Source organism: Parasteatoda tepidariorum, chromosome 5 (assembly GCF_982258835.1).
Source record: "Parasteatoda tepidariorum strain Cologne lab strain chromosome 5, Ptep-v5.0, whole genome shotgun sequence".
Taxonomy (NCBI): Eukaryota; Metazoa; Arthropoda; class Arachnida; order Araneae; family Theridiidae; genus Parasteatoda; species Parasteatoda tepidariorum.
This window is the reverse complement of record NC_141759.1, coordinates 121366087-121654444: the sequence shown is the minus strand read 5'-3', so window position 1 is coordinate 121654444 and position 288358 is coordinate 121366087. Positions and strand designations below refer to the sequence as shown.

At 30.9% G+C, this 288358-nt stretch overlaps 6 protein-coding genes across 10 annotated transcripts; 5 read left to right on the top strand and 1 right to left on the bottom strand.

The window, feature by feature from the left end:
• The first annotated feature begins 50846 nt into the window (after nucleotides 1-50846).
• Nucleotides 50847-207970, top strand: LOC107449489 (non-POU domain-containing octamer-binding protein). 4 transcript variants are annotated; one of them, XR_015434232.1, is made up of 11 exons: nucleotides 50847-51324; nucleotides 55070-55371; nucleotides 58392-58687; nucleotides 60709-60763; nucleotides 63372-63495; nucleotides 69346-69375; nucleotides 69464-69580; nucleotides 130873-130963; nucleotides 131043-131170; nucleotides 134431-134669; nucleotides 207254-207970. XR_015434232.1 is itself a non-coding variant. In XM_016065016.3 (8 exons), exons 1-8 carry the CDS (start codon nucleotides 50923-50925, stop codon nucleotides 89135-89137), a joined length of 1506 nt encoding a protein of 501 aa, XP_015920502.1. In that variant the 5' UTR covers nucleotides 50847-50922; the 3' UTR covers nucleotides 89138-89307. The 4 variants fall into 4 exon arrangements, 1 of the variants encoding a protein (XP_015920502.1); XR_006226204.3 differs by lacking the exon at nucleotides 207254-207970 and having other exon boundaries at nucleotides 134431-134748; XR_006226205.3 differs by lacking the exons at nucleotides 131043-131170; nucleotides 207254-207970 and having other exon boundaries at nucleotides 134431-134748.
• Nucleotides 146331-162361, bottom strand: LOC107449559 (WW domain binding protein 2). Of its 2 annotated transcripts, XM_016065116.4 has the most exons (8): nucleotides 162126-162361; nucleotides 157414-157516; nucleotides 157196-157334; nucleotides 156380-156472; nucleotides 153852-153998; nucleotides 150121-150348; nucleotides 148209-148315; nucleotides 146331-146513 (listed from the first exon to the last, which is right to left on the bottom strand). In XM_016065116.4, exons 1-8 carry the CDS (start codon nucleotides 162179-162181, stop codon nucleotides 146463-146465), a joined length of 924 nt encoding a protein of 307 aa, XP_015920602.1. In that variant the 5' UTR covers nucleotides 162182-162361; the 3' UTR covers nucleotides 146331-146462. The 2 variants fall into 2 exon arrangements, with proteins under 2 accessions (XP_015920602.1, XP_042907364.1); XM_043051430.3 differs by lacking the exon at nucleotides 148209-148315 and having other exon boundaries at nucleotides 162126-162354.
• On the top strand, nucleotides 162468-215144 carry LOC107449558 (glycerophosphodiester phosphodiesterase 1). Its single transcript, XM_016065115.4, has 6 exons — nucleotides 162468-162981; nucleotides 165164-165339; nucleotides 171056-171161; nucleotides 201703-201795; nucleotides 206872-207089; nucleotides 214161-215144. Exons 1-6 carry the CDS (start codon nucleotides 162691-162693, stop codon nucleotides 214285-214287), a joined length of 1011 nt encoding a protein of 336 aa, XP_015920601.1. The 5' UTR covers nucleotides 162468-162690; the 3' UTR covers nucleotides 214288-215144.
• A 7143-nt stretch (nucleotides 215145-222287) lies between these two features.
• On the top strand, nucleotides 222288-230245 carry LOC107449566 (noggin-1). The gene is made up of 3 exons (XM_016065120.4): nucleotides 222288-222652; nucleotides 224838-225309; nucleotides 229776-230245. Exons 2-3 carry the CDS (start codon nucleotides 224861-224863, stop codon nucleotides 230059-230061), a joined length of 735 nt encoding a protein of 244 aa, XP_015920606.2. The 5' UTR covers nucleotides 222288-222652; nucleotides 224838-224860; the 3' UTR covers nucleotides 230062-230245.
• A 6514-nt stretch (nucleotides 230246-236759) lies between these two features.
• LOC147810123 (uncharacterized) lies at nucleotides 236760-242057 on the top strand. Its single transcript, XM_087162976.1, has 2 exons — nucleotides 236760-237461; nucleotides 238371-242057. The coding sequence occupies exons 1-2, from the start codon at nucleotides 236760-236762 to the stop codon at nucleotides 242055-242057; spliced, it is 4389 nt and encodes a 1462-aa protein (XP_087019102.1).
• Nucleotides 242058-271359: 29302 nt separating this feature from the next.
• trk (trunk) lies at nucleotides 271360-287880 on the top strand. Its single transcript, XM_016065114.5, has 2 exons — nucleotides 271360-272590; nucleotides 286757-287880. Exon 1 carries the CDS (start codon nucleotides 271841-271843, stop codon nucleotides 272522-272524), a length of 684 nt encoding a protein of 227 aa, XP_015920600.1. The 5' UTR covers nucleotides 271360-271840; the 3' UTR covers nucleotides 272525-272590; nucleotides 286757-287880.
• The last annotated feature ends 478 nt before the right edge of the window (nucleotides 287881-288358 follow it).

Below are 288358 nucleotides of genomic sequence, written 5' to 3'. Positions count from 1 at the left end.
AACGTGTGAGTCGTGGTGTGGTTGTTAGCGGCATGGGTAAAGAAGTCAGTAGACTCAGTGATCAGGGGTTCTGTCCTGGTCGCGGATTAATTTTTAATTTTTTTTTACTATTTACTTTATTTTATTTTTTAAAATTTATTTTTCGATATTTCAACGTGAATAAAGTGTTATATATATAAAAATAATTATTTTTCTTTGGTAAAGAGGGAGTAGTAGCTGAAAAACGGATACATTTCGACTCCGGAGCTATGCACAGGACTCACTCCGTAGATCCCTTTAATATTAACTTATAATTTTCAAACTCTGCCAAAAATTAGAGTTTTATATACGAAACAATCGTTCCAAAGGAAATTTTTATACGCTAATTAGGGGGCACATAATGGGCCAAAATAGATTTTGTTAATTAACCGGAAGGAAGCTCTTTAATCTATATATTCGTAGAAGCAACGTGTGAGTCGTGGTGTGGTTGTTAGCGGCATGGGTAAAGAAGTCAGTAGACTCGGTGGTCAGGGGTTCTGTCCTGGTCACGGATTAATTTTTAATTTTTTTTTACTATTTAATTTATTTTATTTTTTAAAATTTTTTTTTCGATATTTCAACGTGAATAAAGTGTTATATATATATAAAAATAATTATTTTTCTTTGGTAAAGAGGGAGTAGTAGCTGAAAAACGGATAAATTTCGACTCCGGAGCTATGCACAGGACTCACTCCGTAGCTCCCTTTAATATTAACTTATAATTTTCAAACTCTGCCGAAAATTAGAGTTTTATATACGAAACAATCGTTCCAAAGGAAATTTTTATACGCTAATTAGGGGGCAAATAATGGGCCGAAATAGATTTTGTTAATTAACCGGAAGGAAGTTCTTTAAGCTATATATTCGTGGAAGCAACGTGTGAGTCGTGGTGTGGTTGTTAGCGCCGTGGGTAAAGAAGTTTGTACACTCGGTGGTCTGGGATTCGGTCCTGGTTGCGGATTAATTTTTAATTTTTGTTTCTATTTACTTTATTATTATTTTTTTTAATTTGTTTTTCGATATTTCAACGTGAATAAAGTGTTATATATATAAAAATAATTATTTTTCTTTAGAAAAGAAGGAATAATAGCTGAAAAACGGATAAATTTCGACTCCGGAGCTACGCACACGACTCACTCCGTAACTCCCTTTAATATTAACTTATAATTTTCAAACTCTGCCAGAAATTTGAGTTTTACATACCAAACAATCTTCCCAAAGGAAATTTTTATACACTTATTAGCGGGCACATAATGGGCCAAAATAGATTTTGTTAATTAACCGGAAGGAAGTTTTTTAAGCTATATATTCGTGGAAGCAACATGCGAGTCGTGGTGTGGTTGTTAGCGCCATGGGTAAAGAAGTTTGTAAACTCGGTGGTCAGGGGTTCGGTCCTGGTCACGGATTAAATTTTAATTTTCGTTTCTATTTACCTTATTTTATTTTTTGAAATTTATTTTTTGATATTTCAACGTGAATAAAGTGTTTAATATATATAAATAATTATTTTTTCTTTGGCTAAGAGGGAATAATAGCTGAAAAACGGATAAATTTCAACTCCCGAGCTACGCACACGACTCACTCCGTTACTCCCTTAAATATTAACTTATAATTTTCAGACTCTGCCAGAAATTAGAGTTTTATATACCAAACAATCGTCCCAAAGGAAATTTTTATACACTTATTAGGGGGCACATAATGGACCAAAATAGATTTTGTTAATTAACCGGAAGGAAGTTCTTTAAGCTATATATTCGTGGAAGCAACGTTTGAGTCGTGGTGTGGTTGGTAGAGCCATGGGTAAAGAAGTTTGTAGACTCGGTGGTCAGGTGTTCGGTCCTGGTCACGGATTAACTTTTATTTTTTTTTTCTATTTACTTTATTTTATTTTTTAAAATTTATTTTTCGATATTTCAACGTGAATAAAGTGTTATATATATATAAATAATTATTTTTCTTTGGCAAAGAGGGAATAAAAGCTGTAAAATGGATAAATTTCGACTCCGGAGCTACGCACACGACTCACCCCGTAACTCCCTTTAATAATAGCTTATAATTTTCAAACTCTGCCAGAAATTAGAGTTTAATATACCAAACAATCGTCCCAAAGTAAATTTTTATACACTAATTAGGGGGCACATAATGGGCCACAATAGATTTTGTTAAATAACCGGAAGGAAGTTCGTTAAGCTATATATTCGTAGAAGCAACGTGTGAGTCGTGGTGTGGTTGTTAGCGGCATGGGTAAAGAAGTCAGTAGACTCGGTGGACAGGGGTTCTGTCCTGGTCGCTGACTAATTTTTAATTATTTTTTTACTATTTACTTTATTTTATTTTTTAAAATTTATTTTTCGATATTTCAACGTGAATAAAGTGTTATATATATAAAAATAATTATTTTTCTTTGGTAAAGAGTGAGTAGTAGCTGAAAAACGGATAAATTTCGACTCCGGAGCTATGCACAGGACTCACTCCGTAGATCCCTTTAATATTAACTTATAATTTTCAAACTCTGCCAGAAATTAGAGTTTAATATACCAAACAATCGTCCCAAAGTAAATTTTTATACACTTATTAGGGGGCTCATAATGGGCCACAATAGATTTTGTTAAATAACCGGAAGGAAGTTCGTTAAGCTATATATTCGTAGAAGCAACGTGTGAGTCGTGGTGTGGTTGTTAGCGCCATGGGTAAAGAAGTTTGTAGACTCGGTGGTCAGGGGTTCGGTCCTGGTCACGGATTAACTTTTAATTTTTTTTTCTATTTACTTTATTTTATTTTTTAAAATTTATTTTTCGATATTTCAACGTGAATAAAGTGTTATATATGTAAAAATAATTATTTTTCGTTGAGAAAGAGGGAATAATAGCTGAAAAACGGATAAATTTCGACTCTGGAGCTACGCACACGACTCACTCCGTAACTCCCTTAAATATTAACTTATAAACTTTAAACTCTGCAAGAAATTAGAGTTTTATATACCAAACAATCGTCCCAAAGGAAATTTTTATACACTAATTAGGGGGCACATAATGGGCCAAAATAGATTATGTTAATTAACCGGCAGGAAGTTCTTTAAGCTATATATTCGTGGAAGCAACGTGTGAGTCGTGGTGTGGTTGTTAGCGCCATGGGTAAAGAAGTTTGTTGACTCGGTGGTCAGGGGTTCGGTCCTGGTCACGGATTAACTTTTAATTTTTTTTTCTATTTACTTTATTTTATTTTTTAAAATTTATTTTTCGATATTTCAACGTGAATAAAGTGTTATATATGTAAAAATAATTATTTTTCGTTGAGAAAGAGGGAATAATAGCTGAAAAACGGATAAATTTCGACTCCGGAGCTACGCACACGACTCACTCCGTAACTCCCTTAAATATTAACTTATAAACTTTAAACTCAGCAAGAAATTAGAGTTTTATATACCAAACAATCGTCCCAAAGGAAATTTTTATACACTAATTAGGGGGAACATAATGGACCAAAATAGATTATGTTAATTATCCGGAAGGAAGATCTTTAAGCTATATATTCGTGAAAGCAGCAAGTGAGTCGTGGTGTGGTTGTTAGCGCCTTGGGTAAAGAAGTTTGTAGACTCGGTGGGCAGGGGCTCGGTCCTGGTCCCGGATTAATTTTAAATTTTCGTTTCTATTTACCTTATTTTATTTTTTAAAATTTATTTTTCGATATTTTAACGTGAATAAAGTGTTATATATATAAAAATAATTATTTTTCATTGGGAAAGAGGGAATAATAGCTGAAAAACGGATAAATTTCGACTCCGGAGCTACGCACACGACTCACTCCGTAACTCCCTTAAATATTAACTTATAAACTTTAAACTCTGCAAGAAATTAGAGTTTTATATACCAAACAATCGTCCCAAAGGAAATTTTTATACACTAATTAGGGGGAACATAATGGACCAAAATAGATTATGTTAATTATCCGGAAGGAAGATCTTTAAGCTATATATTCGTGGAAGCAGCAAGTGAGTCGTGGTGTGGTTGTTAGCGCCTTGGGTAAAGAAGTTTGTAGACTCGGTGGGCAGGGGCTCGGTCCTGGTCCCGGATTAATTTTAAATTTTCGTTTCTATTTACCTTATTTTATTTTTTAAAATTTATTTTTCGATATTTTAACGTGAATAAAGTGTTATATATATAAAAATAATTATTTTTCATTGGGAAAGAGGGAATAATAGCTGAAAAACGGATAAATTTCGACTCCGGAGCTACGCACACGACTCACTCCGTAACTCCCTTAAATATTAACTTATAAACTTTAAACTCTGCAAGAAATTAGAGTTTTATATACCAAACAATCGTCCCAAAGGAAATTTTTATACACTAATTAGGGGGCACATAATGGGCCAAAATAGATTATGTTAATTAACCGGCAGGAAGTTCTTTAAGCTATATATTCGTGGAAGCAACGTGTGAGTCGTGGTGTGGTTGTTAGCGCCATGGGTAAAGAAGTTTGTAGACTCGGTGGTCAGGGGTTCGGTCCTGGTCACGGATTAACTTTTAATTTTTTTTTCTATTTACTTTATTTTATTTTTTAAAATTTATTTTTCGATATTTCAACGTGAATAAAGTGTTATATATGTAAAAATAATTATTTTTCGTTGAGAAAGAGGGAATAATAGCTGAAAAACGGATAAATTTCGACTCCGGAGCTACGCACACGACTCACTCCGTAACTCCCTTAAATATTAACTTATAAACTTTAAACTCTGCAAGAAATTAGAGTTTTATATACCAAACAATCGTCCCAAAGGAAATTTTTATACACTAATTAGGGGGAACATAATGGACCAAAATAGATTATGTTAATTATCCGGAAGGAAGATCTTTAAGCTATATATTCGTGGAAGCAGCAAGTGAGTCGTGGTGTGGTTGTTAGCGCCTTGGGTAAAGAAGTTTGTAGACTCGGTGGGCAGGGGCTCGGTCCTGGTCACGGATTAATTTTTAATTTTCGTTTCTATTTACCTTATTTTATTTTTTAAAATTTATTTTTCGATATTTTAACGTGAATATAGTGTTATATATATAAAAATAATTATTTTTCATTGGGAAAGAGGGAATAATAGCTGAAAAACGGATAAATTTCGACTCCGGAGCTACGCACACGACTCACTCCGTAACTCCCTTAAATATTAACTTATAAACTTTAAACTCTGCAAGAAATTAGAGTTTTATATACCAAACAATCGTCCCAAAGGAAATTTTTATACACTAATTAGGGGGCACATAATGGGCCAAAATAGATTATGTTAATTAACCGGCAGGAAGTTCTTTAAGCTATATTTTCGTATAAACAACATGTGAGTCGTGGTGTGGTTGTTAGCGCCATGGGTAAAGAAGTTTGTAGACTCGGTGGTCAGGGGTTCGGTCCTGGTCACGGATTAATTTTTAATTTTCGTTTCTATTTACCTTATTTTATTTTTTTAAATTTATTTTTCGATATTTCAACGTGAATAAAGTGTTATATATATAAAAATAATTATTTTTCTTTGGTAAAGAGGGAGTAGTAGCTGAAAAACGGATACATTTCGACTCCGGAGCTATGCACAGGACTCACTCCGTAGATCCCTTTAATATTAACTTATAAACTTTAAACTCTGCAAGAAATTAGAGTTTTATATACCAAACAATCGTCCCAAAGGAAATTTTTATACACTAATTAGGGGGCACATAATGGGCCAAAATAGATTTTGTTAATTAACCGGCAGGAAGTTCTTTAAGCTATATATTCGTGGAAGCAACGTGTGAGTCGTGGTGTGGTTGTTAGCGCCATGGGTAAAGAAGTTTGTTGACTCGGTGGTCAGGGGTTCGGTCCTGGTCACGGATTAACTTTTAATTTTTTTTTCTATTTACTTTATTTTATTTTTTAAAATTTATTTTTCGATATTTCAACGTGAATAAAGTGTTATATATGTAAAAATAATTATTTTTCGTTGAGAAAGAGGGAATAATAGCTGAAAAACGGATAAATTTCGACTCCGGAGCTACGCACACGACTCACTCCGTAACTCCCTTAAATATTAACTTATAAACTTTAAACTCAGCAAGAAATTAGAGTTTTATATACCAAACAATCGTCCCAAAGGAAATTTTTATACACTAATTAGGGGGAACATAATGGACCAAAATAGATTATGTTAATTATCCGGAAGGAAGATCTTTAAGCTATATATTCGTGAAAGCAGCAAGTGAGTCGTGGTGTGGTTGTTAGCGCCTTGGGTAAAGAAGTTTGTAGACTCGGTGGGCAGGGGCTCGGTCCTGGTCCCGGATTAATTTTAAATTTTCGTTTCTATTTACCTTATTTTATTTTTTAAAATTTATTTTTCGATATTTTAACGTGAATAAAGTGTTATATATATAAAAATAATTATTTTTCATTGGGAAAGAGGGAATAATAGCTGAAAAACGGATAAATTTCGACTCCGGAGCTACGCACACGACTCACTCCGTAACTCCCTTAAATATTAACTTATAAACTTTAAACTCTGCAAGAAATTAGAGTTTTATATACCAAACAATCGTCCCAAAGGAAATTTTTATACACTAATTAGGGGGAACATAATGGACCAAAATAGATTATGTTAATTATCCGGAAGGAAGATCTTTAAGCTATATATTCGTGGAAGCAGCAAGTGAGTCGTGGTGTGGTTGTTAGCGCCTTGGGTAAAGAAGTTTGTAGACTCGGTGGGCAGGGGCTCGGTCCTGGTCCCGGATTAATTTTAAATTTTCGTTTCTATTTACCTTATTTTATTTTTTAAAATTTATTTTTCGATATTTTAACGTGAATAAAGTGTTATATATATAAAAATAATTATTTTTCATTGGGAAAGAGGGAATAATAGCTGAAAAACGGATAAATTTCGACTCCGGAGCTACGCACACGACTCACTCCGTAACTCCCTTAAATATTAACTTATAAACTTTAAACTCTGCAAGAAATTAGAGTTTTATATACCAAACAATCGTCCCAAAGGAAATTTTTATACACTAATTAGGGGGCACATAATGGGCCAAAATAGATTATGTTAATTAACCGGCAGGAAGTTCTTTAAGCTATATATTCGTGGAAGCAACGTGTGAGTCGTGGTGTGGTTGTTAGCGCCATGGGTAAAGAAGTTTGTAGACTCGGTGGTCAGGGGTTCGGTCCTGGTCACGGATTAACTTTTAATTTTTTTTTCTATTTACTTTATTTTATTTTTTAAAATTTATTTTTCGATATTTCAACGTGAATAAAGTGTTATATATGTAAAAATAATTATTTTTCGTTGAGAAAGAGGGAATAATAGCTGAAAAACGGATAAATTTCGACTCCGGAGCTACGCACACGACTCACTCCGTAACTCCCTTAAATATTAACTTATAAACTTTAAACTCAGCAAGAAATTAGAGTTTTATATACCAAACAATCGTCCCAAAGGAAATTTTTATACACTAATTAGGGGGAACATAATGGGCCACAATAGATTTTGTTAAATAACCGGAAGGAAGTTCGTTAAGCTATATATTCGTAGAAGCAACGTGTGAGTCGTGGTGTGGTTGTTAGCGGCATGGGTAAAGAAGTCAGTAGACTCGGTGGACAGGGGTTCTGTCCTGGTCGCTGACTAATTTTTAATTATTTTTTTACTATTTACTTTATTTTATTTTTTAAAATTTATTTTTCGATATTTCAACGTGAATAAAGTGTTATATATATAAAAATAATTATTTTTCTTTGGTAAAGAGTGAGTAGTAGCTGAAAAACGGATAAATTTCGACTCCGGAGCTATGCACAGGACTCACTCCGTAGATCCCTTTAATATTAACTTATAATTTTCAAACTCTGCCAAAAATTAGAGTTTTATATACGAAACAATCGTTCCAAAGGAAATTTTTATACGCTAATTAGGGGGCACATAATGGGCCAAAATAGATTTTGTTAATTAACCGGAAGGAAGTTCTTTATTCTATATATTCGTAGAAGCAACGTGTGAGTCGTGGTGTGGTTGTTAGCGGCATGGGTAAAGAAGTCAGTAGACTCGGTGGTCAGGGGTTCTGTCCTGGTCACGGATTAATTTTTAATTTTTTTTTACTATTTAATTTATTTTATTTTTTAAAATTTTTTTTTCGATATTTCAACGTGAATAAAGTGTTATATATATATAAAAATAATTATTTTTCTTTGGTAAAGAGGGAGTAGTAGCTGAAAAACGGATAAATTTCGACTCCGGAGCTATGCACAGGACTCACTCCGTAGCTCCCTTTAATATTAACTTATAATTTTCAAACTCTGCCGAAAATTAGAGTTTTATATACGAAACAATCGTTCCAAAGGAAATTTTTATACGCTAATTAGCGGGCACATAATGGGCCAAAATAGATTTTGTTAATTAACCGGAAGGAAGTTCTTTAAGCTATATATTCGTGGAAGCAACATGCGAGTCGTGGTGTGGTTGTTAGCGCCATGGGTAAAGAAGTTTGTAAACTCGGTGGTCAGGGGTTCGGTCCTGGTCACGGATTAACTTTTATTTTTTTTTTCTATTTACTTTATTTTATTTTTTAAAATTTATTTTTCGATATTTCAACGTGAATAAAGTGTTATATATATATAAATAATTATTTTTCTTTGGCAAAGAGGGAATAAAAGCTGTAAAATGGATAAATTTCGACTCCGGAGCTACGCACACGACTCACTCCGTAACTCCCTTTAATAATAGCTTATAATTTTCAAACTCTGCCAGAAATTAGAGTTTAATATACCAAACAATCGTCCCAAAGTAAATTTTTATACACTAATTAGGGGGCACATAATGGGCCACAATAGATTTTGTTAAATAACCGGAAGGAAGTTCGTTAAGCTATATATTCGTAGAAGCAACGTGTGAGTCGTGGTGTGGTTGTTAGCGGCATGGGTAAAGAAGTCAGTAGACTCGGTGGACAGGGGTTCTGTCCTGGTCGCTGACTAATTTTTAATTATTTTTTTACTATTTACTTTATTTTATTTTTAAAAATTTATTTTTCGATATTTCAACGTGAATAAAGTGTTATATATATAAAAATAATTATTTTTCTTTGGTAAAGAGGGAGTAGTAGCTGAAAAACGGATAAATTTCGACTCCGGAGCTATGCACAGGACTCACTCCGTAGATCCCTTTAATATTAACTTATAATTTTCAAACTCTGCCAGAAATTAGAGTTTAATATACCAAACAATCGTCCCAAAGTAAATTTTTATACACTTATTAGGGGGCTCATAATGGGCCACAATAGATTTTGTTAAATAACCGGAAGGAAGTTCGTTAAGCTATATATTCGCAGAAGCAACGTGTGAGTCGTGGTGTGGTTGTTAGCGGCATGGGTAAAGAAGTCAGTAGACTCGGTGGTCAGGGGTTCTGTCCAGGTCGCGGATTAATTTTTAATTTTTTTTTACTATTTACTTTATTTTATTTTTTAAAATTTTTTTTTCGATATTTCAACGTGAATAAAGTGTTATATATATAAAAATAATTATTTTTCATTGGGAAAGAGGGAATAATAGCTGAAAAACGGATAAACTTCGACTCCGGAGCTACACACACGACTCACTCCGTAACTCCCTTTAATATTAACTTATAATTTTCAAACTCTACCAGAAATTAGAGTTTTACATACCAAACAATCGTCCCAAAGGCAATTTTTATACACTAATTAGGGGGCACATAATGGGCCAAAATAGATTTTGTTAATTAACCGGAAGGAAGTTCTTTAAGCTATATTTTCGTATAAACAACATGTGAGTCGTGGTGTGGTTGTTAGCGCCATGGGTAAAGAAGTTTGTAGACTCGGTGGTCAGGGGTTCGGTCCTGGTCACGGATTAATTTTTAATTTTCGTTTCTATTTACCTTATTTTATTTTTTTAAATTTATTTTTCGATATTTCAACGTGAATAAAGTGTTATATATATAAAAATAATTATTTTTCTTTGGTAAAGAGGGAGTAGTAGCTGAAAAACGGATACATTTCGACTCCGGAGCTATGCACAGGACTCACTCCGTAGATCCCTTTAATATTAACTTATAAACTTTAAACTCTGCAAGAAATTAGAGTTTTATATACCAAACAATCGTCCCAAAGGAAATTTTTATACACTAATTAGGGGGCACATAATGGGCCAAAATAGATTTTGTTAATTAACCGGCAGGAAGTTCTTTAAGCTATATATTCGTGGAAGCAACGTGTGAGTCGTGGTGTGGTTGTTAGCGCCATGGGTAAAGAAGTTTGTTGACTCGGTGGTCAGGGGTTCGGTCCTGGTCACGGATTAACTTTTAATTTTTTTTTCTATTTACTTTATTTTATTTTTTAAAATTTATTTTTCGATATTTCAACGTGAATAAAGTGTTATATATGTAAAAATAATTATTTTTCGTTGAGAAAGAGGGAATGATAGCTGAAAAACGGATAAATTTCGACTCCGGAGCTACGCACACGACTCACTCCGTAACTCCCTTAAATATTAACTTATAAACTTTAAACTCAGCAAGAAATTAGAGTTTTATATACCAAACAATCGTCCCAAAGGAAATTTTTATACACTAATTAGGGGGAACATAATGGACCAAAATAGATTATGTTAATTATCCGGAAGGAAGATCTTTAAGCTATATATTCGTGAAAGCAGCAAGTGAGTCGTGGTGTGGTTGTTAGCGCCTTGGGTAAAGAAGTTTGTAGACTCGGTGGGCAGGGGCTCGGTCCTGGTCCCGGATTAATTTTAAATTTTCGTTTCTATTTACCTTATTTTATTTTTTAAAATTTATTTTTCGATATTTTAACGTGAATAAAGTGTTATATATATAAAAATAATTATTTTTCATTGGGAAAGAGGGAATAATAGCTGAAAAACGGATAAATTTCGACTCCGGAGCTACGCACACGACTCACTCCGTAACTCCCTTAAATATTAACTTATAAACTTTAAACTCTGCAAGAAATTAGAGTTTTATATACCAAACAATCGTCCCAAAGGAAATTTTTATACACTAATTAGGGGGAACATAATGGACCAAAATAGATTATGTTAATTATCCGGAAGGAAGATCTTTAAGCTATATATTCGTGGAAGCAGCAAGTGAGTCGTGGTGTGGTTGTTAGCGCCTTGGGTAAAGAAGTTTGTAGACTCGGTGGGCAGGGGCTCGGTCCTGGTCCCGGATTAATTTTAAATTTTCGTTTCTATTTACCTTATTTTATTTTTTAAAATTTATTTTTCGATATTTTAACGTGAATAAAGTGTTATATATATAAAAATAATTATTTTTCATTGGGAAAGAGGGAATAATAGCTGAAAAACGGATAAATTTCGACTCCGGAGCTACGCACACGACTCACTCCGTAACTCCCTTAAATATTAACTTATAAACTTTAAACTCTGCAAGAAATTAGAGTTTTATATACCAAACAATCGTCCCAAAGGAAATTTTTATACACTAATTAGGGGGCACATAATGGGCCAAAATAGATTATGTTAATTAACCGGCAGGAAGTTCTTTAAGCTATATATTCGTGGAAGCAACGTGTGAGTCGTGGTGTGGTTGTTAGCGCCATGGGTAAAGAAGTTTGTAGACTCGGTGGTCAGGGGTTCGGTCCTGGTCACGGATTAACTTTTAATTTTTTTTTCTATTTACTTTATTTTATTTTTTAAAATTTATTTTTCGATATTTCAACGTGAATAAAGTGTTATATATGTAAAAATAATTATTTTTCGTTGAGAAAGAGGGAATAATAGCTGAAAAACGGATAAATTTCGACTCCGGAGCTACGCACACGACTCACTCCGTAACTCCCTTAAATATTAACTTATAAACTTTAAACTCAGCAAGAAATTAGAGTTTTATATACCAAACAATCGTCCCAAAGGAAATTTTTATACACTAATTAGGGGGAACATAATGGGCCACAATAGATTTTGTTAAATAACCGGAAGGAAGTTCGTTAAGCTATATATTCGTAGAAGCAACGTGTGAGTCGTGGTGTGGTTGTTAGCGGCATGGGTAAAGAAGTCAGTAGACTCGGTGGACAGGGGTTCTGTCCTGGTCGCTGACTAATTTTTAATTATTTTTTTACTATTTACTTTATTTTATTTTTTAAAATTTATTTTTCGATATTTCAACGTGAATAAAGTGTTATATATATAAAAATAATTATTTTTCATTGGGAAAGAGGGAATAATAGCTGAAAAACGGATAAATTTCGACTCCGGAGCTACACACACGACTCACTCCGTTACTCCCTTTAATATTAACTTATAATTTTCAAACTCTGCCAAAAATTAGAGTTTTATATACGAAACAATCGTTCCAAAGGAAATTTTTATACGCTAATTAGGGGGCACATAATGGGCCAAAATAGATTTTGTTAATTAACCGGAAGGAAGTTCTTTATTCTATATATTCGTAGAAGCAACGTGTGAGTCGTGGTGTGGTTGTTAGCGGCATGGGTAAAGAAGTCAGTAGACTCGGTGGTCAGGGGTTCTGTCCTGGTCACGGATTAATTTTTAATTTTTTTTTACTATTTAATTTATTTTATTTTTTAAAATTTTTTTTTCGATATTTCAACGTGAATAAAGTGTTATATATATATAAAAATAATTATTTTTCTTTGGTAAAGAGTGAGTAGTAGCTGAAAAACGGATAAATTTCGACTCCGGAGCTATGCACAGGACTCACTCCGTAGATCCCTTTAATATTAACTTATAATTTTCAAACTCTGCCAGAAATTAGAGTTTAATATACCAAACAATCGTCCCAAAGTAAATTTTTATACACTTATTAGTGGGCTCATAATGGGCCACAATAGATTTTGTTAAATAACCGGAAGGAAGTTCGTTAAGCTATATATTCGTAGAAGCAACGTGTGAGTCGTGGTGTGGTTGTTAGCGCCATGGGTAAAGAAGTTTGTAGACTCGGTGGTCAGGGGTTCGGTCCTGGTCACGGATTAACTTTTAATTTTTTTTTCTATTTACTTTATTTTATTTTTTAAAATTTATTTTTCGATATTTCAACGTGAATAAAGTGTTATATATGTAAAAATAATTATTTTTCGTTGAGAAAGAGGGAATAATAGCTGAAAAACGGATAAATTTCGACTCTGGAGCTACGCACACGACTCACTCCGTAACTCCCTTAAATATTAACTTATAAACTTTAAACTCTGCAAGAAATTAGAGTTTTATATACCAAACAATCGTCCCAAAGGAAATTTTTATACACTAATTAGGGGGCACATAATGGGCCAAAATAGATTATGTTAATTAACCGGCAGGAAGTTCTTTAAGCTATATATTCGTGGAAGCAACGTGTGAGTCGTGGTGTGGTTGTTAGCGCCATGGGTAAAGAAGTTTGTAGACTCGGTGGTCAGGGGTTCGGTCCTGGTCACGGATTAACTTTTAATTTTTTTTTCTATTTACTTTATTTTATTTTTTAAAATTTATTTTTCGATATTTCAACGTGAATAAAGTGTTATATATGTAAAAATAATTATTTTTCGTTGAGAAAGAGGGAATAATAGCTGAAAAACGGATAAATTTCGACTCCGGAGCTACGCACACGACTCACTCCGTAACTCCCTTAAATATTAACTTATAAACTTTAAACTCAGCAAGAAATTAGAGTTTTATATACCAAACAATCGTCCCAAAGGAAATTTTTATACACTAATTAGGGGGAACATAATGGACCAAAATAGATTATGTTAATTATCCGGAAGGAAGATCTTTAAGCTATATATTCGTGGAAGCAGCAAGTGAGTCGTGGTGTGGTTGTTAGCGCCTTGGGTAAAGAAGTTTGTAGACTCGGTGGGCAGGGGCTCGGTCCTGGTCCCGGATTAATTTTAAATTTTCGTTTCTATTTACCTTATTTTATTTTTTAAAATTTATTTTTCGATATTTTAACGTGAATAAAGTGTTATATATATAAAAATAATTATTTTTCATTGGGAAAGAGGGAATAATATCTGAAAAACGGATAAATTTCGACTCCGGAGCTACGCACACGACTCACTCCGTAACTCCCTTAAATATTAACTTATAAACTTTAAACTCTGCAAGAAATTAGAGTTTTATATACCAAACAATCGTCCCAAAGGAAATTTTTATACACTAATTAGGGGGCACATAATGGGCCAAAATAGATTATGTTAATTAACCGGCAGGAAGTTCTTTAAGCTATATATTCGTGGAAGCAACGTGTGAGTCGTGGTGTGGTTGTTAGCGCCATGGGTAAAGAAGTTTGTAGACTCGGTGGTCAGGGGTTCGGTCCTGGTCACGGATTAACTTTTAATTTTTTTTTCTATTTACTTTATTTTATTTTTTAAAATTTATTTTTCGATATTTCAACGTGAATAAAGTGTTATATATGTAAAAATAATTATTTTTCGTTGAGAAAGAGGGAATAATAGCTGAAAAACGGATAAATTTCCACTCCGGAGCTACGCACACGACTCACTCCGTAACTCCCTTAAATATTAACTTATAAACTTTAAACTCTGCAAGAAATTAGAGTTTTATATACCAAACAATCGTCCCAAAGGAAATTTTTATACACTAATTAGGGGGCACATAATGGACCAAAATAGATTATGTTAATTATCCGGAAGGAAGATCTTTAAGCTATATATTCGTGGAAGCAGCAAGTGAGTCGTGGTGTGGTTGTTAGCGCCTTGGGTAAAGAAGTTTGTAGACTCGGTGGGCAGGGGCTCGGTCCTGGTCCCGGATTAATTTTAAATTTTCGTTTCTATTTACCTTATTTTATTTTTTAAAATTTATTTTTCGATATTTTAACGTGAATAAAGTGTTATATATATAAAAATAATTATTTTTCATTGGGAAAGAGGGAATAATAGCTGAAAAACGGATAAATTTCGACTCCGGAGCTACACACACGACTCACTCCGTTACTCCCTTTAATATTAACTTATAATTTTCAAACTCTGCCAAAAATTAGAGTTTTATATACGAAACAATCGTTCCAAAGGAAATTTTTATACGCTAATTAGGGGGCACATAATGGGCCAAAATAGATTTTGTTAATTAACCGGAAGGAAGTTCATTATTCTATATATTCGTAGAAGCAACGTGTGAGTCGTGGTGTGGTTGTTAGCGGCATGGGTAAAGAAGTCAGTAGACTCGGTGGTCAGGGGTTCTGTCCTGGTCACGGATTAATTTTTAATTTTTTTTTACTATTTAATTTATTTTATTTTTTAAAATTTTTTTTTCGATATTTCAACGTGAATAAAGTGTTATATATATATAAAAATAATTATTTTTCTTTGGTAAAGAGGGAGTAGTAGCTGAAAAACGGATAAATTTCGACTCCGGAGCTATGCACAGGACTCACTCCGTAGCTCCCTTTAATATTAACTTATAATTTTCAAACTCTGCCGAAAATTAGAGTTTTATATACGAAACAATCGTTCCAAAGGAAATTTTTATACGCTAATTAGCGGGCACATAATGGGCCAAAATAGATTTTGTTAATTAACCGGAAGGAAGTTCTTTAAGCTATATATTCGTGGAAGCAACATGCGAGTCGTGGTGTGGTTGTTAGCGCCATGGGTAAAGAAGTTTGTAAACTCGGTGGTCAGGGGTTCGGTCCTGGTCACGGATTAACTTTTATTTTTTTTTTCTATTTACTTTATTTTATTTTTTAAAATTTATTTTTCGATATTTCAACGTGAATAAAGTGTTATATATATATAAATAATTATTTTTCTTTGGCAAAGAGGGAATAAAAGCTGTAAAATGGATAAATTTCGACTCCGGAGCTACGCACACGACTCACTCCGTAACTCCCTTTAATAATAGCTTATAATTTTCAAACTCTGCCAGAAATTAGAGTTTAATATACCAAACAATCGTCCCAAAGTAAATTTTTATACACTAATTAGGGGGCACATAATGGGCCACAATAGATTTTGTTAAATAACCGGAAGGAAGTTCGTTAAGCTATATATTCGTAGAAGCAACGTGTGAGTCGTGGTGTGGTTGTTAGCGGCATGGGTAAAGAAGTCAGTAGACTCGGTGGACAGGGGTTCTGTCCTGGTCGCTGACTAATTTTTAATTATTTTTTTACTATTTACTTTATTTTATTTTTAAAAATTTATTTTTCGATATTTCAACGTGAATAAAGTGTTATATATATAAAAATAATTATTTTTCTTTGGTAAAGAGGGAGTAGTAGCTGAAAAACGGATAAATTTCGACTCCGGAGCTATGCACAGGACTCACTCCGTAGATCCCTTTAATATTAACTTATAATTTTCAAACTCTGCCAGAAATTAGAGTTTAATATACCAAACAATCGTCCCAAAGTAAATTTTTATACACTTATTAGGGGGCTCATAATGGGCCACAATAGATTTTGTTAAATAACCGGAAGGAAGTTCGTTAAGCTATATATTCGCAGAAGCAACGTGTGAGTCGTGGTGTGGTTGTTAGCGGCATGGGTAAAGAAGTCAGTAGACTCGGTGGTCAGGGGTTCTGTCCTGGTCGCGGATTAATTTTTAATTTTTTTTTACTATTTACTTTATTTTATTTTTTAAAATTTTTTTTTCGATATTTCAACGTGAATAAAGTGTTATATATATAAAAATAATTATTTTTCATTGGGAAAGAGGGAATAATAGCTGAAAAACGGATAAACTTCGACTCCGGAGCTACACACACGACTCACTCCGTAACTCCCTTTAATATTAACTTATAATTTTCAAACTCTACCAGAAATTAGAGTTTTACATACCAAACAATCGTCCCAAAGGCAATTTTTATACACTAATTAGGGGGCACATAATGGGCCAAAATAGATTTTGTTAATTAACCGGAAGGAAGTTCTTTAAGCTATATTTTCGTATAAACAACATGTGAGTCGTGGTGTGGTTGTTAGCGCCATGGGTAAAGAAGTTTGTAGACTCGGTGGTCAGGGGTTCGGTCCTGGTCACGGATTAATTTTTAATTTTCGTTTCTATTTACCTTATTTTATTTTTTTAAATTTATTTTTCGATATTTCAACGTGAATAAAGTGTTATATATATAAAAATAATTATTTTTCTTTGGTAAAGAGGGAGTAGTAGCTGAAAAACGGATACATTTCGACTCCGGAGCTATGCACAGGACTCACTCCGTAGATCCCTTTAATATTAACTTATAAACTTTAAACTCTGCAAGAAATTAGAGTTTTATATACCAAACAATCGTCCCAAAGGAAATTTTTATACACTAATTAGGGGGCACATAATGGGCCAAAATAGATTTTGTTAATTAACCGGCAGGAAGTTCTTTAAGCTATATATTCGTGGAAGCAACGTGTGAGTCGTGGTGTGGTTGTTAGCGCCATGGGTAAAGAAGTTTGTTGACTCGGTGGTCAGGGGTTCGGTCCTGGTCACGGATTAACTTTTAATTTTTTTTTCTATTTACTTTATTTTATTTTTTAAAATTTATTTTTCGATATTTCAACGTGAATAAAGTGTTATATATGTAAAAATAATTATTTTTCGTTGAGAAAGAGGGAATAATAGCTGAAAAACGGATAAATTTCGACTCCGGAGCTACGCACACGACTCACTCCGTAACTCCCTTAAATATTAACTTATAAACTTTAAACTCAGCAAGAAATTAGAGTTTTATATACCAAACAATCGTCCCAAAGGAAATTTTTATACACTAATTAGGGGGAACATAATGGACCAAAATAGATTATGTTAATTATCCGGAAGGAAGATCTTTAAGCTATATATTCGTGAAAGCAGCAAGTGAGTCGTGGTGTGGTTGTTAGCGCCTTGGGTAAAGAAGTTTGTAGACTCGGTGGGCAGGGGCTCGGTCCTGGTCCCGGATTAATTTTAAATTTTCGTTTCTATTTACCTTATTTTATTTTTTAAAATTTATTTTTCGATATTTTAACGTGAATAAAGTGTTATATATATAAAAATAATTATTTTTCATTGGGAAAGAGGGAATAATAGCTGAAAAACGGATAAATTTCGACTCCGGAGCTACGCACACGACTCACTCCGTAACTCCCTTAAATATTAACTTATAAACTTTAAACTCTGCAAGAAATTAGAGTTTTATATACCAAACAATCGTCCCAAAGGAAATTTTTATACACTAATTAGGGGGAACATAATGGACCAAAATAGATTATGTTAATTATCCGGAAGGAAGATCTTTAAGCTATATATTCGTGGAAGCAGCAAGTGAGTCGTGGTGTGGTTGTTAGCGCCTTGGGTAAAGAAGTTTGTAGACTCGGTGGGCAGGGGCTCGGTCCTGGTCCCGGATTAATTTTAAATTTTCGTTTCTATTTACCTTATTTTATTTTTTAAAATTTATTTTTCGATATTTTAACGTGAATAAAGTGTTATATATATAAAAATAATTATTTTTCATTAGGAAAGAGGGAATAATAGCTGAAAAACGGATAAATTTCGACTCCGGAGCTACGCACACGACTCACTCCGTAACTCCCTTAAATATTAACTTATAAACTTTAAACTCTGCAAGAAATTAGAGTTTTATATACCAAACAATCGTCCCAAAGGAAATTTTTATACACTAATTAGGGGGCACATAATGGGCCAAAATAGATTATGTTAATTAACCGGCAGGAAGTTCTTTAAGCTATATATTCGTGGAAGCAACGTGTGAGTCGTGGTGTGGTTGTTAGCGCCATGGGTAAAGAAGTTTGTAGACTCGGTGGTCAGGGGTTCGGTCCTGGTCACGGATTAACTTTTAATTTTTTTTTCTATTTACTTTATTTTATTTTTTAAAATTTATTTTTCGATATTTCAACGTGAATAAAGTGTTATATATGTAAAAATAATTATTTTTCGTTGAGAAAGAGGGAATAATAGCTGAAAAACGGATAAATTTCGACTCCGGAGCTACGCACACGACTCACTCCGTAACTCCCTTAAATATTAACTTATAAACTTTAAACTCAGCAAGAAATTAGAGTTTTATATACCAAACAATCGTCCCAAAGGAAATTTTTATACACTAATTAGGGGGAACATAATGGGCCACAATAGATTTTGTTAAATAACCGGAAGGAAGTTCGTTAAGCTATATATTCGTAGAAGCAACGTGTGAGTCGTGGTGTGGTTGTTAGCGGCATGGGTAAAGAAGTCAGTAGACTCGGTGGACAGGGGTTCTGTCCTGGTCGCTGACTAATTTTTAATTATTTTTTTACTATTTACTTTATTTTATTTTTTAAAATTTATTTTTCGATATTTCAACGTGAATAAAGTGTTATATATATAAAAATAATTATTTTTCTTTGGTAAAGAGTGAGTAGTAGCTGAAAAACGGATAAATTTCGACTCCGGAGCTATGCACAGGACTCACTCCGTAGATCCCTTTAATATTAACTTATAATTTTCAAACTCTGCCAGAAATTAGAGTTTAATATACCAAACAATCGTCCCAAAGTAAATTTTTATACACTTATTAGGGGGCTCATAATGGGCCACAATAGATTTTGTTAAATAACCGGAAGGAAGTTCGTTAAGCTATATATTCGTAGAAGCAACGTGTGAGTCGTGGTGTGGTTGTTAGCGCCTTGGGTAAAGAAGTTTGTAGACTCGGTGGGCAGGGGCTCGGTCCTGGTCCCGGATTAATTTTAAATTTTCGTTTCTATTTACCTTATTTTATTTTTTAAAATTTATTTTTCGATATTTTAACGTGAATAAAGTGTTATATATATAAAAATAATTATTTTTCATTGGGAAAGAGGGAATAATAGCTGAAAAACGGATAAATTTCGACTCCGGAGCTACACACACGACTCACTCCGTTACTCCCTTTAATATTAACTTATAATTTTCAAACTCTGCCAAAAATTAGAGTTTTATATACGAAACAATCGTTCCAAAGGAAATTTTTATACGCTAATTAGGGGGCACATAATGGGCCAAAATAGATTTTGTTAATTAACCGGAAGGAAGTTCTTTATTCTATATATTCGTAGAAGCAACGTGTGAGTCGTGGTGTGGTTGTTAGCGGCATGGGTAAAGAAGTCAGTAGACTCGGTGGTCAGGGGTTCTGTCCTGGTCACGGATTAATTTTTAATTTTTTTTTACTATTTAATTTATTTTATTTTTTAAAATTTTTTTTTCGATATTTCAACGTGAATAAAGTGTTATATACACTGGTTATCATAAATTAAGGAAAATTCACAAAAATCGCGATAACTCAAGAAATTACACATGGAATTTTATGAAACTTACCCACAATATACAACACATAGTAAGGTATTAAACAACATAAAAAGAAATTATCAGACATTAATAGTAGTATAGAAATTAGCACATGTATAAAATAAACAAATTGGAAGTATCGGTTTGCAATAGAAAAAGTACCTTTAATATGGAATATGATTGCCTCTAGAAGCAATACAGCACAAACAGCGATGTGTGATGCTTTCAATTATGCGGTCTATCAGTTCAATAGGAAGTGAGAGCCATTGCTCTTGTAAAGCAGTTGCAAGCGTGGCAAGGGTCTGAGGGGGCGGATTGATGGCAGATACACGCCTCCCTAGAGCATCCCAAACGTGCTCGATAGGATTCAAGTCCGGGGATCGAGCTGGCCACTCCATGCGAGTAATTGTTTCCTGTTGAAGATAATCATCAACAATGCGAGCTCTGTGTGGTCTTGCATTATCGTCCTGTAACAGGAAGCAATCACCAATTGCCCCGGCATATGGGCGCACATAAGCATCAAGGATGTTGTCTCGATAAACCTGAGCATTCACGGTTCCCCTTGGAAAGACATGGAGGTATGTGCGCCCTCCTAAGGATATGCCTCCCCAAACACAGACACTGCCTCTTCCGTATGCATCTCTTTCACGGATGTTTGATGGATGATAACGGGTCCCAGGTTCTCTCCATATCAAATAACGTCTACTGTCACTTTCTAGACTAAACCTGGACTCATCCGTAAAGAGAACAGGCCTCCATTGATCTGACGTCCAGTGGACATGTTGTCGGGCCCACTGCAAACGGTCTCTCCTATGGCGTGATGTGAGCGGCACGCAAATGGCTGGTCGTCTCGCATACAGACCACCTTCGTGGAGCCTTCTGCGCACAGTTGACGTTGACACCAACCTTCCGGTGGCTGCAGCAAGAGAGGATCTAAGATGTGTCGGAGTAGCGGTTCTATTCCTGCGTGCACTTAATGTCAAATATCGGTCATCGGCACTGGTCGTAACAGTTGGCCGTCCTTGACTGAACCTCCTAGATGCCGAATCTGTGGTTTGAAATTGCCTCCAAAGTCTATGAACCACAGATGGACTCACATTTAGCCATCTGGCCACTTCTGATTGACTCTGCCCTGCCTCTAGTCTCCCGATGGCTCTCCATCGTAGTTCTTCAGGCAAATGATGCCTAGAGGTCATTATTACGAATTGGCTATCTCAGATTTTCAATGTCGCAATCACAGTAAAATTTGTGTGCTTTCTCTCAAACTTGGACTTTTATGCTCCAGGCAGATGACGTAAGCCGAGTGCAGCGCCACTAATTTGCATATTGCAATTTTACTCAGCTACTCTTAGTGGACAACATATGCAAATTTTGCACGGTTTGGCTTACTTTTGAAAGAGTTATCGCTATTTTTGTGATTTTTCCTTAATTTATGATAACCAGTGTATATATAAAAATAATTATTTTTCTTTGGTAAAGAGGGAGTAGTAGCTGAAAAACGGATAAATTTCGACTCCGGAGCTATGCACAGGACTCACTCCGTAGCTCCCTTTAATATTAACTTATAATTTTCAAACTCTGCCGAAAATTAGAGTTTTATATACGAAACAATCGTTCCAAAGGAAATTTTTATACGCTAATTAGCGGGCACATAATGGGCCAAAATAGATTTTGTTAATTAACCGGAAGGAAGTTCTTTAAGCTATATATTCGTGGAAGCAACATGCGAGTCGTGGTGTGGTTGTTAGCGCCATGGGTAAAGAAGTTTGTAAACTCGGTGGTCAGGGGTTCGGTCCTGGTCACGGATTAACTTTTATTTTTTTTTTCTATTTACTTTATTTTATTTTTTAAAATTTATTTTTCGATATTTCAACGTGAATAAAGTGTTATATATATATAAATAATTATTTTTCTTTGGCAAAGAGGGAATAAAAGCTGTAAAATGGATAAATTTCGACTCCGGAGCTACGCACACGACTCACTCCGTAACTCCCTTTAATAATAGCTTATAATTTTCAAACTCTGCCAGAAATTAGAGTTTAATATACCAAACAATCGTCCCAAAGTAAATTTTTATACACTAATTAGGGGGCACATAATGGGCCACAATAGATTTTGTTAAATAACCGGAAGGAAGTTCGTTAAGCTATATATTCGTAGAAGCAACGTGTGAGTCGTGGTGTGGTTGTTAGCGGCATGGGTAAAGAAGTCAGTAGACTCGGTGGACAGGGGTTCTGTCCTGGTCGCTGACTAATTTTTAATTATTTTTTTACTATTTACTTTATTTTATTTTTAAAAATTTATTTTTCGATATTTCAACGTGAATAAAGTGTTATATATATAAAAATAATTATTTTTCTTTGGTAAAGAGGGAGTAGTAGCTGAAAAACGGATAAATTTCGACTCCGGAGCTATGCACAGGACTCACTCCGTAGATCCCTTTAATATTAACTTATAATTTTCAAACTCTGCCAGAAATTAGAGTTTAATATACCAAACAATCGTCCCAAAGTAAATTTTTATACACTTATTAGGGGGCTCATAATGGGCCACAATAGATTTTGTTAAATAACCGGAAGGAAGTTCGTTAAGCTATATATTCGCAGAAGCAACGTGTGAGTCGTGGTGTGGTTGTTAGCGGCATGGGTAAAGAAGTCAGTAGACTCGGTGGTCAGGGGTTCTGTCCTGGTCGCGGATTAATTTTTAATTTTTTTTTACTATTTACTTTATTTTATTTTTTAAAATTTTTTTTTCGATATTTCAACGTGAATAAAGTGTTATATATATAAAAATAATTATTTTTCATTGGGAAAGAGGGAATAATAGCTGAAAAACGGATAAACTTCGACTCCGGAGCTACACACACGACTCACTCCGTAACTCCCTTTAATATTAACTTATAATTTTCAAACTCTACCAGAAATTAGAGTTTTACATACCAAACAATCGTCCCAAAGGCAATTTTTATACACTAATTAGGGGGCACATAATGGGCCAAAATAGATTTTGTTAATTAACCGGAAGGAAGTTCTTTAAGCTATATTTTCGTATAAACAACATGTGAGTCGTGGTGTGGTTGTTAGCGCCATGGGTAAAGAAGTTTGTAGACTCGGTGGTCAGGGGTTCGGTCCTGGTCACGGATTAATTTTTAATTTTCGTTTCTATTTACCTTATTTTATTTTTTTAAATTTATTTTTCGATATTTCAACGTGAATAAAGTGTTATATATATAAAAATAATTATTTTTCTTTGGTAAAGAGGGAGTAGTAGCTGAAAAACGGATACATTTCGACTCCGGAGCTATGCACAGGACTCACTCCGTAGATCCCTTTAATATTAACTTATAAACTTTAAACTCTGCAAGAAATTAGAGTTTTATATACCAAACAATCGTCCCAAAGGAAATTTTTATACACTAATTAGGGGGCACATAATGGGCCAAAATAGATTTTGTTAATTAACCGGCAGGAAGTTCTTTAAGCTATATATTCGTGGAAGCAACGTGTGAGTCGTGGTGTGGTTGTTAGCGCCATGGGTAAAGAAGTTTGTTGACTCGGTGGTCAGGGGTTCGGTCCTGGTCACGGATTAACTTTTAATTTTTTTTTCTATTTACTTTATTTTATTTTTTAAAATTTATTTTTCGATATTTCAACGTGAATAAAGTGTTATATATGTAAAAATAATTATTTTTCGTTGAGAAAGAGGGAATAATAGCTGAAAAACGGATAAATTTCGACTCCGGAGCTACGCACACGACTCACTCCGTAACTCCCTTAAATATTAACTTATAAACTTTAAACTCAGCAAGAAATTAGAGTTTTATATACCAAACAATCGTCCCAAAGGAAATTTTTATACACTAATTAGGGGGAACATAATGGACCAAAATAGATTATGTTAATTATCCGGAAGGAAGATCTTTAAGCTATATATTCGTGAAAGCAGCAAGTGAGTCGTGGTGTGGTTGTTAGCGCCTTGGGTAAAGAAGTTTGTAGACTCGGTGGGCAGGGGCTCGGTCCTGGTCCCGGATTAATTTTAAATTTTCGTTTCTATTTACCTTATTTTATTTTTTAAAATTTATTTTTCGATATTTTAACGTGAATAAAGTGTTATATATATAAAAATAATTATTTTTCATTGGGAAAGAGGGAATAATAGCTGAAAAACGGATAAATTTCGACTCCGGAGCTACGCACACGACTCACTCCGTAACTCCCTTAAATATTAACTTATAAACTTTAAACTCTGCAAGAAATTAGAGTTTTATATACCAAACAATCGTCCCAAAGGAAATTTTTATACACTAATTAGGGGGAACATAATGGACCAAAATAGATTATGTTAATTATCCGGAAGGAAGATCTTTAAGCTATATATTCGTGGAAGCAGCAAGTGAGTCGTGGTGTGGTTGTTAGCGCCTTGGGTAAAGAAGTTTGTAGACTCGGTGGGCAGGGGCTCGGTCCTGGTCCCGGATTAATTTTAAATTTTCGTTTCTATTTACCTTATTTTATTTTTTAAAATTTATTTTTCGATATTTTAACGTGAATAAAGTGTTATATATATAAAAATAATTATTTTTCATTGGGAAAGAGGGAATAATAGCTGAAAAACGGATAAATTTCGACTCCGGAGCTACGCACACGACTCACTCCGTAACTCCCTTAAATATTAACTTATAAACTTTAAACTCTGCAAGAAATTAGAGTTTTATATACCAAACAATCGTCCCAAAGGAAATTTTTATACACTAATTAGGGGGCACATAATGGGCCAAAATAGATTATGTTAATTAACCGGCAGGAAGTTCTTTAAGCTATATATTCGTGGAAGCAACGTGTGAGTCGTGGTGTGGTTGTTAGCGCCATGGGTAAAGAAGTTTGTAGACTCGGTGGTCAGGGGTTCGGTCCTGGTCACGGATTAACTTTTAATTTTTTTTTCTATTTACTTTATTTTATTTTTTAAAATTTATTTTTCGATATTTCAACGTGAATAAAGTGTTATATATGTAAAAATAATTATTTTTCGTTGAGAAAGAGGGAATAATAGCTGAAAAACGGATAAATTTCGACTCCGGAGCTACGCACACGACTCACTCCGTAACTCCCTTAAATATTAACTTATAAACTTTAAACTCAGCAAGAAATTAGAGTTTTATATACCAAACAATCGTCCCAAAGGAAATTTTTATACACTAATTAGGGGGAACATAATGGGCCACAATAGATTTTGTTAAATAACCGGAAGGAAGTTCGTTAAGCTATATATTCGTAGAAGCAACGTGTGAGTCGTGGTGTGGTTGTTAGCGGCATGGGTAAAGAAGTCAGTAGACTCGGTGGACAGGGGTTCTGTCCTGGTCGCTGACTAATTTTTAATTATTTTTTTACTATTTACTTTATTTTATTTTTTAAAATTTATTTTTCGATATTTCAACGTGAATAAAGTGTTATATATATAAAAATAATTATTTTTCTTTGGTAAAGAGTGAGTAGTAGCTGAAAAACGGATAAATTTCGACTCCGGAGCTATGCACAGGACTCACTCCGTAGATCCCTTTAATATTAACTTATAATTTTCAAACTCTGCCAGAAATTAGAGTTTAATATACCAAACAATCGTCTCAAAGTAAATTTTTATACACTTATTAGGGGGCTCATAATGGGCCACAATAGATTTTGTTAAATAACCGGAAGGAAGTTCGTTAAGCTATATATTCGTAGAAGCAACGTGTGAGTCGTGGTGTGGTTGTTAGCGCCATGGGTAAAGAAGTTTGTAGACTCGGTGGTCAGGGGTTCGGTCCTGGTCACGGATTAACTTTTAATTTTTTTTTCTATTTACTTTATTTTATTTTTTAAAATTTATTTTTCGATATTTCAACGTGAATAAAGTGTTATATATGTAAAAATAATTATTTTTCGCTGAGAAAGAGGGAATAATAGCTGAAAAACGGATAAATTTCGACTCTGGAGCTAAGCACACGACTCACTCCGTAACTCCCTTAAATATTAACTTATAAACTTTAAACTCTGCAAGAAATTAGAGTTTTATATACCAAACAATCGTCCCAAAGGAAATTTTTATACACTAATTAGGGGGCACATAATGGGCCAAAATAGATTATGTTAATTAACCGGCAGGAAGTTCTTTAAGCTATATATTCGTGGAAGCAACGTGTGAGTCGTGGTGTGGTTGTTAGCGCCATGGGTAAAGAAGTTTGTAGACTCGGTGGTCAGGGGTTCGGTCCTGGTCACGGATTAACTTTTAATTTTTTTTTCTATTTACTTTATTTTATTTTTTAAAATTTATTTTTCGATATTTCAACGTGAATAAAGTGTTATATATGTAAAAATAATTATTTTTCGTTGAGAAAGAGGGAATAATAGCTGAAAAACGGATAAATTTCGACTCCGGAGCTACGCACACGACTCACTCCGTAACTCCCTTAAATATTAACTTATAAACTTTAAACTCAGCAAGAAATTAGAGTTTTATATACCAAACAATCGTCCCAAAGGAAATTTTTATACACTAATTAGGGGGAACATAATGGACCAAAATAGATTATGTTAATTATCCGGAAGGAAGATCTTTAAGCTATATATTCGTGGAAGCAGCAAGTGAGTCGTGGTGTGGTTGTTAGCGCCTTGGGTAAAGAAGTTTGTAGACTCGGTGGGCAGGGGCTCGGTCCTGGTCCCGGATTAATTTTAAATTTTCGTTTCTATTTACCTTATTTTATTTTTTAAAATTTATTTTTCGATATTTTAACGTGAATAAAGTGTTATATATATAAAAATAATTATTTTTCATTGGGAAAGAGGGAATAATAGCTGAAAAACGGATAAATTTCGACTCCGGAGCTACGCACACGACTCACTCCGTAACTCCCTTAAATATTAACTTATAAACTTTAAACTCTGCAAGAAATTAGAGTTTTATATACCAAACAATCGTCCCAAAGGAAATTTTTATACACTAATTAGGGGGCACATAATGGGCCAAAATAGATTATGTTAATTAACCGGCAGGAAGTTCTTTAAGCTATATATTCGTGGAAGCAACGTGTGAGTCGTGGTGTGGTTGTTAGCGCCATGGGTAAAGAAGTTTGTAGACTCGGTGGTCAGGGGTTCGGTCCTGGTCACGGATTAACTTTTAATTTTTTTTTCTATTTACTTTATTTTATTTTTTAAAATTTATTTTTCGATATTTCAACGTGAATAAAGTGTTATATATGTAAAAATAATTATTTTTCGTTGAGAAAGAGGGAATAATAGCTGAAAAACGGATAAATTTCGACTCCGGAGCTACGCACACGACTCACTCCGTAACTCCCTTAAATATTAACTTATAAACTTTAAACTCAGCAAGAAATTAGAGTTTTATATACCAAACAATCGTCCCAAAGGAAATTTTTATACACTAATTAGGGGGAACATAATGGACCAAAATAGATTATGTTAATTATCCGGAAGGAAGATCTTTAAGCTATATATTCGTGGAAGCAGCAAGTGAGTCGTGGTGTGGTTGTTAGCGCCTTGGGTAAAGAAGTTTGTAGACTCGGTGGGCAGGGGCTCGGTCCTGGTCCCGGATTAATTTTAAATTTTCGTTTCTATTTACCTTATTTTATTTTTTAAAATTTATTTTTCGATATTTTAACGTGAATAAAGTGTTATATATATAAAAATAATTATTTTTCATTGGGAAAGAGGGAATAATAGCTGAAAAACGGATAAATTTCGACTCCGGAGCTACACACACGACTCACTCCGTTACTCCCTTAAATATTAACTTATAATTTTCAGACTCTGCCAGAAATTAGAGTTTTATATACCAAACAATCGTCCCAAAGGAAATTTTTATACACTAATTAGGGGGCACATAATGGGCCAAAATAGATTATGTTAATTAACCGGCAGGAAGTTCTTTAAGCTATATATTCGTGGAAGCAACGTGTGAGTCGTGGTGTGGTTGTTAGTGCCATGGGTAAAGAAGTTTGTAGACTCGGTGGTCAGGGGTTTGGTCCTGGTCACGGATTAACTTTTAATTTTTTTTTCTATTTATTTTATTTTATTTTTTAAAATTTATTTTTCGATATTTCAACGTGAATAAAGTGTTATATATGTAAAAATAATTATTTTTCGTTGAGAAAGAGGGAATAATAGCTGAAAAACGGATAAATTTCGACTCCGGAGCTACGCACACGACTCACTCCGTAATTCCCTTAAATATTAACTTATAAACTTTAAACTCTGCAAGAAATTAGAGTTTTATATACCAAACAATCGTCCCAAAGGAAATTTTTATACACTAATTAGGGGGCACATAATGGACCAAAATAGATTATGTTAATTATCCGGAAGGAAGTTCTTTAAGCTATATATTCGTGGAAGCAGCAAGTGAGTCGTGGTGTGGTTGTTAGCGCCTTGGGTAAAGAAGTTTGTAGACTCGGTGGGCAGGGGTTCGGTCCTGGTCCCGGATTAATTTTAAATTTTCGTTTCTATTTACCTTATTTTATTTTTTAAAATTTATTTTTCGATATTTTAACGTGAATAAAGTGTTATATATATAAAAATAATTATTTTTCATTGGGAAAGAGGGAATAATAGCTGGAAAACGGATAAACTTCGACTCCGGAGCTACACACACGACTCACTCCGTAACTCCCTTTAATATTAACTTATAATTTTCAAACTCTACCAGAAATTAGAGTTTTACATACCAAACAATCGTCCCAAAGGAAATTTTTATACACTAATTAGGGGGCACATAATGGGCCAAAATAGATTTTGTTAATTAACCGGAAGGAAGTTCTTTAAGCTATATTTTCGTATAAACAACATGTGAGTCGTGGTGTGGTTGTTAGCGCCATGGGTAAAGAAGTTTGTAGACTCGGTGGTCAGGGGTTCGGTCCTGGTCACGGATTAATTTTTAATTTTCGTTTCTATTTACCTTATTTTATTTTTTAAAATTTATTTTTCGATATTTCAACGTGAATAAAGTGTTATATATATAAAAATAATTATTTTTCTTTGGTAAAGAGGGAGTAGTAGCTGAAAAACGGATACATTTCGACTCCGGAGCTATGCACAGGACTCAGTCCGTAGATCCCTTTAATATTAACTTATAATTTTCAAACTCTGCCAAAAATTAGAGTTTTATATGCGAAACAATCGTTCCAAAGGAAATTTTTATACGCTAATTAGGGGGCACATAATGGGCCAAAATAGATTTTGTTAATTAACCGGAAGGAAGTTCTTTAATCTATATATTCGTAGAAGCAACGTGTGAGTCGTGGTGTGGTTGTTAGCGGCATGGGTAAAGAAGTCAGTAGACTCGGTGGTCAGGGGTTCTGTCCTGGTCACGGATTAATTTTTAATTTTTTTTTACTATTTAATTTATTTTATTTTTTAAAATTTTTTTTTCGATATTTCAACGTGAATAAAGTGTTATATATATATAAAAATAATTATTTTTCTTTGGTAAAGAGGTAGTAGTAGCTGAAAAACGGATAAATTTCGACTCCGGAGCTATGCACAGGACTCACTCCGTAGCTCCCTTTAATATTAACTTATAATTTTCAAACTCTGCCGAAAATTAGATTTTTATATACGAAACAATCGTTCCAAAGGAAATTTTTATACGCTAATTAGGGGGCAAATAATGGGCCGCAATAGATTTTGTTAATTAACCGGAAGGAAGTTCTTTAAGCTATATATTCGTGGAAGCAACGTGTGAGTCGTGGTGTGGTTGTTAGCGGCATGGGTAAAGAAGTCAGTAGACTCGGTGGACAGGGGTTCTGTCTTGGTCGCTGACTAATTTTTAATTTTTTTTTTACTATTTACTTTATTTTATTTTTTAAAATTTATTTTTCGATATTTCAACGTGAATAAAGTGTTATATATATAAAAATAATTATTTTTCTTTGGTAAAGGGGGAGTAGTAGCTGAAAAACGGATAAATTTCGACTCCGGAGCTATGCACAGGACTCACTCCGTAGATCCCTTTAATATTAACTTATAATTTTCAAACTCTGCCAGAAATTAGAGTTTAATATACCAAACAATCGTCCCAAAGTAAATTTTTATACACTTATTAGGGGGCTCATAATGGGCCACAATAGATTTTGTTAAATAACCGGAAGGAAGTTCGTTAAGCTATATATTCGTAGAAGCAACGTGTGAGTCGTGGTGTGGTTGTTAGCGGCATGGGTAAAGAAGTCAGTAGACTCGGTGGTCAGGGGTTCTGTCCTGGTCGCGGATTAATTTTTAATTTTTTTTTACTATTTACTTTATTTTATTTTTTAAAATTTTTTTTTCGATATTTCAACGTGAATAAAGTGTTATATATATATAAAAATAATTATTTTTCTTTGGTAAAGAGGGAGTAGTAGCTGAAAAACAGATAAATTTCGACTCTGGAGCTACGCACACGACTCACCACGTAACTCCCTTTAATATCAACTTATAATTTTCAAACTCTGCCAGAAATTAGAGTTTTACATACCAAACAATCGTCCCAAAGGAAATTTTTATACACTAATTAGGGGGCACATAATGGGCCAAAATAGATTATGTTAATTAACCGGCAGGAAGTTCTTTAAGCTATATATTCGTGGAAGCAACGTGTGAGTCGTGGTGTGGTTGTTAGCGCCATGGGTAAAGAAGTTTGTAGACTCGGTGGTCAGGGGTTCGGTCCTGGTCACGGATTAACTTTTAATTTTTTTTTCTATTTACTTTATTTTATTTTTTAAAATTTATTTTTCGATATTTCAACGTGAATAAAGTGTTATATATGTAAAAATAATTATTTTTCGTTGAGAAAGAGGGAATAATAGCTGAAAAACGGATAAATTTCGACTCCGGAGCTACGCACACGACTCACTCCGTAACTCCCTTAAATATTAACTTATAAACTTTAAACTCTGCAAGAAATTAGAGTTTTATATACCAAACAATCGTCTCAAAGGAAATTTTTATGCACTAATTAGGGGGCACATAATGGGCCAAAATAGATTATGTTAATTAACCGGCAGGAAGTTCTTTGAGCTATATATTCGTGGAAGCAACGTGTGAGTCGTGGTGTGGTTGTTAGCGCCATGGGTAAAGAAGTTTGTAGACTCGGTGGTCAGGGGTTCGGTCCTGGTCACGGATTAACTTTTAATTTTTTTTTCTATTTACTTTATTTTATTTTTTAAAATTTATTTTTCGATATTTCAACGTGAATAAAGTGTTATATATGTAAAAATAATTATTTTTCGTTGAGAAAGAGGGAATAATAGCTGAAAAACGGATAAATTTCCACTCCGGAGCTACGCACACGACTCACTCCGTAACTCCCTTAAATATTAACTTATAAACTTTAAACTCTGCAAGAAATTAGAGTTTTATATACCAAACAATCGTCCCAAAGGAAATTTTTATACACTAATTAGGGGGCACATAATGGACCAAAATAGATTATGTTAATTATCCGGAAGGAAGATCTTTAAGCTATATATTCGTGGAAGCAGCAAGTGAGTCGTGGTGTGGTTGTTAGCGCCTTGGGTAAAGAAGTTTGTAGACTCGGTGGGCAGGGGCTCGGTCCTGGTCCCGGATTAATTTTAAATTTTCGTTTCTATTTACCTTATTTTATTTTTTAAAATTTATTTTTCGATATTTTAACGTGAATAAAGTGTTATATATATAAAAATAATTATTTTTCATTGGGAAAGAGGGAATAATAGCTGAAAAACGGATAAATTTCGACTCCGGAGCTACACACACGACTCACTCCGTTACTCCCTTTAATATTAACTTATAATTTTCAAACTCTGCCAAAAATTAGAGTTTTATATACGAAACAATCGTTCCAAAGGAAATTTTTATACGCTAATTAGGGGGCACATAATGGGCCAAAATAGATTTTGTTAATTAACCGGAAGGAAGTTCTTTATTCTATATATTCGTAGAAGCAACGTGTGAGTCGTGGTGTGGTTGTTAGCGGCATGGGTAAAGAAGTCAGTAGACTCGGTGGTCAGGGGTTCTGTCCTGGTCACGGATTAATTTTTAATTTTTTTTTACTATTTAATTTATTTTATTTTTTAAAATTTTTTTTTCGATATTTCAACGTGAATAAAGTGTTATATATATATAAAAATAATTATTTTTCTTTGGTAAAGAGGGAGTAGTAGCTGAAAAACGGATAAATTTCGACTCCGGAGCTATGCACAGGACTCACTCCGTAGCTCCCTTTAATATTAACTTATAATTTTCAAACTCTGCCGAAAATTAGAGTTTTATATACGAAACAATCGTTCCAAAGGAAATTTTTATACGCTAATTAGCGGGCACATAATGGGCCAAAATAGATTTTGTTAATTAACCGGAAGGAAGTTCTTTAAGCTATATATTCGTGGAAGCAACATGCGAGTCGTGGTGTGGTTGTTAGCGCCATGGGTAAAGAAGTTTGTAAACTCGGTGGTCAGGGGTTCGGTCCTGGTCACGGATTAACTTTTATTTTTTTTTTCTATTTACTTTATTTTATTTTTTAAAATTTATTTTTCGATATTTCAACGTGAATAAAGTGTTATATATATATAAATAATTATTTTTCTTTGGCAAAGAGGGAATAAAAGCTGTAAAATGGATAAATTTCGACTCCGGAGCTACGCACACGACTCACTCCGTAACTCCCTTTAATAATAGCTTATAATTTTCAAACTCTGCCAGAAATTAGAGTTTAATATACCAAACAATCGTCCCAAAGTAAATTTTTATACACTAATTAGGGGGCACATAATGGGCCACAATAGATTTTGTTAAATAACCGGAAGGAAGTTCGTTAAGCTATATATTCGTAGAAGCAACGTGTGAGTCGTGGTGTGGTTGTTAGCGGCATGGGTAAAGAAGTCAGTAGACTCGGTGGACAGGGGTTCTGTCCTGGTCGCTGACTAATTTTTAATTATTTTTTTACTATTTACTTTATTTTATTTTTAAAAATTTATTTTTCGATATTTCAACGTGAATAAAGTGTTATATATATAAAAATAATTATTTTTCTTTGGTAAAGAGGGAGTAGTAGCTGAAAAACGGATAAATTTCGACTCCGGAGCTATGCACAGGACTCACTCCGTAGATCCCTTTAATATTAACTTATAATTTTCAAACTCTGCCAGAAATTAGAGTTTAATATACCAAACAATCGTCCCAAAGTAAATTTTTATACACTTATTAGGGGGCTCATAATGGGCCACAATAGATTTTGTTAATTAACCGGAAGGAAGTTCTTTATTCTATATATTCGTAGAAGCAACGTGTGAGTCGTGGTGTGGTTGTTAGCGGCATGGGTAAAGAAGTCAGTAGACTCGGTGGTCAGGGGTTCTGTCCTGGTCACGGATTAATTTTTAATTTTTTTTTACTATTTAATTTATTTTATTTTTTAAAATTTTTTTTTCGATATTTCAACGTGAATAAAGTGTTATATATATATAAAAATAATTATTTTTCTTTGGTAAAGAGGGAGTAGTAGCTGAAAAACGGATAAATTTCGACTCCGGAGCTATGCACAGGACTCACTCCGTAGCTCCCTTTAATATTAACTTATAATTTTCAAACTCTGCCGAAAATTAGAGTTTTATATACGAAACAATCGTTCCAAAGGAAATTTTTATACGCTAATTAGCGGGCACATAATGGGCCAAAATAGATTTTGTTAATTAACCGGAAGGAAGTTCTTTAAGCTATATATTCGTGGAAGCAACATGCGAGTCGTGGTGTGGTTGTTAGCGCCATGGGTAAAGAAGTTTGTAAACTCGGTGGTCAGGGGTTCGGTCCTGGTCACGGATTAACTTTTATTTTTTTTTTCTATTTACTTTATTTTATTTTTTAAAATTTATTTTTCGATATTTCAACGTGAATAAAGTGTTATATATATATAAATAATTATTTTTCTTTGGCAAAGAGGGAATAAAAGCTGTAAAATGGATAAATTTCGACTCCGGAGCTACGCACACGACTCACTCCGTAACTCCCTTTAATAATAGCTTATAATTTTCAAACTCTGCCAGAAATTAGAGTTTAATATACCAAACAATCGTCCCAAAGTAAATTTTTATACACTAATTAGGGGGCACATAATGGGCCACAATAGATTTTGTTAAATAACCGGAAGGAAGTTCGTTAAGCTATATATTCGTAGAAGCAACGTGTGAGTCGTGGTGTGGTTGTTAGCGGCATGGGTAAAGAAGTCAGTAGACTCGGTGGACAGGGGTTCTGTCCTGGTCGCTGACTAATTTTTAATTATTTTTTTACTATTTACTTTATTTTATTTTTAAAAATTTATTTTTCGATATTTCAACGTGAATAAAGTGTTATATATATAAAAATAATTATTTTTCTTTGGTAAAGAGGGAGTAGTAGCTGAAAAACGGATAAATTTCGACTCCGGAGCTATGCACAGGACTCACTCCGTAGATCCCTTTAATATTAACTTATAATTTTCAAACTCTGCCAGAAATTAGAGTTTAATATACCAAACAATCGTCCCAAAGTAAATTTTTATACACTTATTAGGGGGCTCATAATGGGCCACAATAGATTTTGTTAAATAACCGGAAGGAAGTTCGTTAAGCTATATATTCGCAGAAGCAACGTGTGAGTCGTGGTGTGGTTGTTAGCGGCATGGGTAAAGAAGTCAGTAGACTCGGTGGTCAGGGGTTCTGTCCTGGTCGCGGATTAATTTTTAATTTTTTTTTACTATTTACTTTATTTTATTTTTTAAAATTTTTTTTTCGATATTTCAACGTGAATAAAGTGTTATATATATAAAAATAATTATTTTTCATTGGGAAAGAGGGAATAATAGCTGAAAAACGGATAAACTTCGACTCCGGAGCTACACACACGACTCACTCCGTAACTCCCTTTAATATTAACTTATAATTTTCAAACTCTACCAGAAATTAGAGTTTTACATACCAAACAATCGTCCCAAAGGCAATTTTTATACACTAATTAGGGGGCACATAATGGGCCAAAATAGATTTTGTTAATTAACCGGAAGGAAGTTCTTTAAGCTATATTTTCGTATAAACAACATGTGAGTCGTGGTGTGGTTGTTAGCGGCATGGGTAAAGAAGTTTGTAGACTCGGTGGTCAGGGGTTCGGTCCTGGTCACGGATTAATTTTTAATTTTCGTTTCTATTTACCTTATTTTATTTTTTTAAATTTATTTTTCGATATTTCAACGTGAATAAAGTGTTATATATATAAAAATAATTATTTTTCTTTGGTAAAGAGGGAGTAGTAGCTGAAAAACGGATACATTTCGACTCCGGAGCTATGCACAGGACTCACTCCGTAGATCCCTTTAATATTAACTTATAATTTTCAAACTCTGCCAAAAATTAGAGTTTTATATACGAAACAATCGTTCCAAAGGAAATTTTTATACGCTAATTAGGGGGCACATAATGGGCCAAAATAGATTTTGTTAATTAACCGGAAGGAAGTTCTTTAATCTATATATTCGTAGAAGCAACGTGTGAGTCGTGGTGTGGTTGTTAGCGGCATGGGTAAAGAAGTCAGTAGACTCGGTGGTCAGGGGTTCTGTCCTGGTCACGGATTAATTTTTAATTTTTTTTTACTATTTAATTTATTTTATTTTTTAAAATTTTTTTTTCGATATTTCAACGTGAATAAAGTGTTATATATATATAAAAATAATTATTTTTCTTTGGTAAAGAGGGAGTAGTAGCTGAAAAACGGATAAATTTCGACTCCGGAGCTATGCACAGGACTCACTCCGTAGCTCCCTTTAATATTAACTTATAATTTTCAAACTCTGCCGAAAATTAGAGTTTTATATACGAAACAATCTTTCCAAAGGAAATTTTTATACGCTAATTAGGGGGCAAATAATGGGCCGAAATAGATTTTGTTAATTAACCGGAAGGAAGTTCTTTAAGCTATATATTCGTGGAAGCAACGTGTGAGTCGTGGTGTGGTTGTTAGCGCCATGGGTAAAGAAGTTTGTACACTCGGTGGACAGGGGTTCTGTCCTGGTCGCGGATTAATTTTTAATTTTTGTTTCTATTTACTTTATTATTATTTTTTTTAATTTGTTTTTCGATATTTCAACGTGATTAAAGTGTTATATATATAAAAATAATTATTTTTCTTTAGGAAAGAAGGAATAATAGCTGAAAAACGGATAAATTTCGACTCCGGAGCTACGCACACGACTCACTCCGTAACTCCCTTTAATATTAACTTATAATTTTCAAACTCTGCCAGAAATTAGAGTTTAATATACCAAACAATCGTCCCAAAGTAAATTTTTATACACTTATTAGGGGGCTCATAATGGGCCACAATAGATTTTGTTAAATAACCGGAAGGAAGTTCGTTAAGCTATATATTCGTAGAAGCAACGTGTGAGTCGTGGTGTGGTTGTTAGCGGCATGGGTAAAGAAGTCAGTAGACTCGGTGGTCAGGGGTTCTGTCCTGGTCGCGGATTAATTTTTAATTTTTTTTTACTATTTACTTTATTTTATTTTCTAAAATTTTTTTTTCGATATTTCAACGTGAATAAAGTGTTATATATATATAAAAATAATTATTTTTCTTTGGTAAAGAGGGAGTAGTAGCTGAAAAACGGATAAATTTCGACTCCGGAGCTACGCACACGACTCACTACGTAACTCCCTTTAATATTAACTTATAATTTTCAAACTCTGCCAGAAATTAGAGTTTTACATACCAAACAATCGTCCCAAAGGAAATTTTTATACACTAATTAGGGGGCACATAATGGGCCAAAATAGATTATGTTAATTAACCGGCAGGAAGTTCTTTAAGCTATATATTCGTGGAAGCAACGTGTGAGTCGTGGTGTGGTTGTTAGCGCCATGGGAAAAGAAGTTTGTAGACTCGGTGGTCAGGGGTTCGGTCCTGGTCACGGATTAACTTTTAATTTTTTTTTCTATTTACTTTATTTTATTTTTTAAAATTTATTTTTCGATATTTCAACGTGAATAAAGTGTTATATATGTAAAAATAATTATTTTTCGTTGAGAAAGAGGGAATAATAGCTGAAAAACGGATAAATTTCGACTCCGGAGCTACGCACACGACTCACTCCGTAACTCCCTTAAATATTAACTTATAAACTTTAAACTCTGCAAGAAATTAGAGTTTTATATACCAAACAATCGTCCCAAAGGAAATTTTTATACACTAATTAGGGGGCACATAATGGACCAAAATAGATTATGTTAATTATCCGGAAGGAAGTTCTTTAAGCTATATATTCGTGGAAGCAGCAAGTGAGTCGTGGTGTGGTTGTTAGCGCCTTGGGTAAAGAAGTTTGTAGACTCGGTGGGCAGGGGCTCGGTCCTGGTCCCGGATTAATTTTAAATTTTCGTTTCTATTTACCTTATTTTATTTTTTAAAATTTATTTTTCGATATTTTAACGTGAATAAAGTGTTATATATATAAAAATAATTATTTTTCATTGGGAAAGAGGGAATAATAGCTGAAAAACGGATAAATTTCGACTCCGGAGCTACACACACGACTCACTCCGTTACTCCCTTAAATATTAACTTATAACTTTCAGACTCTGCCAGAAATTAGAGTTTTATATACCAAACAATCGTCCCAAAGGAAATTTTTATACACTTATTAGGGGGCATATAATGGACCAAAATAGATTTTGTTAATTAACCGGAAGGAAGTTCTTTAAGCTATATATTCGTGGAAGCAACGTTTGAGTCGTGGTGTGGTTGGTAGAGCCATGGGTAAAGAAGTTTGTAGACTCGGTGGTCAGGTGTTCGGTCCTGGTCACGGATTAGCTTTTTTTTTTTTTTTTATTTACTTTATTTTATTTTTTAAAATTTATTTTTCGATATTTCAACGTGAATAAAGTGTTATATATATATAAATAATTATTTGTCTTTGGTAAAGAGGGAGTAGTAGCTGAAAAACGGATAAATTTCGACTCCGGAGCTATGCACAGGACTCACTCCGTAGATCCCTTTAATATTAACTTATAATTTTCAAACTCTGCCAGAAATTAGAGTTTAATATACCAAACAATCGTCCCAAAGTAAATTTTTATACACTTATTAGGGGGCTCATAATGGGCCACAATAGATTTTGTTAAATAACCGGAAGGAAGTTCGTTAAGCTATATATTCGTAGAAGCAACGTGTGAGTCGTGGTGTGGTTGTTAGCGGCATGGGTAAAGAAGTCAGTAGACTCGGTGGTCAGGGGTTCTGTCCTGGTCGCGGATTAATTTTTAATTTTTTTTTACTATTTACTTTATTTTATTTTTTAAAAATTTTTTTTCGATATTTCAACGTGAATAAAGTGTTATATATATATAAAAATAATTATTTTTCTTTGGTAAAGAGGGAGTAGTAGCTGAAAAACGGATAAATTTCGACTCCGGAGCTACGCACATGACTCACTACGTAACTCCCTTTAATATTAACTTATAATTTTCAAACTCTGCCAGAAATTAGAGTTTAATATACCAAACAATCGTCCCAAAGTAAATTTTTATACACTTATTAGGGGGCTCATAATGGGCCACAATAGATTTTGTTAAATAACCGGAAGGAAGTTCGTTAAGCTATATATTCGTAGAAGCAACGTGTGAGTCGTGGTGTGGTTGTTAGCGGCATGGGTAAAGAAGTCAGTAGACTCGGTGGTCAGGGGTTCTGTCCTGGTCGCGGATTAATTTTTAATTTTTTTTTACTATTTACTTTATTTTATTTTTTAAAAATTTTTTTTCGATATTTCAACGTGAATAAAGTGTTATATATATATAAAAATAATTATTTTTCTTTGGTAAAGAGGGAGTAGTAGCTGAAAAACGGATAAATTTCGACTCCGGAGCTACGCACATGACTCACTACGTAACTCCCTTTAATATTAACTTATAATTTTCAAACTCTGCCAGAAATTAGAGTTTTACATACCAAACAATCGTCCCAAAGGAAATTTTTATACACTAATTAGGGGGCACATAATGGGCCAAAATAGATTATGTTAATTAACCGGCAGGAAGTTCTTTAAGCTATATATTCGTGGAAGCAACGTGTGAGTCGTGGTGTGGTTGTTAGCGCCATGGGTAAAGAAGTTTGTAGACTCGGTGGTCAGGGGTTCGGTCCTGGTCACGGATTAACTTTTAATTTTTTTTTCTATTTACTTTATTTTATTTTTTAAAATTTATTTTTCGATATTTCAACGTGAATAAAGTGTTATATATGTAAAAATAATTATTTTTCGTTGAGAAAGAGGGAATAACGGATAAATTTCGACTCCGGAGCTACGCACACGACTCACTCCGTAACTCCCTTAAATATTAACTTATAAACTTTAAACTCTGCAAGAAATTAGAGTTTTATATACCAAACAATCGTCCCAAAGGAAATTTTTATACACTAATTAGGGGGCACATAATGGACCAAAATAGATTATGTTAATTATCCGGAAGGAAGTTCTTTAAGCTATATATTCGTGGAAGCAGCAAGTGAGTCGTGGTGTGGTTGTTAGCGCCTTGGGTAAAGAAGTTTGTAGACTCGGTGGGCAGGGGTTCGGTCCTGGTCCCGGATTAATTTTAAATTTTCGTTTCTATTTACCTTATTTTATTTTTTAAAATTTATTTTTCGATATTTTAACGTGAATAAAGTGTTATATATATAAAAATAATTATTTTTCATTGGGAAAGAGGGAATAATAGCTGAAAAACAGATAAATTTCGACTCCGGAGCTACGCACACGACTCACCACGTAACTCCCTTTAATATCAACTTATAATTTTCAAACTCTGCCAGAAATTAGAGTTTTACATACCAAACAATCGTCCCAAAGTAAATTTTTATACACTTATTAGGGGGCTCATAATGGGCCACAATAGATTTTGTTAAATAACCGGAAGGAAGTTCGTTAAGCTATATATTCGTAGAAGCAACGTGTGAGTCGTGGTGTGGTTGTTAGCGGCATGGGTAAAGAAGTCAGTAGACTCGGTGGTCAGGGGTTCTGTCCTGGTCGCGGATTAATTTTTAATTTTTTTTTACTATTTACTTTATTTTATTTTTTAAAAATTTTTTTTCGATATTTCAACGTGAATAAAGTGTTATATATATATAAAAATAATTATTTTTCTTTGGTAAAGAGGGAGTAGTAGCTGAAAAACGGATAAATTTCGACTCCGGAGCTACGCACATGACTCACTACGTAACTCCCTTTAATATTAACTTATAATTTTCAAACTCTGCCAGAAATTAGAGTTTTACATACCAAACAATCGTCCCAAAGGAAATTTTTATACACTAATTAGGGGGCACATAATGGGCCAAAATAGATTATGTTAATTAACCGGCAGGAAGTTCTTTAAGCTATATATTCGTGGAAGCAACGTGTGAGTCGTGGTGTGGTTGTTAGCGCCATGGGTAAAGAAGTTTGTAGACTCGGTGGTCAGGGGTTCGGTCCTGGTCACGGATTAACTTTTAATTTTTTTTTCTATTTACTTTATTTTATTTTTTAAAATTTATTTTTCGATATTTCAACGTGAATAAAGTGTTATATATGTAAAAATAATTATTTTTCGTTGAGAAAGAGGGAATAACGGATAAATTTCGACTCCGGAGCTACGCACACGACTCACTCCGTAACTCCCTTAAATATTAACTTATAAACTTTAAACTCTGCAAGAAATTAGAGTTTTATATACCAAACAATCGTCCCAAAGGAAATTTTTATACACTAATTAGGGGGCACATAATGGACCAAAATAGATTATGTTAATTATCCGGAAGGAAGTTCTTTAAGCTATATATTCGTGGAAGCAGCAAGTGAGTCGTGGTGTGGTTGTTAGCGCCTTGGGTAAAGAAGTTTGTAGACTCGGTGGGCAGGGGTTCGGTCCTGGTCCCGGATTAATTTTAAATTTTCGTTTCTATTTACCTTATTTTATTTTTTAAAATTTATTTTTCGATATTTTAACGTGAATAAAGTGTTATATATATAAAAATAATTATTTTTCATTGGGAAAGAGGGAATAATAGCTGAAAAACGGATAAATTTCGACTCCGGAGCTACACACACGACTCACTCCGTAACTCCCTTTAATATTAACTTATAATTTTCAAACTCTACCAGAAATTAGAGTTTTACATACCAAACAATCGTCCCAAAGGAAATTTTTAGACACTAATTAGGGGGCACATAATGGGCCAAAATAGATTTTGTTAATTAACCGGAAGGAAGTTCTTTAAGCTATATTTTCGTATAAACAACATGTGAGTCGTGGTGTGGTTGTTAGCGCCATGGGTAAAGAAGTTTGTAGACTCGGTGGTCAGGGGTTCGGTCCTGGTCACGGATTAATTTTTAATTTTCGTTTCTATTTACCTTCTTTTATTTTTTAAAATTTATTTTTTGATATTTCAGCGTGAATAAAGTGCTATATATATAAAAATAATTATTTTTCTTTGACTAAGAGGGAATAATAGCTGAAAAACGGATAAATTTCAACTCCGGAGCTACGCACACGATTCACTCCATAACTCCCTTAAATATTAACTTATAATTTTCAGACTCTGCCAGAAATTAGAGTTTTATATACCAAACAATCGTCCCAAAGGAAATTTTTATACGCTAATTAGGGGGCACATAATGGACCAAAATAGATTCTGTTAATTGACCGGAAGGAAGTTCTTTAAGCTATATATTCGTGGAAGCAGCATGTCAGTCGTGGTGTGGTTGTTAGCGCCAAGGGTAAAGAAGTTTGTAGACTCGGTGGTCAGGGGTTCGGTCCTGGTCCCGGATTAATTTTAAATTTTTGTTTCTATTTACCTTACTTTATTTTTTAAAATTTATTTTTCGATATTTCAACGTGAATAAAGTGTTATATATATAAAAATAATTATTTATCTTTGACAAAAGGGAATAATAGCTGAAAAACGGAAAAATTTTAACTCCGGATCTACGCACACGACTCACTCCGTAATTCCCTTTAATATGAACTTATAATTTTCAAACTCTGCCAGAAATTAGAGTTTTACATACCAAACAATCGTCCCAAAGTAAATTTTTATACACTAATTAGGGGGCTCATAATGGGCCACAATAGATTTTGTTAAATAACCGGAAGGAAGTTCGTTAAGCTATATATTCGTAGAAGCAACGTGTGAGTCGTGGTGTGGTTGTTAGCGGCATTGGTAAAGAAGTCAGTAGACTCGGTGGTCAGGGGTTCTGTCCTGGTCGCGGATTAATTTTTAATTTTTTTTTTACTATTTACTTTATTTTATTTTTTAAAATTTATTTTTCGATATTTCAACGTGAATAAAGTGTTATATATATAAAAATAATTATTTTTCTTTGGGAAAGAGGGAGTAATAGCTGAAAAACGGATAAATTTCGACTCCGGAGCTACGCACACGACTCACTCTGTAATTGCCTTTAATATTAACTTATAATTTTCAAACTCTGCCAGAAATTAGAGTTTTATGTACCAAACAATCTTCCTAAAGTAAATTTTTATACGCTAATTAGGGGGCACATAATGGGCCAAAATAGATATTTTTAATTAACCGGAAGAAAGTTCTTTAAGCTATATATTCGTTGAAGCAACGTGTGAGTCGTGGTGTGGCTGTTAGCGCCATGTTGTTAGCGCATCTCCCTCTAATATTAACTTATAATTTTTAAACTCTGCCTGAAATTAGAGTTTTATATACCAAACAATCGTACCAAAGACAATTTTTATACACTAATTAGGGGGCACATAATAGGCCAAAATGGATTTTGTTAATTAACCGGAAGGAAGTTCCTTAAGCTATAAATTCGTGTAAGCAACGTGTGAGTCGTGGTGTGGTTGTTAGCGAGATGGGTAAAGAAGTTTGTAGACTCGGTGGTCAGGAGTTCGGTCCTGGTCACGGATTAATTTTTAATTTAGTGACTGAAATATGTGATCTCAAATGTGTTAATTAATTAGTGTAGGCGATTTTTTTAATTTACGAAATTAATCACAAAAATGTGTTTTCTCTGAATAAACATACCTTTTTTCCGACGGATTCAGATTTTGAACCCCCAAAATTTAGGGGGTAGCCACAATCTGGGGAATATTTTCCCTATAGTTTGATCATGAGGGGGGGGGGTCCAAAGTTTGGATGCCTCTATCTTAATTTTACATTTTGCATATTTCACCATACATAGAGACCTTTTTAAGCGAATTAAAAAAATTTTGATTTTAAACATATTGATTTTGACAAAAACAAACATTTTGATTTTGACATAATTTTAAAATTCGTTTATCCAAAGATAATTGCATGCAGAAAACAAACTTTAGGAAATATTTATTATTTTTTATTACGCTATGAAATAATAGCTGGAAAATTTTTGAATTATAAGGCAGACAACTTTTTATACAATTCTTATGTACGTAATTTTGCATGGCAAAATACAAAATCGAGCTAAATCTATCGAATTGTTCCTGTGTATATTTAAAATTTGATTTCTCTGAAACTATTCAACCGATTATGCTCGAATTTTACATTTTGTCATGTGAAATTACATATTTTAAAAGGATGTAAAAATTTAAATTTTCAATTCTTCAATTAAAATTTTGTCACTGCTGTAAAAGATTTTCTCGAAAAAGTTCATAAGTAAGCAGGTATGTAAATGTTCAACCATTCCTGAAATTTTGCCGCAGTTTTTTCGTGTCACGAATTTTTCTATGCATTATCGGCAAAACATTGCTGAAAATAAAAATTTAAAATAAAAAAAAATGTAAAAGGAACTAATAAAAGGAAAAACAAGTTTTTCTAAAGATCTGTTTAATATACGTGTTTAACATACGTCTGTTTAATATAAGTCTGTTTAATATACAAATATACGTCTAAAATACATAAAATTAAAATGGAAAAGCGATAAATATAATTTTAAGCGAAGTTCTTTTAAAAACTAGAAAAACTTCTATTAGACTTATTGTACCGAAACTTTGAGGCAATGCTTAATGTTCAAACATTCTTATTAAATTAAAAATAATAATAAAAATAAAAGAAAATAAAAAAAATAAAAGAAAATAAAAAAAAAAAAAAAAATAATAATCTCACTAAATTTAACTTTTGAAAATTATTGTAAACTCCAGATTCTCCTCTCTCTCAAAATACTGTCTTAAAAACTGCTGCTTACGTCATGCGCAACTTTGCACTAATATTACGGCTTCTGATCATTTACACTTTTGGAGTTTACTTGCTTGATAATAGTTTAAAATTGAAGTTTCTTAATGATATTCTGTTTTATTGTTCCAAGTTTAAGATATTTCCCTGTTTTGATATAGAAAGTAGGTGCACGGATTAATTGCATTTCATTTGCCTTATTAAGTATTTAATTTACGCATTGTTATTTGTTTTTTTAAGATTATCAATTAATATTAACTTAATTTAAAACTTAAATTTATGCTTGGAACGGCCTTACCCAAAGGACATTAAACGGTTATTATGCTCCCTTCTTAATTTCAGTAAGTTCCAAGTAAACACTGAAACTATAGTTTGTTTTAGGCGATAGTTCGGGTTCAACATGGAAGATCACGTGATCGATTGTAGCGGCTCATGGGTACTAATTGATGGATTGCTTCTACCACAAAATTTTCGGAACTTGAATGTAGTTTATCTATTGATTCGACTTCATATTTATGTATAGTGCGAAACAAAATTACTCGGCTTAAATAACTTTCAATCTAATATGTAAATTTTTTACGTCATGAGTCTCAATTTTTTTTTGTTCGAGGACATAATCTTGTACATGCTAATTAATTCATACAAACGATATTTTAAATTACAAAACCAGGAAAAAAAAAACAAAACAAAAAAAAAAAAAACGATTTTTTCTTCTCCGATGGATTTGAATTTTCGATCCTCAACATATGGAAGGTAGTCAATATTTTAAAAGTTTTCCAGCCTGAAAATATTGCCAAAGTTGTTTAGGCAGGAGAGCGATTGAATGCTTGGATCTCTTAATGTTAACAAAACTTTTTGAGCATTTCGCTAGATTTGAAAAACTTTTTTAAGCGAATCATGAAGTTTTTGCACACTATTATAAGATTCGTTCATCCAAAGATAATTCTATGCAAAAAATAACCTTAAATAAATATTATTTTTTATTTTATTTGCTAATTGTCGAAAACACTTTGCATTGCAAAATATAGAAAAAAAATTTCCTAATTTTTAAGAAAGTAATTTTAAAGGCAAAATGAGAAATTTGAATGAAATCGGACTACTAGTCTCCAATTAGTCCAATTTTAAAAAAAAGTTATTTATGTAAAATTCGATTTCTGAAGAACTCTTCGATTGATTTCATTCAAATTTTAAATTTGCCTTCAAAGTTATACATGGCGAACTTTGCAAAAAGGAATTTTAACATTAAGTGATTCAAACTTTCTTCCGCTCTCCTTCATAAACTGTTGATACCATATTTTGCAGATGGCAGGTGATTCTCCTGTTTTAAGGGTCCAGGAGCTGAATTCCTCATAAAGTTAGACATTCAAACCAATAAGATCGAGTAGTAGTATGTACATTAAAGTCCGATCAGTAGATAAAATATTTTCAGGGGTTTCCCTTTTTTGCGCCCTGTTTATACATAAATGCATACATCGTTATTACATAGCACATGAATACATGCGTACATATATTGAACATAAATTGTGTATATACGTACAAACATACGGGAGTACAAATATACCCACATTTACATCGATACATACATACATTATATGTATATTCATATAAAGTATGTGTGTCCCGCAGTGGACTGATCGTTAAGACACGGTTCCCAGCAGATCACCGAAGTCAAGCATCACTGGCTACGGTCAGTGTGCGGATGGGTGACCACTTGGATCAGTCTGCGTAGGGCCCGAGAGTGTGCGGTATTGGTCCTCGTTAAACTGTTCTACCGTAAAGTGCTCAACTTCGCGTGCAGGTCGTCGGGCTACAGAAGCGGGGGTGCCATCCCCTCTGCAGAGGATCAAAATTGTGATGGCATGTCTTCGGATCATCCTCAGGGGTGTTTCCCAGACCGTCGCCAATAGCCCATCTTGCAGCTCTAGTGCGACGTTAATTAACTACAACAACAACAACAATAAAGTATGTGTGTATATACATATATGTGAATTAACATACATAAGATTATGCATACTTATATGTACTACTTAAAGTATATATACGTATGTACGATACGCATAAAATAAATGGTCCATTCTAAATAACTTTTCATCTAATGATCGTATCTTCACATTCAAGGACTCATTCTTAAAGGTTCGAGAGGATGACATATATGCTAATTAATTTGTGCCCACGATATTTTAAGTTATGAAATCAGACACAAAAACATACTTTCTCTGAACAAACATATCTGTTTTATGGTGTTACTTGGGTTTTTGTCTCTCAAATTATAGGGATGGCCGCAATCTGGAAAAAAATAATCCCAATAGTTGTAGTCAGAAGAGCGGTTCAAAGTTTGTATCCCTTAATGTTAATATTTTTTACGTATGAGATCACATCTTGAGAGCATCTTAAGTGAATTGAAAAAATTTTTGCACTCAATAAAAAAATTCATTTGTCAGAAGCTAATTCCGTGCAAAATATAAATTTTAGTCAAAATAATCATTTTTTGTTATTTTATTCAATGATAGTCTAAAGAATTTTGAATTTAAGTTAAACAATTTTAAATGGCAAAGCGCAAAATTTGAACGAAATTAATCGAATAGCTCTTAAAAATGCGACTTTTTCAAAATTCAATTTTTCAGGAACTATTCGATCCATTTTACTCAAATGTTGTATTTTGCCATTTAAAATTTCTTACTTTAAAATGTTATAAAAAATTGTATACTTAATAATCAAAAAATTTCGGCTATTACAAAATAAAATTTAAAAAAAGTAAATATTTACTGAAAGTTATATTTTGCAAAGAATTATCCTTGGATAAACGAAATTTATATTTGTATGCAAAATAACTTTAATTCGTTTTAAAAGTTCTCAAGACATGGTGAAATACGCAAAAAGTAAAATTAACATTAAGGAGTCTAAGCTTTGGACTCAGACCTCCCTATTGGGACGATTTATTTCGGATTGCGAATACCCATTGGACGGCTCTTTTGACCACCAACCTATTATTAGGACCATATTTCCCAGAGTGCGGCTACCCCCTATATTTTGTGGGTCAGAAATGTGCATCCGTCGAGAAAAAGTAGGTTTTTCAGAGAAAGTACGTTTTATTTTTGTCTAATTTCATAACTTAAAATATGGTTTGCATTAATTAATTAACATATTTGAGATCCTTCCCTTAAGATTGAGTTCAAAAACGTAAAGGATCACTGGCTACGGTCAGTGTGTGGATGGGTGATCACTTTTATCAACCTACAAAGGAACCAAAGGTGTGCGGTATCTATCCTAATTAAGTTTGTCCACCATTAAGAGCTCGACTTCACGCGCAGGTCGTCAAGGAGGAGATCCATCCCCTCTGCAGAGGATCAAAATTGTGTTGACATGTCTTCAGATCATCCTCAAGAATGTTTCCCAACTCTACACCAATAGCCCATTGTTCATCGTTAGTACGACATAGACCAACAAAAACAACCGATCATTAGATCAAAAAATTTTCAGAGTAGTCTGCTTTTTGTTTTCAACAAGTAATTTATTCATTCTACGTCCATATGACATACAATGCACTCACGTGTGCATGTACTATATGCATGTACTGTCTAATAACAATGTTATTCATACAACGATATTTAAAGTAACCACAGATATATAATTATATACTGCGTGTGTATGCATGTATTTTTATTTATACGTGTGCATGCACCTGTATACATATAATGTAGGCATGTATTCCTGTACGTACAATATGTATGTACATACAATTCATATGTATATGCATAAAATTTCATTCAATATACGCAAGTACGCACACAAAAATGTCCTCTTATTTTTCAGAGAAAGGAGCCTATCTGACGAGGAAGTCATTTATTTGAATGAAGATTGTTTCGCTAATTCCTTCATGTTAAATATGTTGTGTATTCACTGGTGATTATTATACCTATAATATCATTTGTTTATGTATTGGCGAAATAGTTGATTTAATTATGGTATATCTGTTTTGTATTATTCACTAATGGTTATTATACAGATAATATTTTTATATATTAACAAAATACCTAATATAATTATGACATATCTGATTTGTACTAATGCACTTGTCATATACTAATTGTTATGATAATCATAATATTTATTTGTTGTTGTGTGTTAAAAAAATATGTTTGAAATTTCTACATTCATTAAACGATTTTTTAAAAAAAATTATTTTGTTATCATTAAGTTTCCTACATTTATCATATTATACATATTAAGTAAGAGATAAATAATCAGTTGCATTTCATTTATTTTGACAAAAGAAGATATTTCATGTTAATTTTCTTTGATATACAGAAAAGTGAACATTTTTGCACTCATCAAAACTTTTCACACCGCATAAATTTCCGAATAAGAAAGAAGAAAATACGCATTACATTACATTACATATGTTTATTACATACATTACATATGTTCTATTTATTTTGTGTTTTCATTAATCAAATCGTTGAATAAAATAAAAATTCACATTAAACGATATTTTAACTTATAAATCTCTAAGTTCTTACAGCAAAGTAAGTCAGACTGATAAAAAATGACTATTTCCCCCAAAATAATCAAGCAAAATTGATGGAAGGAGAATTTTCCTCTTACTGAGAAGCTATATAAGAAGTAAAATATAAAACGAATAATGAAACTCGCCGTCATACGATCGTGGGAGAGATGTTCGTTCAGAATGAAGTTTTAGCTGACGTACACTAGCAATAGTATTAAATTGCATTGTCAATGAAAATCTCATGACAAGGTAGATTTTAGCTGAGCATACGAAACGCTGCAAACGGAAACCTTATAATTATGCAGATTCAGGATGATTTTCATCTTAGATCTTGCGTTGTTCAAGGTTTTTTTCTCTTTTGAAAACCCTAAGACAACCTCGTTTTAAGGTTATTAGGTAGAAGGTTGTTTTCCAAGGTTTTGGATTAGGGTAATGTGCGTAGAATAGAGCAGATTGTCGCAGACCTCGTTTTAAGATTAGAAGGTTTACACGTGAACCGTGTAAAAACTCTTTTTAGGTTTACATGAAAAGGTTTTAGTTGGGTGAAAAAATCCTTATATTGCTATCTGGGATTAGCTGCATTAATTTTTCTTAAATTCAAGCAATAAAATATTAAACAACTTATATTGACAGTTTGTCACTGACATTTACACTTCTATCTAGATATATCCAGAAATAAATTATCTATATATTTGATTTTCATATTCGTTTGGTTTACCATGAGAGGCATTTCAAATGTGCCATTTTATGTACTATAAATGCTATCAAGCTTACATTTTAAAGGATCTTATTATATTAAGATAAAGTTGCTCTCTTAAGAAAATTAATTATGATAGTAAGTTGATTATATATTTAATATAAAATAATTATTCTATTTACATGAGAAAAAGAAGCTGAAAACAAGCTTAATATACATACTTTTTTAATTTAAAAAATCAAAACTCACTCTGGACAAGGGAAAAAATGCATAAAATTCGAATCGCTGTTTGGTTCGGGATAATAAATTTTTAAAATGGCTATTGTTTTTAATGCTTCTTATATATGCAATAAAATGGTAAGTTAAAATTGAAGAATTTTTAAAATATTTTAATGTAATTGAAATGTTTGGAATGTTAATCATTTTTCAACAAATTAATCGAAATATTTAGGTCATATTTTTTGCCTGTTGATTACCTTCCGAAAATTCTAGCATATAAAGCTAATAATAATACTCTATTTTTCTGTGTAATGTTGCGTGGGTGGGGGGGGGAGCTGAACTTCCTTTTTGTAGAAGCAAATATTTTAAACTGCCTCTTCATGAGTGGTTACTTCCTTTTAATAGTTTATTTAAGTGTGTCTATTTTTTTATGAATTTAAAGTAATTTTGTGATTTTTCTACATTACATATAAGCTGCCTTGATGGTTTAATATTATTTCATATTTGAAGAAAAACAATAAAAATTGCACTGAGTAGATTTTTATTTCTCTCTTTAATTCTGTTAAATATTTAAATATAAGACTTACTCAGATTATAGATACATTTAAAACTAAATATTCAATTTGGAAATATATACAAAAGAAACAGAAATACTTTTCATAAAATGAAAAGGAACACTTTTCTTCAACTGAATTTAAAAACTGATTAAGATGTACTGAAACTAATCATACAGAAGTGCATTATTTTTTGCTTCATTCTATAAAACTGTTTCAAAAGTCTAGAAATATATATTCTTTAACAAGTAATGCAAAAATAGATTAGGCAAAAAATATATCTGTATATATAATCACTGATACATTTTTCGCAAAGATTCTAAAAGTGGAGAGCGCTTGCTTCTAATCTAAATTACGGTGTGACGAGGTCACGTGACTAGTTCACTTTAGGAAACCGGTGCGAATATTGGAATGCGACAGGGAGAAAATTTACTTTTTTTTACTAAATTTGTCTATGCTTTTGGCATTGTGGCAGACAGAGCCGTTGTATTGTCATCGCCATTTTGATTACTTTAAATATTGCTGTAACATAACTTAGTATAAAAATAAATTAATAATGGCTGAAAATATAAAAGTAGAAGATTATGGACATGCGGATAATAAACAAGATATGAGGAATAATCGAGGAGGCCGTAACAACAACAATCGAGGAGACAGAATGGACAAGAGGGATAATAGAGGACCTCCGGGTCGTAACCAAAATGACAACCAGCATAACCAGCAGTGGGCTCGAAAAGATTTTGTCAAAGAAAAATTGGAATCCATGAGTGGCCCTACAACTAACTTAACTAGTAAGGAAAATGTTTCAGCCAAGAAATTTACTGGGCGATGTCGTTTATTCGTGGGAAATTTGCCGACGTCTACTACCGAAGAAGAATTTCGTAAGATGTTTAAAGAGTTTGGTGAACTTGGCGAAGTATTTTTAAATAAACAGAAAGGATTCGGTTTTGTTAATTTGGTAAGCCTTTCTTTTCTTTTATTATTTGGTTCTTCATATTACCGATGCCGATGTACTCACTTTAGTGTGTACATCGGCACCGCATGTACAACAATAATTTCACAATATGTGTGAAATTATTGTTGCTGTTGTTTGCAAGTGACAAATATATTATTTAAAATCTTCCAAGGGATATTTCTGTATCGTCATCTGCCACTTCAACTACAATCGCCAAATTGATTTTAAACAGGAAAATTAAAAGAATAAAGCATCTAGATGATTGCCCTGGGTTGGCTATGAGTTAGGGGAGAGGGGGGGGGCACCTTTCACCAGTTTTTGCTTAAGAATTATTTTCGAAGTTTTATTGCTTTCAAAATCTAAGTGCCGATTTCTACAGCACCCTCTGCGTCTGGTTTTGGGTGCAAACGTCCGCGTTTATTGCACAACCATCTCCCTATCGTATTGCATGACAACGCTCATTGCCATGTCGCAAACAAAGTCACTCTCCTATTGCGACGGTGGGAAATCCTACTCACCCGACATGAGTCCTTGTTATTTCGATCTGTTTCCGAAGTTGAAGGAACCCCACCGAGGTCACCGATTTCAGTACATTTCATAAGTACTCCACGTGTAGGGCGCTAGGTCGCCTACATCAACAATCAACACCTTGCCACTGGTCTACAACGGCTTCCCCACATTTGCCGAAAGGTTATAAGCTTGTAATTGTACTTGTAAGTTCATTAAAAATTGATTTATACTTATGTTGCCATTATTTAATTTACAACCCTCGTTTAAACCGAATAGTTATAATATAGGTCTTGAAGTATTAAGATAACCATTAGAAAAACCTATTAATAGTTTCAATAATTTTGGCAACTTTTTTATGTGTGATACATAATATAAATCGTAATTAAAATGTATAATGCAAGTATTGTGCATGATTTAGTATCTAATAAAATGTCTAAATGCCAAAAAAGAAGCTTGCCCTGAGTGTTTGACTTATTTTGATATTTTTCGATAGTTTTTTGCTGCACCATGCCGAAAACCAGTTTTTGACATCAAAAATCCAACCGTCGTTAAGTCTGTAATTTTAAAATTTGGATAAGCTTTAAATGGTGAAAAACCTTCAACAATATTTTACATAAATCTCACTGGCTGATGAATTACTATGAGAGAAAGAGTTGAGTAACACCTGGCATTTAACTACTGCTGTTATTTTTACGAAATCACTTGACACTAGTTGCAGACTAACATCCTTCTATTTAGTGTTAAATGACGAACAGATATTAGGGAAGATTAGTTAATCAGAATAGCCAAAGAAACCATTTTCAATAATTTTTGCGACATTTTCTAAGTATAATATATAATATAAATCATAATTATAATAGTATATAATGGAAGTGTAGTGCGGCATTTAGTATCTAATAAAATGTCTCCAATGTTAAAGAAGAAACTTGCCCCAGTTTTTTGACGAATTTTAAAAGTTTTTGACACTTTCCGACAGGTTTTTGATGTGTCATGTCAAAAACCCAGCCCTGATTTCTTTGGGTGCTAAGGGAGTGCTTTTTTAAAACTCAAAGTGCTCTTTTCTGAGAAAAAGCGCTCTGCTAGTTTTTTATTTCTAGGGAGGACTCTGAATATTGTGATGGTGTAACTTTATATATAAGTAATCAGGGGTCTGTCCAGGCCGAATTTGCTACCGTTTAGCGGTACCTTCACAAATTCAATTTTATTTAAAACGGTAGTTTCACAAATTCAACTTTAGGAAAAACGGTAGCTTCACAAAATACTTTTCCTTAAAATTTTGTTTTTGTATCCGTTAAGAAACATTAAATCTATATTTTTACCATGATTTTGTGTTGATATTTTAATATAATTTTTAATTTTTCACAAATTATGTCTAAATTTTCACAAAATAGGTACCTTTCAGAAAAACCTAGACAAACCCCTGGTAATAGACTTGTAACTTTTTGTCAATTTCATCCTAAAACCTCTTTAATGGGTACCCTCACACTGTGGTATTTATGGAAATGAGATAGCAGATATGCTAGCCAAAAGAGGAGCTGCGGTTCTCCAAAAGCCCAAAACTAAAGCAAGCCTCCATTCCATTCAACTGCTGACATCACTCGTATATCAAAAGACATTTCAAAATTTTGCCACTCGGGCTTGCGATGGCAAGCACTGGAGTGTTCTTTTAACAAACTCAGCTTTTATTCCTGACCACCCGCAATCAGTTGCGGTTGCATCTTTTAGACTATTAACGGGGCATGACTGTCTGCAGAATCATTTATTTCGCATTAGACTACCCCAGTGGTCGGCAAACTTATCAGCCAAAGAGCCAAATGTGAACATTACAACAATTAAAAAAATAATAAATTGGGAGCCAAATCTGCTTGTTTAGTAAACTTTTAAGACACTAAATAAGTAGTACACTAAATAAAACTAAATTTCATACTTTATTAAGGTGAACAATGTGCTTGCATCTCCTTGGAAAGTTAGAGTAAGTCAGGTTGGCTTGTATGTTGTTGTTTTTAATTTTAGGCATGATTCCAAGCTCTCATCAATAAGGTGACTCCTCAGTTTACTCTTGATAATGTTCATGCTAGAAAAAGATTGTTCGCATATATATGTAGAACCGAAAAGGGAAAGAACAGCAAGCGCGAGCTTTTTCAGCTGATCGTAAGAGTCAGGAATACTATTCCAAGCATTGAAAATGATCATGTCTCCCTTCTCCAGGTCATTCAAAGCAGACCACTTCTGTTGTGAACTTCTCCAATATTTCCAATTCAACACAAAGACGTTCAAATTTAGAGCGCCATATCTCCTTGTTTTTTAAATCCAGCAATTGTATTTAAAAGCTACCAATGTCAATTTTAAAAGGAGAAAATTTCAACTCTATCGTAGCATTAAGAGGATTTTTGTCAAATGCCAAAGTTGCTCTTCTGTTTTTAAATTCCTGACACCTGCTGAGAAATGCTTCCCTCATATTTAAAATTATTGTTTTAAAATGGTATTTATCAATAGAGGAATTATTTTCTTGGTGATGCTTCAGCAGGTTCGGAAAGTGAAACAATGTTTCCCTTTCAAAATCCTGAGCAAAAATGGTTTAATTTATCAAAATAAGATGTAATTTTTTTCTTAACAAGTTTTTTTTTAAATGAAAATATTATTACGCCTTCCGTGGATATTTGTGTCAGAGTTGCACTTAAGGAGCCAAAGAGCCACATGCTCTGGAGCCGCACTTTGCCGACCACTGGACTAGCCGATTCACCTTTGTGTGTTATATGTGATAGTGGACGGCAGAACATTTGGACGAGTGTGAAGCACTGACAGATTTTTCTTGTATATTACAACGCTATTGGCAAGCGAGAAGTTTAATGGCCTAACAGCTAATGTAACTGGCATTTGACAAATAAATTATCCTGAAACCACATGTTTTTTTTTTAAATTCAATTTTTCAGTAGTTATTGCTTGTGTCCCTCTTGATTTTATTAAAAAAAGTTCTTATTAATAGTTTAATGTGATGTATGCATTGTCATATTTTGTCTCTAATTTAAAAATTATTTATCAAGGCTATACTGTATTATAAGCTATACTTTATCTAATCTATCACACGAAATTTAATTCATGATTCTCAGGTGATAACTACAAAGAAAATGTTATCTTTCAGAAATTTGATTTCTAGACCCTGATAGTGTCAAATGCCATTTGTTTTAATTTAGCAATAAATAACTATTTCAGATTTAACTGCTAATCATTGTTTTAGGATACACGCCAGAATGCTGAAAATGCGAAAGCTGCATTAGATTTTACAATGAAAGATGGGAGACAACTAAGAGTACGTTTTGCAACCCATGGAGCAGCTTTAAAAATTAAAAATCTCTCTCCTTGGATCTCAAATGAATTATTAGAAGCTTCCTTCAGTGTTTTTGGAGATGTCGAAAGAGCTGTTGTTATTGTTGATGACCGTGGTCGACCCGTGGGGGAAGGAATCGTTGAGTATGCACGCAAACAGTCTGCACAAATGGCCCTTAAACGTTGTACAGAGGGTTGCTATCTTCTTACTAGGTAAGATTTTATTTTTAATAACTCATGTTTCCATTAGTCTGCAAAAGTACAAAGAATTTTTTTTTTTTTTTTTTTTTTTTTTTTTTTAAAATTCTAATAGGATTTTTTAGAATTTTATATTCCACAGAGTTGATGTGTGTGTATTGTTATGTTTATGTATGCCATGTTGCATAGCATTTTTAAAAAATGCTTAAAGGTGTTCCCCGTGGCAGAAACACAGCGACATTGTCGCAGAAAAGGACTGAGTTCTTGCAGAAAGATTTTCTAATTTGGGAAATAAAATTTTTTGGTTTGGCAAAAACAAAATTTCTCAAAAAAGATTCTGCAGAAACAGAAACTGTTTTACAAAAAAATAATTTCGACAGGAACAGAAAATTTCTGCTGAAGCAATAATGGTTCTGCAAAATTATTTTCTTACAGAATTGTTTTTCAGGGATGAGATTTTTCCGCTTTTTAGCGGATTTCCGCTTTTTTCACTTTTATCTCTTGAATTTCAGCTCTTTTATCCAAAATTCAGATTTTTCTAAAAATTTCACTTTTTTTTATAAGTTTTCTGCTTTTTCAGAAAATTCACTGATTTTCAAAGAGAAACAGAAAATTCAAACTACATAGCTACCAATCCTTTCTCATTTTTACTTATTTTAGCTATTTTCTCCCCTTTTACTTTTCTTGCAAAAATACTGTGAAACAAAAGAAAAATGCTGTGTTTGAAATACTGTAAATCAGTATTGAAACAAAATGTTTTTAAAATTTATCCCACCTTTTTTTGCTTTTTCTATTTTTGCTATATACCTTGTAATATAAATTCATGTACTACAGTTAATGTCTCACACATAGGCTACCATAGAAGAGCATTTATTTTTAAAAAGTGAAATCTGAAACTTGTTTCAAATACAATGAAAAGGAGTGAAAAACATAACTCCTCCTTTTTCTTCTCCTTTTCTTTCAAAAATACTGTGAAACAAAAGAAAAATGCCGTGTTTGAAATACTGTAAATCAGTATTGAAACAAAATGTTTTTAAAATTTATCCCACCTTTTTTTGCTTTTTCTATTTTTGCTATATACCTTGTAATATAAATTCATGTACTACAGTTAATGTCTCACAGATAGGCTACCATAGAAGAGTGATTTTTTTTAAAAGTGACAAAACCTTTTCCACATTAAACTCTTTTTTTTTTTAAATAAAAAAAATCTAACTATGCACTTGCTAAATTCCAAAACATGCCTGATATAAAGGTTGTGCATATCGAGCTGCAGTTACTATTTTAGAAAATATTGTAAGTAAGTTTATTGTCAATTGTAAATAAGCTTTTTTGTACATGGAATGATTGGTGAATATCGAAGCTGTTCAAAGGTTTTAACTTTGCATATTATTGTGGTTTCTTTTACATGATTTTTATATATTATGGTAACAAAAATATAGGATTTAACATGACGTTCAAATTTTAATTTGAGTTATCACTTAAGATATTTGATTAGCCACTATTCCATTATAATTGTCGTTTCTGGCAATTTTCGTTTGTTTTTTCTTATTCTGGTAGTTTTTAGTGAGTATTTCGATTTTAGGAGTTACTTTTTGACATTCGCAATTCAGATTGATTCTACAGTAAATCCACATAGTTTATGGATCGTTTGATCGATTTCCTCGTTTTTTTTTTATTCGGATGTAATTGATACCATGTCAGGGCTAACAAATTTCATATTTTAGTAATCAATATTTCACACGCTTGATGATTCGTGACAATTACGTCTTATGTCCACAATAGTCTTCGATTGCTTTTACGGCAGTTATTATAATTACAATTGTTTTTAAACTTGCTGTGTGCTTAAAATAAGTTTTTATTAAGACACTCAACATTTTCAAAATTTATGAATTCGCTCATTTTTAAACTAATTTATAGAATGTGGGAATTTAACTGAGGAATTATTTTTATTTTAGATTTTATCTTTTAAAAAGAGGTATGATTTTGTATTAATGATAAAATTAAAAACTTAGTATATTTTGGGTGTCTTAAAAGTTATACAAATGTTTGCTAACAATGCCCAGTTTTGTGATGGGTGCTTTTTTTTTAAAGGGGAAACAGTGTTCTTCAGCTTTTGGCGCCCTGTCCTTTTAAGGTCTGGAATTACACCAAAAATGACTTTCCATTTTTGTAAAATGCTTTCCTGATTTTTATTTTAAACCACTACGGAACATGCATATGCAGGTTATCTGCGCACCTGAGAAAAGTCAAGGATTTTGGTATTGTCATGAAATGTCATGATTTTAACTATTTTTTTAAAAAAAAATCATGGAAAGTCATGGATTTAGGTTGCCGAAAAATCTAATTTTTAAAATGGAATCCTCTCAATTTCAGTGTTCTGAATATCTGAATTAGTAACAAAATCCACACTCACAGTCATATTTTATTAAAATGTAAAATTTTTTTATTATGCTCCTTAAAAATTATAGTGTTCTTTCATAAAATGAAACAAAGAACATCATTTCTGGAGCAAATCATCTTTTAAACTTCTGTGATTTCAGAATTTTTATTGTTATTTATTTTTTTTTACTTTCTCAATCTAAAATTCTAGCTAAAATCATCTAGTCATTGGCAAATTCTTTTTATAGTGAAATGAGAACAGAAAAATTAGAACAAGAAAAGTATCTTTTAATAATTCTGCAGAAAGAAAAAATTTTTTTTGCTGTTGTATTTTTTTCAGCTATTTTATTTCCTTAACTCTTTCTTTACTCTGTTTTACAAGTTTAAAATCTATAAATATGAAGATGCAGACTAAAACAGTTTTGGTTATATCTATCATTTCGGTTAAGGTTATTATAATGTTTTTTAGACTTATTGTTGTGTTTTTGTTGGGGAAAATAGTAATTTCAGTAAGTCATGAAAAATTCTAGGAATTATTCTTGGAAAGTCATGAAAAGACATGGAATTGAAAATGTAAAATGTAGCAGATACCCTGCATATAACAATAACCTTCCATCATATAAAAATAGAAATAAGATTTTCTATCTTTATTAAAGCTCTCCTAGACCCGTTGTTGTGGAGCCTTTGGAACATAGGGATGAAGAGGATGGCCTTCCAGAGAAAAACTTTCAGAAAAGTAATAAGCAGTACTTGAAAGAAAGGGAGATCGGTCCGCGCCTCGCAGAGCCAGGCACATTTGAATATGAGTTTGCAAATCGCTGGAAAAGACTGTATGAATTAGAACAACAGAAGAGAGATCACCTCGAAAAAGAAATTGAAGAAGGAAGGCGGGCTTTGGACGATCAAATGGAGTTTGCCATATATGATCATGAAGCTAATCTCTTAAGAGAAAGTATGTCTTTATTTTTTTTAATTAAGTTTTATTTTGTGTCTTCGCGTTCCATTTATTTTTATCAAATTGCTTTTTTATGGCATTTAGTTTTTTATTGAAAGATCACTTAATCACTTGTTTTAAATTAGGGTTGTCTCTCCACAGGGAAAATACAGGGAATTTCATTTCTTATTTTTGCCTTGTATTCCGGGTGTACCCCGATATTGAAAATTTTTCCGAATTCCTCCAGGTCTAGAAACTAAGAGCAAGTTCTGTGATTTTCCTCAAATATTGTGAAGTGGCAAATATTCACAAGATTTTAATATAAAACCTTGATTTCGTATTTACTGGATTTAAAAGTTACTCATTGTGAATTGTACATCTCTATTTGTATTCAAGAGATCTAAAAGGCATGCATCGTGATTCTTGTAGGAACGAAGCTTTTTCTTAAATTAGTTACCATAAAAGTGTGATATTCCTTATTACAGTGGGTAATTTAATTATAGATCTTAGGTCAAAAAATTAAATATGAATAGTATATAAATTAATATCTTGTGTCACAATCACCGCTGTTTTGAACTATACAGTCTATTCAAAGAAGCTGATATCAATAAATACATAAAAGTAAAATATACCGCTTAAAGCTTACGGGTCACTTCCCCTTTGGCAGAATGGCAGTGACAAAGCAAAATTGTCGCAGAATGTTACAGAGTTCCTGCAGAAAGAGTTTTCTTTTCAAAAGATTAAAAAAATTACTTTTTTTTCCTAGAGAAATTTACACATAATATTTGAATCATCCATAGATAATCACTTTAGGATACGCTCAAGTCACATCGATAGTATCGTAAATCGTCGTAACGTTTCGATTATATTTTCGACATTGATTTTCACGTGGATTTTAAATATCCCAATAAATTCTAAGCATGAAAAATTCAAATCGTGCATTTGAGTATTTACTTTTAAAGGCAATAATTGTATTGAATTTTTGGCAGTTATTGTTATTGATTTTTTCCATAGTTTTTAAATCTGATATTTTTATACAGTATTATTTATGACAACAACCTAATCCCGAAACGAAACATGCATCTGAGAAGTCCTATTCGTGTTATTTCGTCGTCTATCTTATTTTTGGCAATGACTACTATGGATTGCATGATTTTTTAATTATTTTTTTGCTGTGATGATTATTTACAAAATGTGAAGGAGGAGATAATTTGTGCAACAAAATTCGAGAATATCACCCATAATATTACATGCTGAATTTAAAAAAAAAAAATTTAACACAGTGCTTTTGTCATTTTAAATGAGTAGCATATATGTTTGTTATTATTAAAAGTACCTTGCAGAAAGATATTAGTGATGGACACATTCAAAGAAGCCACAAGTTTGAAAACATTCTGCCACAGATGTCACTTCTTCTAAGGTTAGAGGTAGGCCTAAGATTAGATGGCTTGACTGTGTGAAAGAGGATTTCAAAATCCCTAAGAATTACTAACTGGGGAACAATCTCAAAGAAAAGAGCAGAATTGAAAAAGATTTTGGGGAAAGCTCCGCCACAGGGATAACAAGCCAATAGAAAAGGATTTAAATATCTTTTACTTAAAAAAAGCCATTTTGTTAAATAGTATTTACCTCCCAGCTAATTTTAATGTTATGGATTTAAGTATTAAAAAAGAAAGAGCGTTATTGACTGTTGTTAAAGGGAATAATATTAAGTATAATGTAAATAAACGAATTACAGGGAATTCTAATGTTTTTAAAAATATTTATTTAAACACTAATTTTTAATCAAATAAAATTTAAAAGAATGTGTAGTAATATTTATTTATCCCCCCCCCCCAGAAAAAAAATCATATTTTTTTTTTGAAATTTTGATTCAAAATAATGAACATTCAATTCACATAATTAAATCTATTTAAAATCATTAAGCTGATTGTGTGTGAAAGCTATTACACAAAAAATTATGTCATCTTAATTTCTTTTCTCATTACATTTGAAACTCAAAATATACAGCTAAAGATATTTTTCTTTCTTTTTCTCAGGATTGCGTCATATGGAAGAGCAAAGTACTCTGATTCAGCGTGAAAGAGAACTGAGGTAGGTTGATTTGTCTTTTCAACAAGTTACTTTTCTGGATGTTAATTTTTTTAAAAATTCTTAACTAAAATTTCAGAATAAAGTGGTGTAATAAATGTTTTCAAATACAATATTTTTCTACCAAAAATTTTTTAAAATATTTTTTTTAAGCCTTGATTATAAAATTTAAATTTTAATTTCAATTATTGTTGCACTGTGTTAAAGATGTTTTTCGGTGGAAAAGAAGGCTTCAAGCTTAGAACTGGGGTACCATTTTAATTTTCTTGTCTCCATACATAAGACATGGTGCATAGCGTTTTTAAAAAGTGCTTAAAGGTGCTTATTTTCGATTTTTAAAAAACCCTTGAAGCTGCTTCTTTCATGGGGAGTTTTTAAAAAATGCTTCATTTTCCCTTTTCGAAAATGAGTTTTTTTTTCTTTACCATGTCAATTTTCACCACTCAAAAGCTTGCTTTTCACATTTTATTCAACGTTTTCACAACTCATTCAACCACAATAGATGTACCGTCGGTCGATAGTGTATGGAAGCGCCAATCATTTTACATGTTTGCTGATCCACTCTGCTGCATTTTGAAAGATATTCTCAATTTCAAGCTTCATTTTCCACCCTCTGAAATCGAACCGAAAAATCTCTCGATGATTTTTTAATGGCTAATATAATCAAGAAAAGAGTTCTTTGTCAGAAATTAGTTATTTTATCATGATCCTGTAAAGTCTTTGAAAATTATTTTGCATTTTGTTAATGTATGAGTGCTTACTTTTTGTTAGAAGATTTGGCTACGAACCCTGATAAGAAAACTAATTTGAAAATTTCAAAGTAATAAATGGTTGCAGCTATAATGGTGTTCTCTCTGCTACAATTTTTAATTCATTCTATTTTTAAAATTTTTAGTGTGATAAAGAAATTTTTTTTGTACAAAATTTAACTTTAAAGAGGTACATTAAATTTGAACATTAGAATTATTGTCGAGGGGACAATTGATCGCTATCATTTTATTTGCTTAAAGAAGAAGTAAAGAAGTGTCACAATAAGAATAAATGTTCAAATCTATCCTCTGAACATTACATTTTGTAAAGCCTCGTGGCAACACGGCGACCTTCTAGGAAATCTAGATTAATAAGTCACTAATAAAACAGTTAATTTAAACTAAAAGTTCTTTATTATGAGGATCCATATTGAACGGCAAAAACAGTATCCAATACGCAGTCACTGGTAGAGAAGTGGGTGAAGGGCAGGAAATTCAGGAACAAGGAAATTTTAGATGAAACTGACTTAGACGAAATCAAATTAAGACTGCATGTTGACGATCATTCTCCTCCATCTTAGAGATCAATTTTATTCATTAATCAATAAGTGAGAACCGGACACCTACTGGAAGCCAAGGTGTTGGCAGCAATACCGACAGTTGAAGCACACTCCCGGATTTGGGATTCTTGATAAGTAAACATCCATCGCAAACAGTTTTCTCAAAAATCGAGGATAACGTTTATGTTTTTATGAAAAAGATTTTTAAGATATGCTATCAAAATTCAGAATTTTTATTGGAAGGCGTATTGAAGTTTCTATATTAGCAAAAAAGCAGTCAGTGCAATTTTTACATGGCCGAAAAAGGGTTATCAGAAATAAAACACATAACAGCGCGACGTGGAGTATAATACTCTCAACTTTCGAAAGCACCGAGCGTCTCTTGCACCGCTAACTGCTGTTATCGGAGAAAGAGTAGGGCTGAAATGGAATGTGCAAAGAATTTCCGGGGGAGAGTGTCCTAATTGTATTAAAGATTAAGGGGCGAGAAGAATCGGATCAGCAAATTTAAGATTTGAATCAGGAATTAACAAAATTGGATAAAGATTTTAGTTTAGAACTGACCATGAGATCATCCTAATATTTTATTTCTTCAATACTAATCCAATTTTTAATTAGTACTGTACTATACTTCACCTATATTAAGCAAGCTCAAAATTTTAAGTGACTCTAGATTTAAAAGTCTATAGTCAGGGCATATTGTAAGAATATAGGTGTCAGATTTTTCAGTTCTATTATTCCTCATTCTAAATTTGAATTTTATTTTCAGAATTTTAACCAAAAATTTCAACTATTGAGTATAAAATACGGGATTTTATTTTGATTTTCCAAAAGAAAAAAAGTGTAGGCATTTTGTTTATCCATAATCAGTTCTGAATCATGCCTTGCTGTAAAAATGTTGACAGGCCACACCTGCCCTCAGGTAATCCGATTGTCAATGACTGTTAATGAAGGCATGATTATTTTTGCAGAAAACTGCAAACCATCTACTATTTTCAAAACACTGCTGAATAATTTCATTGAACTATTTTTGAAGATTACTGAACAAACAAGCGAGTCAATAAAATTCTAGTTTTCGAATTCATCTAAAAATATTTAAATGCGAAAAATTATGCAGAAGGAATTGTTGTGATTTCAGGTGTCAAAAAGTGATTATTCTGAATAAAAATAAAGTCTCATAATATTATATTTAAAATATCAAAACTGTAAGAACAAATGTGAAAATAGCAGAAAAACGATTACAAGTAATTATGTTTTCTTGTTAAGTTTCGATATTTAGTCGCATCTTTTGTTAATTGGCAGGCGTGAAGACGAAATGCGAAGGGAAGAACAACGTCGTCAGCAAGAAATGATTCTTCGTCAACAGCAAGAAGAAATCTTGCGAAATGATTTAAGGCGACGTCAAGAAGAAAATATGATGATGAGTGTAAGTAATTTTTTTTTAAAATATTTTATTGTATCATTCATGTTTGGCTGGTTTAAAACCATGTGATTTTTGAATTTTTCTAAGTCTGGTTTCTTTTATTTTTTAAAAATATTTAATATATTTAAATTTTTGATCTTTATAGCCTTTCCATTTTTTAATGTTTGTAACAAAATGAAAAAACAGGATTTACAATTTTGAGTTCAATTCCTACTGGGAATTTGTATTTCAAACAGGGTTGGCAAGTTTTTGACGCATGACGGTTTTTACCGGTTTATACCATGGTTTTTACCGTCATGTCAAAAACCCCTCTGTCAAAAACGTCAAAAACTGTCAAAAACCCTAGTTTGAGTAAAACTGTATTTTTATTTGAGTTTAACTTCTTATCATTTAAAATTAATTTATTTTTGGGCAATAAAATTAGAAAAAAAGTTGTTAAAAGATATTTAAGAACAGGTTCTTGCATTTTCCCAACATGATTATATCAAAACATACTATTTGAAGTAAAATATTAGGATACTAAACAAAATTTTCAACATTTCCAAGCATCATTTTGTTTGTCATATTACATTACTGAAGAATGTCAAGTCATTCTTGACATAGAGTTTGTTAGTAGTTACAAGTTTTGAAAGTTTTGTTTAGCTTATTTCTAATATTTAAGAAATGCCAAATTTTAAATTCTTCTTTTTAGTTCTTTAATTTATTAATAGTTCCAAGCTTTTTTGTTTGTTTGTTTATTTCTAACAATTAAGAAATGCAAATTTTTGAATCCTTTGCAAATCAAGCTATAATGATAAAAGCAAGTATCACTATTTTCAATAAGTATATTACAATATTTCTGCATGAGTGTATATCCTTCTCTAAGAATGCATGTATATAGTTGCAAAATCAATAGCAATCATTTACAACATTCATTTATAAAGGCAATTATGTGAAAATAATATATTGTCCGCTATATGCCATAAGTTAAAGAAAACAGTAGGTTTTTGACAGTTTTTACCGGTAAAAACACGGTTTTTACCACTGTCATGTCAAAAACCAGTTTCTGATGGCAAAAACCCAACCCTGATTTCAAATAAATGTAAATCTGCAATATTTGAACGTTTTTAAAATATTCTAGTTTCTATGTTACCTTCAACTGCTTTGTTATTTTTTTACTGTTTGATTAATAATTCAGTTCTTTTTTATTGGCTTATTTAAAAAAACATTGCTCAGATAAAACAATATAATTTTTAAGGAAGGCACTCGTTAAGATCTTCTATTGATTATATTGAGTAATGAAGCAGGGTTGGGACTTAAGACAGGGCACTTGGGTTTAACTTTCTTAAAGTGTTCAAAAAACCTTGAATATTGGTAAAGAGTAAAAATTTTATATGTGTAACCATTGTACACATAATAATTATATTAATAAATACTTTTTATACAATTTACTTAAACTTAGAAAAGAATATAATTGGAAAAGATTTAAAACTTTTGAAGTTCCACAATTCGTTGAACAACAAAAGTGAATATCTTATCCCTTAAATATGAATAAATATCCTCTTAATACTGATAAATTATGTTTTTGCATAAGGATAAATAATGCAATTTTAAAAATAATAATAAAACTTTTTTCAATAATACCATGTTCACTCATCGTTTGTTGTTTCTTGTTCAAAAATTAAAATTTTATTTTTCCCAATATTTTTTTTAAAATTGTGACATAATTTAAGTAAAAAGGTTTTACAGTTTAAACTGTGGATTAATCCATTCTGTCCTAACCCTCAACTCTTTAATAAAGTATTAACCTGTGTAAGTCATGGAAAGCGTTTGCTAGATTTTAGCAGATACCCTGCTTCATGTGAAACAGTTTCCAGTCCTCATTTGCAATAATGAATACAAAACTGTTATCAGGAATTAACTTTACTCAACAAAAATCATTCAGATTATTTTATAGTAACCGCAAGACTAACGGGAGTTTAAAGAAAACAAAATTGTTGGTTGCAGCAGACTCTTGAAATATGTTAATGCAATCTTTTAATGAAATAGTTTTATGTAACAATCTGTTTGTCGGTAAGTAATAAAAAAAATTACCTAGCTGTCTAAATTTTCCTCTAGAAATGGTTACATTGCAAAACATTTGACTTACATGTCAGAAATAGGTTTTTGATTTAAAAAAACCCATATCTGCCAACTATCAGACTTATGTATCAAGTCTCAAAACCTCAGGCTGACAAAGTATTTTCTTGTACTTCTTTTTTTAATTTTATTTTTTTAAACGAGTTTAAATCAATTTTGGGACCCGGCATCAGTTTCAAATAATTACCATTTGATAATTATCATTTACCAATAATTACTGGACTATCATTACATTCAAATAATTAAAACTTCTGTTATCTTATTCAGGGTGGCCACCCACCTTAAAAACCTGGAATTATCAGGAAATTTTTTTATACTGGAAAAGTCAGGGAAATTTAGATAAAAAGCTGGAATTTTTTTTTGTAGATTTTCTTAATTTGAATTATTTTATGATCCGTAATACCCACTTTTTTTAGATGGAAATTTATTACCAAACAGTTGAAATATCAAGTTAGCAATATTATGCATACATCAAAATTTACTCCATTATAACCCTGTTAAACTAACAATGCCACATAAATCCCATGATTGCTAAATGAATGAAGAAACTTTCGGAGACTATGCAGTTTAAGAAAGGCAAAAATTGTGGTGGAGGTTGAAGAAAAAGTTAAGATATTTGCTTCTGTTTATATAAGTAGCATTTATTTCACTTCTAATCTGTGGGTTGAATCCATTTATCGTTCAAGTTTGTTTCGATGCTTCAAGTTTTCTTTCTTTTGACTAAATGATTAGAAATGCTTTAGTATTTTTAATTTCATTAAATTCTTCACAAATTAGTTGGTCATAATTTAATAGATTCTCATATTTTAATAGATTTGTTGGTCATAATTTAATAGATTCTAGTACTTTAATAGACAGGTCATAATTTAATAGTAATTAATGTTACGTTCTTTCTAAAAACTTTTGTACTCCTACCCAATTAAATCAGTGAATTATTTTTCTCAGCTAAGCCAATCAATCACATATTTTATTGCAATCGCTAGCAGCAATGTTTGTTAACAAATCATTACAATTTTTGTATTGATACTAATTTTCTCAATTTCATTTTAACCTTTCATAACACGTTTTAATTAAAAAAGCTTCTTTTAAGGACCAACTATATGTTAACATTATTATGTTTGTAAGGATGGAAGATGATGGAAGGAAAATACCAATACAAAGAGCTCAGTATTTTTAATTATACATTCACATTAAACATTTAACAATAAAGAGTAACAACATAACATTGCTAACATAAAAAAGAAGTTTTGCCCAAACTGAGTGGGGAAAAGGGATCCAGGATGGTTTGGAGCTCGTCTTGCGTCATCTCACATTAAGTCAGAATGAAGTCTATTGTTTTTGCGGATAGAGGGATAGCGTTATCTGGTGTTACGAATTAACTATCTGTTACATCTTAACATTTTGTTGGTAAATATTTGATTTTTCGTTTAAAATTCGATTCACAATGTCGAATTTAAAATTGGACATTGTGTAATAATAACATTGTTGAAAGTGCGCTAATGTTACTCTTTTTCCAGAGATGATATTTTCAAAACTGTTTCTCCTTTTACCTTAAGAAGCTGCTGAAAATTCGGCAATGTATGGGAAATATGTTAAATGTTGTATAATCATATAATATAATTTTTTTTATTCATAAGTGTTTATTAGGAAGAAGCAAAATGAATTTTTTTTTTTTTTCTCTTCACAGTGCAGTTTTCTAGTTGTAAAAGCATTGAGAGAATATTTTTACTATTTCTCTGTTTCTTTTTTATTCAACTTAACAACTTCAGTTTTTTTTCTAGCTATTAGTTAGTTTTAATTAATTTTCAAAAATTACTAAACTTATTTATATATAAAAAAAATATCTATTAATGATTTTTATGAAAGGAAAATTTGTTTGGCCGACTATTCGGTATTCGGCAATTCTACCCTACATCATTAGATCCCTAATAAAAATATATTAAACAATACTTGTCAAAGGTTTTTTTGAGTGTCTCAGTATTTGCCATTTGGTGCACTTAGTGCAAAAACTATCGAAAGTAACGCATTAAACTTTTTTATTCAATAAAAACAATATATTTTACATGCTAAACATATTATTTTCTCCACGTCCATCTTAATTTTTTTTTTTACCAAAACGTAAAAAAAAATTACTAAGTTGTTAAAATAAATGTATTATAATTATTTTTTCCATGATACATTAAAAAAAATATCATTTAAAATAAAATATTTTACAATATTGGTACTTTTGTTGTATTCATCATATAACTTTATAAGGGGGAAAAATCACGTTAACCTGGAAATTTTAAGATTTTTACCTGGAAAAATCAGGGAAATTTGAAACCTGATTTGAGTGACCACCCTGTTATTGCTTTATTAATGTTGGTTATGCGTGAAGTGAATCTATGCTTGTAGTGTTGCATTAATTGCCTTGCCATCAGATTTTTTTTAAAAGTTAGCAGGCATGAAAGCATCCTTTGTTCAATGTTGTCTTTTTTATAAATATGTTTAATTTAGTACCGTTAGATAAGAGTGATATTTTTACCACTTTCATCTATGAATCTAAAATGAAATTAATTTATCAAACCAGTATGTTAAATAATAATTTGTATTCTTATTGAAAGTTTCAGCTATTTTTAGCTTGCCCAAGATAAATTAATTTTTAATAAAAGTTGTCATTTTTGTTTATTATACACTATCTTGGCCAAACGTGTCCGAACACCCGGTTGTTAGGGCGGTGGAAGCATAATGGTGTGGGGGGTGTTTCTCGTGGTTTAGTCTGTGTCCGTTTCATTCTTGTGGTTGGAAACATAAGCTCTGAGATGTATGTGGACAATGCTGCACTCTATGGCAATATTTCGGCCCATTTCTATCCGTTCACAAGTCGAGGCTCGCACACATGAAATAAGTGTTCAAAAATTGGACTGGCTTTCTAAAAGCCCCGATCTAAATCCTTTTGGGTTGCGTCAAAGCGCATATTATGTAGCCATTCTCTGCAAGCACTCACTTCAGCTATGTCAATTCCTATCAAAAACTGGTGGAAAGTTTTCGTCTGCAGGCTGTCTATGTTAAAGGGTGACCAACATCCTATTAATATGCGGTTAAGTCCACACCACAGGGTGTCTGGATGCCAGATAGTATATCATTACGGTAAAATACACAACTAATAATATGTCTTTTTCTTCTTCTTGGGCATTGCAGGCCGAGGCCGCCCCAATAAGTTTTTGCCATCTCAATCTATTCTGGGCCATGACCTTCCAGTTAGTTATTCCTATCATCTTTAGGTGTCTCTCGACTGCGTCCGGCCACCCGGTCGGTGGACAGCCCCTTTTTCTCGTACCTTCTGCTTTTAAGAAAGTTATTTTTTTGCTGTGTTTTGGTCTTCAGATCTATAAGGGTTTGTTGACAAAAATAATTTAGTTTGTTGTATTGTTGAGGTGAAGTGTTTACATAGTTATCGATCAAACTGATCATAATGGTATTATCGATATCAACTGCAATATCGGCAGTATGTCGGTATTGCATGTAAAGTTCGATAAACAAATTTGTAAATTAAAATCCATATTAATAAAATATGCAAGAAAATTTTAGATATATTTTGAAAAGAGGGGAGGATAGCCTAAAAACGGCTATACCTAGGGCCTACGAAAGGTATAATCCGGCTCTGTGTCCCAGCCATCGAATGCGATTTGCCTCAATAATGTGAACTATGTCTGAATAATGCATATTCTAAATATATTTTTTTTTCTTTGTTAGGGAGGTGGTTATGGTGACTTAATGGACAGGGTATGCATCTTCATTATCCTTCATTTATTTATCTCTATTTTCTCAATATCAAAAAAGTAGAAAGTAATATATGTGATTGCCTTTTTAGGATCAAATGAGAAAAATGCCTCCTGGTCCCATGTCTCCTGCAATGCCCGGTGATCCTAATGCTGCTGCTAATTATGGCAATGGAATGATGCAAGGAGCTGGTATGGGACTTCCACCGGTAAGCTCTCTCTCTCTCTCTCTATGAAAACTGTTTCTCACTTTCTTGGAGATTTTGTAAAATTATCGTGTGCTCTATTAAATAATCTCTTCATTAAAGTTAACTTATCTTATAATTACAGAAAATTAACATAGGTACTTTTCTGTTTTTTTTTTTATTTGTTTTTTTATGACTAGGCCTGCAATGTAATTTCCCACTATCACATTTATATTATACCATACTGTTTTATTTATTTATTATTATTTTTTATTTGACTAAATTTTAATCCTTTTCTGTATTCTATAAGTATCTAGTCTATTTTAAAATGCGACTTGAAAGCAGTTATCAAACTTAGAGATAATAAATTTAAGATGTGGGTGAGGCATACAAAAAATTTATATGAATTTTGTAGTCATTTTGACATTTGAGTGTTTTATTTCAGAGTGAAGCTGAAGTATAAATCTTGACAATAAATCTTGCCGCGGTAGAAAATCCTTCGCTTTTCCGATTTATGTTGGATTTTTATCCAATTTCCTTTATTTTATGATAAAAAAATTGTATCATTATTCAAATGCACGATTAGGAATGTGTGGACTCTGATACCATTATATCCAATGTCAAAATTCTTGTCATTTTATTCTTTTCCAGCATAAAAAGTGAACTCTTGTCTAAAATTTACGCACTCTGTTTCCGAAGCTCTCCGTTTTGAAAAAGTCAAAGATTTGAAATGGAATCAGTAGGACTACAGCACAACATAAAATAATTATTCAAATGCGCAATTCAAATTTCGTGGACCCGAATAGTAAATAAATCCTTTTTAAAAGTCTATACGTAATTTGAAATATGTGATTCTAAATTCGAGTTACTTTATAAATGCATTTCAAAACATTTAGATTTTAAAAACTGTGTGGAAATCTGTAGCAGTAACAAGTAAATATGCTTCTGTCATAAAAAAAAGAAGAAAAAAATGGGTAAAATGTAGAATTTATCAAAAAAAAAAAAAGTCAGGAAAATTGATGTGCTCAATACCCTGTATTAAGTTTAGCATTACCAGTATGTCTCAGTAAAATTTTGCAAATTGAAGATAATGTGTTATATTTTATTTTGGAGTAGTCAAATAGTCATAATAAATTTTTTATACCTGCATTGTTGATTCTCAAAAGGGTGTAGCGTGGAAATCAAAAATTTCAAATTCCATAATTTTTCAGATTTTTTTAATTGTCTTCTGTTTTGGTGTGTTCTCCTACTTGGAATTGGACCCATTGTACAGGGCTTTGTGTTCTGGTTTTGTTTCAATAATGTTTTCGTAAAATTTTTGAAGATTAATAAAAGTTTTCAAAATTTCCATTAATTTTAGAAAAAATAAAAGTGGGATTTTTAAATTTAAGGGTTGGGGTATAAAGTAGATTAAAGAAAGTTAAATATAATTAAAATTGTATTCTCATCTCTGTTACTCAGTTTTCTAAGAGTGTTGAGTAAAAATGTTTTATATTGGTGGAAATAAAAACTTATATTTTTATAGTGTTTTATGCTGCTCTTGTTTAGAATCAGACTCATTCATTGTTAATTATTGTGTGTCCAACTTTTTTTCTTTGTAACAATTCAATTCAATAAGCAATTTTCTTTCTCCTTGCTACAGATATCACTTTGCAGAAGTGTACTATTCTTTTTTTTTTTTCAAAATTGGCAAGCTCATTTTCTGTTTCTATTTTGCATAGCCATTTATTTTCTCAAATTGAGTTCAATGTCTCTTTTCTTAACATGTGGCTTACCAATACAGTGACAGAATTTTTTCTGGCTTTTGACAACAAACTTCCTGAGCTCTAATATTTTGCTTTAAGATACTTTTAATTATAACAATTACTAATTTAAAGTAGCCGATACATTGCGTTTATAGAAGAAAGATTAGAATAAAAATGTAAAAAAATTTTAATTGTAAAAGTAATATTTTTTTAATTCTGTTATAGGCGGTATTCTTGCATTTTGTAGGCAGAAAAATGCAATGCAATTTCAAATTTTGTAAATCATTACACAAATTAAAAAGCGTAAAATTCGTGCAGAATTCCTAAAATAAAGATCACTAATCACTCGAATAGGACTCTAAAGAAAAGAGACACTTAAATAGGTGTACGTAAAACGTGGTGTACTTTAAAGAAAAATAATAAAAGAAAACATTTCTGGACCGAACTATGTTTTAAATGTTTGTGATTTCTAAATTTTTTATATTTATGTTATTAATTTGAAATTCTAGCTTAAGCCGGTTATTACAGGTTTTTTTTTTAAAAAATCTCAAATGAGAATAGAAAAATCATGGTCATGACTCTGGACAAGAAAGGCATCTTTGCAAAAAATTCTGCGGAAAGGAAAACCGAAATGAAAAATCTTTCAACAAAAACTCTGCAACATTGTGCGACAATGTTGCCATAATTCTGCCACAGGGCCTTTAACTGGAAATGCTCCTTTATAACAATAGAACTTCTTTATCTTCATTTTATGATTATTATTCATTTTCAGAAATAAAAAGAAAGGACTATTTTCGATTAACTTGCATTTGAAGTATGCTATTTTCACAGCTTTTTAGGTGTTTTTGTCTTATTAAAGTAATAATTTTAGCTGTATTTTAACTGCTGGTTTTAAGTACAGGAGCAGTTTTTTCTTCCTTTGACTGATTCTATGCCCACTGTAAAAAAAAAAGCATTTGCTTTTGTTACTTAAGATTATAACATTTATTTTGACTGTTTGGTTTGCTCGACAGGGTGCATAGCATTTTTAAATAGTGTCTAAAGGTGCTTATATTCAATTTTTGTTTCTTAAAAGCCTTTAAAGGTGCTTTTTTCATTGGGTATGTTTAAAAAGTGCTTGATTTTCACTACAAATTATGCTAAAAGACACAGTTCACATTATTCTTAACGTTTTCACAATTTATTCAACCCCAATCTATTTTGGCGTATTGTCAGTCAGTAGCATATGAAACGCCATTCGTTTTGCATGATTCAAAATTTCATGATTTTTGACAAATGTCAAAAACAATGCCAAAAGTTTTTTTTTTACATGATTGTTAAAACAATATAAAACCGTCAATTATCAAAAACTTTCCAACCCTAATGATATTACTTTTAAAGTGCTTGAAAATATTTTTTGAGTCCTTAAAAGGTGCTTATTTTTTGTTGAATAATTTGGCTACGCACTTTCTGAAACTTAATTAGAGTTAAATTTTAAATTTATTCCATGTGGAATTTAGAAAATTTGAGATTTTCCTTATTAAAAAAAATAATTTTTTCATGTTTCTGTACTTGAAAGTTTGATATCCAGTCCCTCCAATTCAATTTTCAAAATCTGAAGAATGGACAGTGTAACAGTTGAGTAATAAATGTTAAGTGACTGCATTATTAAGCATTGGGATGCAAATCTTGTTTTATCGTTTGCTCTTTTGATAGTAGCGTATTTATGTTTTATTACGAATTTTGATTGGACAAAGTTAGATGAATGCTCACTTCCAACTTTTCCAAGTCCAACTTTTATTGACACATTTTTGGGAAAATGAGTTGTGAACTATGTTAATTTTTTAATTTATTAATTTAAAAGGAACTAATGTGCAATTGGAGTTTAATTGGTTAGGAACTTACTAAAAAGTCAAATCAAGTTAATAAAAATGTTTAATTAGTTTAATTATCACAAATTGACCTGTTATGCATGGTAAATCAATAATCTTTTTTTTATCAAAGAAAAGTATTAAAAGGGATATTTTGGGCGACGTAATCTACTTATATTATAATTGCATTTTCATAATTATGATCGTTGTTTTTCCACACAAAATTCGTTTTCCCTTAATTAATTCTTCACGAATTAGCTTAAGTGTGTTGTTGCCATTTTAAGGACTCTGTTCTTTGTTTTCAACTGAAGTATGCATTTATTCCTTCTTTATTGAACATTATTAATTTTTGTTTAGCAGATATCCATATCTCGAGAATTAATGAGCTTTAAAGCTTTAACTGTATGTTTATTATTGTTTTCTTTATAAATATACTTTATAAATATACTTTATAAATATACTTTATAAATATATTTTGTTTCTTTACAAAAGTTTTAAGAGTTGTAAAGTGTGATAAGTCCAGGATACTAAATAAGTATGTTTACTTAATTTCTTTCTTTTTTTTCTTCTGTGATCTGTGAAATAGTTTGAATCTATGAACAGCTAAACATCATTATTAGGAATTTTATGGCAAAGACCTCAATTGACTAGTGGATTTTAGTGATTGAGTTTTTAATGTTAAGAAGTTCATAAACAAAAAAAAAAATTTTTTTTAAGCTGTCAGTTTTTGAAACTGTTCTTATTTCAGTACCTGATTACGATTTATCTTCTGTTGCTTGGGAAAGAGATCAAAAAGTTACTAAGAAACTTAAAAAGTTCCTTTTTTATCTCTGTTTCTAATTATTTTTTTTTAAATTTGCTTTATATGAAAGAGCTGGATTGTTACTTTATTTAACTACTCAAAAGAATGCTTGTTTCAGGGGTGATTGTATTCCAGGACTATCCCGGAATTCTGTATGTGATTTTCGCTCTAATATCGTAGAATTCCACGTATCTTGAGAATAAGAAGCTAATAATTCAATAAAATTTTAAAGCTTTTACTAAATCTCATTAGTCAAACTTTTGGATACATTCTTCTGCCAATTACAGGGAGAATTACGAATATTTTTGTCCGCCAATTTAATTCTTTTAATTTGGCAGATTTTCGCCATTTTGTATGATTGGAACTGTATCGGATTATACTAATACCATGATTCTTATTCATGTGAGTGTAATATCAAACATAAGTTTTTTGTATTTACCTCATTTAAAAGCTATACTTTGCGATTCGTATTTATCCCAGTTCACGTGATTTAATAAAGTCCAATATCGCAACTTGTCTGTACGCATTTTTAAAATCCAGTATTACGATTCGTATTTACACATTAAAAAAATTCAGTGCCACAAGTCGTATTTGTGCTTTTGTAATATCAAATATCGATTTTACCATTTATTCATGATTTAAAAACTGTGCGTTGTGATTTGTATTCACACGATCTAAAAGTTTTACCTGTGATTCGTATTTATGTGATTTAAAAATTTGATTTTGCAATTTGTATTTTTGAGTTTCTTAAAATCCAATATCCAGATTCAATTCACTCTTTTATAATCCAATGTCTCGATTCTCGAGAGAAGTAAATTTTTTCTTGAATGAGTTACTCTAAACAAAAATATATATTCTGTATTAATAGGTAATTTAATTATAAATGTAAGTTCAAAAAATTATGTTAAGTATGAAGGATGTATGATATATAAATTGATATCTATTTTTTTCTCATGAAATTTTCAGAGTTTTTTACTTTGTGCCACAATCACCCCTGGTTGTTTTGTTTGCTTTCATTTTTTAGATACAAACAATGTTTAGTATTTTTAATATTTAACATGCTAATGGTGCCCAATAAATTGTTATTTTTATAATTAAGCAGGACTCTCCTGATGCAGGGTTGCCACTCCACAGATAGAACAGGAAAAATACAGAGAATGTAAAAATAATCTTAAGGGAAAAGACAGGGAATTATGAATTTTTTCTTACAAAAAGGGAATTTTTGTCTTTAAAGAAATGCAGACTTCTCAATAATCTATGGGATATACAAAGATGATAGTTCAGCTATATTAAATTGTTTAATTTATTATAAAGGAATGTGATTCTTTTGCGGACTTCTGCTTTTATTCAGATTTTCCCATTTTTCCTGCTAATTTCCGTGGAAATTTTTTCCGCACAAATTAAAATATTGTATGAGGAATTTAATTTTCTGCAGAGCGAATGTATTGAAGTCTTCCCTCTGAAGTTTCTCTAAAAATCATTTCCTTGGGATAAAACTGGTTGACCTTTATACAGGGATGAGATTTTTTTCGCTTTTTGTCTCTCGAATTTCAACCTTTTTATCAAAAACTTTGATTTTCGAAAAGATTCGTTTTTTTTTTTTTTTTTAAAGTTTAGATGTTGAAATGAAATAATTATATTTATTTACAATTTTCAAAGATCAACAGAAAATTCAAATTACGTCCTAGCTGCTAACCCTTCCGCAATTTTGCTTATTTTAGCTATTCTCTCCGCTTTTACTCAAAGAAAATAAAATTTTCCGTATTTTTATCCGCCTGCCGGATAGCACGTATTTTCGTAATTCAGACATCGCTGCTTCATGTTTTCTGGCGTGAAGGCAAACGGGAAAAAAATTACAAGAAAATGGAGGTTGATTTGCGGTGAAAATATTTATTTGCTCATTCAATTAATCTTGCAAATTTTCATTTATTAAGCAAAAACAATACAAGCAAGCCTTTTAGAAATCCCAAGTCCAGACTTTGCAAATCTCTCGATTCTTATTCACGCGATTTTAATATCAATCATCGATTTAAGTGATTTAAAACTTGCACATTCGTATTAGCACGAGCTTAAAATCTAATGTCGTGATTCGTTTTTGCGGTTGTAATATCTAACATCGATTTTCATATTTATACGTCCTTTAAAAATTAAACATTGGGATTCGTATTCGAGCGATTTAAAAATTATCCATCGTAATTCGTATTTACGTGATCTAAAAATTATGCATCATGATTTGTATTTCGCATTTAAATTCGATATAGAGTTTCATATTCACGTGATTTAAAAGCCACATATTATGATTCATATTCTCTAAATTTAAAATCATGCCTGTGATTCATATTCATACAATTTGAAAATTAATCATCGGGATTTATAATCACATGGTTTGCAAGTTTAAAAATCGCACTTTTTTGTCAAATTTTTGGATTGATATATTTATTCTTGGATTTCCTCTTTTTTACTTACTGACTACTCTCAACCCTGATTATAGCATTATTTCTTTTATGTTGAGCTGTTCCTTATTTCCAGTAAGCAAAACTAGCATCGTTATTCTAGTAATGCGCAAATTTGTTTCCTCATAATAGATTGCATATAATATAAGCACGGATTTTTTTTACAGATATCAGTGGCAGCCCTGTGATGTGATTTTTTTTATATTTGCGAATTCTATCTAATATGGTTTTAGGATTGTGTAACAAGTATAAATTTAAAAAGTTTCAAAATTTAATGACTTTTATGAAAAATATTTTTTTCCCTTTTAACTAGGTTTTAAGTACTGATGAAAATGAATGCATGGCAGCAAAACGTATGATAAAAAGTTATTTGATAGCATCATCATAGCCATTTTTTTTTTTTAAAGTTCTTAAATTATCTAGATTTTTCATTGTTCGGATCTGTGTTTTTGTCCATGTCTGCACTCTTCTGTAGTTTTATGCATCCTGAAGATGAATTCCCCAAATTCATTTCATGCATTTCTACAAAATTCTTAATTTTGAAGAGCAGTGGTGACTAAAGATGTTAATATGATAAAAAAGCTTTTAAATTTAAAATAATAGTAGAGTGTAAATAATATGAATGAATTGATGAAGATAACCTCTTTGATCCAAAATAGAGGCTCGTGAGGTTTTTTTCTTTCTTCGAAGTAAAGTCTTAAGTGAAGGGTGGTTATCTAAGTACTTGAGCATAATGAGTTAATTTCTTTTATTACAGGTTCATAAAATAAATTAAGAAGGCTTATGAACTCCTAATTTTATGTTTGTAATTAACTTAAGATTATATAAGCACATTTTACTTTTCCAGGTATTCTGACAATAAGAACTTTATTGTTATGTTGTATTTTAATTTGTATAATTAAATTTGCTCAGATCTTGATTTCTTTGATCTTTACTAAATATTTGAATTATTATATGATAATTATACAGTGGAACGTCTAGTATATTGAATTGCTATTTGCACTTAGTTGCAATTCCAGATAATAAATGTTTATTTATTAATATATTTTTTCATCCGTGTGCTATCCATTCATATTTTCTTGCGCTTTGAATGTGATATTAAAAATACTGAATACAATTTCTGTAAATACTCTGAAGTGTGTTTCCAAATAATGCCCATTCTCTTTTATGAAAATTAGTATCATTGTTCAATCTTATCCATTAGTTTTTTGTGAGTAAGCTTAAAATTTTGCTTTTCTAAATGAAAGATTCATTTCTTTTCTTTGGGTGTTTATTCTTAATACCGGACATGCGTGAATCCATTATGTTGTTTGTTCTTGTTCTCTGAAAATCAAATCTTATACAAAATTATTGCTGATTACTTTAAATCTAGGGTGTCTACTTTAACAGGTTGACAGCCGCATACCCATATTTGGGTGACGGCAAAGTTTCTGGTCTAGCCCCAATGGGGTGACGCTTGTTTGACTACTCGCGAAGGATATTCATTTGTATTGAAGAATATTTCACAGGAAGTAAAGAAACTATTGAATTGTTATAAAAATGATTTATTAAGAAAATTATTGAGTTTTGTAAAAACTTTCCTGTTCACTGCTATTTGACTAAGTTTTCTATTTTTCTTTCCAAAATCACTCTTAAAATTCTTAATACTTAAAATCACACTTGATTAATTACTTTAGGTCGCACTTAAATTACTTCTTTACTCGGCAAAGATTCATACCTATGTTGTAAATTGGCGAGATGAGAAACAGCAACGGACACAAATAAGCAGGTATGATGCCATGGAAACAAATGCGGCGAGATATTATTCTTGTGACCATCATAGGCTTGCATTATTGAAATAACGGTGGGAGTGCTTAGATCAATGCGCTTCATACAGCAGTACTCGTGGCCTGAAGGGGATTTCACTGCAAGCGTGCGCGGCAGTCAACATGTTAAATGATATACTAGCTATAGAAATTTGAAATATTTCTTGATTGGTTAATTTAACAGCAATTACTTTCCTAGTTAAACTTTCTTCAAACTACAATAAGGTGGACGAGGTGAATAATTCTAGGTATATAAGGAGAAAAAACTCTGTAATGGTAATGTAAGAGTTGTATAGCTAACATTTAGTGCTATGAGGGTTTTTAATAAGGTGATGTTTTTCAAGAGTTTATAATCTTGTGGTAAATTTTACGTTATAGAATTCTAAGTTTTAAACTACTTGTTAAAACTAAAAATCTTTAATTATAAAAGAACATTAATTGAATACAGAGACATACCAATTGTTCTAAACTTGAATTATGGACCACATAATGAAACTTTTTATATTTTCTTAAACTGAATTGATACTGCTAAAAGTCCAAACTGTGTGCTTGTCAGCAATTAGCCTTTTTAATCATATGAAGTAAATGACTAGTAAAATTTACACATTCTTACATATTTGGGAAGGTTTAATGACCTGTAAGTAAAGCAATAAGCCAGAACCATTGATAATTGCACTGCTGATTAATAGTGTCATAAAATATAGTTTCACTTTTGTTTATTTAGTTTGCAAAATAATGTTCAATCAATGTGCAAATCAATGTCCAAAATAAAGCTTAAACAAAAAGGTGATTTTTCATCGTAGATCAAGTTTATTGCTAAGAGTAATAGGGTAAAATTAGGAAATTCCTCTATTGGCTAATTTCAGTATTTCAACAATGGCCACTTTTTAAGGATTGGAAATTCTAATCAATTAAGAAAAACTTATGATGCTAAAAATGTAAGTAATATTCAAGGTCCCTATATATACAGTTGAACCCCGATTTTCCGTTTTCCTTTGCACCAACTGTGGGTTTAACTCACAAAGCAGAGTACGCTAAAAAAATGCTAACAGAAGTAAACTGGAGATCACATTTATTAATACTTTAAATGTTTAACTTAAATCTAAAAATCGTAATGTTGAACAAATATATAAAGAATCATCATCCACAATCTTAATCCTATGGTGGATATCAGGCCATTCGCCAAAGACTTCAAATGAAGAGCGGACTGTTGTTCATCCATCATGAAAAGAATTGTTCGTTCTTTTACAGATGTCTTACATTGATTGTTCCATCCTGGAGACGAATCTGCAAAAGACTGAAACACTAAAGTTTATAAATTACTTATTTCCACACTAACATTTACAAACGTGCAACGAAGGATAAATAAGCAAATTAATCGCTTCCCTGATTATCCTGAGTTAACTCGGGTATATTGCAAATATTTATTACCCCGAGTAAACTCGGGCATAGCAGAATTCGTCAATATGTTTTGTTTTGTCATGTTTCTATTCGGCCAGAAGCAAAAAATAATAATAATCCGCTGTGATTGGAAGTTTACCACTTTTTGTTTGGGAGCTTTGCTATTTGTGGCCCTGCAGATGAGTTTTGTACAATTGTATACATACGCATAGCTGCCAACTCTACTGGATTTTCCAGTAGACTACTGGATTTTGCCAGTTTCTCCTGGTCTACTGGTTTAATAAAAATTCTCCTGGTTTTTGCATATTTTAGAAAATTCCCTAAAACTGAGTAAGTTTTCTTACAAAAAATCCCTTTTGAAATAGAATTTTTGCACCATTTATTGCTTTGCTTGAATATTTAAACAAATATTACTAATACTTAATGAAACAAGCCTCATTTATATCAGTTTAAAGCTTATTTATTTATTTTTGTTTTCAGTTTATTTTTATTATTATTTATTAGTATTATTATTTTATTTTTTTCAATTAATTTTTTTCAGAATTCCCTTTTTAAACTAATTTTAAAAAAATCTTTCAACTATCAATCATAAATTACTTGTTTATTAGTATTCAAAATTATGAGTTTACATAATAAAAAAAAATTAAGTACATTTATTGTCTTATTTATAAATGGAAAATGTTGAAGATCATTTATAGTGTTTAGTGTAGTAAAATTTTTGTATTTTGATTAAAATAAAATCCCTAAAAGTAAAATATTTAGTATAGTTTGCAGTAGTTATCAGGAAATTTATATTTCGTAAATTCTACTGGATTTTTTCCTATCCATGTTGGCAGCTATGCATACGATGGTTGATGAATTTACATAGAAAAAAAAAATTGCGTTCACAAGCGAAAGTGAAAGTAATGCACATGATTTTTCAGGTGAAGATGTGAACATTTACAAAGACTAATATTTAACTTTTTTCATTTGCCCGATTTTTTCATTTGCAATAGTAAACTGATGGTAAATATTTTTTACACACAAAAAAAAAAAAAAAAAAAAAATTCAGCTTAGAAATTGTGTATATTAGGTTTTGTTTTAGTTCCTTGTATTTATTAGTGAAAAAAATATATATTGATTTTTTGCATATTTTTCAAAACTTTGATGAACTAATAGAAACAATGTTTAATCTTTAAATTTTTTTTATTTTTTTGTTGCAATTTCAACAGTATTGCTCTCAATACTTGCTATTGTTTAAAAATTTTCCTTATACTATATGCTTCAAAGTTTTTATGCTTTCAAACTCTAGATCAGTTGTTGGTATATCCTCTATTATTTTTTGCTCATTGGCATCTTCAGACGTGCAATATTTTTCCGACCTGTGCACGTTTTCGTTGGATATCCAGAAACTTTATTAAACCCATTTGCAATGCGTTTTAGTTGACACTGTCCAACAATGTATAAATCGGCATATTCAGAGATTTCAGAACATTTATGTTTGTTTTGGAAGTATCTTGGAGATAGTTGGAATCAAGAAAAAGAAATGATTACCTAAAAAATTCTTTTGTGAGACATTCTCTAAATTCAATAATTTTACAATTTAAGCTCCCATGTTTCCTTTGACCACCCTTCCTGTGCTTTTGCCACCCCACCACCCTCAATGATTTTTACTCAAGGTAGAAATATCCTCGAAAGCATAGATAGCAAGGACAATAAGATAGAACCAGTCTCTCTCTCTTTTTGTTTTCTTTTTTTAGAAAAGAGAGGGGAAAAAAGTCAGAAAAAGTTTGTAGTCGCTTTGTAGAGAAAAAATGATTTCGATGTCTTAGAAAAATGCATAAAGTAGGACTTTCATAAAAAGGGGTAACTTAAAATCCAGGGTAATTTAACATTATCGGTATAATTTTCACAGTCCAATAAAAAAACAGGGTTGCCACTCCACAGGGAAGACCTGTAAAGTACAGGGAACTTAAAAATCACGTAAAATATCGGAGAAAATGCAGGGAATTTTGATTCATTCTTTACAAACTGTGAAAATACAGGGAATTTTGTTTCTTATTTTTGTCTTTTAAAAAATGTTGACCACTCGAAGTGTCATCTATGGGATATTTAACCATGATATTTCGGCTATAATAAACTATTTCAATTACTCTAACATTATTTAAGTATGTTCAACTGTTTTTCCAGCTATTAAAACTAATCAATATAGTAAGCCCAATATTGCTCACTCAAGAGCACAGTAATTGTTGTTTCCTCTTAATATATTGTACATAATATGTACAGGGAAAACACAGGGAATTTTTTTTTCCAGATTTGAGTGGCAATCCTAAAAAGGGACATAAGAGCGGCAGTGGCGTAGCGAGCTTAACTCGCGCCCGGGGCACAATATCCTTTTAGCGCCCCCCCCCCATTCGAAAACCACATAATCTTATATGTTAAATATACTCTCAAATTAATAAATAAATAAAGTAAAATAAAGTCATAAGCTCTAGCTAGGTTTTAAATTTGAGACAAAAAATGTAGTTGAGAGAACAAGACTAGATTTTGAAATGTATATGATCATCTAGAATTAGTTCAAAAGATACCTATTATTTATTTTACATATTTATAAAGAAATATTTTAAAAACACGCAGTTTTAAAACAATAAAAGAATAAACATTTATTATCTCTAAGGAGATACATATATTTAATGATCATATGATTATAATACATTAATAAAACTAATTACTATGTCTAAATTTTCCATGCTTTTGATGAAGCAAATGTATCAATAATATCATCAAAATTGATCATTTAAACTTTTACTCTTTCCATACTTAAAAATGCTAGGTCACTTAGGCGATCTGTCAAAATTAATTTTAATTTGCTGAATGAACGTTCGCAGCTAGCAATTGATACTGAGATAGTCAGGAGTATTTGAAATGCCGCTCTCAGATTTGGAGAAACATATTCTCCATTCGAGATTGATTATAAAAGTAAGAAATTCTAATGGAGTTTTAGGTTTAATTTCTTTTCTACTGCGGAGTAACATTTTGCTGTCACATATTTTGATAATAAGTTCGATTACATTGAAATCTGTATTATAAAATTCACCCAGATTTTTACAAATTTTTTTCAAGGTCGTTATCAACATTATCCTTGTTTAATAAATTTTCAACGTCCAGTAGAAATCCAATTTGAAATTAAGGTCACTTAATGGTGTACACATTTCTTGTTGGAGACAATCAAGAGTGCTTTTCATAACGCGAGAAATTTCACTTTCTGCGGAAAGACCACCATAGCCAATTCCCCAGGCACGTATTGTTGTATCCATATCTTATTTTTCACAAAGAGACTCTGCTTTTTCTATTGCCTCTTTACAGAGCTTGTCTCAAATTTCGGCTAGTTCAGTCGCTAATGATTCAAGATCATGGAACACTTCTTTAAAATTCATTCTAGGATCTTGTAATCTGAGCTGCACACGATCAATCCTTCTTAAGATTTCATACCAGAAATGAACTAAAGTTATAAAACTAAAGGTTAGTATATTTTGCAACAGAATTGTAGCTTCACTTCTGTTGTCACTTGTAGTGGTAGTGTGCTCTGCTAATTTTTCTATTAGTTCTTTTATATTCTCTAGCTCATAGATGATAACGATAACCGCTTGTATTCTGGCGCTCCATCGCGTTTCAGATGTGTGACCTGCCATCACGGCAGCATTATCGTAACATTGTGATCTGCAGTTTGTTAATGAAATTTCATCGTAATTTAATTTCTCTAAAATTGTATTTTCGATCGAGGCTGCATCTTTAGCATGTATTTCAATAAAACTCAAAAAAGATTCTTTGATGGAAACTTTTTTATTGATAAAATCAGCATCTACATACCTAGTGACTTGGGACATTTGTTCTCGATGAGAGATATCAGGAGTTGAATCAAACAAAAGTCCATAATATTTATTTCTTTTGATATCGTTTATTAGTTGATTTTGAACTGTAGATGCCAGAAGATGAATGAATTCATTTTGAATCTGTAGTGACAAATATGAGAACAGAACAACAAATTTTTCTGTTAACAAATTTTTTCATACTCTATTCACTTAATAATAGAATCGTCGAGTAGATGTAGTAAGCAATCTTATTTGATTTATTACTTACCAAGAATGCCTTGAACTTGAAAGGTAGTAACATAGTGAAATATGCAATATAATTTATGCTAACATTAAACTTATATATAACATTTAATATTTATTAACATTTCATTTTTATTCTAAGCAGAGCTCGATGACAAGGACGTGAATTAAATATTGAAATATATTTAATATGAATATGAATTTAATATAATATTTAATATGAATTAAATATTAATCATTATGAATAATATTTATGAATTGACATTTATTTACACTGGCACTAAGTTAAAATATATTTTCCAGAAATCAATTATAATAAAAAAAAATTATTCAGCAATTTTTTGTTTTGCGGACCATTTGGCGCCCCTTTGTGAGTAGCGCCCGGGGCATGATGCCCCCCCTTGCCCACCCCTCGCTACGCCACTGAAGAGCGGGATAATGTACGAAATGGACAACGCAAAACGGGGGCTCCTCTGTATATATATAGATAAATAGAAGTGTGAATAGTTATTTTCAGGGTATAAGACATTTTTAATTCCATATTTATTTTAAAAAAGAACTTTAAAAAAATGAGAAATAGTAAAAATGCTTTTTATATAAATCTTTGGTCTAGACATTTGTGATCTAAATGTATTTATTAGTTTGCCCAAAGAATATGATGCTTGCCTCATTCTTAGTTAACTGGGTTTTTCTGATGAAAAATATTTCGTCCTTGCTTTTCCTGTCCTGAAATTTTTGTGTGTGGCAGATTTGAAAATGGTTTAAAGTATCAAAAAATTCGGTTTTTCGTTCCTACATCTTTTTATTTAAAATTATATTGCTAAAAATATTGCAAAATTCAATGGTTTAAACTTAGAAAATAGTCTAATAATTATGCATATAGCTTTATCTGTAAGATGAAAAGGAACTATTTTATGATATTAAATTCAGAGGTCATATACTCATAAAATATTTTTAGCAAATGCAGTAACCTGGCTGGCACGTTTTTTCCACTCCCTGGAAAAAATAAGTTTCTTTTAACTTAAGCGGAAGAAATGGAAAAAACGTTTTTTCGACAGGAACTTAAACAGTTTATAATTACACTCTAGTTTAATTAATAATGTTAATTTTTGAGCTTTTTAATGTTTAAATATGTGATAACTAGAAAGCAGCAATTAGGAAAAAAAATGAATGAATTTTGAAAATACTTGCATTCCTTCAATGTTTTGCATAAATAAGTATAGAAAAGCCTTATTTTAATAACTATGAGAAACTGATAAAATAACACAGCAAAACTTTATTAATACAACTAAATTAACAAATTACTTATAAACCACATACATATAATTATAAATTACGTATTGAATTTATAATTAGATATTGCATATTAGTTTTTATAATATGTTAACTATAAATACTCCTTAATATTATACTGTAGAACCTCAATCGATCGTTTCTTATAGCAAACATTAGATACAGGAAAACTATGATTGCAGTCAACATGTTCACTGCATTGCATTTTAACCACTAGTGCCACTGTGACTCTATCCTGGGGGACCAGAATTTGCCCCCCCCCAATGGATATGAGTTTCATGTCATACAAATGGGTGAATCATTGTATTTTATGTTTATCAATCAAACTATTACCTTGTTGCAGGAAGTGGTGAGCTGTGACTGCATGTAGGTGACATACGAGTCGTGTACTGATACACCTCTCATCAAAAGACATGCTAAAAATATTTTAAAAAAAGGCTATTTCTGAGTTATTCCAGATTTTACAGTCTCACATGCTACTTGAAAGTCCTAGCGTTTTGTTGGAAAAAATAACTGCCCTGAAAAGTCCTTGAATTCTGTGATAGGGTACTTAAGGATTTGATTTTCTCTTAAATTAAAATAATACTCACAAAAAAATGGTAGCAGAATTGATGGAAATCATTACTTTTCCTTATCCATTTGCCATTCTCTTTACTGAAGGATTTAAGTTCAGCAAAGTGAGAATTCAAGACGCATATCTTTCATGAAAAGTTTTACTGTTTTCAGTTTTTAAAAGTTGACAAGCATCCAATGTCAATTAGAAATTTTTTTATAATCTTGAATAATCGATCATCATTTGAAGCAGCGATATTCTAATCTATATAAAACTATCAGCCATTAATAATATATATAATCTAATAATTATCTGACATTTGCATTGGTAGCTGTGGGCTAAGCATATTAAAAAATTTGCAACTGTTAAACAATGTTAACTTGACAAATTTAATATATACTTTTTTTTTTTTGTCAATTAAGCATTGTCCTTTAAAAATTTCTAATTCTGCTTCAATGTAATTAATATAAAATCTGATTGATTTGTATTTTAGTATACTAACTATATTATTGAATAGGACCTTGAAAAATTTGATTTTAGGTCCCTGAAAAGTCCTTAAATTTTTTAAACAAAATTGAACCCTGCTTTATTTCACTATTACAAGTTATATTAGAAAAAATTACTTGGGGTTTAAACCACCCTGTCTTAAATTGTGAAAAATGCTTTTATTCAGATTATGTCACAATTTAAAAAAAATATTGTGTAAAATAAAAGGTGAACTTTTGAACAAGAAACAAAATGAAGGCAAGTTTTTGTTTTATTAAAAAAGTTTATTATTTTTAGTATTGCATTATTTATACTTATTCAGAAACATAATTTATCAGTATTAAAAGCATATTTATTCATATTTAAAGGATAATGTATTTATTTCTTTCGTTGTTCAATGAATTGTGGAGCTTTGAAAGTTATAAATCTTTTCCCATTACATTATTTTTCTTTAATTAGTTAAAACTAATTGTATACAAAATATCAAATGTTTTTTAATATATGTAATTATGTGTACAATAGTTACACATATAAAATTTCTATCAATGTTCAACATTTTGGACATTTTAAGACAGTAAAACCCCTGTCCAGAACCCTTGTTCATTATTAGCTTCTCGAGACTGAAAATCTTGGATATTTTTTAAATGTCTGCAGAGTGACATGGAAATTTGTTAGTTTAAGAAATAATCTGTATTCTTAAACAAGAAAGAGGAATGGATGGATCGAGGTTCGACAGTATATAAATTTTCTGGATAAAACTGAAATGAATGTTGAGAAGATAGTTTATTGGTGGGGGTGTGAAAAACTTTTTATTTACTATTTTAAGTTTCCTTAGCTTTAAACTATTCTTATAGTATTTATTGTTAAACATTTGTATTGGCCATTTTTAGCTACAGTAACTTAGTTCAATTTCATTTTTTCTGCAAAATAGGTTACTTCCAGACAAATTAGGCAGAAACAAATCTTAAGCTTTGTACTTTCACTTTTTTCTAACCAGATTTAAGAAATGATTTATTCCAAAAGAACTATCAAAATTTCTCTATGCATTGATTACTGGAGTACTTGAACTCAAACTGCTATGAGTGCAAGACCTATGCAAAAAAAAAAAAAATTATTGTGAAATTTTTTCATAAGTTTTAAACATAGAAATTTTACTATACAAAAGTTACTATACCTATTAAAAAATATGGGTTTGTTATAAGACTATGAAAAATATAGTGATTAAAATTATATATCTCAGGGCTGATTGTGGTCTGGATTTTTCGCTAATGGTGATCCGGAATTTTCCGGAGATCGAAGGTTCAGGCGTTTCAAAAAATCATTGATCACAAAAGTTTCCGGAAATCAAATTTACAAAGGTGGAACTTAAAAACACGGTTTATTTTATTTGTAGAGGAGAGCCAGATACTTTATAATCTTATATTCAAGATTAATATTCATTTTTTATCAGTAAATAGTTATTTTAATCATAAACTCAAGAAAGAGATATATTTGTAAATTTCAATTACTGCTCCAGGTCGACATAGGTGTGTGTAAAATTTTAAGTAAATTAAGAAATATCCAGAAAAAAAGAAAAATCCTTGAAAAATTTTTTTCAAATTTTTCGATTAAAATTTTTTTTTTTTTTTTTTACTCAAGAAATTTTCCGGAATTTTGACTTGGGCTCACAATCACCCCTGATATCTATAGCTTGTGGAATTTTAATTCAAACTTGTTTTGTTTGCAAACTAGTAAATTTTATCATTATGCTTATATTAATTTAGCACCGAATTTTTTAATTTAATTTTTAAATAATTTATTTTCACTATGGTGCGCTTTTAATGCCTATCAAAGTTGCCTATCTTTATGTTATTTTTTGTTCAAAATGCTGTTATGAAAAAAAAAATTTTTTTTTTAATTCTCAAGATTTTAGTGTGTTGCAATAATTTTAGAGTTGTGAGTAATTTTAAGCCTGAGCCAATTTTAAGTCATTTCAACTTTTTCACTGCATTCTCTGTTTTTACCAATCTTGTCTGATGAGTTGTTGAACGTGTTGATAATAATTTTCACGTTTTGCTGTTTCTGTGGCATCTACTCTTATTTTGATTCTTTTTTTTCTGCCTAGTCCTATGATGATGGACAAAGTTAGAAAAGTTATCTAGTGACCACGTCTTAAAAACTATATATATTGTTCTTTTTGCCATTTATATAAGATTAGTCTATTAACAATAATTTGAATAAGTAACTTCATTTCTTATAAGAAATTAGAAGGATTTAGGAAACATGTTTTAGTCTTTGAAGAAATCTTTTGATCAACCTTATTGATCCTAATTTCTTTTTAAAAATTAATGACTAATTGTTTTTGTAGATATTTTATTTAATTGGTTTTTAATATTTTATTAAATTTTAATCCTAAATATTTTTTAAGTAATTTAAACATGTAGTTGCTTAAAATGCAAATTCGTCTTTTTTGAATCCTTTCCTTCCTGTAATAATAGAGTTAATTTTTGGTTTATTATTTTAATATCACTGTGAAGTATTACAAAAAATATGATCTGGCGTAAAAGTTATATTTTGCTATTTAACTTTTCAAAAAAAATTTTTACATTTGGTTTTGCGAGAAAATATTTCTATTTTATATGTAAACATTTTTGATCTGGATGTTTGACGTTCTACTGTAATTTATTTTAATTTTGTTGATGTTTTTTATTTTATAACTTTATGTGAAAGACCCAATCGGTTATGCGATATACTAACAGTTGCTCCTTGCTTTTCTTTTTTCTTCCTCGGTGTTCCTGTGTTTGCTGATGATCCGCGATTCTATGATGCCATTGAACTCTTTTGTAACTCTTTTAACGAATTTTCCATTTACTGGGAAAATGAATTATTTGTATTCATTGGTGCCAATATTTGAAAACTTGTTTTTTTTTAAATTAAAAGAGGCAATCTCGTTTTGATCAACCACCCATGGGTGATTCATTCATAAATCCTGGAGATCCGATGGCCGACAGAGCTGCTGCTGGTGATCATGGAGGAATGCGCGGTGCTCCAGTACCTCCCCACGAGATGATGGAAAACATGGATGATTATGTTATGGGGGCTAAGCGCAGGCGTTACTAAATTGATGAACTCTCGAAATCTTTGTATGTCTTATTAACACTCATTTGTCCCCTATGGAAACACTGCTATTAGTGTTAGCATTTTTTTGAAACTTCAATTGTCTTATCATAACTGAATGTAATCATTGTAATTCTTGGTGTATGACAATAAAAAAATTTTTTATCTTATAATTTATGATTAAGAATTATTCTTTTCATTTTTTATTGAACTGAGCTTTATCAGAAGTATTTTAGCGTTTCCCCTACTATAAACCTTTATTCATAAGACATTTGTTTGTAGTTAAGCTGTTTGTCATAAAACTGCTTTGCCTCCAGACACCATGGCTGGCACGTTTTTGATTGTCGGTTTTATCCAGTTTGAACCTGAAACTGCTTGGACTACATATGTGTAGACATATCAATTGTTGTATTAAGTACTGTTTGTCTTAAGAAATTAATTCTGAACATAGATAATAACTTAACACTTGAATTAATTGATCAAAAAAAATTTTTTTTTAGCTTATTTATACATTCATAATATTTCTAATATATAATCTGCTATCCGGTACTATTATAATCATTATTTATGGACAATATTTATGTACAGTAAGCAAAAAAATAATAATCACCCTGAATAACTTTCGTTCTATTGATCAGATTTTCACATACTAAGTGTTAATCTTAATGGTTTCTGGGGATGACTTCAAATAGGATTCATATTATTCAGTAAAATATTTTATTCAATCTCTTTATTAAATTACGAATAAATTTTTAAATGACGAAAAAAGAAACATCATATTTTATAATTTAAAAAAAAAAAACATTAGCAAAGGGAAAAAATATGAATGAAGTTTTGCGCTACACTGGCATAAGTCAAGTTTTTCGTAAATTATCTACATTTGAATATTTGTCCCATTTAAACATTTCTTTCATTGTCGCCAAATTATTTAAAAAAAAAAAAAAAATTCTCGACTTCTACTATATAAAAACTGTTAAACATTTAGATTTTGCAATAGAAAAATATGGTTTAAAAAATGTATACATCATAATTCAAAATTTCTTTTTGAATTGCTTAATTATTTTTTAAAATATGACTTAAAATTAACAATAAGAGGTCAGAACTTTGGATCACTCTCCTGACCAGTGTGATCTCCCAGATCGAGACCAGGCTACCTCATATATTTTGAAGGTCCATGTATGCTTATTCAGAGAAAGTTGTCCGATTTCATAGTTATCGCAACATAATTAGACTATTTAAGGTCACCTCCAAGAACCATTTAGAAAATTAATAACATTCTTAACAGTTTCTAACTTGCAAAATATGATATTATTAATTTGAAATTTTTTGCTTTGTGTCGGAGGTAAACCCTTCAGGTTGGATACAATTTAATGTAACAATTATGAATACTGAAAATTACTTTAATTTTTATCTTAATGCTATAAAAAAAATTTTTCCCAGTAAATAGCTTCTTAAAATTTAACTTGTCCTCCATTTTTCTGTTGGAATACTAACATGCAGTTGAAAAATCAAAGTAAGCGACATAAAATTCAATATTGAGATTTTTATATATTTGGCATTTTTGTATGATAAGCTACTTTTTGTAAAAGATTTTATTTTATTTTATCAGTTTTTTGAAATTCCATTTTAGCTTTCATAGCAATAGAAAGAAAATATAGTTGTCAAGCCATTTTTCTCGAAATCTACTGTGAGGACTTGCATTGTTTTTTCATTTGCACTGCAGAGTAGGTGGATCATTATCTTTTAATAACTTAGTCTATATACATTTAAACTAATAATCTTTTTAAAACTTAGTTGAAAAACTACTAATATTAATTTTAATTATGCAGTGTATATGAACAACAATGTAAATACAACTTATATTTTAGCACTATTTCCTATTATAATTTTAAACATGATGAAATAAAATAATTATAAGTCGCTTAAAATTTTTCGATATTTTTATTTTTTTATATATAAATAATATGAGAGAAAAATGTATAAAAGTTTCGAAATTTTTTAATACAATAAAAAAATATCTTGCAAAATACGTTACTGCTGTACATTAAAAAAGGAAAATAAAATAATATTTTTTACAATAATTATAAGCAAGTAACTATCTTTTCTTCGAAAAAGAAGGATCTTTTCGTTCAGGTAAAATGTTAATTTTATTGCTGTATTTATCGCCTGCATAAAATTAATGATAATTTTGTACAGTACTTACAATCTACTGTATTTGATGCATCAAAGCAGATGATATACCTTTTACTTGTATTAAGCTACATAGCTATCGGGGGACAAGGAAGAAATCTAGATGTAACCTTAGAGATGTGCCAAATTTATGAAAAATAATTGAAAAGGGAATTCAAATTTTTTTTTTCTCATTTGCTAATGACAGGCTCATAAGCAACTTCAAATTTTTATCCATTTTAATTTAATGAAAATTGAATTGGTCTTGTATTAAAATAGTAGTTTACGTTGCATGTAGTAGTTTTAAATTATTTTATGAAAAGAAATAATAAATCTATAACATAATAACAAGATGAAAAAGAAATAATACTTATCACTCAATTTAAAACAATCATCTAAGTGTAATCGAAACTATACGGTTCAATTTTAGACCAAATGGAATGAGCGTTTTTACATTGTCATGTTGTGCTGATTTAAAGTTGTGAAATCGTATTTAATGTAAAATGAATTAATTTAGTTTTACCGAATCTAAACATGTAACAGTACAGAAATGTGCCCTTAAGGTTAACATATTTATATACATGGTATCTGCGCAGCTGGAAAGTCATGGATTTCGATATTAAGCAAAATTTGTCATGATTTTAACTATTTATTAAAAAAATCATGGAAAGTCATGGATTTAGGTTGCCAAAAAATTAAATTTTTTAAATGAAATTTACCCCCCCCCCCTCCCATTTTCGCAGTGTTCCGATGTTCTGAATTTGTAACAAAATCCCCACCCGTAGTCGTATTTTATTAAATTATAATGTTTTTATTCTGTTCTTTAAAAATTATGGTGTTTTTTCAAGAAATTAACGAAAGAACATGATTTTAGAATTGAATTTAACGAAGGCAAAGTAACTACAGAATATTACGAAAAAAAGTTTTGCTAATACACTTTTCAAGCTTTTCTAAGGAAAAAGATGGGTATTAAATGTTTTACATTAAGTTCAGTTGTTTCTCAAAAACTTAAAATTGAGTTGTTTACTTCAAATAAAAAAAAAAATTTTCATTGATTAATTTTAAGTTCATAATATATCTAACTCAATAACTAGTTAAGCAGATTTTATTTGGTTGCTGAGGTTGCTGAAGATTTTAACACATTATTCTAAATTAACCTAAAGGAATGACTTGATTTCTATTTATGTTTCACTTCATTTTATAATGAAAAGAAAAGCGTCTGCGTCGGACTTAAAATTAATTAATAATTTACAATGAAAATAATTTTTTAAAAAAAGTATCAAAATGGACTATACAAATGAGACTTATCTTGCTTTAAACAAAAATAATTTTATTATGTTAAATGTTAGTAGCACAGTACAATTAATTATGTATTTTGGTGTCAAAGACGTAAAATACAAAAGTACATTGGAAAGTGTATTTAGAAGTTTTTTGTAAATCAAAATGTGAAATGTTTCTACACATTTGTGCCTGTTTTGATACAGTTTATTTTAATTATTTTTTATTCCATTTTCGAGTGAATTCTTCAACAAAAAAACAAAAAACTTGTTAGAGATTCACTTAACTGCGCTTAAAAAGTTACAAAAATGATGTAGCCCTTTGTTTGACAGCCTGTAGCTTTTTTAAAACTGAAATTAATATTTCTAAGAATTCAGGTTTTTCTTTCTTTTTTTTAATCTTGAAAACGGTATTGCTGAAAAGTTTTAAATTTAAAATTTTTGTCATCTGTTTGACCTTACCATGGAATTTGCCCAGATCATGATATTTAATGTTCCAAACCATTTCTTGTTTATCATAATTTAAGTTAAGTGGTTTTTCTTTTGAAATCTGTGCACTCTTTCAATTATTCTGTAAAAAGGAAAATGCTGAGTTCAAACAAACTTTTAATATATCTTTCTAATTAGCCGACTTACATTTAACACAAATCAAGTAAGTTTAAGCTTTCATTATGCTACAAAATTCTAACTATTGAACACATTTTAATAAATTCATTGTTGTATAGTTACTACAGCTATATGAAAAATAACTCATATTTTGTATTTATTTATAAAAACATCTGCAGTATTTATCTGTATTGGGCATTTAAGCGGTTAAAAAATGCAAATCAATTGCAGATTATTAAAAATCTTTAAAGCAGTAAAATTATTTCCTAGTTTATAAACTGATAAAGTTTAATTAAAGTGCAATGTGTAGATGTCTGAATATTTATCTGCACAACTCATATTGTGCGTAAAACTATATTCTAAATATAGCAAGGAAAGTTTTAAAAAGAATTGGTTTTGTGTCGGTGAATCATTTTGGGAAACCTAGTTTATTGCCTACGTTGATAAACCGTTGGATAAAAGCATAAAATTTAAAAAATATCTAAAACTTTCAATACGTTTATTTCTTTTTTAAAAAAATATTTTTAGTTGAAAATAAGAAAAAAAATTAAATAAAAAGTACAAGTTTTTTTATAGTTTGGAAAAATTGTTATTATTTCTATTAATAATTTTATTAGTGTTATGAGTTAAATTATTATTAATTATATTGCTGTGATTTGAATCAAGCTTTACAATCAGCATCGGGCGAATTATTATTGTTCCAATCACGAAAAAGTCCCGATGTTCTATTTTAATGTTTTAAGAAATGATAACTCAAATTCCAACTTTGTGTGTCGTATGATGATGTGTAAATAATAAATTAAAACGATCTGGATTTTATGACTGAATCGTTATGAACTTTGTGGTTAAAAGTGAGATATTCTAAATATGCGTGTTGATTAGAGAGAATTATCTCAAATCGAGCTTTCCAAAAAAAGGATCTTGAGCTTTTTTTTTTTTTTAAAAGATTGATAACATCTCCTGCATTTTCCCTGCCTCTTATCTAGCAGTCACATAGCTGCCAACTCTACTGGATTTTACCAGTTTCTTCTGGTTTACTGGTTTAATTAAAATTCTCCTGGTTTTTGTACATTTTAGAAAATTCCCCTAAAATTTGATACCTTTCATAAAAAATCCCTATTGAAATAGCATTTTTGTACAGATTATAGCTTACTTGTTTGAATATATTTAAATAAATATTACTAATACTTAATGAAGCGAACCTCATTTATAGAACTTTTTTGTTCTAAAATGTTCAGTTTATTTTTTATTCAGAACTCTCTTTTTAAACGAATTAAAAAAATCTTTTAATTATCTTTAATGAATTAAATGCCTATTCATTTTTTAAATTATGAGTAAACATAATGCATAACATAATCAAGTATGTTTAATGTCAATCATAACTGGAAAAAATTGCAGTTTTTCTGTTTTGATGACTATAAAATTCTTTAAAATTACCTATGTGTAAAATATTTAGTACATTATGCAACAATTATTTATAAAAATTATATCGTTTCTTAAAATCTAGTGGATTTTTTCCTATCCATGTTGGCAACTATACATTCATAAATCAGAAAAATATCGAGCTGTTTCTTAAGTGAGTTACCGCGTTCTTTATAATGATTTAATTGCAAAAAATTCACCTCAATAAAGGCTTTACACTTTTTTCTTTCCCCAAGTTTTGGACTTTTTTTCATGCCGTAATTACTCCTATACTATTTAAAATGCGTTAATTTTAATCAACACTATTTTGTCCTCTTATACAGTGTGGAATATTTTATGATAGCAACGAAATTCTAATTTTTTGCTGCTGCCGAATTTTCATTTTTCTGAGTTTTCGACAAAGAGATTTTTATGCGCTTCGTAGCAGAGATTTCGTGCTCCAAATTAAGAATTATTTGAGTCCCAAAATTGATCTATTCCAATCGGGGTATAACGCCAATTCTGAAAATCATGAAGGTGCCCCCCCCCCCAAAAAAAAAAAAAAACACGACGATTACCATCAAAGCCTTTAACGCAGTTTTCTTTTTAAGCTCTTCAAGAAACTCAAAATTCCCAAATAACCTCGCATCAATAATTTGCCAGAAAGTGATAACTTCTATTCACGTATTATAGTAATATTTTATTTAAAATTTAAAAAAATTGGAAAAGGCTCAGAAAAGAATAATCACACAAAAAAAGAAGGGGGGGGGGAATAAGAAAATGAAAGTTACGAAGAAAAAAATTGTGGCATTGTTACGAAACAAGTGCATTGAAAAGTCGAATTTCGCGTGTCATAACAGTAATCATTTGCAAATTGATCATGTTACTCAGAAATGTATGCGTGTCATCATAACTAGTGTGGTATCAGAATTTGAAAAACGATTGTGTACAGGACATTGAATTAAATGATCCATCTTTCGGCAATATGAAAAATGATGGTTTACTCTTTCTAAATTCTTTGAAAAATATATATATATATTTTTTTTTTAGCACGTTAGAAATAATGATTGCGATATGACATTTTTTTAAAAAAAATATGACTAATATTTAATAGGTGAAAAAGGAAAATCTATTCTATGACAGTCAGCCCTCAAAGCTTTTGATTATTTTTAATTAAATATGAAGAGAGCAACTGTGAAGAGGAAAGTTGGATAATACAAAATTAGACAACATCTATGAAAAAGTTCCATTGAGAGTTTGCAGGTTATTCAAATTATATTACCTTCCATGAGTAAGAAAAATATTTGGAACCTAAAAATCATTTCTAAAGGGAAAGATATCATTTAAATGAAGAAATGTCTCGAATCAATGGAATGTTTTTAAATTTATTCACATTTCTCTATTGCTCTTTCATTGTGACGCATCTCATTTTTATTGTTGAGGCGGGCAATAACAGACGTTCATAATTATTTTATGGTTGTCTAGGACCAACAACTGCTAGTTTAAAAAGTGATATTCGGAAGAGAAACAATAAAGCTGAATGGATCTATGTTTCGCCTGAAACAACTGGAACAGAAGGAAAAATTGAATTTTTCTTTCTCACAAACAACAGCTTAATTGTGATTTTTTTTTTTTTTTTTTTTGGTAGGAAGAATGTATACTAGTCTGTGACCTAATGCCTTTTTAATTTTTTTTTTTCATGACATCTTTTTAATATCAAAAATCTAAGAGAGAGATGGTAATTTAAATCCATTTCCATTTTGGGAATATATATGAACAAAGGTAAGGATTGGTAACTAAATTGTTGGAATTATGTCCACCATAAATAATACAATATTTTTGATTGATCAACGATATGGGAAAACAACAAATGCAGATTAACATCAAAAAAAAATAAGGAGCTTGAAAATTGCTGAATTTGCACAAGTATAAAAAACAGTTTTTTGAAGAAAATTATGTACTGCAAAAGTTTTTACGATGCAAGCGACAAGCGAAACACATTTCTTTATTTAAAATAATTGGAAATTTTAGTTTGAATACACTCTTTTCTTAACGCAAAAAATAATTGTATTCTCCGATGTATTTCGGGTGTACTCCATAATTCCGGATTTTCGTATCATTCTTCCGGGCCTAATAACTTGTGTTGTAGGGCCTGTGATCGCGGAATTCCGCGTATCTCAAGATTATTATTTCGCGGATTTGTGCGAATCATAAAACTTAGCCTTCAAAATTTTCCCTGACTTCCGCCATCTAAAATTTTCATTTTGAAACTTTTGGTTTGTCGGATGATCGCCATCTTGAATATTCGGAACTGTGCCGAAATCCGCTAAAATCTAGATTCTTATTCTCGCTATTTTAATATCACACATCACATCGATTTCCGTACTTATCTGATTTTAAAGTTGCATGTTGCGATTCGTATTGACGAGATTTAGAAATCTAGATTCGTATTCACGTGATTTAAAGGTCCATTGCGTGATTTATAGTGACGCGTTTTTAAAATCAATATTGCGATTCATTTTATTCACTCGTTTTTAAAATTCAATAGTGAGACTCGTATTTTCTTTTTTAAAAATTCAATATTGCGATTCGTATTCACGCGTTTGTAATATCAAACATTGTTTTTCGTATTTATTTGTAATTTATAAGCTACGCCTTCGTCTACACAAATTCAATATCACGATTCTTTGTAAGAACTAAATTCAATGAGTGTGCTTCATTAATAGGTAATTTTAATATAAATCTTAATACAAAAAATGATGCTAAATGTGAAGCGGTTGCATGAATCGATTTTGGGTTTTCAGGGTTTTTCACTTTGTTACCTCTGTTTAACACGTTCGCGTTGCGCCTGAAAGCGGGACGGAAAATACTGGTAGAAAAACTATTTCAATATTAGATAATATTCGGGAGGAGTTAATCTATTTTCAACAATAACTATTCACTGTAAGGAAATTTATCACGGCGAAGAAGCAATTCAATATAAAAATTGCATCCGTTAAAAACAATTGGTAGTTATGGATTTTTATTATTCCCGGAAAAAAACTAAAAAATGAAATTTATTTGATACTACTCCGGTGCACCGCCCGATGAGACAATCTAGCGTGACCCACCGGTGGGTCACCCCGGCGTGAACGTGTTAAAATACTAACAGAAGACTTTGATTCTAGTCTTCTGTTTTTGCCAACATTTTGTTAACCAACATAAAACCACATTTTCAATCGATGTTTGAATGCATGAGTCACTCTTTAGTCCTGGGGACTGAAATCCCATCCATTAATATTTGTTTGTGTAAACAAACTTTGTACTATTCTTCAATGTAAACACTTTTCCCTGACGTTTTGAAATGCTAGCCAAAGTTAAATTACAATTATTTTTTATATTTTACTGTTGACTTAATTCTTTTTTCTTGGCTTTTTCTTGTAATTGGAAAACTGAGATGTTCAGCTTTAAAAAATTTTTTCAAAAATTAAGATTGATTTTTATGTTCTCTGTTTCGCTTTTCGACATTTTCAAAAACGTTTATTGGCCTTATTTTTTAGAGTTAATTTATGAATACGTTTTTCCAGGAAATATTATTCTGAGCATTGAAATTTTAGTTTCAGTGTTGCTATGCTGCTAAAAGATTTTGCATTAGGCTCCAAGTGTACGGTGTTCAGTCAAATTTTTTTTTTTTTTTTTTTTTTGATCGAATATTTGGTTTTTGACCAAATCACAAAATTCATTACCACATTCGACCAAATCATATTCGTTGTGGGGAAAAAAAACGAAGGAAAAATAACTAGGATTTACAATAAAACTGTACCGAAATACCTTATCAAAAAGTGATTAATTAGTTGCGCGATTAACAATCACGTGTCGTAATAACATCATAGTTAAATAACGGGATCGTCAAAATCATGTTGAAAAGTAAAGAAATAATTGGGAGAAAAGAAATAACTTATATTTATGCTGAACTCAGCACAAATAAAGCGTGTCAAATGCACGATTTAAAATTTGCATGTCGTAATAGAGTAATTGAAATGTTTTATAATACATGGGAACGCATAGCAATAACTTTCGAAAAAATTTTTTGAAAAAAAGAATTGCAAAAAAAAGATAAAAAATCACTTAGATGTAAGATGAGATCATCGCAAATAAAGTGCACCAAAAAGTGATTATTTAAATGGGCGATCTGAAACTCTGTTGTAATAAAAATTCGGGATTTTCGAAATTACGTAGAAAAGCGGAAATAACTGTTAAAAAAATCATTTATATTTACGATAAAATCGGCTTAAGGAAAGCGCGTTAAACGTACATTTACTAAAGAATCTGTTAAAATTGATTGTGTCAAAACGTGATGACTTAAAAGTGCGATTAAAAATTGCCATTTTTAAAAAAAAAAAATTTGTTTAGAAGCTCTCGCGGGCCGCACTTCAGTAGTCGCAGGGCCGCAGGTTATGCACCCCTCCTATCTTACGGGTTAAGAAACTATTTTTGAGTATTCCAATTAAGATTGTGGAACTCTTAAAAATTGGCGTCTTGAAAGAAGAAGAAAAAATCTGTCTTCAGCAGGAAAATATATGGCTAAAAGGAGTTGTCTGTATTGGTTTTGTTGCCAAAAATGATTGTAAAATAGTAATATCATGTGTACATATTTACTGATATTACTTACAATAAATAATTTTATGATATAAAAATTAAAATAATAACTATTCTCTGCTAACTGCTAGCTTGACTTTTTTGTATACCATTCTCAAATGAAGTACTTGAGGTATTGCTTCTTCCATCAACGAAATGGCATCAGCTCTTGGTGTGTCATAAATTAAAGCTCTTGTGAAATAACATTTTTAAAAACTTATGGTTTTTAATTTTTTTTTAGAATGCTCTTAAAAAACAAGAATTTTATTTTAAGAAAATTTAAAAAGTTTTTGAATTTTCAAAGCACCATTTTATTCTTAATATTGTATATAGATTTCCGAATCTTTAAGTTTGTACAATATTGAAAAGAAATTATCCTATATATAACGTTAAAAGGCTTAATTTTTTTTTTCCATAGTTAATATTAACTTATAATAATTGTTATACCTAACTAGGAAATATAGCATAGTTAATATTATATTTCATTAAATAAAAATGAGTCATTTTTATGCATTGCATAATAACTACTTTTCATGTAGTAATGTTATTTATAAATGTTACTAATCAGAGGGAAACAATTAACCTAAAGAAATAAATTTCTCTTCGCAAGATTACATCGCTTCTTTTATTGTGACTCTCTAAATTTGATCACTTAGCGAAATAAATCTATAGGGTCATAAATTTCGGTATTGAACAAAATTTGCCATGATTTCAACTTTTTTTTTTTTTTTTTTTTTTTTCAAAAAAAAATTAATTGAAAGTCATGGATTTAAATGCACTACCTCCCAAAAGTTGTATATAGACTATATCACACAGGAATATTTTATGCATCATCTTCATTCCCCTCAAAAGTTAGCAAATATTTGAAATTGTCATATACGAATTATTACCCAAAAGTTGTGTATTAAATAAAATACGACTTGGAAATTTTTTCAGCAATATTTTCACTCCTAGCAACGGCTGTAAAAATTATATAATTTTTGCAGCTTTTGAAAAAAAAATTTTTTTTGCAAAGATTACAAAATTTAAAATATATATATATATATATACTTTTACTTTTGTTTGTTTGGTTGACTGTTTACTTTAGGTTGTAATTTTATAGCCTCACAATAGTATTATTGACATAATAAAAAAGCTATTTTTAGAGGGTGGGGAGAAAAAATACTGGTGTGCGTTACTGAGCAAAGAGGAAAATGAACCAGAAAAAATTTAAAACAATTCTTGAGTAATATTTCAGTAAATACACAATGTTTGCAAGGTGTTATGTTTTCTTTTCTTTTGACAATTTTTCAACTTTTTTAAAAATAATTTTTGCTGTTGTTGCAAAAAGTGAAAATATTGTTTAAAAATTCACAAGTAATATTTCATTGAATACGTAACTTTTGAGTTGTAATTTGTTTTTATATAATAGTTTTTGAAAATCTAAAAAATTTACAAATATGTGCTGTTTTTGGAAACATTTTAGGCGTTGGAGAGGAATGACATAATAATTCGCGAATGAATATACTAATCTATATACAACTTTAGCGAGGTAGTGCTTTTTGATTAAGGAAAACTGTTTTTTTTTTTTTTTTTTTTTTACGCTCCACCTTACCAGACATCCAATCCCAGGATAACTTTTTCCCCTCTGTTTGAAGCACAGAAAAGAAGAAAAATTTATATTTTTGCTGAAAAAAAATTTTAATCTTAAAGTTCTAAATTTAAAATTACAATTGAAAATAACTTTATTCTTTAGTTTGTGTTTCCGTAAAACAAAAAGATTTGTATGATGATCAAGAAAAAAGAGTTAATTTATGAACATATATTAATTTCAACTCCGAGTTGTGAGATACAACTTCTTACTTTCGAACTTCTCAACTGCATAGACGACTATCGTCTGCGATGGTTGAATAATGGTGATAACTTAGTGGCATCAGTTTGCTTCGACTTTTAATTATAACTTCAAAGCAAGGTCTTTTGGAAAAGGTAAGTTTATTTTTACTTTTTAAACAACAATGAAATTTAAATTTTAAAGAGATACTAGCAAGCTCTGCTTTCTGACCCTCGGAGCTGTCTTTGCTTTGCTACCTTACCTACGGAGGAAGGAAAATAGTTGAAGTGGATTATAAGTAATGCTAACTATACAATTTAGTTATTCCAAATCTCTGTAGATATTTAAGCTCACACTTTAGATGCAAGCTGCAAAATATCGTAATTTTACTTTTATTTTATAGCTGTAGTTTTCGCTTAACTTAGTGGCGTGATGGAGCTGTTTTTAAATAAATAAAATCAACTCAGAAATTAAGTAACATATTTATCTTTCTATAAGATAAATTTATATACACCTTTTAAAATAAATTTGTTGAAATTAGTTTTTTTTAATATATAAATAGAAAAATTTAAAAAACTGTGAGTGAAAAACTATTTAATTACTCCAAAAGTAATCCGAACTTAAAACAAAGAGATGTTCGTCAAAGAGTATGTGACGGCTGAAACTAATTCTGCTGAATGATTTGATTATTACATTTACTTAAAATGATTTAGATAGATATTTTTTTTTTAAATAATTTATGCTCATGGTAATTTTTTTGTTTCTCGCACAATAAAAGTTATTATTTTTCAAAGAAGTTATGATAAACAAAAAGCATTTTTGCATTGAAAATGTTTTTTTTTTTTCTTGTATAAAAAACTAGTTTCCTAAGAAACTCCCTTTTAGAGTAGTTTTTCTACAGATTATTGCTTGCTTGAATAAGTATTACTAATACCTTATTTTATATAAATCAGTTTTATGTTCTAAAATGTTTATTCAGAACTCTTCTTTTTAAATGAATTTCTTTTAACTTTGTCTATTCATATTTGAAATTATGAGTACATTTAATTTCAAATATGTTTAATGTCAATCATAACTGGAAAATAGTGCTGGTTTTCTATTTTGATAGCTATAAAAATCCCTAAATTTTCCTATGTGTGAAATATTTAGTTCATAATGCAACAATTATCGTGAACTTTATATTATCTCATAAAATCTAATGAATTTTTTTCTATCCATGTTGGCAGCTATGCGTTTTTTTTTAAATTTACTAATCTTAATATTGACTATCAAACATGCTTTAATTTTGAATTAAACAGAATATGTCATTTAATAAATTAAAAATGGTTATTTTCAGCATTTTTTTTATTTATTTTTCTATTCGATGTTTTTTTTTATTATTTTTTTTTTATATATATAATTTTATGATGTTTGTTTTGTGGTGTCTTAAGTGAATTGAATAAAAAAAAAAATTTTATTCGGTCACTCGAATGCAGGCTACTTATTATTGCACTTTTTATTTCTACTTAAATCGATGTCATGAAAGAAGTAAGTATAAAAAATCCTAAATTATCATCATCCAAAAATAATTTATCATCAAAGATACATATTTTAGTTCGTGAATTGCATTTAAAATTCTTCTTAGCTGTAAATAGCAATTAATTTTTGACTTCTTATGGTATCTTGTGTAAAAATTTTGAAAATCAAAATATTTCATATTACGTGTTTTATGGCATTTTATACCAAGCTTAAGTATTTCTTCTTTTAATATCTGAACTTATGAAGATGTAATGCATCTTTCTAATAAAATTTTGCTCTCCTCACAACAACACTTTCTACTGCTATAATATTTCATCGCATGAATTAATAGTGTCTTCCCCTGCGATAAAACCCTTTTCTTTTTCTAATTTAACGTTTTTCTCTCATTATATTATGATATTTTGGTTCTCAAACACTGATTTAAAAAAAAAAAAAAAAAAAAAAAAAAAAAAAAAAAAAACTTTTTTCTATCTTTTATTAACTGGAACTGTTGATTTCAATGCAACCAGTGGCAGAATTTTTTCGAGCTATCTGCGCTCTCTAGCACTAATATATCTTTCTGAAAGATACTTTTAATAATGACAAAACATATATGTTACTCATTTAAAATAACAAAACTGCTGTCTTTCTACAAAAAAAAATTCTATAGTTTATTTTTTTTAATTGAGCATGCAATATTTTTTTATTCTAATATTATTTGTGATATTCTTACATTTTGTTGGGGGGGGGGGGGTGCATACATTATTTCCTTCGCAGTTTCTAAATCATCATCACAATAATAAAATAATTAAAAATCCTAAAATTCGTAGTAGTCACTGCCTAAAAAACAAAAAGTCAAAATCACGACTCTAAACCGTGTTTTGTTTCGAGCATAAATAAAATTGCATTTAAAAAAAATCTTGGAAATAAGAACTGTGGGAGAAATCAATAGCCATAACTGCCAAAAATTAGATAGAATCATTGCCTTATAAGTAAATACTTTCAAGTGCACGATGCACGATTTCAATTTTCCATAGTGTTTGAAATAAATAATTGTATATCGGGAAAATCCACGTGAAAGTTTAATATCCATAACTGCCGAAATTACATTTGAAACTTTACATCTACGAGGGTTGCTATTTATATTTCTGGCCTAATAATGAAAAAACAAATATGTAGGATCGAAATTGGTTTTTATTGTTTTTCAAAATATTCTCCATGATGATCAATACACTTTTGCATGCATTTGAACCAATTTTCAAAGCACTCTTTCCTGTCCGATTGAGGTAACTCCAAAACATGCTTTTTGAATGCATCAACCGCTTCTTCGGGGGTCGAATATCGTTGTCTACGTAATTTATTTTTGATGTGTGAGAAGAAGAAGTCATTGGGTGCCAAATCAGGACTGTACGGCGGATGACCCATCAGTTCGATCTTTCGCTCTGTCAGAAATGCCTTTGTTTGAGTCGATGTGTGAGAGCTCGCATTGTCATAATGAAGAATGATTCGCCTGTTCTGCTTTTTTCGAATTTCTCCGATGACTTCTGGCAAACAAATGGTCGTGTACCATTCAGAATTGACCGTCCTGCGTTGCTCTAACGCCACTGTTGCCACATGACCGTTAATGCCGAAGAAACAGGCAATCATTTGTTTCGATGTGCTTCTTCCTCGAACAACTTTTGTTGGTTTTGCCTCGTCTTGGAAGACCCATACAGTTGATTGCTGTTTGTTTGTTGATTGCTCCGTTGAGGAAAGTTTTACATTCCTTAAACTTTCGATGGAAGCGGTGCACTCCCCAAAGAAAACTGCTTATCGAAAGGCCAAACATTGTTTTTTGGCGCAACAAATTTCTGAGAGAAATTCGTGAGCATCGGAGGATGAAGCGTCAACTCGTTTATTTGGATGAAACATGGGTTGACAGTAATTTAATTAATTAATTAGGAAATAAATAAATTTGCTAATAAAAACTGTTTTTAATAAATAGTGAAAAAAACTATACAGGTTACAATAAAATATGAATAAGAAAACGTAATTTAAGCAACAAAAAAAATATATAAAAAATAAATAAATATTTAAAAATTAATAATAAAAACAAAGATATTTAATAATATTTCTCCGGCACAGATATCGTGAACTATTTTTATTTTCAACAAAAGTTTTATCTCCTTTTAAAATCAGAGTTATTAAGCTTAAGCTCTTCACTTTTTCCAGAAAATTCAAGTTATAAAAGCAATTAACTGCTTTAAAAAATTTGCCAGTTTAGAAATTAACCATCTAACAATCAATGAACATTCATAATAAATATCGTAAAATTAAAAAGTAACATTAAAAAAACCTTAATGTCAAAATTTGTTCACTTTTTTTCCTTTGTATTTAAAAAATAACAACCGATTGAATAGAGAGAATTATTTTAAGTAAGAAAGAAATATTCATGCGAATCTTAAAAAAGTTCTTGAATCAGATTAAATAAGTCGCCTACTGGTGGCTGAGACAGCCAATCTGTTATACTCCCCATACAAGCTATCATCGAAGCTACCCTCCCTAAAATGCCCTCTTCTTGTTTCCATAGCACCAGACTGCCGTAGACTTTGTGGCAGTCAGAGTACCTATCGTAGACAAACAGTATGAACAAAACCAAAAAAAATAACGCTCATTGTGCATTTGAAAATCAAGATAAACATTCTAGTAAAAATTTCGCACTTACCGCAGAACAAATACAAGAACAACACCAAATAAACTCTAGTGCTACCGGTAAAAACAAAACTGTTTTCATTTTGGATTCTGGTGCTACTTCACGCATGGTAAAAGATTAAAACTTTTTTTAACTTAAATTATGATAATGGAATAATACAATTATCAGGTAAGAATTCAAATTTAATTTCTAAAGGAACTGGTATTGTAAAAGCTACAACAACAGTTGATAATTGCAGTAAAAATCTAACAATATATGATGTAATATATGTACCAGATTTACGAAACAATTTAATTTCAGTATCTAAATTAATTGATAAAAGTTATAAAATTGAATCTAATATTAATGATATTTTGATTTTAACTAATGATAATCGCATTGTCTTAAAAGCTGTAAAATTAAACAATCGTTTTGAAATTTTAATGGAACCTTGTAGTAACTTTTCACCTAATTTTTTTGATTATAACGATGTAAATAATTCTGAGGTAGAATGTAATGAAGTAAGTAATCTGGATACTTATAATATTTGGCATAAAAGACTATGTCATTTAAATCCACAATACATGGTTAAAATGCAGAATGTTATTGGCATAAATTTTAAAGATTTTGAAAATTATCATTGTGAATCTTGTGATATAAGTAAAGTAACTCATAAGAGTCATCCATCAATTAATATTGCACAAAGTAATTCTATATTAGAGTTAATCCATGCGGACCTGGCAGGCCCGATTCATTAGGGAATTCAAGGTATTTTTTAGTACTAGTGGATGATTTTTCTGGGATGTACTTTTCTTATTTTTTAAAGCATAAAAATGATGTATTTGAAATGTTTTGTATATTTAAAGAAAGGTATGAAAATTTAATGAATAAGAAAATCAAAAGATTCAGAGCAGATAACGGTTTAGAATTTGTCAATAACGAGATTGATAGTTTTTTAGAAAAATACGGGATCATACATGAAAAAAAGTACCGTATAATCCTTCGTCAAATGGACGTGCTGAGCGAGCCATAAGAGTATTAGAAGAAAGGGTTTACCATTAAAATTCTGGGCTGAAGCGATAAATTTTAGCACTCACATTTCTAATCTAACACCGCGTAAAAATAAACAGAATCTTCCGATTGAAATATGGTCAGGAAATGAACCGAAACTTAACTACTTAAAAGTATTCGGATGCGTCGTTTATTTTCATATACCTAAACAATTCCGAAATAAATTTGATGTTCCGGGAAAACGTGGGATTTTCGTCGGTTATTCTAGAGTAAGGCGCGCTTATAGAATATATGATATTGATAAAAATATTATAATCTGTTAAATTTAACGAATCATTAAGAGGAAGTAAATTTCTAATAAACAAAAATGAATGTAGCATATGGAACATTGAGGATTTGACCCAATTTAATATATCTCAACCGCAAATCGAAACTGAAACCCAAAACACCCCTCCAACTGAATCAAAGAGTGAACATTCTTTTTCTCATAAATCGTCTCAAGAAAGTGCTGATTCGCAAAACGAAAATAGTCAAAATACTCCGGCATTAAGACGTTCTGAAAGAATAAAAAATAAAATATCCGCAAACGCGAACTTAGCCTTGAAAGATTATGACCAAGCGATAAATAGTAATAAATATTCCGAGTGGAAAACCGCAATGGAAAATGAAGTTCTTTTGATAGAGAAACATAAGGTTTTTGAATTAATTGAGAGGCCTAAGAGGGAAAAAATAATAAAAAGTAAATGGGAGTACACAATTAAAAGTAACGATAAAAAAAAATTTTACAAGGCGCGACTGGTTGCAGCTGGATTTAATCAAATTAAAAATGTTGATTATTCTGAATCATATTCACCTGTAGTAAATATTGAATCATTTAGGTTATTAATTACTTTAGTAGCAAAATTGGATTTATTTGTTAAATTTTTTGATATTAAAACTGCATATTTATATGGTGATATTGATGAAACTCTGTATATGGAAATACCTCCAGGTGTTGAAGATAAATATGGTAAAAATAAAGTGTGCAAATTAAATAAAAGTATTTATGGTCTACCACAATTTGGTAGAAATTGGCATATAAAGTTAAAAAATGAACTTAAAAAGATTGGTCTCACTCAACTTTCATCCGTATTTACTAAAATTAATGATAGTGATTTTTTCGCAATTTGTGTATACGTAGATGATTTGGCAATATTTTCTAATAATTCGAAATTATATAATGATATCATTTCAAAACTTAATCAAGCATTTGAATTAAAAGAAACAACTAACGATTCAAAATTTCTAGGCATTGAGATTTTACAAAAAGAAAACGGAATTGGTTTATCTCAAACTCATTACATTGAAACTTTAATGAAAAAATATGGTTTAGACCAGGGATGGCGAACCAGTGGCACGCGTGCCACTTATGGCACGCGACACAATATTTTGGGCACGCCACCGATCACAAAGTTTACTATGAAGCATATTAACAATTCAATTAAAATTCACAAAAAAAGAACAATTAAAGCCAAAAAAGCAATTAATAACCGCAAAAAAACAAACGAACAATAAATAACTAGCAAAAAATATAACAGTTCTGCTTAAACTAATATCTTATATCCCTAATATAAGTTATTTATCATGTAATCTGCAACAACAGAAGTCACACTGATGTTACTTTAAGTTGAATTACGCGTATAACTGAGACATTGCAAAAGTTGAGAATAACATTTTTTCGTAGCAAATAAAGAGTTTTGAGTTAATAAAATTTAGTATTATTATTTACCCAATAATCACGAAGTCAAAACTATTTGTCGGCACGTCTATGACCTCATTAAAATATATTTGAGAAAAAATGGCACGTTGGTGCATGAAGGTTCGCCACCCCTGGTTTAGACAATTGTAAGAAAACAAATACTCCCATAACTAAAGGTGAAGATAAATGTTTTAATCCTACTGATGATTTGGTAGATCAGACTGATTATCAGAAAATCGTTGGTGAGCTTTTATATTTAGCAAATAGAACCCGACCAGATATTGCTTTTGTAACTAGTTATTTATCGCAATTTAATAAAAGTCCTGAAAAAAGGCATTATGTTTTAGCTAAAAGAATTTAGAAATATTTGAACGGTTCAAAAGATAGTCTTGTTTTATAGTAAAGAATTCGGTTTTTTAAACTGTAGTGCGGATGCAAGTTGGGGCAATGCCGAAGGAGGAAAATCTTTTTCAGGTTATGTAATTATGATTGGTAATTCTCTTATAACATGGAAAAGTAGAAAACACAGATGTGTGGGACTATCAACATGCGAGGCTGAATTATTTGCTGCAGCTGACACAGCTCGAGAACTTACTTGGATAATAAATATGTTAAATGAACTAAACTGTAAAAAATTTATTGATGCTCCTGTTACTATATTTTCTGATAGCCAAGCAGCTATTGACTGGTTGAACAATGGTAAATCTTCTAACAAAACCAGGCATGTAAATCTTAAATTTCATTTTGTGCGAGGTATGATTGAAGATAAAATATTAAAAACTGTTTTTAAGAATACTAATGATAATATTTCTGATTTTTTAACTAAAGCTGTAACTTTTGAGAAGTTAATTTTCTCTTTGGAAAAAAGAAGTTTAATTTGAAATTTATGTTAAGAGAATTAATATTTTTGATGTATATTGTTTTATGTGTTAAAAGGTAAAATCCTTCTCGCAGGGGGAGATTGTTGTCATTCTCTGGGAAGGATAGCTACGAAGTCTTTTTCTTTTTACACCGCCAGATGGCGCTCTTTTTAAATTTGTATGTGTTTGTTTGCTTTTTGTTAATAAACCCTTACTTTCTGTCTGAATCTCGATCCACGGCCTACATAAAATAACTACAATATTAATGTGTTGTTCACCACAGGCATTCTCAATTATTTGCCACCTCATATTAAATGCATAACTCTACTGGATTTTGTCAAATTCTCCTGATTTTTGTACCCAATTCCCAAAAATTGAGTAAGTTTCCTTTAAAAAATCCCTATTAAAGTAGAATTTTTGCGCAGACTATTCCCTGCTTGAATTTTTAAATAAATGTTGCATAAAGAAGCGAGCCTCATCTATAAAAATCAGTTAACTATCTTTGACGAATTAAATACCTATTTCTATATTAAATTATGAGTAAACGTAATACATAACAATTCAAGCTCACTGCTAATCAAAATTGGAAAGTGATGCATTTTTTTTTTATATGACTATGAAAATCCCTAAAATTCCCTATCCCTAAAATAGTTAGTACATTTTGTAACAATTATCAAGAAATGTATATTATTTCTTAAAATCTACTGGATTTTTCCCAATCCTTTTTGGCAGCTATGTTAAATGAAAGTATGAGAAGAGAATGTTATTTAATGTATGTATTTTGTTTTAAAAAATCAACTTATTACTTTTTTTTTTTTTTTTAAATTTTGTCATTCATTAGTTTTTCTGGTAAAAGGAAGCCATCAGAAATAATATAACATGATAATAAACCTGGTTATTAATGTTAAAACTAAATTTGAAGCCGGATTTCAGAAAATTCATTAAAAATCAGAGCAGCCCTTTTACCGAGGGCTAATTATTGGTAATTATGTATATAGAATAATCTGTTATTAATTATCTAAACTAATTAGTTATTAATAATATAAACTGATAATAATTTGACTCGCTAAAAAAAAAAATGTCTATAGAAAGGCTTACGGTAATGCCAATTTTTAGAAACAGATATTTTACAAACTATCAAATTTCTCAACAATTTTTAGGACTCTTTTATGAAAAGCCTGTAAAAAAAAATTTTTTTTTAATACTTATATTATTTTTTTTCAATGGCGGACACTTGAGTCCCATTGGCCTCAAAAATATCAGAATTGCTACTCTTATCGTTACCCAGTGGGGGGGGGGGGGGGACCTGCGGCTGACCCCTGAGAAGATGTCCCTTTTTAGGAGGTTACGGGGCCCGTCATACAATCACAAACCCGTTTATAGGACACATTCACATTCTTCTTAGGTATAAAATTATTTTATTATTCGTTGAAAGAATTTATTGAATTTGTATTACAGTTAAATTAGTAATTTTATTGTTGCTTCCTTATCCAGTTCATTTTTGGGCATTATCAATTAAAGATCTTGATATTGAGTTTTTTCTCCTTCCTTTAAAAAAAAAAAAAATTTATCTTACTCTGTCCATTGTAACAGTTCTGACTTATTAATGTTGGTGTTGGTGCGGCAGTTTGAAAGGAAGGGATAGTGTAATGAACTAATCTGCATAAAAAAAATTCATTTAATATCTTTCTCTCAGAAATGATATAGTGTCTTATTATGGTATCATGAGATGAAATGATTTTAAACACAACCGTCTATACATGATATCTGCCCACCTCAAAAGTTATGAGAAATCATGGAAAGTCATGAATTTAGGTCGCTGAACAAAACCTGTCGTGAAATGTCACGATTTTAACTTCTTTTTAAATCATGGAAAGTCATGAATTTAGGTCGCTGAAAAATCTAATTTTTTAAAATGGAATTTACCCCCCAATTTCATGGTGTTCCGAATATCTGAATGTGTAACAAAATCCCCACTCATATTTTATTGAAATATAAAATGTTTTTATCCTGTTCTTTAAAAATTAAGAGTGTTTTTTCAAAAAATGAAAGAAAGAACATCATTTCTAGAGCGAATTGTCTTTTAAACTTCTGTGATTTAAGAATTTTTTTTTTATTTTATCAATTTAAAATTCTATCTGAAGCAAGCCAGTCATTGGCAATTTTTTTATTTTGAAATGAGAACAGAAAAATCCGGAGTATTTCTTTTCTTCCCGATGAGCAAGAAAAGTATCTTTTAGAATATAATTCTGCAGAAAAAAATGATTCGCTTTTATGCAGTTTTGGTTGTACCCATCATTTCAATGAATGTTATTATAGTGTTCTGTTGGGAGAAAATAGTAACTTCGTTAGGCCATGAAAAGTTCTTAGAATTTGAAAATCTAAATTGTAGCAGATACCCTGTCTATTATAAGTAAAATCTCTTTCATAGCAGAGCACTTTAAATACCTAGGACTCCTGTTCTTCTCTTAACAAAATTATGTATTAATTTTATAATGGTGTTTTCCTCAACAACATCTTATTCCCTATATGGGTGATTCTCACGAAATATCACAATCCACTGTCCCTTGCTCCTAATACTGAAATAACTTTATTTTTAAATTAATAATTAGCATTGCTGCTAGTATTTTAAAATGACTTTGCACTAACATTGACTGTTTTGTACAGTTAAAAAATTTAATTGAATATCAAAATGTCATTTTCCTGACATGTCCCAAACAATGTTTCCAATAATAACTAGCTTCAAAACTTCCCATAAATTTTTCAATATCTCATTTTTTTCTATCTCAACCGGACTAAGCATTTCTAGAAAGAGGGTATTATTTGCAAGAACTTCGTTTAAATTAATTTTTTCTGTCAATAATTTTTTTATCCCAAGAAAATCTGTCATTTTCCTGGCTACTTTTATTTAATGGTTTATAACCAATATAGATAGAGCCAGCAATCAATATCTTATGTTAACAGATTGATTAGATGCCCTCCTATATGAACATGTCGTGTTGCATGAATAAAGAACCAATTTTCTGGTTCAAAATCCATTTCAAAAAATTTTTCAAGGTGAGTAGGTTTTTGTGTTGTCATTTTCCTGGCTTCTTGAAATCATTAATAAAATAAACTACATAGATTTATCTGAGTAAGTAAAGTTATATGCTATAAAATGGCGAATTTGTCATTATCCTGGTTGTCATTTTCCTGGCTTATGAATGCCAGGACATTGAAGTGTTACCAGATATTTTTTTAAACTGCTAATACTGTTAGGAGGGAAAGCAAATATTAACCTAATACCAAGTTTATGTATGATTGTAATATGCTTGGATGTAATCAAAGTTATTTATTTATTTAATGATTGATTATTATACAAAATTTTATTCTGTACATATCAGCAGTTAAAAAAAAAATTGATTCTTTCTACAGTGGACAAAAGGAATTAATTTAAGCAATTTATGGTTCATCTAACAGAAAGGCTTAAGTTGAGTTACTCACTATTAACTTAAAATGACTGTTTTTTAAACTTCTAAGCTAATATGTCATTTTCCTGGCATTCAAGATTTGGTGAATTTCTATTTTATTTTTTTCTCGAACAAATATCAATAAACTACGCTGCTGTCTGTAAGATATTGATAAGTGTAACTAAAGAAGTATACAAAAAAAATTTTAGATTATTTTGAAGACTTGTCCTGTTTAAAAAGAATCATATGTATGTCATGTTCTGACACACTAAAAATCGCTCTTTATTTTGACACATTGGAAAAGAGCATCAAATCGCTCATGTTACACGAGTTTTTCCCTATCATATTTTACGTCACATGCAAAAAGGGAAGCCTATGTAATTATAATACTACTTAGGTTCTCACGCTTTTTTAAAGGAAAAAACTTCAAATTTTTAGCTCTGCATTCTTTGATCTATTTTTAAAACAGGATGTGTTTCGTTTTGACTAATGAATAAAGGGAGAGAATTTAGTCAAAGAAGATTACAAGAATATTTGTTAAAGCTTCTTATATACCACTATTTGAATTATCATCTAATACATTTAAAAATTTTGTTATTTTCTTGCTTGCCCCTATAAGCACAAGTAACATGAACATACAAGCAATATATGAAAGTAATATGGAATGTAAAAATTATAAATATTTAACACAATTCAATTGCCGCTGACAAAATTCGTAAATCTACTTTTCATTAAGTTTCTGACTTTTTAATAGTTGCTATGAATTTTTTTTTTTCAGTTCAAAGTCATTTGTTTAAAGTGCTTGATGAAAGTTTTCGACCATAAAATATTATTCTTCATTATAACATCGTTCAATAAAATGCTTCCTTTAAAAGAAAATTTTTCTAAGCGTTTTAAAAATCATGAGATATGAAAAACAGTTAATGCATTCTGAAGTTTAAGACTTCATTATTGCTTATTTTGTTCAACTAAAAAATAAATTAGTAAAATTATAAAGCAATACATTTAATATAAACTGTGTATTGAAGTTAAAATAAGTTTAAACTTAATTGAACTACTAAATTGATGAAACTATTAGAATATTAAAATTATTACATTTATTGTTATTCGTCAGATCATTTTAATTTTCCGGATGATGGTACCTTTGCAAATTTGATGTATAAATTATTTTCTTTACTCTGAATGTTCTTTTGAGCATCAGAATTTTTTTAAAGGATTATGTATAAGACACAAAAATTAGGAATAAGTTTTCTAGTATTGATGTATTTAAGAATTGATGTATTTTTTTAGAAGAATCATTAAATTACATTTTATACGTGTTACGATAGTTTGTCTTATTCCTTCAGCTTTTCCATTAGTTTTCAGTCTATAGATTGTGGAAGTTTTTTTTAGAATGGGACGAAGAAAAATTTTACGTTACTATCACTTTTAAGAGTTCGAAAAATGTGGTGAAAAATTTTAATACTACATTTTTGTTGTGATAGATTTAAATGCAAAAGACCACATATATCGAGTATGATGATCAATTATTAAAGTATTTTTTTAGTAATATTTATAATAATTAAAACAACCTACGCTACCTATTGCAATTTTTTCTTTCTTAACTTGTGTAATGCCCAAAGTCTTTTATTTGACAATGTTTGTACTACCTTTAGAGTAATATTTTTCCAATAAGCAGGAATGAGGAGTAAGTTTTTTGAGCTTAGTTTTTTGAGGACGACCAAGTTTTTCATGAGTCATTTTAAATAATTTATGCCTAGAAAATGGAACAAAAATTTTGGTAAAACCCTTTTGGCGGTATCATTACCGATTTCAATAAAATTTCCAGATCATTTTTTCGTCTAAGTGAAATCGTTTTCATTATTTATTTCAAAATTCATTATTTGTTTATTAAAATTATTTTTAAAAAAAAAATTTATTTAAAAAAAAAAAGCAAACCAGTTGAATTGGTTTGTTTTAAAAAAATCTTTTTAATTATATTTTCTATTTATATAAAATTTTGCAGTTTGAACATTTCCAAACGAATTTTCTCATATTTTTTACAATTTCGATTTTAATTTCGAATCAGAATTCGTTTAGTTTAAATAAGCATAAATCTGCGATTTTTAAATCTTTACGTAAAGTTATGCGAGCAATTTAAGATAAAATATTGAGGTCTCTTAAAAATGCTTAAATTAAAAAAAAGACCATCACTCATTCCATGTTCGGTAAATTTTTAAAATTAGTGAAATCATGTAATTATTGAAAAGAATTAAGTTTTTTAAAAACATAAGTGGGAATAAGGGTTTTTTTTTTCTTCGGTTAATTTTTATTTTTTGTTACTTAGGTAAACAAACTTGTATTTTAAAAATATGCAGTATGCTTATATTCATTATTGTATGATTAAGTTGAAATTTTTATACTATATTTAAAAAGAAATACGATTTAAGAAAGGAAAAAAAAATTCTAAATCCGTGTAAAATGATTTTTTTCTTCTTAATGTTCTAATACAGAAGAACATTGTTATATTTAAAGCTTCATCACGTTAAAATAAATGACAAAAAAGGTAATTTATTCTTTGTTTTTTATCCAACTGTTAGAACTAAATTATTAATATTTTATGTGTTTATATTTATGTATCCTATTTATCAATTTATTCTTTTTCCTTATTCATTAGTTTTACATTTAATAAAATAAAAAATACATAGTCTTGAATAACTCACACAGGGTTGCCAGTCCACGAGGAAAACCTTGAAAATACGGAAATTTAACAGGAAAAATACTGGGGATTTTTATTTTTTCTTTGCTAACTAGGAAAATACAGGGAACTTTGTTTCTTATTTTCGTGTTTTAAAAAATAAAATGGTGATAACTCAAAACGTTATCTATAGGTCTATGGGATATTTCAGTTATACTAAACTATTCCATTTACTATAGTATTATTTAAGTAGATTCAGCTGTTCCTTTCCCTCAGTTAAAATTAGTATAGTTTGCCCAATATAGCTGACACAATCATTGTGTTTTATTTCCTCTGAATATATTATGTTTAATATGTACAGGAAACACACAGATTTGAGGGCAACTCTATTTTAAATTTAAGTTTGTAACAAATGAGCAAAAATGTTCTTCTTAAAATGCTACAAATTCTATACTGCTAAATAATAACGTTAATGTAAATAATGCTGAAATATGAAATTTAATATACCCACTGACTGTCAAGAAAGAAATCCTTTTTTTTTTTTCTACATTTCTTTTTTTTTTTTTTTACGCATTTCTAAAATAACATTAAGGTGTTGAATGTTAAGCGAAGTTGTAAAGTAATAAATGAGCTAATTTATACTTGTTTTTTTTTTTCCTTCATATATAGTAATGGAACAAAAGTGAATATTTTAAGATTCAAATTATTAATCAATAGTTAAAAAATATCTGTGAAATGTTTTTAATGACTGGATTACTGTTACATGGCTGTCAACTCTACGTCTTTTTCTTGATCTAAAATGTTACGTTTACTTTTATTCAGAACTCTCTTTTTAAATTAATTAAAAAATCTTTTTAACTATCTTTGATGAATTACTATTTAAAATTATGATTAAACGTAATACATAACATTTCAAGTTCATTTAATGTTAGTCATAAATGGAAGAATATTCCAGTTTTTCTATCTTAATGAGCTTAAAATTTCCTATGTGTAAAATATTTGGCACATTTTGCGAACAATTATTGTGAAATTTATATTGTTTTGTTAAATGTGTTGGATTTTTTCCTATCCTGTTGTCAGCTATGCTGTTTATTTATTGCTTAAAATATTTCACCTTTTGTTTAAATCATCAAAAAAGGGTTTAAACCATTTTTTATTATTATTATTTATTTTGTTACCCTGGACTATAATTTTACCTTTATACTTCTTTGTTCTTTCTTAGAAGCATAAATTAACCTTTCAAAGGAACGGTTTCAGGACTACCGAGCGAAAATAAAGATCATTTTCATTAATAAAATATAATTACTGAAGATATAAGTTATTATTTTTAGAAAAATTAAGAATTTTTGTGATTGATTTTAATATTAAAAGCAGGGGTGCATCATCATCATAGTTGGCCAGATAGCCCAATGTGGGCCAATGCCTTCCCCTGAAGATTTCTCCATAAAGAGTTTATCTTTGATATCCAATTTTCTTTATTCATTGCAAGAAAATCAGACTCCACCGAATCAGCCCATCATTCCACGCTTTCTGGTTCCAGTGGGTCTAAGAAGCAGTATTGTATGGTCATCCATCACTCATACCCATCCAATTCATTCGATTTATTTTTATGTATTTAATAATATCGGGTTGTGTTTATAAATCTTTTAGTGTTGAATCTTCTCCATTGATTGCTTTCATTTAAGTATACTGCGCAAAATCTTTCTCTCAAATAGTGCCATACAATTTTCCTCCAGTTTTGTCATTGTGCTTGGGCAATGACAAAATTGGAAGAATTACTTTCATTAATAAAATAAAATTACTGAAGTTTAAAGTTATTATTTTTAGAAAAATTAAGCATTTTTGTAAGTGATTTTAATATTAAAAGAAAAGGTGCTCAACCATTTTTAAAACTATTGCAAAAACTACAGTTTTGGGGCCCAAGATAAATGTTGCAATTATAAGAATTTTTTGGAAATATTAAGATTTCGTTTAAAAGTACTTAGATGAGGTGTTAATTTTTTACTGCAATGCAGATAACAAAAAATAATGAATGTATATACATTTAAATAAATAAGCTTATCAAATTACTAATATGATAAGTATATAGAAGTATGAAGAGAAAAAGGTAACTTAAGTTTACTTTAATCCTATAAGCTATGTTACACTAATGCTAAATTATTACAAAATTTGTTGCTAGTGCTGCATAAGATGCATGTCATCATGATTTTTTAAGTTAATTTGTGCAATATTTCTTAAATACTTACTACAAACACTGGAACCATTCAATTAACAGAACATTTTGATAGTTTGAGAAAGGCTTTGAAGTAGATCAATAACTTAACTGTTGAAAAACATAGATGAAAAAAACAGGGCTCGAAAAATCACCCGTCCGCCCGTCCTCGGCGGTCAAAAACTCCCCGCGGACAACGAATTTCTCGAATCCGACGTCCGCGCGGACGGCCATTTTCCTGTTAAAGTTGGTGATACATTTTCAATTTTTGTCATCTTACAAGAGTCTAGCGCCTCACTTCTAAAATGACCCTCTAATCTAGAAATACAGCAACATACTGCGCATGGTGGAATTGATGTTTTCTCTGTCTGCAGCAGTTGAAAGGGACTTTTCAGCAATGGACTTACAAAAAAAAAAAACATTACGTACTGGTCTTAAACAAGAAGCATTAAACGCAATTATGAACATCTACCTACATGGAAAACCCCTTTCAGATTTTTGTGCAGAAACCTCTGTAAATCATTAGCTTGATTGTGGAACTGGCAAACGTCATATTTGATTCATTTCAAAACGGCAGTACCCTCGGATAAATTGACATTCCAGATAACTTGACATTTGTCATTTAAATTATTTCATAAAAGAAACAAATTATTTTATAAGAGAAATACTAGGTTCCTATTAGTAATTATTAGTATTCCTTTTATTACTGTATAATGCAATCCTAGTATTTGTAATCCTAGTAACTACTAATTCATTGTGCAATTTATATAAATGTTAGTAATAAATAAGAGAAAATTATATTTTTATTTGTTTAGAAGCGACGGGTTAGCTTCAAAGGAGGACGGGTACATTGTTGGACAAGCCGTCCTCGGGGACGGGTAAAATTTTTGGGTTTTTTCGAGCCCTGGAAAGAAATAAAATTTGCTTTTTTTTGTTAGTATTTATAGGCTGTTGTTCTGGTTGTGCACCTTTGATTAAATGTATTATTATTTTTTGTATGTTTCTTTTAAAACAATTATTTCATGAAAATTCTTTTTGCCAACTATGAATTTCTCATTTTCTTTATAATAAATTATGCTAATGAATTCTTGTCTTTTAGCCATAGGACTCTAGAAAGAAGTTGTAAAGAATCTTATCAATGATGGGTTGAGCATTTGTGATCCCCAAAGAAGTTTTTTTTTTTTTCTCTTTCAAAATACCAGTTTTAAGTGCGATTATTTATTCAATTAGAAATTTCTTATTCAGTATGAACTTGCCTAAATTTGTAAAAAGTCAACGATGTTGTATTTCAGTCATACAATGTAAACATCGTTCACTCTTTTTGGTGCAAGTACGGCATGGTTTCTAGGGAAAAACTGTATGATATTAAATACATAAATTTTACAAATCTTTTACAGTATCAACAAACACGGTACTGCACGCAAGCCCATATCCTCTTTGCATCACCCACATTTTCCCACCATCGACTAAAGTCGTAATCGGTGTAAAACTAGGACCACTAATGCCATCTATTAGAAAAATAGTGAATTAAGTATCGTAAAATAGAAACGAACTCAGCTTCACAAAATAGAAACGCTAATTTTTCTCCTTCCCGAAGTCATCACTGACACGTGAATATGAAGGGTACTTTTATGAAGATGATTCTCCCGCTTTACAATAGACCAGTTTAATGGGTGCTTTGGTATCTTGGAACCGCGTCTTTACAGTCGGTCAGTCCCGATGTATAATTTTTAGTCACTTGAGCACGAATCTAAATAAAATTTCCCTCGGTTTTGTTTTATCACGTCTTTATTCGGCCGGATTCTGCTGTGTTTTGGGAGATGTGTGTGGGACGTGTACATACGATGGTTGATAAATTTACCTAGAAAAAAGAATTAAAAAAATGGCGTTCGATGACGAAGATGTGAACTTTTTTTCATTTGCCCGAAATAATTTGGGATAGTAAAATGATGGCAAATTAATTATTTTTTACGCATAAAAAAAAAAAATTAAAATTTCAACTTAGAACTTGTGTATTATGTTTTGTTTTAGTTCCTTGTATTTATAAATGAAGTTTAAAAAAAAAAATTAGTAGGGGGAAGCGGTGACGAAACGAGATAATTGTGTCTAAAATTATATTCGTACGAATCGTGATTTTAAACCATGTGAATCACTATGAGTCATTTGTGGGAATTAAGGCTGAGTCGTCCTATGAAATGCTTTTTTTGCTAAAAATATGCTATTTTTTATAACTGTTTTGAGTTTGCAACTGTTACTCATGAGACTGCTACGTTCTATGTAAAGCTGTCAACGCTTATTTTGAAAATGAAGCAAAACGTTAATATGGAGAAAAGCCACAGTTTTGTGAAAATGAAAAGCGTTTGTGGTCTAATTTTTTAAGATTTAAAACTAACGAAAAACAGCGTTATATATTTAACAATATTTACCGTTATCAATATCTCCCCCTCAGGAATTCGAAAAAGAATATCTTGCTTTAAAAAAAAAGGTTAATTTTTTGTTTATTTATTTCTTTAATAGAAAAAAGCAAAAAAAAACTCGGACCCGATATCCTTTTCTTTTCTTCCAGACGTGGACACGTACCTAGGTTTGCAAAACCCTTAACTGTCCACGTCTGGCAACCGGTCTAGCTCGCACAATACATATGCAAACAATCACATAATACACCACTGCGTCACAAAGCACAATTGCATAATACATAGGAAAAACAAAATTTTGAAGAAAGTTACAATAGATGATAAAGAAATATGAGAAAAGTTACTGAATTTAAATAAATAAAAAAAAAGGTGAAAATTTTGTAACTTTGACATAAAAATGTAGGATCGAAAACTAAATTGGATAAAGAGAACTTAGTGGTTGGCCAGAACGCAGTTGCTTGAATCTTTTAAGGTAATAGGGACAAGTGGCCGAGGATGCCGCGTGATAGCAGTTGAAGTTGGTTCCATTATCATAGTTCGAATCTCTGCAGTTTCTACAGAATTCATTTTCGGCAGTACATTTGGTCGGATGTGTGTCGATTGACGCCCCAACGGGCACAGACGTTGTATTTGCAATTATTTTGGTGATGGCCAATCTCTTGACATTTTCGGCCGCGAAGAAGGAAGATACGTTTCTTGATGCAACATAATTGAATGTTGCTTCAGTAATCTTTGAGATAGGTGATACGTTGATCGGATGACTATATGTTGTTTATCCTGTTCTTTTGTTGTGGGGGATTGATTTTTGATGTCATCGTATTCTTCGTCGAAGTCACCATTGGTTTTAATGGTTTCGATGATTTCTTCCTTTGTGAAGCTCGTTGGTTAGTCTTGTTTCTTTTTCCTTACAGCTGAGGCCTGTTTCTGTTATTGATTTTATTGCATTTTCCTTTTACGTATGGCTGAGAAACTTCAGTTCAACAAGTATTTCATTACGGTAAAGCTTTTTGATAGGTAATTTAGGTGATGAAACTTGTAATTTTTGAAAAATGTCACTTGTAGTATAACTTTCCTTGGATTCGATTACTGTAGCTTCCGGTGGTTTACTCTGTAAGGCTTTGTCGATTTTATGTCGTCAATTTTTTGGTTAATCTCAGTCAGTTGTCTTTCAATAGCGCACAGATTCTTATTTGTTGGATTTGGCGATGTTGAAAACTAAATATTTTAATCTCGTTAGGGCACAGCCAATCTTGGGTTGGTTGGGAGGCAGAATGATTTGTGTTTATGACCATAGTTCAGACTATTCTCAAGCTGTAGAAAGAGCTGCTCCATTTCTTTATTCTCCGGAATGATTGGATCCGAAAGTGGTGATTCCTGTTCTTCAATAACAGTCTCGACATCGTCAGGAGATTGAACAATGTTTGGTGATGAGGAATTTCTAGTCAGTTGAACATTTTTTTGGAACTCCGGTATTTGCAGTGTTGTGATGATCAAGATGGAGTGAATTGGTCCCTTCTTAAGGTTCCTTATTAAGTAATTAATGGCGGCGAGGGTGAGTCCTGTCCAATCCCCCAAGGAGACCCAATTCCAAAAGTGGTCTAGAAATCAATTGAGTGCCATTAATGATGATGCATGCCACCGCCAGGAAAAATACATTAAATAAATATTAGAGAAGTTAACCTGTTTAAATTAAATTAAATAAGATCCAAAGATATAATAATTATACACTGGGTTGGATGAAAATACAAAAGAACGTTAAAGGCGCCGAGCGAACAAGTGAAATATTGGTTAAAATGATGTCCTAAACGGTGTTAAGTCGGGGAAAAGAAAAAATTGGTCCAGTGGTCTGAGCGATCATAAGAAAAGAAAGTTTAATATTGTTTTAGCAGTTAATTAATAACCAAAACTGGTAACAAATGTTAATAAAACCTCGAAGGCATCAATAGGTGGAACCGTTGTTCAGAGCGAGATGTTCAAACTCAAGGAGATACACTGCATACATGCAATAAGAATCACTAAAAACATACAAGTTAAGTTATGAATGGTAAATATGGGCGATAAAGAAATTACATGTTAAAAATGAAACAAATTGGCACTTGGTAAAGTTAAGAACTGTTAAAGGTGTATCGCTATGCTATAAATGAAATACTTAAATTTTAAAAATAATGTAAAGATTAACATCAATGCATTGACAAGTACCGCTGTAAACGGGATAACCTTGGTCTGTCCAGTGGTAGAAGCCAAATTCTTCTGAAGAGCTGACACAATGAATAACTAAATGGTCATAAGCAATGTAGATGTGAACATTGGCCAGCCAGAATCACACCACACGCATGTGGTTGTCCCATTGCTGTCAATTAATCAAAGTGCCCAAAGAAATAAAAGCGGTATTTATAATGACCGGGCAATGTGAGAAATTATCGTAAAGTAATTCAAATTTATCAAATTGCCCAATTTTAATGGTCATTATTCGTAATAACTAAGCATTATGAATACTGACCTAAATAATTACATTGCCCGTAACATATTATACATCTACTAATATCCACGTGTTTTTTTAAGTTTCCGATTAATGAAGATAGATTATAATGGAATAAACATTACACTATGAAACAGATAAAGGACATAATTTCTTCCCTTAAAGATATCTATAAGTTTCAAGATCTTACTTAATAAAAACTTTTCTTTTACCACTTGAAACTTCTTTGTATCCTGCCAAAATGAGTAAAAATTTCACGAAATATATAGATAGTTTATATTTTCTTATTAGCTTTCAAAACCCTATTTTTAACATTGTTTCATAATAACACTTTAGAGAAGTTGTTTCCGTTAAGAAATTTAGCGTGATTAAGAGCTATATTAAAATCATTGTTAGAACTATTTTTAATTCTAAGGACAAAAATTTGGGGAAAATAATTATTTCTGAACTTGATATATATTACACCCACATAGATCCATCCTTAAACAGCACTGCAAAATCATGCGCCAAAATTTTCAGACAAATACCGTAATACAGTTAAAAGGATTCCAATGTTTTTTATTCATTATTATTTGTTTACATTTTCAGTCTTTTTACATTATTAGATTAAGAAAGTTAATTTTTAGTAGTTCATCCCATCTAAATAAAGGGTATTCAGCGTCATCTGGCTCATGGCTGATACTTACCACAGTCTTTCCCCTGTACATATCCAGCATAAAAATGTACAGTATTGTTTCAATACTACTCTAAAATAACGTATATAATTGGTATGTATCAGCATCATTGGTGTCAATAATAGTTGTGTCGACTTTTCTTTTTAGCTCATACCCTCATTTATTATCAAACATTAATGCTGATCTTTTACGCTCTCTTCCATTCATCTTGCCTTTTCTTATTATTGTACTTTAATTAGTAATTAGCCAAATTTAACTATCCTTGGCTTCCATAATAATATGCTAATTCCTCAGAGAATGAATTCCATTTTTCCAATAATTTTTTCTTTCAATGCAAAACTTTTGTTTTTATTTCTAAATTACGATACATTGCAATTATTATTATAAAATGACGATTTTAAAGCCTAACTATAAACAACAACAAAAAAAACACGTGGCTTCAGATAAATACTAATTTGGTGATGTAGTTTGCTTATGCTACCACGATCGCGTTGATCATTCAGATAACCTGGCATAACGAATAAAAATTAATTAAGTATTGCAGAACGCGCAATAAACAACGTTTTGGATTAGAGTTATAAGCTAACAAACACCACTGGTGTTATCTTTAACATATATGACAAAACTAAATCGACTATGGCTTATTTTGAAACAGTGGCTTCCTCTAAGCCAATGAGAAAATTCTTAAATGCCTCCGAATTTAGAAAATCGGACCTCTTAAAAAGTTTGTAGTTGTACTCATTCAACTTCATATTGAATTTCGTATTTTTAGAGTCTACCGTTTACCCGTATTTTATTATATGTAAAGATACCGTTAACTTTAAATTATTTATTTTTATAGAAACACATTTTTAATGCATAAACAAAGTAAACTCGTAGTTTCAGATGAGCATACAAAGTTAAAACACATTAAAAAAAAATTCTATAGTGTCCATTATTTAGCAATAGTTCATTTATTTCGAATGGCAGAGGTGAATTGACATGTTAAAAAGCAAGAACACAGGAACAAAACAAGAAAGTAAGAAGAAGTCATTTCCTCAGGAGCGCTCTTGCTTCCCAATATCGCTCGGTAGGCGACGACCCGCGGAGGGCCCTGCAGCACAGGGTGTGGCTGCCATCCAGAACAGCTTGGCTCATGCACAGAGAACAATAGGGATCAGATGCCAGCCCTAATCGAAACAGGTGCGCGGCTAGGCAGTCATGTCCGGTAAAAGTCGAAACTGAGCCACCGCTTCGCGGCGCGACCAGTCTGGAATGGTGTTCTGTCGAAGATCTCTCCACACTTTGGTTTTTACCCTTTCTGACAATTGATGATGGAAATCCCCATTGATATTTAATCTAATAATCCTTTTTAAAGTTGAGAAGGTGACCGGGCTACTAAGAGCCTGGAGTGTGCCTCTCTTTGCCAAAGCATCAGCCCTCTCATTTCCTACAATATCACAGTGCCCGGGAATCCATTGTAGGGCTACAGTTTTGCCTAAATGGTGGAGTTTATGTATCGCATCCTGACATTTTAGAACGTCGCAATTGGAAGGGCAATGCATAGATTCAATCGAGCAAAGCGCAGCCTTCGAGTCTGAAAGGATAACCACATTTGAAAAAGACTCAATAAAACAAAAAAGCTGTTCGAGAGCAATACGGATTGCAAAAACTTCCCCGTCAAAAGCAGATCTATTGGCACCAAAGAAGGAGAAGAAACTACAAAAGCATTTGGTTGATCCGGATCGAAAGAGCCATCTGTAAAAACTCTCAGCCAGAGCAGTAAACCATTCAGTGTGAGTTGATTTCTATCATTCCTGCGGCCTATAGACCCGCTTAGAGTTGGTCTCTTAAAGTACATTTTTATTATTATTTTGGTCCCTTTTCTCTCTTTTTTTTAATAACATTTAGAAGAGGAAAAATTTTATCAAATGATCACTTGTACCATTTTTTTTTCATTCTTTTGTCAAAGGAAAAAAGTTTGGATTTAATTCCTCATCTTCTAGTTTAGAGGTATTGATTGAATTCCTGCGTAACTGGTTTCCAGTGCAATTCGATATGGATCCTATATTAGTCCCTGGTTCAACAGTAAGGTCAAAATTCGATAACTTTCTTATGTCAAGGAAGTTTTGAATGATTGTAACATTATCGCTCTAACTTGTCCCTTAAAAATATGTTTATAATAAGGCCCAAAAGTTAGTAAAATATTTCATTTAGATTGATGAACGTGAGTTTTCTGGCTGTACGAGAGAAGACATGCCTTTTGAATAGGATTCAAAGAAATGAGTATTTATTTTTTTTTAATTTTTTTTTTGATCGCTGGCCGGAAAGATGAGAATAATTTTTGCAAGAAAACTGTTCTAGATTCATGAAGCTTTCCCCATTTAGATGTCTGACTCTAGGACCGCCTGTTGCAAAAAATTCTTGAACAATGGGTTAGTAATCATTAAGTAACTTCCTGAAATTGTATCCTTTGCATGTTTTTTTTTTTTTTTTTCAAATTATTTTAAACTATTTCAAAATGATGTACCAATGCTAGCTACATCTATCGCTTGAGAAAGAATTTTGTGTAGTGTGCGTTCGTGCGTACCTTAATTGATAGTTTAGAATACAAGGAAGTAGGACTGACTGGTAAATTGATGCATTGGAAAATATCGCTTCTATGCAATCATCGCCGATTCGATGCTTGGATTGACAGTTTTTCGAAGCATCGGAAATTGTAATTGACTGAGATGCGTACGATATTTCTCCATGTATCGTTGACATCGATGTCTGCAAGTTCGGGTGAAAAGCATTTTCCTCCGTAAGTGTGCTGTGGCGATGATCGTTATCTTTCTTTTTTACATCGTGATTCATCGTTTTACTGACATGATGAATCCGAACGGGATTAAGAATCGAAGTGTTGTTGAATCACTTCATTATAGAAGGGACTTCTTTTAATTATTCTTGTGCAAATCCTGGTGATTTTTTTTAAAAATCCATCCAGTCATTAAATATTTTTTGACCGCTATTTTGCAGACATCCACGTCTTTAAATATTGAGAAATAATTATAAAAAATTCAATGTTTATTTTTTAAAAAAAATACAATTTGCGAATTTACGCAGTACTAAATGTATAACACTAATGTACCGATACATTGCCCAGTCCTCATGGCCGGATTAACCTATAAGCACACTAGGCACGTGCCTAGGGCCTACGAAATTCAGGGGCCTACGAAAAACTTGGGAGAAAAAAATTTGTTGACAAAAATAATTTAGCTTTAAAAGCAACAAGTGTATTTTGCACAGAATTATGAAGATACAAATAAAAATATAATATTTTTCGGTAATAAATTATTTTGCAGAATCTTATGCAGAATCTTATATTACTTCTTTGCGATTTTTGGATTCAACGAAATCTTGTATTATGCTGTCGAATTCCAAACTACGGCAAAATGTCGTATTCAATAGACATAAGTGCGAGCGATGCCAAACGATCTTGATTCATTGTTGAACGGAAATAATTTTTATCAATTTTATCCTGGAGAAAGATCTTTCTCCTTCTGCATTTGATCCAAGAATCGACAAATATATTCTTAATGCAATATGAACGTTAGGAAAAGTATTCACTAGTTTATCTTTAACATAGTTATCGATCGAACTAATCATAATGGTATTATCGATATCGACTGCAATATCGGCAGTATGTCGGTATTGCAGATAAAGTTCGATAAACAAATTTGTAAATTAAAATCCATATTAATAAAAATGTTAAAGAAAATATGCAAGAAAATTTTAGCATATATTTTGAAAGGAGGGGATGGGGGGAAGGGCCCAAAAACGGGTATGCCTAGGGCCCACGAAAGGTATAATCCGGCTCTGTGCCTAGGGCCTACGAAAGGTATAATCCGGCTCTGCCAGTCCTACAAGAAAGTGTTTTATCTTCGATGTTTGAATAAAGGCATTTTTAATTTAGCTTCCAGCAAGTCTAATTCATTGTATCACCTTGGATATTTGCCGCCTCTCAGACCTCTGAAGAATTCTAAAAACTAGAGGATTATTCTGCCATCAGTATTGTTCTGTCAAAAGTGCAACTAATGAAATTGAATTTACTGTTGTTGACCCCAAATAGTGAAGACATCTTTGTTGCACAAAGATTCTCCACCTCTGACAATATTTTGACATCGAACATAACTGCAGAAAAAGTTTTAATGCGTGTCATGATGTCTTATCAGGAATAAATTTTTATTTTAATACACCTTCTCTGTTATGAAGGAATTCATTTGAAACAAACGGATTATGAAATAAAAGGGATAAAGATGGGGAAAAAAACTGCATGATTTTCCATGAAATGTATTTATTTATTTATTTTTTTTTTCATCAAAACTAACTTTTTAACTAAAAGAATTTGCTATAGTCTTAAAATCGATCGAATAAATTTTTAAATTAATCAACTCAAAACAGGTGATTCTTTGTTTATTGCCATTTTTAAAAAAAATGCGTGTATTAACTAAGTCTATTTGAATTTGTCGTCAAATTTGATAATTATTCTATGTTTAGTAACAAAACTTAATTTTTATGTGCCTTTTTAAGTTTATTTTCGTGAAAATTTGACTCACTTTAATACAGAAGATCTGTTTCTGGCATAAACTATCATGTGTTTGCAGATTGCGGGTAGTTGCACAAGTCAAGTCAGTGTTCATAAATTACTTTTATTAAGTGTATCTACAAAGTCAATATTGAATATCACAATACAAATAGCTGCAAACTTTTATGCATTTCGCATGAAATTTTATTAGTCTTATTATTAAGCTATTATTTCCAACAAATTTTGCAGTTTGAACTAATTATGGAATGTTATTTTTTTATTCCATCGTAATCCCTTTTCTTATTCAATGTCACTTCAAGTACTAAAGTTTTTGAGAAACAATAACGTTGAGTTGAACACAGTTGCATCGGCCTTACGATCTTTTATTATAGAGAGAAAAAAAAATTTTAAACAAAATAATGTATTTTTATAATTATACATAAATTGCTAAGTTTTCTCAAGTACTCAAAATCAGATATTTTTTTTTTTTTTTGCGTTATTATTCTCTAAATATATAATTTTACAAAGCATCGTGATGAGACTCAATTCAGGATTATCCTCGTCAGGTTCAACTTCATGGAATCAAACTTATTCCACGGTACAACGCCGGGGCTGTACCTGACCTACATTTGTAGACAGTTTTTTAAAAAAAAAAAAAAAAAACTAAAAAATAGACTTGAATAGGGTTGTCACTCCACTGGGAAAACCTGGAAAATACCAAGAATTTATGAAGCACCTAAAATAACAAGAAAATTGCAGGGATTTTTTTTTTTTTTTTTTTACAAACTGGGAAAATACAGGGAATTTTGTTTCTTATTTTCGTCTTTTAAAAAATGGTGACCACTTAAAGCGTAATCTATGGGATATTTAAGCATGTTTTTTAGCTATACTAAACTACTTCATTTACTATAACATTATTTAAGTATGTTCAGCTGTTTTTCCAGCTATTAAGACTAATAAATACAACTAGCCCAATATAGCTCACACGAGCACAGTAATTGTTGTTTCCCCTTAATATATTGCATATAATGTGTACACAAAAGACAAAGGAAATTTTTTTTCCAGATTTGAGTGGCAACCCTGTATTGTCAATCATGTTTTAGCTTAAATGGATCAAATATATCTTTTCCCACTTTATGTCCGTACAAAAAGAAAAACACGTGAATGAAAAAACAATAAAGCCTGCTTCTAAGAGTTGTCCCAAAGGATTTAAAAAACAGCATCCCTATTGAGTAAGCTAGTTTGTTGCAATTTATTTTTAAGCAGTTTGATCATTTGATTTGTTATCAAATATAAACTTCTCTCAATGTAGCTCTGAATAATCGTTCTTCGTATGCGGAGAGTAAAAGAAGAAAATACAGGACAAAATCATGCATAAAACTGTATTGTTAATGTTACACTTAATTTTCCTTTTCAAATCTTTTTCTTGCATCTTCTTTTTTTGCTGTTTGTTGTATTTTAGCAAGAACTGTATCAATATCTAGGTATTATTTTGAGTACATTGGCATGTGTAATATCACAGAGATTGTCTAATTTAGAAACTTTTAAATTAGATAACTTTTGTATAACTGTCTTTTTCTTAAAAAGTCTCCTTTATTCAGACACTTTTTCAAGTTCACTCCGAATGGAAACAAAGGGTTCTCACTCCATGTCTTTCCTATTGTTTTCAATTCACTTGAAATCGTCAAGTAACTCCTTACTCTGAGGATTCCCATCAAAAACTTGTTTTACAATAAAATTTTCAGGTTTACGGAGAACAATCCATTTTTATTTACGTCTTCCTGTCCATTCTGTTTTGGTTTTCGAAGGATTTCATTGCAGTCTCAGATCCATAAAGTAGGACAGAAATTAGCATTGAAAATACAAATTTTTGTTAAATTTGTTATTATATTTTTTTCTCCTTTTTCAAATTAAGTTCAGGGAATTTTTAATATCTAGCGTTGGAATTCTGGCTTTTTTCCGAAATTTTGCAACTCTTTCCACTGTAAAATTTAAAGACTCACGAATAGTTGCATTTATAATATGGTGATGAAGAGAAAAAAGCCACTGGCTGCCACTTGCAAAGATGGCAGCCATTTAAATCAGTTCAAGGAGGTTCTTTTGTTTTTTGGACCTTGTTTCCATTTTTAATTTCTGATAGAAGTTGATCCTAAATGAGAAAGAACATTGTGCTTGGTACAATGTTCTAACATGAAAACAAAAGCAATGCCAGCAACTTATTTAACTCGCCTTCATTATTATAGCTGTGATAGTGCAGAATCATACCACTAACTTACAGATTGTTTAAAACTTAAACTAACTTTAAAATAGTAGGTAGAGATTTAGCAGAAACTAGTGTTTACATTTTCTCATGTTAAATGTGGGGTGGGGAACATCCTATCGGCCATATGTTTAAATTTTTAATTTCGATTTTAACCAACTTCTGATTAAGGATTCGTTGGAAAGGTCTTTAATTGAATATTATTAAAGCCTCAAAACCCGAATTTTTAAAAGTTTATAGGTGCTATCTTCCATTCAAAACTTGAAATCGGAAAAAAACGTTCAAATTTCAGTTATTTCCAAATGTATTGAGCTTTTGAGCTACCTTTAAATAGTGTTCAAATGAGTTCATGTTTGGGCTTCGATGTTTTTTCAGAAAATGGCACCAGGAAAAAAGGTATTGCCACATCACCTCAAAAATAAGAACCACCCTATTGCGGCCGCTGTCCGAATTTCAAGACAATAGAATGAACTGTTCTGAAGTTATTAGAGAGACACCCAGACAAGCTCTTCATGTTATTATTATTATAAATTAACTAACTACATTTTGTATGGATGCATCTGCTCATGCTTAGTCGCATCTTAAAGAAACTAGAGTTCTTTAAAATTGGGGCTCTCAAACATCTATTTTGTGCCACAGGAATATTTTAAATAAGTTTTTTATTTAATTTTCACAAACTGATGATTGATATTTAATCTACTATGTCAAAAGTATCTATCATAAGCAAGTAAAATAAAAAGCTGTCCAATCAGAATGAGAAATAAGGCATGCTATTCTAGTGCAAGTTATTCTGGAATTTCAACATATTCTTTCTGACACCCATGGAATCCACCCACTAGCATTGTCAGATAGGTAGATTAGTCTAATGCAGGGTGCGTAGCGTTTTTAAAAAGTGCTTAAAGCTGCTTCTTTTTTACTCAGGATTTGTAAAAAGTGCTTCATTTTCTATCTTTTAAAAAGAGATTTTTTTCTTTGCCGATTGTCGTTCTAAATTACAAATAATGCATGATTTTCACATTTTTCTCTGAAATATTTATTAGAAACTAATTTTTTTTTTTATCATGATTGTGTTAAGTTTTTGAATTTTATTGATTTTATGTTTATAAATTAAAAACTTTAAACGATAATAAAATAAAAATTTTATTACTGTACAGATCCTAATCATGATTTTTTTTTTCTTTTTGGAAAGTGATTAATAATATTTTTGAGTGCATAAAAAGTACTTAAAAGGTGCTTATTTTTTGTTGAAAAATCTGGCTACGCACCCTGTTATAAGTTTGCCTTAGACTTTTGAAAAATATCCTTGTCTCATAACTCATGTATTTATCCAACTGCATTTTCCAACTGTATTTATCCTTTGCATTTTTTAGAAATTCTAAAAATGATCCAGAATCAAGGACTGCAACTCATCGCTGCTATCAGCATCCACGATGTTCATTATTGATGATATGTGCATAGAAGGTTCGTTCCTTCCCTTTTTTAACATGTGAATCGTTATGCTATTTCATTAATAAAGAGTAATGTTTACTGTGTCTTACAGTGGCATGGTTTTCCAAGTAAAAAACATCAGGAAAGCAGGTTCCCCAATGCATTGTTGATAGTGAGAAGGCTCCCAAATCAGAAAAGGCATGCTGCTACATCAGTGGTTACTTGCGAGCATGTGAAGAGGTATATGTATATATATACATATTTAAAATCAAAACCAGGGGTCTGTCCTATAGAGTTGAGATAGTAGGTAGAGTTTCAAATGTCAATTTGAAAATGTTGCCTTTCTTTTTTAATGAAACATAAGTTCGTTTAAAAAATAAATTTAATCTTTACGTTTTAAAAGTTTTATCACTGACACATGACAAAGTTTTATCACAAACAAATTGTAAAATTAAACAGATTGTCTGAAAAAGTTCGATGCTTAGAAATGAAATAAGGACAAAAAAAATTTCAGTTTTAATACGTACAAACGTAAAAGATACATTAATGTTGGAACACTTTTATCATTATTATTTATGCTCACCAAGAGACTGCTCCAGGGGTAATATCAAATTTCGGGAAAAATTCGGATTTTTTTTACATTTTATTTGCTACGTTTAGAATTTTATTTATATATTGAATACATTAAATTATTTATACACTAAAGATTATTTACGTTATTAATTTAGGATTTAAACTTTTTTTCCTGACACTTATAATTGATATTTTCAAAAATAAACTACTGTTGCATTTTAACGTAATACTCAACAATTTGTCTAAATCTGAAATAAAATATTTAATCTAATATAAGGGTTTTCAGTGCCGAATAGAAAAAAATATAAGATTAAAAGCATTGAACTAATAAAAGAATTTAATTAGAAATTTTATTTTGTATTTAATCTAATTCCATAAATTACAAGGAAAATTGAATTGTACACACAAAGTGACTTGTAGAAAAGCTTCGAAATTTAAACAAAAAATAATTAAATAAAGGAGAAAACAATTAGAATTTTTACTTTGTACTAAATGTAGATTCAAACTAATAATCATAATTAAAAAACCTTACTTTTATTGTGATAGAAATTGCAATTTACGCAACTATTTATGAGCTATAGGTAAATATATATTTAATAATTTTTATACAGAAAACCAGCAACTTCAAAAGTAACAGTTAAAAATATTTTATTTTACTAATAAAAAAATCCTAATCATTTTATAGACATTAAAGAAAATTACAATGCCCCTCCATAAAAAATTTAAATTTCTTAGAAATAGTAAACGCAATTAAAACTATATCTTTTAGCCAGCTAGCAAATAAAATATATACAATCTATACATATATATACAATCTATAAAAATAATTGAAATTTTACAAGAAAGGTTCAGGATGTTAAATCTTTGCACCACAGCCAGCTGTTAGCCTTGGCCGTCTGACCAGTTTATTCCATACCAATCCATCACATGCTAGTACGCTGCACTAATTTACTCCTATACAACTTAGCCACTTCTATGTTATGTTTTCTGAAATTGTTGCACTAATTCTACACTTTAATATGCTAGTAAAATAAAGTATTTCCAATGTAGCAACTATTTTTAACTAAAAAAAAAAGAAAAAGATAAACAAGTACTTAATGATTATGCTCCTGCACCCCAGAGCCCAAGGTCAAGAAAACTGAGATGGGCACAGTCGGCCTTGGCCCTCTTAATGGGCTGTCGCGACACTGAGTTAGTTAGTTAGTTTTAATGATTATATTAAATATACCTTAATTTATTTAGTACATAATTTTGTATTCATTTTATGTATAGTAACAGAATTATACAATTTTATTAAAAATTAACACTATGACTACTATTTTCTATTTTAAATTTAAATACTAAAACTATTTCATAGATTTTATTCATTCATCAAACATATGAAAATACACAAATAATTTGTTTTTTAAGCATTCCTATGTAATTTAAAAAACACAACTTCTTATGTACCATATTTTTTATTTAAATACAGTAGGGAACCGATTATCCGGAACGATCGGGACCATCGCTATTCCAGATAACTGATTTTGCCGGTTTTCTGAATCGCTACAAAAAGCCGTTTTTTTTTTATTGTTAAACCCAACTTAAAAAAATAATATTTGGAAATCTTAAAAAGAAGAAAAAACGATGAAGTAATACACTAATGATTATTTTCAAAATGATGGTAAGGTAAACATCATTTTGAACTCAATTTTTAAATAGAAAAAGTGGAAAAAAATGTCGCCCTTTCCTGCAAAATGTTATCGGATAGTCCCTAGAAAACTTCTCCTTGCAGCAAAATGCTCAGAACTTTTGTAACATTCTTATTTCTCAATTGAAAGGATAATTGCATCAGACGATCGTAATGCTTAAACGAATGGACGGGACTAGAAGCGGTCTCGGTCAACCGCAAGTTTAGGCTGCCATCACGTGACTTCATCTTGTCCGGGGAGTTTCCCCCGTATTTCAACTCTATGGTCTGTCCAGGATAAATTTACTACTGCTTAGAGGTACCTATGGACAATGGTTTTTATGGATTTCAATAAGAAATTTACTAGATTTTTATGTGTAGTGACAATTTTTGAAAATATTTTCTTACTTTTACCCTATTTTTGTGTTGATTTTTTTAATATAATTTTCGCAAATGACTTCTAAATTTTCACAAAACAGGTACCTTTAAAAAAAAAAAACACAGACCCCTAAAAACCTTTAATAATGATTATTAGTTTTGTTTTATTTTATTCAGCAAAACAGTTTTAAAAAAAATTTGAGAGTTCAACTTGATGAGAAGAAAAAGGGACTCCGTTATTGTCAGTACGTTAAGAAATTTGAGACGGCTTCAGCTAGAGTAGATATCACTCGTAAGTGTCAGCCAAACCTGCTGTGCTAAATACACTGTACAAGCTGTACCTGAGGTCTGACCTGATCAGGGTTGATTGTACCCCGAAATTCTGGGTCTAAAAGCAAGGCACGTGATTTTTCTGCAAAAATCACATTGTATCAAAAAACCTTTGATTTTGCAGACTTTGAATCAAAAACTTATATTGTGATAAAATTTTGAAACTTATTGTATATCCTGCTAACAAGACGTTTTTGATTTTTTTTAGTTTGGCGGATTTTCACCATTTTGAGTACTTGGACCGGAATCTGTTAATATCACGATTTTAATATAATCATCAATTTTAGTATTTGTTAAAAAGTTGCGATTCATATTCATTCAATTTAAAAATGACACATCACGATTCTTATTCACGCGATTAAAAAATCCCATTGCGAGATTGGTATGCAAGTGCAAACAGTCTCGTAGAAAGCCTGTATATCACCTGATAATGAAGGATGTTACATAGAGTCATAATATGGACTGTAGTCGGTAATTTCAATTATAAATGTGAAAAAAACATGTATGGTATATAAATTGTTATCTCGATGTTGATTTTTTGCACTTTCAGGGTTTTTTACTTTGTGTCACCCCCTCTGTCAGACATCTTTCTGCAACAAACAAACAGGTTCTACAGTGAATCAATGGCCACCTGACTAACTACACTCCTTCTAGAGGTACTTGCATAAGACCCTGGTAGCATTTGAGATATTTCATACACCTGGGATTTACAGACACTTTGTTCATATTCTTTTGGCACCCAGTACGACAACACTTGATTTGGAACTGAAATTTTGACTCTATTCCATTGTCAACTAAACTTTCTTTTATCAATTCTGCCACTGAATTAATTGTACTTTTAAATGTCAATAAAACTTTGTTGATATTTGTTGTCTTGAAGTTATTTAAAACCGCTTCCCTGACTATCCCGAGAAAACACGAACTTAGAACGTTTTTACTCGGTCGGAAGCAAAAGATCTGCTGTGTTTTATTTGGGACTGCTGCACACATGTTTTGTGCGATACCAGGAGTGGCTCTTTGAAGGATTATTTGTGGCTCTCGATAAATGTACCAGAGTTTTATTTTTGTGCTATTATAATTTTAAAAAATTATTATCCATCCTTGACGAATCGACAGATGTCACAGATCTTTCGCAATAGGCGGTTTTCATACGTTTTGTTTCAGCTGACTTCATTGTCAGAGAAGCATTATTAGATTTAGTAGCACTTCAACCCGCGGTGTCGATATTAAAAATGCATTCAATTCCATAATGAAAACTTTTGATGTGCTTCTTAATAAACTTGTAATCATTGCAACTGATGGAGCTTCGGCAATGCTGGGTAAAGAAAAATCGGTCTTATTGGGATTTTAAGAGATGATTATCAAATTCCATAATTCATACCGATTCACTGCATAATTCACCACGAACATCTCTTTACAAAATATTTAAAATATCCTGATGTTATGAAAACAGTGTTACACATTGTAAATTACATTCGCACCAATGCAAAAAATCATTGACAGTTCAAAAATTTCCTTAAAGGACGAAGAACTTCCAAATGACATTAATTTCTTTTGCATTGTTAGATGGCTACAACGTATTAAATTGTTTTGTAGATTTGTTTGATCCGATAACTGCATTTCTAAAAGAAAAGGAAATAACCTATTCAGAATCGGACGATGACGAGTGGTTACAAGACTTAATGTTTTTAACTGATGTCATGGAACATTGAATTTACAATTGCAGGGGAAAGATAAAATAATATCTGACCTCTCACAGTGTATATTTAGTTTTCAAATTAACTTACAACTTTTTCAAAAGGACGTTAAAATTAAATCATTTTGTCATTTCGTCCAATATTAAACAAGAAAAACCCAACGAGTATATAAAAAAGCTAGAAGGAATATTGACAGAATTCCGAAATAGATTTCAAGACTTGAAATATTTTAAATCGTCTCTTGATTTTTTTTCTGAATTTCTTTTTATGTCCATTTGAAATTAACATAATTCAGGCTGAGTGTTTTCCATTTCCAATATAATAATGACCCAAAAAGCATCTGGTGAATTAGAATTAATAGAGAAGATCAAGCTCTACAATTAAAATATAAGTCGATTACTGAATTTTGGAAATTTGTACCAAATTGAAGTATCCTGAATTTAAAAAAAGCTGCTTGTCGAATTATTTCAATATTCGGAACAACGTACTTATGTGAATTATTTTATTCCACTTTAAATTTAGTGAAATCCAAACACCAATTAGTATTAACTCTATCTCAAAGAATTACTGCAAAGTGTTGTCCCCAATTATTCACCAGATTTTAAAGAATTGTCAAGAGAAGTAAAATAAATGTGTTTAATATTTAAATTTAAAGCACATATTTTGTACTTTTATTTTATTTGTTTTAAATAAATATAATTTCAGTAAAAAAAAAAATTTTTAAATTTCATACCTTTTTTGCCTATACGTATTTAATTGCGACTCGAGCAAATTTTGAAAAATGGCTCTACTATCAAGGAGCTTGGCCACCCCTGCTATATACGATGGTTGCTGAATTTACATAGCAATAAGAAAAAATATCTTATTCCTTGTGTTGTTCCTTGCTTTAAGAACTATCATACTAAGACTAACTCTTTTCATTTGCCCGAAATAACTCGGGATAGTAAACTAATTTTTAATTAAATGTTTCTTACACATAAGAAAAATTTAAACTTGTGTTTTAGTTCATTGTATTTATTAATGGAAAAAAAAAATAATATTTTGATTTTGTGCATTTTTTTTTCTTCCAAAATAATGGGGTAAGGGAAGTGGTTAAGTATTATTTGGATATTCAGAACCTGTTGCATCATTGAAAATAAATATCACTTGGATAATATGACTTTGAGTTTATTGATAAAAATCGTGATTATAATCAAGAGTTTTTTTTTAATTGATTTATTTGAGAAAAAAAAATAATTTGACTCGTAGATTATATTCAGTTTAAATTTACAAAGCATTTTAATGTAAGATTGCATTACATTGTCATTGATTTTCAAAGTTTTAAAATTAACATGCCTAACTTCTTTTTAGAAGTCCGCATCTCATTAAAAACAGCGGATTGTGTCTAATATGAAGTTAGTAAACTGAACCAGACCAAAATAATAAAAAATCTTAAATGTTAATTTTTTTAAACATAACTTTTTTGTAACTTATTATACAATTTTGGAAACAAATGATTAAAATCTGTATTATATTTTTTAAATTTAAGACTGCATCGTTAGGCAAATCTTTCAACAAAAAATAAGCACTATATACATTAACAAAATGCAAAATAATTTGAATACTTCACATGATAAAATAACTATTTTTCTTGAATACAATTGCCTTTCTAAAATGATCAAGAGAATTTTCGGTTTGACATTACAGGGGATGTAGCCTGAAGTTCATTTACGTCGCACTAGAGGTGCACAATGGGCAACGGTCTGGGAAGCACTTTGGTGATCTGCGGGATATAGCCTGAAATAGAGAATATCTCTGCAGCAGAGTTGCACATGAGAGTGCAATAATCTCACCGAACTCAGCCCAGTAAATGCACATGCGAAAGTATTTCCTCAAACATGTAATACGCTATGGATCGGCTGTACGCCAAAATGAATTGTGAAAACGTTGAATATAACAATGACGTTTTTGCATTACACGTGGGGGAAATCTCCTTTTGAAAATGAAGCACTTTTTAAAAACACCCAATGAAATAAGGATCTTTAAAAAACGCACCCTGATTGTACATGATAATTTTTTTATAATTAAGATAAACTAATTACAATATAGTAAAAAGCATATTTTTTTAAGTTTTTTTTTTCTTATTTGTAATAAATTAAAAATAATAAATTTGATTAAAGTTAATTTTTTAAAAAAATGTAAGTTCACGTGTAAATCTTAATCAATGAATGGAAAAACTCATCGAAATAAATGTAATCAATGGTTTTGCTGAATTAGCAAGTCAACAAATAAATCAAGTTATTTCAAAGAATAGACAATAACCTATTTGCTAAATGAGTGTTTAAATACAGAATCAACAAATCGAAGAATTCAACTAAGCAGTAAATGAACAAATCAAATAAAAAAAAAATTATAAATTGATGTAGATCAGATGGTTTGCTTACAAATTCCATTCCGGTGCCGACGGAAGACGTTGAAAACTACACTCAATCTTGGAAAGTGAATTGTAAAACTTTTTTTCTTCTTCTCCGATCCGAACTGTCCGTTGGCGTTGTCTTAACTCTGCAGAAAATTGCATTTTAAACCATGTCTAAGGGTTCGATCCCCGTCAGCCAAAGACTCCCCGTGTAGTGACTGGTGCACGTTAAATCTGTCGAGTTACAAAGTCCTCCATGTTCCCATAACAAATCAATACCTGTGGGGGTACTGCTCCACTCCAGGAGTTTTGTGTTCTGGATTGGTTCAAAAATGACAAGGCTGCTAAGTTGAACATTCGTGGTCCAAAAAATGGGTCGGCTGTTCAACAGCGACTATAAAAAAAAACATTTAGCCGTGGTAGCCCAGAAGATAGGTGACCAGGGTTGATTCGAATCCCAGAACGCGTCGACAACAGGGGGTAATGTAAATAGTGGTAGGCAGATAATGGGTTGTCAGGCAAACTGTGGGAGTTTTCCCTCTGTACGTAACGCAAATGTGAGTTACCCGGAGTTCCCTTGTCTTCCGGATTGGATTCAAAATTTCAAGGCTGCAACATTGGTAGTTGTAAACTCAAAATTGATTCGGCTGTTCAACGAGGGTTATATTAAAATATGTTGATTTAAGAAACGTGCATAAAAAACAATTAGAACAGAAATAATTTTTTGTCCTTTTTTTAAAAAAATAATTTCCCAGCCATAGTCTAAAATAAGAAAATACAATACATTTATTTAGTTTTTTTAAAAGTTTTTACAAATTAAATAAGAAATGTTAAAATAGTCTGTAATAACAAAAGGAGTAAATATTTTGATATTTCAAAATGCTTGTTTTTAAACTTTATAAAGCAAATTTAAAAACAAGTTATACAAATAAATATAATTACTAATATTAATCGGGAAAGTTTTTTGTATCTCCGGAGACAGATTAAACTTTTGCTCCTCAATATAACTCGTATAAATGAGAACCTGTATTTAATGAGCTTTTCCAAACAAAGTTTTTTAAATTCTATAATTTTCATTCGGTTTGGATAAGTTTCATTGCATTTTTAATACTCTTCCGGTGCAAGTGAGATGTTTCAACTATTTTGTTAAAAAATCAAAATGCTTTGTCGATGACTCAATTTATAAAGTTAAAAAATTTTATGCATTTATCAACTCATTCACCGATTATTGTCATTAAAATGCCCTTCAGTGGACCGATCGTAAAAACGTGTTTCCCCACTAGAACATCACTGATGACTGTGGTCAGTAAACGGATGGGTGATGACCACTTTAATTAGCCTGTGTATGAACCGAATGTCTTCATTAAGCAGTTCTACTGTAAAGTGCTAGAATTCACACGCAAGTTGTCGGGCCACTTGTAATGGCATGGTGTCGGATCGGGGTGTTTGCCCAGCCCATTGTGCAACTCTAGTGTGACAAAAAAAATTACATGCCATAACTCGCCCATAAACAAATTCATTGCTGACTCGGTTGTTTACGCAATTATTCACCGATTGGTTTTCTTTCATTCTCTATCTAAAATCGTTCTTAATAACACTTCTCATGAAGAGATTGTAATATTTATGAAGAAATGACCTAGTGTAATAATAATAAAATGGATTTGATTATTGCTTTTTGGGAAAGATTAGATATTCTCTAAGGTTTATAAAACTATAACTAAGGTTTATAATACAGGTTTATAAAACTTTATACAAAAAATATATAAATAAAAACCCCATTGAAGTTAAAAATAAACGTTTAAATAAATTAGACGAATAAAGAGCTATTGAGCCCGGGTTTTGGCAAATATTTGTAGGGAAAAAGAAATCTTACTTCAGCTTCCCGGAAAATCGTGTTTGTACGGTGCTCAAAGAAAAACTAAATATCTTGATTAGTTTTTGATTTAATTATCGGATTTTCTATTAGAACACTGGGCGGTTAGAAGGGGGTAACTTCAGATATGCTAATTAGTCAGTGCAAACAATATTTTAAGTTAAGACATCATGCACAAGACCACCTTTTCTAGGACGGATTCCTTACCCTAAACCAGTGTTTCCCAAACTTATGACTTTTGTGTACCACTAATAAAAAAAATTTTGTATTTTTCACTATAAAAAATTGCACTAAAGTTAAAAAACAGAACTAGCTGTTGATGCCACTCATTATTAACTGTTAACTCTGCAAAAAATAGCCAATAGAAAAATACGTCATCGTAAATTTTCGTGGCTAGCTTTGTTTTAAAAATTTTCGTTTGTTGATATTTCACATCAGAACACCCCTGGGGGTACGCGTACCACACTTTGGGAAACACTGGACTAAACTAACCGCAATCTGGGATAATTCAGACAGGAGGTAGTTTAGTCAGAAGAGGGATCATAAGTTTTGACTCTTTATATGGTTATTTTTACTTTTTGCATATTTCGAAAACATTTTAAAAGGATTGAAATTTTTTGCTTAAAATGATATAATTCAATTATGAAAAGATAATATCACGCAAAAAATAATTTTCAATAAAAAAAAAATTTATTCAATAATATTCGGAACAAAAATTTGATGGATTGCAAGGATATATAGATTGTAATTTCATAGGGCAAATAAGAAAATCTGAATGATTTGGTTCTGCTGAATAGTTTCTGAAATATCGAATTTTAAATATCTTGACTTTTGAGAATCTGACCTTCCCCTCTTCAACCCTTGTTTTTTTTAATAGTTTCCTCACCCATAAATCTTTCCTGGAAAACTCATTCAATGTCACACAATCTCTGTTGCACACCTTTTCTTTACATCTTTAGAAATACTTTTACAAAGAAAACTTAAACCATAAAGTTAACCTAAGAATATATAAGTAAAAAAACCTATAAAATATAATTTTGAAAGAAACAATATTTATTTTATTTTATAACCGACCTAATTCTGAGTTTACAACTATCAATGTACAACTCCATAGCCTTTTCATTTTGAATCCAATCCAGAAGCTAAAGGAACTCCTAGATCAAAGCTTTGAGATACACTATCTTTCGTGGAGAACTTTTTGATAGAATTAACCATGGAGCTAGGAGTAGATGGAGGAGACACTAGCAGAAATTCGTGAAGCCGAAAACTCGGCAATGTTAACCGCGAAATTAACCGTCGGCCATCTTACTTACTTCAAAACATTGGCAGTTGTAGCTCGTTTATGCTTGAATTGTCGTATGTTCGGACAGTTATTATCATTTTTATTTTATTCGTTATTCGAGTAGTCTTACTTTGTCTTATTATTTTTTCTTGGACTTCTTATTATTTTAATTATGACTTCTTGCATCTTAAGGTTTTATGTTACTTTATAAAAATTTCAGCTGTAGTTTTATTTATTTCTGTCGAAGTTATTCATCTGAAAATTGATATTTTTTAAAACCAGAAAGTATCCCATTGCATTCTAAATATGAAATAGATAAAAAAAATTTAAATTTATTAAAAATCTAATATTATATACAAGTGATTGCATGTAATATTAGATAATAATAAAGTACTCCATGATTACATATACATTTATTCTAAGCTTTATAGTGATGTAGTTTTTGCTTAATGTTAAGGTATTGATAGTTTCTGTTCTATACCTTCATTTAATGTATTTCCCCTAAAATAATAATAATAATTTTTATTAAAGCGTAGGGTTTTCTAATCCCTAAACAAAGTATTTGTGACGTTAAACATAAGGAAACATAAGGATTTGTGAAGTTAAACCTTTTTAAAGAAATTGTTTATTGCTCTCAGGGCTAAGATATTTTGAGTTAGTCACTAGAATACTGTGATAATATTTTCTCAATCTCCAATTTTTATTTGTTTTTAAGAAATATTTTGACAAAAATTTTTTAAACTAATTTACTTAGTTAAAAATGTCATATTTTAAGTATTCATAAAATTTTCATAGTATAAATTATTTAGGTATATTAATATGGATTTGTATAGACTAATTTTTAGCAAGAGAAATGAACATAAATTATGTATTGCACTTTCTGAAATTCTTTTTTTAACAAGAAACATCTTTCAATATTGTGGTATTCAATTTTATTTTCTATATTGAGCTATGAGTTAGCTCTATGGATGTGACATATTCATAACCGCTCAGAGCTTGTTCTTTAAATTCTAATTTTTCTTAACGTAATAAGTTTATCTACCTTTACTAGTATAATAATTAGTAAGTTTGAACTCTTAAGTTTGAACTTATAAAACTCTCAGGGTGGTTGAAATTTTACAATTCTTAATAAATTTAATTATATTTTTTAAGTTGTATTGATAAATACATAGCGATTGTAAAATGAAATAGATCTACTTTTGTTTTAAAAACTCTCCAAGTTAAAGTATTTTTTTTTCTAAATGTTTTTGTTGTATACCTTCATTGAAAACATTAAACGTGTTTTTCTCTACATTTAAGAATCTTTTTCTGGATTTATAAAGTTCAATGCACCCCTCTAAGAAAATTGTTAGTTGCTTTTTGTTGTATACATTAAATGTACATAGCTTCATTGAAAGCATTGAACATGTTTCTCTCTCAATGTATATATATATTATTATTGTTTCTTTTTAATGCATAGAATTTTCTAATCCCTAAGCTAATTTTTTTTCTTTCAAATTTAATAATTTTGAAAGCAGCTATATTCAATTTATAAACAAAATATATGTATATATTTAGGGATCTGTTTCTAGATTTTTCAATGTGCCTTTGCTCTGGTTTAAGATTTTTTTTTTTTAAATAATCACTAGAATACTGTGATAATATTTTATTAATCTGTAACATATTTTTCCTTTTTTTTAATAAACATTTTGACATATTTTTCTTTAAATTGATTTACTTTGTATGCAATTAAAAATGTCCTATTTAAGTATTCATAAAACTATCTAAGTATAAATCTTCATATGTATGGATTTATTTTTAGATAGAGAAATTTGTATAAATTTATGTATTTCACTTTCTGAAATCATTCTTTAACAATAAACATCTTTCAATATTGTGGTATTGTGGTGTTTTCTACTTACAACTGTAAGCCTCATGCTATACTTTGTGGTGCATGAGGAGTTTTAAGTCGTTTAAATAAAATAAAAAAATATTGTGGTATTCAATTTATTTCTATATTCAGCTTGGAGTTAGCTCCATGGATGCAACACATTCATAACTACCTAATATTTTTTTTTCCTGTCTTTTCTTAAAATAATTAGTTACCTGACTTTATGGACCTATGAATTAAAACTATCAGAGTAATATAAATTTTAAATTTCTAGATAATAAACTTTTTTATCTTCTTGAAATTGTTTTGAAAAGTGCATAGTGATTGTTAAATGAACTTGACCTAATATTAACTTTACCAAGAATTCCATTTGTTTCAAAAATTCTGTCAAGTTGAAATTTTTTTCTAAAAGTTAGAAATACGAAAATTCTAACGGCTAAATAAAAAATGGAGAAAGCTTGGATGGATGGATCTCTTATTTAACTTAAAAGACTAAACTCGACACTTTAAATCAAATTAAGAACCCTTCAAAACCGCCCTCCAAGCTTCGTTAAAAAGCATGGATTAACTAGAAATAGAAAGATGTATGAGCGCACAACGACGCAGCAAGTAAGATGGCGGAAAACTCCCGCGGTTGCTTCACCTTGAAAGGAGTGGGCTAATGGGAGTGTCTTCTCCACTTACTCCTAGCTCCATGGAATTAACCCGTATCTGCGTCAGATAGAGGGGGAAACCTGTTAGTCCGAAGGTCTAAACCAGGGGTCGCCAAACTTTTTTGATTATCGACCCCTATGGATGGGTGGTCTAATGTAAACAATAACAAGCGTCCTTAAACCGGAAGAAATTTAGAAAATTTCCGGTGTATCCCTCCGCTTATGTTATGACTACGAGGCGATGCGTGAACAAGCCAAATATTCTATGCAGTTTTTTTATTGTAATTTGGGTTCAAATCTAAACATAATTGTACCATTCATAAGAGCTTTCAGAAATGTATTGATTCTCAGAGGTCGTAAGGCCAAACAAAATTTTGGAAAGTTAATATCTCATTGTGAATTATTCTTAAGGTTTGCCATGTTTTGTATTTTATCCCTTATTTGGCTACATTTGAATAAAATGTTACCAAAAATATCTTTTTAAGATAGCCTAATTAGAAAATATTCTAATGATTATAATATTAATATGATAATGCTGAAGTTTAAAGCCTGAAAGAAAGAACTCGGTACATGTGAAATACTGCAAAAGATATGATGCAATAATACGATGGCGCGTTTTTTCAATCTGCGGCGTAAAAATATATCGGAAGCAGTAACCCGGAAGTTTAGAAAGAACAATTTTACCACTAGCGCCGCCACCCTTAGCTTTACACGATCACCCATCCATATAATTTTTCGAAATTTCCATCGACCCCCGCAAAAGTAATTTTCTGTTAATTAAAATAAAACTCTATTAGATACTGTGTTTATACATTTATTTTATGATTTTAAACATTTATTAAAGTAATAGTACATTGTGTAACAATAGTTTTATGAAAAATATATTAATATTGAAATTTACAAAAATTGGTCCATTTTGTAATTTTCGTAAAAAAATACAAAGTGTGCTATAGTTTTGTCGCGGGCTGTACTAATCCATATCATTAATGCTTACCTTCTTTTTTGTGCATTGATAATTAAAATTGATATCTAAACCAAACGAATGGTTTTATCGAAACAATAACTAATTATCTAAAACTATAAAGTTTTAATAATGACACTGCAAATATTCAACACAGTTTGCAAAGATAGTTGAAACTGCGTATGATATTTGCATTTGTAACGTCAATGCTCGTCATACGTGACATTTGGACAAGCGCACATATGCATATGACTTATAAACTGCGCTGAGTTCGTGCCACTGCGCGGTGGTACGTACATACTTGTTTCACCCCAATAAATATACGTTTATTAATTTATGTTTTATAAAGAAACTGATATTGAGTCAATTGTAAAAAAAATTCACAAATTTTACATACTTAATTAGGTATGTGTGATTTGCGTATTGAGAACTGTTTCTTCTTTTGACCCACAATTGACCCCTCCGATTCGGATCGACCCCCAGTCTCAGATCGACCCCTGCTTTGGTTAAATAGACCCTTGGGGGTCTATATAGACCACTTTGGCGACCTCTGGTCTAAACCCATGATCCGTCGTCTACCACTGAGGATATTTATGTCACCCCCGTGCGAGCCAGAAGGAAAATCCAGATAGGTCAGTTCATTGGAAGGCGTGTGGTCTTTCACCTGTGCACAATTTTTTTTTTTTTTTTTTCCCTTCTGAAAAAAAATGAGGTAATAAATAATTTAGAGAATATAAAATTCAGGTTTGTCACTATTGGGCCATTATTTCACTGAGCTGATAGTGTCTCTCTCAATCATTCATTTCCTGATTAACTGACTATCTTTGGTTCAGTATTCTGCCGTGCAACTGAAAAATCAACGCAAGCGGTAAAAAATTCACATTTGAAATTTTTGACACATTTGTATGGTAAGCTACACATGGGAAATTTTTTTTATCGTTTTTTTTTATATTCTATTTCAGCGTTCATAACATAGGCAATAGAAGTAAAATAGTTGTCCAGCCACTTTTCTCGGAATCTATAGTGAAGCACTTTTGTTGTTTTTTCAATTGCACTGCATTATTGTGCTCATTCATTGATTGAATGCTTTGTGGATTCATTTATTCTTTGATTTGCTTAGTTATTGTTTCATTTGTTTGTGATCTGTGTATTGAAATATGCATAGTAAAGCTCTATGCAGATGATAAAATTGAATCTCAGCATATAGTAAGGTGCTATTTTCTCCTTTTAAATTGAGAATTCGTTAAAAGAGACATTTGCTGAGATTATTTAAGTTTCAGAGACTGATAAAATGTTTACCAACTATCTTTTTATGACCCACTTACACAGCTGCTTATGAACTGTCTACTAATAGAATCATTGAAAAAACAGGCAGAAATTATGAAATTTCAGTTCTAACTGGTAAAGGGACATCTGAAAGACATTCTTTTTAGTATGAATTGTTTTCTGAGATGGAGTAAAGTGGTTAAGTATAGTATGATAGGGATATCTTCTTTTTTGTTGTTAGCTTTAGTTAGTATCTGATGCTCTATATTTTATAATGAAACAGCTAAAAAATAATTTACTTGTTTGATTATTGACCTACTCGGGTGGTTATATATGTTCTTTTGAACGCATTACTGTGAGAAAACAATCAAATAAAATTTGATAAGTTATGCTTAATTTATATGAATCCAGAGTACAGTATCGCTTTTACATAGCAAAAGAATTCTTCTCTCATCACGAGGAACAACAATAAAGAATTTATTAACATCTTATACACAGAAAGCTACAAACGTTTGATGCACCCATAATAGTGTACACACAGCTTAGGCGAGAGTTTTTCAAAATAACATAGATATCTCCACTTATTTACTGTTCTTTCTTGTGGTTGTCAAACCCGTAAGGAGGCGGTGGTTCTTGCTGTAAAGAAAAGTATTTTAGTACAGTCAAAATAACATGCCTGTTTGACTCACATGATGGTTTTGACAGGAGCGAAGATACTTAAATATTGTTATTTAGACAAATGAGCTATTGTTAATTTTTACCCTACTTTGAATTAGACCCTATACAAACCAATACAACTCACAATTAAGACAAATGAGGTATAGTTCAGAACACAGTTTCTAAGCTTTAATCAACTGAAATTAAATATAACAGGAAAGGGCAATATAATTGTGTTTCTCTGTATTTTTATTTTATTTTAATCTTAAAAGTATTGTGTTTTTATTCTTATTTTGACTTCCAATAGGGGGTCTCGGGGGCACAGTCAGTTTTTGGTTGAACCATTGACCACAGAAAAGTTCCAGCATGTTAGTAGGGCAGTGTGTCACCTGAAGAAATACTGTCTTTGCTAACATGCTTATTTTTAAAATTTCGTTTGGCTTTTATTTAACACTAAACATACCAAATGACCATTTAAGAACTTTTGCACCGAAAATGCGCTTATCGTCTTATTATTTTTGCACTTCATGACTTTTTCTAACAATTATACACAGTTAATATTCAATTATTATTTTTTGTACTTTGTTTGTTTCGAATAATACTTGTCTTATACCTATTTCTACCACAACTAGTCATTTGAACAGGAGAACAATTTATAAGGTTATCGGATCAGAAATGACGACGTGATGCCTGTTCAACATATTGCATTAAACGAGTTGCTGTGTGTAGTGAGTTCAATCAGAATAACTGTCAATTCAAATTTCAAGAAAGTACCTAACATTTTAGATAGGCACTTTTGTGTCAGAAAAAGTGACAAACACTAAATGTTTTGGTAAGTAGCTTACATTTTATTTTGATAGCTTTACTTCATTTCTAACTTCTAGTTTTTACCGAGGAAAATGTCGAAACAATCGAGACAGCACAAGTTATTAGACGAAATAATATTAATTATAAGAATTATAATTATAAGAACTATAGAAATAATAATAATCAGAAGAAATATGTTTGAAGAAAATGTACAATAGAAACACCTTGCATATGTAAAAAATGCTTTGAGCAATGAATTAAAAATTCTTATTCCTTGTGTTTTTAAATACATAAAAATTAGCAATATACAATTTGTTTCATTATAATAAAGTTTTGTAGTTTATTTCCTTCCTAACATCCATATTTCATACATTCAATCAAGAAACAAAGTTTGGTCATTTGATGGTAGAAATAGGTATACATTAAGTGTTGGTATGATTAGTGTTCACCCATATTAATTTAAATTGTGTACCAAAGACAATTTTGGTTTTAGGCTGCTTTATTGGTGAATGGCTTAAACCAATTGAAGACGGTTTTGTTGGGGGAAAAATTATAGTTAATAACTAAAACTTGGAGAAAACTAATTTAAGAAATTAGCATCTTTTACATCACAAGGAGAAACAGAAGGTAGAATATCTTAAATTGAACACCTCTTTCATTATTAGGACAAAAAGCATCGCTCTTTTACGACCCTAAAAAACATCTGAGTAAGTAAATTGCAGACTTTTAAAAAAAAAAAAATCCATTGAGAAGCCATTCATCTCCTATTTTATAAACTTTATTCGAGTGATCCGAAAGAATTGTAAAAACTCTCCGTTTTAAACCTCAAAAACACACACATATAAAATAGGAAAAGGTGTAACATACCCCATTTTGTTGATTATTGATGTTGGTTGGAGGCCCATACATTGTTTGAGGATTATAGGGATGCTGATAGAAGGTTTGCATGGGTGGTGGATAACCAGATTTTGAATCTACAACAACAAAGTTTCTTTTAGAGACAAATAAATAATCCTTCTATTAGATTATACAGTCAACTCCGGGAAGGAAATGTTTATGTGTTATTTTTTGTGGTGAGAGTGAAGAAGAAAAAAATATAGTTTTTTCTGTCTGATTTATTTTCAGCATTTTTTATGCAATAATTTTGAAATTTCTACTTCAAAATACATATACCAATTTTTAATGGCATGGAATGTAGCAATGTTTCTTGTTTACTTCATTTTTCAGCATTAAAAAAAGACGCAATCTTCCAGTATCTGGACAAAATGCCTCAAGTCAAAGCAGATGAATTTGGTGAAACTATTTTTATGTGTACAAATGCCTGGCGGAATAATATTAAGTTCGGGAAAAATTATTGGAGAGTTGGGAAATGTCTGATGTGGAGGATTTGTTCCTCAGCTAAAAATTACTATTTTTTTTGCAATACAAGACGAAGAGCAACAAAAAATAAAAGTGAACACATTTTTGTTGCTACGTATTATTTTTCAGTCATTTTTGTATTTCATTTTATGGGTCATTTATTTAAATAATATGTAACAAAAAAGTTTGAAACCATTAGATAAAATTGTTTTCAGAACGGATAGAGTGAACCGAAATTTCGGTCTCTTTCGGTCACCAACTCAACTGGATTTTGGTCTGACTGTATTTCATCTCAAACATATTTTAGAGTTCAAATATTTTTGGACTCATTCTTGTCGGCAAAGATAAGTGTATCACACCTATAGTCGTGATTCCCTTGTTTTTCGCTTTAACATCAGAGTAACAATGAAATATCCAAATAAAAAATTAGAACTTTGCAAAAATAAAATTAATTTTTTCATTCATTTTCAAAATATTTGTACAAAATATTTTGTGCTTTCCTTCTGAATCTTTTTTTTTTCCTTCACCCGATAGCACCCATGCCGATGATGTGAAACAATGAGTTTGCCATCTATACTTGACTCATCTTCTTGTAACTTAAGCATCAAACCAATAGCTCCTACTATAATTAGTTTTTTTAAAAGAAAAACCTAATATCTCCTATTTTCGCTAAATGTCTTAAATAATATACACATATTTATTAACTAATTTTAACACATAAACTACTAATTAATTTTTTAATTATGGCACAGATGTTGGGAACGTGAGTTTGAATCTAGCCTTCGGCAGGATTCTTGTGCATTAAATGGTGACTGATGCACATGGGATCACAAAGTTCTCCAAATTCCCATAATAAATCAATACCTTTGAGGGTACTGAACTGAAGTTTAATTTGCTCCCTGGTTTAGGTCAAAATTAAAATTTGCGGATGAATGGAGTATGAAAGGGCCCTACCTGTAAAACAAACTGTGACGCGTGTGTGGCTAAAAAGATGTCAGAAAACCTGCCCTTTGCCTAAAATTCACTTGGTTTCCCACAACAAGCTTGCTGATATTGGCATTACATATATTTTATTTGGCCGGGATAGCCTGGTCGGTAGGGCACTCAGCCCACGTGCAAGCGTTTTGTGGATGCGATCCCAGACCGGCCATTGACTCTCCGTGTTGTAAATGGCGACCGATGCACGTTAAATCTGTTGAGTCACAAAGTCCTCCATGTACTCATAACAAATTATACCTCTGGGGGTACTGATCCAGGAGCTTCCTTGTCTTCTGGATTGGGTTCAAAATGACAAGTCTACGGAGTCGAACATTAGTAGGTGTAAACCCAATATTGGGGATGGCTGTTCGACGATGGATATAAAACAAAAAAATAACATATATTTAATGATACTTTAGAAGGAATAAATTACATAGAGTACCTAGTGGAGGAGCCTGATCTGAAGTAGATCCCTGATAGTGTCCGTAAGGAGGAGGTGCAGTGGCTCCACCATCAGAATTGAATCCAGGAGGAGGAGGGGCCCCCGGATGATTGAACAGTCCTGTAGATGCAGCCTGCGGATACATTCCTGAACCTGGAGCATAGGCATAGGGAGGAGGATAGATGCCAGGATAGGGAGGGGGCATATCCATAGTATAAACACTGTTAGCTGCAAATAAAACATTATAGTTTAGTATTTTAACAGAAAACAATTTTTCTCTTTTTTTTCAGGTATTTCAAAGACACACTGAGTGTAAAAACTTGCACCAAGAAAAATGCAGGGTGCAATATGACTTAGACATACATATAGGAAATGTTATGTGAGTTTGACGGGGGGAGGGGGATATTAAAATAAACCACAAGTTTGTATCAACTTTATTTTTTATAGGGTAATAATTGGCACTGAAACATGGTTTTCTAAGAAAAATCTATGTTTAACACAATGTTGTGATCAGGCATAATAAGGAACAAAAAAATATACGATTTTTATGTTATACCGCTTTGAGAATTAGCAATGCAAGGGGGGGGAACTAGAGATGAACTAAATTTTATTTCACTTTTATACATTTGAACCTTTTTATCTCGAAATGTCTAAAATCAATGTATTTTCCATGCTTATGTTGAACATTTTTTTTCAAAACCTTTGTTTCTCGAATTTCTAATAATCAAGCACAAATGTCCAAACAACATAACTTTCTTTATCAGTAGAGCTTGCAGACAGACATTAATTTCGTAAACCCACAGGAAGTACAGACGGACAGGTCGGGGTGTTTCTTGAAATTTCGATCACTGTCCCTGCACTTCCTTAACTTGAAAAGAATACTGGCAGTGAGTGAGAGGTGGATGAGCCAGGGGTGGTTAGCTTTTCAACATAGATAAGAAGGGAAGGAATAGAAATTCACCTCAAAATTGCAACCAATGGATCAAAGGATAATTAAGAGTTTTAAAGTGAACAATAGAAAACAATACAGTCAGAGAACAAAAGAGGTTCCTAAGAAAATATTGGCTATAGGGGATTTGCTGCTCTTTCTAAGCTTAAAAGAATTATCAAAATAAAGAAGGTTAGACTTCAAAAATCTTTGAAAAATATTTTCAGTGTTAAATGAATGTGAAAGTTTTTTTTATGTAAATAGATGTATTTGGTATAATTAATTTACAGAAATGTCTGTATTTTTCTACTAAAAACAAGTAAAGGAAGAATTTCTTAATTAAATTTAATTTTTTAAAGTACTTGTATAACTCGAAACCTCTTTATCTCAAATTTTTTGTCTTTCCAGTGAGATTCGAGATAAACGAGTTCGACTGCAATTATTTTTGTTAATTAGTGAAATTTTGCTTAAAATTAACAGAAATACTTTAGTAAAAATACATGCTAGCTACATAAATAGAATAACAAAATTCCTCAATTTTCCAAACACATTTTTAAAAAAAAATCAGTATAATATCTCAGTAATCACTGACAGTGGCTATTATATACAGTTAACCACAAAAAATTTTATGTTTGTAATTTACACATTATATTGCATATTTTATTTCAATTAAAAACTCCACAATACTCAGAAAAAATGGCAGGGCATTAAAGACAATAAAAATATATAATATAAAAGGAAAAAATATTTTTTTAAAATAACATTTTGATACTTTGTTTACGTTTACTGGGATACTTTGATAAAGTATCCCAGTAATTTTTTACATTACGACTGCATAATGAGAAAAATTATATTAAAAAATCAACACAAAAATAGATATTTCCAAAAATTGTCACTACACATAAAAATCACTTATGACTGATAAATTTTTATATATCTTTACCCATATATTCAAAAATGATTTTGCTATTGTAAAAATTTGGGCTTAAAATTGTATCCAAATTAAAAAATCCATAAAAATCATTGTCCATTGTTAAATTTCAACTTGTCCATGCATGTCAACTTGTGCTTTGCAAAATAAATAAATAAATAAATAAAAAAAAATATGCATTTAACAGTCCTTACAGTAAAAGTTATTTTCATTATGAGAACATTTCCCATAGCGTCATATGGAAAAAGGTTTCACAGAGAAAAACATTTTTCAAAAAATAAATAAATAAAGGTCTGTTAGAATAAATTTAGAACAATGTTGAATGTTTAGAATAATGGAAGAATTTCAACTTTCAGAGGGATAGCCTGATAATTTAATTTAAAAAAAAAAAAAAAAAAAAACTCTGCAAAATAAAAGCTTGCTAAAAAATATGGCGTAAGTGACCGATTAGACTTACAACACCGCACTATCTCACCAAGCACGTGCTACCTATTAATATATGCTGAATTAACCTGGTATTTATCTTATCTTACTAGGACACAAAAACAAAGTCTTAAGAGGCGGGGAGGAGAATCTTACAACTTGCTTTTTCCTAAAGTTGAATTTGTGAAGGAACCGTTAAACGGTAGTAAATTTTCCCTGAATAGATCCCTGGCAAAGCAAGACTTTATAATAATAAATCATAAAATTTAGCAAGTTTATAATTATCTTTGCTATACACAGATACCAGTTCATAAAAAAAAAATCTTTTTAAAAATACGAAATCATCACACAAAAGAAACTACAATATATAAGCATTCTGAATTCAATAATAATTAAAATCTCACTTAATTAACTAAGTAAAATAGTGTTTCTAAAAATAAAATGACAACTGGATAGGATCATCCTCTTAATGACGAATAATATTTTTCTGCATATTTATTTAAAAAAATAAAGAAAATTTGATAACAAAATAAACAAAAGAGGTCTGACCCTTTATTATGAAGAAAAAATTAAAACAAACATTATAGAGAGAAAAGCATTAGAAATGTATGTCTTTACAAATGAAATGTGTTTAAAACAAAAGTATTCTGAAATTTTTTTTATTAAAATATAAAATTTATGTTTTAACTAATAGGAATAAAACATAATGGAAAGTAAAACGATTCACAATACAAAAAGTAGGAGTTTTTCTGTCTTCAAATTTCGTCGACAGGGAATATATTAAAGATTAAATTAGATAAGAGAAAACTTGAAGAATGTTAAAAAAAATGCTATTTATTTTACTTTCTATTATAAAATAAAAGATAAATTGGAGATAATTGAGAGTGAAGACGAGAGGGAAAAAACCTACAGGCAGAAAAAAAAGGGGGAAAGCTTAAATTATGTAACTATCTTCAACTATCATTAAATGCATCAATAAAATAACACGAAATAAAAACAAAGGATTAAAAAAACGCAAGATATTTGTTCATTTATTATAATAAAAAAAATTTCAGGACAGATATCGGGGGTCAATCCATGAGGAAATCTGGGCCGATTGGCTGCCTCTTCACAAAATTAAACTTCCTAAAATGTGTCCCTTCACAAAATTCTACTGACGATTCAAATATGACGTGTCAATTTCTGTAGAAAATAAAACTGCAATTTTTTACTTTTTAAAAGAAAAATCTTTCTGCAAGAACTCTGTAGCATTCTGCGACAATCTCACTGTGATTCTGCCACAAGGGTCCACTTCTTAACTCACTTCTTCATGAGCAACTCAAACAGAAATACTATTATTGCAAATGTTGGCAATAAAAATGAAAATTCACAGAGCTATTAATCATAAGTATCAGAATTAACCATTCATGCATATTAAAATGTAATTAAAGATCACTTCATTGAACTCACCAGGAGGAGCATTTGGAAAGACATCAGTAGGAGGAATGAATCCATTCACGCCACCTTCGGGTGGCATGTAGGCTGGAGGTGGAGCAGGAAAATAGGGACCCTGGTGAGGAGTATAGGCAGGAGGTTGGGGAGGCATGTACTGACTAGCTGCAATCAATGTATTTTTAATTAAATGAAAAAAAAATTTCAAAAATAAAAATAATGAAGAAAGAAGTCAGGCAATACCTAGCATTTTTTTTTATATAATTTATTAATCTTTTATTCTCTTTTGAAATTTTAAATATAATTCTAAAGACAAACATTAGAACCTCAACTTTGGAGACTTTTTGAATGAAATTGACTTAAATCTGAGTGAAAAACCAAAAAAATACATTTCGATTACTCGAAAAACTCAATGAACATAAAATAAAGTATTTTTAAAGTATGCATAATTCAAAAACAAAATTGAGATTCTAATCAGTTGCAATGCTCAAATAATTAATTTTCAAAACCATGGAAGATAATTAAAATATATATTAAGGATTAAACAAATTCAAAAGGACATCACATTATTAAAACATTTTTCAATACACACCAGAAAGTTGTCCTGTAGTGCTCTGTCATTCTAAACTCTTTCAATTATTACACTTCATTTAATTAATTATAAATACTAAACAGAGTGGGTGGTGGTCAAGCATTTTTTTTTTTGAAGTATATTTTAAAATCAGCAAAATGCTTTTTGGTGCCAACAAGGAACGTGTATGAGGCGTGCCGTAATTCCGTCATTTATAATTATATTTCATCTCATGTCCCTCACTTCTTCTCAGACATTCCTGATATAAGGTTGCAAAATTTTACTCCATATTTTATTTAAAACTATATTTGATAAACTGTTTTTTTTTTTACTGATATGTTTAAATCACATGCACAGGGTGCGTAGCCAAATTATTTAACAAAAAATAAGCACCTTTTAAGCACTCAAAAAATATTTTTAAGCACTTTAAAAAATATATAATTAGGCAGCGTTGGCAAGTTTTTTACAATTAACAGTTTTATCTTGTTTTAATCATCATATAAAAAAAAAAACTTTTGGCATTGTTTTTGACGATTGTCAAAAATCATGAAATTTTGAATCATGTAAAACAAAAAGTGTTTTCATTCCCTATGGACTGACAATACGCCGAAATAGATTAGGATTAAATAAATTGTGAAAACGTTGGATAGAACAATGTGAATTGTCTTTCTGCATAATACGAAGCGAAAATCCACATAGTAAAAAAAAAAATATCATTTTGAAAAAGGGAAAATTAAACACTTTTTAAAAGCACCGAATGCAAAAAGCACCTTTAAGGGCTTTTAAAAAACTAAAATCGAAAATAAGCACCTTTCAGCACTTTTTAAAAATTCAACGCACCCTGATGCATCTTGTACAGAATATTTAACCTAACTCCATCATGAAATTTAAAAACTCCATCATGAAATTGTGAAATATGGGTGGTTTCCATAACTTTCTCAATCATCATAAGCTTAAAACAACACTATACTACCATGGAAGAATTTTATATGTTAAGCTTTATTTTCAATCTTTTACACTTTAGTATGTACAACATTAGGAAATTTTCTTTAACTCATTTTCATCATAATTTAAGAGAATTTTCTTTATTTATATTACTACTTTGCAGTTCTTGAAATAAATATTAACTCTATTTTTGTCTTTTTTTCTGCATCCATAGATATATATATAAAAGAAACATCAACTTTTTTTCAACATCCTATTGGAATAGGGGAACATAAAATTAAAACTGTCTCCAGACCAGTGATTCTCAATTACTGCGCCATGGCACTTTTGCTTGCTGCCAAATTTTAGAAAAATTAGAATGCTTTTTCTTTGATTTCGATGAAAAGTTTAAATAAAGAAAAGCATTTATATACAATATTATATATATACTTTTTATAATTTCTCCTCGCTTTAATGACGTGAACATCTTGGACGGCGATAGTTCTGTCTCTGACAATCTTAAAATAAGTAGGAAATTTAATGACTATTAAAATTAGTAATTAACAAAAGAAAGCAAGTAAAATATTTACTTGCAAAAGGAAATAAAAGTTAGCAATTAAAATAAGCTGAGCCATTAATAGTTATAAAAACAAATTAACAAAGGATAACAAAGAAAGCTAACAATTAATAATAAACAAAAAAACAAGCTAACAAGGGATCACTAAACATAACAATGAATGCAAAAATAACTTATAGTTAATAACTATAAAAAAAAGCTAAAAATTAATAAACAGCAAAAAAAAAGAATAACTGTTCATTCGTAATTAATCCCTTAATAAATGTATTGTTGTTCTTGTAGTACATATTTTATTTCACATTCAAAATTAGTATCATAAACTAATTTACAAAGTGCATTATAGGTAAGTAAACAACTTTTTTTAAGTTTATTTTTTTCTCTCTGTGTGCCGTTAAATTTCAAAATCGTTAAGAGTGTGCCACAACAAAAAAAGGATGAGAATCAGTGCAAAACAAATCAAAGAAACTATTTTACCCATTTTTGCAGCTTTTACCATTGCTTGACCAAATTCAATGGCACCTCCAGAGAAAAACTTCAACTTAAATGTTGCTCTGCCTGTCCAGTTTCCTACAACACAAAAATTTCACATAATGTAAAACCTCTCTACAACACTATTTTTTGTTATTACTATGGGGACACAAGAGGATATGTATTAACTATAAATGTATATATTAATTTGCAGAAACAATTGAAATAAAACAATCTCACAGTTTTTATTAAAAACAATCCGATAATTTTGTTCATTCTTCTGACAGTTAAGTCAACCAACAAGTATGCATTAAATTCCAAGTGCGTACAAAAATGATTTCTGTTTGTTAAGGGTGTTCCATCCAGCCTCTACAGAAAAAAATTCTCTCAGGTGTTAATGTGATGCGTGTGGTCATGATCCGCTTTTAACATGATGGAAATTAAATTAGATAGAAATGTGATAAGGGAGGTAATTCTAAGAATGAAAGCTCTTGGGGGTCGTCAGCACTGAGTCTTTTTCTTGTCAGAAGAAAAAGGCAAAATATGATAAAATGAGATTTTTTACATTATTTGAAAACCAATAATAAATGGAGAAAATAAGTTTGAAATTTGGATGAAAAAAATTTGTTTCACAGGGGTTTATTACTTCAGAGAATATTGTAATAATGAGAGTTGAATAACATTAATTGATATGAAAGTTCGTCGGGACTGCGAAACATTATCGAAATAGGTGGATTTATTTTCGTATCGGATATGGTAGTAGCGAGAGGTCACTGTATTTATAAACTTATTTGTGAAGAATCAAGCGACACTGAGAGTTACCTCCAGCTTGGGCAGTCACGGCACCTTTGATGTAATTTGCTCCAAAAAGGGGTTGTTCCAGTTCAACTCCTGACAAAGAGAAGAACGGGAAACTGAAAGACTGCAGAGCATCTTTCTCAGATTTATTCATAAAAATTATCTGAAAGAAAAAAGAAAGAAATACATTGAGATATTTATCGGATGATATAATAATAAGAAGAATGGACTAACTTACTAACCCTGTGAGTGGTTAGATACATTCTGCCCTTCTTGGTACCTCCAAACTGTTTCACATCATTTCCTTCAATTATAAACTCCACCCCATCACAATACAATAAAATTCTGCATGAAAAGAAAAACTTTCATTAGCGAGAAAATTAGCTTAGAGAAGCTTTATTAAAAAGTTTATATATACACACATATAAAGTGAAACCTCGTGTTACGGGCACTCCTAGAAAATGGACACCTCTTATTACGGTCAAATTTTTATTTCCCCGTGAATCTTCTATGAATAAACCATTAAGTATAGTTTGTCTAAGTTAAAAAAGTCCTCCCACCACCAAGTCTGTGGCCGTCTGGTGCTATGGAAACAATACCTTCTCTCTCCGACCCGAGCTGAAACCACTCCAAAACAGTGACCCTGCACCCCTACTTGAAATAGTCATACCTTGTTACCATAGTCATCACCACAGATCCAGACGAATGTCTGAGGGAGTTCTTATTTCAGACAAACTATATATTTCCCACATAGCGGACACTTCCGTAAGCACTGGACAGTCATTTATGCCCCAAGAAATTTATTTTCTATCTCTTCATACAGTACACCAATTTTCAAAATTTGAAAGAAAAATTTGTTATGCTCCTTTTTTTTTTAAGAATGAAAATTTTTTGCTTCACCATAAGTAAAGATATTTTACTTCCTAAGAATCAATCCTTCACCTTTCTTTATCTCAGCAAAGAATGATAACAGCATATGTGAAATATCTTTTCTTCTAGAAACCACCTCACAAGCTGAAATGAAATGCTTTCCAAGGGTTGCGGTTTTGGATGTCCTAAACTGACTAAAACTGTACTTGTCTTAAAGTGTCCAAAACCTTGCACATTGGTAAAAGGAAAAAAATTATATGTGTAACCTAGGGGTGCACAACCTTTTTGAGTGAAGGGCCACTCACACAGCAGGTTTGCTCACGAAGGGCCGCACATGTATTTAGACATGTTAATGACAAATGTAGTAATGTTTATTTAAACATTAGCGTTCCATTTTTTTTTACCAATAAACTTAGTAATATCAATAACTTAGTAGTGTTCCATTATTAGAATTCATTCAAAAATAAAAAAATTTATACTTTTTTTTTACAAAAAAAAACTTGCTATTTTTATTATATGAACAATAGATTTTTCAAAATAAATAAACATTGAAGAAAAGAAATGTTTTTTTTTTTATCATATCATGCAATACGAAAATTCATTTTAGAATTAAATTCTAATAAATAAAAAAAAACTGCAATGCCCACAGAATGAAAGTAGGAAAAAGTTTAGTCATATTTAAGTATTATAAATTCAAATTAAATATTTTAATTGAAGAAAATTTATAGGTTTTAAACAAAAGCCTAAAATAAAAAAAACTGTGATAGTTCAAAATAAAATTCAATGCTTATTTTGTAATGTACTTTATTATTTTATTTAATTAATTATTAGATTTTTTTATATCGTAAACATTTTCCTTTTTTTTTATCGAAAAAGATCACTTAAGCAATAAAAAATTTAAATCTAAACTACAAACAGTGAGCAGTTTAAAAATTCACGTTTTCCGCCATTTTATGAATTTCTCAAGTTGAAATAACATTGCATTTAAATTAGGGAGGGATGTAACGAGTATTTGGCCATTCTGTGAAAAATTCAGTTGATTGAATGATCAGTCAAATATTCGGCAGAATATGTTTTAGAAAGGTATTTTTCCAAGATTTTTTTATTTTTGAATGTTTATAGATATTATTATTTTTTTTTTTAAATTATAATCAGACAAGTCAATTTTGTCATTTTTTCGATACTTTGAGAATTGAGAAGGATTTTTTTCCATTTTTCGCTGTTTTTATTATAACCCAGCATTTCAACAGAAAGTCTCATACTATTAATTTATTATCACTCTTTCCCTGTACTGTAATATAAATAACCAGTAACATAGAAAAGTGTGATTTTCAGTATTAAAATTTTGTTTCAGGAACTAAGAAAAATTTGTTTTTACAGTTTTTCTTTTTTTAGGTATTTTTATTATGACTCAGCATTTTTTTTTTTTTTTTTAATAAAGTTAATAACAAAATTTATTTTATAGCAAGTTTTTTTCTTCTAAAATTATGGCAATGAGAAAAATTTAAATTGAGATTTTCGGCATAAGATTTTCATTTAAAAAATTAAGAACACTTTCTATCTTTTTATTTTCTTTAAATAAAAAAAAAAACTTTTTTTAAACATTTTCCTTATAACGCAGAAATTTTTAATAGCATTTCTGTTGACTTAATTCTTTTTTCTTTGCTTTTTCTGGTAATTGAAAAACTGAGATGTTCAGCTTTAAATTTTTTTTTCCGAAAATTAAGATTGATTTTTATGTTCTCTGTTTCACTTTTCAACATTTTCAAAAACGTTCTTGATTGGCCTTATTTTTTAGAGTTAATTTATGAATGCGTTTTTCCAGGAAATATTATTCTGCGCATTGAAATTTTAGTTTCAGTGTTGCTATGCTGCTAAAAGATTTTGCTATTGGGCCCCAAGTGTACGGAGTTCAGTCGATTTTTTCTTCTTTTTTTTTTTGTCGAATATTTGGTTTTTGATCAAATCACAATTCATTACCACATTCGACCAAATCATATTCGCTGCGGAAATAAAAACGTTGAGGAAATAAAAACGAAGGAAAAATAGCTAGGATTTATGATAAAACTGTACTGAAATACCGTATCGAAAACGGATTATTTAATTGCGCGATTAACAATCACGTGTCGTAATAACAACTAGTTAAATAACAGGATCGTCAAAATCATGTGGAAAAGTATAGAAATAATTGGGAAAAAATATATTTATGCTGAACTCATCACAAATAAAGCGTGTTAAATGCATGATTTAAAATTTGTATGTCGTAATAGAACAATTGGAATTTTTTATAATACATGGGAACGCATAGCAATAACTGTCGAAAAAAAATTGCTGAAAAAAAGAAAGAATTGCAAAAAAAAAAGATAAAAAATCACTTAGATTTAAGATGAAATCGTCACAAATAAAGTGCACAAAAAGTGATTATTTAAATTTGCGATCTGAAACTTGCATCGTAATAAAAATTCCGGGTTTTCGAAATCACGTAGAAAATCAGAAATAACCGCTTAAAAAAAATCATTTATATTTACGATAAAATCGGCTTAAACGTACATTTACTAAAGAATCTGTTAAAATTGATTGGGTCAAAACGTGATGACTTAAAAGTGCGATTAAAAATTGCTATTTTTTAAAATTTTTTTATTGTGTTTAGAAGCTCTCGCGGGCCGCACTTCAGCAGTCGAAGGGCCGCATTTGGCCCGCGGGCCGCAGGTTGTGCACCCCTAGTGTAACCATTGCACACATAATTAAATATATTTGATACTTTTTACATAATTTACCTTAAATAATTAATGGAAAATAATATAATAGGAAAAGAGTAACTTTTGAAGCTGCACAATTCATTGAATAACAAGAGTAAATACCTTATCCTTAGAATATGCTTTTAATATCGATAAATTATGTTTCTGCATAAGGAAAAATAATGCAATATTAAAAATAAAGTTTTTTAATAAAACAAAAACTTGTCTTCATTTCGTTTCTTGTTCAAAAATCACCCCATTATTTTTTTTCAATTCTGATATAATTTGAACAAAAGGGTTCTGGATAGTTTAAGACAAGACTGTTTCAAACCGTGGATTAATACATAATTCTGTCCTAAACCTTGCAAACTCAGTTCTTTCCCACCGAAAATTCTTTCCTTTCACTTCTACACCTGAATTTAGCACAGACGGTTTTTAAAAAAAATCAAGTTAGGTGTTCATATAAATAAAACATTTATTCAGATACTTGACAGATGATCAATTGCGTACATTACAGCTCCTCATTGGGCTTAGTGCCTAACAGTTTGTCTAAAGTAAGAACTACCCTACCCATTCATCTGGACCCGTGGCGGTAACGAGGTACAACTATATTAAGTAGGGGTGTGGGGTCATTGTTTAGGACTGGTTTTGGCTGGGGTCGGTGAGAAAAGGGAATCTTTTTCTTAGGTCTTCTGTGTTATCCCTAGAGTGAAGAGAAGCTACCTTCCCTCAAATGCACTATTCTAATTTCCATAGCAGCAGACGGCCTCAGACTTTGTGGTGAGGGTAGTTCTTATCGTAAACAAACTATACCGGTATATATTGTCGTTTTCTTTTTCCTATGCATCGCATGAAGTTTACCTTCAGAGAGGTACCCAGTTTCCTATCAAGGGATGGGGAGTAATAATAACTGACTCAGAAGGACTAAAAGCATCTATTTGGAAACATATGATTGACTCGAATATCTCCGTAAATATTCATTTATCTGTAACTACATCTAAAATTATGACTATATATCTAGCTTTTTCATTTTGTACTGAAGAAAAAAAGCTTTTAAACATTTAAATAAATATCAATGAATGAATAAAAACATTTACATAAATATCAATGTAAATAGTTATTTTTATATAAGTGTCATTATTCTAGAAACAGTTTAATGAAGTTTGCTATTAATTCCTACATCCTTCTCGTAAACAGACAATTTATTCAGTCCAAAAAATGTCTGTTTAACTACATAATCTTTTAAATTATTACTTAATTTTACTAAAATGATATTAAAAATTATCTAACAATTAGTAAAAAAAAACGGAGTCATGAAACAATTTCATTTAAATGAATTAACTCACATTTCTCCATTGTAAATAAGAACTCCACCATTTGCGTGTGCTGTATTCAAAGACATTTTGATGGAATGTATATAAGATCGTAAAATATGCGATTATTTACTTAATCGGGTTCTTTACATAATTGCGCATATAAATTAGTTTGACATATCATATGATGAAAGGCGAATACAAATGGTTTCCAGAAATTCTAGAAAACGTAATGTTTGTTGCATCATTTCCGGTTAAAACCGAAACTTCTCGTGAATGTCATAAAAAGAAGACGCAAAAACTGTGTGCACATCCCGTTAAATTAATTAGAAATAGTCAATTTATTTATCTTGGAGGACAAAATAATTCTCTACCAATGTTTTTCTGTCATTTGTAGTATAATTTTACAGTGCAAGCTATAAGTTGAATTTATTTTGAACTATAGCTTTAGCGCAAAACACCTAGGCCAAACAATCGCCAAAAATCATTCTCAATTATCTACAACAAAATTGTACATCCTTATTTTCTCCTACCTATTTGGAAAAAAAAAATTTTTAAAGCTGTTCTTTAACTATTGAGTCAGGTGTCACTAAATGATATGAATTTTCAGAAACTTCCACCTGTTCCTATATTACTAACTTGTCTTCAGATCTGGTTTTACAGTTATTTTTATTTTATATTTCAGCACTACTTAATGTTTTCCATATATCTTACCACGATCGTAGTCATTTGTGTAACAGTAGGTCTTCAATATATTACATTTGAACAAGTAAAAGATGACGTAGCGAAAAATGTTCTTTTGAAGGCAAACTCAACTGATTTGCCCGTCTTCGCTCATAGAGGTGGAGGTCATGATGCTCCTGAAAATACTATAGCTGCCATAAGAGAGGTGACACAGCCCATAAAAATTAATACATGTGTGTCGTCAAAATGTATAAAAAATTTTATCGTTGCATTTTCATTTTTTAAATGCATATAAGTTTTGACACTTATCTTTAACCTTCTGAAATCAATATTTATTTTTGATTATTTATTTTATTTTATTAATCTGAACAAGTTTCATGCAATTATTATCAGTGTTTTAAAGCGAGCTATTTTTAGTAATTAAATACTGAGAGGCTGTGTTCAGTAATTAAAAACAACAAATTTTTTTTTTTTAAAAAGAAAATCATTGATTTAAATTGAATGATTTTCTTTAAAAAAATATCCATTTATAAACTTACAAACCAACTTAATACAAGTTTTTTTATTGATCTACATGATTTCAAAATAGTATGTCAGTATATTGCTGCATTAATAAGTTTTAATAATCAAAATTACCCTAGTATTAGTATGAAATAAATTACAAGACTTTTGAAATAATGAGGAAATCATATAATTCCTGTAAATTTTTCAGACTGCAAGCTGAGTACAAAGACTGTATTGTGAATTCTTTAGATTTTATTTAATTAAATAATAATATTCTTGAAATTTGGGTGTTTTTTTTTTACTGTTTTTTTAGTAATTGTACTGTTCTATTTTGAGTTGTCCTGTTCCAATCTTATTTCATTTCCAATAAATTTTAATCATGCATTTGCTTGTACTAATTCATTTTTAATGTATTGAGTTAATTTAAAAAGACCCATGATTTATTAGTCATAAATTTTAATTTATTATGTTTATAAAGTTTAGCCAAGCATAAATTGGAGTTCTTAAAGTATTTTTTTTTAAAAATTAAATAAAATAATTCCTTTGGTTTTTTTTAAAAAAATATAATCATGAACCTTTTTAATAGGCTCCATCTCCCTTTTTCTATGTGTGTCAACCATGCACAATTGGAAATTGAGGTTTTCTTAACGCTGCCATTTACCGTTCTCTAAACTAGGAACTTTTCTGCCCTACATTTGAGCCCGTTTAGTTGGGCTAAATAAGAAATATATATTGGTAGTACTGTATCTCTTTATTTACTAAAGATTAATTATAAAATATTTATAGTGAACAAGTACTAATTTTCTGGAATTGCATGCGTTTTTGCATTGAATCTTGTTATTCCTTCAAAAACAAGTGTTGATGTCAAACAGGGTTTTTCAAGATAAAAGAATTTGCTTTTGAACAATCTTTCAATTGTAAGGACATTTGATAATACAATGTAAATCTGATGTTCTTGAAGATTCTAACTGGAATTTAATAAATTCTTATTTACCTTTATCAATCATTGAGGTTTTATTTTATTTATAAATTACATATTATTTTAATTATTGTACTTTTTATTAAATATATAATACAAACTACAATTTACAATTTTTATGAAAAGAAGTTAATTTCAAACATGTTTCCAAAAATTTTTATTGGCATTATTTTTCCTCATAATATCATTTTTATGGCTTTTTTTTTGTTTGTCATTTTTAAAGATTTCTTAGTTCATTGACTTCATATCCATAGTGTGTAGCCTTTTTAAAAATTGCTTAAAGGTGCTTATTTTCAATTTTTGTTTTTTAAAAGCACTTAGAGGGGCTTTTTTCATTGGGTGTTTTTAAAAAAGTGCTTGATTTTCCCTTTTTGAAAATGAAACTTTTTTTCTTTACCATGGCGATTTTCAGCACGTATTATGCAAAAGCGGGCTTTTCACCTTATTCTATTCAACGTTTTCACAATTGATTCAACCACAATCCATTTCACCCTATTGTCGATCCATAGCGTATGAAAGTGGCAATAATTTTGCAATAATTCCGCATGTGCGTCTACTGAGCTGAGTTCGACGAGATTTTAGCACTTTAATGTGTAACTCTGCTGCATTTTGCTAATTTCAGGCTTTATTTTCCATCCGAAAAATCTCTCAGATCTTTTTATGGTGGCTAATATAATCAAGAAAAAGAGTTCGATTGCGTAAGGTCTTTGAAAATTATTTTGCATTTTGTTAATGTATATAGTGCTTAAAAATATTTCTTTAGTGCTTAAATAGTTCTTAAAAGGTGCTTATTTTTCTTTTGAAGGATTAGGTTACGCATTCTGATGTCCTTGATTATTAGAATTAAAAAGGTTTTACTATCACAAAGTTTTTGAGTCTAATAATTATGGTTTTTATTTTCTAGGCCAAAAAGAATGGAGCAGATGGTATTGAAGTGGACTTATCCTTCACTAAAGATAACATTGCTGTGCTTTTTCATGACGATACAATGGAGAGAACAACGAATGGATTTGGCACGTTATCTTCTAAGACGTTCACTGAAGTGCGAGAGCTTGATGCTGCTTCCAACCATATCTACAGGTTATTACTCAAACCATTAGAAGAATTGATTTCTGTTATATTTTGGGTTAATGGTTGCATTGCAGGGGTCTGTCCAGGGTAAATTTACTACTGTTTAGCGGTACCTTCACAAATTCAACTTTAGGAAGAACGGTAGTTTTACAAAATACTTTTAAAAAAGCAAGTTCTCATGTCAACCCCGTTCTCATTGCAATCTATGGAAATGAAGAGCTTTACTGCCAGCTGTTTTTTATGAAAAGGTAGCACGTGTTTGGTCAGATAGTGCAATGTGGTCGCTGAGTTTTTTTTTAAATGAGGCTCTCCCTTCATAAACTGTACAGGAAGTCTAAATTCGAACATTATCTTAAACACTATTGTAAATTCATTCTAACAGACCTTTATTTTTTATGAAGCAGTTTTTTTCTCTGTGAAACTTTTTTCTGTTCAACCTAGTTGAAAATGTTCTCATAATAACTTTTAGTGCTAGTAATGTTAAATGCATGTTTTTATTAAATTCAAGGTGAAATTTAACTATGGACAAGGACTTTTATGAATTTTTAAATTTGGATTTAAAATTTTACAATAGCAATATTATTTTTGAATATATGAGGAAAAAATATATAGAAATTTACCAGTCAAAAATGATTTTTATATGCAGTCACAATTTTTGAATATATCTTCTAACTTACCATATTTTTGTGTTTATTTTCTAATATAATTTTTAATTTTCACAAATTTTGTCTAAATTTTCGCAAAATAGTTACCTCTGAAAAAAAAACCTAGAAAGGCATTGTTTTTACACAAAGTGATAAATAAGTTAAGAATATTTTATTTGAGTAAATCAGTCAAAAGAAGAAAATTAAGATTTCTGTTAACATTCATTAGTTTAAGTCAAAGTGATCCTGTCAAAGAATATACATACGGGAAGAAGGCTAGCTGTCATAGGTAAGATGTAAACCAGTCCCCCAAAAAGTTTGTACAGGCTCTGTGTTTAAAGGAAGGAAAGCATTTATGGGTACGGCAGCTGTGGATTTTCTTGAAATGGGTTAGCACCCACCTCTTCCCCAATCACTACTGGGGTTAGGAATGTTTTCGTTTCTTTTTCGGTTGGATTTTTGCACTATTTATTAACCCCTTGACATATCATTTCTTGATATAGAAATTATTTTTCATTGCACTGTCAACAACAACTCTCAACGGAATGTTGACAGAGATGCCAACAGCTCCAGACAGGGCAAATAACTACAAACTAAATTTTGCGAGTATTTTACTATTTTTGCTTGCTTTTTAAAATGTATAGCATGACATAAGTACTGTAAAATGGTGAATTATATAAGCCTATGAATTTTTTAGAAATAGTGGTGGATAAAAATCTACTAAATTGAATGTGTTAAATCAAGAATCACAATTGATAAACTACCACTTTAAAATATTAATTTGCTGTCCGGAGAAGGTTGGCATCTCTGTGTTGAAGACGTCTGAGACACGTCAATTATTGTTTTGACATAAGAAACAAATGACGTCTTTGTGTGTCAAAGGGCTGATAGTACTGTATTATTTAGAGCTGAAATAGCCAGGTTGGCAAGGCGTTAGTATCTCGTTCGTGAGAATGTGTGTACGAATCCAGCTGGTTTTAGATGCCCTGTGTAGTTAATGGTGACTGGTGCACGTTAAATTAGTTGGATCACGAAGTCCTCCATGTTCCTATAACAAATTATACCTCTGTGGGTACTGAATTGGGCTCTCTAGTTCAAGTCAAAAATTACGATCTGTAGTTGACTGGATATATAAATGGGTCTGCCCTATAAAGGCGTGTGACGTATGAATGTAACAGAAATCAAATTCTTGGCCATAGATGGCGCCACTGGAAAACAAGAGCAATCACAGTTTTTGCCTTAATGGCCTATGACAAAAGCAAATGAATTACTTATTAAGTTATTTTTATGAGAATTAATTTACACTGAGGTGACAAGAGTTTTGGGATAGGAATCTACATATATACAGTAAAATACAGTCACAAAATATATATGTTGGCAGTGCATTGCCAGGAATTTTATTTGTGTTTAAGTTATTCATCTTATATTGTTTATGTCCCCAAGATGAGATTTTGAATGTGGAATGGTAGTTGGAGACACTGGGGGCCCAGAGAAGTACGTGCCCCCTTTAATAATTTTTCAAAACATCAGGATTCTTTTACAGTTATTACTTTAAAAAACATCAAAAAATATTTTAAATTACAGAAAAATGAATGACTTTAGATAGTTTATTAATAGTTTAGCGAAATAACTATATATATATATATATCACTTTCAGCGCAAGTTAACAATTCAAAAAGATTCTTAAAGACCATTTAATGAACTTCTTAAAATTATTTATTTTAGGATATTTATGTTGAAATTGATAAGTATTAACATAATTTATATTACAATTATTTTCTGTTAACGTTGTGTAATAATTGTAAAAGACGCTGTTTATTTTTTGTAACTGTTGAAATATTTTATTATCGTTTTAAGTTGTTTTGTTTTATAGCATAAAATAACTTTCAGCTTGTTTGGGCCTTTAAATTTTTATAAGGATTTGTTTTAAGTAAAACTTTTCAAGTAAAACGTGATAAAACTTTTATGTTTATTTTTCTTATAATTTTTTGCCAACAGGCTCCATTTCATACAAAACATTTTTACAGTACTGAGAAACTTTAAATGTAACGTTCAAACTTTCAGCATGTTTCCATAGAATATGTTCCAAATTACCTATTTTATTTGATTTCCACATAACTTTTAAAAACTTACCACTGGACTTGAAATACCAGATATTATTAAATGCATAAAAGTATTTTAAAAAGTTGCATTATTGCACATATATAAAGAGTTATTCTTTTAAATTTTAAGAGAAGTTCACATCAAGGAATCACACATTATAATAAATAAGTCCATTATAATAGATCTGATTTTCTCATATTCTTCCAAGTAATAGTTAAAGACGAATTAAATCTGTAAAAACTTGTTTGTGTTCTAGACACTGTGGGTAAAGCAATAATGCAATTAATTACAATTTTATTCATGCCGTTTTTATGTTAAAAATATCTCTTGTGGCAGTTAGAATTGCATAAGTTTTTTAATTATTTTTGAATCGCAGCTTTATGTTCAAAAATAAAAATTACATATAATTCCCATATAAACTATTTTCGAACATTTGCTTAAAAAGAAGTAAATGTTAATAGATATTAGAAAAAAATAGGAATGAAAAGTTTAAAAGATCAATACAACAAAAAAAATTTTAATTGATTGTTCAAAAATGCACTTAAAAGCTTAGAAAATTGAATTTTTATATTATCTCTCCTGGAGATAAAATTATAGAATTCGCAAAAGAAAAAAAAATTACTAACTAAAGAAATAAATAATACTAGCAGACCACCCTGAATAACTTTTGATATAATGATTGAGTTTTCACATTCTAGTACTCAATCTTAATTGTTTGAGGGGTGACAACAAATATGCTAATTAATAAGTGCAGATGATATTTCAAATTACGAAATCAGACCCCAAAACGTACTTTCTCTGAATGAACGTGTGCTCGCCTGCCAATCAGGTGATTTGTGTTCGAATCCCAGGGGTGGCTGGCCAATACGAATTCCACACCCGACTTACACGGACACAGTGCTGGCATAAAATATCCTTAGTGGTAGATGGATCAGGAGTTCCCACACTGTAAGGGTTTTTGTGGTTAATTCCATCAAAAAGAAATTTCTCCCAAATCATAAATTCAAAATTGGGTAGGCTGTTCAAAGATGGCTACAAAATAAAATAGAATTGTAATTGCGAAATATATTCATTATTGGATGTAGTTTTCAAGCATGTCACATGGCAGGAAGACCCTATAGGAGTTTAGCTGAAAAAGAATTTAAAGTTCTTATTCCCAATAGGACTACAGGAATTGTCTAAAAAGACATTTGAAATCCGATGTTTTCAGAACATATCCAATTCAATCAATTGTCAGAACCTAATCTATTTATCTTAATGTTAAATAATGATCAGGAGTTGGTATGGCCTCTGGATATCTGGTAAAGCAATCAATCATGGTTAAGAGATCATTGAAACCACCAGAGGAAGTCCAACAATGTGCATGGCATGGACATTGTTGGACTTCCTCTGGCCTATATTTTATTTTTTGCCTAAAAAGGAAACATTTTATTTAAAAATATAGAAAAGATCAAAGAAACTTTTTTTTTAAAAAAAAGAAATTTGAACTTAGTAAAGTCCCAAATTCAAAATAACTGAACAAGAAAAAGTATTTCAGAAAAAAACAAAAAAATTCATACTTTTGCATTATTTATAGTATTGTAATTATATGTATATTATTAATAATTAATGTACGATTAATAATATATGTATGATTACATTAGTATCAATTATTTTTATCTTGTTTTTTATTACTAAATTAATTATTACAAGTTTTAATGTAATATAAAAGAGTAGTTTGAAAATATTTAAGGTAATAAAGCATTAAAAAAAATATTTGAAAGGAATAGAATGATGAAAAATAATTAAATTAATGTCAATACATTCATATAAAATAAGTATATTTCAGTATTATTGATTAAATGATAAATAAAGAATAAAACAAGCATCAAAATGCTTTTTTGCTTACAAAAAGGAGTATATCAATATTATTATAACATAATGTCTAAATAGCATTAAATAAAATACTATATAATATAAATATCTTGGATGGAGTTGTATTATTTTGTGTTAAAATATTTTTATGTAGATAACATTTTGAAGTTATTACAATAATTAATTACAGCGTATTATTCATATTCAATTTGTTTACACTGGTAACAGGAGAAAAATAAATTGATAAATAAAATATATAACTCAGAACATCACCTTTAAATTTTAAAAACTATCACAAATCTATGTTTTTGATGGTCTGTTTTATTTTAAGCATTTTTAGATACACTAATTCATAAGCTCAAATTTAACTCTTTTTTTTATTTATTTTATATAAATATTTTTGCAGGAACAAAAACATTTAAACAATAAGAAATAAATTTTAAGTTGAAAAAAAATTTATGAGGCATATATATTAATTTTGTTATGTTTCAAATATATATTTATCTAAAGTAGTTAAATCAAATTAGCGGATTGAGTGAGCTTAGGGAAACCACTTTTTTCCCCCTCACTTATAGACCTCAAGACTCCGCATTTTTTTCCATATATATATATTCATAAATACAACTTTATTCTCTCTTTGTTATTTTGCTATAACCGTCATTGAATAGCCCACCTCATTTTGGGTTTGCAACTACTAATGTTCAACTCCGTAGCTTCGTAATTTTGAATCTAATCCAGAAGAAAGGGGACTCCTGGATCAATTATTGGGGAAATTTGCCTTCGTGTAGGACTTTTTTGAGGGAACTAACCTGCACTTGCGCTACATGGAGAGGAAAAACACTGAAACCTTCCACGGTTGGCCTCACGGCAAGGGGACTCTAGCCCACGATCCATCTACCACCGAGGATATTTTACGTGAGCAGTGTGGTCGGTGTAGGCCGGGTGCGGAATCGACCCCCGTCGTCGCTGGGATTTGAGCCCGGTTCACCTTATTGGGAGGCAAGCACACTATACCCTGAGCCACCGTGGCTCATCCCTCCATATTTGTGTCTTTCTGACTTAAAAAGTATCTGTGTAGGCTTAAAACTTCTCAGCCTGTTTTAGTAAAAATGTGTTTCTTTTAGGACTCGCTACAAGGGAGAAAAAGTAGCCACACTAGAAGAAGGAATTGAAGAGTGCTTGAAATTAGATTTAAAAATTATTCTGGATGTCAAGGAGTATGATAGCAGAGTGAGTGTTTTTTAGCCTTTATGAACGGTAACCGAAAAGGAAAAAATAATCTATATACATATGTCATTAAGCCATATAAAGGTATGTAACAAGCATAATGGCATCAATCCTCATAAAATCATACAACAAACCAGGGTGTGTGCGCTCGGGGTATATCAGGAATACCAAAAAAATCAGGGACTTCAGTATCGGACGAAAAAAATCATTTATCCCGAAACCTGGAATATTTTTAAAAAAATTAAGAGCAAAAACATGGCATTACTATATATTTTTTAAAATAAATATATTGTATTGTATAAATTTTTTCCTCTACAAATAGTGATTGATTATCATGCAAACACCCATCATTTTAATAGTTGTTGATCATCAGGAAAACTTAAAAATGCAATCTACATTAAAATGTAGTTTTTAGGCACTCTACAAGGTGGCTACTAAATACTGTAACTAGGACTGGGCGATATTAGAAATTATATATCGTGATATATCGTCAGTTTTGCATCGCGATATAGCGATGTATCGCGATATAGTATTTTTGAATTTCATTTACTTTAAGGCACAGAAAGTCAGATTTCTATCAAGACTTCATACGCATATTGATTTAAATCAATTTATAAATTTGAAAATATATATGTTTTGCTAAAGAAAGATATTAAATAAATTGACTAAGATGTACAAATCTTACTTAAAATATTTATTGAAAAAATGTGTGTAGATACAGAATGAAATATTTGCACTTCTTTATCGTTTATAAGGTATAAGCAGTCTTAATTTAAGTTAACCCCTAAAACACCCTTAATGAAAAAAAATATTGTTATTAAACAAAAGCTGATTTTAAAATTTCAAAATATATTTTAATTAAAATAAAAGTTAGATTGACTAAACGCCGAAGTTTAAAATTAAAAATGTTCGAATTTTAAACTAAAAAGTAAACATAAGATTTGTAGTAATTTCTCAAAATTTTCGTTCTCTGAAAGATTTCTCAGTTTAAAAATAAAAAGGGAATTTTATAAAGATATCTAGCTGAAATTATTGAAAGAAAATTTAAAAAATTAAAAAAAAAGCTTGTTAAGAAATTCATTATACACTTAAAACAAAGTGTTAAAAATATATATATTTTCTTTTAAAAGAAACTTTTTTTAACAAATCAATATTTGCTTGTACTATTATGCGTAAATAATTACAGAATTATTAAGTTCGATGGTAATGTTCAAATTCTTAATGAAGAAGTAAACACAAGTTTTGTTATATTTTCTAAAAATGATCACGCAAATAACAAAAGATTTCTTAGTTTAAAAATAAAAAAATAAATAAAAGTGAAATTTATCAATATATTTACCTAACAGCATAGGAACAAAATTTAAAAAATAAGTTCGTTAAAAAATTATTTGTATGCTTAAAACAAAGAGCTAAATAAATTTTAGAAAAAAAAATGCTTCTTAAACACTATTTTTATTATTATTTCATATAAATAATTAAATTAAATTAAATAATGACCGAATTATGAACGAAAAACAAAGTAAGGCAAAGTTTCTTAATTAAATTCTTAAAAATAAAAACAAAAGAATTGTGATATTCGGTAATATATTTAGCTAATTAACTAATAATATAAAACGAAAATTAAAAAAAAATAATGATTTTACTCTCTAATAAAACGAAGTAGTAATTGATAAAAAAAAAAAAAAAGAAATGAATAAAATTCGCAAAGTTTTCAAATTCTTTTGAACAAATAAAGTTTATTGACTTATGTCCAAAAAATAAGTTTTCTTTTAACTTTATTTCTAAAAATAAAAACAACTCAAGATTTATAAATTTAAAATCAGTAATAGAAGCCCATTAAATTATTAGAAATTTTATCCGAAAGGTTTTTAATAAATTCAAAGAAAGTAAAAAAACAACCTAACAAATTTATTTACTTTGTAATTTAATTCCTTATGGGTGCCTTAAATTAGATTTCCGATAATTTTCACATTTAAAAATATAAAAAAAGTTTTGTCAGAAAATAAATAAAAAACTTACCTAATTAATGAAGAAACTTTTCTTTATAAATTCTTTTCAATAATAGATTGCGTTCAGAACAAGGTTACGACGGCGATCACGAAGTTAATCCCATTGAAAATAATCTACAAGAAACGATTTCAAATCGCGAAGTTGCGAAAACGAACATGTGATATAACGATATAAGGTCTCAAAAGTGATTCTGATTCTACCGCTCATCAGTCAAGGCCGTCTCAACATAACGAAACAATATCGTCTTCCACAGCGCGAGTTGGCATCGGAACGTAAGAGAAAGTCCTTGCGTGTATCGCTATATCGCTATATCGTTATATCGTCTTCTTCACTCGACGGCTTAAATCAGATTTCTGATACATCGCTTGGAATGTAAGTCGCTGTATCGGTTTGCCGATATAGGCGTTAAATCGATATGTCGCGATATATCGATTTATAGCCCAGTCCTAACTGTAACACTCCAAAAAAATTCATCGTTCATCCGTTCTCTCAGTATTCCTGTGAGTGAAACTTTCCATATGTGCAGAGGATTTTTGTTTTAAATCAATATATTTAGAATCAGTTTAAGTATGGAAAGGTTGATGCTTTTCGATCGCTTGTTTTCAGGAGGTAGCAATTAAAATCTCTTGCATTTAATCGAACACTTATACATCGAACTATAAAACGATTATTGGATACTAATAGCTGTAAAGATCAACTTAGGACTGGTTGTTCACTCTCAGTTCATACTAAAGGGCGCATTAAAAGAATACGTGAAAAGATGACTCACTGCTAATAAAATGGCTGCAGAAGAGAGCGTGGGTCGAAGACTTGGGTTTTCACCCTTATTGCAAAAGAAAAGTTTGACAACAGCATTAAAATTAAAAAGAAAGAAATTGCTGAACTGACACAGTATCAAAAGTGTTGCAAAATAATCTTTTCTAATGAGAAAATTAGTTTTAATGTTAAAAACGACCCTTCAGAAATTCATCCATAAAAGGGGAAAAAACTCAATTCTGCATATTGCAAAAGGGAAGTATTTTTTGCCACATGCTGACAGAGTGTGTTCCAAAAATGTTTGAATATTTCAGCAAGATTCTGCACCGAGCTGAAACAACTCAGATTTGACTCTGTGTCTATTGCCGGATCGAGAAGATTGGCCCCCTTCTTTACCCGGTCCTTTGAACTATATTTTGTTGGGAGAATTCTAAATGTATTGCTAATCAGTACAGAAGTTTGGACTTTCTGAGAGCTTCTTTATGGAGTGACCCTCTTGAAATGATTTGTGCCGCCATACAACAATGACATAAGAGATTATCTTCAGTAGTCGATAAAGACGGTGGTCGATTCGAATAAAAAGTTTTTTAAGTAAACTTCAATTTGTAATTTGTGTGTTTAGCGTCTTCTATTTAACATCTGTACAGTAAAATGATTCAATATTTGTATCAGTATTTTGTAGCAGGGTTCGTTGATTTAAATCAGCTTGATTTAAATCACAATTTAAAGCAAATGATTTCCTATAAAAAACAAATTGTTACGAAGTCTAAAGAAGAGAATCCACTGCTGATCTTACGGAGGCAACTTGGAAAACGCCTTTTGGAAATGAAATTTGGGACATGGAACGTTTTATCTTTATATCGAACTAAAGCATTACAAATGCTTTTGCAACAATTGGATGAATACAAGATTGATCTAACTGCAATTCAAGAGATTAGATGGACTGGAAATGGAGTGATTAATAAGAGAAACCACATGGTCTTTTTTAGCTGTCACCCTGATCATCACAAGGAAGGAACAGGGTTCATTGTTAGTAAACGTATTAAGAATCTGGTTATGAACTTCATTGCTGTTTCTCCTAGACTCTGTGTGATTAGGATAAGAGGACAGTTTTTCCACTATAGTATAATTTGTGCTCATGCACCCACTGAAGACAAGTCAGATGATGAAAAAGAAACCTTTTATGAAGAACTAGATAAAATTTTTAATGACTGTCCACGGCATGATAGAAAACTAATTATCGGAGATCTTAATGCTAAGGTGGGAAAGGAATCTGAATTTCATTCAGTTATAGGTCGACACAGTCTGCATGATATTACGAATGATAATGGCTTAAGGTTAATTGATTTTGCCGCCTCCCATAATTTGATCATTGGGAGTACTTGCTTTCCCCATTAAAAAGATTCACAAAGCTACTTGGAGAGCACCAGATGGATCATTTGCTAATCAGATAGATCATGTACTTATTGAAGCCAGACATTACTCTAATTTATTAGATGTTCGAACTTACAGAGGTGCCAATGTTGATTCAGATCATTTTTTGGTAATTGCAAAAGTGCGAGAAAGAATATCCGTGGTAAAAAATAAAAAAGGTACAGTTTTGAAAGAGTTCAACTGTGATAAACTTAACATAAAGGATATAAAAACGAAATATATCAATGATGTTGAAACTGCTCTCACTAACATGCACTGGGAGAAGGATTCTGTTGAGTCAAAATGGCTACAGTTGAAGGAAAAAATTTGCAATGCTGCTGACAATATTATTGGTAAGAAGGAAAAGAATTCAAATAAAGATTGGTTTGATGATGAATGTGCTGCAGCATCCAATACTAAAAACATTGCTTATAAGAAAATGATTCAAAAGAATACAAGATTTAATGCTGATGAATATAGACGATTAAGGAGAGAGGAAAAGCGAATACATAAGAGCAAGAAAAAAGCTTTTGAAGAGGAAAACCTAAGAGATATTGAGTCCCTGAAGACAATAAATGAAAGCGGAGCTTTCTACAGACGAATTAATAGAAGTCGAATGGACTTTAAACAAACATCTAACCTCTGCAAAAGTAAAGATGGTTTGATACTGATAGACAAACAGTCTGTACTCAGCAGATGGAGTGAACATTTCCAAGAAATGTTCAGTAAACATGATCAATCCTATTGCTCTGGGAGCGTTTTTGAAAATAAGAATAATGAAGATATACCTGAACTGGGCGAGGTTGATATTGCTATAAAAAAGTTAAAAAACAACAAAGCAACTGGGCACGATAGGATAACAGCTGAGCTGTTAAAATGTCATGGTCCAGTATTTCTTGAACTAATTTATAATCTTATTACTGATATTTGGAATGCTGAAATTTTACCTTCTGAATGGAACACTGCCATTATTTGCCCAATATATAAGAAAGGTGGTACCATGGTTTGTTCTAACTACAGAGGTATAAGTTTGCTATCTACTACCTACAAAATCTTGTCAAACATTTTATTGCAGAGACTTATACAATTTATAGACCCTCAAATTGGAAACTACCAATGTGGTTTTCGCAAGGGAAAATCTACTAAAGATCAAATATTTGCACTTAGACAAATTTTAGAGAAGACCAGGGAATTTGGTATTACCACACATCATCTCTTTATTGATTTCAAAGAAGCCTTTGAGAGTATTAATAGAAATCGCTTGTATGAAGCCCTGGTTGAGTTTCAAGTACCACCAAAACTAATTAGACTTGTAGAAGCAAGCATATCAAACACCGTATGCAGAGTCAAACTTTTGGGATCTTTATATGAAGAAATTAAAGTAAATAATGGAGTCAGACAGGGAGACTCCTTATCCTGTCTTCTTTTTAATGTTGCTCTAGAGAAAGTTATAAGAGATGCTGAAATCAATATCGGGCAACATATTTTCAAAATCTATTCAAATATTGGCGTATGCGGATGATTTAGACATCATTGCAAGAACTGTTCCTGCATTAAAAGAAGCTTTCCTTTCTTTGGAGCTTGCTGCTAGGGATATGGGACTAATCATCAATACCGATAAGACCAAATACATGCCTGTACTTGCTAAATTAAATTTTACTGAATCCTATCTGGAGATTGGTTCCCACAGGTTTCAGACTGTTCAGAATTTTACTTACCTTGGTTCAATAGTTACTGCCGACAATAACATAGACAATGAGATTCGGAGTCGTCTAATTTGTTCAAATAAAGCTTTTTATGGTTTAAAACGTTTTTTCAAATCCTCTCTTTTATCAAAAAATACACTATAAAACATTACTCTATAAAACATTAATTAGGCCAATACTTACCTATGGCTCTGAGACCTGGAACCTAACTCAAGCTGGTGAAAATAAAATTGCCATTTTTGAGAGAAAAGTTTTGAGGGCCATCCTTGGTGGGATAAAAATAAATAATTCCTGGAGAAGACGATATAATACTGAACTGTATAAAATAGATAGTGTGAAATTCAGCCAGAAATTGAGCCAGATAGTGTGAAATTCATTAAAATACATCGAATGAACTGGGCAGCTCACATTTTCAGAAGGAATGATGACTCAAATTTAAAAATAATCCTGTTACACAAACCCCTAACGAACAGGAAAAGAGGTAGACCCAGGCTGAGATGGCTGGATTTAGTTGACACTGATTTCCTTATTCTAAAGGAGAAAAACTGGCGAGCAAGTGTCAAAAGTAGAGAGAAGTGGATTCGAATTCAAAGGAAGGCACTGGCCCACCCTGGGCTGTCTAGCCAGATATGATGATGATGATGATTTTTTTAAAAAAATCATTGATTTAAATCAACTAATTTTTTTTATCCATATATATATATTGATTTTAAAAGAGAAAAAACAGTGTTTTAAATTTTTGATACTTTTATTATTTTCTTTTCTTAGTATTAAAATTTAATTTAAATAAATTGCCGAATTAATTAATATTAGTTAACTAAATTACTTTCTTGGTGTGTGTTAAATTCCAACACATTTGTAATTACATTTTTAAAAATGTTTTGATTCTTGAGATTAAAAGTACAGATTAAAGTAAACATTTAATGCTGGCTTAATATAGACTTGCATAGCTGTAGAAAGTAATTAATAAACATGAATTTTTTCAAAAAATAATACAAATAATGTTAATTTAAATTCTACCTTTTGAATGAAAAAGCGTGAATTAAAATCTACATCATATTTTATTGGTGGAAAATGTATATTTCTGAAGCTTGAGGTTATATTAAAAAGAAATTACCCTAATATGCCAAAAACAGAAAAAGAAAAAAAAGGGTGGATAAATTCAGATGTTTTTTTTCCTAATATAGTGTCATTCTTCCCTTTCAAACTCTTTCAAAGTATATTTGATGCAGTAGGGTTATTAACTGGTATTTTTTTCTCATAATATGTTTACAGTATCTTTGACATTATCTGATTTTCTATAAAGAAATTTTGTGAAAAAAAATTCCAATGGGTACATAGATTTTCTAATTTTTTTTTTAGCTTAACTTATCTATTTTGATATAGAATTAACAATGAATATTTTAATATAAAAATATATAGATTAAATATTTATTTATTTTTTGATGAATGACTACATTTATAAACATAGTCTGCTACATTTATTTTGTCATTTTAAAAATCAAGAGGAAAAAAAAAGAAATCACAATTTTAAATTAAAGTTATGGTTTGCTAACTGAAACTTTGTTTTAATAGTTAAATTTTTTCCAAATTTACTACCAAGTTTACCAAATTTACTACCATTTAATGGTACCTTTACAAATTCAACTTTAGGAAAAATGATAGAATAATCACACAGAATACTTTTTCTTAAAATTTTATTTTTGTATCTCGTAAAAAACGATAAATCCATATTTTTACTATATTTATGTTGATTTTTTAATATAATTTTTAATTTTCACAAAATAGGTACCTCTCAAAAAAACCCAGGCAGACTCCTGAAGTATTCTTTAAATTCTCTATTTCATCTAGTTTTTAAATTTTAATCATGCATTTGTTTCAAAATTTTTGCGATGCATACAAAGCCATGTATTATAATGAAAAATTATTTTAGTTAAGAGCTTCTAAAATATTGTTACAATATAGTTTTAATATTAAGTTAATTTGATTAAACATTTATAATTTTTTTTAAATCATAAATTAAAGTTCTTACAGTGTATTTGAATAAAAATCAAAAAATCTGATTTAAATCAAAAAAGTTTGATTTAAATCAAAAAAATCTGATTCTTTTGATTTTTTTTAAAAAAATCACGAACCCTGTTTCGTAGCCATCCTGTAGATATGCTTGATCACCACCCCACTCTGTTTAGTATTAGTTAAATGAAATGAAAGAGTTTGGAATGACAGAGCACTGTTGTACGGGTTATGTAAGTTGTGCATTGAAAGATGTTTTAATAGTGTATCGCATTCTTCATACCTTCTGAATTTTTTTATTTGTCATGCCTTTATGTTTTTTTAATTTTATTATTTTAATTAGCTGAAAATTATTTTATTATTTGAGGATGGCAATGGGTTAGCATCTAATTTTTTTTTTTTTTCGATTATGCACCTTTTGAAAATGTTTTATTTTATGGGCATTGAGTTTTTAGGGTGATAAAAATGTGATTAAGTTTGTTAAAATTTGTAACATATCTTAAAAATGCTTTATTTTATGTATGTAAAGTTTTTTTTAATTTGATTTTAAACAGTATGAACAGGGGCCCAAAACATTTCTGTACCCTGCTTTCTTTTAAGATGGCCCTGATGGCTAAATAAATAAGAGCAGTTGGTAGGTTATCTAGAGTCTTTTTTTGTGCTTCAGCGTTTCTGGGCATGAGAAACAGCAATGGGTCCAAAAAAGACATATACTTAAAATACGATTTCTTTCCATTTTGTGTTTTGCTATATTAAATTACATTCTTTAAAATGATACAAAGAATGTACCTTACAATTTAAAAAAATTTTCGACCATTTTTAAATTAAATAATAATAAATACTTTCTAAAAGTTATTTTTTATTTGGAAATAATTTTGGATAAACCAATTTTATAACTGTGAACAAAACTTTTTCAGCTCAATTAAAATCTTCTAGAGATATAGCGAAATACGCAAAAAGTAAAATTAACATTAAGGGACTTTGGAGCACTCTCCTGACCAAACTATTGGAATGATTTATCCCAGATTATGGCCAACCCCTATATTTTGGGAGTCAGAAATCCGAATCTGTCGAAAAAAAGGTACGGTTATTAAGAGAAAGTATGTTTTTGTGTCTGACTTCGTAACTTAAAATTTCGTCTGCACTTATCTTTTAGCATATTTGAGGTCACCCCCTCGAATCATTAAGAATGAGTCCTGAAATGTGAAGATTGGATCATAAGATCAAAAATTATACAGAGTAGTCCTTTTTTTCCCCCTCTGCGCACCGTACTTATTGGGATATTTTTTTTACTTTTGTGTTAGCTCTTTTAAGTATCTAATGCTTTAAATTTTATGATGAAGTATCTAAAAAATGAAAAAATGCTCATTGCTACATTCCATGCTATGGATGGTTTTAAAAATCATATGTATATTTATTTTGAAGTAGAAGTTTCAAAATTATTGCAAAAAAAAGAAAATAAATCAGTCGAAGACTGAAAAAGTTCATGTATCCAACTTCCTCTCTTTTGTTGGTTCGCTGTATCCACAAAAATTAACATTGTTCGTGTGTAGTAAGGAACGAACATTTCATTCACTGTATCCGGAAGTTCACTATAGCGGGCTTTGATAGTAGTTTTTCTTTGCCTCAGATCACCTTTGAAGGTGACTTGATTTAAATTTACTTGTGAAATAGATATGTTAAAGGTTTTAGCAATGTGTGTAATAGTTAAGCTCTCAAATCAGGTATCAGGATGTTGTTGAATGAGAGAGTAGCAAGAAATGTTTTATGGGACTGTGAGTTATCCCCTTCACTGGTTGTATGATTGGCCGCTCCCATTTGCCCATTTTTGACCAATGCTGCACACCATTTCAATTAATATTTTTTTATGAACACTGTGACGTATTTCACTCATTCAATTTTTTCGCTGGTGTTAAAGGTTCTGAAGACCCCCATAAATTATTAGTAATTCAATTAGAAAAAGCACTTTCTGCTAAGACATTATTAAACTATTCAAATTTTTGTAACGATTATTGACAAATGAAATTTTTTGAAAATGTATAATTTTTCCTTTAGAGATTTATCATATGTTTTTAGGATGGATTAAAGATGTAAGTCAGTAAATAAAAAAAATAACAAACCAAATTTCATTAAAAAAAAAAAAAAAAAAAGACAAGCGTACGACTAAATGGATTGTTTATTGATTTGGTGAATGGTGCCTATGTGTAGCATTTTATTTCTTATATCAAATATAATTTTTGTGTGCGTCTTAATGAATGTAATGTTAGCATATTTCAATGAAAACAATACCACATTTTATACAATTTCTGTGCTTGGCCTCAAATGGGTTAAAGTCTGTTTTGCTGATAATTAAAATGATTATTGTATAAGTGATTCCAGGGAAAAACTTTAGGGATTAAAAATTCCGCCTGTTGCTACTGTGTTGAAAATCAAATATTTTTAACCGTATACAAAATTTGTAAGTTTTTTAAAAAAAATTGTTGCTAATAAAAGGTTTAGTGCCACTTCTTTTTATTTCCCCTGCATCCTCAATATTAGGTGTTTATTTTTTGCTTTGAAAATTAATTTTCCTTTCGGTGTTTGTATTCATAGATAACGTAAGAAAGACTTGTAAACGAGCTTCATGAAATATTGAGAACAAATGTATCGATAACATATTTAGTACAAAAAATTTTGTTAAAAGTAAACCCTCCTTAAAATGTTTCGATTCTCTTAAATTTGAATCTGTAAAAAATTTTACCTGATTCGGATCAGAAATGAACTATCAAAATGACTCCCGATATTCGAAAGGATAATTCTTCGATTTAAGAGTATTATTGCAATCCCATTTGGACCTTTGCTGTAAAAGGTATTGATGAAATTCTTCTTCTTCATAAGCGCAACAGCCTTTCACAGGCCAAGGCTGACTCGCAGAGTTTCCTCCACCTGGCCCTGTCCGGTGCGATGGCCCGCCATCGGTTGACTCCCATTAACTTGAGGTCCTTTTCAACGTCGTCTATCCATCTTGTAGGTGGTCAGCCCCTACGTCTTGTCCCTTCAATTGTGGAAAAAGTCACTTTTTTGGCAGGGACGGCATCAGAATTTCTGAAGAGGTGGCCCAGCCACCTAATGCGTGATGCTTTAATAGTTCTCACAATGTCGGTCCCACCGAATTTGTCATATTTTTTGTAAATTTCGTGGTTCGTTCGTAAATTTTGCAAAAAAGGAGAGCTTTGAAAGTTTTAACCCCTTCCCTTACCAATTTTTTTGAAATCAGCATATATTTTATTTACTTCATTGAACTAAAACAAAGTTCCAAGTTGAAATTTTAATTTTAATAAGTGTGAAAAAATATTTAATTTGTCATCCGTTTACTATCCAAAATTATCTCAGGCCAATGAAAAAAGTTAAATAAAAGTAAGAACCTGTCTAAATTGACCACCCTCGGGACCAAGTCACTCTATAGAAGTGGTCACTTTAAAAAGAACTCTTGAAATAAAACTTGGTAGAAAATGGTCACCTTACTCAGGTGATCACTTTACCCAGGTAGTCACTTTTACAGGTTCCACTGTGTGAGTCTTTGTGTATGTTCACATTATTTTCACTCACGAACGCCATTTTTGTGACTTTTCTATATAAATTCATCAACCATTGTACAAAACATGTCCCACGAATAGCCCAAAAGAAATATTGGCAATCCCAGCAGATTATTCGGCCGAATAAAACAAAGCGCCCGAGTTAACTCGGGATAATCAGGGAAGCGGTTAAAACGGTTCATTGCACACAATTTGTCATTGTGGGGCTATTCAAATATTACGTAAGCACCTTTTTAAATCCCCTCCAAATTACAATCTCCCTACAATTATGTAAGATTTTGCAATAATCTAATTTTAAGAATTATTATGATAGTACAGTAGGGAACCGATTATCCGGAACGGTCGGGACCATCGCTATTCCGGATAACTGATTTTTCCGGTTTTCTGAATTGCTACAAAAAGCGGTTTTTTCATTGTTAAACCCAACTGAAAAAAAAAAATTTGGAAATAATCTTAAAAATAAGAAAAAATGATGAAGTAATACACTAATGATTATTTTCAAAATGATGGTAAGGTAAACATCTTTTAAAAAAGAATGAAAAATCGTAAAATCTTTTGAGGAAAAAAATTTTTTTTTTAAAAAATGGCGAGAAAATTCATCGAATTTCGTTCCGGTTTTTTGGTTTTCCGGTTTTCTGATTTCCGGATAACGGGTTCTATACTGTATTAATTAAATATTGCCTTTCAATTAGTTTCTTTAAAATTTTGTTTAATGAAATCATAATTTTTAATAAAAATTAGTTTTTATCATCTGAATTATCTATTGAGATGATGCCCAACATTGCCTTCAGCCTATTTGTTTGTATTTGTAGGCAATTCCAAAAAATACCCTATTCCCACTATGGTATTTTTCAGACAATTTCTTTATGGAATGAATGAAATTTATTCCACATATTATTGATAGTAGTATAAGTAAACATGCACAATAGTAGGTGCATTCACAATAACTTTACTATTATAATCATTTGTATGCTTTACTTCACTTTAAATGTCATGTTTGGTTCAATTTGCGTAATTCTTTTACTGTGTTGCGATTTTCACAAACATGAGTGTACAATACCTTTTAATGGGGTAGAAACCAGAAAAATAATTCGTTCAAATAATTTAAAATAAAATATAAAAGTCTTTTAATATTTAAAAAATAATTTTGTATTCATCTAATTTTTTTCAAATCCATTTTTATTACGGGAACAGTTAACATCTCATGCATGACAGTCTGCTAAATGATGCCCAAACTATATAGTCTACTATACTATACTATATTTAGTATTTGCATGATGGTAAAAATCAAAAAGTCGAATTTTTGGTGAAAATTTTGGTTTATTGTTCCCATAATTTAAAATATGTATATTTTTTTATACTTTTCAATTGGAAAATAAGTTTTAAAAAATGTATAATACAAGTTTATATTCTCTCAAAATGCTTAAATTACTCTAATAAAAAATGTATATGATAGTGATTTAATTAGTTCTTGACACTGCTGTATAACTATTGAAGTCAAGTTCTAAGAAATTATTTTTGAATTATTGAAGAACTAGATTAATAATGGAAAAACATAGGTGATACAGTTAATTAATTTGAGGCTGAAATTACATGTTTATTGAGAGTAAAAATATTAAGTTCATTTTTTTGCAATGCTACTCATATAATGAGACTAAAGTAAATATAAAAATATAATTTAGTACATTGAGTTACATCTCCAGTGGCGTAGCGAGCTTAACTCGCGCCCGGGGCACAATACCCTTTTAGCGCCCCTCATTCGAAAACCATGTAATATTATATGTAAAATAAACTCGTAAATTAAAAAATAAATAAAGTCATAGACTCAAGCTAGGCTTTAAATTTGAGACAAAAAATGTAATTGAGAGAACAAGACTAGATTTTGAAATGTATATGATCATCTAGAATTAGTTCAAAAGATACCTATTATTTATTTTACATATTTATGAAGAAATATTTTAAAAACACGCAGTTTTAAAACAATAAAAAAGTAGATGTTTATTATCTCTAAGGAGATACATACATTTAATAATCATATGATTATAATACATTAATAAAACTAATTACTATGTCTAAATTTTCCGTGCTTTTGATGAAGCAAATGTATCAATAATATCATCAAAATTGATCATTTAAAATTTTCTCTTTCCACACTTAAAAATGCTAGGCCACTTAGGCGATCTGTCAAAATTAATTTTAATTTGCTGAATGAACATTCGCAGCTAGCAATTGATACTGAGATAGCCAGGAGTATTTGAAATGCCGCTCTCAGATTTGGAAAAATATCTTCTCCATTCGAGATTGATTATAAAAGTAAAAAATTCTAATGGAGTTTTAGGTTTAATTTCTTTTGTACTGCGGAGTAACATTTTGCTGTCACATATTTTGATAAGAAGTTCTATTACATTGAAATCTGTATTATAAAATTCACCCAGATTTTTGCAATTTTTTTTTCAATGTCGTTATCAACATTATCCTTGTTTAATAAATTTTCAACGTCTAGTAGAAATCCAAATTTGAAATTAAGAAAAATCCAAATTAGAAATCCAAATTTGAGAAAAAACTAATTTTTTTGTCATCTGTGAAATTTAACATACCAACGGTGCAAAAAAAATTTATATCTCAGGCTTTGGACCCAAAAAATATTTATTCAAATTATTTGAAACCACTCATTTTGGACGAAATTATTTACATTTGTAAATTTTAAAGTGCAGAAAAGAGGGAATAAATATCATGTTTTATCTAAATTCCTTGAATTGAATATCACATGAGCGGAAAAGAGAAAAAAAATTAATTTCAGATGCTCGAGAATTTCTTAATTGTTGCTATAATTCCTAATAAGTCGAAAAAATGTTAATTTATCACAGAATTAAATTTGAAAGTAAAAAAAATCTTGTCACTAAGTTTCAGATTAAGAGAAGATTCAAAATGATACGTAACAAGCATTCTTTGTAATGCTTGTTATTTTGTCTCTCTTTTTAATATTAAAAAAACTTTTATAAAAATCTGACAGCAATACTTAATGTTCCTTCAAACATAAAAGAGTCCTATATAAAATTTCGTTAAAGTTGAGGCCCGCCATTTGACTGGTGTTTTTAATTGCGGCTCCCGGTCTCATGTAAGTTTTGGAAACCCCTGCTCTAGCCCATAGATGATAACGATAACCGCTTGTATTCTGGCGCTCCATTGCGTTTCAGATGTGTGACCTGCCATCACGGCAGCATTATCGTAACATTGTGATCTGCAGTTTGTTAATAAAATTTCATCGTAATTTAATTTCTCTAAAATTGTATTTTCGATCGAGGCTGCATCTTTAGCATATATTTCAATAAAACTCAAAAAAGATTCTTTGATGGAAACGTTTTTATTGATAAAATCAGCATCTACATGCCTAGCGACATTTGTTTTCGATGAGAGATATCAGGAGTTGAATCAAACAAAAGTCCACAATATTTATTTCTTTTGATATCGTTTATTAGTTGATTTCGAACTGCAGATGCCAGAAGATGAGTGAATTGATTTTGAATCTGTGGTGACAAATATGAGAACAACAAATTTTTCTGTTAACAAATTTTTTCATACTTTATTCACTTAATAATAGAATCGTCGAGTAGATGTAGTAAGTAATTTTTTTGATTTATTACTTATCAAGAATGCCTTGAACTTGAAAGGTAGTAACAAAGTGAAATATACAATAGAATTTATGCTGACATTAAACTTATACATAACATTTTATATTTAATAACATTTTATTTTTATTCTAAGCAGAGCGCGATGACAAGGACGTGAATTAAATATTGAAATATATTTAATATGAATATGAATTTAATATAATATTTAATATGAGTTAAATATTATGAATAATATTTATGAATTAGCATTTATTATATTGCACTGGCACTAATTTAAAATATATTTTCCAGAAATCAATTATAATAAAAAAAAATTATCCAGCAATTTTTTGTTTTGCGGACCATTTGGCGCCCCTTTGTGAGTAGCGCCCGGGGCATGATGCCCCCCCTTGCCCACCCCTCGCTACGCCACTGTACATCTCTTTCTAACTTTTATATTCCTGCGAACCATCATTTTTGTTACTGGCTTATGTAAAAACTTTCAAAAAGTTTTTTATGCTCTTTGAAATTGGACAATATTTTGCGTCAATTTCTATTTCAGAACTAAGTATACAGCAAGATACAGTTGAAACTTATTAACGCAAAATCGCTTCATGCGAAGCATCACTTTACACGAAACATGCGTTCAGTCCCATGAGTAAAAAATCTATTATTATTGTATATTACTTGTTAAACATTCAGGCTGATTATTGCTTAACACGAAAGGAAACTGAAAACAGCACAGATATAAGAAGAATATGAATAAAGTGTTATTCATTTTGAGGAACGTTATTTCTACTTTCCGCTTTTGTTAGTTAAATAAAATAGTTAAAATTTTTATAAATAAGTTGTTAAAATTTTTATTTGTTTAATACACAATAGTATTCTTAGTATTGTTTACATACATAAATGTAGTACGTAATATTTATTAGTAGCATGTAATAAATCTTTTTCACAATGTATTAGATAAGTTGAAATCTGGTGAACGTGAAATAATTATGTTAATCTCGCCAATTACGCGTAAACAAGGTTCGACTGTATATATTTCAAAACAGAAAATTTTTCACTAAATACTTCTTTAGAGCGAAGTTTATTTCTGTCGCAATAAAACTTATTTTCCCTTTTCATTCTTCAAAAGAATAATTCATCTTGGAAAACATTATTGAAGGCTGTCAGAATAGATAGTAAGGCAAGTGTGGGTTTTTTGGCCTGTGTAACAAATCGATGGTTTTGACAAAGAAAAAAAATGATGTCAATTATGAAAGAAATTACTGTTGCCATTTTAAGTGGTCCTTATTAAAAATTTACTTTTTATAATCGGAATTTGGTTGGGGAAAAAAATCATCTCTACAGTTTCATAGTCAGATGTAGCAGTTAAAAATCACTATAGGCTCAATCTTACCATTAACATTGAAGATTTTTTTTTCTTCAAATGTATGTTTTTCAAACTTTATTATTTGTTTTCTAAATTAATTATTTTTTAAATTTATAAGGGATATTTGACACTAAAGGAACTTTGGTGTCTTACATTGATATTGCTCAAAGACCCACATCAACTACCCCCCCTCCTCTCCCTCTCTAGGTGTGCTTACACAATATTCGAAGGTTCTGGGGCACAATTTTCCGAAAACCGAAGGCACTATTTGTTGAAGTACAGTTTCTTGATATTTGATAAGTAGTTCAATAATTGTAGCAAGAAAAAGAACATTTCTTTGGAAAAAGTAATACTCGAGATATTTCCTGACAAAAGTTTTTTTTATGTCATTATGTTTGTTCAGCCTTGCAGAGAGTTATAACAGGGTTCCCACGGTCCTTAAAAATGGCTTAATTTTTTGGGGGGGAAATAAGGGCCCTTAAAAGTTCTTAATTTTGGTACAAAGTTTTTAAAAGTCCTTAATTTTTTAGTATCGCTATACTTAATAGGAACGAGTTTTTCAGTTTTTCATAAAATATTTTTAAAAAAAGTCATTCTTTTATCACCTAGAATGAGACCTTGCATTGAGGGTACAGCATTTTAGAGAAAAAATTTTTTAGCTTTTTCTTTTCGGCATAACTGAATATTTAACATGATTGACCCACAAATGCACGCCTAGCAGCGAAATATAAAAACTTTCTTTTTATGATTTTTTCAATGTTTTTCTCAAATGTATTTATTTATGACTCTATTTTTAATGAATGAAAAAATTTGCAAATCTTAATTTCTGTGCTTCATTTTACTATTCAATTTCAATTAAATCATTTAAAATGAAATACGGATTAGTTTCATAGATGTTAACATTTAGCAATCTGAAAATATTTTTAATAAAAAGCACAACCCGGGTTTGCGAAAATTGCCTTTTCGGATTTTGGCGAACCCCGTTCATGAATACAATTATACCAGTAGGGTGACCTGGGGTAATTCCTGATCAAAAAACGCAAACATCTATTTTATGAAAAAACTATTCAAAATAGAATTTTAATATTTACTGGAAGTTTGAGGCTATATGAGATGAGTCCAATGCCACCTTCTTTTGTTTGAAAATCTAATTGGACTTTAAAAGATTTCAAATTTTTAGTGATCAGGAAAAAAAAGTTCTTCATTTTTGCTTTGTTTAAATATGTGGGAACCCTGTATAAGCACTGCTTGTGTAAAATACTCTTATTTTCAAAATAATGATTGCAAAAAGACGTGACAAAAAAAATTTGGAAAATAATTAAACTTGGAAAGTTTGTAATCTAAGTTGGGAAAAGGTTGATTTATTAATTATTTTGTGTTTTATTCAGAGACCATTAAAACTATCAAAGCTAGACTAGTATGGATCACTCAAGATTGATCACAGGTGATTGTCTCTTAATATGAGACAGATTTGAGTGACAACCACTGATATTTAGTTTTATGAATCTTTCATACTTTTGCAATAACATGACTGCAAAATCAAACTACAGTCTTTATTGGACGAACTTCCATTTTGCAAATTTCTCTCTGTTACGATTTTTGTCCTTCTTCGAGGAACCAAGAACAGTTTGGAAATTTCTTCGTAAAATAACTTCCAAATAGCGGAAGTGAATTTTATATCCAACGAACTTTTCTTTTAGATTCACTTTCCCTATTTCCCCAAAATATTTTAGAACATTTCAAACGCATTTTATGGGATAAATTGATTTTCGAAGCCACTTCACTTTTAGAGAAAGCGGTAAAATCCCTTTTTGTTTACATTTCAAAAGAAAAACTGAGACAAAACGAGCGGATTTTATCAATAGCCATTAAACTTAAGACCCCGTGTAGTAATATATGTTTAAAATTATTTTTATATTAAATGCAGCTATAATTTTAATATATGCGGGCAAATTTAAAATCGGAGAATAGAAAATACTTAACGTTTAGGATTTTTGCATTTTAAACCTCTTGTCTAATGCAGTCATTAACATGAAGAAGAATAAATACAAAATTTATGTCATAATTGTACATTTCGAAATTAATTTAATTTTTAATCTAAAATTATTTAAAAAAATATTCATTAAATTTTCATTGCAGTTTTCATCACATGCCCAGAAGAGGATTTTGATTTTTGTATATATTTGTTTTGTTAAAGCGTAAAAAATGCATGCTTTATTCATTTTATATGTTAAAAGTTTATCGTAATCCTAAATTGTTTTAAAAAATTTACTTATAATCATTTTTTTTAAAAATTTACTTATAATCATTTTTTTTAAAAATTTACTTATAACCATTTTTTTTTAAAATTTACTTATAATCATTTTTTTTTAAAATTTACTTATAACCATTTTTTTTTAAATTTTACTTATAATCATTTTTTTTTAAAAATTTACTTATAATCATTTTTTTTTAAATTTACTTATAATCATTTTTTTTAAAAATTTACTTATAATCATTTTTTTTTTAAATTTACTTATAATCATTTTTTTTTTAAATTTACTTATAATCATTTTTTTAAAAAATTTACTTATAATCATTTTTTTTTAAAACTCAACACTTGAAATCGTAATTTAAAAAATGAATAAAACTTGGTACATTTTTTATAAGCTAATATTTCAAAGCTCTGCTTATTTACACTCCTATTTATAGTCATCAAGTCAAAATCAAACTATTTATCCAAGGAACATTTATAATATTTATTAACATTTAGACAAACAACCCAGTTACAGTTTGCTACATTTCATTTTCAGTTATACAACAATAGTTTACAATATTTATTTACATTTTAAATAGTACTTCAACTAAATTTTTAACCATTAGCATAGTCTTGGATGGCACCCACACACTTTTCGACTTTGTTCAAGAGTAATAGTAAACAGTTGCTATGGCCACCGCTGCTGTTTTTATTTTCACAAGCAAGGCATTTTCAATGTATTTACATAATAATAATTTAAAGTATTTTTATATTCTTTTTATTATGAACGTATAATGACTGGCTTGACGGTGATTTTAATATAAATATGTATGCTGAAGAAGGAAAAGTATTTTGTGACTTTGAGTAACAAACATGCATGGAGACAGCAACCCATGATTTGAAATGTTTAACGGAATCAATCCAGAAAGAAAAAACATTTGACCCATGGGTAACCAGTAATCGTAATAGGGCGATCACAACTTTTTTCTGGATTTTTTTTTTACATTTGTTTCCCTTTTTTTTTAAATTCAATTAACTTCCAACACTGATTCAGCAATTGTTTATTGTGAGGAAAATAAAAGGTTTTTTTTTTTTTTAAACTATTTCCTATTCATCTGATACTCCATTTCAGACTTAACTTTTGAAATGAAAGCATACTGGTTTTGACAATGATGGGTCTCATTTTTTTCTACTGAAAGGTATTTGGAAGAAAGAAAAAAAAAGATTCTGTTAGTTGAAATGGTACTTTTTGATCAAACAAAAAGAAAAAAGGCCAGGATATTAATTCATGCCTGTAGCACTAATTAAAAACTGAGTAGGTTAATAGACTATTAAACGTATAAATTAAAACATATGTTCTCACATATTAACGAAGTATTCAAACATTTTTAGACCTTCAAATCAAAGTTTCGCATTACAATTTAATTATTTATTAATAATATTTTTTCACAGGATGCGTAGAAAATTTTTTCAAAAAAAATAAACACCTTTTAAGTACTTTTTAAGCACTCAAAAAATATTTTTAATCACTTTCCAAAAAACAAAAACAAAAAAATCATAATGAGGATCTGTGCAGCAATAAAAAAAAATTTCTATAGTTTAAAGTTCTTAATTTATAAACACAAAATCAATAAAATTTAGAAACATTTTCAAAAACTTTACATCATCATGATAGAATAACTAGTTTCTGATAAATAGTGCAGAGAAAATTATGAAAAATCATGCATTTTTTGTAATTTAGAACGAGAATCGAGACGGCAAAAAAAAAAGTCTCACTTTAAAGGTAGAAAATGAAGCACTTTTTACCAAACCCCGAATTAAAAAAAGCTCCTTGAAGGGCTTTTAAACGCTTAAATCAAAAATAAACACCTTTAAGCACTTTTTTAAAAACGCTACGCACCTCGTTATAATATGTAAATGGTTGTGAATGTTTTTTTTTCCTCCAGTTTTTCTTAAAACATAAAGTGTGCGCCATGCGCTGAAAAAGAAAACTGAACACCCTGGATGAATTGTACTCTAATGATCAGATCGTACTACAGCTTATTCTTAATGGTTTAAAGAAGTGATCTTAAGATGTTGATCTAATCATCGGATCTTCACATTCTAGAACTCAATCTTAATGGTTCAATGGATAACTTCAAGTATGCTAATTGATTACTGCAGACGATAATTTAAGTTGTAAAATGAGACACAAAAACGTACTTTCTCTAAATAAACATACCTTTTTTTTTTTTGTATGGATTCTTGACCCCCAAAATATACAGGGTAGCAGCAATCTGGGAAATAGTCTTAATAGTTTGGACAAGTGAGCGGTTCAAAGTTTGGATTCCTTAATTTTGCTTATTGCGTATTCTATATATCGAGAACTCATAAAGCGAATTAAAAAAAATCTTAACACGCAATTATAAAATTCGTTAATCCAAAGATGATCATACGAAAAATAATAATTACAGGTTATCTGCTACATTTTAGATTTTCTAATTCATGACTTTCCATGATTCATTCCAAGAATTTTTCATGACTTAACGAAGTTACTATTCTCTCCCACAAAAACACAACAATTAATTTTAAAAAGGATTATAATAACATTCTGAAATGATAGGTAGAACCAAAACTGTTAAACTCTGCATCTTCCTATTTATTGATTTTAAATTTTAAAAACGGAGTCAAGTAAGAGTTGAAGCCATAAAATAGCGGGAAAAAAAAAGCAAATAAATTTCTTTCTTCTTTTCTTTTGCAGAATTATATTCTAAAGATAATTTTCTTGTTCATCGGAAAGGAAAGAAATTCTACTGAATTTTCTGTTCTCATTTCAGAATTTTAAAAAAAATTCGACAATGACTAACTTACTTCAGCTAGAATTTTAAATTGATAAAATAAAAAAATAAGAATAATAAAAAAAGATTCTGAAATCACAGAAGTTTAAAAGAGAATTCGCTCTAGAAATGATCTTTTTTCTTTCATTTTTTGGAAGAACACCCTAATTTTTAAAGAACAGGATAAAAACGTTTTATATTTTAATAAAATATAACTGTGAGTGGAGATTTTGTTAGAAATTCAGATATTCGGAATACCACGAAATTGGGGGGGAGGGGGATTCGGATTTTTAAAATTAAATTTTTCGGAGACCTAAATCCATAGAATTTAAAAGAATAGTTAAAATCATGGCACATTTTGTTCAATACCGAAATTCATGATTTTTCATGACTTTCTAGGTGCGTAAAAATTTTCAGCGTCCATTTAGTAAAAATGTATTATTTTATTTTATTTTATAATAGTTGAAATATTTTTTGCGTCATTTTAAAGAATGCAAAACCGTTCGAATGATGTTTTAGTTGTAAAAAGTGTTTTTGGGGAAAAGGTATTTATAGAGTGGGTATATCAGTAACACCTTTCGGTTTAAACAGAACACCAGTGAAGATACCATCTGGGCGAACATTCTAGAGTAAATCTTCGAAGGAAAAGAACTTTTCAACGTGTCTTCTGAAGAGGTTCTGAATGAAGTGGCGTTGACAACTCCACCTTCCTGCCAATGGATGATGCTAAAAACGAATGTTATTTATATTTGAGTTAAAGGAGGATAGGCGCCAAATCATGTCAGTCTATCATAAATACAGAAACTGGAAATTTTAGTTTCTTTTTTTTTACTTAGATTCGATCACATTTTAATATGTTATTTAATAACCGTCGTTGAACAGCCGACCCAATTTTTGGGTTTACGACTGTTAATATTCAACTCCGTAGCCTTGTCATTTTGAACCAAATCCAGAAGACAAGGGAACTCCTAGATCAAGTATTGGGAGAAATTTTCCTTCGTGGACGACTTTTTAATGGAACCCGTATTTGTGTCACATGGAGAGGAAGACCACGAAAACCTTCCACGGTTAGCCTGACGGCAAAAGGACTCTTACCCATGATCCGTCTACCACTGAGGATATTTCGTGTCAGCACTGTGGTCGGTGCAAGCCATCGTGGGATTCGAACCCGGTTCACCTCATTGGAAGGCTCTATCCCCTGAACCATCGCGACTCCACATTTTAATGTGAACATCGTTCTGAGATGCCAGCTGACTTGTAGCTATCATTCAAAGCGTCATTGAAATGTGAAAGTAATGAAAATAGGCCAAACAGACAAAAAAAGCAACAAAAAAATGTTCTTAAGAAAAACACCACTGTAAAAAATTCCAATATCGAATTAAAATTTTTGGAACCAGATCAAACATAAATACACAAGTGGGCGACCTTTGTGCTAAAATACAAAACCAAGGCAAACAACGTTAAAGAGCACACAAAAAAAAAAACACGTTTTTTTCCTTAGTTTCAGATCAAACATATCTAAATAAGATCGTTAAAATACTTAAATATGTATCTAAGATGCAATAACTCTCATTGAAATAAAGTTTAATGTAAGGGCTCGTAGTTGTCACGATTAAAATTAAAATAATTTTTTCATATTTTCCCTCATTTCTTTTATTTGTTCCGATATTACGATGAATACGGGATTATAATAGAATCGTCAGAATTTTTTAAAAATTACTTTCACTTGACAAGAAATAATAAACTAGACTTTTCAACGAGTTCAAAAAGTGATATTTTTTCTTCAAAACTGTCATTGCGACTCATACAAAACTTTTGCAACACTGAAAAATGATGCTTATAGTGGAAGGTTAATTTTTCTGAAAGTGAAGCAGGCATTAAAAATTGGCAGCTATATTTGAAAAAAAATTTACAATGACACATTTATTGAAGTGCAATTCTGTTTGGATTTAAGTATTACTTTTATTTAAGACTGCATGTGACAAACTTAACCATCTAATCGAGCAAGAGAATCATTCGAAAATATGTCCACTCTATATATTTAACAGGAAGCCATGTGGAACAAACTTATTACGCATCGAAGTGACACAAAACAAAATATGTATCATCGGTTACACTAAAATACATAATAAATAAGTAAAAGACAAGAATGAATTATATTTTAATTAACTTGTTGTTCATTAACATTCTAACTTGAATACTCTATTCTTCAGATAGGTCTTTGCTACCTTTTGCGAAATCTCATTTGCCGATCTGATTCCTTATTTAGCGCTGCCCTTCATCATCATGCAGCCGTGATTCTGAATACAAAAGATTTGTAGTCTCACACTCTATATTTTATAACTCTGTTTATTACAGTCCTTCCGGGCAAGTCTCACTGCAAAAACCGTTCCATTAAAAAAAGTTCTTCTCGGAAGGAGTGCCATTGTCTGCTGGATTGGGCTCAAAATGACGAGACTGCCGAGTTGAACAATGGTAGTCCTTAACTCAAAATTGGGTTGGTTATGAAATAGGTACAGAAGGAAAAGAACATCGCTATGAAAAATAAAGTGTTATTTTAAAATGAACTAATGTACAAGGATTAGTTTGAGGTCTTTTTACATATTGTATACTTTTATTTCCTTAAATGAGCTGTGAAAATCTTGCAATAAATACTTATTGAATTATGATATAAAAATTATATATCTTAAATAAAAAAAAAAATTTCAAAACTGTAGTGTGACAAAATATTGCGTTATTTCTGTTAAACTATCACCGAGAACTGAGTCATAATATATAAAACCAAATACCTGTGCTTCTTACGGGGTAAGAAACTACAAAATCATCGTTACGGAACTGAAAGATGTGTCTACACAATCTATATCAGCTGCAGTTAACTAGTGATATGGAAGAGCAACTTATTTGTTGATCTTCCTAGTGATTTTACGTTATTAAATGTTCATCTCATCCAACTCTCTATAAAATTTAGCGCCTCTTTGGATAAAAGCGACGTTTTATTATTTATATAACGTATCGTAGGGTAATTTAAAAAATCAGGCTCATTGGGAAGGGTAATGTGCCTGGAGATCAACCTTTAGTTTTATGCTAATTATGCATAGAATTTGCTAGGGTTTATTGTTGTTTACAATAAGTCTTCGATAGCTTAGGTTTATTGTTTGAAATAAATTTGGCTAAATGATGTCCTTTCCTGGCAAAAAGCCTTAAAAGTGTCTGGCTGATTAAAAAGTATGAAAGGTTGTTTGGAAAGAGGCGGATTATTCAGTTAGCCTACGACAGACATATATAAAAATTTATTCTCATAAAAGAAAGAGTGTTCGATAAACGTCAAACGAATCGTTAATAACCTTGACAAATGGATTTTGGTACCTCCCTTCTAATGAGTCTCAAGGTTAATTAATTAGACGAAATGAATTTTAATACAGATTATTAATTTGATAAATTGCTTTTGTCAATAAGGTTGTTACCGATGTCGTTTTTTTTTTCTATCATCTACTAATCATACACAGCTCTTCTGAAAATGTGATTTTGATATTCTTCAGAAAGAGGATGTCCTTAAATTTCAATGAAAAATCTTTTGTATTGTAACATGGTGCATAGCGTTTTTATAAAGTGCTTAAAGGTGCTTTTTTTCATTGGGCGTTTTTAAAAAGTGCTTCATTTTTCCTTTTCGAAAATGAGATTTTTTTTTCTTTAACCATGTCTATTTTTGCCACGTATTATGCAAAAGCGTTGTTCCATTCAACCCCACAATCTATTTCGGCCGTCGGTAGTATAAAAACGCCTTTTACAGGTTTTTTGCGAGTCCTCATACTGAGCTAGGTTCGGTGTGCAATGCATTTTGCAAAATATTCTTAATTTCAGGCTTCTAACCTCTGATATCGAACCCAAAAATTCTATGGATCGTTTTAAAATGGCTAATGTAATCAAGAAAAAGAGTTCTTTGTCAGAAACAAGTTTTTTTTTTTATCCTATAAAGTCTTTGAAAATTATTTTGTTAATGCATATAGTGCATAAAAATATTTTGTGAGTGCTTAAAAGTGTTTACAGCTTCTTTTTTATATGATAAAAGGGCAAATAAGAAATGCAGTTTTTATTTAACAGTTGCCCTTTTGGAATAAGTCGCAAATGTGTTCTAAAACTAGATTCTTTGGTACTCATATTAGCCACCTTGTGTGCCAACAATTATTTTTTACAAACGCTTATGCTGTTCATTGAATACTGATAAAAATCATTGGAGTGTTGAATTATTGCTTATAAAGGAACAATAAAAGGCCTCTTGGCTAAAATATGTTATCTTCCAATCTTATTTTACTTCAGTTTAAAACCGTCGTTGAACATCCGACCAGGGTTTAAGCTGAGTCTAAAAATTCATTAGCAAAAAAGCTAAAATCTGAAAAAAAGTTTTAGCAAAATGCTAAAATGCCATTAGGCTTATAAAATTACTTTATATCAAACAAGTACTGTAAGTTATCTGACAAAGAATAGCTTAATGTACAAGAATATCAAAAAGAATACCTATAACAAAAAAAACATTTATTATTTATCAAAACATTTTGGTTTATACTTAACAATCTTCCTTTCTTTCATGTTTGCCCATTTTACAAATGCTTCTTGAAAGTTAAATGCACTTTCAGGGCCCTCAATATTAATCATTAACAAATTGTTTACATGGTTAATTAACAACCTGTTTCGAATATTAGTTTTAATCAAATTAAGGCAGCTAAAGCCCCTTTCACAGTCAACAGTGTGCATTGGTATTGTTGCACAATACTCTATAACAGAAGTTATTAATGGGTTCAGACACATCATGGGTATATAAAATCTTGTCTGATCAATCCTTCTTGTTTGATCAAGTTTTTTTCATGGATGTTAGCGTCATGGTTTTTCGCGGAAGCTTTTTTTTTAATGGAATTTAGTAAAATCCTTTAGCAAAAATGCGAAAATGCTTTGTTGAATTTTAGCATTTTTGAGGGGTCTTTTCGCATTTTGCGAAAAAAGCTACCGTAGCGGAAACCCTGCATCCGACCCAATTATTTTGGGGTTTACGACTACTAATGTTCAACTCCGTAGCCTTGTCACTTTGAACCTAATCCAGAAGACAGGGGACGGATCGAGTATTGGAAGAAATTTGCTTTCGTGGAGAACTTTTTGATGGAACTAACCCGCATGAAGAGAGAGAGAAAGAAGAATTGCTGTCTATTATGATGCTCACTCACATCTACCAGCAGAAGACCCTGAGGACTCTTCCTTGATTATCCCGAGTTAATTCGGGTATCTTCATAACCCAAGAAGACTCGCTCGTAGCAGAAGTTTGTTTTGTTTTCATCACGTTTTTACTCGGCTGGAAGCAAACAAAACATAATCTGTTGTGTTTGGAAATGTGCCAAATTTTGTTTTGGAAGTTTTGCTGTTGGATTGTACACTTTGTGCGATTGTATATACGATGGTTACTGAATTTCCATAAATTAAAAAAGAATGGCGTATCACCTCACTGGCGTTTGGAAAGTATCACTTTGTGTTGTTCCTTGTTTTAAAAACTATCATACAAAAACTAACATTTAATTTTTTTTCGTTTATCCGAGGTAACTCGGGATAGTAAACTGATTTTAAATTTTTACGCATAAAAAAAAACATTTAAAAATTCAACTGAAATCTTGTGTATTATGTATTGTTTTAGTTCCTTGTATTTATTAATGAAATAAAAAAATATGTTCACTTTTTGCATTTTCAAAAAAATGGTGCTTAAAAATACTCCAATCTTATACTTCTGAATAAGAACAACTTTTTAAAAAATAAACAATACTGAAGTTTTTCACTTGACATGCTTAAGCTAAGTCATAATAATCCACAAAGGTAAATAAAAGGTGTCTAAACGAACGCAGTTTGAATTCCTCATTTTCGGAGACTAGCAGCTCGCCGTTACTTAAGTATTTCTGCTAAAATATGAAGATTATAATGATCATTTTTAAATGTTGAAAACTTTCTTTTAAAGAAGTCAAATCTCCCTGTATAAATTAATTTACGATGAATTTAACGTATCAAAAGTGTACTAAACTTGATGAGGACATTCTATATTGAAGTCTATTATATTGCAGTCAATATTTGGTTATGGAAGTTATACAGTATTTTATTGAATACAGTCTTCAATTATTAGACGCACTGTGAAGATTCTAAACAAAATCTTAATTATCAGGTGATACTCTATACAGCTTTGGTGTTTTGACGAGACTGTTTGCACTCGTTTACGTTCCTGTATCAATGGTTTAACATTGCAATACAATACATTAAAAAAATAATATATCAATGCAAATAGTGTCAAAAATCACCCGAATAAAAAACCCATTACACGTGTGTTTGAATATAAAAGTATTGTGGATGAACTCGTGTCATTATTAAAAACACTACAGTGCGTCTCATATTTTGATCTAATTATTATAATATACTAACATAATACCTTATACAATATATGTTCTATATTTATATAATACAAGTATATCATCCAGTTTATATAATCGTCGAATTTATATTATGTAGCGTCTCATTTAACCCATGGATCAGAGTTGCCAGATTGGGCTACTTTTAAAAGTCCCCGCTACAGATAATCGAATTTGGGCTACACATTATTTTTCAAACGCTACAAATCTTAAAAATGCACTTTTTTTTAAAATATTTTTTCCCTTCCCATTATAAAATTATTCTGAAAAAGTCTGCAGTTTCTTTATCTTTCTTAAAACAGGAAATTTTTTTTTCTTCCTGAAAATGCTTTAGTTTTGGATTCTTCATTTGTTTTGCTGCGCGGAGTCTGGAATCTCTCCATATCTATGCTTCAAATTATAGACTCGTGAAATCGCAAAGATATAGATGGAAAAATGCACGGCCTAGTATGATGGGGAAAAGAGCTTTAACTCCAAACATTATTAATCGTTTATCTTCTGGAAAAATCACGTGACCTTTAATCTGATTTAAAACGGAATATTGAATTTGACGAACTTTATAACAGTTCCCTGCCTAAGACCTGCTTATATATATATATATATATATATATATATATATATATATATATATATATATATATATATATATATATATATATATATATACATATATATATATATATATATATATATATATATATATATATATATATATATATATATATATACATATATATATATATATATATATATATATATATATATATATATATATATATATATATATATATATATATATATATATAAGCAGGTCTTAGGCAGGGAAGGAGGGTACAAAATGTATATATTAATTATTAGACAGCTATAAAAGTGGTCACGAAATGTTGTGTTCTTCATTATATGTGACTGAGAAACTTGCAAAGTAAGTCCGTAAAATGTTTCAATTTAGGGAAAGAGGGAATTCTTAGTAATTGTAATTGGTTTATTAAGTAGGTCGCGCGATTCCCACCAAGAGCAAAGGGAAAAATGTCTTACTTTTAATTAATGCATGCTTAAACCAAAAACAGATTTAGGGAATGGATGTGAATTTAAAAGTGTGAGAAAGTGTTTCGATTAGAATTCGATTCGAAAGGATTTACAGAAAAGGAATAACATAAAAAGATTAATTGAAGCCTTTTATGTTATATATATATATATATATATATATATATATATATATATATATATATATATATATATATATATATATATATATATATATATATAACATAATTTTGTTGGGCTAAAAAATGTTCTCTACTTTTGGATCTCCCATTCGCTACTTTTTAATCTTAAATTCTGGCAACACTGCAATGGATACACTAACTTAAACAAGTGCAAACGATCTCGTAAAAACAATAAAGTTGTTATAGTATCAACTGATAATTAAGATTTTACGTAGAATCTTTTAGTGCGTCTCATAATTTGGCAAAGAACTGTATATGAATGCCCTGCCTATTAAGCGATAATTGGTATGAAATTTGTATTATTTCGTATAATCTGCTTCATTGTAATGAATTCTTAGGTGAGGCATACAAATAATAAACTATTTCAACGAATAAAAGCTGCTGCGGGGTGAGGAGGCAATATCGAAAGAGGAATGTCTCCTTTTGTCAGACAGCACGTGCAGACGACACAGGGCTTTCCCCCCAAATGAATAACGGTAGGGTCCTTCAATTCAAGCTGTTGCGGCGATCAGTTTCTCATAACACGAGTGACATATGATATGACACTCCCATTTATTCTTGTATCGACTTTTTTTTTCTTTTCGATAAAACTAGATTTTTCTCTTTCTAACAAACTCGAGTCATTTTATTTTATTTTATAACTGTCATTAAACAGCCATTTTTTAGGTGTACGACTACCCATGTTCAACCACGTAGCCTTGTCATTTTGAACCCATTCCAAAGGGAACTCCTGGTTCAAGTACTGAGAGAAATTTGCCTTCGTGGAAGACTTCTTGATGGAACTCACCACATTTGCGTTACATGGAGAGGAAAACCTCCCAGAGATAGCCTGACGGCAAGGGGACTCTAACCCATGATCCGTCTGCCACTGCGGATATTTTGCGTCAGCACAGTTGCAAGCCGGATTGGGAATTCGAATCGACCAGCCATCGTTGGGATTCGAACCCAGTTCACCTAGTTGGAAGGCGAACGCTCTATCCCCTGAGCCATCACGGTTTTAAGTTGATCCATTGGCAAAATCTAATTTCGAGGACACTTCTTATTTTAATAAGAGTTAAAATTAAAAATAAAAAAAACACGGAATTATAGATTGGTTTTATATAAAAATATGATTCTTTTTTGCATTTTCATAACAACGAAATTGCTTAAAAAACGCTCTTAGTTGCAAATCTTAGCCCAAAAATGTTTCAAATAATTCTCTTAACTAAGGAAGGTGGGACTGGTTGCATAAGTAAGAAGTTTCATCGGGCAATCAAACAAATTTCGGATGTTTTTCAGCCCAATTTCCTCATTAGCGATTTTCTCCCGTTGCTTAAACATTCTCTTTTCAAGCGTTTTCATGCATTAAAGACGAATTCTTATTTTTATTGTAGGCAGTTGCTATAGTGAGTGAAATGTTTAAGAAACACAAGGAACTCTATAAGCAGGCATTAGTTGCCTCTTTCTTCCCGTCTTTCATTTATCAAGTAAGTATCAGCTCTTCTCATTCCATCATTTGTGTACTGTGTGACTCATGCAAACTAATTTTTTTTTAAGCTTAAAAAAAAAAATTTTTATTGGTATTCGAGACTTTTTAAAGTCTTTTTAGTGAAGGTTTGTTTTTTTTCTTGCTTTCTAGTTCAAAAAAAAATTTCTATTTTATTTCAACTACAGTTTTTTAATTATTTAGTTTTATAGTCACTCTGCCTATGCTACAACGATCACGTTGATCATTCAGATAAACGTGCATAACGGATAAAAAATAATTGAGTATGACAGAAGATGCCAACCAAAAATGTTTCGATTAAAACTATAAGCTAGCAAAATGCAATTGTTAAAATATTTAACGAAACAGAATGGTTGATAGTTGAATTTAAAAACAATGACTTCCGCTAAGTGAACGAGAAAATTCCATTTTTTGAACGCCTCTGAATTAAAAATCGAAAATCTGGTTTCGTCATTTGTTTATAATTGTACTCATTTAACTTCATGTCGTATTTCTAGTGCCTACAGTATTCCCGCAATCCGGTATACTGAGACACGAATTCTTTATTTTATTATGTACTAGCCGCCTAAGTCGGCCAGCTGTCCGCCACGCTAAAGGTTTTCACAAATAAAGTTTTTTTAAACATAGCAGGAAATCTGAAGATTAGTGGACAATTAAAGTGTTCCTATCCTGCAATTTTGTCTTCATATTCAGTTCTGCTGCAGATGTGTTATAGCTCTTGAGGATGTTTGAAGATGTAACTTTGCTATGGTAACCTAAGGCCTATGGTAACCTAACCTATAATATAACTATCAGGTGGAGACTTGTTTTTTTGTTTTTTTTTAAAAAGGCCTCAGTAATTGTAAAAGCATACAAAAGTTGCTTTCGAAATCATCATTGGCCAATAGCTGAAAGATCATCTTCCAATCTTCTTTGACGTTCCTCAGGTGTTTCTCGGGTCCTAGCACTGCTAGTTGAGACATGATCTTCTTCTAATCTTCTTTGAAGTTTCTCTGATACTTCTTGGGCTCTAGAATTGCTTGTCGAAATTCGGTCATGTTCCATCCTTCTTTGACGTTCCACAGACGTTTCTTGGGCCCTTCTTCTTCTTTGAGAATCTCTTAATATCTTTTTCTTTGACAAAATACAAAGTTTTTTGGAAGGCGGTTCTGCCATGTCAGTAATCGGGTTTTTAAGAAGTCAACGAATACTTTAGAACAACAATTACTATGAAAGCAAATCATGAAACTTCAATATTAAAATCTAAGTGCTTACCTGCAAACTGAAACTTTCTGAAAATAACTAATTACATTTAATAAAAACTGTTAAAATAAAGAATAGAAAAACCAAAGAGATCCAAGGTAAGTGTGATCATTCCTTCAAAAACAATTAAATTCCTATTTAATATATTATATAGCTACAACGCTTAAGAAAAAAACACTAAAATGCTAAATACATGAAAAGAACACGAAAACGAATTAATCTTTTATGGTATCAATTTCTATTTCTATATAATTTTTTATGGTATCAATTTCTTTTTCTATATCGCTACAAAAATTATCGTCTTCGCTTAAGAAAAAAAAAATAGAGCGTGGAAAGAAGAAGGAAAACTTATTATAACAATTATGAACAGCGACAAATATATCAAAGCGAAGCGTTCTATTTACGTATCGAATATGTTGCCACATTTTTAATACCAAAGTTAAACTTTTCTCCACTTTGTTAAATGTAAACTAATGCGAACCTTACAATTAAATTATTAATTCCTTCATATATTATTGGTTTAAGTTGTCGAAAATTAATATTTCAATTGTAAGGTTCGCATTAGCATACATTTATAAGAGTGGAGAAGAGTATATGCATTTTTCAATAGTTTTTTGAATATGGCTCTTTGAAGACTAAAAAGCATAGATATTTTTACAAAATGACGGATAACTAAAAAACTAATCCAAATTTTTGAAAAAGAAAAAAAATACTTCTTCATTATGTCAAAACACAATTATGTGCCGAGTTTCGTGCCTGGGTGAGGCTTCTGGGGCGATATATTGTGATTACAGACACACACACACAGCCGCGTTTATTATTATGTATAGATGTATATCTTTATATACAAGAAGAGAGTGGAATGATAACACATAACCAATCACAAAAGACTTTTGGTTAGTAACGCACGAAACAGCCAATCAAAATTGAGAACGCATGTATGTGAAAAGGTAATAATTTTTATTAATGCTGTATGCAGAAATGTTACAACTAAACTTACCTGCTAAATCTTGTTGCGATTTTTATTTTGTATTGAATGTGTGAAATATATTGAACAGAGTTTACTTTAAAATACTTATATCTTTTATAAAAAATGGATCGCCGTGAATATCGTAGGAGATATCAACAGCGACATAGGACTGAACATAATTTAGCAGTACAAAATTACCGGGAAAATAATCACAGTACTATCAATACGCGACAGCGAAATGCGCGGCGAAGAAACGTTGAAGAGTCAAGACGTTTAAATGTAAACGAATAATATGGAAATAAATTGATAAAAAATTTTGTATATAAGGAGGTTTTGTAAATAATTTTTAAATTTATCATTGTTTTTTACTTACTTTCAAAAAATCGTGCAGCCAGAAATATTAATTAACGGTTCATATTTGTTTGAGATATTTCTTAAATAATGCATAAAAGTGCAAATCATTGGTACACAAAAAGATGTGAAAAGAAAAATCAATGAAAAATGTACATAGCTAGGTTTTGTGAATATTCAGAGTTCTATTGTAAATAATTTTTAATTTTATTGTTTTCACCTTATTTTTTTATAACAATTCAGACGAAAATGTTTATTAACCATTGATAACATAAATATTTCATTTTACATTTGTTTTTTTTTATTCGTATTCAATATGACAAAAAAATTAAATTGCTTAATTTAATTTGTCGAATTTCAGTTACATATGGTTTTATTATATAATTTGCTTTTTGTCTGATTGAAACTAAAATATTTTGTCAGTTGACAGTATTGTAGTTAATTGGGCGATTACTTGCAATGGTTGTTTTTGAAATATTACTCAGCATCAACTTATTAATATTACATGTTTTAATTTGTTTTCCATATTTTAAAGTTTTTTTTAATTAGGTGTTAATTGCTTTCAGTTTAAAATTTAAATTACTGGAGGGGGGGGATGAAGCACCTTATAGGGAGCGTCCGGCATCCTATAAGATCAACCATGATTTGAGTTAGTAGGGGTAAAAATGTACTCAAGGTTACCCCTTGGCAAAATTGGCGACTTATGTTTGGCGCCATTCCTGTTTGCGCGGAACACCGTGGTAACAGGAATAGCTGCCAAAATATAATGATATTTCAATAAAACATTGGAAAATTTCAACAATTGGAAAATTAATAACCCCAAGAAAATGAACTTGATTGAATTAAATGAGCCAAGAAATGAATTAAGCTTGAATATCCTCAAATTTAGGTGCATCGAATTCTCTAATAGCAGTTAGATACTGTCCAAATTTATCATGAATAGAATCTGTGTACCTCCATTGCCACATAAATTCGGCGAAATACGAATCGAAAATTGCGTCTGTGGTATCGGACTGGCGATGACATTTTTTTCTAATGTCCCTTTTTATGACTGCCCACATACCTTCGATCTTATTGACCAGAAGAAAAGGTAACCTTACCAGCCGGTATCCAACTTAGAACTAACGGACCTCTGAAATCACATATATCGTTGAACATTTAAAACTAACGCTAAAATCTAAACCAATCAGAATCACAATTGTGTTTCAACATCGCCCAGCTTGGTGATCAACCGCGATTACAACTGCGCGAGAATCAAGTTGCACCCTCAAATATAGTCAACCCGAGTTAGGCTCTGCCACGCGTGCTTCGAATACGGAGATTAATCTCCGGCTAATGCCCTATAGTAATTTGTTAAATAATATTGCTTCCTCGCTTTATGTAAGTTTATATTATTGTTTGTATTAAAATTGCTTTATATAAATTTATAATGCTGATAACAAGGACCTCTGGCATATTACAATTATATCATATTTTCTCTATGTGATGTTGGTGCAGAAAAATTGCCTGCTATTCTCCAGGAAAACGAACTTAATTTTGTCCGCGAAGCGAACAAAAATGTAATTGCGTAGCAGTTATCGGGGGTTGGCGAGCGTTAGCGAGCAGGGGGCGGAGCCGTCTAGTATATATATATATATAGAGAGAGAGAGATTAATAAAATACAGTCGAACTCGTTTATAACGTGCACAAAGGGACCGTAACATTGTATTCGTTAAATCCGAGTGCTCGTAATAAACGGATCCTTAAGGCAGGCGTGCAACCAGAAGAGGAAGGGGGGCTTGGGAGGTCAAATGATTGAATTTATTTAAAATTTAATTGATATTTACTTACTTTAATTACATTAATTAAATACTTTTCTTAATTTAATGACAACTAACCTCCCCAACCTGCAAAAGATTAGAGCGATAAGGGCAATTAAATTTCAGCTCGCAGTTTTTTTTTAATTTCACGCATTTCTTATCATTTTGAAAAAAAGATAAGACAGAAAGGCTAGAAAGATGAGAAAAAAGATTGTCAGACAGAAAAATATTGCTCGCTAAAACCGGGTCTTGCTCGTTAAAAGCGACTTCTGTTCCTCGGTAGACTTAACATTGATCCAACCAAATATTCTCGTTTCCCTCGGTAAATCCGAGTTCTCGTTAAATCCGAGCTCGTTATAAACGAGTTCGACTGTATTCTTTATTTTTGGAAAGAATATCGATTTTTGAGGGAGTGGGGGTAGGAGGAGATAATGATGAATGCGAGATAGCAAAGTCTTTTAAATAGTAAGGGTCCCCTGATGTGAATCGTTTATGTAGAAGTTTGAGTGACGCAAATATTTAGGGGGGTCGGTTATTGAAAATAAATGAGAAACTCCGTAGATGTCATTCCAGAGACCACTGGCAACAAGAGATCGAAGGTTTAGAAAAGGCTCCTGAACGGGCTAATGAATGATATGAAATATGAAAGGAAAAATCTTGGTTTCTCAATAATGTGTCCTCTTCTTCATTTCAGCTTCGTCGCGTGGATCCGGATATTGTGACGGCCCTTACTTGGAGACCCAAATTTGTTTCTTTCACAGACATCCCCAATGGTAAACCGAGGTTCGATTCCTTTCCCAAATCTCAGATGGCTCGGATGGGTGACATTCTACTGGAGTGGGCATTCCACAACATCCTCTGGTACCTTACTGGTGTCTCAGCTGTTTTAATACACAAAGACTATCTATCTGCGTGAGTACCACCTTTTTTCATTTTATGAACCGCTTCCCTGGATGTTGTATGTATATAGTATTGCAAATCCCGAAGAAACTCGCATTAATTCGTCAATACGTTTTATTTTAATTGCGATTTTATTCGCCCGGCGGAAGCGAAACAAAAAATAATCTGTAGTGCAGTGATTCTCAACCTTTTTTTTGTTGCGGCACACTTTTAACGATTTCGAAATTTGACGGCACACAATGAAAAAAATTAGATTTAAAGTAGTTTAATTACCTATTTTATACTGTGTTAAATAGTTTGTGATAATAATTTTGAATGTGAAATAAAATAATATGTACTACAAAAGCAAATTTATGAAGGGATTAATTATTTCTTTCAACCAATTTTTTATTAGTTAGTAACAGTTATTTATTTTTTGCTAGTTATTAATTGTTAGCTTGCTTTCTGTAGTAATTAACTGTTAGTTTTTTTTTTGCATTAACTGTTATTTTTTTGTGATTTCTTGTTAACTAGTTCCTTTGCTAATTATTAATTGTTATCTTAATTTTTGTAAGTTATCCATTGTTAATTTGTTTATTAATTGCATAGCTTACTTTAGTGATTAGCTCTTATAAAGTTTTTTAATATTGTGTGTCATATAACACTTCCATCTTATTTTATTATTGTCAACGACAAGACAATCGCCGACAAAGATGTTCACGTGGTTAAAGTGTGGAAAAATTACAAAAAGTATATATGTTTATATATATAAATTTTTATTTAATTTAAACTTTACTTATAATTAAAAAAAAGCATTATAATTTTTATTGTATCATTTCTAATATTTGGCGGCACATTTTAAGAATTTGGCGGCACACAAAAGTGCCACGGCACAGTGGTTGAGAATCACTGCTGTAGTGATTGGAAGTTTACCCATTTTTGTTGTTGGTGGAAATGCAAACGTGTTTTGTGTTATACGATGGTTGCTGAATTGACATAGGAGTATGTACTATCATTAGAGTATTAAAAGCAATAAAAATGAATTACAATGAAAATTTGCACGTTATTTCGGTGGTGAAAAAGCTTCATTGTTGTTCCCTCTAAAACATTTTTTAATGATACTTTAGCAAAATCATAGACTTCAATGCAATTAAATTATTGACCTTCAATAATTATAAATGCACAAGTAACGTGGTATCGTGCGAGTGAATTTTAAAACAAATTTAGTTTCGAAACCTTTAAGGGGGGAGTGTTTGCATGGGGCTAGAGTTGACAGATGGAATATTTCTGATATGTTATCGATCAAACATTGTCTGTTATGGCTAGAAGGAAAAATTGTGTTACATTTTTATGTGTAGTTACAGGACAAAGCACAACAAAATTGTTAAATATGTATTTAAAAAAAAAAAAATTCTAGGTTTTTAGGGTGGAAAAGTAACTTGTTAGTTTTTACTTTAACTGCCATTTTACATATTTTATTCAGCAATAGGACAGGAAGAATGAATATGCTTATTCGAACTAAATAATCGAACTTTACCTTAGTTTTGTTACCACTATTAGAATCCTTTTTTTCCCTTTAATGCAAATTATTTATTGTGGGAGAAAGTTACATAAGTATAGACATAGAATTTTTGCCACTAAAATGGCCTTTTAACGAAATGTGTCAACTATGGACGATTTCCATATCTCACTGATTCATTATATATTTTTATTCCTTGCTTTTGCAATCTACAATAAAAATTAATCTTAGAAATAAATGTGCAAAATAGGACCAAAAAAAATTCAGTATAACACAACTTAAAATGTGTAAAAAAAGGTTTTTGAAACGTGATAGTGAACCAAAAGAAGGCAACTCAAATGCTTCTTTAAAAAATATACTAAATGAGGGAGTGACACATCATAAAAATGGTTTCAAAATGACTACGAAATGAGGAGGAGGCTGGATTGGAAACAACTACTATTGAGTGTTGTTGTTTACTAGTCATCTACGGTACTTCCAAAATAAATAAAATACTAAAAGCAAAAGAATAATTTGATAAGAAGAATCCAAATCTATTTTTGAAAAGACAGATTTAACCAATGATTTCAAGTAATCGATTTATTATTTTAATCAAGTGTTAATCTTTTTTATTGAATCATAAAATTCATGCATTATTTTCTTAATAATATATACTTACATAGAATTAATTAGTGCATACACCTAAAATGTGGCTCGTTTAAATTGCTTCCATTAAGTATATTGTTATTTTATAACTGTCGTTGAACAGCGGACCCAATATTGGGTTTACGACAACTCATGTTCAACTCCGTAGCCTTGTCATTTTGAACCCAATCCAGAAGACAAGGGAACTCCTGGATGGAGCATTGGGAGAAATTGCCTTCGTGGAGGACTTTTTGATGGAACTAACCCGCATTTGCATTACATGGAGGGGAGGGCCACGAGAACCTTCTACGGTTAGCCTGACGGCAAGGGGACTCTAACCCATGATTCGTCTACTACTGAGGATATTTCACGCCAGCACTGTGGTCGGTGCAAGCCGGATGCGGAATTCCTATCGACTGGGATTCGAACCTGGTTCACTTCATTGGAAAGCGAACGCTCTATCCCCTGATCCATCGCGGCTTAGTATATTGTTATTGTACTTCTGATAGCTAGTTTGGAAACGAAATATCATTTAGATTTCTTTAATAGCAGTGGTAACAATGAAGCTTTCGTCGGCACTTTCCAATGGATACACATGTTTTATAATGTTTATTTCAGTGTGCTGCAACCTTAACTTAAAAATTGATGCAGCATTTATTTTCGTTCTTAAAAATGTTTGTCTAATGTTTCGGTGAAACTCTCGACCCCTACATTAAAAATGAATGTTCAAAGGTATCAAGACAGCGGAGGGAAAAGCTATTACTTTGGCAGGGGTTGATTGCAAGCCGAACTCGAAAATTTCTTGACTAAAATCACGAATGAATTCATTTCTTTATAAATTTAAATCATTGATATTTTCGCAACATGAAATTCTAAATAAATTATAAGCAGCATCGTTGAAATGAATAATTTTGCATAAGCTTATTTTCGCATTTATTATTCTACCAGAAAAGATATTTACGAAAGAAAGAAATGCCAAATATAAATTCTAGTTCTAAGATTTTTAAATAAAATATACAAGAATTTTTTATACATAAATGGGATCGATGATTTCTCAAAACTTCTGGACCTTAGATTTCCGAAAATTTCCGGTTCGCGAAACATCCGGATTTTTCCCGGATCATCTCTGCTCTGGAGAGCTCGAAATGTGTGTTTGAACAGAACTCGAGATACGCGTTTTAGAAAATGGACACAGAGGGTTTTTTTTTTTTTTTTAAAAATGGACGTTTGATTCCGTTTTTCCCTCGTGAAAATGTTTCTTTTATCCAAAGAAGTGGCCCATTTGCATTCATTTTTTTGATAAGAACCCTCTAAATATATAATATTACGTACGAATTATCGTTTAGCAACAACATTCATTCATTCATTAGCCTACTTGAGGTCACGTGAACATCCGATTATTGAGACAAAAATTATTCAGTTTCGTTTTTTTTTCCCGTTTTTTTTTCGCGCTTTACATTTTGTTAAACACGCGCATTTTGATCAGTTACAGAGTCATAAATGTCCGAAACTTCAAAAAGTATATTCCTTCAGATGAAAGAGAGAGAGAGTAGATAAGAGATGGCGACCTTATGGCGTGTGAACATCTCATTCAGCTAACGTGGGGGGATGATTGGGAAAAGAGAGTCATTTTGTAAACATGCAAAACTCATACGTTTATAACGCGTGTTCAGTTGTGCAGTGAAGTCTCATAGGGAAGATGGAAATTTAGTTTTATATTCCTTGGCCATATTATTGGAACACGCACCTCAGCTTCTATGTAAAATCTTAATACTAGATAATATGCTTATTCGAACTTTACCTTAGTTTCGTTACCACTATTAGACCTTTTTTCGCAAAATTTTAAACTGTTTCAATGCAAATTATGTAGTATCAGGTGATACTATGTAGGATTATTGTTTTGACCCGGCCGTTCGTGTATCAGCATTGTATTGCATTGAGTTAAAAATAAATACAAAAAATATCCTGAACAGAGAAACCCATTACGTTTAACTATAAACTCGTGCAAATCAAGTGTCTCATAATTATGACACTATACTAATGTAATACCTGATATAAGAATACATCGCCTCATTTAAACAATCGATACAGTGAGTAGAAGCTGTATCATCACCTTCATATTTTAGATGGAGTATGAACTGAGGAGAAAGCAAATCATTGTGTTTGATCACTTATTTTTAGTTTCTCTCCTATCCTTTCGAGTATGGTTTTTATGAGACTGTGTCTGGTATAGTATTGAGCTTTTGACGATCTTTGAACTCTTTCATATTTTAGCGAGTGTTTGTATCATATCAACCTCCTGTGTCGATTATAATGTAATCTCTAAATGTAATGAGGCTTGGGCAAACATTCATTACAACTGTACAAGCCATCAAATTATAGAGTGACTCGATTGCGAGTCATCTAAATAGAGACGATTTTATACCCATATATCATTTTATCAGATTGATCCATTTTGTACGCATGCAACGGATGAATGTAATTAAAATGTACGAAATGCATGTGTAGGTAAATAAGAAGATAAGAACCACCCTAAATAACTTTTGAGCGAATCTTAATGGTTGAATATGCCAATTAATGACTGATGTATGTTAATCAGACCTCAAAAACATCTCTAAATACCTCGACTGTTAAAGGGGCAATCTGGAGAGCGGTCCTTAATTTTACTTTTCGCCATATATCGACACTTTTTTAAGTGAATAGAAAAAATTTTGTACACAATATCGTTTACCCAAAAGATTCTATCCAAAAATATTTTTCATATTTATGTTTTATTTAATAATAGTCGAAACATTTTAATTGTTAGGTTTACAATTTACCCCCCATCATTTTTAAAGTACGTCATTTTAAAAAGCAAACTACAAAATTTGAGCAAAATCGGTCGTAAAGAAATCGTCGTAAATTAAAAATTCGTTTTCTCAAGAATTATTCGACTGCTCAAATTTTGTTTTTTGTCATGTAAAATTGCATATTTTAAAATCATGCATATCATAAAGTAATTTAGCTTACAATTCGAAATCTTTCCGACTATTTTTAAATAAACAATAAAAATTCTTAAATATTTTCAAAAATATATTTTTTTGCGTGGAATTATCTTTGTATCAGTGTTCAGAAGTAACGAAACTGCTGTAGTTGCTACTTTTTTCGTTGTTTGTAGTGCCGTGTGCTGCTTTTTTAATTTATTTTTTTTTTTTAAAAGTGGTTTGTAGCTTTTAACATTTGTTTAGTAGAGAAACAAGCAACTAATTTTTCGAATATCATAGATACAAATCTTCAATATCCCTGTGGCCGAGCAAAAAGAAGAATATTTAAACTAGCAATTACGAACATAAGACAATTTATTACTTTGAGCAATTACGAATCAAAATGTTATTTCAATGGAAGTATTTTCTTTGTTAATTTCAATGTAAAGTTCTATTAAAAAAATATGGACCACTACGAATAACTTTTGGTCTAATGATTGGATCTTCATAGCTCAATCTTAATGGCACAATGGATAACTTCAAGTATGCTAACAGACGATAATTTAAGTTATGAAAGTAGACACAAAAACGTACTTTCTCTAAATATACATACTTTTTTTTTGTGAACGGATATCTGACCTCCAAAATATAGGGAGTAGCCGCAATCTAGGAAATAGTTAGGTGAGAAGAGTGCTCCAAAGATTGGACCCTTAAATGTTAATTTCTCATTTCGCTTTATATCGATAACTTTTTAAAGCGAATTAAAAAAAACACAATAATATAAAATACGTTTAGCCAAAGATAATTAAATGCAAAAAATAACTTTTAGAAAATGTTTCTTATTATTTTATTTAACAATGATCGAAAAAATTTTGAATTGTAAGGTATTCAATTTTTTGCATCATTTTAAAGAATATAATTTTGTATGGAAAAATACAAAATTTGAGCAAAATCAGTTGACTGATATTAATACCCTTGAAATTGAATTTCAAAAATATCAAATACATAACATTCGATTTCTCAAGAACTATTTGACTGATTTTGCTCAAATTTTGAATTATAAATATTACATATATTGTACAAATGAAAAAAGTTTTTACTTATATATATATATATATATATATATATGTTTTTAGCATTCATTCGGAAGAAAACGTGTATATTTACGCACATAATGCATGCTTATATGCATTATGTGCACATACGTACGCACATATATTAACTGTGCATACATACGTACAAAACATTGCATTTGCTTACTAATATATGCTTACATGTATCGCACATGCGTACATACATATGAACCTGTTTGTATGTACAAACAGAGGCGTTTATGAATACATATTTATACCTACATTGTATTTATATTCTTACATTCATACATTTATTGTGCATGCATAGATACATACAAACATAATGCGCATATGTACAAACATTGTATTAGCCCTACTTACGTTTGTACATGCGTATACTACATATTTAAGCCTACATACATGCGTTTGAATTGCATATGAACGTACATTATCCGTGCCTAAAAAATGTAAGCACATACATACTGTATTTACATATAATATGGAATCTTATTATGTACCAGTCATTTTTTCTTGTTGTGATTATTTGGAATCATGATCACAGTTTTAATGTAAATTGTTGTAAAATTGATATTGTAATCACTATTACAGCTATAATAAAAGTTGCCATTACGATTACAGTTGTAATCATGTGACTATGATATGTTGTACTCATGATGTCATTTGTGACTGTAATCGTATAATGGAATCGGTTGCATTTTCGTCCAACCCTCATCTACGTCCACATTAAAAGTATTTTTTGGAAGCCTCTTTCTCCTTTATTAACAATTTAAAAGAAAGTATGTCCAGGCGTAAGTTTCAATAGAGTACTTTTTAACGCATTAAAGCGCAAACAAATTATTGGAAGAGAATGTCTCTGAATTGGTGATGAAGGAGAATTAATTGAATGTGTTGTTGTTGTTTTCAGTGAATATGTCCGCATGTGGAAGAAGAAGAACATAGAGGTCATCGCCTGGACACCCAATCACCGAATCGAAAAAGAATATCTGCGAAAAGTCTTAAATGTGACCCTCATCACTGACACTCTTCTTTGACGCCTGCTTTTTCACTCTAACACCAGAATTATTATTCAAATCAATTCTGTTGCATGCGCAAGTAATCATTTCATTGCATATGCAACATTGTCGCTATTGTGTTTAAAAATAAAGACAGGATATCTGCCCCCACCTGGAAAGACATGAATTTCGGTACTGAACAAAATTTGTCATGATTTTAACTATTAAAAAAAAAATTCATGGATTTAGGTCACCGAAAAATCTCATTTTTAAAATGTTATCATAATGCTTTTTAAAATGTATTTTTTCGGGAGAAAATAATAATTTCGTTAAGTCATGAAAAGTTCTTGGAATGAGGGATGAATTTGAAAATCTAAAATGTAGCAGATACCCTGTAAGGATAATTTTGTAAGCGTTATTTCAGTTCAACCTATTTATTTCTTATAAGCTCCTTATTTCCTCTCTCTCTCTCTTACTTTTAAACTAAAATTTATGCTTCGAAAACAATTTCGATAATCATGCTTGTCAATCAAACGGCTATTAATCATAATCATTTTCATTTAAGGAGCTTTCTTTGTACCATTCCATTGAGAAATTTAATTTCACACTGATATTTAGATAATACTATATTAAGAACAAAGCGTATGTTTTTTTTATTTATTTATTTTGTTCCAATTAGCATATCATTTGTACGTTATTGTATTCTTTCTTTTGTTTTTATAAAACTGTGGGTATTGAGTTGATATACATTTTACAATTTAAAATTAACGCCAAAGACATTTTTTCAATGTATGATTTAATGTTTATGTCTTATTGGAGAAAGTGTACTTCAAATTTTATATGCTAATTTTTATACTGCATAATTATTATGTAATAAAATTTATTGTATCCTGGCATTTATTTTTTTACTTCACACAAAATGCCTCACATATTCAGTAGAAACCTGTAAAAAAAAGGGGGGGTATTTTTTTTTAATGAATTTAACAACGATTGGAATTAACTTAACATACTTTCTTTAGCATAATTCACTTCCGTGCTTGTATTATATTCCTGTAGCTTTCACATTTTTTAAGAAAATCAATTCAATATTATCAAAAAAGCATTTTTTTTTTTTTTTTTGAAAATTTCAAAGAAACATTTTTCGTAGTTGCAAATTTTTTTAAAACACAGAGTAACATATATTTATGTATGAAAAGAGGAATTAGTTTTTTAGAAATTTTTTGAAAATAAAAGTTTACCATCACTATTTAGTAAAAAAAAGTTTGAAGTAAAATTTTCTGTCGTCATCAGCCCCGAGACATTGGATAAGCGAAAATTACTTCCGTAAATAAGTAAGCAAAATCGAAATAAAACTAATTTTATTCTAGAAATTCAGTTTTCAATAAATATTATTAGCAATGGTTTATTTTTTTAATGTTACGAAGCTTAGTGAATATGAGTTCATGCTTAAAAGTTGAACTATATAAAGTTCATCTGTAAAATTTCTTTAAATTCCTACAACATTCGTTTTAATAATTTTTTAGTGTAACAAAATTATAAATTTCGTTAGGTTTTATTTTATGGAGTAAGATTAAGTCAATGTTAAATAACAGCTGATAGACATTAATAATACTTCTGAAATGCAAATTGCTTCAAAAAAATAATAATAATAAAATTACACAAGAAATTAATATTTTTAATTGAAAATAACTTAATGAGATGAACAGGTTTTGTCAACTTGCCAAAATTAATAAAGAAACTATGTAAAAGCACTTCTCTCAAAAATTGCAATACAAATCTAAAATTTTTTTAAATTCCTAAGAGAAAAATCTAAATTCTAAAATCTAAAAGAGAATTTTCTAAAATGTTTGGCAAATATAAATTAATTCATTTGCCTACTAAATTAAAATTTTTCTTTGTACAGTGCGTCTAAAAACAAAAGAAAAAAAAACGGCCCTGAATGACTTTTGATCTAATATAATCGGATCCTCTCGTTCTAGCACAACTAGCTAATGGCTCAAGGAGGTGACCTCAAATATGCTAATTAATTGGTGCAGGCTATATTTTGGATTACGAAATAAGACACAAAAACGTCCTTTCTCTGAATAAACATACCTTTTTTTCCCGACGTATTCGGATTTTTGATTCTCATAGTTTGATCCGAAGAGAGCTGTCCAAAGTTTGGACCCCAGATGTTAATTTTATTTTTCGCCATATTTCAAGATCTTTTTAAGCGAATTGAAAAAATCTTTGAACACAATTATAAAATTATCGTTTTTCCAACAATAAATCCATGCAAGAAGCAAATTTTAGTAAATGTTTATTATTTAATAATGGTCAGAAAAATGTTAAATCGTAAGGTATATAAATTTTTACATAATTTTAAAGTATCTACATAGCAAAATACTACCATTTCTTTAGGAACTACTCTCTTCCGATTTTGCCATGTAAATTTATATACTTTAAAATTATGTAATATACCTTACGATTCAACATTTTTCTGACCATTATTAAATAAAATAATAAACATTTACTAAATTTTTTTTTTGCATGGATTTATTTTTGGAAAAACGATAATTTTATAATTGTGTCCAAAGATTTTTTTTTATTCGCTTAAAAAGCAAACTCGTTTGAAAAAAATAAAATTAATATTAGAAGGGTCCAAACTTTGGATCGCTCTCCTGACCAAACTAAGGGAACCCTATGTTTTGGAGGTCAGAAATCCAAATCCGTCGAGAATAAGATGAGTTTAATTCAGGGAAAATACGTTTTTGTGTCTGATTTGGTAACTTAAATTATCGTCTGCGCTATTTAATGTGAGGATCTGAGGTCACCCTTTGGAGTCCTAGAACATGAAGATCCGATCATTAGATCAAAAGTCATTCAAGGTGATCCTTATTTTTTTTTTTTTTTTTTTTGGCGCACTGTACTACTTAAGAATTAAAAAAGCAAACTACGCACGTGGTGCCATAAATAAAAATTTTTATTAAAAAGGAAAAGAAAGAGGCAAATGGATTATTTCTGGAGAAATTAGAAGCATCAACACATCTGATGTCTAAATTTGGTGAAGATATATTACGGAGTGGAGAGAGGATATCCCAGAAGTGCAATGTAAGCATCCATTCCCAGAAAGATAAATCATTTCGATAGACCGAAGTGAGTGATTGTAAGTTTTTTTTTACAGACGATCACTTCATTATAAAGAGTTTCCGAATTTCGATCTGTGAGAAGAACGTTATTAAATGAATGTTCCGATTAAGAATTTCGTTATTGGCCGCGACTCAGCTGCGTTGCTCTTGTTTGAGTCAATCCGGAATAACTTTTTCATCCGATTTATTCGTATGCCATCTTAAAGATCCGTACTTTCTCTGAATCTTCGGAAGAGGGTTACATTCATAATGATGAAACTTCACTTACACTTTATCGATTAATTATGCTCCAGGAAATTAACCAGTTTCCTGTGTTCTTTTGATGTGAGAATTTCTTGATCGAGCGGATGTTATGCGCGGAGTGGAAAACCTGCTAATTAAATTTTTGTGTTTGTTTGTTGGTTTTACGTATTCTAAATTTTGATTTAAAAAAAGAAAACAATACAATGAGTATAAATCATCAGGCAACGAGATTCAGTTGGGTGCTCTAGCTAGTCGCAAATGGGTTGAAATTAGAATGGGTGATTGTAATTTTATCGTCGTTTAAAAAAAATGGCTATCAGTCAGTTAAACTTATTTAGGAAACAAAAGTACTTTTACTGTTCTTCAGTACATAGTTCCAGGTGAAATTCGGCAGCTCTAAATAGTCAGAAATGAGTCGAAATTTTGATGGGCGATTGTAATCCGATTAAAGAGAGAGATAGAAAATAGCTAGCCATATTTAGGAAACAATAGCAATTTATAATGCTATCCAGTATAGAGCTGCTGTTGAAATGGGAGTACTCTAGCCGATCAGAAAAGACTCGATTGCAAGATTCCGTTCATAAAAATGTAATAATTAAAGAAGCTTCTGGTGGAGGAAATAAAAAATTTCATTTGCTTAAGTGTGATCCTAATTTCTTGGTATTCTTAGATTTGAGCTAAATATGGTTTTATTACTAGATGAAGCAGCTCTCAAAATAAAGTCTGTCCGGCATAAGCGTTTTCTTTTTGTTCTTTAAAGCTGCATCCGTTATATTCTTGTTCATCACATCGTTTTTTGGATAAAAAAGGGCGCCGAGACACCTTGGCCACTTAGATTACTTTGTGTCCGAGAGTTTATCAAAGTGAGAATGAAAACAATGGAGTGTGTTCTCTCTCAATGGAAGAAAATGGTTGCACTTGGCGACGCTCCTTTGGCGCTCATTTTAACCCCGGGAACACAGAACTTTTTCGAAACAATCCATACGACATTAATTTTATTCAATTAACATGTTGAATATATTAAAAAACGAAGTCATCAAAAAGTAACAAACATTTTATGTCACAAAAGTTATCATACACTTTAAATATTTTCTGATAAGTTCATAATTAAAAGTCATTTTTTTGTTTTAATTACTTTTCATTTATTATTTATTTTTGCAATTTAGTTGCAAAATTGGATTTTCGCTCGCTAAAGCCAATCTATTAAAAATGGCTCGTCATAAAGCAACAGACAATATTTGTCATCATTCGTGTTAGGGAATATAGCTAAATTATTTTATGCAACTTTACTATACTATGTGATAAAACGCTTAAAAGAATTAATTAATTTTTTTTTATAACCAATTTTTGGGTTTACGACTCCGTAGCCATGTCATTTTGAACCCAATCCAGAAGACAAGGGAACTCCTGGATCAAGTATTGGAAGAAATTTGCCTTCGTGGAGGACTTTTTGATAGAACTAACCCGCATGTGCGTTACATGGAGCGGAAAACCTCCCAGGACTCTAACCCATGATCCGTCTACCTCTGAGGATATTTTATGTCAGCACTGTGGTCGGTGCAAGCCGGATGCGGAATTCGTATCGACCAGGCAACCCCGGTTCACCTCATTGGAAGGCGAACGCTGTATCCCCTGAGCTACTCAAGAACTAAAATTTGTGAAAAATTCCTAAATTCACGTAAAGAGCAGAATTTAATGAATGCTTCAGATGAGTTTTCAGAGCAGCTGGATATAAATGGGTCTTTCAAAAACTTAGCAACAAGTACAGCAATGTTTCAGCTATTTTTTAATATAGTCACCACCAGAATTGAGACACTTGTCGTATCGTGGGATCAACTTTTGTATCCCTCTGTCGTAGAACTCTGCCGCCTGTGAATGGAACCACGTGGTGAAACAGTAAACGCTAACCGTTACTGTGAAATTGCGACGTGCCATTCAAAACAAGAGGCGTGGAATGCTTACTGCAGGTGTTGTGCTCCTCCATGACAATGCTCGTCCACAAACGGCTCGACGCACAGAAGCTGTTCTGACGAAATTTAGCTCGGAGTTGCTTGATCATCCACCCTACAGCCCTGATCTTGCTCCCAGCGATTTTCATGTTTTCTTGCACCTCAAGAAATTCCTATCCTCCTGTGAGCGTTTTGGCAACGACGAAGTGCTGAAGACATCTGTCACACGCTGGTTCCATTTACAGGCGGCAGAGCTCTACAAAAGTTGGTCCCACGATACGACAAGTGTCTCAATTCTGGTGGTGACTACGTTGAAAAATAGCTGAAACATTGCTGTAATTGTTGCCAATAAATATGTTCCCGAAAGTTTTATATAATTCATGCAGTTTTGTTAACACTAGATTATAGATCTTACTACTAAATATTCATTCTGAAATATTCATTTTAAGTAATGGATAGAGTAAGTAATGGAAATAGTAAGAAAATCGCGTCATTTTAAAATAATTTCGAGACAAAATAACGCCAAAGGTATTTCCTATGAAATGTTCTGTTTAGGATCATTTTTAGCAAGTTGGCTATCACTTTGGCGACAAAATGATAGCTGTGGTAACACCCAATTTTAAAACGATCGGACTAACATGTACGGATTCCGGTAGGTGCTAGAAAAAATAAGAATGCTAAATGTTCAGTTGAATCCATCTAAATCCATAGTTACCTTCCCCCGTGAAGTTAGTTACCTTCGACGCATTATTTACAGCAGAAGGTGTAAGAAAGAATCCAGAAAAGATTTCGGGGAATTGAGAACTGAAGTCGCCTGTCCATCCACTGGGACGTTTTCTTGGGTTTTGCACCTACTGCGGGTCAATAGTTGCCAAACCACTCCACAAGCTGACAGAGATTAATATATAATTCTTGTGGACAGAAGTATGTGAAAATTCTTTTAAAGAATTGAATATAGCCTTCCTATCTTACCCAGCCCAACAAAAATTTTTATATTTTAGGTACAGATGCCAGCAACGAAAGCTGTTTTTATCACCGGAAATTGTCAGTGAAGAACATAAAACTTAATGGAGTCAATCCAAAACTGGAGCGAAACAACCAGAAAAGAACTGTTCGTCATTGCCATCGATCTCTACGGAAGACTATTCTTGCTCGAGGACGCCTCTTTAACCTTGTTTCTTAAATTTGAAAAATCCGGAAGGTCAGGTAGCACCAGGAATATAATTTCGGGATTCGTCTTTGCAGAGAAATATAGAAAATGTGAATCTGACGACGAACGAAACCTGAAATGTCAAAATGTGAATGTCTTGCAAGTGACCAGAGGCCACTTTTGAGAGAATGAAAATACTCATAAAGAAGGTTCGTCAGACTGTTTTGTGATAGCTGTGCGGCTCGGTAGGGAGCCTTGAAATCTTTAGGTGCGCTATTTAAGCACTTGACATCTTTACTTCGATCTCCAAGTGGCAACTTATTGCCCGATCAAGAAGATACTGCGGAGGTCTGGGTGCAAGAATAGGTGTGCATCCTTGCAAATTCATTCAGGCCAAGGAACGAATTCTGCTATTTTAAAGGGTTGTGTGACATTCTCAGACGACGCCGAACCATCCCCCCTCACACATCAGGAACTGTTTCTGCTTGCATATCGCAGTTCACTCTCACTTATAGCTGTTTAGTCATGAACTTCCTAGTTATCTTCCTAGTTACCGGAAGTAAAGGGTGCTTCCTACACAGTCCTTAATATAAATATATCTAAGATTCTACGTGAAATCTTAACTCAACAGCTTTTAATGCGACTGTCTGCACTTGTTTACATTCGGGCGATTATTCAATGAACCTTCAGGCCTTTTGTCTTGTGCAAACAACTTTTTAAACAATTGCGTTTAAATAAATGTGTGATTTCAAACATGTCAATATTTTTCTTTTATGAGCTTTACTTTTGAAAATGAATCATTTCAAAACAAGTTCTGAGATTTTTATTTATTTATTTATTATTTTTTTTTTTTGAATTCTTACTAGATTTTCGGCTCTTTATTTCAAGCCAAATTTTAAAAAAAAAAAAAAAAAAGGGAGCGAAGGCAAATTTCTCTTCATGGGATAATTGTTCGATTAAACTAATCCGCATTTGCGTTATATGAAGTTAAAAACAAGTTATTTTTAACCCATGATTCATTGACCACTGGAGATGTTTGACGCAAAGGCTCCGTCATTGCGAGCGAATACATGAATCGACCCGTCACTGCTGGGATTCGAACCTGAGTCGTCCTATTGAGGGATACGAACGAGTGCTCCATCTCCCGACTCTTACCCAAAATTAGTTTCAAGTTTCTTAACTTAAACAAAACATTTTCGTCACCATAAAAATGATAATAACATTCAAATGGACATTCATTATTTGACAAAATATCACACATATTTGGTAAATAAATTATAAAAAGGAAATATAAGAATAAATCGCCACATTAAAACACATAAGTTAAAAATACAATGAAAATAAATAGTTTCGGAAAATAAAATAGATTATTTTGGTTTTAGAGCTATTAACTATTTTTTTTAAAAAAATACTAATAATAAAAATACAAAACTTTTTCTTCGCCTGTCATTTAGAATTCTTTGAAATGTTTCCTTAAAGAAAATAAACGAAAAATCAAAATATCGCCAAAAATGTGATGAACAACACGCCATTTCATCCATTTGTAGATGAGAGGAGAAAGAAAAAAATGAAAATGGTGCGCCATCGGAATTGCTGTAGGGTTTGTGAAAGATATGAAAGAAGTGACAGGAACACTTCAAAAAAAAATAATAATAATAAAACAAACAAACAAAACAAAAAAGTCATATTAACTAGAAAAACATGGAAGAAGAAAAAATCATATATGCCACCCAATTTCAAAAGACACAAGTGTTTGTGAAACACTTTCAAAAGGCTCCGTTTTGGATAAACATATACTCGACGATATTCCGGCTCTCTTTTTCTTATAAAAAGCCTCACATCCATTCACCATTCATTTCAAATATTTCTTTACTTGTTTCTCCTGAAAATCTTCTAGTGTTCATTTGTTTTTCCCCCTCCCCACAACCTTTAAGGTAAGTTCCTTATAATTTATATTAAATTAAAATATTTTGCACTCATGCGCGAAAATATTATTTTTATTTAAGAACTCTCTACCTGAACTTTTTCTCGGTTGAAGCATTGCAAAAAAAACTAAGTGTTGGAAACGACTCTCTTAAATTAATTATTTTGTTTTTTAATGTTAACTCATACTTGGGGAGAATAATATCCATTATTTCATTAAATCAATCCTAAAAGTATTGTTTGTAACGATTAAAGGGTTCATGATAAAAGCAGTGACGAGAAAAAAAACATAAATTGGTTTATTTTTGCTGTTTTACGATAATCAAAATTTTTTTTAATAAGTCTCGACACAATTTTATACCGTGTTAAACAATAAAATTTTAATGGATAAAAACCGAAAATGGATTAAAATCAGTTTAGAAGAAATAAACATTCAAAAAAATTTATTGCAGAGGTACAACACATATTTTTTTTTAATGCAAAATAATGTTATATCTTTTAATGAATAGTTTTGTCCAGTGTTTCCCAACGTGTGGCACGCGTACCCTCAGGGGTACGGGAACAGTTTAGCGGGAGTAGGCGTTCTTATGCGAAATATCTTGCTACAAACGAAAATTTTAAAAAAAATGAGTTAAAAACAAAGCTAGCCATGAAAATTTACGATGACGTATTTTTCTATTGGCTATTTTTTGCCGAGTTAACAGTTAATATAGTGGTGTCAACAGCCAGTTGGGATTTTTAACTTAATTCTCCATTCTAAATAAACATATTTTTTAAAAAAATACATTCATTTTTTTATGAGTGGCGTTACGAAACATTTAGAAAGGGTAGACAAAAGACATAAGTTTGGGAAACTCTGGTTCAGCCTAATACATAAATACTTCGTAAACGCGCAGAAAGTTATTGAAAACCGGGGTGATTCATTAAATATCTTATTATGAAGATACCCTACAAAACATAAAGTAACACTCGAAAGTAAAGTTTTTTTTTTTAAATAAATTTATTCTTACGCATATTTTGTGTTTAACATTTTGTTTCCCTAAATTTTTGAATTCAATGAAAACATACCAAAACTAAACATAAACGTATATTCCATAAATGCGGCTTGTTTGCTATAATTTTGTTAACAATTTTAAAATTTAATATTAAAAAAAAAATATTAAAAATAAATTTTGATGAGAGCGAGAAAAATCAGAGAGCTACTTTTTGGATATTTTGATGGGACGTACTTTAGAGTCTTTGATTCGATCCATATTATACAACCAATTTATTTGTGTTTTACGGATTGTCTTTTTATAAGCAACATGGTGTTTATAAGAAACTCACCATTAGGCTTTTTATGAATTCGTCTAATTCTCATCAAAAATTCATTCTCTAAAAAATGGCATTTTATTACAACGGCCGCGGTGGCTGAGAGAAACAAAGAAGAGCAAAATGCGCGACACTCGAAATCGGATGAGAAGACCGTTTTCATGTCTCCTCCTCTCCTCAAATGTTTCTTCTCTTCTAAAATATTTTTCGCATTTAGATTGTTATCGATGTTTTTACTTTTTTTTTTAAATATCTTTTTTTAAGAATCATGCTTAATGCAGTGATGAGTTCTGTATCATTTTCAAACTTAATACATTTTAAAATACAGACAGAATCTAACGTACTTAACGTAACGTAGCAAAGGAAGTTTTCATATCATTGATATTAGCTATTGGTTAAAAATAGTGTTGAATCATTTAGTTTTTTGTCTTTCACACGTTTGAAAGATTTCCAGCGTTGCCACTCAAATCTGGAGAAAAAAAATTTCCCAGGACATATTATACTCAATATATTAAGAAAAAACACAACAATTACTGTGCTATAGTGGACTAACTATATTTATTAGTTTTATTGATCGGAAAACAGCTAAACATACTTAAATAATGCTATAGTAAATAAAATAGTTTAGTATAGCTGAAATATCATGGTTAAATATCCCATCGCTGTGAGTGGTCACCATTTTTTAAAAGACAAAACAAAATTCCCTATATTTTCCCAGTTTGCGAAGAAAAAAATCAAAATTCCCTGAATTTTCCAGGTTTTCTCTGTGGAGTGGTAACCCTGATGAACAAACCTTTCTTCTTTTTTTTTTTTTTTTTTTTGTTAATCCAGAAATACGCTATACGACCCAATTTTAATTTTATTTAATCTCTTTTTTCTTTCTAGGTTAAACATAAAATTTTAAAAAAATGCTACGCACAATCTTTGGATTCATTCTTTTGTTCTTCCCACTGATCTGTTTATCTGCAGAGACGACCACGAGTGGCAGTGTCTTTATTCGAAGGAAATCGCCGTCGTCCAGAATGGGGGGCGGTGGGGGACGTCTCTCCCTCATGAATAACCGCTTCAACAAGCGACCCAAGAAGAAACACTTGGATCCCGATCAACTTCTGGATATTTTGGGAAGTTTCTACGATCCACTCTGGATGTCCATTGAAGAGCCCACTCCTCTGGTCAACAAGGATCCTGACCGCGGTGCCACATACGTTTACAGAGAATGGCAACAGGCAGAACTTATAAAGCAGCTTCAGCTGTCTAATCTGAGTCAGGAATTGGCTCAAGCAAATATCCGAGAAATTCCTGGATTGGTCAAAACTGTCGAAAAATGGATGATGAAAAAAGCATCTTGTCCAATCAGGTGAGTGTTAAACACCTAAATTATAAAAAGAAGAAATTTCTTTTAAGGAGAGAGAGAAAAAAAAAAGCTGTTTGGATGATTTTTTTTTTTTTTTTTGCGCTCGTGTTTTCACGTTGTACATTTTTAAAGCGACAAACTATCCACTTTTTATGCAACGATTTTTCATGAAAGCTTGCTTCTCATTTAACTTTCTAAAATATAACTTTCCGACGTTTAAATAAAATTCCGTAACATTTCAAACGCATTTTAACATTTTAAAAGGCTTCGAGGTGACATCCATCCATATCTGAGAATAAATAAAAATAGGTCTGTTATAGATTTTTTTTCCTTAAGGCTGTTTTCCGAATCTCCTGCCACCAAGGAAAATAAAAGAAGCCATAGTTTAAGTGCCTTAAACCGATGCGGTGATTTTTAAACTATAGATATAATCTTGCCGCGACGAATTGTCTGGGCTTTAGAACAGACAACTCACATGTTTTAAAAGTTATTAAACTTTTTTAAAATCGCCAAATTTGACGTAACTTTTTCCCCTGGATGAAAATCATCAAAGTCACTACCTTATTCTCAGTTTTTACACATTTTTATGATCCCAAGTCACGTAGCATTGAAATATGTTTTAAAATATTATAAAACTAGACCACAAACACTTTTCATTTTCACAAAACTGTGGGTTTTCTCAATATGCGCCATTTTCAAAATAAGCGTAGACAGGATCGGCAAAACTTGACCTAACAGTAACTTGAGTACAAAACTAGACCTAACAGTTGCACTCTCACAGCAATTATAAAATTAGCATATTATTCGCTAAAAGAAAATAAAAAAACATAATTTGATGTGAGGACGGAGCGTTTGAAAAACAGCTTGAATGGTGTGGCTATTCTTCATTTTAAGTCCAACGTCGTAAGACACGATTCTCCAGAGATCTTGTTTACGTTCATGCACTTGTTTACGTTCATGTAATGCAATACGTTAAAAATAAATACAAATAGGAAGTATATAAACTGGTGCAAAACATGTCATTATCAAAACACTACAGTGCGTCTCATCATTTGATCCAATTATTATAATATACTAATAGAATGCTTGATATAATAAATGTTCTATATTTATGTAATATATATCCAATTGTCGAATTTATATCATATATCGTCTCATTTCACCAATGCACAGTGGACCAGCATCCAAGGTTTCGTGGCCAAAATCAGTATTTCAATAAAATTTGTTTCAAAATTTGGGGTTTTTTATTTAGGGGTTTCTATGTACAGGTAAATTGAATTCATAGTTGAAATTTTGAAATACACTAAGAGTTCCCAAAACAGCAAAATGGCGGCTGAAATAGGGCGAGCAAAAATTAAAAAATAATATAGTTCGTTTAAATAACTAAATATAGCAATGAAAATATAATAATTTTTGTAAATTTATGTTAAAAATGAAAAGCAAATTATATTTCCGAAGTAACATTACAAAATAACGCGAAAACACGAAGAAAGAAAAAACATAATTTTTGCTTTTCGGTATATTTAGTCCACCTTTGCAATACGGGCAAAATGGGGCAGGTTTTTTCGAAAGATGAAACATCAAAGAAGACGACAAAAAAAAGTTTAGCTAATTACCTCGTGGAACTTTTTGGAACTAAAATTCGAAAATCATTCAAACATTGTAAAATGTCAATTGATAAGATACAAACTATAAGTTTGTCAAGAGTATTAACTAATCCAACACATTGAAAACGTGTACTATAATTTAACACCAATTAATCTGATAAAAGTGTAGCAGTAAGGTGAAATTCCTATATATATTTCTGAAATAAAAATTTAAAAGTTACATTTAAAGCAATTTTTTTAAACATATTTTTCATTAAATTGTACTCTCGTCAGTCCAAAAAGTAAATTATAATGTTTGGAATGATTATGAATACTTAATTTGGGATATATTAAAACTGCCTACACATAGTTTAGTTGAAAAATTGATTTTTTACTTTTGGCCCAAGATCATAGTCTTCTGGCCCACAGTGCAATGGATACACTAACGTAAGCAAGTGCAAACAGTCACGTAAGAACAATAGAGCTGTATCACCTAGGATTTTACATAGAATCTTAGAGAGTGAAGTCTCATCATTTGGACTGTAATTATATCCGAAACATAAAACTTTCTTCCATTGAAGTGATCAGCAAAGAAATAATATTTGCGATCAAAGTAATTTAGAACATATCATAAAATAAAAGTTGTGGACAAGATGGCCTATCGACAGGTAATCTAGTCTAGGTGGAGGTCGACAGTACCGCCAAGCACTCCTTGAAAATCTTAGTTTTTATATATTGTATTTAAAGAAATAAAAAGATAAACATTGCATAATAAACTTTTTTTAAAATAAATATATTCTAGTGTAAAAAGTGTGCATTTTTTTTTTCTCTTATCAACTTATTTTCCTAAAAAAAAGAAAGAAAAAGGTGAACCAGCTGCTATCCGTTGGCGGCTAGTTTAATATAAAAATTTTTAAGCGAGCCAAATTTAAACATTCATTTTGATCGAATATTGTCTCCATGAAACTTGTTTTTAAAATTCTTATTTATTTTTGGCAAAAATTTTTTAGATATATTTTTAGATTAGGGATTATTTTTCAACAACATGAATTCTCAATATTGCTTTTTAAACAAATATTGTATGCTTTGACTGAACACAGTTTTACATAGAATTTATGATAAAATTATGTTATTAAATGTAATCAGGGCTGTAAAAGGGTTATTAAATATCTCTATCATAAAATGTTGTACACCTAGACCTGCGATTACTATGTAATAAAGACATTCTATATTAACAGAAAATAAGTTTTTATTAAATAAAATATCAGTACTTAACCGCTTCCCTTACCCATTTTTCTGAGAAAAAAAAATGCAAAAAAATCAACCTATTTTTTCTTATTTCATTCATAAATGCAAGGAACTAAAACAAAACATAAGATTTAAGTTGAATTTTTAAAATTTTTTTAATTTGTAAAAATTATTTAATTTAAAATCAGTTTACTATCTCAAATGATCTCGGGCCAATGAAAAAAGATGAAATATGAGTCTTTGTATAGGTTACACATCTTCATCATCTGAAAAATCATCTGCATTATTTTCACTTTCGCTAGCGAACGCCATTTTTTTTACTCTCTTTTTCTGTGTCACAGCAGAATTTTGTTTATGTTCCCGGTAGAATAAAGATATGATATAAAAAAAAAAAAAAAAAAACGTATTGACGCATTCTAATATGACCGAGTTTACTCTGGATAATAAATTGTTGCAAAATACCGGAGTTTACTCGGGATAATAAATCGTTGCAAAATACCGGAGTTTACTCGGGATAATAAATCGTTGCAAAATACCGGAGTTTACTCTGGATAATAAATCGTTGCAAAATACCGGAGTTTACGCGGGATAATAAATCGTTGCAAAATACCGGAGTTTACTCTGGATAATAAATTGTTGCAATATACCGGAGTTTACTCTGGATAATAAATTGTTGCAATATACCGGAGTTTACTCGGGATAATAAATCGTTGCAAAATACCGGAGTTAACTCTGGATAATAAATTGTTGCAATATACCCCGAGTGCAAATGAAGGGATAATTTGAGGGTTAAAATGAATTATTACGCCTACCAATAATATGTGCAGGGTATCTGCTACATTTTAGACTTTAAAATCGATGACTTTTCATGACTCATTCCAAGAATTTTTCATGACTCAACAAAATTAGTATTTTCTCCAACAAAAACGCAACAATAATTTCGAGAAGCATTATAATAACATTTATTGAAATGATAGGTATCACCAAAACTGTTATATTTTGCATTTTCATATTTATAGATTTAAAATTTTAAAAACAGAGTAAAGAAAAAGTCGCAGCAATAAAATAGCTGAAGAAAATACAAAAGCAAATATTTTTCTTCTTTTCTGCAGAATTATATTCTAAAGATACTTTTCTTGTTCATCAGAAAGGAAAGAAATACTCCTGATTTTTCTGTTCTCATTTCGGAATTTAAAAAAAATTCGCCAATGACTGGCTTGCTTCAGCTAGAATTTTAAATTGATAAACTAAAAATAATAAAAATTCTGAAATTACAGAAGTTTAAAAGATAATTCGCTCTAGAAATGATGTTCTTTCTTTCATCTTTTGTACGAACACCCTAATTTTAAAGGGCAGGATAAAAAAATTTTATATTTTAATAAAATATGACTGTGAGTGGAGATTTTATTACAAATTTAGACATTTGGAACACCATGAAATTGGGGAGGGGGTAAATTCTATTTTAAAAATCAGATTTCTCGACGACCTAAATCCATGAATTTCCATTATATTTTTTTCTTCTTTTTTTGAAAAAGAAGTTAAAATCATGACAAATTTTGTTCAATATCGAAATCCATGACTTTCCAGTTGCTCAGATCATGTGATTTGTCTAATGAGAATCCTTTTTATTTTCAGGTACGCGTGGGAAGATATTGGAGCATTATTTTGGCCCCGGTACATCAGACGTGGCGAATGCGTGAGAGCTACCTGTTCTTGGCCTCCTGGAATGCATTGCGTACCTTCTGGTACGACAACGTTGCATCTGTTGAGATGGCAGTGCAAAGTTCCGAAAGGGCGCAGGAAAAACCTCAAGAACAACAATAAAGAACAACTTAAAAACAAAGACCAGAATATAAATTTAAAATGCAGCTGGATACGTGTTCCATATCCAATCACCAACGACTGTCTTTGTACCTGTTAACATTGTAAATACCCGTGATTCAGTGAACAGTCTTTCAAAAATGTGCAACACTTTTATCATAAATAGAATTTTATTTAGACATTTTTTATACGTATTTTAATGATGCCTATTTATTATACTTTTTTCACTGTTAATTACATGAATGCGTAAGAAGGAAGTCAAATAAAAACGTTTAAATAAGAAAGACTTCAAACGATTGCTTCAATGCTTGAAAACATTCTTTTAAGCAAAACCTTTTTTCCTTAAAAATTCAAAATTTGGTGTCCAACAAAACCTTTGACTGTAATGATGTTATGGATTTAAAAATAAAAACATTATGTATAAGAAAAAAACTATTGGAAACTGTTCAAACGATATGGTTAAAAATTTTATGTCTATATAGAAAATATAAAAATTGGTTTCGATATCTTGTCATTCAAAATAGTTGATTATAAAAAAAAAAAAAAATACAAATATTAAATTTTTGTATTCATAAATAACTCATTATGTAAACAAGTTTATTCGGAAAAAAGTGTTTAAATTTTCAGAGCCGCGAATGCGTTCATAAACTATCATTTTCAAATTTGCGACTATTTCTATATAGTTTGAGGCTTTATTCCGTGAAGGAAAAAAAAATTTCTTAATTGTTTTGTTTTTTTTTAAAAAAAGATGAAAAAAAATTGGAAGATGGTATATTTTTTTAAAAAATCGATTCATTATACCAGTGTTCCGCAGTAATGTTTATATTTATTACCAATCAATGATCCATAATTTTTTTAAATGACAGTTACTCCTATGAATTTTATTAAGTTAAATAAATGACAATGAACAAAAAATAGTAAAATTTATAAAATCTTGGATTTTCTGCTCACTATTTTATTCTCATTTATCATTTGTCTATTTCTACTTAAATGTCAATATTTTTCCCGAACTTTCAGGAGGTATACAATTAATTTATCTTTATGTTAGAACATTTTGTTAACCTGGTAATCATGACGAAACGGACTGTTGACCTAGATTTAAAAAATAATCACCTGAAGTTGCTAAAAGAAAAGAAAGAAAGTTTCACCTTAAGTACACAAAATGTGTGAAAAGATGAGAAAAAATTTATGCGAACTAATTTTAGCCGTTGTTAATACGAAACTAATAACAATTCAAATAGGAAATTATTCTGAACACTGCTCGTTTTTTTTTCTTTTCCTAAATTACATTATGAATGTTAAGATTTAAATATGTCAATACGCAATCTCTCTCTCTCTCTCTCTCTTTTTTTTTTTTTTTTTTTTTTTTTTTGCCAATTTTGATCGATAACTACTTGAGCTCGAGTTTATAAAATAAAGATCTAGTGAAGGAGAAATAGTCAACATTTGAAGAAAAAAAGCACTAAATTTGCAACAAAAAATCTCTCGTTTAAAAAATTAAATCTCTTGTTAAAATTATAATACAAAAGCACATTAAATTTCAATTCTGTATTTGCATTTCAGCAAACAGTAGATCAACAAACATTTATTTATTAATTTTTTTTTTTACTACAAGTTTAACAGTTTATATATAATTCTCAAACTAACAATCGAATCTACAATTTTTTTGTATTCCCTCGTACTCTTAGTACACTTTCCTACACACCTTTTTCATTCACAAGTCTTATAGATTTTGAATTGCAAAGCAAAATATAACGAACAACAACAAAAAAAGTGATAAAAAATTTTCAAAAAGAACTTTAAAATTGCAATAACTTTTTAACTACTTCAAAAAAAAAAAAAAAAAAAAAAAGCATTCGGCTTTAAGTTCATAAACAAACGCGATCTCTCAGCATGCTCAATTTTAACTCCCTGGTTGCCTTCCTGCATCCTGCACAGCGGTCCGTATGGTATTTTTTCTCAGCAAGTTTAACAGTAGGATTAATTTTTCATTCCATCTGAATGTCTGTTCTACACACACTCCGTAATTTTAAGTTTAAAAATTTTATAGTTTTGACTCAGTAAAGCAAACTGTGACGCTAATTTGAACAGCCACAGAGGGTGGCACTTGCGATTTTGTAACTAAGGAGATTTCGATAACAATAAATTATGAAAAGGATATAATATGTATTCCATTCAAAACAAAATTCAGGAATCTCAACGCCTATAAAGCAGTTCTTTTTTTGAAAACCGTCTGACGGATAATGTTATTCATTTTCAGCCAATACATACACACATTCAAAATACTAAGTACAGTGAACTCTAGCTACTACGACATCCGATACAACAATAACTCCCTCTATTGCAACTATGTTTCGTGATCCCGATGAACTTCCATATGAATTAATGTTTACCTCCACTCAATAGTGCGATATTCTCCAACGCAATAAACCCTTGTAAAACGATGTTTTTTCCCTTCCAAATATCAACTTTATTTTTTCCGTTTATTATTGGTTTTCGAATAATGTAAAAAATCTTATGTTATCGTCTTTTGACAAGAGAAGTCCCAATTATGTACACTCTTTTCATGAATGGCTTTTGATTCCAGATTTCAATACTCCATCCTTGATCAGTGTTGCCAGGTGCCGATAACCGCTCACCCCCAGATAACGTTGAAAAATCCCCTAAAAATTTTTTTAAAAAAACCAAAATTTTTAACTTAATGTATAAGTATTAAAAAATAGTACAAAAGTTAAATAATGTATAGAAAACGTTGCTTTAATGTTTTATTATCAACAAATTAATCTTTTTTTTTATATTTCAATCGTTACATTTTCTTTAAGTTCTACTAAAATATTTAAGATATTTTTTCAATGTTTTTTGACTCGCACATTTTTTCATAAATATTTTATTATCAACGATATAGTCTTTTTTAATATTTTAATTCTAACATTATGCTTAAATTTCTGATTAAACATATTTTCGTCAATACTTTCTGATTTGTATATGTTTTCGCTGTTAAACATTTTTAACATAGAAGAAGTAGGTACAAAATTTTGACAACCATTAGAAAGTTCATATGGAACGCGCAAAATAGCATCAGCTGTAGTTATAGACATTTCATTCCTCAATTTGTCTTTAATAATATTTAATATGGAGAAACATCTCTCCACTGCTGCATTTGAAAACGGAATACTTAATAAAGCTAAAACAAGAGTCGAGCTAAGTAAACTTAAGTCGAGAATCGAACTAAGTAATAACTTACTACATTCAACAAAGGGGTTAAGTTCTAAAATTAAATCTTAATCTTTTTGTTTTGGTTTAACATATTGATTTTCATATTACCATCTCACACATTCAGTTTTAAAATTTGATATTTGAACGTAACCAAAATGAATTTAGTAAAATTCACGAATAACCCTAAAACAAACCCCTAAAAACAAATTCCTCTAAAATACCCACTGAAGATAAAAAAATCCCCCTAAATTTAGGGGGAAAACCCCTAATCTGGCAACACCGTCCTTGATGTACATAGATCAAGACCTTCCATTCTTGCCTCCCTTATAAGAAGTCACTGATTGAACTCTGCAAATTAAATTTTTTTTTATATAACCCATCAATAGATTTATAGTTAATACATAATATCTTATTGTGTCCCCAAAGTCTATAACATCCCTCTACAACAGTGTTTCCCATACTTTTGTCTACCCTTCCTAACCTTTTCGTAACGCTGTGTACCACTCATACAAAAATGAATGTATTTTTTACTATAAAAAAAAAAAATTGCACAAAAGTCACAACTAGCTGTTGACACCACTCATTGTTGATTCTGCAAAAAATAGTCCATTGAAAAATACGTCATCGTAAATTTTTATGGCAAGCTTTATTTTTAAATAAAATTGTTTGAGATTTTCATTTTGTTGCATGATATTTCGCATAAGAATGCGTACCCCCTCTAAACTGTTCCCGTACCCCTGCGGGTACCACACTTTGGGAAACACTACTCTACAACACTATATTTATTGGATCCCCGAAATAGCGAGGTTTTACTGTATTTCACATTCAATATTTTCAAAGCCATTTTTTCTTCCCGGTTATAATGAGGGTGTTCCGCCGAAAGAAGTTGGAACATTTGGAGCTGGTATATAAAATTTAGATTTGCTTTCTTTCATTTAAGAAAGAGGAGGAGAAATAGCGGAGGAGGTGTGAGCTTCCGACAAAAGGGCGCGCGTACACTATGGATGACGCCTCTGAAGGGTGGGTGGTTGGTGGGGCGCCCACCTGTGACCTTGCACGAGGTGGCGGTGGTACAGGTGCTTCTTTTTTTCCTCCCCCCCTCTCTCTCTATGATTAGAAACAAAACACTCTCCTTTAAAATAAATATAGTTATTGACATTCTAAACCAGTGAATTTCCTGTGTTTGATAGATGGATTCCCAGCGATATAAATTTTGTTCCATTTAAATAGTGAACGGAACCCTTTTTCCGAAGTGCATGCTGCTCATTCGCCGAATAAATTAAGTGCTCCAGAATTTCACATTTTAAGAGTGTTGTTATAGTTTGTGTAACAATCATTGAATCATTTCTTGGTTTTACGATAATGAATTTTTAACACCCAGAAGCATGGTGACAAACTTCCATAGATGGAACTACTATTAGTGTTGTTATAGGGAGAGGAAAACCTTCCACAGTTAGCTCGAAGGCGAGTGATGACCCTCATCGAACATTCCAAACAGTGTCTTGAAATGAATCCTTAATATGGCCCATCTATCTTTCTCCTCAAATTTTTATAACAAACATTACGGAGATCAGATAATCCGTTTCATGCATTGGTTTTCACTTTAAGGACAATTTTATATACTAGAGGAGTTGCGCCCCCTGTTCTCTGACGCTCGCCAACCCCCGAAAATTGCTACGCAATCTTATATGGTTTGCTACGCAATCTTATATGGTTTGCTTCGCAAACCAACCTCGCTTCGCTCACTACTAACTTAGGTACATTGCAAATACACAAAATTCTAAGGATTCAAAACAATCATTCAAATCCATATAACAACTTTTTAAAAAAAAAAAAAATTACATCCTTTTAGTAAATATTAAATCATTAAAATAAATTTGAATTCAAATAAATGACACGTAATTCGCTAAACCTATTAGAAATGTGCTATAGTATAAAATCTTAAAGCGTAACAGCACGACTGAGACTCATTTTTCAGTGAATAACTAATAACAATAATAAAACAAATAAATTCGTGATATATATCCTCAAATAAATTCGTAATATATAAATTCGTGAAAAAAAGCTCTTTCGACAAAATACTAAAATAGAGATCTATCGACAGAGACTACTCACTTCTGCCTAGCTTAAGGTTATTTCAGTTTCCGTTTTTAAAAGCGCTATACGTTGAGCCACCTCAGCTGCATTTGGCATGTGACATTTTTAACGGCAATCATTGGTAGATTTTCTAGCGTTGCATATTCGGGGAGTTGTAATGAGGCTTTTGGTTGTCGCCGTGTAAGAGAAATATATATATATATATATATATATATATATATATATATATATATATATATGCACAAAAAAACACGAAGAAAATTAAGAAAACAATAAGTTTTATTTATTACGCATAAACTGCAAGTAAATAGAACTCATAAAATAAATTTTTTGATTGCTTCTCAGACTATTGTATTGATATATTTTGCTTTGGCTATATTGATGCAATATTAGAAAGCACTCTTTTTTGCGGATATGATTGTGTGAGCTGTTAAAAAAAATTATATCTTTTATTTTCCGGATTTTTAAAACTTTTTGTCTTTTTTTCCGGTTTTTTGTTATTTTTATTATTATTTTTCTTTTTTTTCCCCTTTTATCATTGCTCTGTAATTTTTCCCTTATTTTCTCTACATTTGAACATTGAACATTTTGAACTTATTATATATATATATATATATATATATATATATATATATATATATATATATATATATATATATATATATATATATATATGTTTTTCTTTAAATTTTGGGGCGTATTTTGCATTTTAATGCATTTTTCAAAGTTTTTTGTTAATTTTTTCCAATTTTTATTATTTTTTTATCAATTTTCATTATTACACTGGCTTCCAAACAATGAAGAAAATCTCTAGGATATTAACAGGTGAAGCAAAATCTTTTCAAATTGAAGAAGAATTGTAAGTAAGTGAGACCGTCTTTATCAAGTACGCACCTATAACATCAGTAGACGTTGAAAGAAGCTTCTGCAGGAATGAAAATTTACTTTCAGACAAGAGACGCTCGTTTACATTTCAAATTATCAAAAAACATTTAATAATCCAATGTAATTCTGATATTTAGTAATATTTGTTACAAATTTCTGCCTGACCAGAAGAGGGCGTTGTAATCACTCACTCGATATAATTCTGTAAACACTTATGTGGCAGGCAATGGATTGATTTGGATGGCTCATTGGAGAGCCCCTTTTCGTATCATATATTTTTATTGTTACTATTATTAAATTTGTTTGTTATTAAATATGGTTTCTTTAATTAATGCACCCATTCACCACTGAATCATTCTGCAACATGGTGCATTACGTCCGCGAATATCGCTAAAATAAAAATTGGACTGTACGACAAAAGGTTGTTAGTACAAAGAGGAATTATAATATCGGTGTATAACTACTCCCGATCTTGCAAAACTGGGACATTATTGCATAATTGGACTATTGCATTATTGAATTTGGATTTACATTATTTGGATTTGGATTGCAAGGTAGGAGACTTTATCGCTTATATATTATATATATTACTATTTGAAAATGGATAAGATTAATAAACTTATAGAAAAAAGAAGCAGTGTAAGAAGCGGTATAACGAAATTAATTAAAAGAATAAATTTGGAAGAGCAAGCGGAAACTGATACGCCACTTGCAGAACTGCTTGAACTTTTAGAAACTAAAGAACAAATTCTTAAAAAACATGATTCGGATATAGAAGACCTCATTACGGATCCAGAAAAATTTAAAACTGAAATTAAGGTATCAGAAGAGTACGATGAAAAAATCCTTTCAAGTAAAATAAAGCTAAAAAGTAAAATTAAAGAAATGAACAAGGAAATAAATCATGTAGCTGAATTAAGTCATAATACTTCTACTGAAACTGTAGAACACACCTTTTCGGCCCTTAAATTACCTAAATTAGAAATTCCTCGTTTTTCTGGTGATTCCAATTTCACGGAGTTCCTTAACTGCTTTAATAGCGCTATAGGTACAAATGATTCCCTTTCTAAAATTGAAAAATTTCAGTACCTAAAATCCCTTCTTTCTCCCCCCGCCTATAATGTTGTTGCTGGATTCGAATTAAACGATAAAAATTACGATTCTTGCATTGAACTATTAAAACAGCGTTATGGTAGAACAGATTTCATTATAAATTCATATATGACTAAACTACTAAATTTGGAGCCGGTTAGAAACTCATCTTATGTTAAAGGTTTGCGTAAACTATATGATGAAATAGAGGTAAACATAAGAAATTTACGCGCTTTAAATGTTACCGAGGGATCGTATGGTCATTTATTAAACCCATTGTTATTGAAATTATTGCCCCAAGAATTAGTTTTAGAATTTCATAGGAAACGTGATAAAAATAAAAATTGTGAAGTTTCGGAAATAATGACATTTTTAAGGAACGAGGTCGAGTCTAGAGAAATTTGTGAATCTGTAATGAGTAGCCCCAAAAATTACGAATCTAAACGTACGCCCTTTCAGAATTATCAAAGCGGGCAAACTTATCAAAAGAATTACTCTAAACCTAAAAACGTAGCAACAGCCTCAACTTTGCATACTCAGTCAAAAAATATTTGTATTTTTTGTGGTTTGGTAAATTCGCATGATTCTGTTGATTGTAAAAAATTGGATGTTGAAACAAAAATTAGTAAACTTATGTCTGACGGACGATGTTGGGTTTGTTTCAAAAGAAACCATTACAGTAAATTATGTAGATCTGGAATTGTATGTAAAATATGTAATTCTAAATACCATCACGAATCAGTTTGTAGGAAAACTCTTAAACCACAAAATTATGTAAATAGAGCTAATGAAACAAAAACGAAAGATTCGGAGAACGATACTAACTCTAATAAATATCAGTCTAACTCAAAAATCAATGTAGAGAATATTTCTGTTTCACACAGTAATATATTTTGCAAAGATAAAGCTTTTCTACAAACATGTTCTGTATTAGCTTGTTCGGATAAAAATTCGATTTTGGCAAACGCCATTCTGGATAATGCGTCACATAGGAATTTTATAAGCTCGAAATTAACTAAGGAATTAAAATTAAAACCCGTACGCTATGAAAAATTAGCAATTTATTCTTTCGGCCAAACTAAAGCATGCGAAAAAGAATATCCTGTAATTTCTTTAAAGCTCATAAATAAAAGTGATAGTTCTAAGTGGATCGAAATCGAATGCATAGTAACAAATTTTATTACGAATCTAACTTTGAACAAGCCAGATGTGCTCTTAATGAATGAGTTAAGAACTAAAGGATATGAACTCGCTGACTCATTTCACACCACGAATTGCGATTTATTGATAGGGAGTGGTATTTTTTGGAGAATTGTTTATAATGAAAGGATGAAATTAAACGAAGATGTAAGTTTAATTAATTCCCATTTCGGATGGTTACTTTCTGGGTATAATAAATTGGGTCATGACTCAGCCGAAAGTTGTGAGAATGTATGCTTAACTATGGACTCTACTTCTATTTTATTTGATCTTAAGCTATTTTGGGAAATAGAAGAGTTTCCGAATGAGAAAATATGTCTTTCTGAAAAGGATAATCTATTGATAAAAAATTTCGAGGATTCTTTGCGATTTAATGGAGAACGTTACGTATGTAAATTAATGTGGAAGGATAATTTAGGCCCCCCTTTGGAAATGGACTCTAATTATGAAGTTGCAAAAAGGCGTTTTGATTCGTTAGAGAATAAATTAAATAAAAATCCCGAGATTTTAGATCAGTATAAACAAATTGTTTCCGAACAAATAAAATGCAATATTGTTGGGAATAGTGTAAATGAAAACTTAAATTCAGGATATTTTATGCCTCATCGTGCAGTAATTAGGAATGACAAAGAAACAAGTCGCGTTCGTATTGTTTACGATTGTAGTAGTAAGGCAAATGACAATAAGAAATCTTTGAATGAGTCTCTTGAATCGGGAATTAATCTTTATCCAAATTTATTGGATATAATTCTTAAATTTCGAGAAAATCAAGTCGCATTTTGCGGAGATTTGGAAAAGGCCTATCATATGATAGAAATTGCGGAAGAGGATAGAAATTATCTAAAATTTTTATGGTTTTCGGATGAAACAGATAATTCAAAAAGAATACTTCAATTTAATCGCCTTCCTTTCGGATTAACTACGTCATCATTTGTTCTTGCTTGCGTATTAAAATTTCATATTAGGAAATTAAAGGTAGATCAACCGAATTGTTATGAAATGTTGAATTCTCTATACGTAGATGATTTGTATTATGGTGCTAAAACTATTCAGGATGCGTATCAATTATCTTCGTCGGCAATTGAAATATTACGCGCCGCCGGATTTAATTTAAGGAAATTAAAAACTAATTGTATGGAACTAAATGAACTTTGGCGTAAAAACGGATATGAGGAAAACACTGATTTTGGGCAAGGAGCAGGTTTCTTAGGATTAAAGTGGGATCCTATTGAAGATAAAATTAAATTAGATTTAAAGGAGTTAAGGTTTTCCTTGGAATCAGGAACCACCAAAAGACAAGTGTTGAGAATAATTTCTAAAATTTTTGATCCATGTGGATTCATTAGTCCATTTGTAGTTAGAGCTAAAATAATTATGCAGGAAATTTGGGAGCGAGGTCTAAAGTGGGACGAAGACTTACCTAGCGATTTGGTAAAAAAGTGGAAGAAATGGTGTTCTGAAATTGCTGATTTGGACTATTATGTTATAATAGAACGAAAACTATGTTCAACGGCGGATATTAGTGATGTTTCTCTTCACATATTTGTTGACGCAAGTCCTAAGGCTTACGGAGCCGTGGCATACCTTCGTTATACACCAATTGAAGGACATATTGAAGTTAAATTCATTATTTCTAAGTGCAAGGTTGCTCCATTAAAAACTTTGACTTTGGCTAGATTGGAACTGATGGCAGCTCTCGTCGGTGCTAGATTAGGGAAATATTTACAAAACGTTTTTCCTAATTTCACTCAACAGATATACTATTGGAGTGACTCTAAAATTGTTCTCCACTGGATAAAAGGATCTTCAAAGCTTTGGAAACCATTTGTGTCTAATCGAGTGGCAGAAGTGCAGACACTTACGCTTCCAGAGTGTTGGAACCATTGCAGCGGAGTGGAAAATCCTGCTGATTTCATCACAAGAGGAGAATCTGCAGTTAAAATCGTGTCGAGTTCCCTGTGGTGGTCCGGTCCAGTTTGGTTGTCCCATCCGGTCAACTTGTGGCCTGAAGTAGATTTTTGCAACCAGCCTGATGATAAATATAGTGATGTGGTGAAGAAAGAACAACGAGCTGTTGTGGTGAACGCTTTGACTCAAAACAAGACTTCTGACATTTTTCTTACAAAGTCTATTGATATTAACAAGTGCAGCAATCTTACTAGACTTTTGAGAGTGACAGCTTGGGTAAAAAGGTTTGCCCATAATGCCAAACCAAATTCTTCGAAGTTGAAAGGACCTATTAGTGCTTTTGAACTTCAGAATGCTTTGCATTCCTGGATTAAAACTGTTCAACTCTTGCATTACGAGAGTGAAATCCAACAACTCCTCTCTCAAAATACTTTGAGTAAACATTCACGAATTTTCAATCTCAATTGTAAACTTAATGATGATAATCTTTTATTTTTACAGGGACGTTTGCAGTTCTCAAGCGATGATGTGAAAACAAAACATCCTGTACTACTTCCTTCTAATGATAAATTTGTTGAATTAGTTATATTAGATGCTCATGTTAAAATAGGTCATTTAGGTGTAGATTCTACTTTAACTCACTTAAGGGAACAATATTGGATAATCAAAGGTAAACAATTTGTCAAAAAGGTTTTGAGAAACTGTTTAATATGCAGACGTTATAAGGTAAAACCTGGTACTCAAGTGGTAGCTCCGTTACCACCTGACAGAATTAAAGAACAACCTCCTTTTGATATTTCTGGTGTAGATTTTGCTGGACCTTTTTTTGTTACTGACTCTAATAATAAGTGTTATTTGTTAATTTTTACCTGTGCAGTTACTAGAGCTGTGCATTTAGAGCTAGTTATTAATATGAATACTGATTCTTTTTTATTGGGATTTAGAAGATTTATTTCTCGCAGAGGATTGTGTTCGATTTTGTATTCAGATAATGCAAAAGCCTTTAAAAAGGCAAATAATGAACTGAAAAAATGGTGGAATCAAATTAATGATCCTCAGGTAAAAAATATGTTTGCATCTAAAAATATTGTTTGGAAATTTATTGTAGAAAAAAGTCCATGGTGGGGAGGTTTCTGGGAACGACAGATACGTACTGTTAAAACTTGTTTAAAGAAAATTATTGGTAAATCTTCTCTAACTCTTAAAGAATTAGAAACTGTCTTTTTGGAAATTGAAGCCATGATAAATTCGAGGCCTATTACGTATCTATATAACGAACCCTCAGAACCTTCTCCACTTACACCTTCTCATTTTTTAGTTGGTAAAAGATTAATGTCTTTACCTGTTGTTAAGTATAAACCTAATGATTTGATTGTAAATAGAGATTCATTAACTAAAAGGTATAAATATCAACAAACACTTTTGAATCATTTCTGGAACCGGTGGAGGAAGGAATATTTACTTCATCTAAGATCTGCTTATATTTCTTCACCACCAGGTAAGATAACATCATTTAAGGTAAATGATATTGTTTTAATCAATGATGAGCGTTATCCCAGAAATATGTGGATGCTGGGAAGAATTTTGGAAGTGTATCAGGGGCGAGATGGGAACATTCGTTCTCTTTTGATAAAAACCCCTAAAGGAGATATAAGACGCTCAGTTCAACTTGTAAGTAATTTAGAAATTAACCCTTAAACAAAATGTTTATTGCAATGTGTAAAATATATATTTTGATTATATGCATATGTTATAATTGATTGTTTTATATTGTTATCTTTATTATTGAACATTCATTTAATTATTATATTTGCAAATTTCTGCTAAGGATAAAAATTTTATATTTCAACTAATATTGTTCTTGAAAAAATTTTGTTTTGCAAATTTATGGTAAGTGAACTCAAAAGAGTTCAGGTGGGGAGTGTTACAAATTTCTGCCTGACCAGAAGAGGGCGTTGTAATCACTCACTCGATATAATTCTGTAAACACTTATGTGGCAGGCAATGGATTGATTTGGATGGCTCATTGGAGAGCCCCTTTTCGTATCATATATTTTTATTGTTACTATTATTAAATTTGTTTGTTATTAAATATGGTTTCTTTAATTAATGCACCCATTCACCACTGAATCATTCTGCAACAATATTATGAGATGGAAGTTGTTATATCCATTAAAGCTTCTATACAAAATAAAAATATTTTGGTGTCAATATATTTTCCTTTTTTTGTTATTTTAGGATATAAAACAAAAATTTCAAACTTTAATAAACGTAGAACAAGTATTGCATTGCTTTATATTTTTTAAATGACTCATAATAATTTTAAAGAGCAAAACATTTTTTTAATTCAATATTTTTACTTTACTTAAGGCATTTTTTGCGCAATTTTTTGGATTTTTAAGGGCATTTTTTGCACTTTTTAAGGGCATTAGTTGAGATTTTTTAGGTCATCAAAATCCGGGCTATAGTTATTACATTTCAAAAAGTTGTATTAGTAGGAAAAATAGCGTCATTATATAGTATGTTTTCAAATTATTACCTTCAAAGAAAATTTTTCATAACGTCTAAATGTTCTTAATTATGAAATCTTTTTATAAATTCACGAATTCGGAATGACCCACCATTTCACGCATAAGATAGTTTGTTATATATTTACTGATAATTAATAATGTCTTAATTTTAAATAGAGTAAATATTGTAATACTAGGTTAGAAGTATAAGAAACTATTATTTAGGGAAAATTATTCTTAATTCTTCTTCGTCGTTAAGCAACTGAAATAAGGTGAAATACGGTGAACCCCCGCTATAGTGAACATGGTTTATAGTGAATGAAATGTGCCATTGCTATACACCTGTAATATTATTTTTTGTCGATAGAGATTGAAGCCAAAGAAGATAGGAAATTATGAATTTTTTTTTTCTGTCTTCTACTGATTTCATTTCTTCTTCATTTTTTATGAAATAATTTTGAAATTTGTACATAAAACACATGTACCGATTTTTGAAACTATTTATTGGATGGAATGTAGCCATAAAGCATTTTTCTTGTTTGCTTCTTCTATTTCAGTTACCCACCCCTGCATTTTTTGTACGCAAGACAGAAGAGTCATAAAAAGTGAATACATTTTTTGTTTTTTAATCATTTTTGTATCACTTGTTATGGGTCATTTATTTAAATAATGTGTCATAAAAGGGAGCAGTTCGGAAAAATGAGTTCTTTGCAGTACGGATACAGTGAACTCCCGGTTATAGTGAACCAAAATTTTGATCCCCCGAATGTTCACTATAGCGGGGTTTGACTGTATATTGTTCTTATCCAGTAAAAAAATATGTTATTTTCAAGTTTTTTTTTTTGCTATTTTAAAATGATGCCAGACTGATCTTTGTATTCCTTTCCTAAAAATGAAATACGTTATTAAAAAATGAATTAAAACTTTCACAGGCGGTGAATTGATTTCGTATTTACATTCTTTTAATATTGTTTGGATGCGATATTTTCCATAACGAAAAAAAAAAAAAAAGGGAAAAAAACAGTTTGACTTGTGGGGGTCAAAGAGACACAGCTGGGGGTGGAGGCAGATTAGGGGTCAAACATTCTTTTTCACACCTTCCCTCCAAGTGAATGAATGAAGGTGTGACTCTTCTTTATGAAGGCAGAGTGTATTTGGGTGCACGCGTGGCACGTCGTGCGGTAGGCGCCTGGATTTCGTCGCCTGCTAGGGATCATCCTTGGCGAGAGAGAGAGAATGCAATTATTGTGGGAAGGTCGAAATCTTTCATGCTTTTTCCTCAATACTCTCCCACGATTCAAAAAATACAGTTTTTTTTTTATCCGTGTGGATAAAATTCCTTTTTTTTTTATCCCATTATATTGCTTTTTAAGAAACAGTTCTTTTCCAGAAACTTTTCAAGAATTTTCATTTGTGTATCTTTACGCTTGAACGCATATGTACGGTATTAGCATTTTTTTTTTTATTATTTAGTAATAAATTATTATTAGTAAATTATTGTGGAAGGAAAAAATCAGTCACAATAACAAGGTGCGTTGCGTTTTTAAAAAGTGCTTATTTTTGATTTACGTTTTTAAAAGCTCTTAAAAGTTGCCTTTTTTTTATTAGGAGTTTGCAAAAAGTGCTTCATTTCTTTATCTTTTAAAAATGAGTTTTTTTCTTTGCCGAATCAATTCTCGTTCAAAATTACAAATAATGCATAATTTTCTCCGCACTATTTATAAGAAACTAGCTATTTTATGATGATGATGTAAGGTTTTTGAAAATTTTTTTGAATTTTCCTTATTTTTATGTTTATAAATTAAAGACTTTGAACGATAGACAAAAAAATAATTTTTGACTGTACAGATCCTAATTATGAGTTTTTTTTTTTTTTTTGGAACGTGATTAAAAATACTTTTTGAGTGCTTGAAAGGTGTTTATTTTTTGTTGAAAACTCTGGCTACGTAACCTGAATAATGAAGCGAAACGCAGTTAAGAAAGTGACATCACCTGCTAAAAAATCCATGCTAATAACATTCCCCCTCTGCGACAACCATCGACAAGGTTTCGTTTTTGGTAAGCTGTTAAAATATCCCCCCTCCCAAACACCAAATTATCCGATTATCCGAGTGAATGGGGACTGCAACAAACTCGGATAACTGAAAAACTCGGTTAAAGCGAAGAGTATAAAAACGGAAAGAAAAAGAGAAGGTATAAATGTAATACATTTAAGAAACACGAAATGTATACGAGTATACCACATACAATTCATATTATAATTAAAAATCTTACTTAAAAACATTTCAAAAGCATACTTTACAAGAATTAAATAGTTTTTTACTTAAAAAAAGTCCTTAATCGTTTTTTGTTCTACGTAACTTTGGCGCTTTTCTGTAGTAATTCGCCTTTTTCAGGGATAACAGGAAGGCTGGTGTCGCCCCTTTTTGTTGTTCTATATATTCAATAGTACATTCGATAGTTTTTAGTCCATCTGTATGAGAGATTTTTATAGGTTGATTTTAATAATCACTGTCTTGATCATCTTCGCTAGATTCATTATCATTATTGGCGATATTAACTATAATTTCATCAGACCAAGTTGTTGGATTTTGTTTTTCTGAGTGTTTGGAAAATTCAGATTTATCTTTCAGCGGTTTTTTTAAAAATAAACTAGAGCAAAAAAAAAATCCTTGAAATATTTGATAGCTCGGTTAAGGAGGAAACTCGGATAACCGGTGCTCGGATAATCGGGACTCTACTGTAATGAAACAAGTTTGTAACAAAATGACAAGAAAAACTGTTGCCCGTGAACACTGGAACACATTTAGTGCGATTTTGGGAACACGTCACTTCAGTTTTTTTTTTTCAATGAGTAGAACTTTAAATAAATCTTTAGAAATCACAAAACAAACTTTTGCAAACTAGTTTCAACGTAGATGATCAAAATGACCACATCTGTGGAGAACTATGCTGCGCCAGTCGCGAGGTTAAAAGGAGTCTCTAGGCAAAAGGGATACATTTTTTCTGAAAGTAGAGAATGAAGTCCTGTAGTATTGATAAACTTTTTAAGAGGCTGTGATGTATGGGGTGGTCACCTACCAAAGATGGAAGATTAGGTTGAAAGCTGTCAAAAAGTTTGTTTCTCAAATGCTTGAATCGGTTGCAGTCAGATAAAATGTATATAATAGTACTGTCGGTACGACATACAGAACACAACTAGGTTTACAGACCCTGGTCATATTATGTGACGCACTCTAAGATTCTATGTAAAATCTTAATTATCAGGTGATACTCTATACAGCTTCATTGTTTTTACGTGACTGTTTGCACTTGTTTGCGTTCGTGCATCAATTAGGGTTAACATTGTCATGCAATACGTTAAAAATGAATACAAATAGGAAGTACATGAAAAATCTCTTGAATTAAAAACCATTACATGTTTGTTTAAATATAAAAGTATGGCCTATAAATTCGTACAAAACATGCAATTATTGAAGCACTGCAGTCCGTCGAATAATTGAGTCAAATTATTATAATATACTAATATAATACCTGATATAATAAATATTCTATATTTATTTAACCCTTTCGAAGGCCGTGGCAAGTATACTTACCACCACGTTTTACCACTTTCAATTTAGGTTTCCATTTTTCAATAACTTCAGCTTTCTTGAAGTGAGTATGAATAAAATTGGTAACCATTTGTCACTTTTAAAAAACGTATAAAAGTTATAAAATACATAATTCCTTTTGAAGTTTGTAGCATGTAAGGAATTTATTTTATAAATAAAGAAAAAAAAAGTCAGTAAGTTCCTAATAGGTCATGTTAAATATATTTACCACAAAAAATAGTTTTTTTTTATATCAATTACTGTTCTTAAAACAGTTTCAATTCCAAAAATTCTTTAATTTACCTTTACTAGAAATAAAGGGCCCGTTAAAGGGTTAATATATCGTCTCATTTATCGAATCGTTGAATTTATATTATATATCGTCTCATTTAACCCATCATGGATACAGGAACGTAAACAAGTGCATACAGTCACGTGTAAACAATGAGGCTGTATAGAGTGTATCACCTGATCATTAAGATTTCACATAGAATCTTAGAGAGCGTCTCATAATGTGGTCAGTAGGGACTATATTTTTGCAGAATGTTTGAAAATATGTAATGGAAACTGTTCTAAGAAATATTATTTTATGTTAATTAGTACTTAATGCATTTAAGAGCAACGATCAAAATTCAAGACTGCCGGTGCACATGTTGTATCTCTGTGTGTGTGTGTGGGGGGGGGGAAGCGATGATTGTGTAGGTGCTAAAAAAGTCGCAGGCGGATCTTAGTTACCGATAACAGACTCCTTAAGTCTCAGTAGTTCTCGTTCGTAAAGGGGGAAAAAAAAAGTATATAAGGTGTGTGCAAAAACATTTTGGAGTGAACGAAATGAATAAAAACTAAACGCTTGGAAACTGGAAATGAATGTATTTAACGTAAATTGGAAAAAGTTTCAATTTTGGAAAAGAAAAAAAAAAAAAAAAAAAACCTGATATGAGTGTTCTAATGAACTTCAAAGGTGCTAGGAAAAGATCTAAAAAATTATGGAAAATTTAATAATTGTTACTCCGTGTAAGGGACTGTCGACATATGATATTTGAAAAATCTTTTATTTTACATTAAAAAAATCACATACATTTCTGACTTTTTTTTAATCAAAGTACAATGAAAGTGTTAAGGGTACTTAAAAGCTTCATATAATTCAAGGCATATGGATTCTCCCGTCATTTTTTAACCGGTGGCCTAAACCAGAAGTTCTTGATCCATAGACTCAGATACAAACTTGAGGATTTCAAGGGCTTCCCCCACGTGACGCTAAAGCTTCTTGGAAAATAAAACACAAAATATGACATTCTTATTTTTCCTTCAAGTTAAAAAAAAAAAGGCACTCTTTTTTCAAAAGTTTTAATAAGAATTGGAAAACTGGAAAATCAAGCCAAGCTCTTCATCAATCTATTTTTTCAGAGGTATTTTTTTTTTTTTTTTCGTTCAAAATACTGCCTAGCGAGAACTCCTTTACACACCAAACTAAGAATGTTGGCGGTTTCGGAAAATCGGGACCATCTAATCAGGATGCGGTAAACCACTTCACATGCGCGTAAGCTAGGACCTCTCCTTAATCCCCACCCCCTCCTCCATTCTCTAAAACTCCCGGATATAGTGAACGAAATGTTCGCTCCCGTGCCGTAATATTAATGATTTATAATAGTGTTCCCCAACCCCCGGTCCGTGGATCAAATGGTACCGGGCCGCACATTTCATTGAAACTGAATTTAAATTCCTAGGTTTATACCAAAAATTAAAAATATCTGTGTTCCATTATTTTATTTATTTAAAAAAAAGGGCTTCCGAAGATAGTGACATAAATTTTTTAACGTTTTAAAACGATTACCCCCAGATGGAACCATCTCATTGCAAAGAAACAAGCTCAGGGTTCCCATTAATTTATTGTTCTAGTAAATTAAAATGTTAAGTCACTTTATATTTATTTTTTGGTGTAACTGTATTTTATTTTGAAGGCATGTTTAAATACAATTAAATTAAAATTAATAAATCAAAATAATCTGAAATATAAACAATCAACGTCCCCACCCCCTCCTACGGGCCGCTGTAAAATTATCAAACGTTGACAGTTCCGCAGTGATAAAAAGGTTGGGGAACACTAATTTATAACATTGTTTATGCTTAGTTCTAATTTTTTTTTTGTTCTTTTTTTTTGTTTTCGAAACAAACTTTGTAATGTTTAACATATTTTGAGAAGAGCTATAAAAAAAATGTTTTTTTCTTCCTTCCTTCGGCTTGTTTATTTTTTTTCTGATATATATATATATATATATATATATATATATATATATATATATATATAGCCCCTGGCCGAATTATTAGACGCGCTGTAGTGTTTTAATAATGAGATGTTTTGCACGAGTTTGTATACAATACTTTTATATTTAAACATACATGTAATGGGTTTCTATTCAGATTTTTTATGTACTTCCTATTTATATTTATTTTTAACGTATAGTAATACAATGTTAACCCATTGAATACACGAACGTAAACAAGTGCAAACAGTCGCTTCAAACCAATAAAGCTGTATAGAGTATCACCTGTATTTTACATAGAATCTTAGAGTGAAGTCTCATAATTTGCATTCCAGTTACCAGAAAGTACCACCTTAAAGTTAAAAATTCGCCTTAGAATAAATTTCGACGATGCTTGTTATGTTGTGGAGTTATTCTCGTTCATTATATTTTCCAAAAATTTATTTTCTTGCGCTTCATAAACAAAAATTCATGACTGCTTTTTTTTAAAAAATTTTTATTTTATTTTATTTATTTATTAATTTTTTCAAATAGGAAGTTCCAAAATCTAGATTTACGGGAGAATGATAGCCTTTTCAAAGTGTTTAATATTTCTTCTTCTTTTTGCGGGAGACGTTTCCATTAAACTTTTTTCTTCCCTATTTTATTGATGCAACCTACGGATGTGTGTGTGTGGGGCTGTTTTGCGTAATTTCGTGGGGCGTCGGTATTAGAAGGAGCGGCCCCAACCCACGCTTCATTTCAGGGTCAATCAGGCTATTCCAAAATCTCATCTTGCACCGATATATACTCCTCACACACCTACTCTGCTGCTCTGCAATAAAAATCTTCCTCAACATTAAGAGTTTTACAACCTTTCTTTTTCCTCTTCTGTTCTGAAAAGATTTCATATCTATTAGTTATAATGTGCAAGTTGCAAAAGGGAGATTTGTTTCTTACATTTAGCAGATTTTGTTTGTTTTCACAGGACATTCACACACACACAAATATATATATATATATATATATATATATATATATATATATATATATATATATATATATATATATATATATATATATATATCAAAATGAAGATAAAACAAAGGAAAATTACAGACATATGAAGAAAAAAAAAGGGGGGGGAAGAAAAATAATAATAAAGAAGAATTTAAAAAAAAAAAGTATAAAATATTTTTACAAAATCCGGAAAATAAAAGATATAATCTTTTCATCAGCCCGCACGATTATATCCGCAAAAAAGAGTGCTTTCTGATATTGTATCAATATAGCCAGAGCAAAATATATCAATACAATAGTGTGAGGAGCACTCAAAATTTTTTTCACAAAAACACAATAAGTAAAAATAACACGTAAAAACAGAAAATAAAATAAAAGAAAAAACAGAATAAAACATAATCTATAAAGCGTGTAGCGAATTCAAATGTCTTTACATGAACGGGAAATTTTTCAAGAATGATTTAAAATATTTTCGTAACAAGATTACCAGATTGCAAAATATGAAAACAAAAGCGCAAAGTGAGCGTAACTGGAGGAGTTTAGTTTTAACTTATTGTAAAACTTATTGTTTTTCATAATTTTCTTCGTGTTTTTTTGTATTTATTTATTTTGCTGTATATATATATATATATATATATATATATATATATATATATATATATATATATATATATATATATATATATATATATATATATATATATATATATATATATATATATATATATATATTTTGCTTTGGCTATATTGATACAATATTAGAATATTAGAAAGCACTCCTTTTTGTGCGGATATAATCGTGTGAACTGATGAAAAGATAATATCTCTTATTTTCCGGATTTTTATAATTTTTTTTCTCCCTTTTTCGGATTTTTTTTTCTTCTTCTATTTTCCGGATTTTAATTATTATTTTTCTTTTTCCTTTTTTTTCATTGTTCTGTCATTTTTCCACATTTTTAACTTGAAAATTGTACAATTTTCTTAGTTTTTTTCTTTTTTATAAAGCAATTAAAATTGTATCCCGAGCACGCTATTGCTTCTTATGCCAATTATAAGGTTTAAAAAATTGCAGTAAGTTAAATAAATGAACCTAATTTTGAACACGTTTTAAAATGCCTGTTGCAATAAATTTTTCTCGTGAACCGAAATATTTTTATCAACGTCTATAGAAACAAATGTGTGAATTTTTGTGAAAAAGCTAGACAAGTTACAAAAGAGGAATAATGGAAAGCTCTTAATTTACACAATCAATTATCATTAAAAATAATTCTAAGGAAATAGTACAATTATAATTAAGGCACATGGGCGTCCAGTTTTTGAGAGGGACGAAGGTAAAATACAAAGTCATAATACTTGTCTAAATGTCAAGCATAAGAATAATTTTTCTTACGTCTTCTAAATATCTCAAATCTCTTTCTTGTCTCTCTCTCTGTAAATCTGATGATTCAAGATTTTTTTATTTGACTGAAATATGAAGGGGGACAACGACGTTCAGAATTTAGACGTGTTTTTCACAGTTGAAATTACAGTAGGCAATTTTTACACACACCTCCCGTTTTTTTGCTCCCATCATGTATTCATACACTCCTCAATGGCACGACAGAAAATGACTCCAGAAATCAGTTGTTTATTGGGTGGCATCAAAGTTCGATGCCATAAAGTGACTTCGGTTCATGCATTTTTCAGAGGTTTATTTATTTTTCTTTTTTTAGAATTTTCCATAGTTTTACCTGCACTGATAACTAACAGTCCATTTTCAATAGGATAGAAGACTAATAAATCGTCTGCTACGTTTGAATTACTGGATGTTTAGGGCAATTAAATTGTTCTTTTTTTTTTTTATCGCGATTCCAGAAGAACTACTTTTCCTTCAAAATGGCTCCATTTTCTGATGGCCGCAGTTAACCATCCAAAACGTGACACTGTAAGGTAGATTGATTGCTCATATGTAGTACAATTTACAGTGACATAAAAAATGAATTAACTCTTATATTAATTTATTTCATTTTTTCCCGACACCGTTGAAATCATGGTATAAGAATTCGAAGCTAAATTCTTTACTAATCATCTTACCTACCCTCAAACTCAGAGGTTATATGCTTTCCGCCACGACACTAAATGATGAATAATTGATTTGATGAAGAGATGATGATGAAGAGATGGTTGGATGAATAACAAAAGTATCACCTGATAATTAAGATTTTACAACGAATCTTTTAGTGCGTCTCATCATTTGACTGTAATACAAAAACATTTCCTTTAGGTGCCAGAAATACAACATTCTTGTTTACACTTCGTCTAACGCGGAAAAATAACAATGCAAATAAAAGCACACTTTTCACATGGAAAATAACCTTCGTGTTCTGGGTAGCGTCTTCATAGATGTTGCCAACTCTGAAGTCAAAACTAATTTATTATATTTCATCATTTTTTATGGATGGCGTGTAAACACTCCGTTAGATTTATGGAAGCCAGCAGAAAACACGAATCTTTATGTCAGAGACTGCCCCCTCCAATTGCTCGTTTTACATTCTGTCACAGCCTTCACATGAGAATAACCTATTTTAGTTGAACATTATTACATGTTTGCATTGGTTCGATCTGATGTAGGCAATTCAATAGAATAAAGAAAGTCATTAAAAATAAAACACATTTTTTAGTATTTACTTGTTACAATACCACTATTAAAATGAGGTATTTTGAAAAAATAATGATTCCTATTTTGCTTCAAAAAATATTTCTTGATTTTACTAAATGTATTTCATTGGAGTGGAACTTTCATAAAACTTCAATTAAAAGGGAATCCGTAAAAAAGAAACCACATTTATTCAAGTGAACATTTACTATGTTGATTGACTCTCTCACTAAAAGCGGTACTTCCCATATCTCATTAAGTTCTACCGGTGAACTATTTTGTCCAAAATTAATTTGCTTTGTGGCTTTAAAATTATTATTTTTTTCTCGGATGTAGAGAGGAAAAACTAACCGTAGTAAAATTTAAAGTTTTTAAAGCCTTATAACTAAATATTTAAAATAATCGTGATCTTTTATAAAATTGCAAACTAGTTTTAGACTGTCGACATTAGAACATTCTACGACGAACTGTTCGAGGGGGATGAGTGAAAAACGAAAAGGAATTTTCTGATAAGCGTTAGCCATTGTTTTAAATCTAACTACAGACCATTCACTTTTTCACATGTTTTAAAAATAAAATCAGTGAGAATTACTTGCTTTTAGCTCATTTTGATCAACAAAAAGAAAAGAAGAGTTTATTCCACGTATTTAAATATTCCATTATTTTATATTCGCTATTTAAATTCAATAAACAACATTACGTGATGACACGCATGGTCTACTTCAGTGTTCGCCAAACCCCCAGTCCGTGGATCGAATGGTACCGGTCCGCCCATTTCATTGAAACTGAATTTAAATTCCTAGTTTTATATCCCTAATTAAAAATATCTCTGTTCCATTAAAATTTTATTTATTTCAAAAACAGGCCCCCCCCCCCCGAAGGTAGTGACATACATTTTTTAATGTTTGTAATGTATCATTGTCTCCGATCACCCCCCAGATGGAACCGTCTCATTGCAAAGAAACAAGCTCTGATTTAACGTTCTAGTCAGATGCTAAATCACTTTATATTTATTTTTTGGTGTAACTGTATTTTATTTAGAAGACGTGTTTAAGTGCAATTAAATTAAAAATAATAAATAAAAATAATCTGAAATATAAACAATCAACTCCCCCCCCCCAGCGGACCGCGGTAAAATTATCAAACGTTGATAGGTCCGCGGTGATAAAAAGATTGGGGAACACTGGTCTACGTCACTCAATTTATGCTTTTATAAAGTTGTCTGATACCGCGTGCTTTTTATTTATTTATAAACTTTATCTAAAAACGTGTTTCTAAAAAAAAATTGATTTAAAATCACCACGGCGACAATTGAATCGAAAAAAAAAAAACATTTATATATTTAAAAGCAAAATGAATGTTAGTGTGGTACGTTCAGGAGAAAGGTAAAAAAAAAATCACCATATTATTATTAATGTTTTATTAATTTAGGTAATATATTTATATTTTGATAAAAGAAATAAGGAAAATAAAAAGTGAAGACCGGTAAGAATACAACCGTTAACAACAATGACGCTTAAATAATGTTGGTAATGATGTTAATTGATATGAAAAAAGACGCATATGTACTTAAAAAAGCAAACATAATGGAAAGAAGACATTCTTTTATTTAAGAGAGCTGTAATAAATCCGCCATATTATTATTGATTCTAATTAATGCTTTGCTAATATTGATTATATATATATATATATATATATATATATATATAAGGGTGATTCTAAAAAGATGGGTAAAATTTTAGGAAGTGATAGTACACACCCAAGCAAACAATTTTTATCAAAGAATGCATGGTCGAAAACAAAACACAAAGGTGCTGATGCATTTGCAAAGTTATCTGATGCAAACGTGAAAGCTCCATTCCTGCGCTGCGTTACTTGTCGCCAAGCTTTCGGCCGCTGCAGGGAAAGTTCGTGATGTGCCTGGTGTGTTTCAGAATGTTCGCCCATCTTTTCTTCGCCGTTGTACTACGTGCATAGCCGCTGCCGGCCACTGTTTTGAACACTTATTGTAATCACATGCCATTAAATTTGCTTTTATAACTTAACTTCATCGTTCTTTGTGTGTTTTTGTCTCATATAAGAACATAAACTTTGACACCCTCTAGCGGTTCTGCGTTTTGTTTTCGACCATGCATCCTTTGATAAAAATTGTTTGCTTGGGTGTGTACTATCACTTCCTAAAATTTTGCCCATCTCTTTAGAATCACCCTGTATATATTAATTGAAATAAAATAAAATTAGCCATGTGCTGAAAAGCAAAGGAGAAAAGGTTAACAGAAAAATCGTTTAGGAAAACAGTAGAATATCGGCATTCACAGATTCATTATTTAGTACTACTGACGACATTAGTATTATGGGTGCAATTTTGATCTACAACGAGTTTTCCGTAGTTTCAGCAAATGTTTTTTTTTTTCATTAGTAGCAACGATACTGTATTAATATTTCAATAAATTTGAATGAAAAGAACTTTGTTCCTCCACTACTTATAAATATTTCAACAGTGAATGAAAGATCGGACATAGAAATGGTCCAAAATCCTTATCAAGTATTAATATGAATTCTATTTTTAAAAAGAATGTCTTTAGTTGATTGAAAAAATGTAGTTTTCACAAAACTCAAATGTTGAAGAGTTATGTAATAAGTACTAAATATTCTAATATAGGTATAAAATATTATATTGATATATTGGGTTTTAATACCGATATTTCGCAAATAAGTGTATTACGGTCCCTCGAAAGATATGCAGCTGAGAAAATTACCTGATACTGGTAAATGTTGACTAGTGTGAGTCTACGCCAGCAATAACATCATGCCAAAGTGATTTGAAATACATTTTATCTTTATTTTATTGGAATAAACTACAAAAAAACGAGTTTCGCTTGCTTCAATAACGTAAAGCCACCGATTAGGGCAACGCATAACATTAAATAAAAATAAAAAATTGAATTTATTTTAGCTATATTAATACAAAAACTTGGAGGAAAAACCAGGTAAGTGTCATTTTTAAAACGAAGGAAAAAAAAAAAATTCGTATCCGAACTATTTTATTACCAATTTATAAGAAGGCGAAATAATAATTCTTCGCTTTATTTTCTTTACCACTGCCTAATATGAAATAAAAATCACGGAAACATATTAAAAACTAATACGATCAGTTACGTTAAGTTTAAAGTGAAGACAAAAACAGGATCTGTTACGTTGAACGCACCCATATTGATGCAACCCTATTTTCTCTGATTCATTAATTTCACTTACCTGTTTCTTCCATCAAGCTCTTTAATTGTGTCGGCTTTTCAGTTCTGGTTCTTAATGTTTCTGATTCTTTGCGAAGAGCGGGTCACCAGATAGTCCCGCAGTGGACCTGATCGTTAAGATCCCAGCAGATCACCGAAGCCTCATAGGCTGTGCGGTCAGTGTGCGGGCCTTGCGCAGGGACCGAGGGTCCTCGTTAAACTGCTCAACAGTAAAGTGCTCACCTGCTGGTCCTCGAAGCGGGGGTGCCATGCCTTCAGTGGAGGATCAAAATTGTGATGGCATCATTCTCAAGGATGTTTCCCAGAACGTCGCCAATAGCCCATTATGCAGTTCTAGTAAACGAATTAAATATATTTTCCCTCATCTGTGACGTCAGACTCTCCTGGTTCCCTCGATTGACTCACCCTTCACTTTATTTAATTGCATTTTTTTTTCATTGAATTTTTAAAACAGACATTTTGAATTTTATAATTCTAACAAAATTTGTGAAATTAAATCATCATCGTCAAGATTTCGGGATTTTTTTTTTGCTTCACATTTTTTGAATTACATCTTAAGAGTTCCATATATTTAGATTTGATATCTGCAGGAATCCATTAAATGTCTTTCTCATTTTTTATTAACAATTCGTGACAATAATTTATTAAATCGTCAGTCACTTCATTTTTCGTAATAGGTTGTAAAAGAATTTCAGCCTCTTATTGTCAAATTATTGGGTCACGTAGTTTTAAGCTCCACAATTTTATGAGAGCCAATTCGGCACAGGATGTCATCAGCACTGCGCATCGGCCTCCTTTATGAAAGGTACTCATCAAGGAAAAACAATGTATATGTATTTTGTTGGGAATTTTTTAACTCAATCTCTTCCAGTTCAAATATTTTATAGACCATACACTATAACTATAATATTTTATAGACACTATAAGGATGAAATGATTCAGATGCATTACTTTCTTGTGATTTTTTTTTTATTTTTTTATCGTGAATTGTGATTTTTGTTCTTCTAAACATTAAAAAGGATTTTTAAGTACTTAAAAACATTATCGTTTATTTTTGACGTTCCTGTAATCTTATCAAGGAAAAAAAAAATTTATATATATATATATATATATATATATATATATATATATATATATATATATATATATATATATATATATATATATATATATATATATATATATACTCAAGGAAAGCGTATTAGAAATTGTTTTACTAACCAAGTCCTCAAGTACACTGTTAAAAATTCCGAGCCACGTGACAGCGAAAATCGGTATTCATTGGCTGGCTTCAAAAGTTCAATTTCACCCTATTTTTGATATTTTCACCAAATATGAGTTGCACCAAAAGTGTTTTTTGAAGATTTAATTCTTTCTTTCATAAAAGCAGAGAACCATCCTGCTCACACGCAAGTCACAAGGTTGCTATTTACCGAAACAAAACTATTCACCGGAAGTAAGTTATTTTATGAACTATGATTATTTAAACTAAAGTAAAATAATCTTCCATTTCACTAAACTTTGGGATAATGAGAAACGTTGCACCAAGTATTGGTTAAAGATTTACTGAAATTTTTTACAGTGTAGTTATTTAAAAATGAATGTAAAAACACATGACTATTTTTCAAGAAGCTAAAAAATGACTTGAAATTTTATTTAAAAAAACAAATTGTTTGATAATGTTCATTATTACTTTTCATGAAAGAAAACATTCGAAAAGTGGGTGGGCATTATCACAGATATTCTTGTTTACCTGAAGAAGTCGGCGCCCTCTGATGAAGCAACAGTTACGGGTGCGGGGGGGCCCCAGGGCTGCCCCGTCCAGTCGGCGCCTGGGAACCCTAGTGTGCCCCCTTGCTGTGATCTATGACATTAATTAGAGAAACTTACCTATGGGTGTCATCTGCGTCTCTAACTTTTCCCCATCATCTTATTTCACAAATTTTTCTTCCCTAATTTTACAGATTCATTGAAGAAAGTTCTAAGAAGAACGTTATGATGGCGATTCTAATAACAAATATAAGAAACTTTAAAATATTTGAGAAAGAAAAAAAAAATGTATTGAAGGATATTTAGAGTCCCTGACTTCACTCTTTTAAGATTCTATGTGAAATCTTAATTATCAGGTGATAACTATATACAGCTTTATTGTTTACACGTGACTGTTTGCACTTGTTTACGTTCCTGTATCCATGATGGGTTAAATGAGACGATACATAATATATATTCGACGATTGGATACATTAGACTATATATTATACAAATATAGAATATTTATTGTCATTTTATTAGTATAGTACAATCATTAAATCAAATGATGAGACGCACTGTAGTGTTTCAATAATGCACTCTTTTATAGGCAATACTTTTATATTTAAACACACATGGAATGGGGTTTTTATTCAAGGGATTCTTTATAGACTTCCTATTTGTATTTATTATTAACGCATTGCATTACCAGTGAGGGTAAGCAAATGCATCTGAGTAAAAACAATAATGCTGTATCACCTGATCATTATAATAGTATCTTATAGGACGTCTGTAATAATATGCCCAGGGACTGTACAAGCTGTATTTAACAATTAAAAAGTCACGTAAAGTTTCATTGTCGCAATAATTAAGGGATGGAGTGGAAAGGGGGAGAAAAAAGTAGTAGTAAAGAATTTTTATTTTAAATTTGGAAACGAAAAAAAAAAAAAAATTCCGCTACAAATCTCATTTCTAAATTAGAGAGAAAGAAAAGAGAAATAAATAAAGAAAGAAATATAATCTGGAGCTTTTGTGTGCGTTTAACGAGGTATCGAAATGAGATCAAACTAAGTACGGTTTAAACATGTATTTTATATACTTATTCCAGTATTCCTGCTTGATGACGATCTTTTTCTTTTCCCTAGAAAATTTAAAAAAAAAAAAAAAATTATTCCAAAACTCACTTTCAGGCAGAAGAATCGTCTTTACGCAGTGCTCGGGGTTCTTTGAAAATCTTACTTTTTATAAATTGTATTAAAAAATAAAAAAAGCTAAGAATAAAGAACAACGCCTTATGTATTTTGTACATTAAATGTACTCTATTGCATAAAGTGCGGATACAAATAATGATTGATTATCATGCAGACATTTGAATAGTTCATCACCTTGAAAAGTTAAAAAGGAAATCTATTTTTCTACATTCCAATGAAAATGTTGGGCATTGAAAGATGTTTTAATAAGTGTTTAGTTTGACAAAATAATTCATGTCTCTTGATTTGTTATGCTTATTTCACTTAATGAACTTCCATCGTTTTGAAAATTATTATTTTTTTATTGGAGGATTGCAACTAGTTGTTGTAGTTCATTTACTTCGTACTAGAGCTGCACAATGGATTATTGGCGACTGTCTGGGAAACATCCCTGAGGATGATCCGAAGACATGCCCTCGCAATTTTAATCCTCTGCAGAGGGGATGGCACCCCTGCTTCGGTAGCCCGACGATCTGCACGCGAAGTCGAGCATTTTACGGTAGAACAGTTTAGCGTGGACCCATACCGCACACCCTTGATCCCTACACAGATTGATCCAAGTGGTCACCCACCCACACACTGACCGTAGTCAGTGATGCTTGACTTCGGTGATTTGCTGGGAACCGTGTCTTAACGATCAGTCCACATCGGGACTTACAACTAGTTAGCGTATTAATTTTTTTTTAAATTATGCATATTTCAATAAAGTGCGTTATTTGAGTTTTTTTTTGGGGGGGGGGCAATCAAACTGTGTTAAAATTATTTCATGCATGTGAAGTTTTTTTAAACATTACAGCATGTTATGGAGCGAAGAAGATAAGAGGAAAATCATGGAACTGTAAATTACAATGTTTCAAATACCTGTTGTGAACGATCAAAGCATACTTAGAGCAGACATCCACCATAGTGGCACTTTTTGGACTGAGGAGACAGCCGATAAACAAACTCACTCAGTGCAACTTTATGGAAGGGAAACCCTAAACTCAGATATACATTCGAAAGAAAGATGGCGCAATTCAAGAAAGGGGATGCTGGCGAACCAACTTCGAAGCTCTCTACCCATTCAATAAGCAGCCCCCAAATTTCACAAATAACTCGCAGTCATAGGCTGGGCCATCTATGGAGAAGCTCTCAAAATGGCACCAAGGGAATAGTCCCTTTTAAGAAATCCGGTGGGTCACGCCCCAGAGGCAGACCCCTTACTAGATGGCTCATCGAAAATGATTTGAAAACCCCAAAGATTAGAAATCGAAAGGGAGTCGCCATGGATAGTCAGCTGTTGAGGCAGCCAAGGCCTGCAAGGGGCTGTTGCGCTGACGATGAAGAAGAAGAGGCTTGTTATAAGGGTCCAAAACACTTTTGTGCCCGGGGGCCCTTTATGCAATTAAGACGGCTCTGAGAATGACTGCAAAAAATTATAATTTACCTGATAATAGTTTGCTCTAAACATCAATATCTATCCTTATAACAGTTTTAACAGCGATAAAAAATATACTTTATTACCTTTTGTCCCTCAAAATATTCCTTAACCATTTATCTTGCAAAAGAAATGTGCGAAATTATAAATTTTCTATTTTATAATCGAATAGTTTCTCATCACCTGTGCTGAAAAATTTGATGATGATGATGATTGCACTCATTTTTTTTTCTTCTTCTAATATTCTTATAATATCTTTTAATACTGATTTCGATTAATAATCTTTTAATATTATGTTTAATACTATTTTTTCTTAATATTTTATATTCTTTAAACATTATTATATATTTAATTGCTGCAACAGATGATTGCACAATGTTTTGCCTATCAACGCCAAGAAGTTAGCTCTGTTTGAAATGTATCCCAGTATTTGAATATCATATATAAAAGCAGAAATTAAATTAACTTTTTTCGAAAGTGAGTCTCATAAAAATTACATATTTTCTTCGCGGAATTTTTTTTTATGAATTTTTTCAGCTACTATATAGATCGATAATTACTAACTGGCGTCTTTTTTGTGGCCAGCGAACTAAAATATATTAGCTGTCATTTTTTGCGGACAATTCTCGTAAATAAATCTATATGTGTTTAGAATAGTTTTCTTTCGTTAAAAAAACCTAATTTTTTCGTTTCTGTGAAATTTAGCATACCAACGGTGCAACAAAAATTTATTTCTCACGTTTTGCATCCGAGAAAATATTTATTCAAATACAAAAACAATCGTGTATGTTGCTTAATAATCTACTTCTTATTTTGATTTGTAATTCGATACTTTTGTTTTGTACAACTTGATAAAAATCTGACAGTAATATTTAATGTTCTTTCAAACATAAAAGAGTCATTTTTGATAAAGTTGACTGGAGTTTTTAATTGCGGCCCCCGGCCTCTTATAAGTTTTAAGCCCCTGATATAGATAACACTTTAAATTGTTGATCATAACATTCTTATTTTTTGTTTTAACAAAACATTTTTCATTCAAGTACTCGAATTTCAGTATCATTTGAACTGGATGTGAAAATACCTGAGTACAGTGCCCACCTAAAAGTATGTTAGAAAACCTTTTAATTACCGTCGTTGAACAAGAGTCAATCCCATTAAGGGTTTACAGCTACCCATGTTCAACTTCGTAACCTCGTCGTTTTGAACCCAGACAAGAAGACAAGGGTACTCCTCGATCAAATAAGGGAAGAAGTTTGCTTTCGTGGAGGAAGTTTTGATGGAACCAACCCACATTTGCGTGATATGGAGAGGAAATCCTTCCCGGTTAGCCTGACGGCCAGGGGCCTCCAAAAAAATACACCCACACACTACGAGCGCCCATTTTCGTTTATTTCTCATTGGACATAAAAATTTAAATATTCGAGTGAAAAAGAATCATCATCGAATTTTTGTTAAATGCAGAGAAATCATTTTTTAAAAAACTTAATCGAGTTTAAGTTTTTCATACATTGAAAAAATAAATTTATTCAGTAATAATATTTGAAACACATGATTTCTTCACATGATACTTTTAAATCAAACAATATTTTTTAAATATTAGGTGAATGAAAAACGATTTGCATAAATGACCGACATCGTTTGCTGGAAAATTACTAATTTTTCTCATTTCAAAATGATGAGAGAGAGAAAAAAAGAGGAAATAGTCATTTTCAGAATAATAGTAATTTTATGACGCATCTTATCAGTCCACCTTTAACGCAGAGAACAAAACTCGCATAAAAATTGAAATTAGCATCGTTTTTAGGAATTGAAATACAGCTCATACACTCCCCGGCCAAACTATTAGACGCACTCTAAGATTCTAAGTAAATTCTCAATTATCAAGTGATACTATACAGCCTTATTGTTTTCACGAGACTGAAACCGGTTTGTACTCGTTTACGTTCGTGCATCAATGGGTTAAATTCGACGATTGGATAAATTAGTCGATATGCAGGGTGTTTGCAAAGTCCCGGACCCATTTTGATGTTTAATAACTCATAAAATAGAAAAGATAGATTAAAATTAATAACATAAATGGTTAGATAGACTCAAAAAGTTTCATGACCCTTGTCAATGAGCTTCCACGCGTGCCCCCTTCGTCGCACGGAGAATATCAAGTCGATAGTCAATTTCACGCCAGGTAGCGGCAAGCATGTCGGCATCCATTGCGGTTGTAATTCTGGCTTTTAGGTCATCAATGTTCGACACGATCCTCCTGTAAACATTGTCCTTTATAAATCCCCAAAGAAAAAAGTCGAGCAGCGTTATATCAGGTGATCTGGGTGGCCAAGGAATTGGACTTCCTGGAAAATGGTCATTCAAAGAACGATGATACCCCAATGAGGTGATGCACCATCTTGTTGCAAAAAGACATGTGGCTGAAGCTCTTCTAGTTGTGGAAATACGAAGTTTTCCAACATGTCTAAGTAAACGATTGATGAGGCCGTCTTTTCGGTAAAAAAGAAAGGCCCAATGACTCGGTCGTGCATTAGTCCACACCACGCATTGACCTTTGGGGAATCCCTTTGTGTCTCACGGTATTCATGGGGGTTTTCAGATCCCCATATGCTCATATTATGGCGATTAACAATGCCAGAAACATGAAAGGATGCTTCGTCGGAGAACATTATGCACTTCAGAAAATCAGCATCATCTTCGATCCTTCCTACCATATCTGTTACAAACGCCATCCTCCTAGGCCTATCGTCCGGTTCCAAACCTTGAACAATTTGAACTTTGTATGCACGCAGTCTTAATTATCTCTTAATAACCTTGTATACCGTCGAAATTGGCACATTCAATTCTCTTGCCGCTGATCTCACAGATCTTCTAGGATTGTCTAAAAATGTCTGTCTGACACGCTCAACGTCAAAATCACTTGCGCAGGGACGTCCGGAACGTTTCTTATCTGCGATACTTCCAGTTACTAGAAAATTCTTTTTTCCACCGCAAGATGCTGCTTTTGGATGAAGGACATTTTTTAGGTAAATTCTTCTGCAATTTCTCTGTGCTTGCACTATCGATTTCGTTTCTATGAACCACCATAAAATCTGTGCTTTCTCTTGTGGTGTATGCATTCTCCTTAATATCCGCTCGAATAAAATATCACATAGAAAAGTACTACATGGAACAAACACATCAAAAGTAAACATAACATTGCAATAGTTGCCAAAAACAGAAGAGAGTAAAATGCAATTAATAAGCAGACGATATTTAGAAAAGTACAGATATTTAGACTGGGAAATGAAATTATGTGAAATTAACCACACGCGCAGACGATATTTACAAAAGTAAAGATATTCAAACCTGAAAAGGAAAATATATGAGATATTCCATCAATAAATACCATAAGTTTGTTTCAATCTTCATTATTTTATGAGTTATTAAACATCAAAATGGGTCCGGGAATTTATAAACACCGTGTATTATATAAATATAGAATATTTATTATATCAGGTATTCGTATATTATAATAATTAGACCAAATTATTAAAAACACTGTAGTTTTTTTTAATAATTACATGTGCTACACGAGTTTACATGCAATACTTTTATATTTAAACATACACGTAATAAGTTCTTATTCGGGAGACTTTTTATATACTTCTTATTTGTATTTATTTTTGACGTATTGCATTGCACTGTTAAACTACATGAACGTAAACAAATGTAAACCGGTTACAGACAAGTAAAAATGCAAAAACTGTATAGTATCACCTGATCATTAAGATTTTACATAGAGTGTGTCTCATAATTTGGTCTGTGTATATATATTAATAACTATTTCGAGATAAACAAAAATATTTCCTCGCATTCTATTAGGAAGCCTTGTGTGGTTGAAGTTAGCCTTTATGGTTTTCTTTTCAAAGAAGGAGTGATGCAATTAAGCATTGTATGATACACCCAATTCTTTGTAGAAAGTGCCGATATCATCGTTTTTCTCTCGTTCTACGGGGAGGTGAATGGGAGAATCATTAAAATAGTTTTACAGATTTTAAACCCTTCTTTTGTCGCCACAATGTTTAATGATGTGTTTTGGAATGCGAGGTCGACATTCCAAAATGACGTTCATTTATTTTTAGTTTCATATTTGCAGTCAGAATCGAATCTAATATATTTTCACTCCTCATAAGCGTATTTTCAATTATATCTTCTTTCATATTGCTTTTTTTTTGAATTGTCTCATCATTTTTTAATGCATTTAATAGAATGCAATCAAACAAATATGCTTTTAAGCCCCCTCATTTTCCCAAATTTTATTTCTTAGTTCACAACTTAGTGAGTGTGAAATTAGTTTCATTTTCGGAACTTTTTATTCATCCAAGATTATTAATTCTATTACCCATTGACAAAATGGGTCTTGTCCACACACTTTTCAACTGTGTTGAAGAGCATGCATTGCTATGACAACCGCTGCTGTTTATCATTTCACTAGACAGGCATTTTTAATGTATTTACATCATTTAAAGTATTCTTTTTTTAATTATTAACGTATAATTGACGGTGATTTTTAATATAAATATGAATGCTGCTGAAGGAGGAGGAAAAGTATGTTGAAACACGTACATAGAGGCAGACGACAAACATCCATGGAGACAGCAACCCATGATTTGAGTCAATCCAGAAAGAAAAAGGATTTGACCCGTGGGTAACCAGTGATCGTCATAAGGGGATCACAACTTTTTTTTTCTCGTTTTTTTATTATTTGTTTCTTTTTTACTTTTATCTAAAAGTACTTTTAATTTTTTGTAAGCTATGCTTATAAATGTAAAGTTACGACTCATATAGTATTTTTTAAAAAATAATTTTACAACAATCAAATGTACTGCGGGGGTTCTTCCTTTTTTTGTGTACTTAACATGCTTTTTAGAACTAAATGTATTTTTTAAATTATTATTCTATGGAGTGCGTGCGAAATTTTGACTCGCTTTTTTTTATACGAAATTTTGCAATGAAATTGACGTCACACATGACATTGTAATGACGCAAATCATCGGTCCTTCAAACGTGTGCGAGGTGTGGTGGCTCAGGGGATAGAGCCTTCCTATAAGGTAAACCGGGTTCGTATCCCTGCAATGGCTCATCGATAAGAATTCCACATCCGGCTCGCACCGGCCGCTGACCTAAATTATCCTCAGTGATCATGGGTCCCCTTGCGGTCGAGCTAACCGCTTGAGGATTTCGTGGTTTTCTCTCTCCATGAAACGCAAATGCTGGTGAGTTCCCTCAAAAAGTCCTCCACGAAGACACACTTCTCCCACTACTTGACCCCCAGGACTTTCCCCTGGGTTCAAAATGACCGAACAGGATTGGATCAACTGTTCAGCGACAGTTATAAAATAAAATCGTGTCTCACAAAATGAATCATTTAAAAGAAGGTGTGGAGAGTGAGAAGAATGTTTTATGGGGAGTGATGGAATTTAGGGAGGATGCATCACACGTTAAAGACGATATTGACCTATACATTAATAATGTATAAAAAAAATTATATAGTTTTTTATATATGTATATGTAATCGTATAAGCTGCTGATGAGATAGCATTTCATTAATCTTTATTATTTTACATACATATATAAAATGGAAAACGAGGAAAAAATTTCAGAATAATGAAAAGATAAGAATAAATATTAATAAAATAAAATAACGCAAAATAAATTTTTTTAAAAATTTAAATTAAAATCCGGGAAAAAAAAAGATACTATCCTTTCATCAGCTCGCACTATTAAATTCGCAAAACGGAGTGCTTTCTAAATTGGTATCACTATATCCAAAGCAAAATGAATCAATACAATAGTGTAAAGAGCGGAAAAAAAATGGAGCAAAATAGAAAACATTAAGTTATAAATATCACGTAAAAAAAATACTATTCTTTCATCAGCTCGCACTATTAAATTCGCAAAACGGAGTGCTTTCTAAAATTGTATCACTATATCCAAAGCAAAATGAATCAATACAACAGTGTAAAGAGCAAAAAAAAAAAATGGAGCAAAATAGAAAACATTAAGTTATGAATATCACGTAAAAAAAATAAAATAAAATGCAAAGATAAAACAGAATAAAACACAAAATGAAATCTATAAAGTGAGTAGCAAATTCAAATGAACTTATATTTTATGGTAAACTTTCATAATTGATTTAAAATATTTTCGTAATAAGATTGGCAGATTACAAAATATGAAAACAGAAGCTCAAATGGAGATAAAAGCATGAAAAGGGGGTTTTTGTTTTATAGTGCGTTCCTACAGCAGTACTGAAGCGCGTTTTATAAATTAGTTATCAAGGATCGGTCCGATAATGAATGTGAGTAAGGTAATAATATTATACTGGATAATTTTAAATAATAAGGATGATATTTTATACAATTTTAATGATTTTAGAAAATTAGCATTTATTGAAGGAAAAAAAAAAGAGAGAAAAACAAACATGAATTGCCCATTTTGCACAGATTTTCAGCCACGGATTTTGCCCGAAATGGATTTGCACATGGTAAAAATAAATGAAATAACAAAGAAGTTTTCAATAAATTTATTTATAATAACATACAATAAACTCAATTACTTTCATTTAGAATTTTATCATTTTAGTTGGATATCCATCGTTTTGTACCAAATTTTGAAAAAGTTTGTCTAATTGTTTTGTGGATAAATATTCTTTTAATTCTATTCATTTAATTGAAAAAGGTATTTAAATAGATGTTCTTAGAAACATTAGAATTCCAAGTAATTAATTTATTTATATTAAAATTAAAATCATTTCTTTATCGTATAAATCAACGAAGCAGATATTTTCTTCTTTTATAATACCCAAATCTAAAAAATTAATATTATCATCATGATTTCGAAGCAAGATATTAAATAAAATTGTAGAGCATTAAAAATTAAAGATAAATAAATCATCAATAAATCTAAAAGTAAATATAATATTAAGAGTATAACTTTTTTCATAATAGTGCAATAAGCTAGTTTAGAGAGAGATGGAAAAATTAGATCCTTGTAGAATTCCATCAATTTGAATAAAAACATCTTTTCCATTGTAAAGATTAAAAGGACAAAAATTAGTTAGAATTTCCCAATAATCAAAAGCGCAGTTAAGGATATTTTTAATGTCATAAAAATAATTTAAAAGAACATCTTTTGATTTGGAAAGGGATTATGGAGAGATAATGGAAATCAAATCGCAATAGAACTAATTCTATTTTGTTTAATAAATTCTGAAATTTGTTGATTATTGGTGATAATCCTAGAAAAACCTTCTTTAATAATAGTGTTGATAATTTTATTTAAGCAGTTAGAGAAAATGATGCTAGGTTTAGTTAGGTAAGTATTAGACCCACACGTGATTGTTCTAAATTTTATAGGAATTTTATGAAATTTAGGACTGATAAGTAAAAAATTTGTATATTGCTAATTTTAATTTTTAATCTTTCATATAAAACTAAATTTTTTTTTAATTATAAAATTATTGAAGTTATACTTCTTATGCGACTTTCAACAAGGTTGCGTTAAACGTTTAACGCTACATTTTTATTGGCCGGGAAATCACGTGGTAGGATTCAGTTTTCCCTCATTCATTTCCATAGTGTTTTGGTTCTCACTAGCATAAAAATAATAAAAGTCATGAAAGTATTGTTTTTCTATAAATATTTTTATAGTTTGATTTGACACACATATAATTTAATAGGATAGTATTTTTTATTTTCAAATTTAGTGGATAACAATTGTAAAAAATGAGTGAAAACAATCCCACTGACAATGCGACGGATTTAAGATTATGTCAAGGTATGTCTCTTGTGAATATCAATTGATTGTTTAGTTTTCTCTTTCGAAATTACATTATGACGCATTCACATACATTATTAATACGAATACATTTTCAATGGCGAGACGATGAGGCAACCAAAAGCACTTCCACTGGTTCAAGAGGTCCACGAGGGAAAAATGCACAATATTACCGTGATTACAGAGCACGGAAGCGAGCGGAGCAGGAAAAAGAGTCGTTGAATAGAACTAGTGATCCTTCTACGACTGCTGATTCTTCTACAATTAACGTCGCAGGTTACGAAGTTTAACTTCTTCCGCGCGGAGGGACTCCATGCACTATTTTTATTTAAATTACTAAGCTGAAAATTTTTACTATTTTTTAACTCCGAAGTTAACAAAGTTCAGCATATAATTTTTTACAGAAAATTGCATAATTATAGTGTATGGGGGTAGTGGCAAATTTTTTTTTGTAGTTGCTTAATGGATCGAACAATTTTATAAAAATTTGTTGAATTGTTACTATTATTTAATTTTTCCTTATTATTGAAAACAATGTTTTTAAAGTAACAATAAACAGCCCATTTCCATTCTGTTAACATACCTAAAGGTAAAAAGATTTGATATCTTTATACAAAAACTATTGAGATCATTAAGAAAGTATTTTAGAATTTTATTAATTGATGTATGGCAAATGGGTCTGAGTTTTGTGCCTTTTATCACTAAATTCCTATAAATTCCAAGTTTTCTATAATATTTAAATTACCAGTAATGTATATGTAGCAAAATATTTCTCTTCTTCAAAGTGTCATTCATAACCGGGTACACATTAATCCTCCCTAAATTTTTGACGATATCATTATAATTATATATAGATCAAGAGATATTTAAAGCTTTTAACTATGTTAAAATCTTTTAATGGAAATAAAGTTTTTAAATATTCAAAAATATTAAAGTTAATAACGAAACATAAATTATCTAAATTTTTCTTTTCATTTCGGTAAATTTTACTCATTTTAGCTTTTGCAAGATCAAAAGAAAGAATTCTGAAGTGTTACATTCATAGAAGATAAGTTAATACTAATAAGATATTGAAGCACATCATTATTCTTAAGGGAGAAACTTTCATTGGTTTGATATTATAATGTTTATTAAAATCTTTCTCCATATAAGAAATAAAATTTACATTTAATTTGTTATTATTAAGAGAGTTTCAATAACTTCCTCGATTTGTACGCTTATCGAAAAAGTGAGTAAGTTGAGGAGTTATTAAAGTTGTATGCTGGGAAGGTATCGTTTAGCCCCATACGGCAGTCATTTTCTTCCTAAATAGAAATCTTCGGCTATATCGAAAATATTCATTTTAACACTATTAAAATCATGTTCTCTAAAATGATTCAATTCCAGGTTATTGATGATTTTTTTTCTCTTTATATCTGAACGGTGTTGATTAAGTTCTATTTTAACATAACATAGCTTATTATAATAAAACAATAGGTTAACATATAAATACCATTTTTAATTTTACAAACAGATTTCGAGCTATCGTTATTATGTGTTTTTCTTTTTTGTCAATATTAGGGCAAGTTTTACACCTTTTATCACCGCACGTTTAATAAGACGTTTTATTTACTGCGCACAAGCTGAAAAGTATACATCGAATTCATATTAATAAATACAAAATATAGAGAAAACAAGAAAAATTATTGAACTAAAATAAAAGAAAGCATTAAAAATAAATAAAATTAAAAAAATAATAAAAATTCGGGGAAATATATATATATATATATATATATATATATATATATATATATATATATATATATATATATAATATATATATATATATAATATATATATATGTATATATATATATATATATCAATGGATGGATAATGCAGCAAAAAAATATTAACTATGTAGAGTGAAGAGAGATGATGGAAATACTGAGATCTCATCTTCACGAATTCAACCTTAATGGAGGTGATTTTAAATATGCTAATTAATGAGTGCAGACGATATTACGAAATCAAGAATTCAGACACAGATATTTTGTGTGGATAAACACATTTTTTGTTGTTGACAGATTTCTCACCCTCAAAATAGGGGGGTACACTCAATCTGTGAAATAGGGTTATAATAGTTTGGTTACGACAGCAGTAGAAAGTTTAAATGTGCGATTTTACTTTTTTCTGCATATTTCGAGAACTTTTCAAGTGATTCGAAACATTTTTGCACGCAATTATAAAATTCGTTTAACCAAAGATTCTATAGAAAAATTATTTTCTTATATTTATTGATTGCGTTTTTTTAAGAACAGTCAATAGATTTTGAATTATAGCATTTTTACATCGTTTTAACGGATATAATTTCACATGACAAATTGTAAAATTTGAATGAAATCGAGAGAATTTTAATGAATAGAGAAATCCAATCGAGTCGTATGTTTCAAGTCGGATTTCTCAGGAACTATTCGATAGATTTTGTGCCCCAATGACCCTGTGAAACGATAGGTTCTCACGATTTTGTGTTTCGGCAGCCCTTAAAATACTTATTACCACAACATTAGTTACCTACTACCACAGTTCTAGTTGTGCTACTATTATCACAATTAGGTGGCTGCAATAATAGCTTGGCGATTTTTTTAACAGTATATTATTTAAATTTCTGTCGTAAAACATAATACGAGAAAAAGAAATATTGGTTTGAATTTGTTCAGCAACGTCTCTCCACAGCCTATAAGCTGGCCATTTTGAAAGTTTGCATACACAACTGCAAATTTCTGCTTCAATATAAATTAAACTAAGTAAGGAATTGTGTACGGCTTCATTTATGGAAATTGAATACATAAATGTTGGTGTGTTTTCTTTAGTAGCTTAGATGTCCTATTTCATTCAGTGCTCTTTCCTTTTTCATCCCTATGACTGTTTACTCGCTTGATTTTTCTTTAGTTCTTCGTCAAAAAGAAAAAAAAATCTTTTTATTTAACACTCTACGCATTAGTGTGTTACACACTATTAAGTGTTATATTTATTTTAGCACTTTAAACCAGCGTGATATTTTCTTACAAGGAATAAAAATCCTTCAAAAGTTTATTTCTTCTTTTACCGGCCATCGCATTTTAATGAAATAATAATAATGGAACAAACAGATGCTTAATGATCAATAATGGCGTCGTATAGTGCGTACTCAGATATTTCGACTGAAAGAGAGTAATTCATGAAATTTTAAAATGACGCGTTTATTTTTTTTCCTTCTCAAATCCATTTTGAAATCGAAAAATTTTTTTTCTTTCGTAACAGTGATTTTAAGAATTCGCTGTCACAGTGTGTGATATATTCAGACACGTGCACGCGTTTCATTCGAAGAATTTATTCGAGTTTTTTCTTCTTCTTCTTTCCAGCTATAGTTTCTTGTTTACAAGACGATCTCACATGAAAAGTTTTCTCTTTACTCTCTCTCCTCTTCCTTCCCTCCTCCTCCTCCTCCACTCTCAAAACCACTCTCTCTCTCTCCCTTCAGAACAACCATCATTTAGCATCGCAACTCCGCGACTGGAAGGTTCATACCTTTTGGCGCTCCCCCAACCTCTTCCCCGCCTAAACTCTACTCATTCATCCCCATTGCCACAAAGAAAAATAATAAATTTGCAAATGCTATTCACTTCAGTTGCAAACGATAATATACTCTGTTCGGTTGCAAGCGATAATGCTCAGTTCAGTTGCAAACGATAATATACATAATTTTAAGGTGCTCTTAGCAAATAAAGTGACTAACAAGGAAAATATTTGATTTTATTTTGAAGGTTAAATTGTTTTTTAGATTTATAAGTCATTTTTGTCGATTTCATAAAATGACATTTATGAATCGTTTTTAAATTAAAAATGAATGCAAACGATAGGTGATGAATCTTCGCTGAAGACATGAATTCCTTAAAAAGGTGTACATTTCGGAAAACGATACTCAAAATGGCTACTCAGAAACAGTTTTAAAAAGAAAGGGGATTCATCATGATTCATGCTGTGACGTGTGGCGTCGTTCTGTGTATTTTGTGTGTGAATTTTAGTGGTGCGTCCAGGAACTGGATGATGCGTCCGATGCCGTCGCACGATCTCCCAGTATTGGATTTAATTGAACCCAAAGACAAACGATACGATCCGAAGCCGGAGGATCTCAATCCTAAGCCGCTCAGGGATCGGATAGGTCGGGATTTCGACAAGGAGTATATGAGCGAGAGCAGACCCCTAGAGAGTATTCTGCATCCGAACGGGACAGTCGAATTCAGCTTCAAGCGTACCAAGAGGGGTAAACTCATACCCTCCTCTAAGATGCCCAAAGAAATCCGACATCTCCGACTGCACGCGATGAAGTTGCCGGATGGGAGTCGATTTCGCATGAAAGTCGGAAAGAAGATGCGACGCAAATTCAAGCAGATGCTGTGGGCCTACACTTACTGTCCGGTGGCCTACAGGTGGAAGGATCTCGGCATGAGGTTCTGGCCCCGCTGGATCAAGGAGGGATCGTGCCTGACCCTAGGATCCTGCTCCTTCCCCAGTGGCATGTCCTGTAAGCCCCACCGGTTCGTCAGAAAGACAGTATTCAGGTGGCACTGTCAAGACTGGGTGAAGAAAAGACACTGTAAGTGGATACCGGTTAACATACCCATCATCTCGGAGTGCAGTTGCAGTTGTTGAGTGTCGTGTGAAGGATTCGACAGCTAGAATCAAAACCAAATGTTCCATCATGGGATGCCAAAAACGGTGAGTCTTTCCTATTTCTTCCTACCCTTTTTTTTTTTTTACAAAAAAAAACAAGGCTACTACAGTTGTTGGGCAAATTATTAGACGCACTACGAAGATTCTATGTAAAATCTTAATTATCAGGTGATACTCTATACAGCATTATTGTTTTCACTCGACTGTTTGCACTTGTTTACGTTCCTGTATCCATGGGTTAAATGAGACGATACATAATATAAATATAGACTATTTATTATATCAGGTATTATATTAGTATATTCTAATAATTAGACCCAATGATGACAGTGTTTTAAATATCGCGTGGTCTTGCACGAGTTATTTAAAACACTGTGTGGCAATACTTTTATATTTAAACATGCATGCAATGGGTTTTTATTCGGGAGATTTTTCACGTACTTCCCTATTTGTATTGATTTTCAACGTACTGCATGACAATGACGTTCAACGTACTGCAATCTTAGAGTGCATTTAATAATTTGGCCAAGGACTATATTAAATCCTAAATTGAATGGTGTAGTGGAACGAATCAGCGGATTTTGTGGGATTCATATTATTGTGAATATATATAACAAAATGTCCGTATAAAATCGTCTTGTTTTCCAATCATGTCATTTTTCACGAATGAAACCAATCATGGTTTGATAGTCATTACCTCGTTCCATTTCAGTGGGAAACTCTCCCTTGTTTCGATAGATAGAAATACATCGGTTTCACTTGTCTCTGTTCTCACCCTCATTTCATTAACAAAAATGGTTTCATTAATAAACTTTTCAAACAAGTCTTTTATAACAAATAAAACTTATTTATGAAAAATAGGATTGTGATTTCCCCTCGGATTAGTAATACTGGGGATCTATCCTGGCTGAAATGTGGGCTATTTAACGGTGTCTCTCAAAATCGTTTCGCATAAGTTTCATTTCATAAAAATATCTTTTTTTTCATAAAAAATTTTCTACGACAAAACGAGTTCGAAACTAGAAAATAAAACCTTTCCGCAGTTTTTCTATAACAAATTTATTTTAATAAATATGTCTATAACAAATCTATTTTATACTTTGAATAACAAACCACTATTTTATGCATTAAAAAAGTTCCTAAGGTCCTGTTTTGCCGACTCAAGTAGGATGAACGTCTTTAAGACGTCTATTTATTATGATTCTAACGTCTATTCATATATCGGCTCTTATTGAACACTAAACATACCAACACTTAATCTATACCTATTTCTAACATAACCGGTTAAATGACCCGACTTTATGTTTCTTGACTGAATGTATGAAATATTGTTTTTTTAAGAAGGAAATAAACTAAAGAAAACTTTAGTATAATTAAACAAAATTGTATACTCTCAATCTTTATGTATTAAAAACACAAAGAATAAGAATTTTTTAATTCATTGCTCGACGCTTTTTTGACATGTACAGGGTGTTTCCATTGTGCATTTTCAGCAAACATATTTCTTCTAATTGTTATTATGTCTATAATTCTTATAATTATGAGAATGACGCTCTGGCAACTCTATTCCAGCTGTTCTCCACACTTTTGATATTACGAGGGTTGCTATTTATATTTCTCGCCTAATAATGAAAAAATAAATATGTAGGATCGAAATTGGTTTTATTGTTTTTCAAAATATTCTCCATGATGAACTTTTGCATGCGTTTGAACCAACTTTCAAAGCACTTTTTCCAGTTCGATTGAGGTAACTCCAAAACATGCGTTTTGAATGCATCAACCGCTTTTTCGGGGGTCGAAAATCGTTGTCCACGTAATTTATTTTTGATGTGTGGGAATAAGAGGACGTCATTGGGTGCCAAATCAGGACTGTAAGGCGGATGACCCATCAGTTCGATCTTTCGCTCCGTCAGAAATGCCTTTATTTGAGTCGATGTGTGAGAGCTCGCATTGTCATGATGAAGAATGATTCGCCTGTTCTTCTGCTTTTTTCGAATTTCTCCGATGACTTTTGGCAAACAAATGGTCGTGTACCATTCAGAATTGACCGTCCTGCGTTGCTCTAACGTCACTGTTGCCACATGATCGTTAATGCCGAAGAAACAGGCAATCATTTGTTTCGATGTGCTTCTTCCTCGAACAACTTTTGATGGTTTTGCCTCGTCTTGTAAGACCCATACAGTTGATTGCTGTTTTGTTTCCGGCTCATATGCATAGATCCATGATTCGTCACCTGTGTAGATGTTATACACAGCCTTTGATGTACCTTGAACGTATTTTTCCAACATTTCCTTGCACCAATCGACACGAGCCTTTTTTTGAGCGTTTGTCAGATTATGCGGGATCCAACGCGAACACATTTTTTTACGCTCAAATGTTCATGCAAATTTTATTGATGCTAGTCATACTAATGTCCAAAGACGCCTCTATCTCACGGTATGTCACATAACGATCTTGCTTTATCAGTTCACGCACAGCATCGATCTTTTCTGGCACAACAACGGATTTTGGACGACCTGCACGGGATTCGTCCTGGATCGAACATCGACCACGATTAAATTCGTTATACCAATTTTTTACAGTGCTGTAGGATGGCGCTTTATCGCTGAATAAAGAATTAAGTTCATCGAAGCACTCTTGTCTTGACAATCCACGTCGAAAGTCATGAAAAATTATGGCACGAAAATGTTCACGATTCAATTCCATTTTTTGAAAGAGAAGAACTTTTCAATTTACTGTCAACAACACAAATGAAGCTATAATGGTAAATCGTATGCTGAATTTATGTTTAAAAATATCAAACTTTCGATCAAAATCGTCTGCGGTCGCCTAGCAACACTTACTGTTGCCAAGGCCAGAAATATAAATAGCAACCCTCGTATATGAAAACACGAAAACAACAACATAATTCTCAGAACTTGATTGTTTTGACATTTTTCGGGGTAAAAACTAACCTAGGTAGTTAAAAATGATGTAAAGCTATCAAAATTAAACTTTCTGACATGGAAATGCCAATCTAAAACGTTAGGTACTTTCTTGAAATTTGAATTCACAGTTATTCTGACTGAACTCACAACAGTGTTTGCAGAAATGTGCAACTCATCGAATGGAATATGTTGAACACGCATGACATCGTCATTTCTTTTCCGATAACCTTTCATAAATTGTTCTCCCGGTCAAATGACCGGTCGCGGTAGGTATACGGAGAGTATTGTTCGAAACAAGCAAAATAAAAATAATAGTAGAATATTAACTGTTAGAAAAAGTCATGAAGTTAAATGTGCAAAAACGATAAGATGATAAGCACATTTTCGATGCAAAAGTTTTTAAACGGTCATTTGACCCATAATGGTAGTGTTAAAAATAGCCGGACTTGATTGTTTTTTCTTTCTAAAAATTTATTTTTCAAAATCAACATTTATTTCATTTATGACTCCTAAGTAAACTAATAATATCAGAAAAATATGCTATTTTGTTATTGTTTCCGTTCACTTAAGAGAGTCCCTGGCCAAATGATGACTCTTAAGATTCTATGTAACAGCTTAATCATACAGCGTTTATTGTTTTTACTTGTTTACGCTCCTGTATCCATTAGGGTTAACATTGTCACGCATTACGTTAAAAATAAATACAAATAGGAAGTCTATATAAAATATCTCCTGTATAAAAACGCATGTCTAAGCGCCTACAAACTCGTGCAAAAACATGTCATTATTAAAACACTACAGTGCGCCTAATCATTTGATCTAATTATTACAATATATTACCTGATATAATAAATATTACAGATTTACGCAATATACCGCCTCATTTATATAATATACAGTCTAATCGTTGAAATTATATCGTCTCATTTAATACAGGAACGTCAACAAGAGCAAACAGTCACATAAAAACAATAAAGCTGTATCGCCTGAGTAATTAAGATTTCACGTAGAATCTTAGAGCGAGTCTCATCATTTAGCCAGAGAGTGTATGTGAACCTCCATAACTCCCTCCAAATAATGAAATCCTCCTTTTTCCACTGGTTTAAATCGGAAAATAGAATTTGCCCGTAATGATACTCATTACATATACAATGAATAAAAAAGAACGAATGAAAAATAAATAAACGAGGTATTGAACAACCTTGATCGTTAGACAAAAAAATTTCAATACGCGCAATACTGAACAAACAATTATCTAGGGCTAAATATGCAGTGAAACCCTGCTATAGTGAACTATAGTGAATGAAATGTTTGGTCCCGTGCCATTGCTATATACCTATAATATTATTTTTTGTCGATAGATTGAAGCAAAAGAAGATAGGAAATTATGAATTTTTTTTCTGTCTTCTACTGATTTTTCTTCTCTTTATTTTTGGGTCATTTTGAAATGTCTACATAAAATACACATACCGAATTTTTCTTGTTTGCCTCTCGACACATTGTTTTTTACATTTTATGGGGTATTTATTTAAATAATGCTTCATAAAAGAGAGCAGTTCGGATACTCCCGGCTATAGTGAAGCGAAATGGCGTTCCATTGAATGTTCCACTGTTTTTATAATGTAACCTAAATGAGAAGCAAGATTCGATTTATTTATTTTCATCAAGTCTTAGGACGTTTCATAGTTATTACCCATTAAAAGGTAGTCCAAAACAACAAAAAAAGAAGGAAGAAAAAAAAAGATTTCTTATATGTTAACTATAGCTTTTCAGTTGTAGTGAATAGCTTAATTGGAAAAAATCTTTCTGTTGAGTCCTTCTTTCTAAATCGTGTCAACCCTCCTCCGGAAACACAAATAAAAGAACATTGATAGTTTCTGGAATTTCGGAAGAATGTTCATTCACACGAAAGCTTTTTCTAAAAAGATGTTAATTGGAAGAGAATTCAAAAAATGCGGAAATTTCATTCATTTATGTTGCTAAAGACAAACAGGGTTGACAATTCATATCAATAAATCGCGCTCGAACACAAATAAATATTCTCATGTATGTTCTTTCAACGAAAAATTTAATGTCTACCCGTTCCTTAAAATCATATAATTTGTTTCGAATTGAAATTTTGTAAACCTTCTTTTCACAACCATCGTAAAAAAAGAACAATTGAAAAAAACAACACAACTTTGCTTAACTTTTTGTTAAGCAAAGTTGATGACTTTGTTGCATACTGTTATGCAGTACGGTATTCAAGTAATTTTGATAATTTAATGCAAATAAAAGAATAATGCTACACAGCAATATTGTTTTGACGCTGCTGAAACCGGTTTGTATACTTTATGCTCGTGTATCACTTAGTTAACAGTGTAATGCAATACGTTAAAAAAATAATGTATTAATGCAAATAGGAAGTCTATACAAAAATCTCCCGAATCACACATGTGTTTAACTATTACCTATAAACTCGTACAAAACATGTCATTATTAAAAAACGTCCTATAATTTATTCTAATTAATATCATATACTCATATAATGCCTGATATAATAAATATTCTAATTTATTTTATCTTCGAATTTATATGATATATCGTCTAATTTACCCAATTAATACACGAACGCAAACAACAGTCGTGTAAAAACAATAATGCTGTATAGTATTACATGATAATTAAGATTTTACATGTAGTCTTAGAGTGCGTCTCATAATATGGCCACGGGAACTGTATTTGCACCTTAAAAGGATTCTTGGCACCAAAAATATGGCTTTTGGATCTCTCATGTCAGTTTGTCATTTTTTCGTATCTTTTTTTATTTTGATAATAGTGCGGATATTTTATGGAATGATTCAATAAATACTATTTAATAACAAGTCTATAAAGTAAATAATGAGAGTTTCTGGTTTTTCTGTTGAAATATTTATATGAAATTTTCATATTTTCAAAAGCCTTGTGAGATGGTGATGAAAAAGTCTAAAATCTACCTTGTTCCTTACCAATTTTTTTGATGAAAAAAAAAAGACGCAAAAAATCAACCTATTTTTTAAAATTTCATTCATAAATACAAGGAAGTCAAACAAAACATGATGCTCAAGTTCTAAGTTGAAATTTAAATTTTTTTATGTGTAAAAAACCATTTTATTGACCATCCGTTTACTATCCAGATTTATTTCGAGACAATGAAGTCTTTGTATAGGTTACACATCTTCATCAGCTGCATTACTTTCTCTCCAGAAAGCCATTTTTTTTTTTTAATGTAAAATCAACAACCATCGTATGTATACAATAGCACAAAACACGTCACACAAACAGCAAAACTCCCAAACAAATATTGGGTAAATTTCCAATCGCAGCAGATTATTATTTGTTTTCGCTTCCGGCCGAGTAAAAAGGTGATAAAACAAAAGATATTGACGAATTCTGATATGTCCGACTTATCTCGGGATCAAAAATATTTGCAATATACCCTATAGTTAACGCGGGATAATGAGGGAAGAGAGGGTAAGCACTGTTCTATGCTTCTTTTGTCCGTCTTTTCAACTACTTTCTTTTCATATTTAAACCTTTGAGATCAAGCAACCAAAGATCTTCAATATAAATATAATCTAATTTTCACCTTTTTCCTGAAAGCCTTTCAAAACAATATTTCATTCATAAAATATCAATTTTCATAAAGAACTAAAATATTCATTTTTTGTTTTTGTTAACACGATCTAGGCTTTGTTAACACGATAATTTTGTTGTTTTTGTTAACACGAACGCGAAGCAATCTCTCGTTTAAATGGTGCATTTTTTTTTTTTTTAAAAATTAGAAACCATCTCACTTCTTGTTAGAAACAGTCGATGACGTCATAGCTAAAAACCAATTACGAAACAGATCTGCATAAAATGAAAACAGAGATTCAGCATTAAATTTTGAAATGCTGCGACAAAACAATGCAGAGGATACAAAATTTTTGGAATGATATCGAAATAGTTATACAGTCCCTGGCCAAATTATTAGATGGACTATAAGGTTTTATGTAAACTGATACTATACAGCTGTATTGTTTTGTCGCGGCTAAAACCGGTTTGCACTAGTTTACGTTAGTGCATCAATGGGTTAACATTGTAATGCAATGCGTTAAAAATAAATACAAGTAGGAAATAATATACTATTACATATATATAATACCTGATATAATAAATATTCTATATTTATATAAATAATATATCGTCTAATTTATATTATATATATATATATATATATATTGCAGAAATTGTTATTTTATTATTCTGATGTTTATACTTGCCATAAATTTTTATTTGGCATAATTTTTACATAAATTTTGTTATTGCGGAGATATTTTTGATGTACAAAGCGCGAAATGAAAAACGGAACATCCTGAATAACTTTTGGTCCAATGATCGGATCTTTACTAACCGGGACTAGTTCCTAATAGTTCGAGTACCTGACCTTAAATGTACTCATTAATTCGTGTTGAGGAATTTTCGGTTAAGAAATCAGACCCCCCCCCCAAAAAAAAAAACGTTTTTTATATGAATAAACCTTTTTCTTCAAAAAATTTTTGAGCGAATTTTAGACAGAATTATAAAATTCGTTTATCTAATCCAAAGCTAATTCTTTTTACTCATCAGTTTTTATTATTCAGTTCAATAATGATAAAAAAATGTTTGAATTGTAAAGGATATAATTTTTTACATCATTTTTAAGGATGTCATTTATTATGACAAATTACAACATTCGAACATAATTTGACGAAGATTCTCGAGAAATGAAATAAAATTTTTAAATAAATCTGATAACGAAGAAATTTATTTGACAGATAACAATCAAATTTTGTATTTTGCCATTTTAAATTACATTCATTAAAATGAAGGAAATTTTTTTTTATACTTTACGATTCAAAACTTTTTCGGCCATTAGTAATAAAAATATTGAAAAATAATTAATGATTCAAAATAATTTTTTGAGTGGAAATATCATTAGCTAAGCGAATTTTGTATAATGGCTCTCCCAAATTTTTCTGTTTACTGAAAAAGCTGTGGAGGTCTAAATACTCAAAAAGTTAAATTAATTTGGCGGAGTCGAAATTTTCGAACGTTGACCCAACTGTATTTTTGAGATGGCTGCTACTTCCTTATTTTGAAGGTCCGAAATTCAAAACCGTCGAAGAAAGGGTTCGTCTTGAGCTGATTGATTAGAATATTTGATGCCAAACCATTTTGAGTTTTAGCACTTGAAATGTTTGATTAATAAATCAAAAGTTTTCGAGGAGTACCGTTTATTATTTTACGCACTGGATTACGTTCAGAATAGTGTTTTGATACAAATTGGATTCGTTACATAGCGGAGGAGAAACTGACGCATTGGATACTTTTTTTCATGCAATGTTTCACCTCTCGCCCCTTGCTGTCAGGCTAACCATGAGAGGTTCTCGTGGTCTTCCTCTCCACGTAGCGCAAATGCGGATGAGTTCCATCGAAAAGTCCTCCACGAAGGCAAAATTTCTCCCAATACTTGGTCCAAGAATCTTGTCTTCTGGATTGTGTTCAAAATTCCAAGGCTACGGAGTTCAATGACAGTTATTAAAAAAAAGAGAAGAAAAAAAAGTGTTTCACCTGAACAATGTCCAATAGTTCGCGGGTACTCCGCCGGCCGAAGATTCCCCTAATGGTGACTGATGCACGTTCAATCTGTCGGAGTCGCGAAGTTCTCCTTCTTCCCATAACAAATCAATACCTCTGGGATCCAGGAGTTTCCTTGTCTTCTGGATGGGGTTCAAAACGACAAGGCTACGGGAGTTGAACATGAGTAGTCGTAAAACCCACCTGGGTCACCTGTTCAACGACGAATATATATATATATATATATATATATATATATATATATATATATATATTATCAAGAAATAATATTAGGGTTGTTTAAAGACATGATGTTGTATCCAAAGTTCATTTCCGTACTTTCAATTCATTTTAGAGTGTTTAAACCGCCTTTTATATTCCATGTCTTCAAATAAATGCGTCATCTTAAGTAAATAAGAGGATAATCATGATGAGAATACCTTTATTTACTTTCCTGACTCTCCTATTCAGGAAGGAGTTTCCTCATGCACACCATTCTCCTCCAGAATTCAACGCTATTCAACAAACTCATCCAATTCTAACAAAAATTTTGAATTATTTTTTTTTAATTTTTTTATCCGTATAAAAACTCCGGTCGTTTTTGTTTTTTTTTGAAGAAATTTGAAGAAAAAAAAAAAAAACAATTAGTTGCTAAAAATCGAATCAATTTATTCTATGGAGTCCTGCTTTGCTGGGACATTTTTCAAGTAAAAATGGCTTTTGTTTTACTACCCACAGTCAAATGATGAGAGGCACTCTTTTAAGATTCTATGTAAAATATGAATTAACAGATGATACAGTTTTATTCTTTTCACGCTGATCAAACCTTGTTTACGTTCGTCTATCAATGAGTTAAATGAGACGATATATCATATAAATTCGACAATTGGATACACGAGACAATGTATTGTATAATTAGAGACTATTTATTACATCAGATGAGTATATTATTTGACCCGATTATGAGAGGTATTGTAGTGTTTTAAGGAATGACATGTCTCTGTATAAGTTTATAGGCAATACTTTTTATTTAAACATGCATAGAATGGGTTTTTATTCGAGAGATTCGTATACTTATTATTTGTATTTATTTATAACGTATTGCATCACACTATTAACCCATTGATTAGACGAGCGTTACCAAATGCAAAACAATAAAGCTGTATAGAGTATCATTAAGATTTTACATAGAATCTTAGAGTGAAGTCTCATCATTTTTCCAGGAACTGTATAGTCTATAAGATTTTAAACAAACAAAAAAAGCCAATTAGATTATTCGAGATTTTGAAGATTTTAGGGTAAGTAGAATTAAAACTATTTTTTAAAAAAAAAGAAAGAAATCGGGTCTTTAATGCCGCGCCTTTATTTAAAGAAAAGAATTATTTTTGTGCTTACGAAATACCAAAGGTATTGTGTGACTTTATTCCTATTTTGAAATAAAGAAATTGTATTTAAAATATCCATTCCAGAATATTATGAAGCCATTCAACAACACAGTTTTAGGTACTTCATTTTTAAGAATTAGGTCTGGCTGAAATTTGTGTAACTATACGAATAGTCTCCAGGTATCCACCGCTCTTACTTGTCGAAGACTATCAAAAAATGTCCGGAAGGGTTATAATCTGTTTCATGGATTCTTTTAATCCCACCTTTTCTCAAAAATGATTCGCCAGTTTTTGATAGCGTTGAAATATGAACTCTTAGCGTGTCTCTTACTTGTTAGTATTGACAAGGATTCTTAAAATATAGACTCGCCCCCTTCTCAGCTTTAAAAGAAATTTCGTTCACATCTCTCTTCAATAATTATATTTTTAAAACATTTCAATAGAAATGTTCTAAATGGCAACCTCTCTCTCAATTATTTATTTATAAACCAAAAATAGCGGGATAGATAAATTTTTTTTCAGCAATTAATAAATAATTATTATTTAACGAGGAAAAATGCAAAATAAGAAAAACCCACTTAAAATAGCAGTGACTGTTGAAATAAATAGTAATTTCAGTGGGAAAAAAATTCTCGCTAAACTTATAATTCAAAATTCTTATGAGCTCATCAAATTGCAATTCTGTCATTGCAGTTGATCAACCCACACGGTTTTCTTTTATTGCAAGTTTAACAGCTCATAATTCTCGAACTAATAATCGAATGGAATTTTTTTATTTTTTATTCCATTGACCTCCTTGTCTATTTTTCTACACAACTTCGACCTTTAGATGCGCTACACATCTTACAGATTTTGTGCAGTAAGGCAATGTACAGCAAAAACAATTTTTGAAAAAATTCTCAAAAAAGCATTTAAAATTGCAATAATTTTTGAACATGCTGGAATTTATATAAATGATTAAAAAAAAAACTTTGCGATAAGTTTATAAACATATTTGTCCCGTTCTGCGCGTTCATTTTTTTAAACTTGCATTCTTTATTGTTGTGGCAGTATTTTTTCACACGGGTTTAATGGTCCTCGAATCGAATGTTCATTTTTTCCTTTTAATTCCTCTTTTTTCTACGTCTTCTGACGACTTTTTAACATTGAGAACGTGGTGGCAATGACCACAATTATTTCTAAAAATAGAGTCCAAAACGCAAAAATTAAGAATGAGAAGGTTTCCAATATTCGTACTGTTAAATTATTTTATTTCCATTTTCTTTTTGACGATCAAAAATTTGAAACTTGGAGGGGGAAGTGTTCCACAAAAGTACTTTTATGTCTCAGTTTTTTGTCAATCAGTTGCCTACTTTAATGTGGATTTCAATAATGTATTGCTTCTTGATAATTCAGTGATTTACTCATCTGCACAGTAATGTATGGACTGAAATTATTTATTATTAAATAATAATTAAAGTGATACCCTGAAGGCGTCCGAATTTTCCTTTTGTCACGAAAATGTTCGCACTAAAAACCTTTTTTCAAATAAAGCAAGAACATTGCAGTTACAAACCTTTCATTCGAAAAGTAGTGTCACTCAGGTTCATGATGACGTTTTGGATGACGTCACACTAGCGATAGGATGTCCATTCAAATTTCTACACAAGGTGGATTTCAGCTGAGCACAACAAGACTTTTGCAATCTTGTAATGAACATAGATTTAAGATTACCTTGAGACTAGCTTTTCCATGAAAGGATGTTTTCACGCTTGAAAGTCTAGAGAAGGTTGTTTTTCCGAGTTTTTGGATGAGGGTCGCAGATCTCGTTTTAAGGTGGCTTACCCGACATTACAAACCTTTTGAGGCTTTTACATGAAAATGTTTTTTTCTGACCTTATTTTGCTATTGGGGATAGTTATTCGATAATGCTAATCATTTGAAGTACACACATAACTCATGCATCGTCAGACAGGTGAATCGAACAACTCAAGTTCCAGAATGTTTTCATGATACATGTTCTGTATTAATCGAATTGTACATTGAAACTTTTTTTATTTATTTATTCCATTTTGATAATTGGGAATCATTTGAAATATTCACTTTTCGGAAGAAAAGTGATTGTTTCGAACAATTCAGAATTTCAATAAAATCAAATAAATTTATTTAAATAATTATAATGAAAGCAATCATTCAAATAATTTTAAATTTTTATTCAATTTCTAAAACGATGTATATCAAATACAGTTTTAAATAAATGACTGTAGGTACCTAATCTTGGCGACTGCTTTTCTGAGTGGTCGCCAACACTAGCATGGGGTTCTTTTGTCATAGATTAGTATGGACTTTTAACAACTTTGATGATAACGCGATCGATTAACGTCGCGATGTCAACACGAACGATATTTATCCAATTTAACTAACCCGAATAAAATGTATCAACTCACACAATACTAATCGTATTCAATATGATTTTCCTTATGTATACAATTCGCCATAGTATCTCCTTCATATGTATTGATAATAGTGCGGTAATAGTTATTAATAACGACATTCGATGCGTAATGGCGATACTTCACTCTAGATCAACGGTTCCCAAACTTTTAGGCCATGGAATTCTACGTAAACAACATTCTCTCGGCTAAAACTTAATAAATAATTGTGAACGTTATAAGAATATATTCAATTAGAGCAGGGTTTCTTAACCTGTGGTTCATGGACCCCTAAGGGGTCCATGAGACATATTTTAGGGGTCTGCAGACTACTCCTAATTTTTAAAATGTTTGGAAGCCTACCCATTGCTTGTAAAGCGAGCTATGGCAGCTATAATTCCGTTTGCTACAGTGAATCTTTCCGAAACGGGATTTTCCACACTTGTGACAATAAAATCAAAACATCGAAATCGATTGAATGTTGAACATTATATTATGCGCGTTGCTTTGTCGAATGCCATCCCCCAATCCAATTTATTAATTAAGGAAAAGCAGCAGCAACCTTCACATTAAAAATTTAAATTTTAAAAATTTTGTGTACTATTAAAATAATAAAATTAAATGTTTTCTAATAATTGATGTTTTTTGCAATAATTTGTTTCACAGGGGGTGGTCCGCGACTTCTTAAAAAATTTTAAAAGGGGTCCATTATACCAAAAAGGTTAAGAAACACTGAATTAGAGGAACGTTTTATCATCTTAAATTATGTCCGACAGTTGCAGAACTAGATCTAGTATAGTTATTCTGGTGAAATTGAAAATTTTTAAAATAAGCCTAATGATGGTTCTTAAAAGAACTGCTATAAACGTTGAAAATCACGGAAATAAATTTCTTTATTTCACTTATTTTGATTAGAAAAACGCGATAGGAAATACTAATGTATAATTCTAAATACTTATTTTTTTTCATATAAATGTTTATATTTTTTCATAATTTGTTCAATAGAGTGTTATTAGAAATATTATATTTTCCTTCAAAAAAATACCTATTTTATTGGTATCAATTAGTTTCATAAAAGGAACCGTAATATTCATTAAATTTTCAATTATAGGTTGGATCTAAATATAATCAGAACTCTGGTTATAAAAAGCACAAATTCACGGAACCCTGATGTTCCGCGGAACACCATTTGGGCTCTGGGTTGCCCGTGATCTGAGAATCCTCTTCGCTTCATGATGGTTTCTATAACGGAGAAAAACTATGTTCTTCACACGGTGCGTAGCGTCGATTTTCGTTGCCGTGGTTTTCGCATTGTTCTATTAAACGTTTTCACAATTCATTCAACCACAATCCATTTCGGCGGTTCGTAACGTATGATAGCATCCATCATGCTTGATGAAATACTTGGGAGTCTACTGAGCTGGGTTTGGTGAGATTCTTGCATTCTCGTGTGCAACTCTGCTGCATTTTGCAAAATATTCTCCACTTCAGGCTTCATTTTTCATCCTATGATATCGAAGAGAAAAATACATCTATCATTTTGTAATGGCCGAGACAATCAAGAAAAAGAGTTCTTTGTCAGAAACTAGTTATTTTATCGTGATCCTACAAGGTCTTTGAAAATTATTTTGCATTTTTTGTTAATGTATATAGCGCTTGAAAATATTTTTTGAGTGATTAAAAAGTACTTAAAAGGTGCTTATTTTTATTGAGTGATAAGGCTACGCACCCTGTTCCTTTTTATGAAATCTCATTATGATGTGCTTGTTTTTACTATGGTAAATAATATTTTAATTGCAAGCTTAGTGTAAGTCGATCGAAATAATGTTTTAACCCCACAAATAATTAATCGCATACTTTATTTTTTAGGTTGTCAGCTTATGCAGAACTTTGTGCAGTTCATCATTTCCCGCTAAGTGGCCATCACTTACAAGTAGTAGTAGTAGTTATGTAAGATGCGGTAGTATTTCAATGTCAGTCTGGCATTATTTAAAAACGGTGTCCTTTTGCTGTCCTCTTCAAGTACAACAGAAAGCAACTCTCGGTGATGTTTATGTGTGTGGGAGAAAAACAATATGCATTTTCAACACTATTTTCTTAGATTTTTATGTTATTTCAAAGATAAATAATTTGCTGTGATATTTGCATCCAACATTAAGTGATTATTTTTACATCATAAATTATTTATGTTACATTTTATTTTCTTTAAACACCATTTTGTAAATAATTTTTGTTTCACTCATTTTCATTTTATACAGATATTTATTTATTGCATAGATGTTTGTTTTTATTAATACAAAATTCACTTAAAAGTTGCTGTCGTGTGACTGTGAAAAAAAGTATATTTAATTTTACCCATCATTATTGAAAGTTTCATTTAGTTTACTAGGTGATCTATTGTGAACTGCAAAGACACCATTAGTATTTTTTTTATAGGTCTTTTTTTTTAACTCTAAAAAATATTTTTTTTCTCAGTTCAACCGCTTCTTTTCCAATTTTTTTAAGGAAAAAAAATGCAAAAAATCAACCTATTTTTTATTTAAGTAATAAATACAAGGAACTAAAATAAAACATAATACCCAAGTTTTAATTTGAAATGTTTTTTTATGTGGAAAAAACATGTAATTGACCACTATCCAGAGTTATCTCGGTCAAATGAAAAAAACATTAAAATATTAGTTTTTAAAGTAAGGAATCATACAAAGTGATACTTTCCAAACGCCTCTGATACGCTATTTTATGACTCTTTCCTATGCAAATTCTGCAAAAATCGTATATGCACGAACCACGAGTGCATTCCCACAATCCAACAGCGAATAATTTTATTTTTTTGCTTATGGCCGAGTCAAAACGTGACACATTCTGCTACGCCCGAGTTTTTCCGGGATAATAGATATTTGCAATGCATACATACCCGAGTTAACTCGGGACAGTAAGGGAAGCGGTTAATTTTTTTAAAAAAAATAAATTTTTTCCTGTAAATTCAAATAAAATTGAAAGATGTCATTTATAGATGAAAAAAAAAGGTGTATCTGCAGTTTTAACCTACTCATAAAAAATGACTTAAGTTTATACTTAAAAGAAGAAGAAAAAAAATTCTACTACAGCAATCAAAGATCGGGAATCATCAATTTGTATTCAGAGGTCGCCATACTGAGGAAGAACGTTGTCAATTCTCCATTCATTTTAAAGTGTAGAGAAAAGAGAGTTTAGACAAACCATGAAGTTTCAAAGGCTAAAAAGTAAAATATACAAATGAAAATAAATGATGAGAGGATAATTTGGAATAACGCAACAGACTTCTAATATTTTGTTTGCATTTTAATATTTTGAAGAACTTCATGAAGGTTTTCCTGAAGTTACTTTTTCTTTCTTTTAAAAGAAGGAGAAAGAGGCGACTCTTCCTCGTGCATCATCCTCTCACCATGTGATTTAAATCTCAAAGGTGTTGAGCCTAATCACTTCTTCCAG

Bases quoted from the DNA above. Each gene is read 5' to 3' on its own strand.
- LOC107449489 (XM_016065016.3), top strand. From the start codon at position 50,923: ATGGCTGAAAATATAAAAGTAGAAGATTATGGACATGCGGATAATAAA. The intron at 55,372-58,391 runs GTAAGATTTTAT...TCTTTATTAAAG, and splicing joins GGTTGCTATCTTCTTACTAG to CTCTCCTAGACCCGTTGTTG. The intron at 69,376-69,463 runs GTATGCATCTTC...TTGCCTTTTTAG, and splicing joins ATGGTGACTTAATGGACAGG to GATCAAATGAGAAAAATGCC.
- LOC107449559 (XM_016065116.4), bottom strand. From the start codon at position 162,181: ATGTCTTTGAATACAGCACACGCAAATGGTGGAGTTCTTATTTACAAT. The intron at 157,517-162,125 runs GTGAGTTAATTC...CTTTTCATGCAG, and splicing joins CTTATTTACAATGGAGAAAT to AATTTTATTGTATTGTGATG. The intron at 153,999-156,379 runs GTAAAATAGTTT...CATTGATTGCAG, and splicing joins GGTAAAAGCTGCAAAAATGG to CTAGTCAGTACATGCCTCCC.
- LOC107449558 (XM_016065115.4), top strand. From the start codon at position 162,691: ATGAATTTTCAGAAACTTCCACCTGTTCCTATATTACTAACTTGTCTT. The intron at 171,162-201,702 runs GTGAGTGTTTTT...TTTTTATTGTAG, and splicing joins TCAAGGAGTATGATAGCAGA to GCAGTTGCTATAGTGAGTGA. The intron at 207,090-214,160 runs GTGAGTACCACC...TGTTGTTTTCAG, and splicing joins CACAAAGACTATCTATCTGC to TGAATATGTCCGCATGTGGA.
- LOC107449566 (XM_016065120.4), top strand. From the start codon at position 224,861: ATGCTACGCACAATCTTTGGATTCATTCTTTTGTTCTTCCCACTGATC. The intron at 225,310-229,775 runs GTGAGTGTTAAA...TTTTATTTTCAG, and splicing joins AAAGCATCTTGTCCAATCAG to GTACGCGTGGGAAGATATTG.
- LOC147810123 (XM_087162976.1), top strand. From the start codon at position 236,760: ATGGATAAGATTAATAAACTTATAGAAAAAAGAAGCAGTGTAAGAAGC. The intron at 237,462-238,370 runs GTAAACATAAGA...ATTTCTTTAAAG, and splicing joins AACTATATGATGAAATAGAG to CTCATAAATAAAAGTGATAG.
- trk (XM_016065114.5), top strand. From the start codon at position 271,841: ATGATTCATGCTGTGACGTGTGGCGTCGTTCTGTGTATTTTGTGTGTG.